At 51.0% G+C, this 275,420-nt stretch overlaps 15 protein-coding genes, 1 long non-coding RNA gene and 4 pseudogenes across 51 annotated transcripts in view; 13 read left to right on the forward strand and 7 right to left on the reverse strand.

Moving 5' to 3' along the window:
- Positions 1-9,904, forward strand: part of LAIR1 (leukocyte associated immunoglobulin like receptor 1) — a 12,633-nt gene extending 2,729 nt beyond the window's left edge. Inside the window, exons 3-9 of one of the 2 annotated variants that reach the window (XM_074385969.1) lie at positions 1,964-2,257; positions 6,454-6,492; positions 6,841-6,969; positions 7,063-7,105; positions 7,194-7,231; positions 7,450-7,502; positions 8,036-9,904. In XM_074385969.1, coding sequence (XP_074242070.1) covers positions 1,964-2,257; positions 6,454-6,492; positions 6,841-6,969; positions 7,063-7,105; positions 7,194-7,231; positions 7,450-7,502; positions 8,036-8,182 — 743 coding nt within the window. In that variant the 3' untranslated portion in view covers positions 8,183-9,904. The remainder of the gene's footprint in view (positions 1-1,963; positions 2,258-6,453; positions 6,493-6,840; positions 6,970-7,062; positions 7,106-7,193; positions 7,232-7,449; positions 7,503-8,035) is intronic. The other variant, XM_039467030.2, reaches the window with a different exon arrangement.
- Positions 9,905-28,827: 18,923 nt separating this feature from the next.
- LOC104650264 (leukocyte immunoglobulin-like receptor subfamily A member 4) lies at positions 28,828-54,613 on the forward strand. 15 transcript variants are annotated; one of them, XM_074385978.1, is made up of 14 exons: positions 36,481-47,378; positions 47,769-47,850; positions 48,012-48,047; positions 48,235-48,519; positions 48,667-48,966; positions 49,188-49,484; positions 49,736-50,038; positions 50,302-50,406; positions 51,330-51,452; positions 51,755-51,830; positions 51,909-51,946; positions 52,209-52,261; positions 53,147-53,302; positions 53,384-54,613. In XM_074385978.1, exons 2-14 carry the CDS (start codon positions 47,817-47,819, stop codon positions 53,528-53,530), a joined length of 1,953 nt encoding a protein of 650 aa, XP_074242079.1. In that variant the 5' UTR covers positions 36,481-47,378; positions 47,769-47,816; the 3' UTR covers positions 53,531-54,613. The 15 variants fall into 15 exon arrangements, 14 of the variants coding, with proteins under 14 accessions (XP_010330262.3, XP_074242079.1, XP_074242073.1 ...); XM_074385972.1 differs by having other exon boundaries at positions 36,481-44,226; positions 47,258-47,378; positions 53,147-54,613; XM_074385970.1 differs by having other exon boundaries at positions 36,481-42,779; positions 47,258-47,378; positions 53,147-54,613.
- Positions 54,614-63,884: 9,271 nt separating this feature from the next.
- LOC104650255 (programmed cell death protein 7 pseudogene) lies at positions 63,885-66,386 on the reverse strand (annotated as a pseudogene).
- LOC101038531 (leukocyte immunoglobulin-like receptor subfamily B member 5) lies at positions 66,375-86,078 on the forward strand (annotated as a pseudogene).
- On the reverse strand, positions 68,774-69,565 carry LOC101031155 (ATP-dependent zinc metalloprotease YME1L1-like; annotated as a pseudogene).
- LOC120362868 (U6 spliceosomal RNA) lies at positions 73,005-73,104 on the forward strand (annotated as a pseudogene).
- Positions 86,079-90,858: 4,780 nt separating the features above from the next.
- LOC101028817 (leukocyte immunoglobulin-like receptor subfamily B member 3) lies at positions 90,859-98,605 on the forward strand. 4 transcript variants are annotated; one of them, XM_074385985.1, is made up of 12 exons: positions 90,861-91,795; positions 91,958-91,993; positions 92,179-92,463; positions 92,612-92,914; positions 93,356-93,652; positions 93,896-94,198; positions 94,523-94,570; positions 95,452-95,568; positions 96,180-96,255; positions 96,338-96,375; positions 96,609-96,661; positions 96,754-96,907. In XM_074385985.1, the coding sequence occupies exons 1-12, from the start codon at positions 91,762-91,764 to the stop codon at positions 96,805-96,807; spliced, it is 1,644 nt and encodes a 547-aa protein (XP_074242086.1). In that variant the 5' UTR covers positions 90,861-91,761; the 3' UTR covers positions 96,808-96,907. The 4 variants fall into 4 exon arrangements, with proteins under 4 accessions (XP_074242085.1, XP_074242084.1, XP_074242086.1 ...); XM_010331959.3 differs by lacking the exon at positions 96,754-96,907 and adding an exon at positions 97,751-98,605 and having other exon boundaries at positions 90,864-91,795; XM_074385984.1 differs by having other exon boundaries at positions 90,859-91,795; positions 96,213-96,255; positions 96,609-97,669.
- A 3,716-nt stretch (positions 98,606-102,321) lies between these two features.
- RPS9 (ribosomal protein S9) lies at positions 102,322-107,100 on the reverse strand. Its single transcript, XM_010331961.2, has 5 exons — positions 107,008-107,100; positions 106,615-106,736; positions 106,300-106,422; positions 103,434-103,620; positions 102,322-102,574 (listed from the first exon to the last, which is right to left on the reverse strand). The coding sequence occupies exons 2-5, from the start codon at positions 106,709-106,711 to the stop codon at positions 102,397-102,399; spliced, it is 585 nt and encodes a 194-aa protein (XP_010330263.1). The 5' UTR covers positions 106,712-106,736; positions 107,008-107,100; the 3' UTR covers positions 102,322-102,396.
- A 2,466-nt stretch (positions 107,101-109,566) lies between these two features.
- Positions 109,567-114,770, forward strand: LOC141581239 (uncharacterized). Its single transcript, XR_012513750.1, has 2 exons — positions 109,567-110,875; positions 113,721-114,770. It is a non-coding gene; the product is annotated as an uncharacterized LOC141581239 (long non-coding RNA).
- TSEN34 (tRNA splicing endonuclease subunit 34) lies at positions 113,769-117,481 on the reverse strand. Of its 2 annotated transcripts, none has more exons than XM_003944082.4 (5): positions 117,287-117,481; positions 116,142-116,388; positions 115,783-116,026; positions 115,387-115,644; positions 113,769-114,264 (listed from the first exon to the last, which is right to left on the reverse strand). In XM_003944082.4, the coding sequence occupies exons 2-5, from the start codon at positions 116,382-116,384 to the stop codon at positions 114,077-114,079; spliced, it is 933 nt and encodes a 310-aa protein (XP_003944131.1). In that variant the 5' UTR covers positions 116,385-116,388; positions 117,287-117,481; the 3' UTR covers positions 113,769-114,076. The 2 variants fall into 2 exon arrangements, with proteins under 2 accessions (XP_003944131.1, XP_010330264.1); XM_010331962.3 differs by lacking the exon at positions 117,287-117,481 and adding an exon at positions 116,685-117,059.
- A 473-nt stretch (positions 117,482-117,954) lies between these two features.
- MBOAT7 (membrane bound acylglycerophosphatidylinositol O-acyltransferase MBOAT7) lies at positions 117,955-135,605 on the forward strand. The gene is made up of 8 exons (XM_039467026.2): positions 117,955-118,390; positions 119,230-119,308; positions 119,393-119,522; positions 120,508-120,634; positions 123,678-123,837; positions 125,694-126,054; positions 127,826-128,002; positions 134,599-135,605. The coding sequence occupies exons 2-8, from the start codon at positions 119,233-119,235 to the stop codon at positions 134,984-134,986; spliced, it is 1,419 nt and encodes a 472-aa protein (XP_039322960.1). The 5' UTR covers positions 117,955-118,390; positions 119,230-119,232; the 3' UTR covers positions 134,987-135,605.
- Positions 135,606-135,705: 100 nt separating this feature from the next.
- Positions 135,706-150,777, forward strand: TMC4 (transmembrane channel like 4). Its single transcript, XM_039467013.2, has 15 exons — positions 135,706-135,975; positions 136,588-136,801; positions 138,714-138,859; positions 139,486-139,718; positions 140,216-140,337; positions 143,799-143,946; positions 145,031-145,198; positions 146,380-146,543; positions 147,536-147,662; positions 147,947-148,044; positions 148,433-148,616; positions 149,662-149,792; positions 149,890-150,045; positions 150,332-150,410; positions 150,506-150,777. The coding sequence occupies exons 1-15, from the start codon at positions 135,870-135,872 to the stop codon at positions 150,572-150,574; spliced, it is 2,145 nt and encodes a 714-aa protein (XP_039322947.1). The 5' UTR covers positions 135,706-135,869; the 3' UTR covers positions 150,575-150,777.
- Positions 150,778-151,072: 295 nt separating this feature from the next.
- LENG1 (leukocyte receptor cluster member 1) lies at positions 151,073-156,686 on the forward strand. Of its 2 annotated transcripts, XM_074385987.1 has the most exons (5): positions 151,073-151,294; positions 152,616-152,795; positions 153,970-154,235; positions 155,275-155,384; positions 156,061-156,686. In XM_074385987.1, the coding sequence occupies exons 1-5, from the start codon at positions 151,163-151,165 to the stop codon at positions 156,156-156,158; spliced, it is 786 nt and encodes a 261-aa protein (XP_074242088.1). In that variant the 5' UTR covers positions 151,073-151,162; the 3' UTR covers positions 156,159-156,686. The 2 variants fall into 2 exon arrangements, with proteins under 2 accessions (XP_074242088.1, XP_003944129.1); XM_003944080.4 differs by lacking the exon at positions 156,061-156,686 and having other exon boundaries at positions 155,275-155,494.
- Positions 155,534-173,477, reverse strand: CNOT3 (CCR4-NOT transcription complex subunit 3). 11 transcript variants are annotated; one of them, XM_003944073.4, is made up of 18 exons: positions 173,215-173,477; positions 168,256-168,330; positions 168,074-168,141; positions 167,744-167,818; positions 167,511-167,600; positions 167,127-167,255; positions 166,931-167,026; positions 165,447-165,666; positions 165,223-165,356; positions 164,611-164,667; positions 162,751-163,138; positions 162,543-162,666; positions 161,568-161,766; positions 159,153-159,255; positions 158,851-159,049; positions 158,480-158,612; positions 157,658-157,783; positions 155,534-155,904 (listed from the first exon to the last, which is right to left on the reverse strand). In XM_003944073.4, the coding sequence occupies exons 2-18, from the start codon at positions 168,278-168,280 to the stop codon at positions 155,806-155,808; spliced, it is 2,265 nt and encodes a 754-aa protein (XP_003944122.1). In that variant the 5' UTR covers positions 168,281-168,330; positions 173,215-173,477; the 3' UTR covers positions 155,534-155,805. The 11 variants fall into 11 exon arrangements, 8 of the variants coding, with proteins under 8 accessions (XP_003944122.1, XP_039322946.1, XP_010330269.1 ...); XM_039467012.2 differs by having other exon boundaries at positions 165,447-165,669; XR_743931.3 differs by having other exon boundaries at positions 155,788-155,904; positions 158,397-158,612.
- Positions 173,478-179,325: 5,848 nt separating this feature from the next.
- PRPF31 (pre-mRNA processing factor 31) lies at positions 179,326-196,657 on the reverse strand. Of its 2 annotated transcripts, XM_039467025.2 has the most exons (15): positions 196,513-196,657; positions 193,666-193,741; positions 193,381-193,565; positions 193,209-193,269; positions 191,834-191,917; positions 190,925-191,022; positions 188,380-188,486; positions 187,739-187,908; positions 187,024-187,181; positions 184,669-184,758; positions 182,512-182,639; positions 182,339-182,411; positions 181,534-181,662; positions 181,349-181,447; positions 179,326-179,747 (listed from the first exon to the last, which is right to left on the reverse strand). In XM_039467025.2, exons 3-15 carry the CDS (start codon positions 193,555-193,557, stop codon positions 179,622-179,624), a joined length of 1,500 nt encoding a protein of 499 aa, XP_039322959.1. In that variant the 5' UTR covers positions 193,558-193,565; positions 193,666-193,741; positions 196,513-196,657; the 3' UTR covers positions 179,326-179,621. The 2 variants fall into 2 exon arrangements, with proteins under 2 accessions (XP_039322959.1, XP_003944123.1); XM_003944074.4 differs by lacking the exon at positions 193,666-193,741.
- A 341-nt stretch (positions 196,658-196,998) lies between these two features.
- Positions 196,999-205,383, forward strand: TFPT (TCF3 fusion partner). Its single transcript, XM_003944079.4, has 6 exons — positions 196,999-197,088; positions 197,994-198,252; positions 202,201-202,271; positions 204,132-204,201; positions 204,280-204,498; positions 205,229-205,383. The coding sequence occupies exons 1-6, from the start codon at positions 197,066-197,068 to the stop codon at positions 205,346-205,348; spliced, it is 762 nt and encodes a 253-aa protein (XP_003944128.1). The 5' UTR covers positions 196,999-197,065; the 3' UTR covers positions 205,349-205,383.
- A 52-nt stretch (positions 205,384-205,435) lies between these two features.
- NDUFA3 (NADH:ubiquinone oxidoreductase subunit A3) lies at positions 205,436-214,734 on the reverse strand. Of its 3 annotated transcripts, XM_074385991.1 has the most exons (6): positions 214,717-214,734; positions 214,531-214,629; positions 209,154-209,310; positions 208,857-208,931; positions 206,089-206,166; positions 205,436-205,586 (listed from the first exon to the last, which is right to left on the reverse strand). In XM_074385991.1, the coding sequence occupies exons 1-6, from the start codon at positions 214,717-214,719 to the stop codon at positions 205,495-205,497; spliced, it is 504 nt and encodes a 167-aa protein (XP_074242092.1). In that variant the 5' UTR covers positions 214,720-214,734; the 3' UTR covers positions 205,436-205,494. The 3 variants fall into 3 exon arrangements, with proteins under 3 accessions (XP_074242092.1, XP_074242093.1, XP_074242091.1); XM_074385992.1 differs by lacking the exon at positions 214,531-214,629; XM_074385990.1 differs by having other exon boundaries at positions 214,531-214,719.
- Positions 209,668-214,984, forward strand: OSCAR (osteoclast associated Ig-like receptor). 2 transcript variants are annotated; one of them, XM_074385989.1, is made up of 5 exons: positions 209,668-209,879; positions 210,860-210,892; positions 212,031-212,348; positions 213,244-213,525; positions 214,414-214,984. In XM_074385989.1, the coding sequence occupies exons 1-5, from the start codon at positions 209,843-209,845 to the stop codon at positions 214,548-214,550; spliced, it is 807 nt and encodes a 268-aa protein (XP_074242090.1). In that variant the 5' UTR covers positions 209,668-209,842; the 3' UTR covers positions 214,551-214,984. The 2 variants fall into 2 exon arrangements, with proteins under 2 accessions (XP_074242090.1, XP_074242089.1); XM_074385988.1 differs by having other exon boundaries at positions 212,058-212,348.
- A 12,031-nt stretch (positions 214,985-227,015) lies between these two features.
- TARM1 (T cell-interacting, activating receptor on myeloid cells 1) lies at positions 227,016-232,243 on the forward strand. Its single transcript, XM_039465769.2, is given in 6 exon segments — positions 227,016-227,049; positions 228,460-228,495; positions 229,130-229,371; positions 229,373-229,421; positions 230,308-230,601; positions 232,221-232,243. Coding segments are annotated over 6 exon segments (678 nt in total).
- A 4,396-nt stretch (positions 232,244-236,639) lies between these two features.
- VSTM1 (V-set and transmembrane domain containing 1) lies at positions 236,640-263,251 on the forward strand. Of its 2 annotated transcripts, XM_003944086.3 has the most exons (9): positions 236,640-236,862; positions 241,569-241,604; positions 241,738-242,022; positions 250,894-250,932; positions 261,378-261,470; positions 261,552-261,579; positions 261,770-261,807; positions 262,231-262,268; positions 263,006-263,251. In XM_003944086.3, exons 1-9 carry the CDS (start codon positions 236,829-236,831, stop codon positions 263,171-263,173), a joined length of 759 nt encoding a protein of 252 aa, XP_003944135.1. In that variant the 5' UTR covers positions 236,640-236,828; the 3' UTR covers positions 263,174-263,251. The 2 variants fall into 2 exon arrangements, with proteins under 2 accessions (XP_003944135.1, XP_074242094.1); XM_074385993.1 differs by lacking the exon at positions 250,894-250,932.
- The last annotated feature ends 12,169 nt before the right edge of the window (positions 263,252-275,420 follow it).

Consider the following 275,420-nt stretch of genomic DNA (forward strand, 5'->3'; position numbering starts at 1 on the left):
AGGTCAGGAGTTTGACACCAGCCTGGCCAACATGGGGAAATCTTGTCTCTATTAAAAATACAGAAATTAGCTGCATGTGGTGACGGGTGCCTGTAATCCAGCTACTCGGGAGGCTGAGGCAAGAGAATTGCTTGAACCTCAGAGGTGGAGGTTGCAGTGAGCTGAGATTGTGCCACTGCACTCCAGCCTGGACAACAGAGCAAGACTCTGTTTCAAAAAACAAAAAAGAAAAAAAGAAAATAAAAGAAAAACCAGAAGCGAAGCAAAAAACAAACAAAACAAAGAAAACTGCATGCATTTATCATGTCCAGTATGACGCTGTGGGCTATGCACAGTGTAGAACGGCCGCATGGCAGGCATTCCTCCCCCTGCTAATCGTTTTCTTGTGGTGAGAACGCTTAGAACCACCTCTATTAGCAATGTCCAATCATGCAATACATTGTTGTTAACTACAGTCACTATGTTGCACGTTACCTCTCTTGAGCTGATTTCTCCTCTCTAACTGAAACTTTGTGTCCTGGCTGATGTTCCCACTTGGATGCCCAGGTGTCCTCGGCTCAGGTAGTTTCTACTCCTCCCTCAGCTCTCAGCTCAATAGCGCTTCCCCCGACTTTGCCAAGGAGGTCAACTCCACCGCCCACCAGCCCCTAGATGCCCGCACTTAACCACAGGAAGCTGATTGCAGTTCACAGCGGCAGATTTGGACAATTCTTCCGTCAGTATCTGTCCTCCCTTCTAGACGTCCACCTCCCAAGGGCAGGCATCCTGTGTGTGTCTCTCACATTTGTGGAAACAGCAGCCCATGAAAAGCGTCTTTAAACAGATTGACAAGCAACTGAGATATGGTTAAAAGAACGAGAAATGGACAAATGGGTAGGTTTGGGGAGATGGCAGAAGGATACAAAATTTCAGCTACACAGGAGGAGTAAGGTGAGGATGGTGCAACGGGGTGACTGGATTAATCACAATGCACTGCATGCTTGAAAACCGCTAAGAGGGCACATTTTAAATGTTCTCACCACAAAAAAACCATGCAAACTAAGGTTATACTAATTAGCCTGATTCAGCCACTCCGCAATGTATACCTGTATCAAAACATGTTGCAAACCTTAAATAGATGCAGTTTTGATTTGTCAATCGTAAAGAATGATAAAGTATGGATGAGCGAACTGAAGCCTTGCCAGCTCCCTGCTCTGGTCAGGGATTTTGCTGATTTTGACACAACTTTTCCTGTTTCAGGGTTTCACACCCACCCTTCCCTCCTCTACCCCAAGCCCAGAGACAAATGTGGTTTTCCAAGAGCCTTAATAACAAGGAAATGCAAATTAGGCTGAGAAGAAAGCAGAAACTTCAGAGAAAAACGCAGAGGTGGTGGCTCCGCAGAGACTTGCATTAGCAGCGGGGACCTGCCACCGGCTGGGCTGCCTCAAGCAGATCAGGGCTGAGGGGTTCCTCCTCCCCGACACCAGACCCTCACAGGAGCCTGGCAACCCCCGTCCCACACTCAGTCCCAACCCCGGGACTGGCCAGTGCGCTCAGGCCCCAGCACCCATCGTCTCCAGAACCCTCAATTCCCTGTCCCCTGTCCTTCACGAGTGACCATGTCACCCCCATGCTGTGCCTCCCTCCCACCCTCTGTCCCTCTGGAAAGTGGCCCTGGGCTCTGCAGCAGACACGAAGGGCCCCAGGCTGCTCTGACTCTTCCTACGTGACCCTGAGCAGGGCTCAAGCTGTGAGCAAGTCTCAGGGTCCTTAGTGTCCACCGGGAAAATAACTCCGCAGCAATGAGAATTCACACGCAAGTGGAAGGCGCAGGAGGTGGGAAATGTTCTAAAGTCGGGCTGTGGTTGCAGCTGCACAATTGCATAAATTCGCTAAAAACCCTGAATTGTGATGCGAATGACATGTGTGACATGGTGACCTCCTACAGTGGACACTGAGTCCTTCTCTGCTTCCCTCCTAGGGGCCCTGCCGAGACCCTCCATCTCGGCTGAGCCAGGCACCGTGATCCCCCCGGGGAGCCCTGTGACTTTCGTGTGCCGGGGCCCGGCTGGAGTTCTCACATTCCGCCTGGAGACGGAGAATAGATCCAAGTTCAATGATACAAATAATGTGTCTCAACTTAGTTCATCTGAGTCACAGGCCACATTCCGCATTGACTCAGTGAGTGAAGACAGCGCTGGGGGTTATCACTGCATCTATCATACGGCCTCCGGATGGTCTCAGCAGAGTGAGCCGCTGGAGCTGGTGGTGAAAGGTGAGGATGCCACTTGGGCCCTGCCCTAGTCTCAGCTCTGCCCTCGAGCTTGTCCCCAGGTCCCTGGACCCTGTCCCAGCTGCTGTCCTCTCTCTGTGGCCACTCTTGCCCTCCTCCTGACCGCCCAGCCCTCCCCTCTTCCTCTCCCTCTGCCCACACCTCCCCTCTGCCCTCACACCCACTTAGGTCCTGGCACCCTGGTCCCCTCTGGACGCCACAGATGGCCTGGACACTCAGCCCAGCATCGGGTGGGCTCAGAGCTGCCTCTACTTGGCTGGGTGGGGAGTGGGTTCCCAGAGATTAGGGGGCAACCCCCCTACCCCACTCAGGGGCTGAGTGTCTTTTCACCCAGGATGGGTGGTCCTCTTGTTATTCCTCTCCCCTGAGCCAGAACCTGCCCCAGGGAACGTGCTCCTCCTGCTGTGGCTCGTCTCCCATTGGGCAGAACACAGGGTCCAGGGGTGGCTCCTGACCGGGGCTGGACAGTGCTGTGGGAAATCCTCTGGTATGTGACCACACGGACCCCTGTGTGTGCTCAGCCGCAGGGTTGTCCTGAAGTCAAAGTCCAATCCACTTTTACGTCCCCCCAGGGCCTCATAGGAGTCCCCTGAGGTCAAGCAGAGCTGGTGGTGGCGGGGAGCAGAGGGAGTGACCAGCGCCTGGCAGAATGGGCCAAGCAGCGGGGCTCTCCCAACCTCCTGTCCCCTGCCCCATTTTCTCTGGAGTCTTGGGACATTGGGATTGTGTGATGAACATGGCGCTTTTGGAGGGGGCTCAGAGGGGAGGAGGGCAGGTTGGATGGGATGGTTCTAAAATTTCTCCTGCCCTTGTTTACAGGAACCCCTGGGGGTGCCAACTTCCCCCTATACCCATCCCCCTCCCCTTACAGCGACTCCCCCTCCCCCCATCCCACTTCCCCGTGCACCGAGCTCAGCTCCTCAGCAGGTCAGTAGTACGTTCCTCATCAGGAGGGGATTCCAGCGGGATCTGTGCTGGGGATGCAGCTCTGGCTCCAGCCCTGGGCCCCGGACTTGGAATCGAGGACCAGGGAGGGCATGGGAAGGGACTGACGCTGCCCAGCTCTGGCAGGTCGCTGATGCTCAGGGAGACCACAGTAGCAGTAGTACCTCGACTGCAACCTCACTCCACGCCAGGCACCGTGGAACGCGCTGAATGCAAACCCCACTCTGCGGGGGAGGTACTAGGCTGATTCTCTAACTCCTCCTCCTCTCTAATATGCAACGCAGAAATTCAAGTTTCTTGCTCAAAGGCAGGAGGTATGAAGGGGCAGGGGCAGGGGCAGGGGCAGGGGCCGCCCACCCGGGCAGCCACACCCCAGACTCCCGGGCTTGCCCGAGCTCCACGCTGCCCCCTTGTGGGCGTGTCCTCACCATTCACCCCACTCTGCACCTGCGAGCGACTGAGAACTCACCTTCCAACCTGGGACACCCGGAGAGGGACCAGGAGGCTCCTGTTGGCTATGTGATTTCCAGGGGAGGCCTGAACAGTGGAGTAAGGTCCCTTAAGAAGAGGACGGTGTCAGAGGGAGGGGACATAGCCTGTACATGGTGACCAGGATGAAGCCATGAGGCTTCCCTTCCGTCTGGCTCTGCCCCAGATTCTGTGATGGGGGTAAAGCTGCCCCAGGTCCCTGGGTATCAACTTATCCATCTCCTGCTGTGGTCTGTGACCAGAACCTCCCAGGTGAGGACACGGGGTCAGAAGCCATCCACAGACACTTCCCTACCTGTGTTCCCATTGCTAGAGTCCTTGAGCTAGACCAGTGACAGTCTGTGAGACTCGGGCTCTGAGCTCAGGCAGGTGGGACCAGGGGCTAAAGCCACATGGGAGGTGGGAGGAGTGATGCTGTGCTCCATCCAGACCCCCTCAGAGGCTCCTGGACTGCCAGGGTGCAGTGGGACATGCTCCTGAGTCCAGCACACCTGGTTCAAGTCCAGTGTCTGGTTTTAATTAGCCTTCTGTCTGCAGGAATGTCTGTCTCCCTCTCCTTCCCTCTCTCCTCTGTCATCTTTCATGCAGTGACATATAAAGGTTACGAGGACAGACCCTCCTTGCAGCCAGATTGCTGGGTTCATGGTTCAAGTCCCAGTGGTTCTGCCACCCCACTAGCTCTATGCCTGACGGTGACTCACACGAACCTCCTGTGTCCCAAATTCCTTGTGTGAAAAATAGGCAATGAAAAAGCTGTCCTTGCAGAATCATTTAGGGGAGGCCAGGCGCGGTGGCTCACACCTGTAATCCCAGCACTCTGGGAGGCTGAGGCAGGTGGATCATTAGGTCAGGAGTTCAAGACCAGCCTGGCCAATATGGTGAAACCCCATCTCTACCAAAAATATTATTTTAAAAAAATTAGCCAGGCATGGTGGTGGGCACCTGTAATCCCAGCTACTGGGGAGCCTGAGGCAGAGAACTGCTTGAACCCAGGAGGCCAAAATCACGCCACTGCACTCCAGCTTGGGTGACAGAACATCTCAAAACACAAGAAAAAAAGAATTGTTTAGGGGACGCTTGAGTTCAGGTACGCACAGTGCTTCCATCAGTGCTGATTAGAAAACTCCCAAGGAGGATGAAGTATTTTGTACTCAAAGGGACTGTGCCAGGCATGGAAGCCTCCGGGTTTGATGCACCATGAATGAGAAGAAATGGCATCCTGCCTTGTGAACCTCAATGGGGAGAAATAGTTAAAATGAGTAATAGAAATGCACATATGCCTTTACATGCATACACAAATAAAAATATATGATTTGCAATGTATAATTTCAGATCTATAATTTAAATTATATTAAACATGTTTACATCATATATTACATGTAGAAGAAAAATAATTATATAATAAAAATATGTTAGTGTATCACTACATATGACTATACTGTATATTATGTGTTATATGAAATTTATATTTACAATATATAGTGTAATAAATTTCAAGTGTTATAATTAATAAATATAGGTATTCATGTAAATATAAATTATGTATATATTATGTATAATTATAATAGAAAAACATTTTATATTTAATTATAGGTTTATCAGCAATATAAATTACGCATTATATATTATATTGAATATATGTGACATATAAGTAATTATAAATCACATACATTTAACACTATATTCATTAAATAGCATGTACATGTCAATTACATAATTAAAAATATATATTTGTTATATATTATACATTTGCATAATACATGATACATATAACCATAAATATTATAAAAAGTGTAATCTTGCACATACATAGTACATATGTAATTTTTTAAAATGGTGGAAAATGTTATAAAGACCAAGCCCAGGCAGTCACGGCGTAGAATAAAGCATAGTGTGCTGGGTCTTGGACCCTGGAGGAGGCATGAGGGAAGGACACTCCAAGACAGAATGCTTGCTTTTCTTGAAAGATATTAAAGACCCTGCCTAGCACAGGGGAGGGGAGGGGCTGCTGTTCCTGGAAGAGGGACCCTGGGTTTGGGAGAGCCCTGCAGGACCCCATTTGGTCACCGTGAAGTGGGTAGTGGTGTGTACTGTGCAGAGGAGCATGGATGATGGAGATGACAGACAAGGCCTGAGCAGGGAGCCTGGCCGGGGCCGCACACACTCGCCCGCTAGCTGCAGGCCTTCAGGAAACAGGAGCACAGCGGGCCTTGGATTCTTCCCACAGGAAGGCGGGTTACATCCCCATCAGGGGTCTGCCGCTAGGGCAGATAAAATCAGACATGGGGATTCTTGCATTCTGTTGGGAACCCAGAAGGAGGTCGGGGAGGGAAGGGCTCTTTTCCTCTTCTTATGGGTGCCTGGTCTCTGCCTAGATCCGCAGAGGGCAGAGAGCAGCGATGTCTAACACAGCTTCACACCAAGGAAACGTGCTGCATCTGCACCGTCCAGTAGGGATGGCATTAGGCACGCGTGGTCACTGAGCCCTCGAGACGCAGACAGTGCAGCTAGCTTCTCACGGCATTTAAATATCAATAGCAACGTGTGGCTTTCATTCTGGACAGTAGATGTAGAAAGTTTCCATCATCACAGAAGACTCTGCTGGGCGGGGTGCTGGTCTAGAAGGAGCGGTCGGGGTCCTGGGGAATGAAGGGAGATTCCTGCAGTGGGCATGGGAGGACTCAGAACCTTTTCTGTCCAGCTCAGGGCTCTGCCTCCGCCTCCTTCTGATTCCTCCCTCCCAGGACCCACGCCAAGGCCTTCAGACAACAGTAACGATGAGCGTGAGTGATGGGGACTGTGGAGCATGAGCCTGGTGTGTCCCTCTTGGAGATGGAGAAAGAGGTCAGGCTTTGGGGTTTGTCAGATTCCCGCTCTGCCAATGGCTGGCTGTGTCCCTGTGCAGAGGACCCCAGCACTCAGGACCCCAGTGGTGGAAGAAGGGGATAATGATCCCTGTGCTGCAGGACTGTTATTCCCCTGAGAGATTTAATCCTTGTGCTGTGGGACAATTATTTATCTGAGAGATGTGATACATTAGTAAGTCTGTGACACACACACAACATGTGTGTGGTATACAGTAGGTGCTCAATAAGTACACACTGCTGAAAACTTGTTTCTGTCTTTCTTAGATGCCCCTGCTCCCCGAGGCCTGAAAGCTGAGCATCTATATATTCTCATTGCGGTCTTAGTGGTCTTCCTCTGCTGTTTCTTCCTCCTGGTCCTCTTCTTCCTCCATCGCCAGAATCAGATAAAGCAGGGTAGGTGTCAGGGGCAGGGTGGAGTGACTTGGGGAAGCTGTCAGGAGACGCAAGGAAGAAGGTCTCCTTAATTCAGACCCCGACTGTCCTCAGGGCCCCCAAGAAGCAAGGATGAGGAGCAGAAGCCACAGCAGAGGTGAGGCCCCCGGGAATGAGTCCTGGACGTCCATCCCGTCCTCTGCCGCCAGGCTGCCCCTAATGTTCATTTTTATTTTTCCTCTCAGGCCCAGCCTGGCTGTTGATGTTCTAGAGAGAAAAGCAGGTAAAGGGGGAGAAGGAGGGACAGGCCTGGGATGGAGAAGTGGGAACTTGGTGCCAATCCAGATGCAATGTTGGGGGGGAGAGGGGAAGAATCTTCAGGAACATTCTAGAAGGTCATATTATAGATCGATGCAAGATGACATCTGAAGCTGGGGGTCTCAGGCAGATTTGCCCTGTGACATCCTCCCCAGGAAACTGACCATGTGTCTTGTCCCCCAGACATGGCCACAGCTGATGCACTTCCTGAGAAGGACAGAGACACCGACACCTCGGTGAGCCTTCCTGCTAATTATCAAAGTACCCCAAATTTAGCAGCTTAAAAAAAATCTCAGTTCCTTGGGTCCGGAATTCAGGAGTTGCTCAGCTGCGCAGTTCCGGCTCACAGTCTGGGCTGAGGTTGCTGTCGAGAGGTCGCCCAGGGCTGTGGGCATCGGAAGGGTCCTGCGGGCTGGAGGCGCCACGTCTGAGACGCTCACCCCCACAGCCATGGCAGGAGGCCTCTGTTCCTCTCACAGAGACCTTCCCACCCTGCCAGCTTCCCCCAGAGGAGGGACCCGAGGGTGTGGGGAGGGCAGAAACACAATGTCTTTTGCCTCAGCTTGGAAGTCGGGAGTCTTCCCTTCTGCCTTGTTCCCTGTCACATAGACCAACCCTCAGACCCTGTGGGTGTGCTCTTCACATGGATGCAATTTCAGGAGCGGGTCCGCAGGGCCCACGGAGACGGCAACCACAGCCCTCCAGCCCCACAGCCACGCATCCTCCCCCTCCCCCAGCCCCTCCCTCACCCTGGCTCGCTCTCTCCCAGGCCCCGACTGCAGAGGGCCCCCAGGAGGTGACATACGCTCAGCTGGACCACAGGGCCCTCACATGCAGGACAGCCCAGGCTGTGTCTCCACAGTCCACAGAGCCCCTGGCCGAGGCCGGCACCTACGCAGCCATTGTCAAACGCTGACCCCAGGCCCGCCTGGCCTCTGCACCCGAAGACTCTAGGAAAAGCCTGAAGCAGCCCTTTGCAAGGCTTCCGCCTGGACTCATCCTCATCTGGAAAGGCCCCCAGGCAGATCTCCTGGAGACAAGAGCTGGAGCCTGGAGGTTTCTAACCAGCATGCGGAAGGCTCGTTAGCCAGCTGGTCCCTTCTACAATCGAGCAGCTCCTTGGACAGACTGTTTCTCAGTTGATTCTAGAGACCCAGCTTCAGTTACCTGGCTGTTTCTAGAAACCCAGCTTTACTCACCTGACTGTTTCCAGAGACCCAGCTAAAGTCACTTGCCTTTTCTAGAGGCCCTGCTACAGCCAGTCACCTGATTTCCTGAGTAGTGATGCAGCCCCCAAACTGGTCCCAGGTGTCTCCCGTGAACCTCCAGTGACCCCAGAGACTTTGCTGTAATTATCTTCCCTGCTGACCCCAAAGACCTTCCTTAGAAGTCAAGTGCTAACCTTGAGACGACGCTATACACATCCAGCTGACAGCTAAGCCCAGTTCTCTGCATCACACTTTCCTCTGTGCATCAATAAATTATTTTGAAGGCCTCACATCTGGCAGCCCCGTTCCTGGTCCTGGGTGCACAGGTCACTTGGACCAGCCTCTGCCTTCACAGTTGTTCAAAGCTGAGTCAAGGAGACAGAACCTACAAAGGAGGTGTCAGGAAAAAAGCATTTTCTTTTCTAAATTTAATTGATCAAGAATGTGCATATTCAAGGCGTAAAATGTGATAATTTGTTATAGCCATACATTGTGCAATGATAACCACAGTCTCTTTTCTTTTTTCTTTTTTTTTTGAAATGGAGTTTCACTCTTGTTGCCCAGGCTGGAGTGCAGTGACATGATCTTGGCTCACTGCAACCTTCGCCTCCCAGGTTCAAGCGATTCTCCTGCCTCAGCCTTCCAAGTAGCTGGGATTACAGGCATGCACCACCATGCCTGGCGATTTTTTTTTTTTTTTTTTTTTTTTTTTTTTTTTTTTTTTTTTTTGAGACGGAGTTTCGCTCTCATTACCCAGGCTGGAGTGCAATGGCGCGATCTCAGCTCACCGCGACCTCAGCCTACTGGGTTCAGGCAATTCTCCTGCCTCAGCCTCCCGAGTAGCTGGGATTGCAGGCATGTACCACCATGCCCAGCTAATTTTTTGTATTTTTAGTAGAGACGGGGTTTCACCATGTTGACCAGGATGGTCTCGATCTCTTGACCTCATGATCCACCCGCCTAGGCCTCTTAAAAGTGCTGGGATTACAGGCTTGAGCCACCACGCCCGGCCGATCTGATGGTTTTATAAGTGTTTGGTAATTCCTCCTGTGTTCATTATCCTTCCTGCTTGCTTAAGAAGAAGAAGTCTGCTTCCCCTTTGCCTTCTGGCATGGTTCTAAGTTTCCTGAGGCCTCCCCAGCCATGCTGAACTGTAAGGCAATTAAACCTCTTTCCCATATAAATTACCCAGTCTTGGGTAGTTCTTTGTAGCAGTGTGAAAACAGAGTAGTACAACATTGTGCTCCATAAATATTCACCATTATTATCTGTCAATGAAAAAAGAATACTAAAACGATCCCAGAAAACCAAACCAAACAAGCAAATGAAGGGAGCCAGAAAAGAAGCCTGCGTGCCCATTACAAAGAGAGTACATACAAATATTTTTTATGGAAAGAGTTTTAATTCAGCAAAAACTCAGCCAGCTCTTTCTATGGGGCAGTTGCTATTTTAGTTCTAGGCAAACATCGACATGTTAAATTCTACAAACACTCCACAGCGTGCCCTATATTATTTTCCTCATTAAAAAAAAAAAAACAAAAAAAAGAAACTATGGACCAAGACATGAAGTAACTTGTCCAAGGTCAGCCATGTCTCAGAGGCGGGGGCTTCAAACCCTCATGAGGCTCCCGACTCCACGTTAGGAACCCCTGGACAGGCTGCAGCTCACCGTGCTGGTTCAAAGAAGGTGGGTGCCTGGCTGGCCTCCCCAATTTTAATTGGCACAGAGATTTACTTTTCTTTTTGCGCCCATGTTTGATTTCCTCCTGGGATCTACTTCCCAACGCTGTACTCTGTATCTTTGCTTTCTTGTGTGAACATCCTGACTGCTTTTTCCTCTTATTCACATGGGACACATTCTCCCTGCTCTATCTCTGTCCCTGTCTCTCTCTCTCTCTGTCTTTCTCTTTCTGGGTGTCTCGTCTCTTTTTAGGCGTCTCTGTCTTTTTTCTCTGGTTGTTTTTCAACCATCACCAGAGTGTTTTCTCTCATAACATCTTGTTTGACTCTGACGCAGAGGGTGACAGGTGGGTAAATGAAGTCTTTAGCAAAAGGTGAACAGTCCGGACATAGCAGAGGATTTGTGAATTTTTTTACCCCTTGCAGAGCACAGGAGGGCTGAGCAGGTCCCAGTGTCTGCTCCAGTGTAAGGAAATCCAGGAAGTTCGGGCAGTGAGGTCACAGTGGAAAGCAGGACAGACACAGTTTAGGGGAAATGAAGCAAAAACACTGAACTGTTATTAGTGGAAAGAGGAAGAGCCAAGAGAGAAGACAGAACATCAGATGCAGGGACTCTTTCTTTCTCTTTCTTTCCTTTCCTTTTCTCTTTTCTTTTCTTTCCTTCCTCTCTCTCTCTCTCTCTCTCTCTCTCTCCTTTTTTTTTTTTTAGACAGAGTCCTGCTCTGCCACCCAGGCTGGAGTGAAGTGGCACAATTACTGCAGCCTCCGCCTACTGGGTTCAAGTGATTCTCCTGCCTCAGCCTGCTGAGTAGCTGGGATTACAGGCGCTTGCCACCACACCTGGCTATTTTTTTGTATTTTTAGTAGAGATGGGGTTTCACCATGTTGGTCAGGCTGATTTCAAACTCCTGACCTCAGCTGATCTGCCTGCCTCGGCCTCCCAAAGTGCTGGGATTACAGGTGTGAGCCACCACGCCCAGCCCCAACTTCATTCTTTTGATGAAGATACCCAATGTGTGCAATATAATTTATTGAAGAGACTCTTTCATTGTGCGTTTTTTACTCACAGGCTTCATTTATTCAGTTTCATTTTGTTTTTTCCTTTTCTGATTGGGTAATTTTAAATATTTTTCAAGTTTGCTGATTCTTTCTTCTGCTTAATCAAGTCTGCAGTTGAAGCTCTCCGTAGAATATTTTATTTCAGTCACTGTATTCTTCAGTTCTAGAATTTCTATTTGGTTCTGTTTCTCTTTTTGAAAACATTTTAAAATTTCAGCTGGGTATGGTGGCTTGTGCCTGTAATACCATCATTTTGGGAGTCTAAGGCAGAAAGATCACTTGAGCTCAGGAGTTACAGACTAGCCTGGCAACATGGAGAAACCTCATCTCTACCAAAACTACAGGAAAAAAAAATTAGGTGTGGTGGCCCACATCTGGGAGGTGGAGGCTGCATTGAGCCAAGATTGTGCCTCTGCACTTCAGCCTGGGTGACGGAGTGAGACCGCATCTCAAAAAAAATTAATTTTAATAACTTTTGGGGTACGAGTATTTTTTGTTACATAGATGTACCTTTTTATCTAATTTTTCATTCTATGCATAAAATGTCAGCCTTATTTCATGAGTTGTCCACCTATTTTCTCTTAAGCTCACTGAGCTCCTTAACGATGATTACTCTGAAATCTTCATCATTCAGTTTATAGATCCCCGTTTCTTTGAGGTTGGTCATCGGACCTTTGTTTTTTTCTATGGCGATGTTAGTTTTGCTTTCTTTCCCCCATGTTCCTTAAGCTTCTGTGTTACTATCTTTGCATTTGAGAAAGCAGTCCCCTCTTTCAGTCTTTATTGACTGGCTTCAAAAGAGAAACACCTGTACCAGACAGCCCAGTTAGAAATTTATTTGGTGGCTGGTAACTTAACCCCCCTCCCTTTTTTTTTTTTTTTTTTTTTTTTTGAGATGAAGTTTCACTCTTGTTGCCCAGGCCGGAGTGCAATGGCACAATCTTGGCTCACTGCAACCTCCATCTCCTGGGTTCAAGCGATTCTCCGGCCTCAGAATCTTGAGTAGCTGGGATTATAGGTATGCACCACCATGCCCAGCTAATTTTGTATTTTTAGTAGAGAAGGGGTTTCTCCATGTTGGTCAGGTTGGTCTTGAATGCCCGACCTCAGGTGATCCACTCACCTCAGCCTCCCAAAGTGCTGGGATTATAGGCGTGAGCCACCACGCCTATAAAAAGGTGTAACCCCCTTTTTATGGATACTCTGCCTCGCTCCTGTTTCTTTTTGTTGGGGGCGTCTTACAATTCGTGGGTTTTCTCTCAATCTGCAAAGTTAGTGCAGGTGCGTGTCTCCTGGTTGTTTTTCCTGAGCAAGCAGCCCTGAGTTGCTAAAAGTTCTGTGCCCTCTCTCAATCCTGCAGAGTCGAGCTGGCTGCTGATCTCCATGTGCTGTCTGTGGAAATGTGTGAGTGCTCTTTATGGAGGCATGTGCTCTGTGTCTGTGAAGGCTCATATGGGAGATCTTGCAGGTGGATCAAGCTGCTGGGGACCACATCAGCCAGTTGTAGGGGCTGCACATGAGGCATTCCAGTAGGTTTATGAGTGGGTCTCTTGGTGGGCTCCACAAATCATTAGTCAGATCTGCAGCTGCTTTTTTTGGCTATATGTGGTTTTTTGTTCTTTGAGACATCATCTCCTGCTGTCACCCAGGCTGGAGTTTAATGGTGCAATCTTGGCTCACTGCAACCTCCATCTCTCGGGTTCAAGCAATTCTCCTGCCTCAGTCTCCTGAGTAGTTGGGATTACAGGTGCCCTCCAGGACGCCTGGCTAATTTTTGTATTTTTAGTAGAGATGGGGTTTCATCATATTGGTCAGGCTGGTCTTAAACTCCTGACTTTGTGATCCGGCCGTCTCAGCCTCCCAAAGTGTTGGGATTACAGGCATGAGCCACTGCGCCCGGCTGCTGTGAGCTTTTTAATCTTTCCTTGCTCCTGGCTCCCCCTGCCAACTATGCAGCCATGCCAGTCCCTCCAGAGATCCAAGTGGGGCAAGGCTGAAGGGGGCCTCTTGGGCAAGTTCCCCTGAGCTGTGTGCTCACTCGGCTCTTACCTTCCTCTCAGGGGAAATTGCAGGCATTTGGGGCCCTCTTGGCTCTAAGTTGTACCACCTTAAAAGTCAGGTAGTAAAAATATATTAAAACTGTTCTTATAGTCCTTAAAATTGTATTTTTTTTTCCAATGCGGTGCTGGAGTCTCTCCACTGGACTCCCAGTTTCTCAAAGAAACTTTTTTTATGTTCATGGATGGTTATCAAAATAGATGTTTCTGTAGGGGTATGATGAACAGAATCATCTCTTTCACCACCTTAATTAATGTCACTACCCCTGCTTTGAATTTTAATTGTAAATTTGTTATAAAAATTAAATGTAGGCCAGGCGAGGTGGCTCATAGCTGTAATCCCAGTACCTTGGGAGGCCAAGACAGGCAGATGATGAGGTCATGGGTCCGAGACCTGACCATCATGGAAAAACCTCATATTTACTAAAAATACAAAAATTAGCCGGGTGTGGTGGCACATGCCTGTAATCCCAGCTACCTAGGAGGCTGAGGCAGGAGAATTGCTTGAACCCAGGAGGTGGAGGTTGCGGTGAGCCAAGATCACGACATTGCACTCCAGCCTGGGAAACAAGAGCAAAAACTCCAACTCCAAAAAAAAAAAAAAAAAAAAAAAAGATTAAATCTATTTTGAAAAACAGTCTAGATTTGAAGGCATGGTAAGCAGATGTTTAGGACGTGTCAGAGCTAAGACAAAGTGACTCTTATGCTTGTGTCCTGCATTCTGCACTCTGTGATTCTGTCCCCATGGCTGTATCACCAGATGGATCCACCCAGTATGGTATTCACTACCCACCTTCAGCCTATGGGTTTCAGCAGCCATTAACGTTTATTGCTTGCACACATAAAGTACAGATTATCCAAAGGTTATCCAAGCCTGTCCTCCCTTAGCTATTATTAAGCAGAAAACTCTACAGAGAAAACATTTCCTCAGTGTATTAGTCCACACAGAAGGATATTACTTAGTCTAAAGGAATATATTTGTTACTGACACATTGTACAACAGGGATGAAATCCGAAGATGTTATGATGAGTAAAAGAAGGGTAGTTACGGCCAGGTGCGTAACTACCGAGCCCGGGTGCAGGCTCACACCTGCCATCCCAGTTTACAGGCGTAAACTTGGGAGTTGCCAAGCTCCCCTTGGGAGGCCGAGGTGGGCAGATCACAAAGTCAGGAGATCAAGACCATCTTGGCCAAAATGGTGAAACCCCGTCTCTACTAAAAATACAAAAATCAGCTGGGCATGGTGGCATGCACCTGTAATCCCAGCTACTCGGGAGGCTGAGGCCGGAGAATCGCTTGAACCCTGGAGGCAGAGGTTGCAGTGAGCCGAGATGATGCCACCGCACTCCAGCCTGGCGACAGAGTGAGACTCTGTCTGGGGGGAAAAAAAAAGGGCAGTCACGAAAGGGCACGTACTGAATTATTCTACTTACACGAAGGACTATAAACGTCAAAGTCATGCAGGTGGAAAATGGAATACTGGTGCCCCTCCCCTCCCCACCTCTTTGTTCTCCTCCCTTCCCCTCCCCGCCCCGCCCCGCCCTAGGTCAGCCATGGGCTGGGACCTGTTGGTGACTTCCCCCCACTTTTACAGTCACTACATCCCCACTGGGAGTAAAACAGAAAAGTACCCTGAGATCCACTAGGGGGCAGGTGTATCTCATTTGACTTTTATTTATTTATTTATTTACTTATTATTTTTGAGATGGAGTCTGGCTCTGTCGCCCAGGCTGGAGTGCAGTGACTTGATCTCTACTCACTGCAACCCCCACCTCCCAGGTTCAAGTGATTCTCCTGCCTCAGCCTCCTGAGTAGCTGGGATTACAGGCACCTGCCACCACACCCAGCTAATTTTTTGTGTTTTTAGTAGAGACAGTTTCACCGTGTTAGCCAGGATGTCTGGATCTCCTGACCTCGTGATCTGCCCACCTTGGCTTCCCAAAGTGCTGGGGTTACAGGCGTGGGCCGCTGCGCCCGGCCCTCATTTGACTTTCTTTATGTGCATGTCTTTTAAAAAATATATTAAAATAAACAACTGGAGGCAGGCACGTCCCTGGCAGGATTGCAAAGACAAATACATATCAAAACATTTCATTGTACTTGAATATATACAATAATTATTTGCCAATCAAAAAAGAATATAGGATCGGGCGTGGTGGTTCATCCCTATAATCTCAGCACTTTGGGAGGCTGAGGTGGGTGGATTGTCTGAGGTCAGGAGTTTGAGACCAGCCTGGCCAGTATGATGAAATCCTGTCTCTATTAAAAACACAAAAATTAGCCTGGCATGGTAGCAGGTGCCTGTAATCCCAGCTAGTTGGGAGGCTGGGGCTGCAGAATCTCTTGAACCGAGGACGCAGAGGCTGCAGTGAGCTGAGATCGTGCCACTGCACTCCAGCCTGGGCAACAGAGCAAGACTCCATCCAAAAAAAAAAAAAAAAGAAGAATATAAAAATATAACAGAGGCCAGGCGCGGTGGCTCAAGCCTGTAATCCCAGCACTTTGGGAGGCCAAGGTGGGTGGATCACAAGGTCAAAGAGATGGAGACCATCCTGGTCAATATGGTGAAACCCCGTCTCTACTAAAAATATAAAAAAGTAGCTGGGCATGGTGGCACATGCCTGTAATCCCAGCTACTCAGGAGGCTGAGGCAGGAGAATTGCCTGAACCCAGGAGGCGGAGGTTGTGGTGAGCCGAGATCGCGCCATTGCACTCCAGCCTGGGTAACAACAGCAAAACTCCGTCTCAAAAAAAAAAAAAAAAAAAAAAAAAAAAAAATAGAAAAGAAGGCTTCAGGTCTGTTACAAATTTTTTTTTAAAAAAGTCATTTTGTATTCAGTAATATTTTAAAAGAATAAAAACTCAACAATAAGTCAGCCAACTCTTGCTACATACAGCCCAACTGCAATTTTAATTCTGTGCAAACATTAACACATACAGTCCTCCCACAAATCGCCCGCAGCGGGCCCCATTCATTTCCCCATTTTATTTTTTTTTCCCTTTTTCTTTTTCTTTTTTTAAACAAGCCAACCAACTAAAACAACAAATTGATTTTTAACCAGGCAGCTCCCAGAACATACTGGCTGAATCCCAATAACTTCCCACACTGTGGAACATCAAGGGCCTCATCTTTAAAGCTGTGACTTGAGGTTTGCAGGCCTTATCGCTCATCAGCTATCCTGCCAGATGCAACTGCTCTGGAAGCAAGCAGCCCAGAGACACAGGACCTTCTGGAAAGCAGGCTTAAGAGGCTGAAAAGTGTCTTGGGAGAGCAGCCCACTCTACTCCCAGCCAGCAACTAAGTGGGTGGTAGTGTTGATCTCACCGTCCCTCTTGGCTTGGGTTCTCCCAGAAACAGTCTCTGAGCCAAAGATTTGAGTGCAGGTGATTTATTAGGCACTTGCTCCCAGGCAAAAAAAAAAAAAAAAAAAAAAAAAAAGATCAGGGATGGGAGGATGAAAGGGAAGAAACCAAAACGTGCAGAAGCATCGCCCTCGCAGCTGACATGCCCACATGCCAACGTGTCAGCCAGCAGGATGTCTGCATGGTGCTGAGCACCCTCCAGGAACCATCCCTACCTGGAATACAGGTGTGATGTACAGAGCACATGCAGCCACCCTGCAGCATGAGATGAGTGTGAGTAGAGGACACACAGAATGAAGCTGGAAGATGAAAAAAAAAAAAATCCTGGCTTGCTGACTTCATGGGGTACATACTGAGCCTCAGTAGATCATTTTCTAAATTAAATGAGAGAAAAGCCCCCATTTTATTTCGAATCTTGTTTTGCTTATAAATCACCTGCAGATCTTGTCAAAATGCAGGTTCTGGGGCCGGGCGCGGTGGCTCAAGCCTGCAATCCCAGCACTTTGGGAGGCCGAGGCGGGTGGATCACGAGGTCGAGAGATCGAGACCATCCTGGTCAACATGGTGAAACCCCGTCTCTACTAAAAATACAAAACATTAACTGGGCATGGTGGCGTGTGCCTGTAATCCCAGCTACTCAGGAGGCTGAGGCAGGAGAATTGCCTGAACCCAGGAGGCGGAGGTTGCGGTGAGCCGAGATCGCGCCATTGCACTCCAGCCTGGGTAACAAGAGCGAAACTCCGTCTCAAAAAAAAAAAAAAAAAAAAAAAAAAGAAAGAAAACCGTGACGGGAAGGAAAGCTTGCGCTGTGCAGGTCACCGGCACTGAGCCGCCCTCCGTCTTGCCGGGCACGGGCCTCACACCGCGCCAGCCCGGTGCCCCGGGTTCCCACGACTGGGAGGACACGCCGCCCCGCCCCACGCGGATTTAAAACGTGTCATCGGGAAGACCGAACTCATCAACTCCGTTTTTCCCTTTTCTACTTTTCAATTCCTGTTTCTTTGGTCCTCCCACTCTCAACATTTTGGAGGCATCACGGATCCTTTCCTCCCTCCCCCCAGTTCAGTCCAAGGCCAAGTTCTGCAGAACCCAGAGGCAGCGGCGTGAGCTCGTCCTCAGTGCCTTGGCGGGACGGCTTCTCCTTCGCCATCCACCTCGGAGGAGCGGGTGAAGACAGCCCCGCCTCAGAGGCGCCCTCCCCACGTGGGCGCCGCCCCCGCCTCAGACACGCCCTCCCCACGTGGGCGCCGCCCCCCGCCTCAGACACGCCCTCCCCACGTGGGCGCCGCCCCCCCGCCTCAGACACGCCCTCCCCGCGTGCCGCTCCCGCCTCAGAGGCGCCCTCCCCGCGTGACGCTCCCACCTCAGAGGCGCCCTCGCCACGTGCCGCCACGCCTCAGACACACCCTTCCCACGTGGGCGCCGCTCCCGCCTCAGACACGCCCTCCCCGCGTGCCGCTCCCGCCTAACACGCCCTCCCCACGTGCCGCTCCCGCCTAACACGCCCTCCCCACGTGCCGCTCCAGCCTCAGAGGCGCCCTCCCCGCGTGCCGCTCCAGCCTCAGAGGCGCCCTCCCCACGTGACGCTCCCGCCTCAGACGCGCCCTCCCCGCGTGCCGCTCCCGCCTCAGACGCGCCCTCCCCGCGTGCCGCTCCCGCCTCAGAGGCGCCCTCCCCGCGTGACGCTCCCACCTCAGAGGCGCCCTCGCCACGTGCCGCCACGCCTCAGACACACCCTTCCCACGTGGGCGCCGCTCCCGCCTCAGACACGCCCTCCCCGCGTGCCGCTCCCGCCTAACACGCCCTCCCCACGTGCCGCTCCAGCCTCAGAGGCGCCCTCCCCGCGTGCCGCTCCAGCCTCAGAGGCGCCCTCCCCACGTGACGCTCCCGCCTCAGAGGCGCCCTCCCCGCGTGACGCTCCCGCCTCAGAGGCGCCCTCGCCACGTGCCGCCCCGCCTCAGACGCGCCCTTCCCACGTGGGCGCCCGCGCTCCCGCCTCAGACGCGCCCTCCCCGCGTGACGCTCCCGCCTAACACGCCCTCCCCACGTGCCGCTCGCGTCTCAGAGACGCCCTCCCCGCGTGCCGCTCCCGCCTCAGACGCGCCCTCCCCGCGTGACGTTCCCGCCTCAGACACGCCCTCCCCACGCGACGCTCCCCCTCAGACACGCCCTCCCCACGCGACGCTCCCGCCTCAGACACGCCCTCCCCACGCGACGCTCCCGCCTCAGACACGCCCTCCCCACGCGACGCTCCCGCCTCAGACACGCCCTCCCCACGCGACGCTCCCGCCTCAGACACGCCCTCCCCACGCGACGCTCCCGCCTCAGACACGCCCTCCCCACGCGACGTTCCCGCCTCAGACACGCCCTCCCCACGTGACGCTCCCCCTCAGACACGCCCTTCCCACGTGACGCTCCCCCTCAGACACGCCCTCCCCACGTGACGCTCCCCCTCAGACACGCCCTCCCCACGTGACGCTCCCCCTCAGACACGCCCTCCCCACGTGACGCTCCCCCTCAGACACGCCCTCCCCACGTGACGCTCCCCCTCAGACACGCCCTCCCCACGTGACGCTCCCCCTCAGACACGCCCTCCCCGCGCGCCGCTCCCGCCTCAGAGACGCCCGAGACATACCGGTCCTTCGTCGGAAATACGTGTCACCGCCACGCGAGCTCGTGTTTTTGGAGGAAATCAGCTGCAGCCGCAGACCTGCTGCTCAGGCGCAGAAGCGACCCGCTGGCCGCCGTTCGGGTAAGTCAGCTCCGTGTTTCTGGACGGCGTGGGAAAGGTTCGCGGGTGAGACGCGGGCAGCGCTGCGGCTCCGTCCGTCGGGCGTCCCGCGTCTTCTTGAAGGAAGTGTGGACGGTAGACGAAGTCCCTCGTCCACGGCCGGCCGGGTTTCCGGGAGAGGGGGGGCTCCTGGCCGTGTGTCCGCAACCCCGAGACAGGCGGCGGCGCCGGGGAAGGTCCCTCCTGGCTCGAAGAGAGCGAGCGCGCGGCCGACCCAACCAATGCTCAGGAAAGATGAAATTCCATTTTCTTTTCTTTTCTTTTTTTTTTTTTTTTTGAGACGGAGTTTCGCTCTTGTTACCCAGGCTGGAGTGCAATGGCGCAATCTCGGCTCACCGCAACCTCTGCCTCCTGGGTTCAGGCAATTCTCCTGCCTCAGCCTCCTGAGTAGCTGGGATTACAGGCACGCGCCACCATACCCAGCTAATTTTTTTTTGTTGTTTTTTTAGTAAAGACGGGGTTTCACCATGTTGACCAGGATGGTCTCGATCTCTCGACCTCGTGATCCACCTGCCTCGGCCTCCCAAAGTGCTGGGATTGCAGGCTTGAGCCACCGCGCCCGGCCTGAGCTTCCATTTTCGATTGCTAGTCAAGTTTAATTTCATCCAGAGATCTTCCTAACCCTCCATTATTGATCATTGTTTTTGTGAATAAAATTGGAATCTCAAAGACCCAGTCCTTCAAGATGAATCCTAAGTGGTTGACTGGGCCATTGATGGAAATTGCTTGGCTCTAATATAAAGTCTAATATTTATAAATATTTTAATAAATAGAATTTATTTGTCAATATACATTCTAATATTTATGTTAGAGCCAAGCAGCTGTTTTTGGGCTGGAAGTCACACGTGTGCTGTGAGTTCCCTGAAAACCCACATCTCTTACCAACTTTAGGGCTTCCAGGGCTCACCTGAACCAACCAGTCACGGCTCGGCTGTACTCAGCATTCAACATTAAGCAAGTTTAAATCCTTCATGACCTCGCCCCTTATTCCTGAGATGAGTCCTGGGGGTGGAGCCGTGCATGCCAGGGGTCTGCAGTGGGGTCCAGTGTGGAGGGAGGAGAGACATCACCTGGACCAGGTGGGGCAGCAGCAGATACAGATACAGACGTCCCTGAATCCCTGGGACCAAGTGGACCTTGAGGCATGTGACAGTTAATATTCATATTAGGTGTAAACTTCTTGATTGGATTGAAGGATGCCTAGAAGCTGGTGAAGCATTGTTTCTGGAGACTGATATTTGGGTCGGTGGCCTGGTAGGGAAGGCCCACCCTCAGTGTGGGTGGCACCATGAAATCGCTACCAACCCAGCTCTGACAAAGCAGATGGGAGGAGGGGATGAGCAGCTTGCTGAACCCTCTCGCCCTGGCTCTCTTCCTATGACCGACACTTGCTTCCTCCCCGCCTATCCCTGGCTCCAGGTTCTTTGGTCTGTGGACTCTAGGACTCGCACCAATGACCTCCGAGGGGCTTTTGGGTCTTTAGTCTTAGTCTAAGGGCGGTACCCAGGGCTTCCCTTGTTTGGTGGCTTTTGGACTCTGACTGAGCCACACTATCGGCTTATTTTTTCTGGCTTGTACACAGTATATCGTGAGACTTCACCTTGGAATTGCATGAGCCGGTTTTCCCTTATAAACTTCCTTTTATCTAATTAATTAACTTACTAGTTTATTTTGAGATGGAGTCTTGCTCTGTCACCCAGGCTGGAGTGCAGTGACACAGTCTCAGCTCACTGCAAGCTCCACCTCCTGGGTTCAAGCGATTCCCCTGCCTCAGCCTCCTGAGTAGCTGGGACTGCAGGCACCTCCCACCATGCCCGGCTAATTTTTGTATTTTTAATAAAGATCGGATTTCACCATGTTGGCCAGGATGGTTTCGATCTCCTGACCTCAGGTGATCCACCGGCCTGTGCCTCCCAAAGTGTTGGGATTACAGGTGTGAGCCACCATGCCCAGCCTATTAAAAAAATTTTTTTTTGAGATGGAATCTCTCTGTGTCGTTGAGGCTGGAGTGCAATGGCACAATCTCGGCTCACTGCAACCTCTCTCTCCTAGGTTCAAGTGATTCTCCTGCTACAGCCTCCCAAGTAACTGGGACTGCAGGTGCACACCACCACAGCCGGCTAATTTTTGTGTTTTTAGTAGAGAGGGGGATTCACTATGTTGCCCAGGGTGGTTTCGAACTCCTGTCCTCAGGTGATTCACCTGCCTTGGCCTCCAAAGTGCTGGCAATACGGGGGTGAGCTACCACGCCTGGCCCTTCCTAGAACTTTCTTATTTCAGAAGAAGTTGCACTGTGGTCTAGGGAGTGTTTACATGAGGCAGGACCTTCAGCAGGTTGAAGATGCCCCAAGTTCCACAATGCTGGGGCACTGGCCCAGTGATGAAATGTCCACTGTCATTTATGAATAGTGATGTGGCTGAGTATGGAATTTAGGGCAAGCACTAGCATTCCTGCATTTTGGAAGCCTTTGTGGGTCTCTGCCATTCCAATCAAAGTAGAGCACTGCTTCTCGTTTTCCTTTTGAGTGAGGAGAACAGATTTGGGAATTTCCTGTGAGCCACTCCTACCATAAGGATTCTTATATCACATGTCTTAATCTAGTCAAGGAAACTATACCAGATTAAAAGCCTTCCATGTCTCCATGCACACATATGTTTATTGCAGCACTGTTCACAATAGCAAAGACTTGGAACCAACCCAGATGCCCATCAATGATTGACTGGATAAAGAATATGTAACACACACCATAAAATACTATGCAGCCATAAAAAAGGATGAGTTCATGTCCTTTGTAGGGCCATGGATGAAGCTGGAAATGATCATTCTCAGCAAACTAAGACAAGAACAGAAAAGCAAACACCACATGTTCTCACTCCTGAGTAGGCATTGAACAATGAGAACACATGGACACAGAGAGGGAAACATCACACACCACAGCCTGTCAGGGGCGAGGGAGGGATAGCACTAGGAGAAATACTAATGCAGATGATGGGGAGGGCGGGATGGATGCAGCAAACCACCATGGCATGTGTGTAACTATGTAACAAACCTGCACGTTCTGCACATGTACCCCAGAACTTAAAGTATAATAAGAAATTTCAGAGGGAAGAAGTGCTTGGGAGAAACAAAACTAGACAGCAGGCCCAGGAGGGAGGTAGCACTTCCTCTGCAGTCTGTTGATAGTCTTATAAATAGCTCCCTAGCCTGGTTCCTCCCCAGGGTCGTTTGTCCTATGATGACACCATGGGTTGCTCCCATGAACTAAGGCAGAGAATGAAACAGACCCTAGTTACCCCCTCGCTTTTGCTTCACATGCAGTGAACAAATCCAAGCAGTTATACCCTTCAGCCCTCCTCGCCCACATGCCCTGGTCCATCCCACAGCGCAAGCTCCCTGGAGACTGGAGACAGCCTGTCCGTACCATCACATAAGCCTCCTCCTGGTCCCTACTCCAAGATCTCACTCCATGCTGACATCTTTTATTCTCACAGCCCCTGACCTTATCTGTGGCTGACTCTTCCTTGGTCAAAATCCTCCCCCCTCCATCTGAATCTTCCTCCAAATAAGACACAAGTATATCTGCCTGATGTTCATGATGTTGATGACCAGGACTAAGCTAACATCTCCAGTGCCAGAAAACATGGCTCCTCCTTACAGAGCAAATTCATTACAGGAAACCACTTCCCCCTTCCCCCACCACGCCTCAGAAAGACACTTGAGATAGTAACATGTGCCTTCTCACAGTCAGCTCCCTGAGAAAATTTAAACCTAGAAAATGCCTTTCCAAACTCCTATGGTAAAGAAAAGGAAGTCTTGCTGTCTCATCCATTCAACTGCATTAATGACTTAGGATTTAAGAATTCCAAGAGAAATCCACATTAACCACTTAGACTACTGACTGGCACATTACCTAGAGGTCAGCTGAATGCTGGAGTTGTATCACTGCTGATTATCCGTACAGCCCTTCTACCATCCATGCCTATATAGAGGTTTTCTTTCTTTTTTTAATTGTTTGGTATGGAGTTTTGCTCTTGTTGCCCAGGCTGGAGTGCAATGGTGCAATCTCGGCTCACTGCAACCTCCACCTCCCAGGTTCAAGCAATTCTCCTACCTCAGCCTCCCAAGTAGCTAGGATTACAAGTACACACCACCACATCCAGCTTATTTTTGTATTTTTAGTAAAGATGAGGTTTCACCATGTTGGCCATACTGGTCTTGAACTCCTGACCTCAGGTGATCTGCTCGCCTCAACCTCCCAAATTGCTGGGATTACAGGTACGAGCCACCATACCCAGGCAGTGGTTTCCTTAAAACAGAAATCTGCTCACACATTCATTTGCTTAAAATTTATCCACTGCCTTCAAGATGAAATCGAAGTATATTTGCAAGCTACACAAGAGCCCGAGTGACCAGCTCTCTGCATTCTCTGGATTACTGTCAGCTCTGAGAACAGCTCATACTCTTCCTGGTTGAGGGCTTCCACCCTTGCCTCTCTGGTAGCTCCAAATATTCAGGACTTGGGCTCCCGTTCTTCAGAAGTTCACCCTACTGTGATGACTCTGGCTGTTTCATGTTCACCTCCTGCTGAGTCTCATCCTCTCCTGATCTCTGCTTCTCCACGGATCAACAAAGCCATAGCTGAATTATATGTTACCTGAATAATTGCAATGTTTGTCTTTATTAGTCTGAGCTCCACAATTCCAGGGAAAATGTCTTTTCCACTTGTATTCCTCTAGATCCTCCAGAAAAAGAGAACTTGAGAGCTTATAGAATACACACACACACACGCACATGCAGAAATGCACACACACAGTTTTATAATGAATTGGCTCATAAGGTTATACAAACTGAGAATTCTTTTTTTTTTTTTTTTTTTTTTTTTTGAGATAGGGTCCCATTCTGTTGCCCAGGCTGGAGTGCAGTGGCCCAGTCTTGGCTCACTGCAACCTCTACCTCCCGGGTTCAGCAATCCTCCTGCCTCAGCATCCCAAGTAGATGGGATTACAGCGTGTGCCACCATACTGGCTAATTTTTTTATTTTTAGTGGAGATGGGGTTTCACCACGTTGGCCAGGCTGGTCTGGAACTCCTGACCTCAAGCGATCCACCCGCCTCAGCTTCGCAAAAGCTGGGATCATTTTTTGGATCTTTTTTTTTTTTTTCTCCTAAAAGAGCAGCCTGTAAAATCAAGCTGCAGACATAAGCTGCAGGGTTGCCCGGGTGAATGCCGGCAGCTGTACCAATAGGAAAAGGCTGCCTGGTGCTAGGCACATCCAACATGGTGCCTCTATCTTCCCTTTCCTTGCCAACCATGTGTGTAGTAGGGAGCATACTGCATGGCGCCAGCCAAGTAGAAAATCCATTTGCATAATAGATTAGGGTGGGGTGGCCAGCTCCTTCCGGTGATATGTAAATGTCACACCTGGGTCCAACCAATCTTTGGGCCGTATGTAAATCAGACACCCCCTCCTCAAGCCTGTCTGATGAAAATCAGGTTTTTTCCTGTGCTGTTGTGATAGTGAATAAGTCTCAGAAGTTCTGTGGTTTTATAAATGGGAGTTCCCCTGCACACGCTCTCTTGCCTGCCACCATGTACAATGTGACTTTGTTCCTCCTTGGCTTCCACCATGATTGTGAGGCCTCCCCAGCCATATGGAATGGGCAGTCCATTAAACCACTTTCCTTTATCAATTACCCAGTCTCAGGTATGTCTGTTAGCAGCATGAAAACAAACTGATACACTCCTCCTCCTGTTGCACACTCCCATGACCCCAGTGTTTGTGTTCTCAGGATAGGAGCTCATGACCCATGTGCATGGAAATTCCAGACCCTCAGCATGCATCCCTATGCCAGGAGAGCCCTGGGCTGGAATGGGAAGGAAGGAGTAGAAGAGAGGGTTAGACACAGGGCAGTCCCAGCCCAGAGAAGGATAAAAACAGTTATTCTCACTCTCACCCCTGCCTTACCTCACTTGGGGGTCACAGATGAGTGAAGAAGATTAACCATGTTGGAGGTTTACCTTTTAGGAAAGGAGATGGAGGCGAGGGACAGAGCAAAGGGAACCAGAGCCTTACATGTTCCTCTTGTCATGTCCTGAGCAGCATGTGGGTTCCGCAGCCCTTCACCCTCATGAATGCACTTCACATCTGCTGAGTAAGAGGGTCCTAGAGGAGTCACAATCTCCCCAAGTCCTGAGCTGAGTTTCTCAGTGTATACTGCGCATGAAATCTTTACAGAAGAGGTTGCTTCCAGAAGGGGTAGGGAAGAAGAGGAGATGAAAAGAGAAGGCTTTATTTTTCCAGCAGTGCTGGGGTCATCGGTAGCTCCTAGGTGGTCATTGTGGAAGGAAACACGTGAAGGTTAAGAGGCCCACCTGAAGTGGGAAGAGAGAATAGACTGCACCCCTTGCTCTTGTCCACAGTGCTGATTTTTTTTTTTTTAATTGCAGACATCTCTAAAACCAATGGAATCAGGCCCCAATTTGAAGACCAGAATAAAAGGAGTCTTATATTCTAAGGGACAGGGTGGTTGGGGAACTCGTGGACAGTGTAAGTTCAAGGTTGAGTTTGCTCAGCTGCTCTGAAGATGAACACCTTTATTGAACTCTAAATAAATCTGGGATGTTATTCTCCTATTTATCAAAAGCAGAATGCCGTGTGTGTGTGTTTTGAGACAGAGTCTTGCTCTGTTGCCCAGGCTGGAATGCAGTGGTGCAATCTCAGCTCACTGAGGCCTGCACCTCCAGGGTTCAAGCAATTCTCCTGCCTCAGCCTCCCAAGTGGCTGGGATTACAGGCACCCATCATCACGCCCAACTAATTTTTTTATTTTTAGTAGAGACAGGGTTTCACCATGTTGGCCAGGGTGGTCTGGAACTCCTGACCTCAGGTGACCTGCCTGCCTTGGCCTCACAAAGTGCTAGTATTACAGGCATGAGCCACCACGCCCGGCCCATTGTTGTTTTCAAAAGCTCATTCATTTCTGAACTTCTGTCCCAGTGACTTTCTAGGAAAGGCAATGCCAGATACATCTTTTCTTGGACTCCAGTCCACTCTGGACATATTTTGTTTCCACCGGTAACCGTGGCCATTGTGTTGAGGAAGGAACAGAAACAAGATAGAGATTTTTTGAGCAGATTTCTATGAGCACCAGGCTGTCACCCTGCAACCACAGGACTTGAAAGTGACTCTCCTCTGCATATGACACCCACTGTTCTACTTTCCTCAAAATCTCACTTTCCTCCCCAAGAAAATAGAGCTCCCCAGCTGAACCAACACATGGGTTTGGGGATGTGAAAAAGGGAAATGAAAGAGAGAGAATATTTATGATTTCTACCACACTGGGAACTCATGGAACCTGCTGTAGCCAACTCAAGAAAGAGGAGCCAGACTAAATTTGGAGAAAGAGATACACAACTCCCATTTTTAGAATCCAAGAGGCCTGTAGTTTGTATTATTATTATTAATTTGTTTTTATTTTTATTTTTGAGATGGAGTCTCGCTCTGTCACCCAGGCTGGAGTGCAGTGGTCTGATCTCCGCTCACTGCCACCTCTGCCTCCCGGGTTCAAGTGATTCTCCTGCCTCAGCCTCCTGAGTAGTTGGGATTGATTACAGGCACCTACCACCATGCCCAGCTAAGTTTTTTGTATTTTTAGTAGAGATGGGGTTTCTCCATGTTAATCAGGATGGTTTCAAACTCCTGACTTCAGGTGATCCGCCCACCTCGGCCTCCCAAAGTGCTAGGATTACAGGCATGAGCCACCACGCCCGGCCCAGCATTCTTCATCTTAAATATATTTTGGTAAAGTTTTTTTTTTTCCCAAAAAGGTAAAAAAAATTACTGTTCTACAAGGATAAAATGTATACAAGTTTTTATTTAACTTAATGCAGGAACTGGAAAGATGTTAATACTTAAAAAATAATGCAAAGAGCAGACATTGATATGTTTGGTAATGTTTAAAGGAGTTCAAAAATAAGGCTAATTTTTGCATTTTTAGTATAGAGACAGGGTTTCACCCTGTTCGCCAAGCTGGTCCCAAACTTCTGAACCTCAGGTGATCTACCTGCCTGGGCTTTCCAAAGTGCTGAGAGTACAGGCATGAGCCATCGTGCCTGGCCATAGAATTGATTTTTAAGTGCGTTAATTAAACCTACTACTTTTCACCACAACATCATCTGCCTACATAATTTTTAGTTGGCTATCTCTTCTCAAATATGCTGCATGCTGTCCCCATCTTCCCCCATGCACTTGATCTTACAAAGAACATTTCTCAGACGTGACTCAGAAATCAGCCCTGTCCAGAGGGGATTGTGGCAGCTGCTTCTGTCTAGGGAAATCAACTCTTCCAAACTTGGCATCTCCTCAAGGCTGTAGCTGGCAAGGCAGAGTCCAGTGTGACCTCCCAGTCACACGTGGGAAGATGTCCAGGTGTGACAATACCACAGACTGTTTTTCACACGCACACACACACAGGGGAGATGGAACCTTCTCTATGGGGAGGCTCTGAGAGGGAAGGAGGAGCTGTCAATCCCTCTCACCTGGAAGGGGGTGACTCAGGAAGGCAGCGGGTCTATTTGCTGGCACATCCTGGCCCTTGGTGAGATGAGGACAGGACAGTAGCTAAGGTGAGGGGAGACCCCATTTCTGTCTGTAATAGCTCCAGAGAGCCTGGGGCTCACTCCCAGAACAAGCCCTGGGGAAATGAGAGCCAGGCTCCTGGGGAGGGGCAATTCCTCTTTCTGCCCCTCATGGGCTCTCACCAGCAAGCAGAGATGTGGGAGTGCCCATGTACAAACATGGAAGATTGGGGGCACAGCTTCCCACCTTCACCTGGAGCCCTGGTTCCTCCCTACCTGTCAGGAACCTGGACTTCCTTTTCTGTCCCCCACAGAGGTGGAAACGTCCTTTTTGTTTGTTTGTTTTTTGCGATGAAATTTCACTCTTGTTGCTCAGGCTGGAGCACAATGAGGTGATCTTGGTTCACTGCAACCTGCGCCTCCCGGTTTGAAGCGATTGTCCTGCCTCAGCCTCCCAAGTACCTGGGATTACAGGTACCTGCCACTATGCCCAGCTAATTTTTGTAGTTTTACTAGAGATGGGGTTTCATCATGTTGGTCAGGCTGATCTCGAATTCCTGACCTTGTGATCTGCCGGCCTTGGCCTCCCAAAACGCTAGGATTACAGGCGTGAACCATCCTGCCTGGCCAAAAACATCCTTCTTAATGACCCCCTTGTGAATTCCCATTTCTGTCTGAAATACCTGCAGAGAGCCTGGTGCTTACCCTCAGAACAAGCCCTGGGAAATGAGAGCCAAGCTCCTGGGTGGTGGGGGGGGTGCAGTTCCTCTTTCTGTGGGGCTGCTGATGGGATGGCCTCGTGATGGGGAGGACCCAGCCCCCGAGTGCCCCACACCATGTGTCTGTCTGTCCTGTGGGCACCACGGTCACATCCACCTGCACAGCCGGGGCCAGAAGGAGGAGATGCCATGACTCCCATCCTCACAACCCTGCTCTGCTTTGGTGAGATCTTAAGAGGGGGAGGAGAGACCCTAGTCTAGGAGAGACCCCAGTCCATAGCCAGACCCTGGTCAATTAGGATACCCCAGGGGCTCAAGCAAAGAAGATCTGCTCTGGCTTTGGGGACAAATCTCTCACCGGGAACTCTCTTCCAGGGCTGAGTTTGGGCCCCAGGACCCACATGCAGGCAGATCAGTCTGTCCCCAGCTGTCCCAGGCTCCTCCTCCTATCTGGGGACAAGGGGCCACCCCTGGGCAGCTGGGGATAGAGAAAAGCTGACTGATGAGGATGTCTGGAGGGATCCGGGGCTGAGAGCTAGGATCTGAGGGGTGGGGACATCTTGGGGCCTAACCTGTGATTTCCTCCCAGAGAACTTACTCCAACCCATGTTGTGGGCCCAGCCAGGTCCTGTGATCACCTAGACCCTAGTCTAGGGAAGACCCCAATCCATAGCCAGACCCTGGTCAATTAGGACACCCCAGGGGCTCTAGGAAAGAAGACCTGCCCAGGCTTCAGGGGCAAATCTCTCACAGGGAACTCTCTTCCAGGGCTGAGTCTGGACCCCAGGACCCAGGTGCAGGCAGGTGAGCCTGTCCCCAGCTGTCCCAGGTCCCACCTCCTCACTGGGGACAAGGAGTCACTTGTAGGCAGGTGGGGCTGGAGAAGAGCAGCTCAGGGCTGACTACTGGGGATGTCTGGAGGGTTCTGGGGCTGAGAGCTGGGATCTGAGGGGTGGAGACATCTTGGGGCCTAACCTGTGATTTCCTCCCAGAGAACCTACTCCAACCCATCTTATGGGCTGAGCCAGGTCCTGTGAGCACCTGGAATAAGCCCGTGACCCTCTGGTGTCAGGGCACCCAGGAGGCCCAGGAGTACCGTCTGGATAAAGATGGAAGTTCAATGTCAAGGACTATATTAAAAACACTGGATTCTGAAAACAAGGTCAAATTCTCCATCCCAGCCATGCAGTGGAAACATGCAGGGCGATATCACTGTTACTATCAGAGCCCTGCAGGCTGGTCAGAGCCCAGCGACCCCCTGGAGCTGGTGGTGACAGGTGAGAGGATGGACACTCGGGGGTCCCAGCCTCAGGCTCTGCCCTTGAGAAAGGGGTCAGCTCTCGGGGGCGTCTCCCTCTCACAGCCCAGCCCTGAGGGAGAGGGTGGGAGATGTGAGCCCCATTTAACAACGCTGCTGTTTTTTCCTCCTAAAGGCTACAGCAGGCCCACCCTTTCAGCCCTGCCGAGCCCCGTGGTGACCTCAGGAGTGAACGTGACCCTCCGATGTGCCTCTCGGCTGGGACTGGACATGTTCACTCTGATTGAGGAAGGAGCCCACAGGCTCTCCTGGACCCTGGACTCACACCAACACAACCATGGAAGGTTCCAGGCCCTGTTCCCCATGGGCCCCCTGATCTTCGGCCACAGGGGTACATTCAGATGCTACGGCTATCAAAACAATACCCCCTACGTGTGGTCGGAACCCAGTGACCCCCTGCAGCTCCTGGTGTCAGGTGAGCACGCCACGGCCTTTCCTTATACAACGTCAGGGCACCGGGGGAGCTGTTAGCAGTCCTGCCCTCAGGCTAGTCCCACTCAAGAAGAAAAGATAAGGGAAAGACGGGCCCCTGGGGACACAGCTACAGAGTGAGGAAAAACGAGGACACTGGAAACCCTAGTGAGGAAGACTACGGAAGGAAGGGCTGTGGGAGGAACCAGCCCTCTGAGTCCTGGCTCCTCTTTCCCTCCAGGCGTGTCTAGGAAGCCCTCCCTCCTGACCCTGCAGAGCCCTGTCGTGGCCCCTGGAGAGAACCTGACCCTCCAATGTGGCTCTGATGTCGGGTACATCAGATATGCTCTGTACAAGGTGGGAGGCAATGGCCTCCCCCAGCGCCCTGGAGAGCAGTCCCGGGCTGGGCTCTCCCAGGCCAACTTCACCCTGAGCCCTGTGAGGGTCTCCCATGGGGGCCAGTACAGATGCTACGGTGCACACAACCTCTCCTCCGAGTGGTCGGCCCCCAGTGACCCCCTGGACATCCTGATCGCAGGTGAGGAGCCCAGTGGGTTCAGTCAGGGGCCCAGGCTCTGCACAGGCCCTGCCGGGGAGCCCAGGTGGTGATGGCCGGGATGAGGAGTGGGGGTCCCAAGGGAGGGAGAGACAGACAGAGACAGGGGATGAGTGGGGAGGGGGAGACTCAGAGAAAACAGAGACTGAGGGTCCCAGAGAGAGGCCTGGGAGGTCTCAGCTCAGAACAAGGTGGGGCAGCCCCTCACCCATCCTCTTCTCTCCAGGACAGATCCCTGACAGACCCTCCCTCTCAGTGCAGCTGGACCCCACGGTGGCCTCAGGAGAGAATGTAACCCTGCTGTGTCAGTCACGGAGCCCAATGTTCAGTTTCCTTCTGACCAAGGAAGGGACAGCCCATCCCCTGCTGCGTCTAAGATTCACTTACAGAGCTCAACAGTACCTGGCTGAATTCCCCATTCCTGTGACTTCAACCCACGCAGGGACCTACAAGTGCTATGGGTCACACAGCTCCAACTCCTACCTGCTGTCTCACCCCAGTGACCCCCTGGAGCTCGTTGTCTCAGGTGAGGCCCCTGACCCTGTCCTCTCTGACCTCAAAGGCTCAGCTCAGGCCCTGCCCCAGGAGAGCTCAGGACCCTAAGGAGTGAGGGGAGTGAAGGGAGAGGATCCGCAGGGGAGGGTCCAGCCCATGAGAGGGTGGAAATAGATGGGGACCTTCCACCCACTGGCTTCCAGCCCTGAAATCTCAGTAGGGTAAAGAGCAGGGAGGGCTGGGAGGACATGGGGTGAACCTCAGAGGAGATGAGATTAGACTGAGGGCATAGGACGGAAGCCCCACGCACTCCCCTCCTGATGTCTCCACCTCAGATTCGATGTCTGGGTGTCCCAGCCCCTCACCAGCAGGTCCTGACCCCATGGGAGATGAAAACACAGTTACTCTGACCCAGTGTAATATTCTACACTTGTCTCAATCTTATCTCCAATATTCGGGAAAGGGGTCTGTTCCCCAGAGGAGCGGAGGGGAGGGTGGACAGTAAGGGTGTGGTCCACATGGCTCCCTGAGGCTTCAAGGATGGGGCAGGTGTTCCCTCCATGGTGGTCAGAGGGGAGGGAGGTTTCCTGGGACCAGGCAGGAAGGAGGGAGCACTGATGATGGGTGGAGAACCAGGTCCTTCCCTACCTGAGCAGGATTTGGGGTCCAGGCCTGACTTGGACAAGGGGAAGATGCTGGGGCTGATGGAGGAAGAAGAGAGGTGGGCAAGTTGGATAGAGAACAGATGGACACTCCCTTAGAAGCTCTCATTTTTCATTTCCAAGAGCCCCTGGGGATGGAGCCCCTCACCCACACTTGTGGGGTTCCTAGGCCCTCTCATGACGGAGGGGAGGCTGCTCAGGCCTCGGTCGGATCTCACTGTGGTGAGGGTGGAGTCCACCCCAGATGTGCTCCTTTAGAGAGTACTGGGTACTGCTTGGGCCCCTGATGGCCTCTAGACTCAGGGCACCCCTGAGACTAAGGAGGGACTGTGCACCTGCCCCCTGGATAAGTTAGGGAATTATTCACAGCAGGTCTTGCATGTCATTCATTTCTGTTCTGTGTTTTCTGTGCACATTTGTCTGTTGCTATTCTTTTCCTGAAACTTTAAAAGCCATACTTATGTGTATCAGTTTAATTTAAAATATATGGATATATGATTTTAAAATAAGAATTCTCCAATTTTTATTGAGATACATTAAATGTTAGTTTAATAAACTAAGTAAAAAAAAGAGATACATTAAATGTATACATCCATTTAAACAGAAAGTCACTTCTTGTTAACATTAAATCTTTTAGCGCTTGTATTTTCATTTTAATTTATAATTTAACTTATTATATTTTATTTTTAGAGATGGGGTCTCACTCTGTTGCCCAGGCTGAACCACAGTAGCAGGATCATAGCTCACTGCAACCTAAAACTCCCGGGCTCAAGCAATCCTCCTGCCTCAGTTTCCCTAGTAGCTGGAACTGCGGGTGTGCACCACCACATCTGGCTAATTTTTTTAAAAAAATTTGTTCCTGTAATCCCAGCACTTTGGGAGGCTGAGGCAGGTGGATCACGAGGTCAAGAGATCGAGACCATCCTGGTCAACATGGTGAAACCCTGTCTCTACTAAAAAAAAAAATACAAAAAATTAGCTGGGCCTGGTGGCACGTGCCTGTAATCCCAGCTACTCAGGAGGCTGAGGCAGGAGAATTGCCTGAACCCAGGAGGCTGAGGTTGCGGTGAGCCGAGATCATGTCATTGCACTCCAGCCTGGGTAACAAGAGCGAAACTCTGTTTCATAAAACAACAACAAGAAGTAGGCCGGACGCAGTGGCTCAAGCCTGTAATCCCAGCACTTTGGGAGGCCAAGGCGGGTGGATCATGAGGTCAAGAGATCGAGACCATCCTGGACAACATGGTGAAACCCCATCTCTACTAAAAATACAAAAAATTAGCTGGGCATGGTGGTGTGTGCCTGTAATCCCAGCTACTGGGGAGGCTGAGGCAGGAGAATTGCCTGAACTCAGGAGGCGGAGGTTGCGGTGAGCCGAGATCGTGCCATTGCACTCCAGCCTGGGTAACAAGAGCGAAACTCTATCTCAAAAAAAAAAAAAAATATATATATATATATATATATATGTATATATTTTGTATATGTAAAAATATATATTTTTTGTATATATATATAAAATATATGTATATATATACAATATATATGTATATACAAAAAATGTATATATATGTGTATATATATATACATATTTTTTTTTTTTGACGGAGTTTCACTCTCGTTACCCAGGTTGGAGTGCAATGGTGCAATCTCGGCTCACCGCAACCTCCGCCTCCTGGGTTAAGGCAATTCTCCTGCCTCAGCCTCCCGAGTAGCTGGGATTACAGGCACGCGCCACCATGCCCAGCTAATTTTTTGTATTTTTAGTAGAGACGGGGTTTCACCATGTTGACCAGGATGGTCTTGATCTCTTGACCTTGCGATCCACCCACCTTGGCCTCCCAAAGTGCTGGGATTACAGGCGTGAGCCACCGCGCCCGGCCTTATGTATATATTTTTTTAAAAATTTTTTGGAGACAAGGTCTCTCTATATTGCTTTTTAAGATTTTTTAAATTGAAGTTATTAGTGAATTTTGGAAATGTTTTGAAGTTTTATTTAGACTAATTGTGTACCTTCATATGTACATTTGAGAATTGCTCAACCACTTTATTGGTTACAATATTTATTGGTAACAATAATACAATACTTTATTGGTAACAATATTTAAGTAGAGTTCTTGATTTCTTTGCATTTTATATGAAAAAGAGTTAAGAATCCATCACAAAGCTATTTTTTTGTCTGTATTAATTTATTTCACATGAACTTACTACAGATTCTGTCCCTTTTAGTTGCTTTTCAATTTATCTCTTCTGATTTACTCATGAAGTTTATATCAGCCATAAAAAATTAGAAATTTCACTTTTATATTTCCAAATTGTAAGCCTGTCTTTCTCATCTCAAATATGAATATATATGTAGTTAAATAAATATTTTTTAAAACAAATCTCTAAAGCCATATATCCAAATGCATGTATAATGATTATATTAGTCTGTTCTCACACTGATAGAAAGAACTACCTGAGACCGGGTAATTTATAAAGCAATGAGGGTTCACTGACTCACGATTCCGCAGGCCATACAGGAAACGTGGCTGGAGAGGCCTCGGGAAGCTTTCCATCGTGACAGAAGGCGGTGGGGAAGCAGACGCATCTTATATGGCTGGAATAGGAGGAAGAGAGAGAAGGGGGAGGTGCTACCCACTTTAAATAACAAGATCTCGTGAGGGATCACTATCACAAGAGCAGCAAGGGGGAAGTCCGCTCCCACGATCCAGTCACCTCCCATTGGGCCCCTCCTATGGGGATTACAAGTCAACATGAGATTTGGGAGGGACACAAATGCAAACCATGTTAATCACATATATTTTATATGAATATATGTGTTATGTACCTATACAGACATACACATATAGGTATTAAGCATAGGAATGCTTAATATTTCATTCATTCCTATGCTTAATATTTTTTCATTGGTTATGTCTTTTTGATATTTACTTGTTTTTATTTTACTTTAAGTTCGGGTCTGGTTTTTTTGTTTTTTGGTTTTTTTTCGATGGAGTTTCACTCTTGTTGCCCAGGCTGGAGTGCCATGGTATGATCTTGGTTCACCACAACCTCCACCTCCTGGATTCAAGTGATTCTCCTGACTCAGCCTCCCAAGTAGCTGGGATTACAGGCATGCACCATCATGCCGGCTAATTTTGTATTTTTAGTAGAGATGGGGTTTCTACATATGGTAAGGCTGGTCTCAAGCTCCTGACCTCAGGTAATTTGCCCGCCTCAGCTTCCCAAAGTACTAGGATTACAGGCGTGAGCCACCACACCCGGCCTCGGGTATGTTTTTAAATATTTGCTTTTCACCTTCCAATCTAGGTTCATACTTCAGAAAAGCAGAAATGATGTTTTTCTATCCCACTCATTATCATTTAGGAAAAAAAATACATTTTTGTATTTAACTATATCACACTGTAGGTGTTCTTAACTATATGAAGAATTTGTTGAGACATTAGATGGATGGGGAAACCGCAGGGGAGCTGGCTGAGGCAGCACGAAGCAGGGGCGGTCGTAGCCCTCAGCCCTCGTGCTCCTGACTTTCAATAGCGGCTGAGGACCAGCTCCTCATCCACAGAAACTGGGTCCTCCTCCACTGAAAAATGGAGATTTCTATCTCTGGGCGAATTTGCTGTGTTCTTGTTGCACACGATTGCACATCTAAGACAGCACTTAAGAACTCAATTCTTTCTAGTTGGGAGATGATTCTTCTCACTAATCTTGAGCTCTTGGGCTCAAGGAAACTTTGTTCCAAAATGACTCAGACACAAGATCTTAATTCCCAGAGCACAGAGAAGCTGAAGAACCCAATGAGGTACCAGGGAAGGCCTGCCAGAGCACAGATTGTGTTCACTAAGGACCCACATAAAGTCACAACACAAGAGACAGAGGAAGGTAAGAATGCAGAACCCCGGTGAAGGGCTCTTCAGCTTCTCACCAGCATCCTTGTTCTTCAATTCTTAGGAGCAGCTGAGACCCTCAACCCACCACAAAAAAAGTCAGATTCCAAGACTGGTGAGTGAGGAGATGCTTTCAGTTACGGGTCGGGTCCTGTCAAGGGGAGGTGGGTGCCCTGGGTGGACATCCTGGGGTCCTAGGTAATTTCAGTCTGCCCTGACCTCTTTGTCTACCATCCCCAGCCTCACACCTCCAGGATTACACAGTGGAGAATCTCATCCGCATGGGCGTGGCTGGCTTCATCCTGGTGGTCCTCGGGATTCTGCTATTTGAGGCTCAGCACAGGCTTAAAAGCCCCCAAGATGCAGCCAGGAGGTGAACAGCAGAGACAGTGCACCCTTCCGAGTGGTGGAGCCTCAGGAACAGATCTGATGGTCCCAGGAGGTTCTGAAAGTCTGGGGCAGCAATTGGGGATGTGTCTGCTGAGAATGTCAAGGGGAAGAAGCATGGATCAGGTGCAGGACGATGTCTGGGTGTCTGTAGAAGATGCTTCCTCCACTAAATTGTGGTGTTTTCCTCCTCACTGTCAACTCTCCTTGACTTCCCCTCCCCTCCTTTTTCTTCCCTATGATGTGAGGCTTTACCCATACGGTGGGTTTGGATCTACTCCACTTTCAGGTAATAACGTCTTTCATTATTTCTAACTACTGCATTTTCTGATGTGTATTACTGGGACTATCTTTTCAGCTCATGACATGACATTTGCTTTTTGATAATTAAATGCATGGGCAAAAATCAGATTCATGTTTGGAAAATTTAAGTCCAGATGATGCCCTACCACTTGTAACTTTTCCTCTGTAGTTTCTCCGGAAATATGGTCACTGGGAATGAAAACAGAGGTGTTTGATGGAAAAGCCTGCAGTTGTACCCTAAACTGGCTTTCTGAACAACAACAAAAAGTTTTCTAAAAAGCATTTATGGTTGGGCACAGTGTCTTATGCCTGTAATCCAAGCACTTTGGGAAGCTGAGACAGGTGGATCATGAGGTCAAGAGATCGAGGCCATCGTGGCCAACATGGTGAAACCCTGTCTCTACTAAAAATACAAAAATTAGCCGGGCATGCTGGCGGGTGCCTGTAATCCTAGCTATTCAGGAGGCTGGGGCAGGAGAATCACTGGAACCTGGGAGGCTGAGGTTGCAGTGATCCTAGATAGTGCCACTGCACTCCATTCAGCCTGGAATCCAGATTGGTGCTAGGTAGGAAGAGGGAGGGTCTTGGAAAGGCCACCAGGTAGATGGAGGGGAGAGCTTTAAGTGGAGGTGAGGACTCCAGGATAGATCCAGTTCCTCACTCCCTTTCTGTGCTAATTTCCAGGACCCCTGGGGGTCCCAGTCCCCCACCCACCGGTCCCACCCCCACACCTGGTAAGTCACTGAGGCCTCTAGGCTCAGACGGATGGATCCCACGTATGTCTCATGACTCTCAGGTACGAATCCTGTGAACATGCTGACCTCTGCCTTCTATGTGACTGACCAGTACTATGAAATGGGCATAAATATGAAAAGAAAACATACTGTCCCCACATTCCTTAAAATGAAACTGGGTCCTCGTCCTTGGGTTTTTGCTGGATTATACTAATAAAAAGCATCTCCTACAGCATATTCCATAGACTCACATCTCAGAGAAGATTCCTCCCACAGTCTCGGGGCCCTAAACACATTGCTCTACTCTTGGGGCTTGGAGACACTCTGCACTTGGGTCTTCACCCCACCTGGGTGCCCTAATTCCTTCTTCCTCCATGTTTCATACAGTGGTTTTTCCCAGTACTGCTGTCTACTTTGCTCTGCAAGAAATTCCTTGCTGGTTCCACTGCAATCTCTTCAGGGTTTCTATTTCATGACGTGGAAACGGAATGCTTCATATACCTTGAAAAGTAGAAGAATTATCCAGACAGTATAAAATACAAACATTCATCTAGCAAAATATTTCTTAGTACATCATAAATTCAAATATATATAATACACAATGAGGATTTTATATATTTTGAGCGATGTTGAAGTTTTTTCATCACATCTTTTTATAATTCACTGCAAACTAAGTTATTATATTGTCTGGGAATATAATGTATAAGATAGCCATTTAGAAAGAATTTTTTTCTTTTTTGTCCACTAAATACTTAATATTTTATGTGCAATGCCTGCCTTAAATATGGGCATTCCCTCCTTTGAGATATGTGTTCATAAATGTACACACATATACACACACACGTATTTACAGTATCATCTACAAATACTGTGTATACACACATAGTGTGCTTGTATGTAATATGTAAATAATACATACATAACACCTAGAGTAAGTGTGTGATATCCTATATATCCGAATATATGCAGATTCTTTTCTCTATACAAACTCTATAATATTCCTTTATACATCTACGTGCATATATAATATGTGTATATAGTATTTATGTACATATGTAAATATATACATATTAACATGTATACACATATCAGAATTTGTTTTTCTATATAAATCCCATAATGTATATAACTAGAACATTTTACCATATATATGTACTTTAGATTGAAAATTAACTTGTATACTTTACTCATTAATTTTTTCTCTTAACCTATCAGATTTCATAAGTATTTGTTTCAATCACCAAATAAATATAACTTTATGTTGTATATATTTTAGGAAGCTATGGTTAGATGAATGAAATTTCACATATATTTTGTCACCTTTAATATACTTCCTTTTTTTTATTTTAATAGAGATGAGTCTTACTATGTTTCCCTGGCTGGTCTCGAACTCCTGGGCTCAAGTGATCCTCATGCCTCAGCCTGCAAATACCTTTTGTGCCCAGCCCTTACTACCTACATTAAAACACAAAATTTTAGTTTGTTGTTTTTTTTTTTTTTTTTTTGAGACGGAGTTTCACTCTTGTTACCCAGGCTGGAGTGCAATGGCGCGATCTCGGCTCACCGCAACCTCCGCCTCCTGGGTTCAGGCAATTCTCCTGCCTCAGCCTCCTGAGTAGCTGGGATTACAGGCACGAGCCACCATGCCCAGCTAATTTTTTGTATTTTTAGTAGAGACGGGGTTTCACCATGTTGACCAGGATGGTCTCGATCTCTCGACCTCGTGATCCACCCGCCTCGGCCTCCCAAAGTGCTGGGATTACAGGCTTGAGCCACTGCGCCCGGCTAAAATTTTAGTTTTTATTTCTAAAATTTTTTGTATTATGTTTCATTTTGTTGGATATCAATATTTCCAATAGATATTTTAAGAGCGTACCTTTCTTCCCTTACTGATTGGAAATTATCATTTTACTTTAGATGGTACTATTGTGTTTCATTCATGGGTGTTATTGGGGGTATTGAGCTATTTAACTCATCCTTCAATAGATGAATTCCTCTTTTAAAGACAGGGTAAAAAAATGAATAATTTGGAATAATTTCACCTATTTAGTTAAGTATTCATTCAATTATATATTTCCGAGTGAGGATTCATTTATCCTTGTCTTTAAGGGAGACAGGTTCTAATTCCATTGTAGCTAAACTTGAGTACTCATATGTACATGCACACGTACTCATACGTGTGTGCCCGTGTGTGTGTGTGTGTGTGTGTGTGTGATTTTCAAATACTTGCCTGTTTCCCACTTTTCATCACTGTGGCATCTCACATTCTGTATTTTGGATTTTCTTCTAACTGGATTATATCATTTAAAAATCGCTTTCACTGAGCATAAAAACAGTAATATCTAGTAACTTGAAGAAAATGCCTTCTTCTTCCTCACACTCTATCAAAGTAGATGAAAACACTTCTATGTTAATTAAAGGATAAGACAGAACACCTGAAGAAAAAGCACATCTGATGATTGAGGGATCCATCCTCCAATCCCTCCTCAGCCCTCATGCAGGGGAAGCCTGACCTGATCAGCTTCACAGGTCCGTCTTATTCTGAGATGCTTCTGCTTAGGAATTGGTCCCCTGCTAACCCTTTTACCTTTCACATATTAACTTGGGTGAGCATCGAATTCCTCACTTTCAATACATTCCTTGAAGGTGGTACTTCAACATCTCCTGGGCTTTCTTTTTTCTATTGGGAGTCCCATCCCAATGAGAAGCAATTCTTTTGATATGTCGAGTTGAAAATCACAAAACACAAAAATGTGTTTTAAATTAGATAATTCAATCTAGTATATGTATTTGTTAATTTACTCCTATTTTTCAGTTTATCATGATAGGTCAAGATTTGCACTTCATTCTTAAATATATATACCGTAGTGTCTTAGTTTTTCTTCATCTCTTTCAAATGTTTAACTCTGTTTCTAGAGCTGTTGCCAGACCTCATTCTCCTTTCTTTCCTTCTGACATGTACAATAAATATGACGTTATTCCTCCTCACAATATTTTCCCAAGTACTGTGAATTTCCACTATTGGTCTCTCCATGGTACATTCTGGACAGTTCTCTCAAATTTTGTTTTCCAATTTACTAAATGTCTCTTCAGCTGTATCTTGACCTTGATGAAATAAATATTTTCATTGTATTTCTTCAATTGGAATTTTTACCTCTAGGATTTCTAACTCATTGGTCTGATGCCCATTCTTCAAAATTATAATCCATATTCTTGTCTCAAAGATTCAATTTCCTCTTGTATTTTTTTCAGATATGTAAACATGTTTCATTGAAAAGGGGTCTCATGCATTCCTTATGTTCTATTTCTCTGGATATGATCATCCTTATCAATGAGTGTGTATATTGATCATCAGCACTTTTTATCATTAGGATAACTCTTGGTTGTCTATCTTTGTTGGACACTCACTTGCTACACCCATTAGTGACCTTAGTGACCATAAAAGGCTGTTCTAGTAATTCCGGCCTAAAAATAGGGAGTTGTTCCCGCTGCTCATGACATGTGGCACTCAGCTTCCAAGCGTAGTGTCTGCTCAAGTTGCTCCCAGAAGAAATAAATCCACGTGAAACTCACATTCACACGTGGTACAGATGCCCACACATAACAACACTGCAGTGAATTTGTTTCACATACACATGGGGAGTTGGCTCAGTGGTGATTATGGGCCAAGATCAGTAAGCAGAGATGTCCCATCACAGGCTGCAGCGTTGCTGAGAGCCCCAACCCCTCCCTGCCTGTGAGGTCCCTGGGCTCCTTACCTGTTCTGCACAGTAATGGAAACTTCTACCCTAATAACCCTTAATGGCACCAGATTCAAATGCTGTGTTTGTGTGTGTGTGTGTGTGTTTCTTTTTTTTTTTTTTTTTTTTGAGACAGAGTTTCGCCCTTGTTACCCAGGCTGGAGTGCAATGGCGCAATCTCGGCTCACTGCAACCTCCGCCTCCTGGGTTCAGGCAATTCTCAGCCTCCGGACAAATGCTGTGTTTTTAAATGCTTCTTCTGAAGAGCTTTCATTTCCTATTTTCTTCACATGACCATGACAACTGGGGTTTTGATGAAATATGGTAAGAAACATCTCTCAAGGGTAGGAACAAAGAGGTACTCCTGAGTGGAAACATCAGTCACAGGCCTTGAGCATGGACACCAGCATCCCTTTATGTCCCCACCCTGTATGTCTCCACCTGCTCTGGAAATCACCATGGCTGAGCCCCGTGCAGCTCCCAGGCACCAATGACCCAGCTCCCCTGTGATGAATGGAGTTCATGATGGGCTTCAAATGAGGAAACTGAGGCTCAGAAATGGGAGGTTATGGCCAAGGTCACACGGGCAGGAGGTGATATGTGAATATTTAAATGAAGATGAGATTTCCCTTCAAATCAGAGTGCTAAACCCATGTATTGTCCCAAAACCTGAACACAGGAGCAAAACATGAGAATAGGAGTGTTTGAAAGAAAATGGGGGCACCAAGAAAGCAGAATCAGGTCAATGTTGTTTCCAGGGAGATGGTGGATGCTGTGGTGACAACTAAGGAGAAGTTTGTGAAGAGAACTTTTTGCATAAAGAAAACCCACACTTCAGTTCTGGGAAAAGGGTCACGATCTTTCCCTTATTTCCCTATATTTCCTCTTTGGCTCATTGCGACAACGAAGCACAGATGGAACTGCACAGACAGATGAGAGATGGGTCTCTGCTGATCTGAGTCTGCCCTGCAGCCTGAATTCGCATCTTCCCTGAAGCCTCCCCAGGGCTGCTGAGAGGACTGGCCGTGGTAGGGACCCTACAAGGATATGTTTATGGATGAGCTGAAGGAGGAGGGAGACCCCATGGGAGGATGCTGAGAGGGAAGGAGGAGTCCTCCATTGCCTTCACCTGGAAGGGACTGACTCAGGAAGGCACCGCCACGTCCATTTGCAGCTACCTACTGGCCCTCAATGAGATGAGGACAGGTCCGGCAGACAGTGAAAGGACATCAGGGGAGATCCCATGTTTGTCTGAAATATCAGCAGAAAACCTGGTGCCTGTCTCAGCCCAAGCCCTGGGAAAACAAGAGCCAGGCTTGTGGTAGAGCGGAGGACAGTTCACTACCCATGGAGATTCTGATGGGAAACTTCTGTAAGCAGGAGAACACGGCTTCCGGGTGCCCACGCCCTGTGTGTTCTGTGGACACCATGGTCTCTTCCATCTGCACAGCCAGGGCCAGTAGGAGGAGACGCCATGACTCTCATACCCATGGCCATGGCCTGCTTCACTGAGATCTGACGAGGGTAATGGGAGATTCTAGCATGAGAGGGACCCTTCCCTGCAGGTAGGCCCTGGTCCAGTAGGAGACTCCAGGGGCTAGGGAGGATTCCATTCTCATCCTCTTGGGAAAATGTTTTCACTTCTCCCCATTCAATTTGATGTTGCCTGTGGGTTTTCATGTAGGGCTCTTATTTTGAGGTATGGTTCTTTCATGCCAAGTTTGTTGAGGGATGTTGGACTTTATTAAATACTTTATCTGCATATAAAGTTTTGACTTTATGACTCATGACGTAAACCTATACTTTATGATCATATGCTTTTTGTTCTAAGTACAGGTTTACGTCATGAGTCACCTTTATTGACTTGCATATATTGAACCATCCTTTCATTCTGGAATAAAGACAACTTGATCATGATGAATTATGTTTTTGATACACTGTTAGATTCTGTTTGCTAGTATTTTCTTGAGGATTTTTGCATCTGTGTTCATCAGGTTTCTTGGCCTGTAGTTTTATTCTTCTGTTGTGTCCTTGTCTGATTTTGCTATCAGGGTGATACTGGTTTCCTAGAATGAGCTAGGAATAAATCCCAGTTCCTTGATTATTTTGGAATAGCTTCAGTATGATTGGTACCAGCTCTTCTTTGTACACGTGGTAAAGTTTGACTATGAATCCATCTGTTCCTGGGCTTTTTTGCTGAAAGACATTTTAGTACTGATTCATTTTCATTGCTTGCTATTGATCTGTTTAGGGTTTCTATTTTTTGCCGGTGCAATCTTGGAAAGTTGTATGTGTCTAGGAAGTCATCCATTTTCTCTGGGTTTTCTAGTTGATGTGCATAAAGGTGTCCACAGTCATCTCTGATCTTTTGTATTTCTGTGGTGTTTGTTGTAATGTTGTCTTTATCATTTCTGATTGTGCTCATTTAAATCTCCTTCTTTTTTTTTGTTAGTGTAGTCAGCCGTCTGTCAATTATGTATATACTTTCAAAAGCCCAACTTTTTATTTCATTAATTCTTTGCAATATTTTTGTCTCAATCTCATTCTTTTTCTGTCCTTTCGGAGTTTCCTTTTTTTTTTTTCAGGGTCTATTGCCAGAGAGTGAATGTGATCCTTTGGTGGTGCCACAATATTCAGATTTTTCACACATCAGAATCCTCACACTGATTCCTTCTCATCTGGACAGGCTGCCACTCATTCTCTTTGGATTTATTTTCACTGGGATGGGGTTTCTCTGCACATTTCCCCCAGCCCCGCAGGGCGTGTGACTGTAGAGCACGTTGGGAAGGGTCTCTAGGCTTTTCTCCATAGTCTTGGGCGCTGCTGCAGCAGGGTTTGTGTTGGGCTGTGCAGTTCAAATGCAGGCCGGGAGCTGGTGCTTAAGGGGAAGAGCCAGCCTCTGCACAAGCAGGTGGGTATGGACCTGCCGCTTCCTGTGAGGTGCTGTCTGTTGTTTCAGGTGAAGGGCTGGACTGTGGAGTGTCTGGAGCCCTGAGCTTCCTGTTCCACTGGGTGAGGAAACACAGCTGGGCAGAGCGGGAACCCCTGGTTTGCCCAAAAATATCCCAATGATGAGTATAGGCACCAGCTCTGATTGGTGTGGCTGGGGCAACTCCTGGTGAAATGCCCTGAGGTCTCTGTGGCGTGAGAGGCGGGGCGATGAAGGACCTACATCCATTTCCATTCCTTAGAAGGGAGGAATATTATCTGTTTCTCTATCACATGCCTGCTCCAGGACTCTTGAGTCTCAGTTCAGACACACACTGTTGTCTCTGCCCAGGCCACTGTGTGGCTGAGAGCCGTGGGAAACACCTGCCTGCCACTCTCTGCGGGAATTATCCCAAGGTAGAACCTCCTGACTCAGCGCAGTGCAGACCCCTCAGCGGCTGCCTGTGTCTGACGTGGTCACGCTGCTGCTGCATGTAGCTGGGATGTGGGGCTTCTGCCTTTCTGGCTGGACAAGCGGATGTCAGTTGTGGTGTTGCTGGCTGGGGGGACCCGACCTCAGGCCCTGGGGTGAGTGGTCAGGTGCCAGCAGAGTGGGAAAGGGCTGGCAGTTCCCCGGATCACAGGCCTCTAGGTGGCCAGCTGGACAGCGTGTGTGAGTCCTAAAGGGGCTGGACTAGGATTCGGTTGTTCCAGGGTTCAGGTGCCGGCTGTGATGAGGAGGGCTGGGCCGGTCCCCAGGTCACCGGCAGAGCTCTCCGGCGGGGCAGGCAGAACACTCAGGTGGTAGAGCCTGGGGGCAGATCACAGGCCTGTGGGGACCGGGCTCTCAGAAGGGGGCTGCGGCTGAAATGTCCAGGTGGGGGCCGGGCGGCTGTGCTGTGGGCCTGTGACTGGGGAGGGCAGGGCCCCTTGGCTGGGGCACTGGAGACGGGCAGGTATGGGCGCAGGGCCCGCTCACACTCCCCTCCTGAAGTAGTGGCACTTGATCTTGCTCTGGGGACATGCAAAAGTGCCAGGTCTCCCCATAATCTCCCTGGGCCTGGGGCAGCAGGGGCCGAGGCAGAGGTGGAAGTGACTGCATAGGGCTTGTCAGGGGCCTCTGAGCATTAGGCTTTCAGAGGGCACCCAGCCAGGGCCACAGTGTTCTGGTGGGGACAGGATGGGTGCACTGTGTCCCTGAAGCTGGCAATCCCCATTTAGCAGGAAGCAACAGAGATGGGGAGCTGTGGGGTGCTCAGCTAGGCTGCTCTGTACCCCAATTGTCATATTCTCAGGTTTGTGGAAGTGCCTGGCCTCCTCCCTCCGTGGAAAGGCAGGGGCAGCTGCAGCCAGGTTGCTTAGGTATGAAAAGCCTATGGGATTCCACGTGGCTCCAGTGGGGCCTCAGCACACTCTAGGGGCAACCTGTGTGCCCAGAGGGCAGGTACTGTCATGTGAGCAGGATTGTAAGAGTCCACAGCAGAGGGCTGGATGCCAGGGGCTCCCACTCACCCCTTCCCCATGTTAGGGGGCCTCTCTCTCACCCCTTCTCCTTTTCAGGGAGCCTCTTACTCACCCCTTCCTTGTGTTAGGAGCCTCTCCTGGCTCTGAGCTTGTCTCTTCTCTGCCTTCTGTGTCCCTGGGGTTCCCTGGTGCACCCCAGCATCCTCTCTTAGAACATCCGCTGAACATGTTGGTATTTACTCACCATTTAGGTTCCTCTCTGAGAACAGCACACACCACCTGCTTCCATTCAGCCAGCGTGAGCCTGAACCCATAGGCATTTTTTCAGCACTTCATACTCTTTGGAAATCAGGTCCTCATGAGATTGTCATTATTTGAGAATAAATTTTGTTTGTTTCATTGGTCTCTAAATTACTGTTATTTATTCTAGATACCCTTCACTCTACCATAGTTAACATGTTCATTTCACTGATGAATTTGCACACATTGAATTCATGTTCTTTCTTCATTTCTGTAAAAATATCAACTATTTTCTTTGCAAGTATTTACTAACATACTCCTTTCCTTCATTCTGAAATTGTGAACAGAGAGATACCTGTTTACTCTTCTCATTCTATTTCTGAGCACACTAATTTTCTTTTCTTTCCTTTTTTTTATCTCTAGAGTTTCTGCGATGGCTTCTGAAAAAGAGAATACATATTCTACACCAATGCGATATTTATCATTTTAGCTGTGTCTTGTTCTGGATGAAATTATTTCTAAATGTGTTGATATAATTTACTGTTTTTCACATCACTATAGTTTCCTAATTCATTTCTATAATTGCCTGTATTTTCTCTAATGAACTCTTCGATTTTTATTCCTCTGGGGTGCTTTTTCTCTCACACACCTGATCTTCCTTAGGGTTTCTCAGGGCTGTCTCAGGAATGAAAACTGATGAGGGTTATGCTGTAGCAGCTCCTGCCACGCAGTGTCCAGGCTCCCAAGCTTAGAATCAGCTCCATGTTGTGTCTGGCATAGCAGGGCCCTTGTGAACCTCACACTCATGGGTGAGAGATGCCTGGTCAAACAATGATAAAGTGTGTCTGTGTTATGCACACCCGGAAAGGTGGCTCAGAACTGAGTGTGGCCTGGGTCACTGAGCTGAGCTATTTCAGGGCCTGTCCACAAACACAGAAGAGAGGGAACCACGGTCTCTCCATGGTGGAACCGTTTCCTAAACTTCTTTCTTTGTTCTGAGAGAGAGAAAGACAAAGTGCCCTGACTGCTCTGTGGGCTGGGCAGATGTACGTTTTCACCTGCAGGCCTGAATCCAAGCTGAGGTCTTGATCATTCCCAGCTGCTGCTAAAGCACCTTAGGTTATTTCTAGAAAACACTGAAGATTTAACCCTTTTGCTAATGGTGTAGAAACAAGCCCTGCCCTGTACAAAATTCCTGAAACTCTCAGGTTAAACTTCATAACCCCAGTCCCTTCACTGCAGACACCCAATAGGCAAGCCAGTTGCAAGGATGAGATGACTCATTTTTAAAAAGGGGAAGTTGGGATGGGAACTATTTGGTTGAAAGAAAACCCAAAATCCAGTGCCAGGAAAGAAGTCAACTTTTCTTCCCCTGTTTCACTGCATTTCTCTTCTGCACTCACATGCACAGGCAGCTCAGCCGGGACCGCACAGACAGATGTGAGATGTGTCTCTGCTGACCTGAGTCTGCCTGCAGCATGGACCTGCATCTTCACTGAAGCATTTCCAGAGCTGAAGAGACAACTGCCAAAGTAAGAACCCCACAATGCTGTGCTGATGGATAGGCTGAAGGAGGGAGGGAGGCCTCATGGGAGGCTGTGAGAAGGAAGAGGAATCCTTAGCTCACCCTCCTCTGGAAGGGTAGATACAGGAAGGCACAGTTCTGTTGGCTGCTACCTCCCAGCTCTCAGTGAGATGAGGACAAACCAGACAGACAGTGGCTGGGGTCAGGAAAGACCCCATTACAGTCTGAAATGTCTACAGATGGGTTGGGCCCACCCCCACCTCAGCCCTAAAGGAATGAGAGCCAGGCTCCTGGGGAGGGCAGTTCTGCTTCCTGTGTGGCTGCAGATGACACAACCCCATGACAAGAACGACCTAGCCACCAAGTGTCCACACCCTGTGTCTCTCTGTCCTGCCAGCACCGAGGGCTCATCTATCCGCAGAGCAAGGCAGTGGGAGGAGACGCCATGACCCCCTTCCTCATGGTCCTGATCTGTCTAGGTGAGATTTGAAGAGGGAGGGGAGATTCTAACCTAGGAGGGACCTCACCCCACAGCCAAACTCTGGTCCATGAGGAGACCCCAGGGCTCACAAAGACCCCAGGGAGGGGAGGACCTGCTCAGGCTTCAGGGGCAAATCTCTCACAGGAAACTCTCTTCCAGGGCTGAGTCTGGGCCCCAGAACCCACATGCAGGCAGGTGAGTCTGTCCCCAGCTGGTCCACGTCCTCCTCCTCACTGGGGACAAGGGCCTCCCCCGTGCAGCTGGGGAGGGGAATAGCAGTTCTGGGCTGACTGATGGGGGTCTGGAGGGCCCTGGGCTGAGAGCTGGAATCTGTTGGGTTGGGTGGAAATGACTTAGAATCTGACCTCTGATTTCCTGCCAGGGACCGTCCCCAAGCCCACCCTCTGGGCTGAGCCAGGCTCTGTGATCACCCAGGGGAGTCCTGTGACCCTCAGGTGTCAGGGGACCCTGGAAGCCCAGGAATGTCAACTATATAAAGAAAAAATATCAGCATCTTGGCTTACATGGATCCTACAGGAGCGTAGGAAGAAGGGCCAGTTCCCCATCCAGTCCATCACCTGGGAACACGCAGGGCGGTATCAATGTCGGTATTATAGCCACATTGGCTGGTCAGAGTTCAGTGACCTCCTGGAGCTGGTGGTGACAGGTGAGAGGACACTCAGGGGTCCCAGCCCCAGGCTCTGCCCTCAGGAAGGGGCTCTGCACTCAGGCGCATCTCCCTCTCACAGCCCAGCCCTGGGGATCATGTGGGAGGTGAGAGCCCCACTTAACACGGTGCCTCCTTCTCTTCTAGGAGCCTACAGCAAACCCACCCTCTCAGCCCTGCCCAGCCCTGTGGTGACCCCAGGAGGAAGCATGACCCTCCAGTGTGGCTCACAGCTGGCATTTGGTGGGTTTGCTCTGTGTAAGGAAGAAGATGAACACCCACAACGCCTGAACTCCCAGCCCCATGCACATGGGTCATCCTGGGCCGTCTTCTCCGTGGGCCCCGTGAGCCCCAGTCACAGGTGGACGTACAGGTGCTATGGTTATAACTCTCACTCTCCCTATGTGTGGTCTTCACCCAGTGATCTCCTGGAGCTCCTGGTCCCAGGTTAGAAATTCACAGCATTGCCTGGAGATCCCTGAGTCTCCGGGCAGGTGGGGAGGAGCCACGTCTCAGGGCAGCTCCAGGTGGGACAATGTTGGGGTGAGAGGGCTCAGGGCTCCTGGGCCAGAGACACAGGAAGATCTGCAGTGGTGAGGCCGAGGGAGAGGGAGGATTTGAGGGGAGCCTGAGGGTCAGCTGCTGGAGACCATGACCACCTTTCCCAGGTGTCTCTAAGAAGCCATCACTCTCAGTGCAGCCGGGTCCTGTCGTGGCCCCTGGGGAGAGCCTGACCCTCCAGTGTCGCTCTGATGTTGGCTACGACAGGTTCACTCTGTACAAGGAGGGGGAACGTGACCTCCTCCAGCACCCTGGCCGGCAGCTCCAGGCTGGGCTCTCCCAGGCCAACTTCACCCTGAGCCCTGTGAGGGTCTCCCACGGGGGCCAGTACAGATGCTACGGTGCACACAACCTCTCCTCCGAGTGGTCGGCCCCCAGTGACCCCCTGGACATCCTGATCGCAGGTGAGGAGCCCAGCGGGTTCAGTCAGGGGCCCAGGCTCTGCACAGGCCCTGCCGGGGAGCCCAGGTGGTAATGGCTGGGATGAGGGGTGGGGGGTCCCAAGGGAGGGAGAGACAGACAGAGTCAGGGGATGGGTGGGGAGGGGAAGACTCAGAGAAAACAGAGACAGAGACTGAGGGTCCCAGAGAGAGGCCTGGGAGGTCTCAGCTCAGAACAAGGTGGGGCAGCCCCTCACCCATCCTCTTCTCTCCAGGACAGATCCCTGCCAGACCCTCCCTCTCAGTGCAGCCGGGCCCCACGGTGGCCTCAGGAGAGAACATGACCCTGCTGTGTCAGTCACGGAGTCCAATGGACACTTTCCTTCTGACCAAGGAGGGGGCAGCCGATCACCCCCGGCGTCTGAGATCAAAGTACCAAGCTCATAAGTACCAGGCTGAATTCCCCATGAGTCCTGTGACCTCAGCCCATGCGGGGACTTACAGGTGCTACGGCTCACACAGCTCCTTCCCCTACTTGCTGTCTCACCCCAGTGAGCCCCTGGAGCTCGTGGTCTCAGGTGAGGCCCCTGACCCTGTCCTCTCTGAGCTCAAAGGCTCAGCTCAGGCCCTGCCCCAGGAGAGCTCTGGGCTGGGATGGAGGGAGGGGGGGCTCTGAAGGAGGCTCAGCCAGAGGGGCCTCAGCCCTCAGAGGGAAGGAGGACAATGGGGCCCTCCCAGGGACACCCACCCTCAGTGGCTTTGCCAGCATCATGAAGAGGAGAGGCGGGTGGGGGATGGGACTGGAGGGCCACAGGGCCAATGTGGAGAAATTTGGTTTGAGGTGGAGGCTTCAAGCAAGACCCAGCTCCTCCGCCTCCTCTCACTCTTTACCCAGGACCCTCTAGGGAGCCCAGTCCTCCACCCACCGGTTCCACCCCCACATCTGGTGAGTGACTAAGGCCTCTTGGCTGGGAGGGAGTGCAGCGTCCCCCAGGGCAGTCCCGAGTCTCCCAGAGGATCCTGTTCCCCTCAAGGACTCAGCACGGCTTCCCTCCAGCGAGCTGGGCAGAGACAGACGGGGGCACAGGCTCCCAGGGCTCTGAGGCTGGGCTGGTGAGGGGAGGGGGTCGAGGCAGTGGGAGATGTTGGGGTCCAGCCTGGGGAAGGAGGAGCCGGACTGACATGGGGAGCAGGACAGCCCCAGGCCTCAGCTCTCCATCCTGACCCAGCAGTCCCTGAGGACCAGCTTGTAACTCCCATGGAGTCAGATTCCCACAGTAGTTAGTCAGAGTCTCTGAGCGGGAGGTGGGTGGGGTCCAGGGGAGGCAGGGCTGAGTTCAGGCCCCTCCCCTGCCTAGGCCTCAGTTTCTTCAGTATAAAGGAGAGAGGCCTTCGGGGTGGGAAAGTTCCTTTCAGCTCTGACTCCCAGCTGTGACCTCCTGGGAGAGGAGGCCACCTGGGGAAGCCTCCCAGACTCGATTCCTCAGGGGCCTGTCCTGTCCCACCTGCAGCAGTGACAGTGACGCTGACCTGGGGCAGGGGAGGGGAGCAGGGCTGTGGTTCAGGAGGTCAGGCTCTTTCCTTGCAGCTCCGGGGCTCAGCTCAGGTGCAGGGAACAAGGGCCGCAGGTCAGACTCCCGGGTTCCCTTCCTTGCTCTGCAGCTGCCTAGCTGGGGGGCCTGAGGCAGGCAACTCCCCTCTCTGAGCCTGCTTTTTGTCTGTAAAGTGGGTGGGGTGGACATGTCAATTCCGTGCTGCTCGACTGTTGTGGAGGTTGGAGGAGATGAATAAGAGGGCCAGCAGTCACCTGCACACAGTAGGCTCTCAATTCAATGACATCACCCCATTCCTGATGTCATCATGCTCAAGGTCTGGGAAGGAACCTAGGGGTTGTGACCGGGGTCTCAGTGGCCTTCGTCCTGCTGCTCTTCCTTCTCCTCCTCCTCTTCCTCGTCCTCCGACATCAGCGTCAGGCGAAACACTGGACATCTGGTGAGTACAGAAGGGGAAGATCCTGTGGGTCAACCAAGGGTGGGCTCAGGGCACCAGCCAGAGGGAATCCAAAGCACTGGGAAAATGCAGCTTTGAAAAACTTCTAGCATTTCTCACCAGGCGAATCGAGAAAGCACTTAATGTCAGTCCCCACGTACAAATGTAAAGTGTCCTTCGGGCTCTATCTTATGAGACATTTGGAGCATGGAAGCAGGAGTGTTTCCAGGTTTCCTCCCTTACCTTCGAGCTGCGTGTGCAGGGCAGGTGTTCCCAGGGCTGAGACTCTGTCCTTCTTCACACAGCCCAGAGAGAGGCTGATTTCCAACATCCTGCAGGGGTTGCGGAGCCAGAACCCACAGGCAGAGGCCTGCAGAGGAGGTAATTCTGCCCGAAGACCCCAGACTCCCCCCACCCCAGCCCACACACTGCTCCTAAAGCTCCCGTGTCCTCTCCTAGGTCCAGCCCAGCTGCTGACACCCAGGAAGAAACCCTCTGTGAGTGAGAGGAAGAGGAGGTGACCCCAGCCAGGAGGGAGATGGGGGCCCACAGTTTCCATAGCAATGGGAAAAGGGCACAGGCTGGAAGGGGTCTGAGGCTCAGGGTGACAGGATCTCACTCCACACTGTGGGACCTCAGGACATCACAGCCCCTCCCTGGATCTCATCTGCCCCATCTGGGAGCTGGGCAGGGGCTGGCGGGGCTGAGAGGTCCCAGGGAACCTTCCCAAGAGATGAACCCCTTGCTCTGCCCCAGCAGATGCTGCCGTGAAGGACACACAGCCTGAGGACGAGGTGGAGCTGGACACTCAGGTGAGACCCCGCCCCTGTCCCGGGCACCAAAGGCCTCCTGGTGCCGGATCTAACCCAGCAGGACTTCTCTGTCCTCCTTCCCTGGCGCTCAGCACCGTCCATGGTGGACTCTCTGTGTCCAGCATGCTGCCTCCTGCCTGCTGTGACCTCTCTCTCTCTCCTGGTGTCCTGGGACCTCGTGGGCCTCCTCCCGGGTCCCCTTCCTGCTCCTCGTCCTCTGTTTGGCCGTCTGGTTGTTCGAGGGCTCCCCAGGCCTCAGGAGGATGAGGAATGAACCACCCCGGTGCCCTGGGCTCCCCTTCATTCATTCACCCAGCGAGTGTTCCCAGGAGCTCACTGTGGATGGGGCTCCCCGTGGGAGCTGCAGACACAGCAGGGAGCAAAGCCGCCCCCGCCCTCCTGAGCTCACCTCGTGGTGGGAGACAAAATGCAAATGAACGCACAGTGTCCAGGAGTGCGACGTGCTGTGAGGACAATAAACCAGGGAAAGGGCAGAGAGTGCGGGTGAGTGGGGCCAGTCTGAATGGTGAGGGGAGGGCTGTCTGGTCAGCTGTCATCTGAGAAGCCCGGACGGAGAGGGCCACACCATCCTCTAATGGACGAGCCCCTGCAGGCAGAGGAAACAGCAGTGCCAAGGCCCCGAGGCAGCAGTGAGCTCTTGTGGGAAGGCGGGTGTGAGGCTGCAGCCAAATGGGCAAGGTCAGAGTGAGGAGGAGAGGCCAGAACCGCAGGGAGGGAGCAGCCGGACCCTCCACAGCCTTAGCGCGTCCCTGAGATTCCATCAGGAAACGGATGTAAACGGATCACTCTGGGAACACTGGGAGAACTGACTCCAGAGGATCAGGGGGACTCAAGGATACCCTCCAATCTGTCTCTCTTGAGCAGAGCCCATATGATGAAGACCCCCAGGCAGAGACCTATGTTGAGGTGAAACATTCCAGACCTAAGAGAGAAGTGGCCTCCCCTGCTTCCCCACTGTCCAGGAAATTCTTGGACACAAAGCACAAACTTGCAGAAGAGGACAGGCAGATGGACAGTCAGGTAGATACTTTCCTCTCCAGGCCCCCAGGCCTCACCCACCTTCCACTACGTTCCTTCCCTCTCACTCTCCCCCCACTGCAGGCTGCTGCATCTGAAGCCCCCCAGGATGTGACCTACGCCCAGCTGAACACCTTGACCCTCAGACGGGAGGCAACTGAGCCCCCTTCATTCCAGGAAGGGGCCCCTCCAGTTGAGCCCAGTGTCTATGCCACTCTGGCCATCCACTAGCCCAGGGGGGACCCAGACCCCACACTCAACAGAAGACTCAGGGACTCCAGAAGGCACGTAAGCTGCCCCCAGTGGATACCAATGAACCCCAGCCAGCCAGGACCCCTAACACAGACCACCAGGACATTCTGAAGACATTGGGACTCACTTGATTTCTGCAGTCTAAATAACTAATATCCCTACCTTTTTTTAGTTAAAGCAACAGACTTCTCAATAATTAATGAGTTAATTGAGAAAACTAAAACAGAAGTCAGAATCTGCTTGAAACTGAATCACAATATAAATATTACACACCATGCAATGAAATTGGAAGATGAAAAACCACAACTGAATAAAGTAGAAAAGAAAAAAAAAAACCTAGGAAATGAATGATCTTGGCTTTCATATGCGGAATTTAGAAGAAGAAGAAATTATTCGAAATGAAGGTGTAAGGAAGGGAATAATAATATGAGGAGTTTCTCATTAGGAAAAAACAAAACTTGAAAATTCAACAAAGCCAGTGAAGCTCATTCTTGAAAACATTAATTACACTCATGAATTCTAGCTACAATGAGCAAGAAAAAGAAAGAGCAGGCACACATTTCCATATGGGAGTGAGTGAGCAGACAGCCCTACAGATCCTACACACATTTTTAAAAACTTAACAACAGAACAGGCTGCAGGCCAGGCACAATTGTTCATGCCTATAATCCCAGCACTTTGGGAGGCCGAGGTGGGTGGATCATGAAGTCAAGAGTTCAAGGCCACCCTCACCAAGATGGTGAAACTCTGTTTCTACTGAAAATACAAAAATTAACCAGGCGCAGTGACGGGCACCTGTAATCCCAGCTACTCAGGAGGCTGAGGCAGTAGAATTGCTTGAACCTGGGAGGCAAAAGTTGCAGGGAGCCAAGAGCCAAGATTGCGCCATTGCACTGTAGCCTGGGTGACAGAGTGAGACTCCGTCTCAAAAAAAACCAACAACACAGGCTGCAAGCCTGTGCCAATATGCCAATATACTAGAAAATGCAGATTACACAGATAAAATATTCAAAACTGTAGATTACTTAATGAATGTAAGAGTAAACAGAATCCGAATCATTATAGATGTGTGTATGTTTTTCACATATATATGAAAAACACACATATATATACACACACACGTTAATAAAAATGTTCTCATGGTATAAGCTCCAGTTCTCAGACTCCAGAAGGCACAGGAGCTCTCTCCAGCAAGGCCTGCGTGATTCAGACCCTCAGCAGTGACCTATGCTGAGGTGAAACACTCCAGACCTAGGAGAGAAATGGTGGAAGCTCATTGATTTCTTTTTTTCTTTTTCTTTTTCTTTTCTTTCTTTCTTTTTTTTTTTTTTTTGGTGATTTCTTATAAATATTATTTCGGGAAGCTTCATTGGTGATTTCTTAAAAATATTGACATACGAATGAAACACACAAACACACTCAGAGCATCACAAATGTTTCTTGAGAATAGAAAAAGAGGCAATGCGCCCGGGTGCAGTGGCTCACACCTGTAATCCCAACATTTTGGGAGGCACAGGCGGCAGATTACTGGAGGCCAGGAGTTCAAGACCAGCCTGGACAACATGGCAACCCATCTCTACTAAAAATATAAAAATTAAACGGACTTGGTGGTGCACGCTACAATCCCAGCTACTTGGAAGGCAGAGGCAGGAGAATCACTTGAAAGCAAGAGATGGAGGTTGCAGTGAGCTGAGATTGTGCCCTTGCACTCCAGCCTGGGCAACACAGACAGACTCTGTCTCATAAAATTAAAAAAAAAAAGAAGTCATCACATATAAAATGGAATTTTCCATCATATAAAAGGCATGTTTTGAAATGTACAGTTTGTTTCAAAATAATAATTTTTATTTTAATGTTTTACTTTATTTGGCAATAAAAAATTATACATATTTAGGGTGTACAACATATTTTAATACATGAATATCCTGTGAAATCCCTAGGTCAAGCTAATTAACTTATCTGTAACATCACATAGTTATCTTTTTAAGAGAACATTTAAAATCTACTTTCTTACCAGTTTTCACATATACAATCCATTCTTTGTAACTGTAGTCACTGTATTGTACAAAAGATCTGCTAAACGTACTCCTCCTATGTAACTGAAATGTGGTCTCCTTCAATACAGCTCTCTGATTCCACCCAGCCCAGCTCCCAGGAACCACCTTCCACTCTACTTCCATGAGTTGGCCTGGTGCATTCCACACATAAATGAGATCATGCAGTAGGTGACTTCCTGTGCCTTCTTTATTCCACCTAGCGTGATGTTCCCTAGGCTCATCCATGTTGTCACAAATGAAACTATTTCCTTCCTCTAGAAGGCTGAATAGTTTTTTGCTGTGTATATACTGGGCACTTCATTTTCTGTATCCATTCACCTGCTGATGGACACTTGGGTGGGTTCCATGTCTTGGTTATTGTGACTGATGCTGTAGTGAGCATGGGAGTGTGGGCATCTCTTCAACATTCTGATTTCATTTCCTCAAGGTACACATCCAGCAGTGACATCGTTGAAACATATGGCAGTTCTAATCATTAACTTCCGAAAAACATCTGTGGTATTTTTGTAGTCATTGTACTCACTTACATTACCACTAGCAGAGTGCAATTATTCTATTTTTTCCACATTCTCATCAACGCTTGTTACTCTACTCTTTCTTTTTTTTCTTTTTTCTTTTTTTGAGCTGGGGTCTCACTCCATCACCCAGGCTGGAGTGCAGTGGTATGATCTCATCTCACTGCAACCTCCGCCTCCTGGGTTCAAGCAGTTCTCCTGTCTCAGCCTCCTGAGTAGCTGGGACTACAGGTGCCTGCCACCACATCCAGCTAATTTTTTTGTAATTTTAGTAGAGACAGGGTTTCACCTTGTTGGTCAGGCTAGTCTCGAACTCCTGACCTCAGGAGATCGACCCGCCTCAGCCTCCCAAAGTGCTGGGATTACAGGCATGAACCACATGCCCAGACTACTCTTTTTCATAGTAACCATCCTAACAGATGTCAGGTTATAGCTTATTGAAGTTTATATGTATGTATGTATACACATATATGTATACATCCAAATGTATGCATACATATGCATCCAACTGAATATATACATACATATACATATGTATATATGTGCACATACATATGTACATATATATGCATGTGTGTATATATGCATACATATGTATACACATGTGTAAAAAGTAAAATTTTGCAGTGAAATATCACTTCACAGCTGTTAGATTGGCTATTTTCAAAATGATGAAAGGTAAGTGCTGGTGAGGATGGGGAGAAAAGAAAATCCTTGCACACCATTGGTGGACATGTAAGTTAATAAGCCATTTTGGAAAACAGTATCAAAGCTCCTCAAAAAACTAAAAATGTGACCACCATATAATCCAGAAGTCTCACTTTGTATATACCCGAAGAAATGAAATCGGCACACACATGTCCACACTCCTAGGTTCATGCAGCACTATTTACGATTACCAAGTTATAAAAATGATTGTATTTTTCAAAAAGGATTCATTTCTCCTCTCCCTGCAGAGAATTAAAATTAGCTGAACTCGGCCGGGCGCGGTGGCTCAAGCTTGTAATCCCAGCACTTTGGGAGGCCGAGGCGGGTGGATCACGAGGTCGAGAGATCGAGACCATCCTGGTCAACATGGTGAAACCCCGTCTCTACTAAAAATACAAAAAATTAGCTGGGCATGGTGGCGTGTGCCTGTAATCGCAGCTACTCAGGAGGCTGAGGCAGGAGACTTGCCTGAACCCAGGAGGCGGAGGTTGCGGTGAGCCGAGATCGCGCCATTGTACTCCAGCCTGGGTAACAAGAGCGAAACTCCGTCCCAAAAAAAAAAAAAAAAAAAAAAAAAAATTAGCTGAACTCTGAGTACTCACCCTAGGAAGGTGCATGTGCATGTGTGTGTGTGTAAGTGGTTTTCCCATTCTGAGTACTCATCCATGTATGTAACTATGAGGATGCATGTGCACATGTGTGTGTTTCAGTATGTGGTTTTCCCATTTTTCCTCCCTCAAGGATGCCACATTATACATTTTAGATTCTTCGCTCTTCCAACTAAATTACATCATTTAGAATTGCTTTCACTAAGTGTGACAAGAGTAAAATATTTTTTAAACTGTGACTCTGGAAATACCTTCCTTTCCCTTTCACTCTCTATCAAGTTTATGAAAAAAAAATTAATTTTTTTTTTGAGGCGGAGTTTCGCTCTTGTTACCCAGGCTGGAGTGCAATGGCGCGATCTCGGCTCACTGCAACCTCCACCTCCCGGGTTCAGGCAATTCTCCTGCCTCAGCCTCCTGAGTAGCTGGGATCACAGGCACGCACCACCATGCCCGGCTAATTTTTTGTATTTTTAGTAGAGATGGGGTTTCACCTTGTTGACCAGGATGGTCTCGATCTCTTGACCTCGTGATCCACCCGCCTCGGCCTCCCAAAGTGCTGGGATTACAGGCTTGAGCCACCACACCTGGCCAAAAATTTAATTTTTATTTATATTTTAAGTTCTGGGGTACATGTGCAGGATCTGCAGGTTTCTTATACAGGTACACATGTGCCATGGTGGTTTGCTGCACGTATCAGTCCATCACCTAGGTATTAAGCCCAGCATGCATTAGCTATTTATCCTAATGCTTTCCCCTTCCTGCCCTGCACTCCTCCAACAGGCCTCAATGTGTGTAGTTCCCCTCCCTGTGTCCACAGGATCTCATTGTTCAGCTCCCACCTATAAGTGAGAACATGCAGTGTCTGGTTTTCTGTTCCTGTGTTGGTTTGCTGAGGATAATGGCTCCCAGCTCCATCCATGGCCTGGCCAAAGATATGATCTCGTTTCTTTTTATGGCTGCATAGTATTCCATGTTGTATATGTACCACATTTTCTTTATCCAGTCTATCGTTGATGAACATTTGGGCTGACTCCATGTCTTTGCTATTATGAATAGTGCTGCAATAAACATGTGCATGTATCTTTGTAATAAAATGATTTATATTCTTTTGGGTATACACCCAGGTATTGCTTTGTCAAATGGTATTTCTGGTTCTAGATATTTTAGGCATCACCACAGAATCTTCCACAATGGTTGAACTAATTTACATGCCCACCAACAGTGTAAAAGCGTTGCTATTTCTCTGCAACCTCATCAGCCTGTTTTTCCTGACTTTTTAATAATCACCATTCTGACTGGTATGAGTTGGTATCCCATTATGGTTTTGATTTGCATTTCTCTAATGACCAGTGATGTTGAGCCTTTTTTCATGTTTCTTGGCCGCATGAATGTCTTATTTTGAGATGTATCTGTTCAGGTCCCTTGCCCACTTATTAATGAGGTTGTTTTATTCTTGTAAATTTGTTAAGTTCCTTGTAGATTCTGGATGTTAGACCTTTGTCAGATGGACACATTGCAAAAATTTTCTCCCATACTGTAGGTTGCCTGTTTGCTCTGATGATGGTTTCTTTTGCTCTTCAGTTTGATCCCACTCATCAATTTTAGTTTTTGTTGCAATTGCTTTTGGTGATGTGGTCATGAAATCTTTGCCTGTGTCTATGTTCTGAATTATATTAAATAAAGCATAATGAAATATATGTAGAAGGGAAAGTACATGTAATGGTGAAGGTGTCCACTGAAACCTGACACAGTGGGTTTAATGTGAGACAAGCTGCCAACAGGTCATTTACCTTTGTCTTTGAGAATTTGGGTTAATGTAGAATTCTTCACTCACCATGAATTTCGGAAGGCATTTCTTTAGTATCTCCTGGTGTTGAATTTGCTGTTGGAAGGTCCACTCCCAATAAGCATGCAAATCCATTGAAAATAATTTGCATTTTTATGAAGAAACAATTTTAGGATTTTTTGTTTGTTTACAGGCCAGATCTCTTTGTATTTTTTAATGACTTGAAAATTATATAATACAAAAATAACGTTTTAAAACCCACAACTCAGGCTGGACACAGTGGCTGAGGCCTATAATCTCAGCACTTTGGCAAGCCGAGGCAGGCAGATCACCTGAAGTCAGGAGTTTGAGACCAGCCTGGTCAACATGGTGAAACCCTGTCTCTACTAAAAATACAAAAATTAGCTGCGCATGGTGTCAAACACCTATAATCCCAGATACTTGCGAGGCAGAGACAGAACTGCTTAAACCCAGGAGGCAGAGGTTGCAGTGAGCAAAGATCACACCACTGCACTCTAGCCTGGGAGACACAGCAAGACTGTCAAAAATAAAAGATGCAAAACCCACAATTCAGCCTAGAATTAGTTAATTAAATTTACATTTGATATTTTTACTTAGGATTGGTTTGGCATTCATGCCCTTTTTTGGTTCCATATTAATTTTAGGATTGTTTTTTCTAATTCTATGAAAAATGATGTTGGCATTTAGATGGGAATTGCGTTGAATCTGATGATTGCTTTGGGCAGTATGATCATTTTCATAATATTGATTCTTGCAATCCATGAGCATTGGCTATGTTTCCATTTGTGTCATCTACAGTTTCTTTCTGCAGTGTTTTGTTGTTCTTCTTGTAAAGATCTTTCACCTCCTTGCTTAGGTATATTCTTGGGTATTTTAAATTTTTTGCAACTGTTGTACAAGGGATTGAGTTTTGCAGCAACTTAAATGGAGCTGCAGGTCACTATTCATGACACCACACTCAGCTAATTTTTTTACAGATGACGTTTTGCCTATTTCCCAGGCTGGTCTTGAACTGGCCTCAAGTGACCCGCCTGCTTTGATCTCTCGAAGTGCTGGGAAGTACAGGCATGAGCCACAGTGCCCCGCCACTCATAACACTTTTGATCATTAGGATGATTCCTCCTTCTTGTCATTCTTGGACACTTACCCCCAACAGGCCTCATCTGTCAGAGAGGGTTTCTACCAGGGCTGTGCTGGGAGTTACAGCTTGAAAAGGGGAGATGGTTTCACCTGCCAGTGTCACGTGAGTCTGCTCAGGGCTTTGCTCAGCAAGGGAGGGTCCAATGTAAGCCTCAGACTCACATGTGGGACATACACTGATGTCTGGTAATGCTGCAGTGAATCTGTTTCACACACACATGGAGGAGGTGGCTCGGGGCTGACCATGGAACTAAGTCAAAAGCAGAGGTATTCCAGTGCCATCCACCAACCCAGGGGAGGAGGAGCCACAGCTTCTGTCCTTCATTTGAAATCCTGGCACTTCCCTGTCTGCGGGGTCCCTGGGCCTGGGGCTCTCTTCTGTCTCACACAGAAGTCAAAACTTCCCCCCTCAGTCACCCCTGGACATTGCAAGTCACCAGCAGCCACTCAGCTCTGGCCTCTGCTGCTTCTTAAGGTTTCCGGCCTGTGTCAGGAAGTTTCATTTCTCATTTCTTCATAGGATCATGGCTACATATTTCAGAAACTTTGTAAGTAGGTTTTCTCAGTGTTTGGAGCAGATGTGGGCTGCTGGGCACATAAGTGGTTCACCATGACTGTGCAGTCCAACACCAGGATCCACTCATGTTTCAACCCCTCAGGTCTTAACCTGGTCTGGAAAAGTACAACTGATGCCCTCCCATGACCCAGGCACAACTGGCCCCCAAAACCACTCAGGAGGAGGTTCATGACAATAGGCCGTGAGGAAACTGAAGCTCAGAGATGGGACTTACTGCCCAAGGTCATGCAGGCAGAGATAAAGGTCAGCAATTCAGAAAATAAAATTGATTCCCTATCCCACCACAAAATCAAAGCTCAAGACTAAGTACTTGTTCCCAAACCCTTCGATTCAGACTGAGATGCAGGAGAATGCCCAAGGAAACAGGGTTGGAGGCGGACATCGATGAGGCAGGAATGATTCAGAAGTTACTCTTAAGGGAGGTGGAGGGGAACGCTATTAAAAAATGGGGGGAAAAGGGAAGTATAAAAAGGAAAGTGAAAGAAACAAAACCCATACTCCAAAGATAAAAAGAAGAGTGAGCAGTTCTTTGTTTCTCCTTTTTTCTCATTGCCACCTGCAGCCCAACTTGAATTTCACAGCCAGATGTGAGCTACGTCTCTGCTGATACAAGTCTGCCCCACAGCATGGACCTGCAACTTCTGGGAAACATCTCCAGGGCTGGAGAGATGACTGCCTTGGTAAGGATCCCACAATGCTGTTTTGATGGACAGCCTAAAGGAGAGAAGAACCCGTGGGGAGGTTCTGAGAAGAACAAGCACCTAGTAACCCTCACTTAGAGAGGACAGACTCAGAAAGGTGCTGGGTCTGTTGGTTCCTATGTCCTGACCCTTGATGAGATGAGGACAGATGAGGCAAACAGCAGAAAAAAATCAGGGAGACACCATTTCTGTCTGAAATGTATGAAGAGAGCTGGTGGCTGCCCCAGCCCCATCTATAAGGAAATGAAAGCCAGGCTCCCACAGAGGGCAGTTCCCCTTCCTGTGGGGCTGCTGATGGGACAACCTCAAGATGAAGAATCCAGGCTCCCAGTAGGTTTACTCCATCCAGGCACTGTAGCCTCATCCATCTGCACAGCCAGGGGCTGTAGGAGGCGACGCTATGACTCCCACCCTCAAAACCCTCATCTGTCTTGGTAAAATTCAAAGAGGAAGAGGGGAGACTATAGCCTGGGAGGAATTCCACCTCACAACTTGGTCCGGATCAATTAGGAGACCCCGGAGTTTCACAGAGATCCCAAGGTGGGGAGGATCTGCCCAGGGTTCAGAAGGCAAATCTCTCACAGGAAACTCCATGACCCCCTCCCTATGCTGCACCTGTGCCTCAGTGGGATTTGGAGAAGATGCCTCAGATTATAGGGTATTGTGTCTTTCACCAACAAAACCATACAAAAAAACACCTGGACATTTCACATCAGTGGATAAAGCATATCTTGTGCCAAATCAGGACCTACCTGCAGTGAATTTTAGAGCTCACACTATAGTTACTCACCTTTGGGGAAAAGCATTCCAGGTTTGTGTCTATCTCTGTGATTAATGTCTCCCTTCCTGGGTACAGATAATGGATTAAAGTAACACTAGCTGAACAGAACTATATTCACTTGATGATTATACTGAAAAACAGCCATAAAATTGTTCCCTCAAACTCCAATTCCCCTTTTGACTTTTGAAAGTTCTCAAGATACACAAATGGCCAAGAAACATGAAAAACATGTATGTATGTGTGTGTGTGTGTGTATAAAACGTGTGTGTATATATGTGTGTATACATATATGTATATATGTGTGTATATACACACACAAACACACACACATTCACATACACATACACATACACATACACATCATGGAATACTTCAGCCATAAAGAACAAAATAATGGCATTTGCAGCAACCTAGAGGCAGTTGGCGACCATTATTCTAAGTTAAATAACTCAGGAATGGAAAACCAAACATTGTATGTTCTCCTAAGTGGAAGCTAAGCTATGAGGATGCGAAGGCATAAGAATCATGTAGTGAACTCTGGGGACTCAGGGGAAAGGATGGGACGGGATGAGGGGTAAAAGACTACACACTGGGTACACTGTACAGTGTTTGGGTGATGAATGCACTAAAATCTCAAAAATCACCACTAAAGAACTTATGGATGCAACTAAACACCACCTGTTCCCCAAAAACTACTGAAACTTTAAAACAATAAATAAATTAACCACATTAACAACAGCAAAATTAACCACATTAACAACAACGGCAAAAATCCACTTCCACTTAGCATAATGTTTTCACCGTCTATGCATGTTATATCACGCAATTGGTCTTTGTTCCTTTATATGATTGAATGATATTCCATTCTATGGATATATCACATTTTATTTATACATTCACCAGTTGATGGACATCTGGATTGTTTTCACTCTTTATTATAAATAATGACACAAAAGAACATATGTTTGGAGTTTTTACTTTTAAAAAGTTATAATCTTTTATTTTCTGAGACAGCGTCTCAGTCTGTCACCCAGGCTAGAGTGCAGTAGTGCAATCTCAGCTTACTGCAACCTGTTTCCTGGATTCAAGCAATTCTCATGCCTCAGCCTCCCAGGTAGCTCGGATTACAGGTGTGCACCACCACACCTCACTATTTTATTATTATTATTATTATTATTTTGTATTTTAGTAGAGACAAAGTTTCACCACATTGGCCAGGTTGGTCTCGAATTCCTGGCTTCAAGCCTTCTACCTGCCTCAGCCTCCCAGAGTGCTTGGATGATAGACATGAGCCACCACCCTGTGCCAAAAGGTTATAATCATTTAAATTCTGGTTGCAACCATATGTTTACAATTCTCCACACTTAGATTTAAAAAACATTGTATTTATAATCAATCTAGAACATAATTAATGCATCTCAATTAAGTTTCCACTGATGTACAGAAGGTTAAAGGCACAATTTTTATTCACATCTAGCAGAGTAACCAACCATAAAATCATTAGTTACTTTCAGGTTAATAACTGACATTCCTAAAATGAGCTGTTTTCAATCATAATTCTTTTGTTTTAAAAAATAAAAAATTTTATTTAGTTTTTGGAAATATAAATAGCAAAATAATTGGCAAAAACCAAACCAAAACAAATGATGTTGTATGAGGGATCATCTCTAAGTACAACAGCATTTATAAGTAAATACAAAAAATAAGTTTTATTATTGTTATTTGCTTTTCTGTTAGAAGCTTGAGTTCCTAAGATAATTTCACAGCTACACTAGCTCCTACCATGTGACTGAGTGAGGTTAAGGTCTCACTCCCATTAGGGAAATTTCCTTAGGGATTCTGAAAAAAAACAACTAAGCCCTTAGAAACTTTAAAAAATGGGTGCTTTTATTAGAATCTTTCTAACATGGAAAAAACAGCCATTGTACATTAAAACACAATCCAATTTGGGTACTCTTCAGATTTTCTAAATTCTCCACCTGATTAAGACTAGGCCACCATCTTTTCTGGCAACCCAACCTACAGCCACTGCCATCTTCCTAACTAGCAGCCCCCCAAACTGCACTAAAACTGGGATTAACAAAACCGAAGGTAACATGTTTTTGACCTTTCTTCCTAGGAGTCAAAGGGCTCTTCAGATAGAAAAGGTCAGGAAGTTCTGCATCAAGCTTGCCTTCACACTCACTATTAGTGGAAGGGCTGTGAAATCTACCCACCGCACACCTGTACTGAGTGTTTCAGTGTACTTACCCATCACCACACAAGAAGTCAGAGTAAATTAACAAGTCACTCTGGACCAAGCCCCTCAAAACGGAGGCAAATTTGGTGAGCCGAGGTGCTTCACTGCCTGTGGTAATAACCTCAGTTCACCTGAGTCCTTTCCTGAAGAACCACATTAATCTCCTGATTCAAGAGGCACCTCTGGCCAACACAGAGCAAGAAGGAAAGCCTAACGTCAGGGTAGGGGAATGCACATGGAATTTAGAAGTTGTGATTTAGCCTACAGCAAAAGATGGCAGCATTGCTAATATTTAGAGCTGGAAAGAGCATTGCCTGGACCACACTACTGGAGCATCTTTACTAACACAGCTTAACAGCAGTTGCCCAGATGTCGTTGCTGGGTAGCGGTGGAAGGACCCATCCTTGGTGAACGAAGTTGCCTTTGGGATGATCGGATGGCACCAGGCACTGATCCCAATCATGCCTGATCTGGATGAGTGCTGGCAGGGAGTGCTCGGCTTGGAGGTAAAACTGCCAGAAAGGCTCCAAGAGGTGAGCACGTGGGAACTCGTCTGGATCCCCAAACTCTGACTCCATTTCACGTTTCTGAAGTAAAATGTTCTCTTTTTCTTTTGTTTCTTTTTGAATTCTCTTTTCCTCTCTTCCTCTTGTTCTCCTTCCAGCATAACTCTGAGGGCTCTCTTCAGCTTCCTATAGTTCAGAGCGCTTTTTCATGAGTTTTCTCAGTCGCTGAAGACGATGCTCCAAAGTCTCGTCTGCTGAGACTGGCGGACAGACCCCTTTCCTCACTGCAGCCTCTTTCTTCAGTTTCCTCAACTTCTCCAAAGCCCGAAGAATGTCCACCATTCTTTTGCTATCGCTTGTTTTTTCCTCACTTCAGACAGTAGGCCATCAGCAGCTGCTCGGACTTCCTGCTCTCGCTTCTTCTCCTCCACCTCCCGCACACACTTGACCCTCCAGCCGTCAATCTCCTGCTAGCGTTCCACTGCCTGCGTGGGGCCTCTGCCTCCCGCTCGGCCTCGCGTTCCCGAGTCCTCTCCAGCCCCCAAAAGGCAGCCTGGGTAAACGGCTGTAGCCGCTCGGCCAGTTCCGTACGCCTTCGGCTTCGGCCTCGCGCAGGGTCTGGATGAGGCTGTGAAGCCGCCACACCAGGCACAGAGACCCGCGCAGTCGCGCGCGCACTTCGCCAAGGCTGGGCCCAGCGTGCGTGCCCTTGGTCACCGGACAGGCCGCCCGTCGCGGCGTCCAGAAGACCGCCTCCAGGCACCCAGTCGCTGGAGGGCCGCATCCCCGAGCAAGTAGGCGGGCGGCGGCGCATCAGACCAGCGCGGGCTTCAAGGCGGCCCCGAGCCGGGAGTAGGCGACCACAGCCGCTGGCCGGCGTCGATCCCCGGGAAGGGCCGGCACTGGGACGGCAGCGGAGGCTGTGGCACCGGGTAGAAGGTGCCAGCGCCGCCGCCGAGGAGACTTCCTCGGAGGCTCGGGGCTGCAGAGCCAGCGGAGGCTGAAGGAAAGGGGCGGAGGCTCCCGGAAAAGGGCCGGGCTGCTGGGGGAGACACAGCGGGAAAGCCGGGGAGAGCAACGGCGGTGGCTGACAGCCGAAAGAGTGAGAAGCGGCGGCTGCGGTCTTGGGTGGGTCTGGCCGAAGAAGAGCGGCAACGCCATGTTCACGGCGGAGATGCTGTGGAAAGTGACAGGAATCTGAGCGGTTCCTCAGGAGACTCTTCCGGCGGAAGTGACGTCTTACGGCGCACGCCGCCAGTAGACTCGCCCTTCGGGAGGGCTCGGTCCGTAGGTGGGCTGTGCTTCAACCTTCCATTGTTGTGTTGGTAAATACTGTTTTTTTGTTGTTGTTGTTGTTGTTGTTTTGAGACAGAGTTTCACTCTGTCGCCAGGCACCAGGCTGGAGTGCAGCACAATCTTGGCTCACTGCAACCTCCACCTCCCAGGTTCAAGCAATTCTCATGCCTCAGCCTCCCGAGTTGCTGGGACTACAGGCCCACGCCACCATGCCCAGCTAATTTTTATTATTTTTAGTAGAGACGGGGTTTCACCATGTTGGCCAGGATGGTCTCGATCTCTTGACCTTGTGATCCGCCCGCCTCAGCCTCCCAAAGTGCTGGGGTTACAGGCTTGAGCTTCCGCGCCTGGCCCGGTAAATACTGTTCTTACTGAGCATGCTAGGTGCAGAGCTACTCGCTGCTCATACAGTGAGACTGAGAGTTACAGATCTTTTCTTGGAACTTCTTGTCTAGTATAACACAGTAATCAAGTAATCATGGTGAGTATCTTCGAGAGGTTGGAGAAGGTTATCCTAAGGAAATGCGGCTTCAGCTGAGGTAGTTCTACATGGCTCGCGAGGCCTCACAGTCATGGCGGAATGCAGAGTGTATAGCTTGCAGTGAACTACGAGAGAGCAATCCTGGTAATTCTTTTTTTAAAAAAATTTTAAATATATATTTTATTGCGTTTTAGGTTTTGGGGGTACATGTGAAGAACATGAAGGATTGTTGCATAGGTACATACATGGCAATGTGGTTTGCTGCCTTCTTCCCCATCACCTATATCTGGCATTTCTCCCCGTGTTATCCCTCCCCAACTCCCCACCCCCGCCCTCCACTGTCACCCCCTTAGTTTCGCGCCCACCCGCCACAGACCTCAGTATGTGATGCTCCCCTCCCTGTGTCCATGTGTTCTTGTTGTTCAACACCCGCCTGTGAGTGAGAACATGTGGTGTTTGATTTTCTGTTCTTGTGTCAGTTTGCAGAGAATAATGGTTTCCAGGTTCATCCACGTCCCTACAAAGAACATGAACTCATCGTTTTTTGTGGCTGCATAGTATTCCATGGTGAATATGTGCCACAGTTTCCCTGTCCAGTCTATCATCAATGGGCATTTGGGTTGGTTCCAAGTCTTTGCTATTGTAAACAGTGCTGCAATGAACATTCCTGTGTATGTGTCCTTATAATAGAATGATTTATAATCCTCTGGATATATACCCAGTAATGGGATTGCTCGGTCAGATGGAATTTCTATTTCTAGGTCCTTGAGGAATTGCCACACTGTCTTCAACAATGGTTGAACTAATTTACACTCCCACCAACAGTGTAAAAGTGTTCCTATTTCTCCACATCTTCTCCAGCATCTGTTGTCTCCAGATTTTTTAGCGATCGCCATTCTAACTGGTGTGAGATGGTATCTCAATATAGTTTTGATTTGCATTTCTCTAATGACCAGTGGTGATGAGCATTTTTTCATGTTTGTTAGCCTCATGTATGTCTTCTTTTGTAAAGTGTCTGTTCATATCCTTTGCCCACTTTTGAATGGACTTGTTTGGTTTTTTTTCTTGTAAATCTGTTTTAGTTCTTTGTAGATTCTGGATATTAGCCCTTTGTCAGATGGGTAGATTGCAAAAATTTTATCTCATTCTGTTGGTTGCCGATTCACTCTAATGATTGTTTCTTTTGCTGTGCAGAAGCTCTGGAGTTTAATTAGATCCCGTTTGTCTATTTTGGCTTTTGTTGCCAATGCTTTTGGTGTTTTAGTCATGAAGTCCTTGCCTATGCCTGTGTCCTTAATGGTTTTGCCTAGATTTTCTTCTAGGGTTTTTATGGTGTTAGGTCTTACGTTTAAGTCTTTAATCCATCTGGAGTTAATTTTAGTTTAAGATGTCAGGATGGGGTCCACTTTCTGCTTTCTGCACATGGCTAGCCAGTTTTCCCAACACCATTTATTAAACAGGGAATCCTTTCCCCATTGCTTGTTTTTGTGAGGTTTGTCAAAGATCAGATGGTTGTAGATGTGTGACGTTGCCTCTGAGGCCTGTGTTCTGTTCCATTGGTTTATATCTCTGTTTTGGTAATTCTTTATTTTTAAAAATATATATTTGCCATGTGATGGTAATTTGCAATAGGTGTCATAATGAGAATAACCAAAATTGGGTAAATGTGACAAAAGATTGACAAATTGTTTCACACCCTTAAATTATACTACATCAAGAATGAGGAGAAAGCATTGCAAAATACTAATGCCATGCTACTTATGTTCTTGCAATAAAACCAGCAAAGCATCCATATCAAGAGAGTTCTCATCTCACTTCCAACATTTGCTCTTCACGAACAATTTGAATGTCTGGCATCTAAAGTCTCATAGGTCTATGAAACTTCTGGTAGATTTTTATGCTCCTTTGCATGACCTTTCAAGATAAAAGTTTTACTTGTTCATATAAAAGGGTTCTTATTTCTTGTTCAATGGGAGATTGAGTTTCTGGACTTAGTTTCTCTGTATCACTGTAGGTCATAACTCCAAGCTTTTCACTAACTCCAAATTTGGTAACTATCCACCTTGCTATTTTTTTTTTTTTTTTTTTTTTTTTTGAGACGGAGTTTCGCTCTTGTTACCCAGGCTGGAGTGCAATGGCGCGATCTCAGCTCACCGCAACCTCCGCCTCCTGGGTTCAGGCAATTCTCCTGCCTCAGCCTCCTGAGTAGCTGGGATTACAGGCACGAGCCACCATGCCCAGCTAATTTTTTGTATTTTTAGTAGAGACGGGGTTTCACCATGTTGACCAGGATGGTCTCGATCTCTCAACCTCGTGATCCACCCGCCTCGGCCTCCCAAAGTGCTGGGATTACAGGCTTGAGCCACCGCGCCTGCCTCCACCTTGCTATTTTAGCAGCATTATCAAAAACACTGGAAGTACCAGTTGTAATATGGTAGGTTCCAAATATAAGCTCCTCTGCCACTCTCACCCCCATACTAGTATCCATTAGTGTGAGCAGCTGGACTCCAGTTCCATTTCATCTGTAACACTGGGTAACAGGAAGACATGTCCAAGTGTTGGTCCTTGTGGCATGGTTGTAGCTTTGTTGATAGGCATTTCATCCTTTGTGTAATATGCAATAATGGCAGATTCATGATATACTGTGATGGATTTGTTTTTGTTATGAATTTTTATCCTGCTTTTCTCAGGCCCCATAAGAATTTTAATCTTTGGAAAACTCCAATTCCCTCATGGTAAATATTTATTTTCCATCAACAGCTGTAAAAGAGCGTATATTTAATTCTTACCAAATGTCCTGAATAGACAAAGCCATAGAAACAAAAAGTAGAGGCCAGGCACAGTGGCTCACGCCTGTAATCCCAGCACTTTGGGAGGCCGAGGTGGATGGACCACGAGATCGAGACCATCCTGGTCAACATGGTGAAACCCCGTCTCTACTAAAACAACAAAAATTAGCTGGGCATGGTAGTGAACATCTGTAGTCCCAGCTTCTCGGGAGGCTGAGTCAGGAGAATTGCTTGAACCCAGGAGGCAGAGGTTGCAGTGAGCCAGGATTGCACCATTGCACTCCAGCCTGGGTAACAAGAGCGAAACTCTGTCTCAAAAAAAAAAGAAAGAAAAAAAGACAGAAAGCTGATTAGTGATTTCTTAAGGCTGAGAGAACAGGAGAAGAATTAGGACTGACTAAATAGGGGGTTCTTTCTGAGGTGATGGAAATGCTGTGGAATGGGGTAGGGATGGTGACTGCACAGCATAGTGAATACGCTAAAAACCATTTTTCTGTACACTAAAAAATGGTGCATTTCATATGGTGTGAGTTATATCACATAACCAAGTAAATAAATAAATAATTTATATTCAGGTTTCTGCCCAGGGTTTGGGAAGCTGGAAAGAGTTTCACTGCAACCCTAACCATGAGTAAAACTCAGATCAACTCTATAATGCAGATTTCATCTGAGACTATCAGAAATCTGAGCTCTGGGAGCAATTGAGTAACCTAAATGCCAAGGAGGAGTAGGATGCCATGACAAGCTCCACAGAAGCAGAATGCATGAGGGCAGGAGGCTGCATTACAAGCTGGGAAGGAAGAATCAGATGAAATTGTAATGAATTCCTGGGGAGTTAATGTTTGCTGGCCACCAAGAAAAAAGTATCTCTGGGAACCTAAAACAGAAGGGCACTAAACACTCACCCACAGGCTTTTTTCCAGGGATCTCAACTGGGCATTCACAAGATAGATTGTGAGTAAGGCGGAGACCCAATATTTGCGGTCAGACATGATTACCTTCCACTGTGCATGGTCTGAAATCTCACCCCCTGCCCAGATACTTCTCCCATGTGTAGAAAAAGACTCATCACTGGGAGAAGTTCAGCAAAACTTGTCAATCGCACACCATAGGAAACAACCCATTGTGGATGTAGGAGGGTAGATTTAAGAGTCCCTCTATCCCTAGGAGTACTGCAGAAAATTTCTGAAACCACAAACATAGATATACAAAGGAGAGGGATGGGAAATTCCATCCCAAATCAACCAGAACTACCAGGTACAATCCAGCTGCCAAGGACAAGGAGGACAGAGACGCTGAAAGAGCCCCACCCTTCAGGCCCCCACACACAGAAACTCCCCAAAACAGGCTAGGTGAGGACAGGAGAAATTTCTACTCCCCACCATGAGCCTATCCCTGAGAAGCAGGCAAGAGCAGTCTACAACTGGGGGAGGCCGTAAGGCACCAAGTGGAATACAGGATTGATGCAGTGGAATCCAGCCAGCTGTGGGGTCAGCAGTCCCAGTGCAAGCAGGAGGGACCCATGAGTGGGATAGCCATAGGGCAAGAAAGGAGGACATGCCTGGATGCAACACCAGCGACTCCCTCTCATGAGGGACTGTGTAGCCACCACTGTAGCTGGAAGTCTCACCTGTGACTAGCAGACAGGTCTGGATGTGATACCACCCTTTGAGGAGACCAGCAATCCACCTGTTGGCAACTCGATGACATGAAACACATTCCATTCAGGAGGGGGCAGCAAATCTTCATTAGTGAGAAGAATACTTGCACTGAAATTGGGTCTGACTGAGCTCATTGTAGGAGTCTGTGAGGACTCAGAATGTCTGACTTGTTTAAACGAAATATCCCATGACTTACTCTCAGAATGAAAATCCAGATGCCCACGAAATCAGTGAAGGGAATGAGAACATGGTCACATAATATTCTGGGGATTACTTGAGATAGAGTTATGTACCATGCAGTGGTTTGGTATTGCTGGGACTCAAAGAACATTGAAATGACCTCTTAAAATTGGATGTATTGAACAGTTTGTAAGTGAGACTCTGCAATTTGGGTGTTCTGTTATGGTGTAATAGATATAAACAAGGATATAGAAAGCTGTAGCTGATATAAAGACAATAGATGATGCTACGTGTTTTGATAGGTAAAATGCATGGACTCAAGAGTAAAGTGAGAGGTTAATGAACAGCATCTATCACTAATGTTACAGATGACACACTTGGGAGATGTGCATGTGACTGAACTTTTAGGTGACCCTGGGTTAGAAGATCTGCCCGGTAAGAAACCGCTATGAGGGAACAACACAAAAGTACTCTTTACCGAAAATGATGCTTTTGTGGTGTTTCCTTACAGTATATCAGAAGGTAGGGAGAAAGAGATTATACTGTCCTGGGTAATTTTCTTGAATGATGATGAGGAGGATTTGGTGAAGAGAGGGTAGTTGGGTAGCATAGATAATTTGCTGTGGAACTGATGAAGTCTCCATAACTGGAGGTAACCATGCCTGGGCTTGGGGTTTGTATTGTATCCCCAAAAAGGTATGCTGAGATCCTAACCTCTTGTAGCTGTGAATATGAACTTATTTGGAAATAGGATCTTTGCAGGTATAATTTGTTGAGACGTGGTCATGCTGGCTTAGGGCATGATCTAAATCCAGTATTGCTCACATCCTTAGAAGATATGAAAAAGACACACAGGGAAGAATAGAATGCCATGAGAAGATGGAGGCAGAGATGAGAATGAGAAGTCTGTAAGCCAAGCAATGCTAAGAATTACCAGCAAGGACCAAAATCTAAGAAAAAGACATGTAAGGTTTTTCTTCCCGCTGGAAGAAAGAAATTATGCCAACATTTTGATTTTTTATTTCTGGCCTGCAGAACTCTGAGAGAATACGTTTATCTGGCTGTTAGCCAACACTTTGCAATAATTTGTTAAGACAACCTCCAAGAAACGAACACAGTGGGCAACTGCAACAAGAAAGCCTGAGAGAGGCACAATAATTAGGTGCACAGATTCCTCACAGTTGAAATTTATGTTTATTTCACTGGGCTGATAGATTAGACAAGCAGAGTTTTTCATGCAAACTCTGGCAGAATGTAAGCAGAATCTAGAAAGGGTGATAGACAACAAAGCTGGTAAATATCAAGGATAACCTCAGGATTAATTACAACAGAGAACACTGTACTTTTCCTCTTTCATACCCATATGGTCTGTTTGCTCATTTTTAGGTAAATGTGTCCAGCATGTTGTTGCTTTGGCAGCACATATACCAAAATCAGAATGATATAGAGATTAGCATGGCAGCTGCACAAGTATGTTAGTAAATTCCCTGAAGCATTTTGTGTATATTTTTTAATATGTCCAGCAAAGACCTGGAAGAGGTTATAGTGTGAACATGAGATTCATGGAACTATGAGCAGGAAAAAGTGCAGCCCACAATAGACAGGGCAGACCCTGGTGATGCCCCATCAATGTTGTCTGGGTCATCTCTTCTTTTTCTTTCTTTTTTTTTTTTTTTTTCAAGACGGAGTTTTGCTCTTGTTGCCCAGGCTGGAGTACACTGGCACAATCTCAGCTTACTGCAGCCTCCTCCCAGGTTCAAGCAATTCTTCTGCCTCAGCCTCCCGAGTAGCTAGGATTACAGGCACCGGCCACCATGCCCAGCTAACTTTTTGTATTTTAGTAGAGATGGGATTTCACCCTATTGGTTAGGATGGTCTCAAACTCCTGACCTCAGGTGATCTGCCCACCTTGGCCTCCCAAAATGCAGCTATTAAAGGCATGAGCCACTGCGCCTGGCCGTGTCATGTCTTTTTAGTTCATGTCATCCTAAGTCTCCACTGTCAAGTCTCCTCTCCTAGAGATTCTAGATGCTATGAATGATAAGATAAATGAAAAAACAGAGGACATTCTTTAGAAGAAGACATCAAAATCAAGTACTCAAAAACCTAAGATTCATAGCGTTCACCATTCAGTCAATAATTACTAACCATTTAAACATTAAAGAAACTTTACGATGTTTACATTTTTCTTTTTTTCTTTTTTTTAACTTTCCACTGACTGGGTCATTTCAAAAGATCTGTCTTCAGGTTTAGAGATTCATTCTTCTTGATCTCGTTTGTTGTTGACGTTGTACATTACGTTTTTTATTTCTCCAACTGAATTCTTCAGCTCCAAAATTTCTGTCGAGTTTTTTTATTAATCTATATCTTTGTTTAATTTCTCATTCAAATTATGAATTGTCTTCCTGATTTTGTTAAATTTCCTGTCATTATGATCCTCAGGATAATTTTGAGTTTCTTTTGAGGAAAAATATTAATTTCCTTTTTCTTTGGGGTTCTGGATATAACACTGTAATTGTGATGACTGAACTACTCTAATCCTAAGTAGAAAGACTAAATGACAAACTAATCAAAAAATAGAGCTACAACAACTTTTCAAGACACAGTCAGTACAATAAGATATAACTGGAAATAACATCTTAAAAAGCAAGAAAATGGGGCTGGGCGCAGTAGCTCAGGCCTGTAATCCCAGCACTTTGCAGGGCCGAGGCGGGTGGATCACAAGGTCAAGAGATCAAGACCATCTTGGTCAACATGGTGAAACCCCGTCTCTACTAAAAATACAAAAAATTAGCTGGGCATGGTGGCGCGTGCCTATAATCCCAGCTACTTGGGAGGTTGAGGCAGGAGAATTGCCTGAACCCAGGAGGCGGAGGTTGCGGTGAGCCGAGATCGCGCCATTGCACTCCAGCCTGGGTAAAAAGAGTGAAACTCCGTCTCAAAAATAAATAAATAAATAAAGCAAGAAAATGAACTGAAGGCATAGAGTTTTTGCTTTCTTTTTGCTTGTTGTTTATGCAAACACTGTTAAGTCATTATAAGGTCAAAATAATAGGTTATAAAGTAGTATTTGCAAGCCTCATGTTAACCACAAACCAAAAAAAAAAAAAAAATTACAATAGAGACACAAAATATGCACAGCAACGGACTAAATCATATCACCAGAGAAAACCACTTTCACTAAAGGAAGACAAGAAGAAAAGAAGGAAGGAGAAACACACACACAGGACAGCCAGAAAACAAACAACAAAGTGGCAGGCGTATTCACTGAATTCTTCAGCTCTAGAATTTCTGTTGGGTTCTTTTTTATTATGTCTATACCTTTGTTGAATTTCTCATTCGGATTATGAATTATTTTCCTGATTTTGCTGAATTGTCTGTCATTATGCTCCTCAAGATCATTTTGAATGTTTTTAAAGAAAAATGGTGAATGTCCTTTTTTGGGGGGCTCAGTTACTCAAGAATCATTGTGATCCGTGGGTGGTGTCATGGTTGCTTGCTTTTTGGTGCTTCTTGTGTCGCTGCCTTCATGTCTGCCGATCTTGTGGAATAATCACCTTTTCTAAACTCTTAAGAGGCTCCCATAAGATAACACTTTGACGCGGAGATGCGTCTTAGTGTGCTGGTTAGGAAGAGTAGGGTGGTTCTGGCTCCAAGTTCATGAATTGGTATAGACCTCGTGCAGCTTCTTAAGCCGTTGCTGATATTAGCAATCACTGGATGTCTAGGTGGACTAAGCTGAAGAAATTTGTGGTAGAAGTGTTACAGACTGTTGGTGTCCTTGATGCCAAAAGCATTTGGAGTCCTACTATTTTTGTTTTCCCACAAAGGAAAGTCTCAGTTGAGAACATCCCAGGCCGGGCGCGGTGGCTCAAGCCTGTAATCCCAGCACTTTGGGAGGCCGAGGCGGGTGGATCACGAGGTCGAGAGATCGAGACCATCCTGGTCAACATGGTGAAACCCCGTCTCTACTAAAAATACAAAAAATTAGCTGGGCATGGTGGCGCGTGCCTGTAATCCCAGCTACTCAGGAGGCTGAGGCAGGAGAATTGCCTGAACCCAGGAGACGGAGGTTGCGGTGAGCCGAGATCGTGCCATTGCACTCCAGCCTGGGTAACAAGAGCGGAACTCCGTCTCAAAAAAAAAAAAAAAAAAAAAGAGAACATCCCTCTTGGTGTTGGGTCTGACGTGTCCCACAAACAGCTGCAGGGGTAAAGGATTCCAGGGTGTCAGTGATCAGAGCAGCTGTGATGCAGGGTCTGGGGCTCAGTGTCTCATGAACCTATTGTGCTACCTAGGTTTTGGGGTTCACATTCACTTTCCAAGGCATGGTTACATACAGATTTTCCACAAAGCTTTCAGGCACTCCTTAGCAGCTTAGAACCAGTGGGCCTGGTTTGGCTATGACTCTAACTCTAACAGACAAGAGCACTGCTGCAGCTCTGAAGGAGAGGTGCCCTGGGAAACAAGAGCAAAACTCCATCTCAAAAATAAAAAGAAATAAATTGAAGATAACACATAGAAAGAATTCAGAATTCTGCCAGATATATTTAACAAGAACATTGAAATGATTTTTTAAAAAATCAAGCAGAAATTCTGGAGCAACGAAAAGCAACTGGCATACCTGAAGAATGCATCAGCAACTTTTAACAGAATTGATTAAGCAGAAGAATTTGTGAGCTTGAAAATAGGCCACTTGAAAATACAAAGTCAAAGGCAACAGGGAAAAAAACTAAAAAAAAAAAAAAAGCAATGAATCATGCCTACAGGATCTAGAAAATAGCTTTAAAAAGGAAAATCTAAGAATTACTGGCCTTAAAGCCGGGCGTGGTGGCTCACGCTTGTAATCCAAGCAGTTTGAAGGCCAAGGTGGGTGGATTACCTGAGGTCGGGAGTTCAAGACCAGCCTGACCAACACGGTGAAACCCTGTCTTTAAAAAAAAAAAAAAAAATAGCCGGGCGCGGTGGCTCAAGCCTGTAATCCCAGCACTTTGGGAGGCCGAGGCGGGTGGATCACGAGGTCGAGAGATCGAGACCATCCTGGTCAACATGGTGAAACCCCGTCTCTACTAAAGATACAAAAAATTAGCTGGGCATGGTGGCTCGTGCCTGTAATCCCAGCCACTCAGGAGGCTGAGGCAGGAGAATTGCCTGAACCCAGGAGGCGGAGGTTGCGGTGAGCCGAGATCGCGCCATTGCACTCCAGCCTGGGTAACAAGAGTGAAACTCCGTCTCAAAAAAAAAAAAAAAAAAAAAAATTAAATTTAAAAAAAGAACTACTGGCCTTAAAGAGGAGGAAGAGAAAGAGATAGGAGTAGGAAGTTTATTCAAAGGGATAGTAACAGAGAACTTCTCAAACCTATAGAAAGATGTCAATATACAATTACAGGAAACTTACAGAACTGCAAGCAGATTCAACCCAAAGAAGACTATTTCAAGACATTTAATAATCAAACACCCAAAAGTCAAGGAATATGGAAAGCATTTTTTTTTTTTTTTCCCGAGACGGAGTTTCGCTCTTTACCCAGGCTGGAGTGCAATGGCACGATCTCGGCTCACCGCAACCTCCGCCTCCTGGGTTCAGGCAATTCTCCTGCCTCAGCCTCCTGAGTAGCTGGGATTACAGGCATGTGCCACCATGCCCAGCTACTTTTTTGAATTTTTAGTAGAGACGGGGAAAGCATCTTAAAAACGGCAAGAGAAAAGAAGCAAGTAACATAAATGAAACTCCAATACATCTGGCAACAAACTTCTCAGTGGAAACCTTACAGGACAGGAGAGAGTGGCATGACATATTTAAAATGCTGAAGACCAAAAACTTTTCCTATAGAATAGAATATCTGGCAAAAATATCCTTCATACAGGGACGAGAAGTAAAAACATTTCTAGACAAACAAAATCTAAAGAACTTCATAAAAACCAGACCTCTCATACAAAAAATGCTAAAAGTACTTAAGTCAGAAAGAGACAGACATTAGTGAGCAGTAATAAATCATCTGAAGCTACAAAATAAATACACAGAAAAACACAGAATACTATAACACTGTAGCCATAGTGCAGATTACTCTTAAGTAGAAACACTAAACTATGAACCAATCAAAAATAATAACTGCAACAACTTTTCAAGACATAGAGAGTACAAGAAAATATAAATAGAAACAACAAATAATAAGCAAGGAAACAAAGTTAAAGCACAGAGTCCGTTAGGTTTTTTGATTTTTTTTTTTTTTTTTTTTTTTTGAGATGGAGTTTCACTCTTGTTACCCAGGCTGGAGTGCAATGGCACGATCTCAGCTCACTGCAACCTCCGCCTCCTGGGTTCAGGCAATTCTCCTGCCTCAGCCTCCTGAGTAGCTGGGATTACAGGCACGTGCCACCATGCCCAGCTAATTTTTTTGGATTTTTTAGTAGAAACGGGGTTTTACCATCTTGACCAGGATGGTCTCGATCTCTTGACTTCGTGATCCACCCACCTCGGCCTCCCAAAGTGCTGGGATTACAGGCTTGAGCCACCACGCCCGGCTTGATTCTTTATGGAAGCAGTGTTTAACTGTTATCAGCTTAATGCATTATAAGATTATATATATTTGCAAGTCTCATGGTACACCCAATCCAAAAAACAGAGAGAATCACAAAAAATAAAAAGCAGGAAACTAATATATCACAAGAGGAAATCACCTTCATTATTTAAAAAAAAAAAAAAAGGAAAGAAAGAAAAGAATGCAAAACAACAAGAAAACAAATCACACAATGGCAGGAGTAAGTCCTTACCAATAATAACATTGACTATAAATGAACTAAACTCTGCAGTCAGAAGACACAAAGTGAATGGACTGAATGACTGAATGGATTAAAAATAATAATAACAAGGCTCGATCTGTTGCCTACAAGAAACAAATATCACCTATAAAAACACAAATAGACTGAAAGTAGATGGAAAAAAAGGTATTTCGTGCCAATAAAAACTAAAATAGAGCAGAAGCCACTATACCTTACATGGCAAAGTAGATTTCAAGATTTAAAAAATAAGAGACCAAAAGGTCACTATAGAAAAACAAAGGTTTAGCCGGGCGCGGTGGCTCAAGCCTGTAATCCCAGCACTTTGGGAGGCTGAGGCGGGTGCATCACGAGGTCAACGGATCGAGACCACCCTGGTCAACATGGTGAAACCCCGTCTCTACTAAAAATACAAAAACTTAGCTGGGCATGGTGGCGTGTGCCTGTAATCCCGGCTACTCAGGAGGCTGAGGCAGGAGAATTGCCTGAACCCAGGAGGCGGAGGTTGCGGTGAGCCGAGATCGCGCCATTGCACTCCAGCCTGGGTAACAAGAGCCAAACTCCGTCTCAAAAAAAAAAAAAAAAGAAAAAAGAAAAACAAAGGTTTTGGCTGGGCACAGTGGCTCACGCCTGCAATCCTAGCACTTTGGGAGGCCGAGGTGGGTGGATCACCTGAGGTCAGGAGTTCAAGACTAGCCTGGCCATCATGGTGAAACCCATCTTTTAAAAACAAAAAAACAAAACAAAACAAAAAAACAAAGGTTTCAATTCAACGAGAGGATATTACAATTGTACATATATATGTACCCAAACCTGGAGCATCCGGACGTATAAATATTATTAGAACTAAAGAAAAACACAGGTGCCAACACAGTAATAGCAAGAGATACCATCAACACCCCACTTTTAGCATTGGACAGATGTTCCAGAGAGAAAATCAACAATGTAACATTAGTCTTGGTCTTCACTACAGACCAAATGGACCTAATCGATATTTAGAAAACATTTTCTCCAACAGCTGCAGAATACATATTCTTTTCTATAGCACATGGATTATTCTCAAGGATAGACTGTATGGTAGGTCACAAAACACATTCAGTAAAATTGAAATAATATCCAGCATCTTCACCGACCACAATGGAATACAACTTGAAATTAGTAACAAGAGGACAGCTGGAAACTGTACAAATACATGCAAATTTAACAATATATTCCAGAATAACAAGTGGGCCAACAAAAAAAATTAAGGAAAACGTTAAAAAGTTTCTTGAAACAATTGACATTGGACACATGACATACCAAAACCTACGGTTACGGCAAACACACTACTAAGAGGGCAAAAGTTCATAGCTATAAGCTACTACCGCAAAAAGGAAAAACTTCAAATAACCTAATAATGCACCCTAAAGAGCTTGAAAAATGCAACAAACCAACCCAAAATTATTAGGAAAAAATAGTAGACAAAAATAATGTTTACCACCAAGCATCTCCTCAGGCTAACGCTGTGCCAAACATGGGATTACAGAGATGAAGGAGCAGTTTCCATCCCAAAAAGCTCTCAGTCCATGCTCTCAGGGCAATCCCAATAACCTCATCGCAGTCATCCATCCAGACCATGGAAGTACCTTTACTCCTTAAATAGAAAGGAGTGCCAGGAAAAAGTGACCTGACTAAACCGATTTGCATTTTCCAAAAGTAAGTAAGTAAATAAATAAATAAATAACTGTTTAACCTGCACAGCCAAATATCAAATACAAAAAAGAGAAGACAACAAGATCGGAGTAGAAGTCTATGAAATTTAAAAAAAAAAAAAAAAAAAGAAGTCTATGAAATTGTTAGGAAAAATATGCAAAAGATAATAAAAGGCTAGTTTTTGGAAAAGTTAAAATTCACAAACCTTTAGCCAGAGTAAGAAAAAAAAACAGACAAGATACGTTTAAATGAATCAAAGATGACACAGGAGACATCACAACTGATACTGCAGAAATTCAAAGGATCATCAGTGGCTACTATGAGCAACTATATGCCAGTAAAGTAGGAAACCTAGAAGAAATGGACAAATTCCTAGACACATATGACCTGCCAAGATTCAATCATCGACAAATACAAAGTCTGAATAGACCAATGACAAGTAACAAGATTGAAGCCATAATAAAAAGTCTGCCAGTAAGCCCAGGACCTGATGGCTTCACTGCTGAATTCTACCAAACATTTAAAGAACCAATAACAATCCTACTGAAACTATTCAGAAAAAAAGAAGGTGAGAATACTTCCAAAGTCATTCTACAAGGCCAGTATTACCCCGATGCCAAAACCAGACCGAGACAAACCAAGAAAATAAAACAACAAGCCAATGACTGATGAATATGGATGCAAATACCCTCAACAAAATACAAGCAAACTGAATTCAACAATACATTTTAAAAGATCATTCATTGTGACCAAGTGGGATTTATCCCTGGGGTGCAAGGATAATTTAACATACACAGATCAATCAATGTGATCATCTTATCAACAGAATGACAGACAAAAACCATATGATCATTTCAACTGATGCCAAAAAAGCATTTGATAAAAATCAACATGCCTTCATGAAAAACAACTGAGTGTGGCTGGCATGGTGACTCATGCCTGTAATCCCAGAACATTGGGAGGCCAAGGTGGGCGGATCACTAAAGGTAGTGGGTTCGAAACCAGCCTGGCCAACATGGTGAAATCCCATCTCTACTAAAAATACAAAAATTAGCTTGATGTGCCCGCTTGAACCCAGGAGGCAGAGGTTGCAGTGAGCCAAAATCATACAACTGCACTCTAGCCTGGGTGACAGAGCGAGATTCTGTCTCAAAAATTGAGTATAGAAGGAACATATCTCAACATCATAAAAGCCAAATATAGCAGACCCATAACTAGTATCATACTGAATGAAGAAAAACTGAAACTTTAGATCTTCCTCTAAGATCTTGAACATGACAAACCCTTCACCACTCTTATCCCGCATAGTTCTGAAAGTTCTAGCTAGAGCAGTGAGACACAAGAAAGAAAGGGCATCACATTGATAAGGAAGAAGTCAAATTATCATTGTTTGCAGACAATATGTTTGTTTGTTTGTTTGTTTGTTTGTTTTGTGACGGAGTCTTGCTTTGTTACCCAAGCTGGAGTGCAGTGATGCAATCTCAGCTCACTGCAACCTCTGCCTTCTGGGTTCAAGCAATTCTCCTGCCTCAGCCTCCCAAGTAGCTGGGATTACAGGCACGTGCCACCACGCCCAGCTAATTTTTGAATTTTTGGTACAGGTGGGGTTTCACCATGTTGGCCAGGATGGTCTCGAACTGCTGACCTTGTGATCTGCCCACCCCAGCCTCCAAAGTGCTGGGATTACAGGTGTCAGCCACCACACCCTGCCAATATGATCTTATGTTTAATGGCATTAATTTAAATACAATTTTCCCTTCGTAATATTGTCTGAGTCATCTAAATGATGACTAAGTTGTTTAAAAATAATAATAAACAGATACCTATTTTCTTTAATATACCCATTGCTGTTCATTCTTGGTGGGCGGCTTTCCTCCCACACACCTCATCTTGCAAAAAGAGTTTCTCCCAAGGCTGTTCCTGGCTGGCATCAGACCTCATGATGGGGGATTGTTGCAGCTGTTCCTGTCCCATTCTCCTAAAAGTTGCATCAGCTCAGGTTTGTACCCAGGAGGGACAGGACTAATCCCAGCCTCACACTCGTGTGGGCAGATGCTTCTGTCTGACCACAGCGGACTGAATCTGTTAAACAACAGGAGAGGGGCCCAGTGCTGATCATGGACTTCACTCAGTGTGCTGAGATATCCCAGTTCCTGTCCACAAACGCGAGCAAGGGTGAGCCACAGCTTTTCCTCTTCATCCGAAGCCCCTACCCTCTCCCTGACTGTGAGGACCTGGGGTTTCTCTTCTGTCCCACACAGAAGTGGAAATCTCTTCCCTAATGACCCGACGGTGGTCCTAGGCACATGCGGCCCTTCAGCTTTCAATTCTGTTCTTTGATGTACAACCTTCTCAGACTAAAAAGCTTTTCATTTCTTTTCTGCACAAAACTTTCATAATCTACATAATTCAGATATATAGATAGATAGATAGATAGATAGATAGATAGATAGATAGATAGATGGATAGATAGATATGTTTTGAGATAGGTCTTACCGGCTCGCCCAGGCTAGAGTGCAGTACTATGATCATGCCTCACTGCAGCCTGGACCACCCAGGCTCAAGCAATCCTCCCACCTCAGTCTCTCAAATAGTTGGGATTGCAGTCATGCACAACCACACCTGATTATTTCTTTTTTATTATATGCAGAAATGAGGTCTCACTCTGTTCCCCAGTCTGGTCTTGAACTTCTGAGCTCAAGGAATGCTCCATCCTCAGGTGCTCAGATTACAGGGGTGGGCCACCATGCCTGCAACTTTAAACATATAAGGAGCATTTCTTGGCATTTGGAGTTGATGTGGGCTCTTGAGTGGGTGCATCAATCATCCTTTTCAACTGCAGAGCTCGATGCCAGGATCCTCTCACGCCCAACGACTCCTGTCTAAATATAGTCTGGAAACTCACCATGGCTGAGCCCCTTCCATGTCTCAGACACCACTAACCCCCACATCCACTCTGAGAAGTGGAGGTCATGACCACAGTCTCCAAAAGATAAAGGCTGAAGGAAGCCACGGATTACGTGGAAGAGAATTGGGAATTAAATTCAGCTCCCCATTCCAGCCCATGAATAAGATGACAGACCTCAATAATTGTTCTGAAAACCTTGAACATGGTTTGAGGTGCAGAGGGACGGCCAAGGACACGGGCACTGAGGAGGCAGGAACGACTCAGAGGTTCATTCCCAGAGGAGGGGTTTTGCTGCTCTGCCCTGGTGCACACAACCTTGGTGAGCTGCGTGTAGGTCAGGCAGACAGTGGCTAGGCCTCAGCGAGACCCCATTTCTGTCTGAAATGTCTTCAGAGAGCCGGGAGCTCACCCCAGCCCCATCCCTGGGGAAATGAGAGCCCTGGGGAGGGCAGTTCCCTGTCCTGTGGGGCTGCAGATGGGACAGTCTTGTGACAGGGAGAACACAGCCTCCAGTCCACACTCTGCGTGCTCCTGTGTCCTGCCAGGCACTGTGGTCTCATCTGCCGTGACCCTCACCCTCTCTGTCGTGATTTGCCTCAGTGAGGTTTGAAGAGGGGAAGGAAGACCCTAGTCTTGGAGGGAACTCACTCTAAAGCCAGGTCTATCAGAGGCTCCTAGAGAGGAGAGGAACTGCTGGGGCTTTGGGGGAAATCTCTCACAGGGAACTCTCTTGCAGGGCTGAGCCTGGGCCCCAGGACCGGCATGCAGTCAGGTGAGTCTGTCTGCAGCTGTCCCAGGTCCCTGCTTCTCAGGACAAGGGCCCAACCCCAGGCAGCTGGGGGTGGAGACACCGGTTCTGGGCTGACTGATGGGGATGTCTGGAGGGTCCTGGGGCTGAGAGCTGGGATCTGAGGGGTGAGGACATCTTGGCATCAGTCTCTGATTCCATTCCAGGCACCATCCCCAAACCAGTCTCCGTGATTGCCCGGTTCAGCCCCATGGCCCTCTGGTGTCAGGGGCCCCTGGAGACTGTGAAGTACCATCTGGATAAGGACGGAATCCCATGGCACAGACAGAACCCACTGGGGCCCGGAGCCAAGGCCAAGTTCCACAATCCATCCATGGGATTTCATGCTGCAGGGCAATACTGCTGCCACTGTGAGACTCCTGCAGGCTGGTCAGAGCCCAGTGACCCCGTGGAGCTGGTGGCGACAGGTGAGGGGACACTCAGGGGCCCCAGCCCCAGGCTCTGCCCTCAGGAAGGAGGTCGGCTCTCAGAGGTGTCGCTCCTCTCACAGCCCAGTCTTGGGTATACAGCGGGAGGTGTGACCCCATTAAACATGTTGCCTCCTTCTTTCCTAGGATTGTATGCAGAACCCACCGTCTCAGCCCTGCCCAGCCCTGTGGTGGCCTCAGGAGGGAACACGACCCTCCAGTGTGACACAAGGAACGGATTTCATTTCTCATGTTTGTTCTTGTTGAGGGAGGAGAACAGAAGCTCCCCAAAGGGACGTCCCAGGCCCTGTTCCCTGTGGGCCCTGTGACCCCCGGCCACAGGTGGAGGTTCAGATGCCATTACCGTTTCTGGAAAAAACCTCATGTGTGGTCAAACCCCAGTGATCTCCTGGAGATTCTGGTCCCAGGTGAAAAAGCCACCACGCTTCTTTATACAATTGAGAGGAGCCAGATAGGCTGTGGGAGTCTGGTTGATGACTGATCATGGCCAGGACCCCAGAAGGATGTATTGAGGGCTGGGCCAATGGCGTGAGGAGGACCCCATGCAGAGGCTCTGATAGGGAAAGAGGAGCCTCAGTCACCCTCACCTGGATGAAGGCACTGGGTGTATTTGCTGCAATTTCCTGTCCCTTAATGAGATAAGGACAGACCAGACAGAGTGGCCAGGAGTCAGGGATACATCCGTCTGGAACCTCTCCGGGACAGCCTGGGTGAGAATGAGCCCCTGGGATCCGAGACACAGGGTGTGAGAGACACTGAGACCTGCAGGGCCAGGACGGGAGAAGGAAGGGGCGTGGGAAGAGCAGCCGGCCGAGTCCCCGCTCCGCTTTCCCTCCAGGCGTGTCTAGGAAGCCCTCCCTCCTGACCCTGCAGGGCCCTGTCGTGGCCCGTGGAGGCAGCCTGACCCTGCAGTGCCGCTCCGATGTCGACTACGACAGATTTGCTCTGTACAAGGACCAGGGAGTTCACCTCCTCCAGGGCTCTGGTCAGAAGTTCCAGGCTGGGCTCTCCCGGGCCAACTTCACCCTGAGCCCTGTGAAGGTCTTCCACGGGGGCCAGTACAGATGCTACGGTGCACACAACGTCTCCGAGTGGTCGGCCCCCAGTGACCCCCCGGATATCCTGATCACAGGTAAGGGGCCCAGCGGGTTCAGTCAGGGACCCAGGCTCTGCACAGGCCCTGCCGGGGAGCCCAGGTGGTGATGGCCAGGATGAGGGGTGGGGGTCCCCAGGGAGAAGGAGACTCAGAGGAAACAGAGACAGAGACTGAGGGTCCCAGAGAGAGGCCTGGGGAGGTCTCAGCTCAGAACAAGGTGGGGCAGCCCCTCACCCATCCTTCTCTCCAGGACAGATCCCTGCCAGACCCTCCCTCTCAGTGCAGCTGGGCTCCACAGTGGCCTCAGGAGAGAAGGTGACCCTGCTGTGGCATTGTGGACACTTTCTTTTTGACCAAGGAGGGGGCAGCCCATCCCACCCTGTGTCTAAAGTCAAAGTACCAATCTTACAGGAACCAGGCTGAACTCCCCATGAGTCCTGTGACTTCAGCCCAGAGTGGAACCTACCGATGCTACAGCAGAACCAGCTCCTACCCCTACCTGCTGTCAGACCCTAGTTACCCCCTGAAGCTTGTGGTCTCAGGTGAGAACCCTGACCCTGTCCTCTCTGAGCTCAAAGGCTCAGCTCAGGGCCTGTCCCCAGGAGAGCTCTGGGCTGGGATGGAGGGAGGGGGGTGTTAGGAGGCTCAGCCAGAGTGGTCTCACCCCTCAGAGGGGAGGAGGACAGTGGGCCTCCTCCCAGGCGGGCCCACCCTTGGCCCCATCTCCTGGGACACAAAGGGTGAAAGGTGAGCAGAGGAGAGTTTCCAGAGAAGCGACAGGCAGGTGGGGCGAGGGCCTTCAGTGGACCTGGGGACTCTGGGCTACCAAAGCTCCTCACTCCCTTTCTGTGCTTACTCCCAGGAGCCTCTGGGAGCCCCAGCCCCCACCCACCGGTCCCACCCCCACACCTGGTGAGTGACTAAGGCCTCTTGGCTGGGAGGGAGCACAGCCTCCCCCAGGGCAGTGCCGAGTCTCCCAGAGGATCCTGTTCCCCTCGGACTCAGTGCAGGCTTCCTCCAGAGAGCTGGGCAGAGACGGGGAGGGGGTGCGCACAGGCTCCCAGGGGCTCTGAGGCTGGGCCGGTGAGGGGCCGGGGGTTGAAGCAGTGGGAGATGTTGGGGCCCAGTCTGGGGGAGGAGGAGCTGGGGTGACGTGGGGAGCAGGATGGCCCCAGCCCTCAGCTCCCCATCATGACCCAGCAGAAACGAAGAGAAGGTGCTGCTATTTGGAGAAATAAGGAAGTCAGAGGTGGGAAGTTTGGGAGAAACAAACCACCCTTCCTAGGCACTGGGAGGTTCTGCGTCTCTCTCTGACTCAGTTGACTGCCTTAAACACACCTCCCTCAGCCTCCTTTCCACATGGGGTCACTGCTCCATGGGGTCACGACGCTGTTGGTTCCTCTTGTCAACCAAGTCACAGAATGGAAGAGCCTTCATTTCCTCAGCATCCTCCTCTTCACACTCGATGAACAATCCACACCGTTCTGCCTCAGAGCCCTCTTATCAGTGTCTCCTGTCCGAAGCTCAGGCCAGGCTCAGCTGGTTTCCTCAGCTCAGCACTTCTTGGTTTGTGGCAGCACAACTCCAAACTCCGCTGCCGTCTCTGGGCTGGTTTTCCATTAGTACTGCAGAAACGCCTGTTCTGTGCAATGAGACGCAGTGACACACCAGACGCCCCTCCAGCCCAGCCCCTGGAGGATCTGAACGGAGATCAGGAACTGCAGAGTTGCCCAGGAACATGGTTTCACACATGCTTCTGCAGGAAATCCATAACCACGATCACCAAGTGGTCATTTCCAGCATCTCAGGGTGTAGGGGATGCTGGCTAGTCCCTGCAGTGACACATCCTTTGGCAACTCTTGTGACCCTATGAAGAACCTATGGAGGTCCTGTGAAGGAAGATCCTATAAAGGTGCTATGGAGGCCCTATGGAGATCCTATGAAGGTCCTTTAGAGAACCTATGGAGGGCCTATGGGGTTCCTATAGCAGTCCTATGGAGTGTCTATTGAGATTCTATGCAGGTTCTGTGAAGGCCCTATGGAAAACCTATGGAGGTCCTGTGAAGGTCCAATTGACACCCCGTGGAGGTCCTATTGAGACCCTGTGGAGGTCCTACTGAGACCCTGTGGAGGTCCTGTGAAGTTCTGATTGAGATTCTGCGAAGGTCCTGTGGAAGTCTTATGGAGACCCTGTGAAGGTCCCGTGGAGATCCTATAGAGGTCTTGCAGATCCTGTGGAGATTCTGACACTTTTCCATGTATGAGGTTGGAAATAGACTTGCAGTTTCAAGATAGGGATCCTAAGGTCAGCACTGTGTTTTCTGAGCAACCTCAAAGTACATTGTTTCATGATCTTGAAGAAGCCCAAATCTTATATATCTGCTAGAGACATATAAGCATCTTCTTCACACATGATGAACAAAGTTCACACATTCGCTCCTCAGTAAGGCACAGAGACATGGACAGAAAGAAAACTAGTCAGGGACTGGCTAAAAAGCCGCTGACCTGAGGATTCGCTGATGGCGTGACCAACGCAGTGAGCTTCAGCCAGCTCTCTCAGCAGCCCCAGTGCACACAGGAGGGGTCCATGAGTGTCGTGGCCGTACAGCAAGAAAAAAAAGGGACGTGCAGCCGGCCATGGTAACTCACACCTGTAATCCCAGTGCTTTGGGAGGCCAAGGTGGGCAGATCACCAGAGGTCAGGAGTTTGAGACCAGCCTGGCCAACATGGCGAAACCCCACTTCTACTAAAAATACAAAAATCAGACAGGTGAGGGGCAGGCACCTGTAATCCCAGCTACTTGGGAGGCTGAGGCAGGAGAATCAGGAGATGGAGGTTGTAGTGAGCCAAGACTGTGCCACTGCACTCCTGCCTGGGAGACACAGCAAGACTCCGTGTCAAAAAAAAAAAAAGAGAAGCATGGACCCAACACCAATGACTCCTCACCAAGGACCATGTAGCCTCGACTGTGGCTGAGAGTCTCCCCAGTGAACAGCAGAGCTTCTGGATGGGATGCCTTCCTTTGAGGGGACCGGCGAGCCATCTGGTGGCCATTTGACAACATGGTGCATATCCCACCAGGAGGGGGCAGCAAATCCTCCTGACCATGATGGATGCTGGTGCTGAGATGGGTTTCGCTGGGCTCACTGCGGCTTTCCGCCAGGAATCAGAGGGTCCCACCTGTTTAAATGGAGCATCTCGCGACCTAATCACAGCTTGAGGGTCCCACACACCCATGAAATCAGTGGGGCAGTGAGAACAGGGCCACGTGATGTCCTGGGGATGACCTGAGATGGAGTGCCTGCAATGCAGTTGTTGGTGCTGCTGGGGCTGAGGGAGCCTCGGAATGGCCTCTCACAGGAGATGCAAGAACCAGGCTGTGGATGAGACACTGCAGTCTGGGTGCTCTCTGATGGTGTCATAGACGTAAAACAGATACAGACAGCTGGAGATGAGATGCATATTCATATGAATGAACACTAAATGAGGCTATAGCTTTTCCTTTTAATATTTGTGTTCGTATTTATTTTCCTATAATGGGCTCTGCAAATGAAAATGCTACATCTGGCTGGGCGCGGTGGCTCACGTCTGTAATCCCAGCACTTCGGGAGGCCGAGGCGGGTGGATCACGAGGTCAAGAGATCAAGACCATCCTGGTCAACATGGTGAAACCCCGTCTCTACTAAAAATACAAAAAATTAGCTGGGCATGGTGGCATGTGCCTGTAATCCCAGCTACTCAGGAGGCTGAGGCAGGAGAATTGCCTGAACCCAGGAGGCGGAGGTTGCGGTGAGCCGAGATCGTGCCATTGCACTCCAGCCTGGGTAACAAGAGCGAAACTCCGTCTCAAAAAAAAAAAGAAAAAACAAAATGCTACATATTTCACAGGTAGAACACATGGGCTGGGAAAGAAAAGGAGAGCATAATAAACAGCCCCCATCACCTCCTTCCAGGTCACCCACCTGGGAGACATGCATGTCCTGGGCCTGCACTTTTAGGTGATTTGGGGTTAGACGGTCTGCCTGGTGGGAAATTGCTACCAGAAGAGAACAAGGGTTACCCAGTGCCAAAAGTCTCACTTTGTCCTTTTTTTTTTCCCCACACACTGCAACATCTGCCTCCTGGATTCAAATGATTCTCCTGCCTCAGCCGCCAGAGTAATCCCTCTGGGATTACCAGCGTGTGCCACAATGCCTGGCATGTTCTACAAAACCTGCTTTTTTTTTTTTTTTTAATCAAAGTCTGATAAATATTTCTTCAAATCCTCCATGGTGATCAATTGACACTTTGTAAATTTGAAGGACAGGTGATTGGTCGAGTGAAAGTGTATAACTTTCTCCTTTCAGCAGACTATGATTTAAAAGTATGAAACATCAACTGTTCTTTTGAAACAACAGTTGTAGTGGTGTTAGTATTGGCTTGCTCTTTGTATTAGTATCGGTTTGCTGCTGGTGCCACAACAGATTACTACACATTGAGTAGCTGAAGCACCATGAATTCATTATCTCATTGTTCTGAAAGTGAGAATTCTGAACCGGCCTTTTAGGATAAAATCGAGGCCTTCACATAGCTACATTCCTTTCTGGAGGCTCCAGAGGAGAATCCATTTCCTTGCTCTTTTAGATTCTTAGTAGAAATGTATGTACTTGTGTATACACATATGACCTATGCGGATTAGTGTTTTGTATGTACTGCTCATTGCATTTACTCACAGCAGCATCTCACCTTCTCCATTTGGGCTTAATTATTCTACTCACTGATTACATCATCATTTAGTATTGCTTTCAGAGAGACTCCAGGTGCAAAAATACCTGCAGCCTTGCAGCTCTAGTGATGCCGGATTCTCTCTCTCTTTCTGTCTCTCTCCCTCCCTCTCTGTCTCTCCCTCTCTTCCTTTCTGTCTCAGTCTCTCTCTCCTCTCCCCCTCCCTCTGTCTCTCCTTCTCTCTCTGTCTGTCTGTCTCTCTCTCTCTCTCTGTTCTTATCATGATACCTGATAAAGGGAAAGTGAACATACCCTCCTTATTCCTATAAGGCGACCACCTGACCTGAGGGTTTAACGTGTGAGACGTGAGTCCCGACAGATCACAAATGCCCCGAGTCTCCTCGTGTACTTTACCGTGACTGAGATACTAAATATAGTCACAAACTGACATTTTCTTTTCAGTTCTATAAAAATTTCAACCATTAGCTCTTCGTGTATGTCATGAACTAACAACCTTCTTCCTTCTTTCATTCTGAAATGGGTACAGACATGTTATTTCTTCTGATTCTGCTTCCTGTATATATTAATACTTTCTGTTGTTCAGTGTCTGTCCTTTCCATGATACAGTCTGGAAAACTTAATGAATATCTCATGCCAATGAACACATTTACTATTGCAGTGGTCTTGTCCTGGATTAAATTACGTTTTGGATTTTGTTATGTCTGCATAGTAGAGATATACAGTGAGTAAATTACTTACTTTGTTTTGAGACAGTTGTGGGCTTCTTGTGGGGCTGCAGTGCAGTGGTGCAATAGCACACTGCAGCCTCTGCCTCCAGGATTCAAGAGATTCTCCTGCCTCAGCCTCCTCATATATGTATATATTTGATTCTCTCTTTATTCCCTGTATTTCTCCTTTTGAGACAGGGTCTTGCTCTGTCGCCCGGTCTGGAATGCCGAGGGGTGATCATAGCTCCCTGCAGCCTCCACCTCCCAGGCGCAGGTGATCCTCTCACATCTTCCTGAGTTGCAGGGACCACAGGCACGAGCCTCCATGCTCAGCTAACTTTTTTCTTTTCTGTACAGACGGGCTCACTGTGTAGTCAGGGTAATCGGAAGCTCCTGGCCTCAAGCCATCCTCCCCTCTCAGCCTCCTGAAGTGCTGGGATTCCAGGCGGGAGCCACCATGGTAGGGCCTCACGGCCACACGCAGCTCAGCCTGGACTGCACAGCCCGGTGTCAGGTGTGTCTCTGCGGACCTGAGCCTGCCTGCAGCATGGACCTGCAGCCCTGAAGCATCTCCAGGGCTGGAGAGAATGGCCCTGGTGAGGACCCCGCACTGCTGTGCTGATGGACAGGCTGAAGGAGGAAAGGAGACTCCATGGGGAGGCTGTGAGAGGGAGGAGAAGCCCATGGTCACCGTCACCTGAAAGGGGCTGAATCAGGAAGCCACCAGGGCTATTTGCCGCTGTGTCCCGGCCCTCAGTGAAATAAAGATAAATGGTTCGGGGGCAGGGAGATCCCACTTCTCTTTGTAGTGTCTGCAGAGAGCCTGGGGCCGTCCTGACCACAGTCCAAAATGAGAGCCAGGCTCCTGGGGAGGGCAGTTCCCCTTCCTGTGTGCTGTGGATGAGACAATCCCATGACAAGAAGCACTCGGACTCCGAGCGGCCACACCCTGGTTATCTCTGTCCGGCCAGCACTGAGGGCTCATCCATCTGCAGAGTCCGGGCCCACTGGGAAGCGACGCCATGACCCCCGCCCTCACAGCCCTGCTCTGCCTTGGTGAGATTTCAAGACGGGGAGGGGGAGATCCGAGTCTTAGAGGGACCCCACCCCACACACAGGCCCTGGTTCATCAGGAGACCTCAAAAGCTCGGGAGCCACTAGGGAGGGGAGGATCTGCTTGGGCTTCAGAGGCAAATCTCACAGGGAACTCTCTTCCAGGGCTGAGTCTGAGCCCCAGAACCCACGTACAGGCAGGTAAGTCTGTTCCCAGCTGTCCCAGGTTCCTCTTCCTCTCTAGGGACAAGACCCAGCCCTGGGCAGCTGGGGGTGGAGACAGCAGTTCTGGGTGGCTGATGGGGATGATGGAGGGTCCTGGAGCTGAGAGCTGGGATCTGAGGGCTGAGGGAGGTCTTGGGATCCAGCCTCTGATTTCCTTCCAGGGCCCCTCCGCAAACCCATCCTCTGGGCTGAGCCAGGCTCTGTGATCATCTGGGGGAGCCCCGTGACCATCTGGTGTCAGGGGAACCTGAAGGCCGAGGAGTATCATCTGGAAAAAGAAGGAACCCAAGTACCCTGGGACATGCAGAAGTCACTGGAACCCAGGAACAGGGCCAGATTCTCCATCTCATCCATGTCAGAGCACCATGCAGGGAAATACCGCTGTCAATATCTCGGCCCTGAAGTCTGGTCAGAGCGCAGTGAGCCCCTGGAGCTGGTGGTGACAGGTGAGGGGACACTCGGGGTCCCAGCCCCAGGCTCTGCCCTCAGGAAGGGGGTTGGCTCTCAGGGACGTCTCTCTCTCTCCCAGCCCAGCCCTGGGGGTGATGTGGGAGGTGTGAGCCCCATTTCACATGGTGCTTCCTTCTCTCCTAGGAGTCCACAGCAAACCCACCCTCTCAGCCCTGCCCAGCCTTGTGGTGACCTCAGGAGGGACCGTGACCCTCCAATGTGGCTCACAGAAGGGATATTACCGTTTTATTCTGATTAAGGAAGGAGAACACCAGCTCTACTGGAATCTGAACTCACAGCAGCTCCCCAGTGGGTGGTTCGAGGCCCTGTTCCCTGTGGGTCCCGTGACCCCCAGCCACAGGTGGATGTTCAGATGCTATTACTATTATAGAAACAACCCCCACGTGTGGTCATACCCCAGTGACCCCCTGGAGATTCTGCCCTCAGGTGAGGAAGCCATGGCTTTTCTAACACACTTTTAGGGCAGCAGACAGGTGGTTGGGAGTGGCTGGTGACTGAAGATGGAGAGGACCCAGAGAGATGTGTTGGTGGACGGGCTGAAGGCGTGAGGGAGGCCCCGTGGGGAGCCTCTGACATGGGAGGAGGAGCCCTCGGTCACACACACCTGGAAGGGACGACTCAGGAAGGCTCCAGTGTGTTTGCTGTGAGGTCCTGGCTCTCAGGGAGAGGAGGGAAATCAGGCACAGTGGCCAAGGCTCAGGGAGACCCCACTCCTCTGAAATGGCTCCAGGACAACCCCGGGTGAAGAGGAGCCCCTGGGATCCGAGACAGAGTGTGAGAGACACTGAGACCTGCAGTGCCAGGACGGGAGAAGGAAGGGGCGTGGGAGGAACAGCCGGCCGAGTCCCCGCTCCGCTTTCCCTCCAGGCGTGTCTAGGAAGCCCTCCCTCCTGACCCTGCAGGGCCCTGTCGCGGCCCGTGGAGGCAGCCTGACCCTGCAGTGCCGCTCCGATGTCGACTACGACAGATTTGCTCTGTACAAGGACCAGGGAGTTCACCTCCTCCAGGGCTCTGGCCGGCAGCTCCAGGCTGGGCTCTCCCAGGCCAACTTCACCCTGAGCCCTGTGAGCCTCTCCCACGGGGGCCAGTACAGATGCTCCGGTGCACACAACCTCTCCTTCGAGTGGTCGGCCCCCAGTGACCCCCTGGACATCCTGATCGCAGGTAAGGGGCCCAGCGGGTTCAGTCAGGGACCCAGGCTCTGCACAGGCCCTGCCGGGGAGCCCAGGTGGTGATGGCCAGGATGAGAGGTGGGGGTCCCAAGGGAGAGACAGACAGACAGAGATGGGATAGGCAGGGAGGGGGAGACTTAGGAAAAACAGAGACTGAGGGTCCCAGAGAGAGGCCTGGGGAGGTCTCAGCTCAGAACAAGGCGGGGCAGCCCCTCACCCATCCTCTTCTCTCCAGGACAGATCCCTGACACACCCTCCCTCTCAGTGCAGCCGGGCCCCACGGTGGCCTCAGGAGAGAACGTGACCCTGCTGTGTCAGTCACAAGGGTGGATGGACACTTTCCTTCTGACCAAGGAGGGAGCAGCTGATGCCCCCGTGCTTCTAAGACCAAAGTACCAATCTGATAAGGACCAGGCTGAATTCCCCATGAGTCCTGTGACCTCAGCCCATGCGGGGACTTACAGGTGCTACGGCTCCTACAGCTCCATCCCCTACCTGCTGTCTCACCCCAGTGAGCCCCTGGAGCTCGTGGTCTCAGGTGAGGCCCCTGACCCTGTCCTCTCTGAGCTCAAAGGCTCAGCTCAGGCCCTGCTGAAGAGGGAGGATGGAGGGAGAGCGGTTGGGATGGAGGGAAGGAGGTTATGAGGGAGGCTTAGCCAGAGGGGCCTCACTCCTCAGCAGGAAGAGGCCAGCAGGGGTTCTCGTAGGCACGGCCACCCGCTCTCCTTGCTGGCATGCAGAAGGTACCAGGCGGGCAGAGACATGTTTCCAGGGAATGCACTGGGCAGACGAAGGGGAGCTGGAGTGAAGTGTGCGCCCCACAGACAGCCCCGGCCCTCACCCCCTCCTGTGCTCTTTCCAGGATCCTCTGCAGGCTCCGGCCCACCACCCGCAGGGCCAGCCACACCCGGTGAGTCACGGAGGTCTCTTGGGGAGCACGGCCTCCCCCAGGGCAGTCCTGAGTCTCCCAAAAGATCCCATTGTTCTCCCCTCAAGGATGGGCTTGTGTCCCAGGGGCTCTGAGGCTGGGCTGGTGAGGGCGGCGGGGGGTGGTCAAGGCAAAGGCAGATGTTGGGGCCCAGCATGGGGGAGCAGCTGGGCTGATGTGGGGGACAAGGCAGCCCCAGCCCTCACCTCCTTGTCCTGACCGTGGTCCCAGGAGGCCCTGAGGACCAGCCCCTCACTCCTCAGGGTCAGGCCCCCAGAGTAGTGAGTGAGGGTCTCTGAGCGGGAGGTGGGTCTCTGTCCAGGGGAGGCAGGGCTGGGTTCTGTCCTAGGTTCAGGCTCCTCTGGAGACGGTGACCTGGACAGGCCCCTCCCCTGTTTGGGCCTCAGTTTCTCCAAGTGTAAAGGAGAGAGGCCTGCATGGGTGGGAAAGTTCCTTTCAGTTCTGACTCCCAGCTGTGACCTCCTGGGCGAGAAGGCCTCTCAGGGGCCTGTGCTGTCCCACCTGCAGCAGTGACGGTGACCTGGGGCAGGGGAAGGGAGCAGGGCCATGGTTCAGGACATCAGACTTTTGCCCTGCAGCTCTAGGGCTCGGCTCAGTGCAGGGAACAAGGGTTGCAGGTCAGACTCCCGGTTCCCTTCCCAGCTTTGCCACAGCCTGGCTGGGGACCTGGGGCAGGCGATTGCCCTCTGAGCCTCAGTTTGTGTATCTGTGAAATGGGTTGTGGGGGCAGCAATCCCATGTTGCTGTCGGAGCTCACGAAGGAATGACTCGGCATACGCCTGCGCACAGTAGGTGCTCACATCAATGATGTCATCCTCATTCCTGATGTCATCACACTCAAGGTCTGGGAAGATACCTGGAGGTATTGATTGGGGTCTCAATGGGCTTCGTCCTGCTGTTCCTCCTTGTCTTCTTCCTCTTCCTCCGACGTCGGCGTCAGGAGAAACACAGGAGCTTGGGTGAGGAGGGAAGGGGGGCACCCATGGGCTGGCCAAGGGTGGGCTCAGGGCACCAGCCAGAGGGAATCAGAACACACAGGGAAGTCAGCTTAGAAAACGGTTCCAGAGGTGCCTAATGTCGGCACACATTTACTTTTTTTTGCTTTTTTGAGATAGAGTCTTGCTCTATGGCCCAGGCTGGAGTGCAGTGACACAGTCTCAGCTCACTGCAACCTCCGCCATCTGGGTTCAATTGATTCTCCTGCCTCAGCCTACCAAGTAACTGGAGTACCTGGGACTACAGATGCCCACCACTACGCCTGGCTAATTTTTGTATTTTTACTAGAGACGGGGTTTCGCCATGTTGGCCAGACTGGTCTTGAACAACTGACCTTGTGATCCGCCTGCCTCAGCCTCCCAAGCTGCTAGGATTACAGGCGTGAGCCACTGTGCCCAGCTAGTCAGCACACATTTACAAACCTCCGTATTCATGGAGTTGTTTTCTATCTCATGAAATATCCGGGACATCCCTGCAGGAATATTTTAAACGTTCCTGCTTTCCCTCAAGTTGCATGTGTAGGATGGGTGGTTCTAATGTTCCCAGGGCTGAGACTCTGTCCATCTTCACCCAGACCAGAGGCAGGCTGATTTCCACTGTCCTACAGGGGCTGTGGAGCCAGAGCCCAAGGACAGGAGCCTGCAGAGGAGGTAATTCTGCCCGAAGACCCCAGACTCCCACCCACCCCCCACCCATACCCTGTCCGCCTCACACTCCTGTGTTCTCTCCCAGGTCCAGCCCAGCTGCTGATGTCCAGGAAGAAAACCTCTGTGAGAGGAAGAGGGGGGACAAATGAGGGGGCTGGGAGACAGGAGTCCCAAAATTTCATTAGCAGCAGGGAGGGGCTAGGAAGGGTATGGGGCTCAGTGAAGATGGTCCCCCTCCACACTGTGGGACCTCCCTGGATCTTAGTGGCCCTGTCTCAGAGCTGGGCAGGGGATGGCGGGGCTGAGAGGTCCCAGGGAACCTTCCCAGGAGATGAACCCCTTGCTCTGCCCAGCAGATGCTGCCGTGAAGGACACACAGCCTGAGGACGAGGTGGAGCTGGACACTCAGGTGAGACCCCGCCCCTGTCCCGGGCACCAAAGGCCTCCTGGTGCCGGATCTAACCCAGCAGGACTTCTCTGTCCTTCTTCCCCGGCTCTCAGCACCGTCCAGGGCGGACCCTCCGTGTCCAGCATGCTGCCTCCCGCCTGCTGTGACCTCACTCTCTCCTGGTGTCCTGGGACCTCGTGGGCCTCCTCCCGGGTCCCCTTCCTGCTCCTCGTCCTCTGTTTGGCCGTCTGGTTGTTCGAGGGCTCCCCAGGCCTCAGGAGGATGAGGAATGAACCACCCCGGTGCCCTGGGCTCCCCTTCATTCATTCACCCAGCGAGTGTTCCCAGGAGCTCACTGTGGATGGGGCTCCCCGTGGGAGCTGCAGACACAACAGGGAGCAAAGCCGCCCCCGCCCTCCTGAGCTCACCTCGTGGTGGGAGACAAAATGCAAATAAACGCACAGTGTCCAGGAGTGCGACGTGCTGTGAGGACAATAAACCAGGGGAAGGGCAGAGAGTGCAGGGCAGTGGGGCCAGTCTGAATGGTGAGGGGAGGGCTGTCTGGTCAGCTGTCATCTGAGAAGCCCGGACGGAGAGGGCCACACCATCCTCTAATGGACGAGCCCCTGCAGGCAGAGGAAACAGCAGTGCCAAGGCCCCGAGGCAGCAGTGAGCTCTTGTGGGAAGGCGGGTGTGAGGCTGCAGCCAAATGGGCAAGGTCAGAGTGAGGAGGAGAGGCCAGAACCGCAGGGAGGGAGCAGCCGGACCCTCCACAGCCTTAGCGCGTCCCTGAGATTCCATCAGGAAAGGGATGTAAACGGATCACTCTGGAAACAGTTGGAGAACTGACTCCAGGGGGTCAGGGGGACTCAAGGACACCCCCCACCACTGTCTCTCCAGCGCAGCCCACATGATGAAGACCCCCATGCAGTGACCTATGCCGTACACTCCAGACTCGGGCAGCAGTGGCCTCCCCTCATTCACCACTGTCCGGGGAATTCCTGGATACAAAGGACAGGCAGGCAGAAGAGGAAGGCAGATGGACAGTCAGCCAAGTCCTTTCCTCTCTCTCACCCCCACCACGTCCCCTCTCATTCTCCCCGACTGTAGGCTGCTGCACCTGAAGGCCCCCAGGATGTGACCTACGCCGAGCTGCACAGCTTGACCCTCAGACGGGAGGCAACTGAGCCTCCTCCCTCCCGGGAAGGGGCCCCTCCAGCTGAGCCCAGCATCTACGCCACTCTGGCCGTCCACTAGTCCAGGGGGGACCCAGACCCCACACTCAACAGGACACTCAGGGACTCCAGAAGACATGGGAGTAGACCCCAGTGGACCCCAGCCAGCCTGGACCCCTAACACAGACCACCAGGAGGCACTGGGAACTTGTGGTACTAAATGACTAATATCCTTGCATTTTGGAAATAAAGCAACAGACTTCTCAATAATCAGTGAGTCAATAAGAAAAAAAAACAGACGTAAAGGCCAGGTGTGGTACTTGGGAGGCTGAGTCGGGAGAATGCCTTGAACACAAGAGGTTAAGACTGCAGAAGCTGTGGTGAGCCATGGCTGTGCCGCTGCACTCCAGCCTGTGTGATAGAGACCTTGCCTCTTAAAAAAAAAAAAAAAAGCGTGAATGTTTTTCATTGAATGATAATGTCAATATTCCACATCAAACTTACAAAATGGGAAAATTAAGAGGCATAACCAGGTGCAGTGGCTCACGCCTGTAATCCCAACACTTTGGGAGGCCAAGTGGGGACGATGGCTTGAGCTCAGGAGTTCCAGCCAGCCTGAGCAGCATCGTGAGACCCCATCTCTACAGAAGATAAAGCTCGTCAGGCATGGTGGCACACACCTGTAGCCCCAGCTACTTGGGAGGCTGAGGTGGGAGGATCACTTGGGCACAGGAGGTCGAGGCTGCAGTGAGCCAGGATCACACCACAGCACTCCAGCCTGGGCAACAGTGAGACCCTGTCTCAAAAAACTAAAAACCCAGTGAAATTATCTGTTGATTAGTGTTTGCATAATACATTTTTCAACCTTCGGTTTTTTTAATGTGATAAAATATAAATAACAGGCCAGGTGTGGTATCCCACACCTGTAATCCCAGCACTTTAGGAGGCCAAGGCAGGCGGATCATCAGGTCAGGAGTTCAAGACCAGCCTGCCCAAGATGGTGAAACCCTGTCTCTACTGAAAATATAAAAATTAGCCAGGTGTGGTGGCAGACGTCTATAATCCCAGCTACTAGGGAGGGAGGCAGAGAATTGCTCGAACCCGGGAGACAGAGGTTGCAGTGAGCCGAGATCACACCACTGCACTCCAGAATCACAGTATTTGTCTTTTTGTGTCTGGTTTATCTCATTTAGCATAATGTTTTCAATGCTTATTCACATTATTCATTATTTTTAACCCACTTGCTTTCTTGTATTTAATTTCCTTCCTATAGATTGTGTACAAAAAATGCTTCTTTGTTGTTAATTTTTAAAAATCCAATCTTGTAATCTCTTTTAATTGCTGTATTTAGATCACTTACGTTAATGTCACTTAATGACAGGCATATGTTCTGAGAAATCCATCATTAAAAAGTGTTGGCCAGGGCCGGGCACGGTGGCTCAAGCCTGTAATCCCAGCACTTTGGGAGGCCGAGGCGGGTGGATCACAAGGTCAAGAGATCGAGACCATCCTGGTCAACATGGTGAAACCCCGTCTCTACTAAAAATACAAAACATTAGCTGGGCATGGTGGCGCATGCCTGTAATCCCAGCTACTCAGGAGGCTGAGGCAGGAGAATTGCCTGAACCCAGGCGGTGGAGGTTGTGGTGAGCCGAGATCGTGCCATTGCACTCCAGCCTAGGTAACGAGCGAAACTCCGTCTCAAAAAAAAAAAAAAAAAGTGTTGGCCAGGCTTGGTGGCTCATGCCAGTAATAGCGGCACTTTGAGAGGCGGAGACGGGCAGATCACCAGAGGCCAAGAGTTCAAGACCAGCCTGGCCAACATGGTGAAACACTGTCTCTACTAAAAATACAAAAATTAGCTGGGCATCATGCACATGCCTGTAATTCTGGCTACTCAGGAAGCTGAGGCAGGATTGAACCTGGGAGGTGGAGGTTGTATTGAGCCGAGATCATGCCACTGCACTCCAGTCTAGGCAACAAGAGTGAAAACTCCATCTAAAAACAAAAACAAGCTCACCATTGTGTGAACATCATAGTGCGAGCGTACTTACACAAACATATGGGATATAACCTGCTCCGTGCGTGGGCTCCATCATCTCGCATGATACGTGTGGCTGACTGCAAGATCGTTACGCGGCACGTGGCTGTATTCACGCTTGCCTTTTTGTTTGCTTCTCTCTGTTGTTTGCTGATTCCCCTTTCCTGCCTACTCTTGGCTTTTTAGAAATGTTTTTAGTTTTGTTAAAAACATGATTCCTGGACTTTTCTATTTAATACTTTTGGACCATGGTGGAGCACCAGGTAACTGAACCACAAAAAGAAAATTACAGATCAAGGGGGACAACTGTATTAGAGATTTTAAAAATACATTTAAAATTTTTTTGTAGAGGTGTGGTCTCACTACGTTGCCCAAGCTGCCCTCGAACTCCTGGGCTCAGGAGCCTCCCATCTCAGCCTCCCAAAGTGTTGGCATTGCAGGCATGAGCCACTGTGCCCAGCTTAAGAGTTTTTAATTGACAAATAACAATTGTACATATTTATGGGGTACAGAATATTTTATCTACTTGTGTGTGGCTTTTGTTGTTTGAGACAGTTTCATTCTTGTTGCCCAGACTGGAGTGCAGTGGTGTGATCTCAGCTCACTGCAACCTCCGCCTCCCAGGTTCAAGTGATTCTCCTTCCTCAGCCTCCCAAGTAGCTGGGATTACAGGCATGTGCCACCACGCCCAGCTAAATTTTTTTTGTATTTTTAGTAGAGACAGGGTTTCACCACGTAGGCCAGACTGGTCTCAAACTCCTGACCTCAGGCAATCCACCTGCCTCAGCCTCCCCAAGTGCTGGGAATAAAGGTGTGAGCCACCATGCCCAGGCTATCTACCAGAGTTTTAATTATAACTCTTTGTACACATGTAAGTGGCTAACTCTATGCAATTTTACCTCTAAAATGAACTGCTGGAATCTTAGGAACACAGAAGTTCCTCTATCCCCTCCCCTTTAAGTTGCAGTTATGATATGTATTACATCTACATTACACAGTGAAACCCCACCAGACAAAACTAAGATTCTCACTTCCTCAGAGACCAAACCCATCCTGGTTGCAGGTGAGAAGCCCCTGCCCAGCCCCCATCCTGTTATCTGCTCAGGACCCTGGGTTCAGGGTCATCCCTGGTGATGAGGGTCGAGGGAGGGAATGAGATGGGGCAGTGGTCTAAGGAGCTCACAAGGAAAGGGAGACCCAGCAGGCCAGGCACTGTGGCTCACACCTGTAATCCCCCCACTCACTGCCTCGGTAGGAAGAGCCCCAAAGATGAAGACCCCAGGGAGCGCATCCTTTCCTTCCCAAGCCTGTAGGCTTCTCCACAGCAGAACCGCACCCCTCCCCTCCCCTCCACTCCCCTTCCCCCTCCTCTCCCTCCAGGCTGCTGCATCTGGAACTCCACAAGATGTGTGATTTGCACCCACATGAGCCGTCAGCTCTCAGACCAGAGGCAACTGCACTGTCTTCCTCTCAGGGAGCCCAGTGAGTCCGCTGCTCTGGCCATCCACTAAGCCAGGACAAGACCCAGACCCCACAGTCCAGAGACCAGTGACCCCAGAAGGTGCAGCAGCTGGCCCCATGAATGTCCAACAAGACGACCATCACTTCCCAAGCGGCAACCCGGAGAGAAGGGCTGACCACGTAGCTCAAGCAAGCTGCAACGGACTTAGGCTTCTCCACGGGGTTTACAGAACTCAGCTGCGTTGCAGAGCTGTCCCTGTATAGAAGCTGCCCTGACCTTCAAAGACCGAAGGCCTCTAGACAAGGACCCCATCGACTAGGGCCTGAGAGGGTTGCACAATTTCTAGTTTCTCACTTCCTCAGAGATGAAACCCATCAACAAGGCAGAGAAAACAGAAGCCTAACCTCCTGACCCTGAGTCCACAGAAACAGCAAACGTGGGTAGGAGGAAGAGCTCCCTCAACACCCCTCCTACACTAACCCACTTCCCCTACGAGGGAAGACGAAGCTGGGAACTTGCCCAGCATCACCCACATCACGAGCTCTGATACGAGCCCGCGGTTCTGTGAAGTGCTGCCCAGCGAAACATCCAACACAGTCGACCTTCTCCAGCAACCAGGCCAGCCTCAGAGGTCAGCTCCCATCCCACTTCTCTCCCAGGGTCAGGGTGAAAGGGCCAACAGCCAGGGCAGGCCCCACCTCCACTTGCTGCCTCCGCTGCCTGGAAATGAATGAATGACTCCCTTCTACCCTATATGCAAACGCTGGCTTACTTGGAATTTCCTTCTGGTCCTCTTTTTCCCAAAATACCGTCAGTCTCTCCCATGACAGCAGTGCCTGGGGAAGATGCAGACAGCAGTACTGAGGCCAGGGCCCACGATCTGGTAGGCATTCCTGGGCATCTCAACACCCAGAAGTGAGTGAGCTGCCCGCTGAGCTTCCCAGGGAAGGCGGCAAGGTCAGAGCAGGGTTAAGAGTCAAGGAGGAGACACGAACACACCAACTACATAAAGCGCTAATCCTGTTTATTCAGCAGGAAAACTCGGCAATCCACGAGCCCAAGAGGGGGACAGGTGGGCTTAATCCTCCTCCTCATCATCCCCAGCTCCAGCCCCGCCCTGACCCTTCTTGGCATTCTTCCTCTTCACGCGGCCTGGGCGGCCGCCCCCGTAGGGAGAGCGGAGGGAGAAGTCAATGTGCTTCTGGGAATCCAGGCGGACAATGAAGGACGGGATGTTCACCACCTGCTTGCGGACCCTGGAAGAGGGGACAGGAGTTAAGTGGACTGGGGAGAAACGGAGCAAGCCCAGCAGAGGTGCCTCTCCTCTTCACTCCAGGGCTGCAGACACCCCGGCACTGCCGAAAGGGCGCTCCTGATCCTGTGGGCCTCGTGAGTCCAGGGTCTTAGGGCATCACCTTCACCCCCCAAAATGCTTTAGATGAGTTTCGCAACCTCATTTAGTAGAAATTCGAAAGTATCCCACATAAAACCACAAAGCAAATGAGGTGGCCATTGAAAGCCCAAAGTGTGAAACACTCAACCCCACACCTGGCACTGAGCTTTACCACGCACAGCGGCAATGCCCACTGTGACACAGCAACCCGAGGCTGCGTCCACAATGAAAGCTCTGCCCACGGCTCACAGGGTGAGTGAAGGGCTGAGGTGGACACTGTACATGTAAACATCTTGGCCTCTTCCTGCACAGCTCCTCCCTCTCAATGGTGCCATGTTACAGAAAGGGCACCCTGAGTACCCAGAATGCAATCACGGATTAGGGTCTGAACTGACTTAACAAGCGAGCCCAGGAGACAGCTGAACCCACCACCAAGCGAGGAGGCTGGTTCTCTCCCTCCACTGGGAAGGCCTAGAGCTGTTACCTGTCCAGCGGCCCACATGCCTGGCAGAAGCCTTCACAAGGTGTACGGCTTGAGCCGCAGTGACCCTTGCGCTGGGCTTTTGGGACGTGAGCTGTGTGCAAGGGTGAATCTGTACCCTCAGGGTGAGCTCACACCCATCACCTCCGAGGGCTGCAGGAGACAGGGACAGCAGGCTTAGTGAGGGCAACCATCAGAGGGCAGCGTGGAGGAAGATCCGGACGCCCACAAGAGGTGGTACCTGATATGGCGCTGGCGGATCAGCACGCGGGCGTGGTGGATGGACTTGGCCAAGCCCAGCTTGAAGACCTGGGTCTGCAGGCGTCTCTCTAAGAAATCCTCGATCTTCAGGCCCAGGATGTAATCCAGCTTCATCTTGCCCTCATCCAGCACCCCAATGCGGACCAGCCGCCGCAGCAGGGCATTGCCTGGGAAGGGTGGAAGGAAGCACTGATTCAGCTTCTGGGGTTCAAATCCTGGCTCCTCCTCTTAGGCTCCATTCGCGATGGTGAGGCACGGTAGTATTAGCAAGCAAGGGGTAAGTCTGATAAGACTCAACGCACCAGTCCCTGTGACCCAGGTCATCGTCAAAACCATGCTTGTAATCCCAGCACTCTGGGAGATGGGCGGATCACTTGAGGTCAGGAGTGGGCAACATGGTGAAACCCCATGTCTACTAAAAATACAAATAATTAGCCAGGCTGTTGGCGCATGCCTGTAATCCCAGCTATTCAGGAGGCTGAGGCAGGAAAATCGCCAGGCAGAGGTTGCTGTGACCTGAGATGGAGCCACTGCACTCCAGCCTGGGTGACAAGAGTGAAACCCTGTCTCTCTCTCTCTCTCTCTCTCTCTCTCACACACACACACACACAACCAGGCTATGGCTATCATCCATAGTAATCTGGCAGGAGACAGGAGGGCAAATACACCTGAGAATGTGACATCCTTTGCTCCACATTCTCAGCAAGAGTAAATGAGATTTCCTTACAAGGACTCAGTCTGCAAAAGACCAAGCGCAGCTGCAATTAAGCTCCCACTACCCTAACAAAGCAGAGTGGTTAGTTAAGAGTTCATATGCTGGGAATACAGGCGCCCACCACCACATCCAGCTAATTTGTAATTTTGGTAGAGATGGGGTTTCACCCATGTTGGCCAGGCTGGTCTTGAACTCTTAACCTCAGGTGATTCTCCCACCCGGCCTCCGTTGGTTATTAACCGCCAGCCAAATGTTAACAGCTGTTCAATCTTTCTACCAGATGAGACTCAGAATCTTGCTAGTCATACATCTTAGTGGGAAACGCTGGACTTGAATCAAGGCACGACTACACCTAAGAGCAAACGTCAAAGCTCCTCCTTCCTGTCCCTGGCTAGGCTAGATGGCTTCACTTACTAGAAAGTGTACCTACCTGAAAAGCTGTCTACCCCTTGGGATCTTTCACTTCTGCCTTGGAAAACCACAAATAACCCTCAGACAACTGCACCGCTTTCTCACATGACTAAGTTTCGTCGCTATTAGGCTCTGTATTAACAAAGTCCTCCCTAAAACCAGAACCAGCTGTATAGCCGTGTCGCCACAGGACTCTGGGATAAACTCCCGTCCAATTATCAGTAACCTTGGGGGTGGCAACTCCAGCATTTTCATAAAATTGTCAAAGGGGGCTACAATCTAAAAAAAGGAATGAAAGGGTCTGGTGCAATGACTTACACCTGTAATCCCAGCACTTTGCAAGGCTGAGGCCAAAAAATCACTTGAGACCAGGAGTTGGAAACCATCCTATCCTGGGCAACATTGCAAGATTCTGTCCCTATTTAAAAAAAAAAAAAAAAAGAAAAAGAAAAGAAAAGAAAGCTTTAATATCTGCAGGCCTGGGGCACTGTGATAATCTGTGACTAAGCATGCTCCAGGGCTTTCTTGATGTCCAATATGGACGACAACTCTAACAGTCAGCGCTCAGGTGTAGATTCTGCTTTTCACCATAAATCATGACTACCCAAGCTCAGGCAAATGCAGTGTCTCAGGATATACTAATGTAAATCTTGGTCGTGCCAATCTGCTGCAGAAAGCACTCCAGCAACACCACATCTCAGAGCAGAAACTCAAGATCTTAAAACAAATGGTTAAGATGACAAATGTTCATGTTAATGTCTATTTCACCACAGTTAGTAAAGTAAGCCAAAGTCTGTATGATCTGCATACCCTCCCAAAGTCATCACCTGAAATGCTGTTCCCTGAGACATTTAACAGATTCTCTCCCGTTCAGGCCTTTGCTAAATGCTGCCTAAATGTCTTTGACCAGCTTAATAAAGCAAGCACCAGCCTGGCCAACATGGGAAACCCGGTCTCTACTAAAAATACAAAATTAGCCCCGCGTGGTGGTGCATGACTGTGATCCCAGCTACTTGAGAGGCTGAGGCAGCAGTATTGCTTGAACCCGGGAGGCGCAGGTTGCAGTGAGCTGAGATCCTGCCTTTGCACTCCAACCTGGGTGACAGAGTGCGATTCTGTCTCAAAAATACGTAAGTTTTAATTTAAAAAAAAGCAAGCAAATGTGAACTCTTATCACCATCACTCATTCCAGAAATTCGACTTCACAGTCTACTCGCACCACTAGCAAAGAGGCCACATGATCAGAATTGTTTTTGAGACATCATATAAAGATATAGTCAGGTGCCCAAGTGTGCCAGGCCTCTCTTTAGCTCTGGTCGTTACTAAACCGAAGGTCCAAGAACTGAGTAACAAAAGCCCCACAGCTAAGAAACAAGGCAAAGACTGATCCAGCTCCAATTTTCCTACTCAAGTCCGATTAAAACACCAAGTTAAGCCAGGCGCAGTGGCTCACGCCTGTAATCCTAGCACTTTGGGAGGCTGAGGTGGGTGGATCACCTGAGGTCAGGAGTTCAAGACCAGCCTGGCCATCATGGTGAAACCCCATCTTTAAATAAATGAATAAATAAATACAAAAAAAAAAACAAAAACCCCACTAAGTTAAAAAGGCTGTCTCTGTTTGTCCAATGACACAACTCCCATCATTGGAACAGAGCTAGAAGGGACAGTGAACCTCACAAGCCCTGAGGTCCATCCCTCTGCTGTGGGCTCCCATACGCACCTTCGAAAAGACGCCGTGGATCCTTCTCGTCAAGTGTCAGCAGCTCTCGGGCGGCCTTGCGGATCTTGGCCAGGGTAAATTTGACCCTCCAGACCTCACGTTTGTTCCGGAGCCCATACTCGCCTGCATGTGGTAGGGAGAAGGGGGTGGACAAGTTTACTCTCAAAGATTAGTACAAAAACTAGGCTGGCAATTTTGGATACACAAAACCTTTCTAAACCACGAACAGTGCCAAATTTAGAGGGTGGACTAGATCGAACACGTGGGCACCCTCATCCACGTGCTAACCGCCTCTCGGAAGGCTTGGTCACTCACCGATCAGCTTCAGCTCTTGGTCCAGACGAGATTTCTCGAAGGGTCTCCGCGGGGTCACATAAGTTTTGCGACAAACCCAGCTCCGGGCCACCGGCATGCTGGCTCCGCTTACCCGTCTGCGCCTGCGCGGAAGGAAAGTTGAAAAATGAGAGCTCTAGGTGGCGCCGGCGCAGTCCCACAACTGCGCCAAAACCTCGCGGCGCCCAGATTGGCTCTCGCGAGAATCACTTCAAACGCTTTCATAATCAGCATCCGGCCCAACAACCGTGCTGCCTTCCCATTCAGCCACCCTACTCTGATCCCTAACGTCTTTAGCTTGTTCGTGGAAGCTCGGAAGGCCCGCGCGAACATCCGACCCGAACCCTAGCCAAAAAGCACATCACGACACCTCACCTAACTACGCGACCCGGTCACTGAGAAAGAGACGCGCACGCGACACAGCGGCGCTCTTATAGTAATGCCGGCGCCTCGTGACCGTATCACGCACGACGCACGTCTGAGCCAATCAGAGGAGGCGTTGGCTGGCGGAGAAGCAGTCGAGATGTGAGTCTGGGCTAGAGCGGCGTGCTAAACCCGGACGACTAGCTTTCTTCCGGCTGAGGCGTGGAAACTTGAGAAGTCGGGAGACCCTTCCTTCTCCACCCCTGGACTGTGGTTTTCTCTCTTTCTTTCTGAGACAGGGTATCGCTCTGTCGCCCCAGCCGCAGTGCAGTTGTAGGATCTCTGCTCACTGCAGCCCAGACCAACCTGTCGGGCTCGAGCGATCCTCTCGCCTTCTCCGGAGTAGATGGGATTAAAGGTACACGCCACCACGCGCGGGTAACTTTTTTTCCCCCCCATACAGTCGGCGTTTTGCTACGTTGCCCGGGCTGGTCTCGAACTCCTGGCCTCGAGAGGTCCTTCCGCTGTGGCCCCCCGAAGTGCTGAGATCACAGCCGTGTGCCACCGCGCCCAGCCGAGATTATTTCTATCACTAACAATCATGTGGCATTCTGGAACACTGTGTGACACATACTAAGAATTTTAAATGTATTTACTCAATCCTCAGTATATACTTACGTTACGGAGCACTCTCAGAGAAGGTGCCCCCCCCACCACCAAACGGTACTATGATCAAATTTTCGCTTAAGAAATATTAATAGTATTATCAGTAGTTTATTTTTATTTATTTTTGAGATGGAGTTTCGCTCTTGTCACCCAGGCTGGAGTACAGCGGCGCGAAATCTCGGCTCACCGCAACCTCCGCCTCCCTGGTTCAATCGATTTTCATGCCTCAGCCTCAGGAGTAACTAGGACTATGGGCGCCCACCACCATGCCAGGCTAATTTTTGTATTTTTAGTAGAAACGGGGTTTCGAGCTGCTGGTCTCAAACTCCAGACCTCAAGTGATCCACCCGCCTCAGCCTCCCAAAGTGCGGGGATTACAGGCGTGAGCGATCACGCCCCGCCTGGAGTTCTCTTTTTATATATAGTCTGGCTATGGTCTTTGTATACCCATCTCTCCACACTGGATGCGATGGTCTTTCTCCACTGTGTTCTTCAGTTCTGTACGCTGCTGCCTCGGCAGGCAGTCAGTATCTCCTCAGGAAGCGGTCCCACCGGCCCTTCTCTTCCACGGCATCCACACCATCCGGATGCCTGGACTCAAATGTCACATCACCACTTGCTAGCTGCAGCGCCTTCGACAAGTTTCCCAATCACTCTGTGCCTCAGCGTCCTCCGCTGTGAAACGGAGAATGACGGTGGTGCCTCCCTCCATAAGCTTGTTTGTGAGGACTGAGAGTCTATATCTAAAGTGCTTAGGGGAGTGTCTGGCACAAAGAAAGCGCCCTGTGTTAGCTGTCATCGCCATTATTATCATCTGCATTGTACTTCCGTATCTTACCACCTTGTTCTGTTTTATGCTTTTTTTTTTTTTTTTTTTTTTTTTTTTTTTGAGACAGGGTTTTACCATGTTGTCCAGGCTCGTCTCGGAATTCCTAGGTTCAAGTGATCCGCTTGCCTCAGCCTCCCTAAATGCTGGGATTACAGGTGTGAGATTACACTTGGATTACACTGCGCCCGGCCAAATTTTATGCATTTTTGTATATATATATTTTTTTTTTTGAGACGGAGTTTCGCTCTTGTTACCCAGGCTGGAGTGCAATGGTGCGATCTCGGTTCACCGCAACCTCCGCCTCCTGGGTTCAGGCAATTCTCCTGCCTCAGCCTCCTGAGTAGCTGGGATTACAGACACAAGCCACCATGCCTAGCTACTTTTTGTATTTTTAGTAGAGACGGGGTTTCACTATGTTGACCAGGATGGTCTCGATCTCTTGACCTCGTGATCCACCCGCCTCAGCCTCCTAAAGTGCTGGGATTACAGGCACGAGCCACCGCACCCAGCACATTTTTGTATCTTGAACACGCTTACATTTTTCATCAGGAAGGGGAAAACACGGAAGGAAGAAAACTCTTCCATAATTTTCATTGCCTTCAGGATGAAGTCCAAACGCCACAAATTCCAGGTGCCTAATAATTAGAGATGGCTTTATAATGGTGGTTAAGCCTGTAGGTTCTCAAGTCAAAAAAAGCGTTTGAACTTCAGCTGTCACTGACCAGCTCATGATCTTAGGCAAATTAGCCTCTTCAAGAGTGCTAAATGGGAGCAACTAACAGGACTTTCCTCATAGGGTTTGATGATTTAGAGTTAAAAAAAAAAAAAGGCTGGGCGCAGTGGCTCAAGCCTGTAATCCCAGCACTTTGGGAGGCCGAGGCGGGTGGATCACGGGGTCAAGAGATCGAGACCATCCCGGTCAACATGGTGAAACCCCGTCTCTACTAAAAATACAAAAAATTAGCTGGGCATGGTGGCACGTGCCTATAATCCCAGCTACTCAGGAGGCTGAGGCAGAACTTCCTGAACCCGGGAGGCGGAGGTTGTGGTGAGCCGAGATCGCGCCATTGCACTCCAGCCTGGGTAACAAGAGCAAAACTCCATCTTAAAAAAAAAAAAAGAAAAGAAAACCAGGCCAGAGCCCTGCATACTGAAGGTGCTTCATCCAGCTGACTCCTGTCCAATGAAGGAGCTGGGAGCACCAATCTCCAGCTCAGCTGAAAATCTCCATATAGGCCGGGCGAGGTGGCTCACGCCTGTAATCTCAGCACTTTGTAGGAGGCCGAGGCAGGCAGATCAAATGAGGTCAGGAGTTCCAGAACAGCGTGGCCAACACAGTAAGACCCCGTCTCTACTAAAAATACAAAAATTAGCCAGGCATGGAGGCAGGTGCCGGTAATCCCAGCTACTCAGGAGGCTGAGACAGGAGACTCCATTGAACCCACAAGGCAGAAGTTGCGGTGAGCCAAGATCATGCCACTGCACTCCAGCCTGGGTGACAAGAGCAAGACTGCCTCAACAATGACAAAAAAGAAAATCTGCATGCAACTTTTGACTTCCCCAAAACTTAACGACCAGGCCAGGAATGGTGGCTCACACCTGAAATCCCAGCACTTTGGGAAACTGAGGTGGGCAGATCAGTTGAACCTAGGGATTACAGACCAGCCTGGGCAACATGGTGAAACTGCGTCTCTACAGAAAACAGAAAAATTAGCTGGATGTGGTGGCATGCACCCATAGTTCCAGCTACTTGGGAGGCTGAAGTGGGAGGACTGCTTGAGCCAAGGAGGTTGAGGCTGCAGTGAACCAAGATTATGCCACTGCACCCCAGCCCGGGTGGCAGAGCGAGACACTGTCTCAGAGGGAAAAAAACTGCTCATAGTGGCTGGAAGCCCTGCCAATAACATAGTCAACACGTATTTTGTACATTGTATGTACTATATACTGTATTTTTATGATGAATTAAGCTAGAGAAAAGAAAATATTAAGAAAACTTTGAGAAAATACATGAATCCATTTACTATTAAGTGGAAGTGGACCATCATAAAGGTCTTCATCCTTGTCTTCATGCTGAGTAGGCAGAGGAGGAGGAGGGGTTGGTCTTGCTGTCTCAGGGTGGCAGAGGTGGAGGAGGTAAAAGGCAAAGCAGGAGAGGTAGGCATGCTGTGTGACCTTTACTTCTTTAAATCTGCAGTTTAAGGGGAGCTGAGCAGTTCAGACTCATGTTGCTCAAGGGTCAGCGGATGAGACTGGGCCTCACCCTGATCCTCTTCAGAAGCATGGTCCAATCACATGGCACTGGCCCCTCTTCCACAAACCCCTCATGCTTCCTTGCTTTCACTCAGCCTGGAGTCCTCTGGCCCTTCCGCTCTGAAAGGCACACAGGTAATGTAAAAGGAACCCTTGGTTTCCATCATGGGTTGCCAGGGACCAAGCTGGGCATGCTTGGGGAGCTGAATTCCTTTCTTTACTTTTGTACAAGTGTAATAAAATCTAATTATGCCCCATCTGTAGGACGCAAAAGCATGTAACTGTTTGCAAAAATGAGGCAAGCCTGGGCATATCAAAAAAGCAAGCTGCTGAGTGTGTATAGTATGCTACAATTTGCATTAATAAAAATCATAAATGTATGTATATTAAAAATATGCTTAGAAAGTAGTGTATTAGGAGAAATTATAATTTCCAAGTTAGGCCGGGCACGGTGGCTCAAGCCTGTAATCCCAGCACTTTGGGAGGCCGAGACGGGTGGATCACGAGGTCAAGAGATCGAGACCATCCTGGTCAACATGGTGAAACCCCGTCTCTACTAAAAAAAATACGAAAAATTAGCTGGGCATGGTGGCGTGTGCCTGTAGTCCCAGCTACTCAGGAGGCTGAGGCAGGAGAATTGCCTGAACCCAGGAGGCGGAGGTTGCAGTGAGCCGAGATCGCGCCATTGCACTCCAGCCTGGGTGACAAGAGCGAAACTCCGTCTCAAAAAAAAAGAAAGGTTGCTTATACGCATTACTGGAGATAGTAAAAAAATAAAAACAGAAGGAAGAGGATGCTTGAAGTATGAAAATGCTGAAGTCTTAGTTTAAAAAAAAAAGAAGAGGAGGATGCAGATAGTCAGTTCATGAGGAACCTGCAAACTGAGGCCTTTGGCTTTCACTCTGAGATGGAAAACTGTGAGTTTTAGACAAGAGCTGTGAAACGGTCTGACTTATCCTTTAATATGATGATTCTGGCTGCTCCGTTGCAAACAGACAACAGAGGGGCAAGCACAGAAGGCAGGGGATGAGTTAGGAAGCTAGCAAGAGCCTATGAGCAATGTTTGGTTTTTCTGAGATGCTGCCAGTGAAGGTGGAGGGCAGGGGCCAAACTGTGAACATGGCACCTACAGAATTTGTTGACTGATGACGTGGGGACATCAGTCACAGAAGTTTTCTTTTTTTAAAAATAGAGACGGATTCTCACTATGTTCAGCCCAGGCTGGTGTGGAACTCCTGAGCTCAACTTATCTTCCCACCCTGGCTTTCCAAAGTGCTAGGATTACAGGCCTGAGCCACCACACCCGGCCACAAAAGATCTGAATGAGAAACTTTTCAGAGGAGAGACTCGTGACAGAGGTACTGAGACATCCGATTACTTGTAGAGAGGAGAAAGGGTAGAGCATAGACTTACAAGCTACTTATCAAACAGGCACAAAGAGTAGAGTCTTGGCCAGACAGAGGTTAGTGTCTTTCTTTTTTAAATGGAATTTCGCTCTTGTTGTCCAGGCTGGAGTGCAGTGGTGTAACTTCGGCCTCCTGGGTTCAAGTGATTTTCCTACTTCAGGCTCCTGAGTAGCTTGGATGGATTACAGGCGTCCACCACCACACCTGGCTAATTTTTTTTTTGTATTTTTAGTACAGATGGGGTTTCACCATATTGGCCAGGCTAGTCTCGAACTCCTGACCTTAGGTGATCCACCCACCTCAGACTCCCAAAGTGCTGGGATTACAGGTGGCAGCCACCGCACCCAGCCCCGTGTCGTATTTTAAATTAAACCTTTGGGAAATTGAGATTCTATGAAGTCTGTTTACTGGTAATGACAAAAAAGTGGGGAGATGGGAGTCTCTCAAAACCTATTCTGATTCCAGAGGCTGCTCAATTCACAGAAAAAGAGAGAGAGAGAGACAGACAGACAGACAGACAGACAGATGTAGGGGAAAGAAATTAAAGAACTAAAGACTTTCAGCCCCAGAATTTTACCATGTGACTGTATTACACTGACAAAATGAATGTAACAAAATAAAACTGCATGTTGATAAGATAAAGGTATAATTATTAGATTAGTGGTAGTGTTTCAGTACCAAGTTCTAAGCAAAAACATGGGTAAATGATTTCATAAGTGCATATTTTATACATGTTTTCACTTTTGTAAAAGTTGCAGAATATAACACATACAAAAAAGAGTCTAAAATATAAATGTACAGTAGTAAAAAAATTCTCGGGCTGGGCGCAGTGGCTCACGCCTGTAATCCCAGCACTTTGGGAGGCCGAGATGGGTGGATCACCTGAGGTCAGGAGTTCGAGACCAGCCTGGCAAATATGGTGACACCCTATCTCTAAAAAAAAAAAAAAAAAAAAATTATCAACCACTACCCAGGCCATGAAAAAGCAGAACACCTTCCAGAGTTCTTCCTGACATCCTCCCCATGCTCTGAACCCCTAAAATTACAATATTCTCATTTTCTTTTTTTTATGATATGTATGTACATGTATATATACACATACGTATGTATATATATTCACACACACACACACACACACACACACACACACATTTTTTTTGAGACAAGGTCTCCTGCTCTGTCTCCTAGGCTGGAGTAAAGTGGTACGATCACAGCTCATGGCAGCCTCAACTTCCCAGGCTTAAGGGATCCCTGGCTAATTTTTCAAAATTATTTTTTTGTAGAGATGGGGTATTACAGCGTAACCAGAGCTGGTCTCAAGTGACCCTCCTGCCTTGGCCTCCCAAAGTGCTGTGGGATTACAGGTGTGAGCCATCATGCCCGGCCTATATTTTTACTTATGCATGCATCTGAGAAGTTTCATAGAAATCTTTTCAAAAGGAAGTTTAGTGCAGTAGAAAGAGTGCAGATTTAGGAGTCAGCAAAAGCCACGTTTAAAGGCCAGGCCTGCTGTTGACTAGCTGTGCGACCCTGGCAAGTCATCCCCCCCTTCCGGCCTTTTTCTGAATCTGCAGATAAGACCACCAGCGGGCTCCAGGACTGTTGTAAGAATTCAACTCGTGGACGTTTAGGTAACAAGTTTATTGAGACCTCCTGAGACTTAAACCCTGTGGAAAACAGAGATGAATCGAACCCAGTTCCCATTCTCAGGAAGCTCACAGTGTGAAAACAGGTAACTGCAAAACAGCACAGCCAGTAAGTGCTTTGAGACAAGGAAGAACACAGAAAGGACGTAGTGTATGAAAACCTGGAATCAAACACTAACTGCACAGAAAGGTGGGAGGATGTTCTAGACTCCCAGAAAAAGCTTGGGAACATCTAGAAAGGCTCTTGCCGCAGGCACAGCCACATCCGCCTAGGTCTCTGGAGTTCACTGCAGGCTGGCCCATTGCAGGGAGGTGTAGACCACCTTACCATCAGGCTGCGGAGAACAGAGGAGCAGGGTCTTTCTGACGCTGGTTCCAAGGCGCCCAGCAGCAACCAGGTCCTGGAGTGGGATGGGGTCCTCAGGGGCCCAGCACTGAGCGATGTAGTGGGCGTGGAAGCGGAGGGGGTCACCTGGTGGGGACAGAGGCACTGAAGCAGTGGCCAACGGCAGGGGTAGAAGCCATGGGAATGATCCCTGGTAGGAGATGTGAGATCATTGCAGCAGTCCCTATGGATGCTCTCTAAAACAGGTAACGCTTGGACCAAGTACTGCACTTCTAGAAAAATTTTTTTTTTTTTTGAGATGGGAGTCTTGCTTTGTCACCCAGGCTGGAGTGCAGTGGCTCACTGCAACCTCGACCTCCTGGGTTCAAGCAATTTTCCTGCCTCAGCCTCCCAAGTAGGCGGGATTATAGGCATGTGCCACCACGCCTGGCTAACTTTTGTATTTTTAGTAGAGAGAAGGTTTCACCATGTTGGTCATGCTGGTTTCGAACTCCTGACCTCAGGTGATGACCTCAGGTGATCCATCCACCTTGGCCTCCCAAAGTTCTGGGATTACACGTGTGAGCCACTGCACCTGGCAATTTCTTTTTTTCTAACAGGATTGCTCTTACATCTTTTTTTTTTTTTTTTTTTTAAGACAGAGTCTCCCTCTGTCACCCATGCTGGAATGCAGTTGTGTGATCTCGGCTCACTGCAACCTCCGCCTCCGGGGTTCAAGCGATTCTCCTGCCTCAGCCTCCCAAGTAGCTGGGACTACAGGTGCCCGTCACCACACCCAGCTAGTTTTAGTATTTTTAGTAGAGATGGGGTTTCACCACGTTGGCCAGGATGGCCTCAAACTCCTGACCTCAGACAATCCACCTGCCTCAGCTTCCCAAAGTGCTGGGATTACAGGTGTGAGCCATCGCACCCAGCCTCATGTATGCTTCTGAGTTAATCTTCTGGATCACACTAAGCATTTAGTAAGAGTCGCTAAACTGCTTGCCCAGTGAGTTCAGGAGCTCCCAAATATTTCCTGTTCATCTGTGAATGTAAGAGGCTAACAAAGTGAGACTAAAAAGAAAGATACAGCTGGGCCTGTAATCCCAGCACTTTGGGAGGCTGAGGTGCGAGGACTGCTTGAGCCCAGGAATTGGGACGATCCTGAGCAACAATAGAGACCCCATCTCTATTAAGAAAAGAAAACCGCAGAATATATTGGGATTGTGAAGACTAGCACAGCAACCAGAGGCCCCAACCCAAACTCACCCGGATAGACCAGGAAGTCACCTCCGAACTTCCCAGCCGCACTGAGGAAGAAGCCCCGCTCCCATAGGTCTCTGTAGATGCTGTAGCGCAGCTCATGCGCAGGGCGGCCAGCGTGGGGCCAGTCTTTGGACTGGACACGCCAGTCCAGGGGCCTGGCCTTGACAGGTCGAGGCCTGGCAGTGGCCAGCTGGACAAGGAGAGCCGATCTGGGCAAGGGGGCTACTCCATTTGAGGGTCCTGCTTGGGAAGAGGAGGGACCTGGTGGAAGTACAGAGAAGAGTTTGGTAAATGCAAGGGGCAAAGTCTTCCCACCCTCAGGTTGGATTCCCAGCTAAAATTCCCAAAAGATCTCCCCTTTCCTTCCCATGGTCCCTGGACTCCACCTCCCACGCTCACCGGCTTCCTCCTGCTCTCCCGAAGCCTGGAGATCACTGGTGTCGTTCACTTTGGCAGCCTCGCTCCCGCCGGCCTCCTGGCTCGCGCTGGCCCCTGAAGCCTGTTCCAGCTTCTGCTTCTTGGCAGCCTGGCCCTCCGTAATCTTCTCTAGGAGCTCCTGCCGACGGGTCTCCCGGGCCTCAGCTGCCAAGGCGCTCTGCTCCTGGAAGCTCTGCTCTTGCTGGCGCTTGAAGGATGTCAGGGCCTGAGAAGCACACTTCGCTGGAACCTCCAAGCTTATGGTCCCTTCGGAAGCCAGTAATCCGGACTCTCAGGCCCCGCTCCCACCAGATCCAAGAGTTCGAGCCCCGCCCCCTTACCAGGCTGTGGTGCCGAGGGTCTGGGCGCGGAGCGCTGACCAGAGTCACGGCGCCGATCTCTGCCAGGAGCCGCGCCTCTTCCGGCATCAACAGCAGCGGGAGGCCCAAGCGTGAGTTCTGGCGGGGCCCGCGAGGCAGGGCGCCTACCGTGCGGCCCCCCACGCCCAGGCGCTCCCGGAGGGCCTGAACCGCCTCGGCCCCCCACACCAGGGAGCGGCCGTTCGCCACCTCCACCACCAGCATCCTCCTGCGGGAGCCGGGAGGCAAAGCGGTCACCGAAAGAGCTGCACGCTGCGGACCGCCCGGAAAGCACCCAGCGCCTGGGGAAGCCCCGCCCCCAGGCCCCAGAGGGCGGAGCCTCACTCGGCCGCTGCTCACCACCTGCTTGGCCCAAATGCCGGGCCCCGCCCCCAGGCGATCCCACCAGTCTCCGCGGCCGCAGGAGCCTGGCCCGTAGCCTTCGCCCCTCGCCGCGTCCCCGGAGCCCCGCTCAGCCCTTGTGACCCTGCGGTCGGCAGCCGCTCTGTGCCCACACTGCCGTACCTGCCATTGCGCCTTCAAGTCTCAAAAAGAAACCTCCACAAGCGCGGCGAATCGCCCCCTTATAAAGGTCCATTTTGGCGCCACCCTCTTGCAAAGTGGGCGTTCCCCTTCGGGTGTTCCCGTCGGGGATCAAAAGCTCTCGAAGCTAAAGCACCACCGGGGCCACACCCTCTTTGGGACGCTCCGGCCTTAGGTCCTCCCCTGTCCGAACCACTGTGATTCGGCTTTCGGGCCTAGGGCCTACTGGCTCTCAGGCTCCCACAAGACGAAACCCTGCCCCCTCCCTAGTGCGGGAGGTTCGGCGTTCGGGCGTCCTCGACTCCACCGAATCCGCCGCCCCGCCCCCTTCTCGAACGTGAGAACACCATTTGGCGTTCGGGTATTCTCGGCGCGGCCGACAACGTAGCCCCGCCCCCGCCCGAAAGCACAAGTTTCGGCGTTCTGGCGTCATCCGCTCCCCGCAGTCCCGCAGGCTGTGGCCCCGCCCGCTTCAAGCGCCAGCGCACCCCAGTTGGGGAGTTCCGGCCCCACGACCGAACCCCACAGCCGAAAGCCCCGCCCCCTGGGCACCCGCCTTCCACTCTCCGTTCGGGCGGGCTCACCCCACTTGGGAGCGCTCAGTCCGCTTCCTTGCTTCTCTTCCGAATGTCCCACGGTCCACCGATAGAATCACCGAGTCACCTCGTATACACCCACTCGAAGTCAAGGCGGAGCCACCCACTACGCACCGCGCGCCACGCTCTGCTTCCTCCACCCTCCCCTCCCCGTGTCAACCCCCCCGCGTCAACTTCGTCATTCCGCCGCCTCGGCGCCGCGGGAAGTCAGGACCTTCCCCTCCCAGGCCTGGAGCCCCGCCTTCTTCCCGCGGTGGCCCCCTTGGCCCCCCCACATCGAGCGCACCTCCCCCAGCCGCTACTCGACTTGGGAACTTGATCATCACCCCGACCCCGCCCCCTAGGCGCACGCCGTTCGCCGGGGTTCCGCCCCTTTGAGGGCAAGTCGCTTTCGTCCCTCCCCTTTGTAAATATGCTTCCGTATCTGGCGAACCCGTTGACTCCGCCTATCATCCTAGCGTCACTGAAACCCAGCTATCTACGAAGTAAACCGAAACTTGTGGCCCCACCCACTTCCGGCCGAGTGTGGTTCCGCCCACATCAGAACGGCGACCCTGACTCGACTGTCTCCGAAGAAAGCCGAAACATGTGGCCCCGCCCACCCCGACCCCAGCACTCGGTTCTCGACTATCTCCGAAGTGAGCGGAAGTTTGTGGCCCCACCTCCAGTGAACTCAAACTCCCGACTGTGCCCGAAGGAACCCGAACGGAGACCCTCATGTCTCCTGCTACGCTCCAGACCCCGCCTCCTTTCCGGATCCTGTCTGTTCCTCTTCGGGCCCACAGCTTTTGGCTCCTCCTCGTTCCGAGCCCGAAGCCCCGCCCCTTCACGTACTCGGAGCTCGGAGCCCATTGCAGACCCGGGCTCGAGTGCCGCTGCCGGCTCGCGCTCCTGGAGCCCGCTCCCGGGCTCCTTCCCCGCCGCCCGGGGCCCTGACCGTGGCCTCATCCCCGGTCGGATCCGCGGGGCTCGGCGGGCGCCCCGAAGGAGCAGGCGGCGCGGGGGCGCACTGGGCGGGGGAGGCGTGGCCGGAGCCGCGGCGGCTCGCGGACTGGGACTGCTCGGCCGCCTCCTCCCCGGCGGGCGGCTCAGGTGGGCCGGGGTGGCGGCACCCAGTGGCAAGGCGGGGGTCCCACGGTGGCGGGGTAGCTGCGGACTGGCGGGTGCGGGGCGGCCCCGGGTGCGCGCTGGAGCTCGGGGCTGGCGCAACCGCCTGTAGCTTTGTCGGGAGTGGGATCCGACCCACGCTGGGGTGCGCGGGACATGCTGGGCCTGGGCCTGGGGAAAGGAGGGGGCTCCGGTCCCCGGATTCTCAATAGGAGAGGGGTCTGGAGCTCCAAAGGGGTTGGAGGCTGGAGCCCCGGGCTCCTCTGGGTGCTCTCGAAGGAGAACGGCTGGGGGGTACGAATATCTGGTTTCACAAGGGCTGGGGGCCGGGGGATGGGGGATGCAAAGAGAGGGGTCTGGGCTCCTGGATCCTCGCTGGAAGAAGGGGCTCGGAGGTCTAGACTCCTGGGCTCTCGAAGAGGAAGGGTCCGGGAGGGGTGCTGCTTCTGGGTTTTTTAAGGAGGGGCGTCTTCAAATCTGGGTCTCCAGCATGGGTGCAGGGAGTAGCTTTGATTCTGCGTTTGAAAAGGTGGGGCCTGGGTGCTGGGAGAGCCCCACGCTTGACTGCGTTCTCAAAGGAGAGGAGGGCTGGAGCCCTGTGCGCCCTCAAAGGAGAGGGGTTGGGGGTGGATTACTGTCTCCTCCACGGAGGAAGGAGCTGGAGTCCGGGCTCCTAGGTTCTCAAAGGAGAGGCGTTGAGGCCTGGACTCCGGAATCCTAAAAAACTGGGGTCCAGAGGGCTGGGTTCCTGGATCCTCGAAGAGGGAGGAGGCAGGAGGCCTGGATGCCTGGGTTCTCACAGTGAATCTCTGCCCCTCCCCCAGACCATGTCTCCTGAAGAATGGACGTATCTAGTGGTTCTTCTTATCTCCATCCCCATCGGCTTCCTCTTTAAGAAAGCTGGTGAGTCCGGTTCCCTCCCCAGTGGAAAATAAGGGGGGGACCCTCTGGAAGGTTCCAGGCTTATGCTGTCCCTTCCTCCTGCAGGTCCTGGGCTGAAGAGATGGGGGGCAGCCGCTGTGGGCCTGGGGCTCACCCTCTTCACCTGTGGCCCCCACACTTTGCATTCTCTGATCACCATCCTCGGGACCTGGGCCCTCATTCAGGCCCAGCCCTGGTGAGAATCGGAGGGAGGGAGTAGGGGAGAGGAGGGGGAGTGTAGGAGGGAGGAGGGGAGAGGGTGAAGCAACCTGTTTCCTCTTTGTGTCGTTCTCAGTTTCTGCCTCATCTCTGGCTGTCTTGTTGATCAGTTTGTTTCTTTGTGTCATCTGTTTCTTTTTCTTTTCTTTCCTTTTTTTTTTTTTTTTTTTTTTTTCTTTTTTGAGATGGAGATTCACTCTTGTTGCCCAGGCTGGGGTACAGTGGTACAATCTCAGCTCACCGCAACCTCCACCTCCCCCGGGTTTAAGCCTCAGCTTCCTGAGTAGCTGGGATTACAGGCATGCACCACCACGCCTGGCTAATTATATATTTTTAGTAGAGACTGAAATAAATAAAAAGAAAAAGAAAATGGTTGTAAATTACAAGTAAAAAGTTTAAACAATAAAAATTTTTTAAAAAGAGACTTTTTTCTCCATGTTGGCCAGGCTGGTCTCAAACCCCTGACCTCAGGTGATCCGCCTGCCTTCACCTCCCAAAGTGCTGGGATTACAGGCGTGAGCCACTGCACCTGGCCTTCATCTGTTTCTCTTTCTCCCCTGCCTTCTGTGTTTGTCCCAGTCTGCTACCTCTATGTCATGGGGAGAGAAGGACGGTGTGTCTGCTGGCCCCGCCACCATTCATATTCATATCCACCCCCCTCTTCTTGAGCTCTGGACCTTGGAAATAAAGAAAAAGTGAAGGATTGCAGGGTCTTCACCCGAAGCTCCTCTGAACCTCATTCTTCTCTGTCGCTGTGTGTTTCTGTGTGGCTGAGCCTCTTCTCCCGTTTCAGTCATACTCATTCCATCCCTACATCTACCCTCCAGTCCTCTCTCTGCCCTTCTGTGTTTCTGTCTCTGAACGAATGGGGAGAGCTGGGGGAGGATTGGTGGCTGGACTCGGGGAGAGGGAGGCCAAGGCTGAGACCAACACAACACAACGAGTCTCCTGCCTTTGCCCAGCTCCTGCCATGCCCTGGCTCTGGCCTGGACTTTCTCCTATCTCCTGTTCTTCCGAGCCCTCAGCCTGCTGGGCCTGCCTACTCCCACGCCCTTCACCAATGCGGTCCAGCTGCTGCTGACGCTGAAGGTCAGACTCGGGGTTCACTACTCCCCTCCAGCTGCTCTTCGGGATTTTACCTCCCACACACCCTGGGGGTGGGACATCACCCCACCTGCTGCCCTGGGGTAGGGTTCCCCATTCACATGCCCCTGGGCCGGTCTTCACCTCTCAGCCCCTCCTGGGGTGAAGAAATAGCCCATGGAGGGTAACAGTCAGTGCCATTGAGTGCTTGCGGTGTGCCAGAGGCCCAGCTGGGTGGTTTACCAACATGCTCTCCTGGAATCTCTGCAGCCAGCCGTGTTGCAAAGGAGAAAAACCAGCCCTGGGGAGAAGGTACATGGTGAAGGGTGCAAAACTAGGACGGACACCCAGGTCTGACTCCTAATCACCTGGGAAAAACGGGTGAATACAGACTCCCAGGGCCCACCGAGACCCACAGAGTCATGGTTTCCTCCTGGCGGCTTATCAGTGAACACAGCGGTCATGCTAGGTAGGCAGTGGCCTCCCCAGCATTCAGTGTTCCCCGCAAGAGCTTAGCAGTGGCAGGAGTGGGCTGGGCGAGAGGGGTTAGAGGAGGAGCATTTCAGGCCGTAGGAACCACGCGTGGAGGGGAGCAGGCTGGGTTCCACAGGCTGCACCAGCCACATCAGCTTTCTAGGAAGAGCAGAAGGGAACCGGCAGCAGGGCTGAGACCGCGCTAGGCCTGGCCAGCAACTGTGAGGACTTTGCACTTTCCCTTGGAGGACTGAGTGCTGTTGGGAGAGGGGATTTTTGGTTTGCTGCCAGAAGATGCGATGTGACCAGTTTTAGATGTTTAAAAATACTCATTCTGGGCCGGGTGCAGTGGCTCACACCTGTAATCCCAGCACTTTGGGAAGCTGAGTCGGGTGGATCACCTGAGGTCAAGAGTTTGAGACCGGCCGGGCGCGGTGGCTCAAGCCTGTAATCCCAGCACTTTGGGAGGCCGAGGCGGGTGGATCACGAGGTCAAGAGATCGAGACTATCGTGGTCAACATGGTGAAACCCCGTCTCTACTAAAAATATAAAAAAATTAGCTGGGCATGGTGGCGCGTGCCTGTAATCCCAGCTACTCAGGAGGCTGAGGCAGGAGAATTGCCTGAACCCAGGAGGCGGAGGTTGCAGTGAGCCAAGATCGCGCCATTGCACTCCAGCCTGGGTAACAAAAGCGAAACTCCGTCTCAAAAAAAAAAAAAAAAAAGAGTTTGAGACCAGCCTGACCAACATGGTGAAACCTCGTCTCTACTAAAAGTATAAAAATGAGCCAGGTATGGTGGCGCACACGTGTAATCCCAGCTACTGGGAAGGCTGAGGCAGGAGAATTGCTTGAACCCAGGAGGCAGAGGTTGCAGTGAGCCAAGATTGTCCCACTGCACTCCAGCCTGGGCTTCCCCAGGTGAGATGCCATCTCAAAAAACAAAAAAAAAGAAAGAAAGAAAAACACTATTCTGGGTGCTGGAGGAGAACTGAAGTGGATCAGGGCAAGATGGGATGGAGTCGGATAAAGGAGGGTCCCTCTATCTGAGTCCAGGTGACAAACTGTGGGGGGCTTGGTGCAGGCTGTCGGCTGTGGGTAGGTCAGTCAGAGTTGCAGCAGGAAACCCCGCGTTTAGCATGGTCGGAGGAGTGGCCACGGTGCGGGCAGGATGTAGAGGAGCAAGAAGGGACAGTGCCTGAACCCCAGACCTGCAGCAGGAGCCCTTCCCAACCGTAGGCCCAGGGAAGTCGGGCAGGTTGGGGTACCTGGATGGAAAAAGGGTTGTGTAGGCTGGTGCAGCGCCTCATAATCTAATCCCAGTGCTTTGGGAGGTGGTGGTGAGAGGATTGCTGGAGGCCAGGAGTTTTTGACCAGCCTGGGCAATATAGCGAGACCCTGTCTCTACAAAAAAGATATTATTATTATATTTTTTTCTGAGATGGAGTCTTGCTCTGTCACCCAGGCTGGAGTGCAGTGGTGCAACCCCTACCTCTTCCAGCAGTTCTCCTGCCTCAGCCTCCCAAGTAGTTGAAATTACAGGTGCCTACCACCATGCCCGGCTAATTTTTATATTTTTAGTAGAGATGAGGTTTCACCCTGTTGCCCAGGCTGGTCTCAAACCCCTGACATCAAGTGATCCATCTGCCTTGGCCTCCCAAAGTGCTGGGATTACAAGCATGAGCCGCCACACCTGGCCCTAAAATTATTTTTTTTTTACGAGTGCGTAGAGCCACCCACCTTGAAGTGATCTGTCAAGGGTGATGGCCAGCCCAAGGCCATCTCACTGGAGAGTGGAAGCCCCACCTTCTACTGCCTTCTCCCTCTCTCCTGTCATCACACATCTCCAGCCAGGGCTTTCTGTTGACGACCCAGCCAGAAGCTGGAAGACAGAGCCCTGTTGATGTAGGGTCGACCTTGGGACTGGCAGGAAAGGGTGGAGAATACAGGGTATTCAGCTCATTAGTGCAGACGGAAAGAGGCAAGACTCAAAACTTAAGGGATTTCAAGGCGGGCAGATCACTTGAAGCCAGGAGTTTGAGACCAGCCTGGCCAGCTGAGGCATGAGAATTGCTTGAACCCCTGGCAGGCAGAGGTGGCAGTGAGCCAAGACCGTACTCCAGCCTGGGCGACAGAGTCAAACTTGTCTCAAAAAGAAAGAGGTTAAGGGATAGGATTTGGGGAGCGAGGGAGGTTTTTGGTGGCCTATTGTTTGAGGGGAGAGACTAGAAGAGGATCTGCCTGGTGGGTGAGTAACATCGTCTTCTGTTTCCAGGGCGTTTGAGGTGCCTAGAGACATCCAAGTATCAATGCCAATAAGCTATGACCTGGATAGGTCTGGGGCTGGGTGGGTAGTATCTATCTAAAGCTCTGTGATTGCGTGAGAGCAGGTAAGGATGGGACAGGGAAAGGGAATGAGTGCCTGGGACTGAGCTCTGGGGAACACTCCTCGCTAGAGGCCTTACACACAACCTAGGAGTGCCCAGCACCCCGTGGCTGCAGAGGGCAGCGAGGGAGATGGGTGTAGGGAAGGGCCCAGAGTCTGACCTGGTGCCTTGCCCACCCCCTCCCACCCAGCTGGTGAGCCTGGCCAGTGAAGTCCAGGACCTGCATCTGGCCCAGAGGAAGGAAATGGCCACGGGCTTCAGCAAGGGGCCCACCCTGGGGCTGCTGCCCGACGTGCCCTCCTTGATGGAGACGCTCAGCTACAGCTACTGCTACGTGGGAATCATGACCGGTGAGTCGGCCTGCTGTAACGGCTCTGCCGCTCCGACGCTCTGTCTCCCGTGTCTCCCTCCACCCTGGGTGCCTGTTCTGTGTTCCCACCCTGCCTGGGGCCACCTCCATCTTAGCGTCCACTGCGGTGAGAGTGGACATGTATCTGGATCCGTCTCACACCTCCGCTGGACCAGAAGAGCTTTGGGGCGGAGGCTGGCTGTGCTCAGCCTAAGTGATCCCTTGCTGTTCTCCTTACAGCTTATTGGCAGCAAAGAGAAGAGATAAAGGAGGCAAAGGTCTATGTAAACCTGATGTTTTTGTCGCCCAGACAACAAATATTCACAGCTTAGGGTCTACTTGCAGTTTAAGGGAATATTTTTCTGCTGGGCATGGGGGCTCATGCTCATAATCCTAGCACTTTGGGAGGCTGAGGCGAGAGGACTGCCTGAGGCCAAGAGTTCAAAGTCAATCTGGCCAAAAAAGCAAGATCCCATCCCTTTTAAATAAATAAATAAATAAATATAAAATTAAAAGGGCTGGGTGTAGTGGCTCATGCCTGTAATCCCAGCACTTTGGGAGGCTGAGGCAGGTGGATCACCTCAGGTTAGGAGTTTGAGACCAGGCTGGCCAACATGGAGAAACCCTGTCTCTGCTGAAAATACAAAACTTAGCCAGGAGTGGTGGCACATGCCTGTAATCCCAGCTACTCGGGAGGCTGAGGCAGGAGAATCTCTTGAACCTGGGTGGCGGAGGCTTCGGTGAGCTGAGGTGACACCATTGCACTCCAGCCTGGGCAGCAAGAGCAAAACTCCATCTCAAAAAAACAAAACAAACAACGAACAAAAGCACAACTCTTGGCTGCTTTGATTCTGTAAAAAAAAAAAAAAAAATACAATTCCCTGACTTAATTTAGTATATCCACGGAGTTGGACAAACATGACCACTGTGTAGTTATTTTCACAACAATGTCACACCCTGCAAAGAAACCCCATATCCATCATCCCCCAAACCTCCATCCATCTCTGGAAAGCACTAATTGACTTTCTGTCTGTAAAGATTTGCCTATTCTGGACATTGTGCTCATAAATGGAGTCCTACCACCTGTGGTCTTATTTATTTTCATTTCATTTCTTTTTTTTTTTTTTTTTTTTTTAACTTCCCACACTGTATTGACCTAAATGTGTTCTTTTGTGAACATACGAAAATTTTGACTCTGGTCCCTTCTGTGAATCACGCTCCTTCCTCCCGAGGCCAGACCCCCATCACGTTACAGCTGAAGTGCCACAGCTACCTTCTAGTTTCCTTCCTGCCTTCCTCCCTCCCTCCCTCCCTCCCTCCATCCCTCTCTTCTTCCTTCTTGTCCTCCTTCCAGCCTTCCTTTTGTCACTGGCTGGAACTCCGTAGCACAGTCACTGCTCACGGTAGCCTGGGCTCAAGCAATCCTCCCGCCCCAGCCTCCCCAGTAGCTGGGATTACAGGTGCCTCCACCACACCTGTCCAATTTTCATGTTTTGTAGTGACAGGGTTTTGCCATTTTGCCCAGGCTGGTCTCGAACTCTTGGGTTCAAGCAGTCCTCCCGCCTAGGTCTCCCGAAGTGCCGGGATTCCAGGCGTGAGCCACCGCGCCCGGCCCCCTCTAGCTAATTTCCTGTCACTGTCCCTCTGAGTCCTGTTGTCCCCCCATCTCTCGTTCCTTGTCCCCATCTCTGTGGGTCTCTGTCCCTACCCCTGGGCTTTCCCCGGTGCCCAGTCTCTGCCTCTCTTTTCCTCTTCCCACCTGCCCTCCAGGCTCCTGCTCCTCCTCCTCCTCCTCCTGCAGACTCGAGCTCTGCCCACTTGCCCATCTGACCGCTGCCCTCCCTCCCTGACCCACAGGCCCGTTCTTCCGCTACCGCACCTACCTGGACTGGCTGGAGCAGCCCTTCCCGGGGGCCGTGCCCAGCCTGCGGCCCCTGCTGCGCCGCGCCTGGCCGGCCCCGCTCTTCGGCCTGCTGTTCCTGCTCTCCTCCCACCTCTTCCCGCTGGAGGCCGTGCGCGAGGACGCCTTCTACGCCCGCCCGCTGCCCGCCCGCCTGTTCTACATGATCCCCGTCTTCTTCGCCTTCCGCATGCGCTTCTACGTGGCCTGGATTGCCGCCGAGTGCGGCTGCATTGCCGCCGGCTTCGGGGCCTACCCCGTGGCCGCCAAAGCCCGGGCCGGGGGCGGCCCCACCCTCCAATGCCCACCCCCCAGCAGGTCAGGCGGCGGGAGGGAGGCTTCCCAAGACCCAGCAGCCCCCACCTCCAAGGGCTGGCTCTGCCCCTAGCAGGGAGGAGAGCGGGGAGTAAGGGGACAGGGTTACCACCTTTTGTTAGCTGTCGATAGGGAAAAAAACCCTGGTACTGACAGATGCCCCTTGTTGCTAGCGCTTGTCACCCCGCAGTATGGTGAACTGCCCCGTCCCCCCCGTTGCTAGGAAAAGGTGGTAACTTAGCATCCCTCTGCCACCCCTCTGTTGCCACGGAAGTGTCACCCCCAGAACCAGATTGTTCCTGCTTGCTGGGGATGCCATCGTTTGGTAGTGGTGGGTCACCCTCTATTGCTAGGGAAATGGTTACCTAGCAACCGAACGCCACTCTTTGCTAGGGAAACAAGATCCCTAGCAACAGTAGTTCACCTCCTTCTTGCCAGAAGTTTTGCTGTGTTGCTGCAGATACGGCGCCCCCTGCACTGCCCCTCTGTTTCTGGGAGCTAGCCCTCCTCCCTCCCATGGGATGTGGTCACCTAGCTGTGCTCTGTTTGAAAGGAAATAACAGTTTCAAATTCCCAACTGCTGTTACCCAGCAGAGCTGACGCCATTCCTAGCAACTCCAGTTACACTGTTGCTAAGGAAGTCAGGCCTCCCCCTGGTGACTATGGGTTGACCCTTGTCTTCAGAGAGGCTGCATCCCCCAGCACTGGCATCGCTAGGCAAGTTGCACGGCCATAGCTGTGGGCTCTCTTGTGGCTGAGGAAGGATTGCCCCTGTGTTGCTAGGGAAATGGCACCCCGGGCAACCAGGAGCAGACTGCCCTGGTGTTCCCGGCAGCTGCAGTGAGCCTTCCTCCAGGGGCTTGGACTGTGGCGGGGGCAGCAGCCTGTTGGTGTAAATGATGAACTATTCCCTGCTAGGGTTGTGCCATTCCTAGTCGAAAACTGCCATCGGTTGTGAGGGTAGTAACACCCCCACATGAGTTTATGACCACCGCCCCCATCACCATGCCCTGACCCCCAGCTGCTCTGGAGGATGTCGCCCCCAGAACAGCCAAGCAGGAATTGAAGGCTTTGCTAAACCCTCTTGGCCCGCACTCCTCAAGGTGGCTCCCCTCCTGTCATCAGAGGCCACCAGGTCTTCATGTGGGCCAGCGTTTCCCACTGCTGGGGCTGTTGGCACGAGTGACGAGAGAGCCACTGTATTGCTAGCGGTGACACTTCAACATCACTGGGACCAGGAAAAAAGCCCTTTTCTAAAAGCCTTTCTAAACATCCTAGGCCTTGTTGCTAAGGAATGCCTTTTCCTTAGCAACAGAGATCATTGAGACCCCACTGGCGACTGGAACATCTCCCTAGCAACTGTGAAGCACCCTGTTATTAGGGAAGATACTTCCCTAGTAACAGCAGTGTCCCAACAGTTTAGAAGGGACCGTCCTTGGAGGCTTCTCTGAATATACTGAGCTTGGTTGCTAAAGGACTCATAGCTTAGCACTCAGCTCTTCAAGGCTTTTCATGGCTGTGGCAGGCCCTGTTAGTTACCAAAACAAGAAGAACCCCATTGTCGGTGAACTGTACCACCTGGCCCGCCCGTTCTCCCCGCGACAGGCACCCCCTGGGCCACCCTCCCTTGTCGCCCTAGCAAATCTGACAGCCAGAGGGCCGTTACCTGGCCAGGATCCCTTCCTTAGCATCCGGGGCTGGGACACTGGCAGGCGTCGGGAGGGGGCCTGGCTGAGCTGCATGTCTGTCCCCCACCCTCATCCTCCACCCCCAGTCCGGAGAAGGCGGCTTCCCTGGAGTATGACTATGAGACCATCCGTAACATCGACTGCTACGGCACGGACTTCTGCGTGCGGGTGCGCGATGGCATGCGGTACTGGAACATGACGGTGCAGTGGTGGCTGGCGCAGTACATCTACAAGAGCGCGCCTGCCCGCTCCTATGTGCTGCGGTGAGTGAGCCCGCGCAGCCTCGGGGACGGTACAGAACTGCATCTCCCAGCAGGCCCCAGGGCAGCCTACAGCTTCCCTGGCTGGGCCCCTGCCCCGGAGGCTCACGGGAGTTGTAGTTTGCTTAGTCTGGTTTTGCCCTGCCTCTAATTAGTGGCAGCACCCTGGGGTAAATAGTTCCCCGTCCTGGGGCCTCAGTTTCTACTTCTGTAAAGTCAGCCTTACTCCACAGAAGCAACGTACTGAGGCTTGTGGACTCAATAACTAGCCCTCCTGGAATTTCAGCCGTCCAGGTTATGGAGAAACCTTGAGGAGTTAGTTGACCTCTTGGTTGCCTCGAGTATTAAACGGAGTTCATGCTTTTTATTACTGGTTTCATAGGTAGATAAAAGGATTAAATGCGATAGAATGTGAAATGTATTTAATGTGAGGCCTGACAGGTAAGTGCCTATCTATTAGTTTTTATTGTGTTTCATTCTTCCGATATTTCTTGAGTGGAGACTCTGCTAGACGTTGTTTTTGGTGCAGCCTCAGAAGTAGAAACTCATGGCGGCGCTTTGGCTCACGCCTGGAATCCCAGCACTTTGGGAGGCCGAGGCAGGCAGATCACAAGGTCAAGAGATGGAGACCATCTTGGCCAACATGGTGAAACCCTGTCTCTACCAAAAATACAAAACTTAGCTGGGCATGGTGGCGTGTGCGTGTAGTCTAAGCTACTCGGGAGGCTGAGGCAGGAAAATGGCTTGAATCCGGGAGGCAGAGGTTGCAGTGAACCGAGATTGTGCCACTGCACTCCAGCCTGGCGACAGCGAGACTCTCTCTCAAAAAAAAAAAAAAAAAAAAAAAAGGCCGGGCGCAGTGGCTCAAGCTTGTAATCCCAGCACTTTGGGAGGCCGAGGCGGGTGGATCACGAGGTCGAGAGATCGAGACCATCCTGGTCAACAAGGTGAAACCCCGTCTCTACTAAAAATACAAAACATTAGCTGGGCATGGTGGCACGTGCCTGTAATCCCAGCTACTCAGGAGGCTGAGGCAGGAGAATTGCCTGAACCCAGGAGACGGAGGTTGCGGTGAGCCGAGATCGGGCCATTGCACTCCAGCCTGGGTAACAAGAGCAAAACTCCGTCTCAAAAAAAAAAAAAAAGTAGGTGGTTCACGCCTGTAATCCCAGCAGTTTGGTTGGCCCAGGCAGGTCAGTCACTTGGTCAGGGCAATATGGTGAAACCCATTCGCTACAAAAAATACAAAAAGTTAGCTCGGTGTAGTGACAGGTGCCTGTTGTCCCAGCTATACAGGAGGCTGAAGCAAGAGAATCACGTGAACCCGGGAGGTGGAGCTTGCAGTGAGCTGAGGTCACCTGGGCGACTGAGTGAGACTTCATCCCCAAAAAATAAAATAAAGGTGGAAGGGGAAGACCCGGCAGGAGGAAGTTTTGGGAGTAGGTAGCATGAGGAAACGACTTGAGTTGAGTCTCATTTACTTTGAGATGACTGTTAGATTTCCAGCCGGGGTTACTGGGTAGGTAATTATGTGATTCTGATGCTCATAGGAAAAGTCACTCTTTTTTTTTTTTTTTTGAGACGGAGGCTTGCTCTGTCACTAAGCTGGAGTGCAGTGGCATGGTCTCGGCGCACTGCAACTTCCACCTCCCGGGTTCAAGCGAGTCTCCTGCTTCAGCCTCCCAAGTAGCTGGAATTAAAGGCACACGCTACCATGCCTAGCTAATTTTTTTGTATTTTAGTAGAGTTGGGGTTTCACCAGCTTGGCCAGGATGGTCTTGATCTCCTGACCTCATGATCTGCCCACCTCGGCCTCCCAAAGTTGGGATTACAGGCTTGAACCACTGTGCCTGGCTACGAAAAGTCACTCTTAAAAGTGGACACTTGAGTGGTATCAGGTGTAAATGATGCTTTTTAAAATTTATTTGTATTTATTATTTTTGGACACTTTGTCACCCAGGGTGGAGTGCAGTGGCGTGAATGTCAGCTCACTGCAGCCTCCATATCCTGGGTTCAAGTGATTCTCCTGCCAAGTAGCTAGGATTACAGGTGTGCAACACCACGCCCAGCTAGTTTTTTTTTTATCTTTTAGTAGATGTGGGGTTTCACCGTGTTGGCCAGGCTAGTCTCACACTCTGGGCCTCAAGTGATCCACCTACCTCAGCCTCTCAAAGTGCTGGAATTACAGGCATGAGCCACCAAGCCTGGCCAAAGTTTTTTAATTAACTTTTTGTTTGTTTGTTTGTTTGTTTGTTTGTTTGTTTTTAAAAGATATATAAATGGGGTCTCGCTCTGTTGACTAGGCTGGTCTCAAAGTCCTGGCCCCAAGCAGTCCTCCCATCTCAGCCTCCCAAAGCGCCAGGACTGCAAGCGTGAGCCACTGTGCCCGGCCAGGTATAAATGATACTTAAAAGCTCTGGGGCTGAGGCCACATCAAAGCCCAGAGCACCTCAATGTTTAGACAAGTGCTTCTCAACTGGCGGGAATTCTGCTGCTGCTGCTGCACCCCCAGGAGACACGTGGCAATCCCTGAAGACATTTTGTTGTAACTGGGAGGGGCTAGGGGCATGGAGTGGGTGGAGCCCAGGATGCTCCTAAATACCTTACATGCACAGGACTCATCCTTGTTTATCTTACACTCTGGGGGATGGGGCAGTGGGCGTTTTTTGGTTTTCTTTTTATTGTTTTTTTCTTGCTCTGTCACCCAGGCTGGAGTGCAGTGGTGCGATCTCAGCTTACTGCAACCTCCGCCTCCTGCGTTCAAGCAATTCTCCCACCTCAGCCTCCTGAGTAGCTGGGATTACAGGCGCCTACCACCATGCCCAGCTAACTTTTTGTTTTTGGTAGAGTCGGGGCTTTACCATGTTGGCCGGGCTGGTCTTGAACTCCTGACCTCAAGTGATCCGCCCGCCTTGGCCTCCTAAAGTGCTAGGATTACAGGCGTGAGCCACCACACCCGGCCAACGGGCCAACAGTTTCTTATCACTGGGTTATTTCTGTGCTTCAAACACCCAGATGTGTCTGAGGGACAAGTCAGTGTCTGTGGCAGTAAACACCTCCCTCAGGCCGTAGCGGGTGGCAAAGCTCACTGATAGAGACACAGATGGAGAGTGAGATGGACAGCGATTTCTCTGTGGCTGATAAAGATGGGGTCAGAACCTGCATCTGTAGGTCTTCAAGGGCTAGGGGATTCAATTTATGGGTATAGAAGGAGAGGGGAACACATGTCTGGTCCCAAAAGAGGAGGGGACCACAGCTGGAGATTCCCAAGTCTTCAGGAGGCAGGAATTAGATTCTTGAATCCCTGAGGGAAGAAGAGGCTCGGACTCAGAACTGGGCCCCTGAAAAGAAGAGTGGAGAGAGACTCCTGGGCCCTGAGGGAGGAAGGGGGACAGGCTTCCGAAATCCTGAGTTCCTGAAGGTTCTATAGAAGAATGGGAGGCTGAGGAGTCCTGGTTTCTCTTCTTTTTTAATTTTTTTTTTTTTTTTTTTTTTTTTTTGAGACGGAGTTTCGCTCTTGTTGCCCAGGCTGGAGTGCAATGGCGCGATCTCGGCTCACCACAACCTCCGCCTCCTGGGTTCAGGCAATTCTCCTGCCTCAGCCTCCTGAGTAGCTGGGATTACAGGCACGCGCCACCATGCCCAGCTAATTTTTTGTATTTTTAGTAGAGACGGGGTTTCACCATGTTGACCAGGATGGTCTCGATCTCTCGACCTTGTGATCCACCCGCCTCGGCCTCCCAAAGTGCTGGGATTACAGGCTTGAGCCACCGCGCCCGGCCCACTCTTTTTTAATTTTTAATTTTTTAATTTTTTTTTTTTTTGAAACAGTGTGGCACTGTCACCCAGGCTGGAGCGCAGTGGTGTGATCTTGTCTTACTACAATCTCCGCCTTCTGGGTTCAAGGGATTCTCCTGCGTCAGCCTTTCAGCCTCCCAAGTAGCTGGGATCACAGGTGCACACCAACACGCCCAGCTACTTTTTTGTATTTTCAGTAGAGATAGAGTTTCACTGTGTTGGCCAGACTGGTCTCAAACTCCTGACCTCGTGATCCACCTGCCTTGGCCTTCCAAAGTGCTGGGATTACAGGCATGAGCCATGGTGCCCGGCCTTGTTTTTCTTTTCTTAAATACAGGTGAAGTCTCACTGTGTTGCCCAGGCTGGTCTTGAGCTCCTGGCCTCAAGCAACCCTCCCACCTCAGCCTCTCAAAGTGCTGAGATTACATACAGGGTGCAAGGCACTATAACCTGGTTCTGAAGAACCAGAAAGCCAATGGTCCTCCCATCCCAAGATACCAGGAGTTGGCCAGGTGCAGTGGCTGACATCTGTAATTCCAGTACTTTGGGAGGCCAAGGTGAGAGGATCACTTAAGCTCAGGAGTTCAAGACCAGCCTGGAAAACAGCAAGATGACATCTCTGCAAAGAAAAAAAGATTTATTTAAAAAAAAAAAAAAAAAGACGGCCGGGCGCGGTGGCTCAAGCCTGTAATCCCAGCACTTTGGGAGGCCGAGGCGGGTGGATCACAAGGTCAAGAGATCGAGACCATCCTGGTGAACATGGTGAAACCCCGTGTCTACTAAAAATACAAAAAATTAGCTGGGCATGGTGGTGCGTGCCTGTAATCCCAGCTACTCGGGAGGCTGAGGCAGGAGAATTGCTTGAACCCAGGAGGCGGAGGTTGTGGTGAGCCGAGATCGCGCCATTGCACTCCAGCCTGGGTAACAAAAGTGAAACTCCGTCTCAAAAAAAAAAAAAAAAAAAAAAGTGAGGAAAGATGGGTCTGGGCCTTGGAAGAAGAGGAACATATCTACTGGGCGCAGAATAAGGAAGGCCCACAGACCAGGGTCTTCATGGGCCAGGCAGCAGTCTCAAATGTTAGCAGGCATCGAAGTCACCTGGAATACTTGTTACCGGGAATTCTTCTGGGTCCCAGCCCCAGGGTTTCTAGTGCAGGAGGGGTGGGGACAAGGATTTGTGTGTCTCACAAGTTCTCAGCCAATGCTGATGCCAGACCTTAAGAATCACTGGGGCCCAGTTCAGTGGCTCATGCCTATAATCCCAGCACTTTGGGAGACCGAGGTGGGCGGATCATCTGAGGTCAAGAGTTTGAGATCAGCCGGGCGCGGTGGCTCAAGCCTGTAATCCCAGCACTTTGGGAGGCCAAGGCGGGTGGATCACGAGGTCAAGAGATCGAGACCATCCTGGTCAACAAGGTGAAACCCCGTCTCTACTAAAAATACAAAACATTAGCTGGGCATGGTGGCGCGTGCCTGTAATTCCAGCTACTCAGGAGGCTGAGGCAGGAGAATTTCCTGAACCCAGGAGGCGGAGGTTGCAGTGAGCCGAGATCGCACCATTGCACTCCAGCCTGGGTAACAGGAGCGAAACTCTGTCCCAAAAAAAGAAAAAAGAGTTTGAGACCAGCCTGGCCAACATGTTGAAACCCCCACCTCTACTAAAAATATAAAAATTAGCCAGGAGTGGTAGTACATGCTTGTAATCCCAGCTACTCGGGAGGCTGAAGCAGGACAATCCCTTGAACCTGGGAGGCAGGTTGCAGTGAGCCGAGATTGCGCCACTGCGTTCCAGCCTGAGCCACAGGGCAAGACTCAGAAAAAAAAAAGAACCCATGGGCCCAACAATTAGACTTCTTGGTCCTGGGAGAGGAAGGGCAGTGGAACATAAAATGGTCAATCTTTAAAGGAGGAGATGGCCTGGGATACGACTGTGGGATGTGTGTGGAAGGATCCCTGAAGGAGACAGCAGCCTATAGCCTCCTCCGCCCTCTGGAGCTAGGGAAAAGGGGGCATGGGTTTGAGCAGGGAGGGCCTGGAGCCTGGACTTCTGGGTCTGAGGGAGCAGGGCTGGGGCCTGGACTTCTGGGTCTGAGGGAGGAGGGGCCGGGGTCTGGACTCCTGGGTCTGAGGGAGGAGGGGCCGGGGCCTGGACTCCTGGGTCTGAGGGAGGAGGACCCGGGGTCTGGACTCCTGGGTCTGAGGGAGGAGGGGCCGGGGTCTGGACTCCTGGGTCTGAGGGAGGAGGACCCGGGGTCTGGACTCCTGGGTCTGAGGGAGGAGGACCCGGGGTCTGGACTCCTGGGTCTGAGGGAGGAGGGGCTGGGGCCTGGACTCCTGGGTCTGAGGGAGGAGGGGCTGGGGGTCTGGGCTCCTGGGTCTGAGGGAGGAGGACCCGGGGTCTGGACTCCTGGGTCTGAGGGAGGAGGACCCGGGGTCTGGACTCCTGGGTCTGAGGGAGGAGGGGCCGGGGTCTGGACTCCTGGGTCTGAGGGAGGAGGACCCGGGGTCTGGACTCCTGGGTCTGAGGGAGGAGGACCCGGGGTCTGGACTCCTGGGTCTGAGGGAGGAGGGGCTGGGGCCTGGACTCCTGGGTCTGAGGGAGGAGGGGCTGGGGGTCTGGGCTCCTGGGTCTGAGGGAGGAGGACCCGGGGTCTGGACTCCTGGGTCTGAGGGAGGAGGGGCCGGGGTCTGGACTCCTGGGTCTGAGGGAGGAGGGGCTGGGGGTTCTGGACTCTTGTGACCAGGGGGCAGAGGGCACTGGGCACTGGACTGGCAGGTCCTGACTCCCAGCCCCTCCTCAGGAGCGCATGGACCATGCTGCTGAGCGCCTACTGGCACGGCCTCCACCCGGGCTACTACCTGAGCTTCCTGACCATCCCGCTGTGCCTGGCTGCAGAGGGCCGGCTGGAGTCGGCCCTTCGGGGGCAGCTGAGCCCAGCGGGGCAGAAGGCCTGGGACTGGGTGCACTGGTTCCTGAAGATGCGCGCCTACGACTACATGTGCATGGGCTTCGTGCTGCTCTCCATGACAGACACGCTTCGGTACTGGGCCTCCATCTACTTCTGCATCCACTTCCTGGCCCTGGCTGCCCTGGGGCTGGGGCTGGCGTTGGGTGGGGGCAGCCCTGGCCGGCGGAAGGCAGCCTCCCAGCCCGCCAGCCTCGCCCCGGAGAAGCTCCGGGAGGAGTAAGCTGCCAAGACGCTCCCTCTGCCAGCGGGGCCTGGGGACTCTGTGAACCAGGCTGCTGTCTCCTCCCCAGAAGGAGTCCTTACCTTGGCAAGGGTCCCGGAGAGAATTTCCTCTTCCCCAGCGAATACCCTGCCTGCCACTGAAGCAGACTTGCCCTCTGCCCAGGGGCCTCTAGTGGCCACTCCCCTTCTACGAAATCCAAGACTCGTCCTGACGAGAGTCTCCCTTGCCCCTGCTCCAGCTTCGGGGTCTCCAGAGAGCACTGCACTTCCCAAGAACAGAAGGGGCCTATGGGCGGCAGGTTTGGGCAAATTCCCTTTCTGTGTCCACAGTGTGGGGTTGGAGCCTGGGGGAGGTCCTGGGAGTGGGCAGCCTCTTCCTTGTGTCCTTCGCTCCGCCTTTAGCTCATCATGCCCATATCGCAAACTTGGAAGCATAAGCTTCCCATTTCACAAAGGGGAAACTGAGGCACGGATGCGCAGGCCAGGGGACTGCCACCCCACGGCTTACGTCTGAGCCACCTTGGGGCCCCAACGCTCCTGGCTCCCTCTTCTCATCCCTTGGCCTGTGACAGGTCACAGTGTGTAAATCTTTCCCAATAAAGTGTTGCACAAACGCATCGTGTCTGTGCAAGTATCTGTGGGTGACAAACGCCGCGAGTCCCAGGTGAGGTACAGCTGCCAGCCTGGCCCAGGAGCCAAACTGTCAGGCCCGGGCACCACAGGACTTCAGGTCCCAGGAGGCCTTTCGAATCCCCAGTCCTGTGAAACTACAGGAAGTGTACCTAACTCCCTCCGGGCCACCTGCCGGCCAGGTACACACCTGCCCCGACCCCGCCCTTACCTGGGGCAGTGTCTGCCACTAGAGAGCCCAGCCTGAGGCCATGGAAGAAAACCCGACCCTGGATTCAGCAGCCTGGGGCTCCTCTAGCGGATGGCTGGCCCCCCGGGAGGCCAGGGGAGGTGCAGCTCCACCAGCCTTCAGGCTAGGTGGGACTCCTGAGCCTGAGGGCTGAAGAGGTTTCACTTCCTGGTTTTACAGGGGAGAAGGGAAGTGGAGGCTGGAACTCCAGGGTCTGAGGAGGAGGAGCCTGGAGAACCAGGCTAGTCTGGGAGGAGGGGAAGATGAGGGGCTGGGGGTTTGGGTGTCTTGGGTATAGGAGGGGCTGGGTCCCCAGACTCCTGAACTAGAGGGAAAAGGAAGTTGAAGGCTGGACTCCTCTGTCCTGGAGTAGGAGGGGTCCACACTTGAGTCCTGGGGATGGGATCGAGGGCTGTGGACCCCTGGGTCCAGGTGAAGTAGAGGCTGGCACTTGGACTCCTGGGTCTGAGGGAGGAGGAGCTGGGACTGGACTCCTGGGTCTGAGGGAGGAGGGGCTGGGGGCCTGGACTCCTGGGTCTGAGGGAGGAGGGGCTGGGGTCTGGACTCCTGGGTCCGAGGGAGGAGGGGCTGGGCCTGGACTCCTGGGTCTGAGGGAGGAGGGGCTGGGGGCCTGGACTCCTGGGTCTGAGGGAGGAGGGGCTGGGGGCCTGGTTTTCTGGTCTGAGGGAGGAGTTTGGGCCCAGATTCTGGAGTCTTCCCAGCCAGCTTCTCCTCCCCAGGCCGGTCTCTGTCTTCTGTGCTGAATGAACTGCCCAGTGCTGCGACCCTTCGGTACCGAGGCCCTGGGGTGGTGCCTTGGGGGACGCCAGAGGAGGAGGAGGAGGATGGAGGAAGTGGCAGGCAGGCCTTTGCAGAAGCCACCCAGACAGAGCTGCAGGACCCTCACCCTTCCCGGGAACTGCCCTGGCCCATGCAGGCCAGACGGGCACACAGGTGAGGCCCCACGGCCCGCTGGGACCCGCACAGCCCAGGCCGTGCCCTTCTCCCATGCCTCGGACCCTGTCTCTCCCTCTGCCCTCTGCCGCTCCTGGTTTCTGGGGCCTCTGTCTGCCCCGCCAGAGCTGCCTCTCTTGGTTTCTCTTTTTCCCCTTATCTTTGCGTCTGCTTCAGACTCTGAGTGAGTGCTGCCTTTCGGTGACTCTGGGATCCTCTCTCTGGGATTCGCTGTCACCCATATCTCTCCTCCAATCCTGTCTCTGCTTCTCAGTTTCTCTCTGTGCATGTCTGAAATCTGTTAATATTTATTGGTCTCTGCTTTATGCCTTCATCTTTGGCACTTCTTCAGCGCCTCTCTCTTTCCCACTGTATAATTTGCAGCACCTGGTGAACCATGAAATGCAGGTGCCCTCATTCAGAAATGATGACGGGCCTGGCGCAGTGGCTCCTGCCTGCAATCCCAGCCCTTTGGGAGGCCAAGGCAAGTGGGTCCCCTGAGCTCAGGAGCTCGAGACCATCCTGGCTAACATGGTGAAACTCCGTCTCTACTAAAAATACAAATAAATTAGCCGGGTGTGGTGGCATACACCTGTAGTCCCAGCTACTCAGGAGGCTGAGGAAGGAGAATTGCTTGAACCTGGGAGGGGGAGGTCATAGTAAGCAGAGATTGCACCACTGCACTCCAGCCTGGGCAACAAAATTAGACTCTCTAAAAATCAGATAAAAATTACAATAAAAAAACGAAAAAGGCTGGGCGCAGTGGCTCACACCTGTACCAGCACTTTGGGAGGCCAAGGCAGGTAGATCACAAGGTCAGGAGTTCAAAACCAGCCTGGCCAACATGGTGAAACCTCATTTCTACTAACAATACAAAAATTAGCTGGTGGGATGGTGGTCACCTGTAATCCCAGCTACTTGGGAGGCTGAGGCAGAGAATTGCTTGAACCTGGGAGGCGGAGGTTGCAGTGAGCCGAGATCAAGCTATTTCACTTTAGCCTGGATGCCAAGGGCGAAACGCCATCTCAAATAATGATAATAACGTAGGAGGATGTGTGTATTGCTTATGCCAATACTATACCGTTTTACATAAGGAATTTGGGCATCTACAGATTTCAGTATTCTTGGGGAGTTCTTGAACCAACCCCCATGGGTACTGAGGGACAACTGTATTCATAAAGTGAGAGCCCAGATAAACTTCAGCTAGGGCAGGGAACACAGCATGACAGCACCCTGTGTGCCCCTCCTCTGACGCCCCCTTTCTCCTCATAAGGACAAGGTAAACCTTTCTCCCTAACCTTTTTTTTTTTGAGATGGAGGTTCGCTCTTGTTACCCAGGCTGGAATGCAATGGCGCGATCTCGGCTCACCGCAACCTCCGCCTCCTGGGTTCAAGCAATTCTCCTGCCTCAGCCTCCTGACTAGCTGGGATTACAGACATGCACCACCATGCCCAGCTAATTTTTTGTATTTTTAGTAGAGACGGGGTTTCACCATGTTGACCAGGATGGTCTCGATCTCTTGACCTCGTGATCCACCACCCTCGGCCTCCCAAAGTGCTGGGATTACAGGCTTGAGCCACCGCGCCCGGCCTTTTTTTTTTTTTTTTTTTTTTTTTTTTTTTTTTTTTTTGGTATTGTTAGTAGAGATGAGATTTCACCACGTTGTTCAGGCTGGTCTCGAACTCCTGACTTCAGGTGATCCACCCGCCGTGGCCTCCCAAACTGCTGGGATTACAGGCATAAATCACCGTGCCCAGCTGGTTGGTTTGTTTCTTTTTTATTGCTACAGAGTATTCTATCCTATGTATAGGCCACACTTTACTTCTCTGATCTATTGAGTTGTTTCTACATTCGGGTGGTTCCCAGTCTGGGGCTGCGAAACCCCTCATTTTCTGCCTGTTTCCCTCCCAGGCAAAGCCACGCCAGGGACCAGTTGGTCCGTGGCGCTGGTTCTAGGATGGACCAATGGGCGCGGCTGCTTCGGAGGTCCAAGGAGAAAACAAAGGAAGGCTTGCAGCGCCTGCAGCCCTGGGCATGGACACTGAAGAGGATCGGGGGTGCGGCGGTGGTGGTGGTGGTGGTGGTGGGGTGGTGTCCTGGGGCAGGGCCTGGACTCCAGAATGCGAGGGAAGAGGGGCCTGGGCTATGGACTTTTGGGTCTGAGGGTGAAGGGACTGGGGTCCTGGACTCCTGGGTCTGAGGGAGGAGGGGCTTCGGCCTGGATTTTGGGGTCCGAGGGCGGAGGGGCTGGGGTCTGGATTCTGGGTCTGAGGGAGGAGGGGTTGGGGGCCTGAACTCGGGTCTGAGAAAGGCGCCGCTGGGCCGAGCACGGTGACTCACGCCTGTAATCCCAGCACCTTGGGAGGTCCAGGCAGGTGGATCACCTGAGGTCGATAAAACCCAGACTCTACTAAAAATATAAAGATGAGCCGGGTGTGGTGGCCTGCGCCTGTAATCCCAGCTACTCAGGAAGCTGAGGCGGGAGAATCGCTTGAACCAGGACGCAGAGTTTGCAGTGAGCTGAGATCCCGCCACTGCACTCCAGCCTGGGCGACGGAGAGACTGCGTCTCAAAAAAAAAAAGAAAGAAAAAAAGGCGCAGCTGGCCCCCAGTCCCGGGGTGGGAGGGGCTGGTCCTGCTCCCAGGAAGGAACCCGAGCCTCTCTCTCTGCTGCCCCCTGCAGGTCAGTTTGGCGCCGGCACCGAGTCCTACTTCTCCCTGCTGCGCTTCCTGCTGCTCCTCAACGTGCTGGCCTCGGTGCTTACGGCCTGCATGACGCTGCTGCCCACCTGGTTGGAAGGCGCTCCCCCAGGCCCTCCCGGCCTCAACACCTCCTCGCCCTGCGGCTTCTACAACCCCCACTCCCAGGGCCTGGTCACCTTCGACACCCAGCTCTTCAACTTGCTCTCGGGAGAAGTAGGTGCCTGGGTCCCTGGGAGATTCCCCCACCCACCTGTGAGCCCTGGGCTTTTTTTTTTTTTTTTTTTTTTTTTTTTTTTTTTTTTTTTTTGAGACGGAGTCCTTCGGAGTTTCCCTCTTGTTACCCAGGCTGGAGTGCAATGGCGCGATCTCGGCTCACTGCAATCTCCTCCTGGGTTCAAGCGATTCTCCTGCCTCAGTCTCTGAAGTAGCTGGGGTTACAGCCATGCCCATCACGCCCAACTAATTTTGTATTTTTAGTAGAGATAGGGGTTCACCATGTTGGTCACGCTGGTCTCGAACTCCAGATCTCAGGTGATCCGCCCACCTCGACCTCCCAAAGTGCTGAGATGACGGGCCTGAGCCACTGCCCCCGGCTGAGCCCTGTGCTTTCAGTGACACGTACCTCAAACCCTGACCCCAGACCCTGATTATGCATCGCCAGGAGCCCTTCCTCCTCCCACAGTGGCCCCTGACCCACTTTCCCCCTACAGGGTTACTTGGAATGGTCTCCTCTGTTCTATGGCTTCTACCCGCCCCGCCCACACCTGGCGGTCACCTACCTGTGCTGGGCCTTTGCTGTTGGCCTCATCTTCCTCCTGTTCATCCTGCATCGGTCAGTGGCACCTGCACCCCTGAGCCCCTGACAGAATGAGGTGGGGAGGGAGCAAGTGGTGGTGGCAAAAACCCCTTTCCCAAGAATCCTCAGTCTTGCTGTGTAACCCTTTCTTATGTTTCAGCTAAAATCAAGATTTGGGGATTTTCATTTTTCTTTTTTTCTACCTTTTGTTTTTTTTTTTTTGAGGACAGTCTCACTCTGTTGCCCAAGCTGGAGTGCAATGGCGCTATCTTGCTATCTTGGCTCACTGCAGCCTCTGCGTTCTGGGTTCAAGTGATTGTACTGCCTCAGCTTACCAAGTAGCTGGGTTTACAGGCACCCACCACCATGCCCCGCTGCCTTTTTTTTTTGTGTGTGTATATATATATATATATATGTTTTGTTTTTTTTTTTTGAGACGGAGTTTCGCTCTTGTTACCCAGGCTGGAGTGCAATGGCGTGATCTCGGCTCACCGCAACCTCCGCCTCCTGGGTTCAGGCAATTCTGCCTCAGCCTCCTGAGTAGCTGGGATTACAGGCATGCGCCACCATGCCCAGCTAATTTTTTGTATTTTTAATAGAGACGGCGTTTCACCATGTTGACCAGGATGGTCTCGATCTCTTGACCTTGTGATCCACCCGCCTCGGCCTCCCAAAGTGCTGGGATTACCGGCTTGAGCCACTGTACCCGGCTTTATTTATATATTTTTAGCTGCATGTCATCAGCAGATTTTTTGTATTTTTAGTAAAGACAGGTTTTGCTTTGTTGGTCAGGCTGGTCTCAAACTGCTGACCTCAGGTAATCTACTTGCCTCAGCCTCCAAAAGTGCTGGGATTACGGGCATGAGCCACTGCACCTGGCCCATTTCACTCTTTAAAATATATGTATAGTGTAGTGTAGTGTCTCCGTAGGCCAGGCACTGTATTAGGACATGGAGAACCATTTGGGGGCCCCCTATATTTGCATAGCTTACCGTCTAGTAGAGGAGATAGGCTGTGGGAGAGACTGTTAAATAAACCAGCACATCCATGATTTGAGTTCCGGAGCAATGCTATACAGAAAACAAATGGGATGTGATGACAGAGCAAGAATCAGCACACTTTTTCTGTGAAGGGCCAGGAAGTAAATTTTTGTCTTTGAAGGTCATACAGTCTGGGACTCAGCTCTGCCACTGTCATGCTCAAACTGCCACATACAATACGTACATGAGTAGGCGTGGCTGCGTGCCAACAAAACCTTATTGACAAAAACAGTGGTTGGCGCAGATGTGGCCCATGGACTGTTGATTGCCAATCCCTGTGATACAGAATAATGGGTAAAGACCCTCATTGGATGGAGTGGTAAAAGGCCCCTCTATCTGGAGTAGGGGTCCTGAAGATGAAGACTAGAAAGATAGGCCGGGTGTGGTGGCTCACACCTGTAATCCCAGCACTTTAGGAGGCCAAGATGGTAGGATCACCTGAGGTCGGGAGTTTGAGACTAGCCTAACCAACATGGAGAAACCTGGTCTTTTTTTTTTTTTGAGACGGAGTTTCGCTCTTGTTACGCAGCCTGGAATGGAATGGCGCAATCTCGGCTCACCGCAACCTCCGCCTCCTGGGTTCAAGCAATTCTCCTGCCTCAGCCTCCTGAGTAGCTGGGATTACAGGCACGCACCACCATGCCCAGCTAATTTTTTGTATTTTTAGTAGAGACAGCATTTCACCATGTTGACCAGGATGGTCTCCATCTCTTGACCGTGTGATCCACCCGCCTTGGCCTCCCAAAGTGCTGGGATTACAGGCTTGAGCCACAGCGCCCGGTCCTAGTCTCTTAAAAAAAAAAAGAAAAAAAAAAAACGAGAAAAATGAGGAGTCGGGCAGATGAACAGCCAAGACACCAGCATTCCAGGCAGAGGGAGCTGCAAATGCAAAGGCCTTGTGGTAGGAAAGAGGTTTGAGGTGTTCCAAGAAATAAGAGGTCCATATGAGAAGATGGGACAGGGACAGGTGTGGTGGCTCCTGCCTGTAATCCCAGCACTTTGGGAGGCCAAGGCAGGTGGATCAGTTGAGGTCAGGAGTTTGAGACCAGCCTGGCCAACATGGTGAAACCCCGTCTCTACTAAAAATACAAAAGTTAGCTGAACGTGGTGGTGTATGCCTGTAATCCCAGCCACTCGGGAGGCTGAGGCAGGACGATCAGTTGAACCTGGGAGGGGGAGGTTGCAGTGAGCCGAGATCTGCGCCACTGCATTCCAGCTTGGGCCACAGTGAGACCAAAAAAAAAAAAAAAAAAAAAAAAAGGGACAGGATTTAAGCTTTGAGAAGTAGGGAGGGGTCAGATCAGGCAGGCCCTGGCAGGTTATGCTAGGAAGAAGCCTAGAATGTAAGAGCAGGGAAAAGCCCTGGAATCGTGTTAAACAGAGAATACGGTCTGAGTTGCATCAAAAGAAGGTCCTGCTGGCTGAAGAAGAGAGAATGGATTATAAGAGGGCACAGGTGTAAGCAAGGAGAGCAGGTGGGGGCCCTCTGTGGTGGTTCACGTGAGATGAGGGGGCAGGGCCAGGGCGGTGAAGGTGCACGCGGTCTCTTTGTCCAGCTCTGTTTCTGACCCTGCTGTGGTTCTCCCATCTCCTTCCTGGGTCTCTGCCCCCTTTTCCTGAGACTTCTCGGGGTCTGTCTGTTTTTGTTTTTGTTTTTTTTTTGAGCAGGAGTCTTTGTCAGCCAAGCTGGAGTGTAGTGTTGTGATCTCAGTTCACTGTAACCTCCACCTCCTGGGTTCAAGTGATTGTCCTGACTCAGCCTCCCAAGTAGCTGGGATTAGAGGTGCCTGCCACCACACCTGGCTCATTTTTTTTTAAGTAGAGACAGGGTTTCACCATGTTGGCCAGGCTGGTCTTGAACTCCTGACCTCAGGTGATCCTCCCAACTTGGCCTCCCGAAGTGCTGGGATTACAGGTGTGAGCCACCACGCCTGGCCTGCCCCCCTCTCTTGATTCTCTCTACCTGCCGTTTTCTCTGGGTCTCTATTTTCTTCTCGGGTCTTCCCACCCCAGCCCCCTTCTCTGGATGCCTGTACTTCCTCTGGGTCTCTGACCTGGGTCTTTCATAGATTTTGTTTCTCCTTTCTCACTGCCTTTGTCTCCCTTTCTTCGAATCTCCCTCTGGGACCTCCGTCCCTCCTCCGGATCTGTCTTCCTCAGGGCCTCTGCCCCTCTCACTCTGGGTTTTGGGCTCCTTCGATCCGGGGCTCTGTCCCTATCTCCTAGGTTACTGCCTCTCTCTTTGGGGTGCCTGCACCCCAGGTCTGTCTCTGAATCTCCCTCAGACTTTGCCTTCAGTGACTGTATGTGTATCTGCCTCTGACTCTCCATCAGGTGGCAGCTCGCCTAGTGCCCAAGGCTTTAGGTTTCTTCATCTCCGTTTTTCCCCTGTGAGATGTCCCTCCGCAATAACCCGGCTGCCCTTTCACATCCCATCTCCCGGGTCTCCCCTCTCAGCTCGGTGTCCGGACTGAAGCAGACACTGCTGGCAGAGTCCGGGGCTCTGACCAGCTACAGCCACCTGGTGTTCTCGGCCTGGGATTTCGGCCTCTGCGGGGACGTACACGTGCGGCTGCGGCAGCGAATCATCTTGTACGAATTACAGGTGTGCTTGGGGGGGCGGGTGTGTAACTGGGTAGGGATCAGAAAGGGCTGGGCTCAGATAATGCACGGGGCCCAACCCGGGCCTCGGGAAAGACGCTAAGCAGCTCTTTCTCCAAGAAAGGCAGGTCCTGGGGAGTGAGAGGGTTGAGAGCAGGCCGCGATAGGGCTCCCCGAGGTCCAAGGATGGAGGAAAAGGATGCGTGAGGGATGGGCTTGGTGGCTTATGCTTGTAACCCCAGTACTTAGGGAGACCGAGGCAGGTGAATCATTTGAGTCCAGGAGTTCGAGACTAGCCTGGGCAACATAGGGAGACTCCCACTCTACCTCCCTCGCCAAAATTTTTTTTTTTTTTTTTTTTTTTTTTGAGACGGAGTTTCGCTCTTGTTACCCAGGCTGGAGTGCAATGGCGCGATCTCGGCTCACCGCAACCTCCGCCTCCTGGGTTCAGGCAATTCTCCTGCCTCAGCCTCCTGAGTAGCTGGGATTACAGGCACGCGCCACCATGCCCAGCTACTTTTTTGTATTTTTAGTAGAGACGGGGTTTCACCATGTTGACCAGGATGGTCTCGATCTCTCGACCTCGTGATCCACCCGCCTCGGCCTCCCAAAGTGCTGGGATTACAGGCTTGAGCCACCGCGCCCGGCAAAAAAAAATTTTTTTAAGTAAGCACAAGAAGCGGGCGGGGCCTAAGGTAACTTGGTTCAAAGTTAAGTGATGGGAGCGGCCAGCGGCACGTCTTGATACAGCTGAACTGGATCTTCAGGCCAGGCATAAACGCTGGGCGTCCTGAGGGCGGAGCCTCTGGTGGGCGGGGCTGATAGGGGGCGGGTCTTGGCGTGGTGGGCGGAGCCTTGGGATTGGCCGCGGAGGGATAGGGGCTTGGATTGCGGGATCTGGACGCGGAGGGGCGGGGCGGGGCTATAAAGGGCCGCAGGTGGAACCCGGACTGCAGAGGTTGTTAGCAGGTGGGGAGACGGCTGCAGCAGTTCACGTGGAGGAGGGTCTCTGGAGGGCCAGGCCTGTGGAACCAAGAGGCACGCGCCTTGGGAAGTGGAGTCCAAGCGGGCACCTCTCCTGCCTTCAGGTGGAGCTGGAGGAGACGATGGTGCGTCGCCAGGCTGCGGTGCGGACGCTGGGCCAGCAAGCCAGGGTTTGGTCGGTGCGGGTGCTGCTCAACCTGCTGGTGGTCGCGCTCCTGGGGGCAGCGTTCTATGGCGTCTACTGGGCCACAGGGTCCACCGTGGAGCTGCAGGTGCAGAGGGCCTTTGAAAAGGAAGTCGGGGGGTCCTGGAAGCTGCAATTCCAACGGTGGAGGGAGGGGACCGAAGTCTGGGAAGCCAGAGATCTTAAGTAAGGGGAGCCGGGCGCGGTGGCTCACGCCTGTAATCCCAGCACTTTGGGAGGCCGAGGCGGGTGGATCACGAGGTCAAGAGATTGAGACCATCCTGGTCAACATGGTGAAACCCCCGTCTCTACTAAAAAGACAAAAAATTAGCTGGGCATGGTGGCGCATGCCTGTAATCCCAGCTACTCAGGAGGCTGAGGCAGGAGAATTGCCTGAACCCAGGAGGTGGAGGTTGCAGTGAGCCGAGACCACGCCATTGCACTCCAGGCTGGGTAACAAGAGCAAAACTCCGTCTCAGAAAAAAAAAAAATAATAATAATAAATAAAATAAAGAAGTAAGGGGGCCCGGCGCGGTGGCTCACACCTGCCATTCCAGCACTGTAGGAGGCCGAGGCGGGTGGATCCTGAGGTCAGGAGTTCGAGACCAGTCTGGCCAACATAGTGAAACCTCATCTGTACTAAAAATACAACAAATTAGTCGGGCGTGGTGGTGTGCACCTGTCATCTCATCTACTCAGGAGGCTGAGGCAGGAGAATCGCTTGAACCTGGGAAGCGGAGGTTGCAGTGAGCCGAGATCACGCCATTGCACTCCAGCCTGAGTGACAGGTCGAGACTGTCTCCAAAAAAAAAAAAAAAAAAAAAAAAAGGAAGTATGGGGTGGTGTATGTTTGGACCCTGGACTTTGGGGTTTTATTTTTTATTTTGAGACGGAGTTTCGCTCTTGTTACCCAGGCTGGAGTGCAATGGCACAATCTCGGTTCACTGCAACCTCCACCTCCTGGGTTCAGGCAATTCTCCTGCCTCAGCCTCCTGAGTAGCTGGGATTACAGGCACGTGCCACCATGCCCAGCTAATGTTTTGTGTTTTTAGTAGAGACGGGGTTTCACCATGTTGACCAGGATGGTCTCGATCTCTTGACCTCGTGATCCACCCGCCTCGGCCTCCCAAAGTGCTGGGATTACAGGCTTGACCCACCGAGCCCGGCGACTTTGGGGTTTTAAAGGAGGAAGAGGCTGGTGGGGGAGGACCTTAAGATTGTCTCCTCTAGGACGCCAAGCCTCTTCTCATGGTCCACTCCCCCTCCCAGGAGACGCCCCTTGTTCAGGAGACGCCACTGCTGAAGCTTGGGGTGAATTACCTTCCGTCCATCTTCATCGCCGGGGTCAACTTTGTGCTGCCGCCCGTGTTCAAGCTGATTGCTCCACTGGAGGGCTACACCCGGAGTCGCCAGATCGTTTTAATCGTGCTCAGGTTCCAGCCTCATGGGGAGGGCTGGGAATGATGAGGGGTGGGGGCAGTCAGAGGGACGTTGGCCCTGACGGGTAAGACACGGAAATCCTGCGGATACTGGATCCAGGGATTCAAATCCTGACACTCTGCTGGGCTTGGTGGCTCACACCTGTAATCCCAGTACTCTGGGAGGCCGAGACAGGTGGATCATTTGAGGTCAGGAGTTCGAGACCAGCCTGGCCAACAAGATGAGAGCCCGTCTCTACTAAAAACACAAAAATTTGCCGGGCGCGGTGGCTCAAGCCTGTAATCCCAGCACTTTGGGAGGCCAAGGCGGGTGGATCACGAGGTCGAGAGATCGAGACCATTCTGGTCAACATGGTGAAACCCCGTCTCTACTAAAAATACAAAAATTAGCCGGGCGCGGTGGCTCAAGCCTGTAATCCCAGCACTTTGGGAGGCCGAGGTGGGTGGATCACGAGGTCGAGAGATCGAGACCATTCTGGTCAACATGGTGAAACCCCGTCTCTACTAAAAATACAAAAAACTAGCTGGGCATGGTGGCGCGTGCCTGTAATCCCAGCTACTTAGGAGGCTGAGGCAGGAGAATTGCCTGAGCCCAGGAGGCGGAGGTTGCGGTGAGCCGAGATCGCGCCATTGCACTCCAGCCTGGGCAACAAGAGCGAAACTCCGTCTCAAAAAAAAAAAAATACAAAAATTAGTCCAGCGGTGGCCCAGGCCAGTAGTTCCAGCTACTTGGGAGGCCAAGGCAGGAGAAGTGCTTGAGCCTGGGAGGTAGAGAGCAGAGATCACGCCACTGCACTACAGTCTGGGCGACAGAGTGAGACCCTGTTTCAAAAAAAGAAAAGAAGAAAAAATCTTGATTCTGTAACTGGGCCTCAGTTTCTTCATTTGTGAGCTGGGTTGAATCTGAGCGCATTCCACTGAGAAGGGAACCACCACGTGGTGGGTAGCGGGTCAGGGCCCATTCTCCTCTGCCTTCCTCTTGCCAGGACCCTGTTTCTTCGCCTGGCCTCCCTGGTGGTCCTGCTCTTCTCTCTCTGGAATCAGATCACTTGTGGGGGCGACGCCGAGGCTGAGGACTGCAAAACCTGTGGCTACAATTACAAGGAACTTCCGGTGAGAACGGCGTGGGGTCTTCTTGGGACGCTAGGGTCCCCAAAGGAAAGAAGGAGCTGCGTGAGACCAGACTTTTGGTTTGGGCGGAGGGGGGAGCTTGGGGTGCTGGAGGAGCTTGGGGTGCTGGAACACTCTCCCAAGGGTATGGATGTTTGAAAAACCGAGGGACTCCCAGAGAAAGTATTGATAGGGTCTCATAGGCTTGGGATGTGGAGACTCGGACGCGTGGGGCCTCCAGGTGCCCGGGTCCTGAGGTCTTTCTGACCTATTTATTTTTTCTTCAGTGCTGGGAGACTCTCGTGGGCCAGGAAATGTACAAGCTCCTGCTCTTTGATCTGCTGACTGGCTTGGCAGTCGCACTGCTCATTCAGTTTCCTCGAAAGTGAGAGCCCCGCCCCTCTCTGGCCCCACCCCTACAGGACCAGGCCCTGCCCCCTCGTGATGACCTTTTCACCGCGCACCTTTTTGCTATTCCGGCCTCTGCTCGCTCCCTTTGCTTGCCCTGGCTCCGCAGATCGCCCCGCTTCCCATTCTGGTTTTAGTTAGTTCCTTCCCTCTGGCCCCGCCCCCACCGCCGCACACGTGGGTCCTGCCTAGTCCTCAGGACCCGCCCTCTGAACACACCCCCTCCGCCTCCACGTGGAGTCTTGAAAGTCCCGCCCCCCCTCAGATACGCTTGCTTCCTATTGGTGGGTGGGGCGGTAAAGGCGGGGGAACTCCGGGCCACCACGCCCCTGACAGGCTCGGCCCCTCCCCGCCCCGTCCTTCAGGCTCCTCTGCGGCCTCTGTCCTGGGGCGCTTGGTCGTCTGGCGGGGACCCAGGAGTTCCAGGTGCCCGACGAGGTGCTGGGGCTTGTCTACGCCCAGACTGTGGTCTGGGTGGGGAGTTTTTTCTGCCCTTTATTGCCCCTGCTTAACACGGTCAAGTTCCTGCTGCTTTTCTACCTGAAGAAGGTAAGGGATGGGGGGACCCCTGGGTCTGAGGCAGGAGGTATGGGGGCCTGGACTCCTGGGTCCTGGGCAAGGAAGATTTTGGGGGCCTGGACTACTAGGTCCTAACAGAGAAGGGGGTTGTAGGACAGACTCCTGGGTGTGAGAGAAGGAAGGGTCTCAGGCATTCTGACTTACATGTCTGAGGATCTGGGAACTCAGACTCTGGGGTCCTAGATGAGGAAAGGGCTCAGATTCCTGGTTTGGGAAAAAGGAGAGGCAGGTAGTCCGGGTGAGGATACTAACGCCTGCGATCCCTGCACTTAGGGAGGCTGAGGCGGGTGCATCACCTGAGGTCAGGAGTTCGAGACCAGTCTGGCCAAAATGGTGAAACCCTGTCCCCTGCTAAAGCTACAGAAAACAAAACAACAACGACAACAACAACAACAAAAAAAAGTGTGGTAGCCTGTGTCTGTAATCCCAGCTACTCCAGAGGCTGAGGCAGGGAACTGCTTGAAACAGGAAGGTGGAGGTTGTGGTGAACCGAGATCGTACCACTGCACTCCAGCCTGGGCGACAGAGTGAGACTCTGTCTCAAAAACACAAAAACAAACAAACAAAAAAAAATTAGACAGGTGAGGTGGTGCATGTTTGTAATCCCAGCTACTCAGGAGGCTGAGGCAGGAGAATAGTTTGAATCTGGGAGGGGGGAAAAAAAAAAAAAGCCGGCCCTGGTGGCTCACTCCTGTAATCCCAGCACTTTGGGAGGCGGATGGATCACCCAAGGTCAGGAGTTTGAGACCAGCCTGACCAACATGAAGAAACCCCGTCCCTACTAAAAATACAAAATTAGCTGGGCGTGGTGGTGCATGCCTGTAATCCCAGCCACTTGGGAGGCTGAGGCAGGAGAATCGCTTGAACCCGGGAGATGGAGATTGCAGTGAGCCGAGATCACGCCATTACACTCCAGTCTGGGCAACAAGAGCAAAACTGTCTCTCAAAAAGGAAAAAAAAAAAAGGAGGCACAGACTCTTGTTTCAGATCCCCTTCCTCTGCCTTCCCCTGCCAGCTCACCCTCTTCTTCAGCTGCTCTCCGGCTGCCCGCACTTTCCGGGCCTCCACAGCGAATTTCTTTTTCCCATTGGTCCTTCTCCTGGGTCTGGCCATCTCCAGCGTTCCCCTGCTTTACAGCATCTTCCTGTAAGTGCGAGAGGCTCCTGCCTCTCTCCCTCCCTCCTCCCTGCATTCAGCGTTCAGACTCCTGGCTCTACATGAGCCCAGCCTATCTTGACTTCAGGATCCCACCTTCTAAGCTATGTGGTCCATTCCGGGGGCAGTCGTCCATCTGGGCCCAGATCCCTGAGTCTATTTCCAGCCTCCCTGAGACCGCCCAGAACTTCCTCTTCTTCCTGGGGACTCAAGCCTTTGCTGTACCTCTTCTGCTGATTTCCAGGTGAGTTGGCCCAGACTTCTGGGTCTGGGTTTCAATGCATGTGATCTGGGGGCCACCACCTGCGTCGGAGAGAGGAGAGGCTCGGGGGTGGGAGGAGGCCTAGGGGCCTGGACTGCTGGGTCCAGAGGAGGAGGAGAAGGGTGGGACTTTGGGCTCCTGGATCTGAAGGCCGAGGGGCTGGGAGACTGAAGTCCTTGTAGTTGATATCCTGGCTTTGAAGGAGCCAGGCGTTTTGTATATAATGGAAGAGCGTGTCAGGAGTGGCTTCTGTTCCTGTCTCCTCCAGCATTCTGATGGCGTACACTGTGGCTCTGGCTAACTCCTACGGTCGTCTCATCTCTCAGCTCAAACGTCAAAGAGAGACGGTGAGCCAGGCGGGTCCCTAAAAGGGACCCCGTGGGGGATACTGAAAGGGATTGGGGGAAGAGGGCTGTCTCACCTCCACCTCTCTTTGCCTCAGGAGGCGCAGAATAAGGTCTTCCTGGCACGGCGCGCTGTGGCGCTGAGTACCACCAACCCGGCTTTTTGACCCCTGCAGCACATGTCCCACCTTCAGACCCCAGGCCAATTGTAAGCCTAGGTCACATCTGTAAAACTAGGAGAACTGGAGACGCCACGCTCTTCCAGCTCTGGGATCTGGAGATTTCCTGGGACCCTCGCCGCCACGTCCCAGACACTCGGGTGATCCTTCTATCAATAAATATAGCCGAGGTGCCTGAGCGCGCTTTGAAATCTGCGTCCTGAAGTTGGGGGCAGGGCTACAGCAGGGTAGGAGCCAATCAAATGCATGGGAATGTGTGGCCGTGCGAAGTGCAAGGAGACTTGATGGTTGTGTCGGCCAATCGGCGGCCGAATCTGGTATTAGGGGCGGGCCAATTCACGATTGGCTCAGATTTGTGATAAGCGGTTGCTAGGGGATACCACGCACCAAAAGCCTGGCGTTCGCCGAGATAAAGGGCGTCTCAGCCAATCATCTGTCGTTTACAGGTCAGGGGGCTGTACCAATGAGTTCAGAACCAATCTGTGGTCGAAGTAGGGACAAGAGGGAGGGGACATTCTCTCGCCAATCGGAAGTGTAAAGAGGCGGGCGTGCCAGTCCGTGGACTGCTACGACGCCATGAATATCTTGCCCAAGAAGAGCTGGCACGTCCGGAACAAGGACAATGTTGCCCGCGTGCGGCGTGACGAGGCCCAGGCCCGGGAGGAAGAGAAGGAGCGTGAGCGGAGGGTGCTGCTGGCTCAGCAAGAGGTAAGCCCGGGGGCCGGCCGGGCGGAACTCCGGGGCCCAGCGCGCAGGCGCCATGATAGGGGGCCGGAAGTGGAGGCGTTGCGCAGGCGCCGTCTGCTCCGTATGTAATTATTGACTAGGTGCCGATCTCTTTTCTGAAGACGTTGCTCGGCAAACTCTGCCCACCTCCACGAAATCTCCCTTGCTCCCTCGTCTTAGTTTTCCCCCACTGATGTGTTTCACATGGCTAGAGCAGTGTCTAGCACAAAAGAGAAGCATAAATGTTTACTAGATTCATGATTCTTTGGACAGTTAAAGGAAATTCTGATCCCTTTTTAGTTTGCTTGCACAGTCTATTTATTGTGCAGTTACTGTATGCTAACTACATGCAGAACGCCTGACTTCCAGAATCCCCCATAAGTTGTTTTTTTTTTTTTTTTTTTTTTTTTTGAGACGGAGTTTCGCTCTCGTTACCCAGGCTGGAGTGCAATGGGGCGATCTCGGCTCACCGCAACCTCCGCCTCCTGGGTTCAGGCAATTCTCCTGCCTCAGTCTCCTGAGTAGCTGGGATTACAGGCACGCGCCACCATGCCCAGCTAATTTTTTGTATTTTTAGCAGAGATGGGGTTTCACCATGTTGACCAGGATGGTCTCGATCTGTTGACCTCGTGATCCACCTGCCTCAGCCTCCTAAAGTGCTGGGATTGCAGGCGTGAGCCGCCGCGCCCGGCGCACCATTCTTTCTTAAAGAGACATTGTCATCTCCGTGGCACGAAGTGAGATGGTTTCAAGGGAGGGGAAGGCTCCACCCCCTCGGGCTAGCCCTTTCCCTGCACCACCCGCTAGACACACACACAGACAGGGGCTTTACGTATAGCTCCTTAAATCTGTTTGGTGTACACCTAACTTTCAGTTCCTTAGCCAATCTGATCCTCCACAGTGGGAGGGAGGTAGGAGCGCGTTTTCCTGAAGGCGAGACGGGGTTTCATCAGTGGACTTGGGGTAATGACTTGGAGCCATGCCTGGAATCTAGATCATCTGACCTAATGCAGTTTACCTTTGTGGCTGTTTTAATTGTTTCATCTGAGGTTAGGAACCCTTTTGTTTTAGGCCAGGGACCTCCTCCCAGTCATCCTTGATAAGGCAGTTTATAAAACCCAGGTGTTGCATTATCTGCCTACCCTCAGCCTGAGCTAGGACAGGTGCCTCTTGTAGGCACTGAGTGCTCCCTTTCTTATAACCCCAGCATCCTGGACTGCTGTTTCCTGTGGTGGGCACCAGACTTAAACGTTCTTGAATTACCTCTAGGTTTTTAATATCTTGCCTGTAACTTTCTCCCCAGGCCCGTACAGAATTCCTACGAAAGAAAGCCAGACATCAGAACTCAGTGCCTCAGCTGGAGGCAGCGGAGGTGGGAGCCCCAAGTTCTGGCCCGGTGGACCTGTTTCGAGAGCTGCTGGAGGACGGGAAAGGCCTTATTAGAGGCAATAAAGAGCATGAGGAAGAAAAGCGACAGGAGAAAGTAAGCTGGCATTATCCACTTCATCAGAGGAGACATGAATGGAACTGGAGGGAGGGGCACTTGAGCCACTGGTTGTGACTAAGGCTAAACAAGAGTAAACACTCAGAGTGTAGAACCATACCAAAGCATGACACTCAGAAGTGGTGGCTGTTGCCATTTGGGTGCCCCCAGGGCTTGGAGGTAGATGCTCGAGATTCCCAGGTGCTAGGCAAACTCCTCAGGTCTCCAAACTGGAGGGGTCTCAAACCTGATGGGCTTTTTAAAATCTAAATCCGGGCCGGGCGCGGTGGCTCAAGCCTGTAATCCCAGCACTTTGGGAGGCCGAGGTGGGTGGATCACACGGTCAAGAGATCGAGACCATCCTGGTCAACATGGTGAAACCCCGTCTCTACTAAAAACACAAAAAATTAGCTGGGCATGGTGGCGCGTGCCTGTAGTCCCAGCTACTCAGGAGGCTGAGGCAGGAGAATTACCTGAACCCAGGAGGTGGAGGTTGCGGTGAGCCGAGATCGCGCCATTGCACTCCAGCCTGGGTAACAAGAGCAAAAACTCCATCTCAAAAAAAAAATCTAAAATTAGCTGGGCGGTGGCTCATGCCCATAATCCCAGCATTTTGGGAAGTTGAGGTGGGCAGATCACCCGAGGTCAGGAGTTCAAGACCAGCCTGGTCAACATGGTATCTCTACTAAAAATACAAAAAAAATTAGCTGAGCATGGTGGCGTGTGCCTTTAGTCCCAGAGGCTGAGGCAGGAGAATTGCTTGAACCCAGGAGGTATAAGTCGCAGTGAGCTGAGATCATACCACAGCACTCTAGCCTGGGTGACAAGAGCAAGACTCCATCTCAGAAAAAAATGAAAAAAAAAGGTGAGTCAATCACTTCTTACCTTTTGGCTAAGATCGAGTGTAAAAGGTAGATTAGCTCCTGTAAAAGGTAGATTAGCTCCTGCCTCTGAACATTCACGCTGCTCCACTCCATCCCCTCCTTCCTCTGCTTTCTGTGACTGTCCCTGCCATTGTCCCCCCAGGGCAGGAGTTTGGCCTCTGCTGGTCTCTTCCCTCCCCAGCACCTGGCACAGCTGCTTCATGATAGGCCTTAGATACCTGTGTCAGGGAGATAAACCTGACACCCTGAAAGATTATAACCCATCTCTTTTTATTTCCTGACCCCCTCAGGAGAGACAAGAGAAAGCTCTGGGCATCCTGACATATCTGGGCCAAAGTGCAGCGGAGTCCCAGACTCAACCCCCTTGGTACCAGCTCCCACCAGAGCGAGGGGGCCACCCACCTGGCCCAGCCCCAGATGAGAAGATCAAGAGCCGCCTGGACCCTTTGCGGGAGATGCAGAAGCATCTGGGGAAGAAGAGACGGCACAGCAGTGATGAAGGCAGTCACAGGAGAAAGGAAAAGAAGGAGGGGTCTGAGAAACGGCGACCCAAGGGGTAAGGAGGACCCTGCCCTGGCAGGCCAGGACCCAGATCTTCAGGGCTTGGCAGCAGCCTAGCACAAACAGCAGGAGCTCTGGTTGGAACAGCGGTTCTCAGCACGTGGTCCAGGGAGCCCTAGGGGTCCTGACTCCCTTTCCGGGGCGTGCTGTGGTGTCAAGCCTATTTTCCTAATACTGTTTGCCTTTTATACTCGTTCTCAGGCAGATACTTATGTCCAAGTTTTCTTAGTTTTCACTTCTGATTTGCGTTATATTAACAGAACCCATTTAAACAAAAGTTCTTGGGGTCCTCAGTTTTTTTTTTTTGAGACGGAGTTTCGCTCTTGTTACCCAGGCTGGAGTGCAATGGCGCGATCTCAGCTCACTGCAACCTCCGCCTCCTGGGTTCAGGCAATTCTCCTGCCTCAGCCTCCTGAGTAGCTGGGATTACAGGCACGTGCCAGCATGCCCAGCTAATTATTTTTTTTGTATTTTTGGTAGAGACGGGGTTTCACCATGTTGACCAGGATGGTCTCGATCTCTTGACCTTGTGATCCACCCGCCTCGGCCTCCCAAAGTGCTGGGATTACAGGCTTGAGCCACCGCGCCCGGCCAGGGTCCTCAGTTTTTAAGAGTATAAAGGGGGTCCTGAGCCCAAAGAGTTTGAGAACCGCTGGGCTGGACTGTAAAAGCAGGCTTATATCCCCAGGATACTGTACCGCTGCTCTAGGGAGGGTACGCTGCCTGTCATCTTTTTTTCTCCGGAAAGGGAAGCTGAGGCCCAGAGAGCACCAGGGGCTGCTGAGTGTGCTTTCTTGATCTGGAGGAGCATCACATTTTAAAGACTGGGGAGGACTAAAGCCCACAGGAAGGAAGGCCAGAGATGTGCCCATGGCGTCCCAGCACCAGGTGGCTTCTTCAGCAGGCCCTAAGAGCCAAGGCTGGGGTGTGCTGGATGCAGGCCAGGGTTCCTGGTGACAGCTCCCTCTGGGAGAGTTTGGGGGAACAGCGTCCTAGGGGCGACCAGCTTTCTGACCTCAGTCCTCTCCCTACAGGCCTCTGTCCCTGGACCAGCTTCGAGCTGAACGTCTTCAGAGGGAAGCAGCCGAGAGGGCTCGAGCGGAGGCCCTGCTGGCCCGGGTCCAAGGCCGGGCACCACAGGAGGGTAAGCAGGAAGAGGAAGAGACAGACGACCGGCGGCGGCGGTACAATTCCCAGTTCAACCCGCAGCTGGCCCGGCGTCCCCGCCAGCAGGACCCTCACCTTGCTCACTGACTCCTGAGGGGGTACAGGAGAGACCGCTGCTGCCAGCCGTCATATAAAACTATTTATTCATAAATATTTTCCAAAATGAAAATAGGTTTACCAAAAAATGTCCCTCACTGGGGAGGGGAGGAGGGGGCAGCCCTCGCCCCCGGGCCCCCAGGGTGGGGCTGAGAAGAAACCTCCCGGCCCCCTCCCTGCCTCCTGGGAGAGGGGGATGCCCCGTGGCCTGGGGCCTCCCTCCAGTCTTCCAGGGCAGGGCCCTCACCTGGGCAGGGGGATCAGCATGCGGGGGAGGGGGTGGGTAGAGGGAGGGGCCGGTGTCACTGGAGGTCCCGGTCCTCCAGGTAGCGGTACTCAAAGGTGAAGCCTTCCTTCTTCCGCTGGCCCCACTTCTCGTAGTCAAAGTAGATGTAGGTGCCCTGGCCGGGGGAGAAGGCGGTCAGTGAGTGGACGAAGAGGTGGTCTGGGATCTGGGCCGGACCAACAGACAAAGGGGACAGTTCTTAGGCCTGTGGATGTGCCAGGCACTGGGCCAGCTGCCCTGCACACACGTGCCCTCATTCCACCCTCACAAGGTTCTTCTTGGGTTCTAAACATCATGCCTACTTCGTCAAGGAGGAAACGGCAGAGAGGTTCCACCGAGGCCAGAGTGGGGTCCCAGCTCCAGGCGTGAGTACAAGGCCTTTGTATTCTCGAGGGCTGTGGCTTTTGAGCACCTCTCTCGTGCAAGTACAGGATGCACGGCCTAGCATTTAATCTTCACAAAGACCTCGAGGCAGCGGGTACTGTCACCCTTGTTCTAAAGAATGGAACAGGCTCAGAGTCTAAGCACTCTGCAGGGATATTTTATTGGCAGTGGCAGAGGTGTGGGAATTTCTGAATGACTGGATGCCCTGAAATGTACTAACTTGGAGGATGGTTCTGGGCCAAACCAGGAGAGGGTGGAAGGTCGGTAGTTAATGATGTCTGAGGGCACGATGGGAGAGGAGCTAGCTTCTGAATGAATGTACGTCTGAAATGCTTTCAAGAACAGCAGCCTGGGAGAACTAGGAGAGGGGACTGAGTTCTCTGAGGACAAGGACCTTGCAATATTCATCCCCGTGAAGGGGCTTGGCATCAGGGAAGTCCTTGGTGGGGAAAAAAATCGCTGTAGAACACACCAACTGTAAGTAATTTGAAAAAAAAAAATTCATGACACTTACTCTGTAGCAGTCAGCATCCAATACTTACTTACATGTTATTAACTCATTTAATCTTCATAACAACTGCATTAGGCCTCTTCCCCCCAGTTTTTACAGATAAGGAAATTAAGATACAGGGGTTCAAGTGACTTGCCCAAAGTCACTCAGCTAGAGCTGGGCTCAAACCCAGGCAGGCTGGCTTCAGAGTATTTGCAAGAAGCATGAATTGCCAATTCTTAGAACTTGAAAAGACCATTTAAAAAAATAGCTTCCCAGCCAGGCGCAGTGGCTCAAGCCTGTAATCCCAGCACTTTGGGAGGCCGAGGCGGGTGGATCACGAGGTCGAGAGATCGAGACCATCCTGGTCAACACGGTGAAACCCCGTCTCTACTAAAAATACAAAAAAAAAAAAAAAAAGCTGGGCCTGGTGGCACATGCCTGTAATCCCAGCTACTCAGGAGGCTGAGGCAGGAGAATTGCCTGAACCCAGGAGGCGGAGGTTGCGGTGAGCCGAGATCGCGCCATTGCACTCCAGCCTGGGTAACAAGAGCAAAACTCCGTCTCAAAAAAAAAAAAAAAAAAAAAATAGCTTCCCTACTGACTATGTGCTGGGTGCTGGGACCTGGTGGTGGAAGGGGCCATCAAGGTCCCTGGGCAGCAGAACCCACAGCCTGTGCAGGGAGACTCGCCGGGAAAATCCCACACCCAAGTGAGTGCCCAGCACTGCACAGGAGAGGCGCTGGACCAGGTGGCTCTGGGAAGGTCCGTTGGGGCTGAGGCCTACAGGAGGCGTAGGGGCCGGCCCACTGGGGGAGGAAAGGCAGTTCTCCAGGCAGAGCAAACAGCCAGAGTGAAGCAGAGCTTGGTCAGGCTGAGGGACTGCACCACCTGAAAGGTGGAGGCAAGGGAGCAGAGGCTGGCAGGGACTGCCTGGAGCCTGGGGATTCTACCCCAACCCTAGCAGTAGGAAGAGAGGGGGCGGGGCCCTCACCTGCTCAAACTCATCAGTGATGGTCTTGGGCTCCTCGTGTCTCTGGAACCACATCATGTACTTGGTGTGGAATCGCCACGACTGCTTCTTGAGGGCCTTGGCTGCCAGGTACTGTGCCTTAGTGCCCTGGGGAAGTAAAGGTGGAGAAGGGGATCAGGAGCCCCACAAAGTTAGTGGGGAGCCAGGGGGACAGGGCAGGACATGAGGGCTGAACCCCGGCCCCCGCCACAGACCACAGTTGAGCTGGACAATCTGGGGCACAGAACATACCAATGCTGGTCAGGAGAAGGAAAATGAGACAGGAGGTGAAAATTAATTTCAGAGAAGCTTTGAGAAGGAAGAAAAACTATTGTGTGATGAGAGCTGAGAGAGAAGGCAATTTAGAACATTTCCGAAGTGGGGATGAGGGGTGGAGGTCACTCACTGGGGTTGGGAGTAGGTTGGACAGTTCCCCAGTGGGCTCCAGGGAGGCCTGAGAATGTGCTGCTGAGCAGAGTGGGGTTAGCCTAGACGGAGGCTGCTGGACCAGGGCTGGGGAGGGGCCCCAGTAAGCCAGGGAGCCACCGGAAGTGGGTCTGGGGCATGCTGCGGCTGACTGGCCTCGCTCAACCCAGGCAGTTCTAACACCTCTGGGCTGGAAGCAGGAACAGGGACAGGCTGATTTAGGTAGGAGGCTGGGGGGCCCAGGACTGGGAATAGGGAGGGGGTGCGGTCCCAGTGGCCGCAGTGGGGCACCCACCTCACCCCTCCAGCCCGAGGGGGGACGGCGGCGGTGGCGGCGAAGCCGGGGGGCCCGAGGCTGCCCCGGGGGCCCTGCTGTACCTCCAGATAGTAGAAGATGAAGAAGAGTGTCTCGGTTGACAGGCGCTGGTAGAACTCCACAGTGTCCGAGTGTGGGGGTGGCATCTGGTGGTGGTAGGGGGGCGTCGGACAGGGGTTCCGGGGGAGGTACTGCCTGTGGGAGCATCAGGAAGGTCAGTGCGAGCTGCCTACCAGTCCTGCCCTCATCAAGAGGGCTCAGAAATGCATTCCCGGGCGGGGGCTGGTACAGAAAGACCCAGGGCAGTGCTGACCTTCAGTGGGGAGCCCAGTCAGGGGCCTGGCCCCCTTGATCCACAGCCTCACAGATCCATCCCCTGCCTCCTCACTAAGACTCGAGTCCCAGCCCAACGCCCTTTCCTGCGGCCCCTCACCGGATACGCTCAGAATCAGAGGGATGAGGCATGTGGTGCCAGGCGGCCTCTTCCATGGCCTGCTGGTAGAGCTGCTCCTTGGTGAGGGGCACAGGGCCCAGTGGACAGACACCCAGTGACAGCGGTATGTTGACCTCTGACAGCTGCAAGGGTGGCTGGGCTGAGGCCGGAGGTGCTGATGTGCTACTGAGGATGATGTCTGTGGGGAAAGCGGGGGAGGGGGCCCCCTCAGTGGTGAGGATGGGTCAGGGCCAGTCCCCCCTCTTTGGCCCACTGCTTCCCCACCATCCTGGGACCCTCACCTCGCTCGGTCAGGTGCAGCGTTGGCACAGGATCCTCAATGCCAGAGCTGATGGCTGCCCGTTCCGCCATGGACTTCAAGGAGCTCAAAGTTTGCTCTGGGGCCTGGGGAGGAAACCAGAGGCCTGGCCTGAGCACCTGGGCTGCAGGAGCAAGCTTAGCCTGACGTAGGCCCCACATGCTCTTAACCTGCTCTGCTGGGAGGCTACAGAGGGCCAGTGACCCACTCCTCATGATCTAACCATAAAAGGTAAAAGCATCAAACAAGGGAACCCACTGACGCACTCATCAGCAGATGAGTATCTAGTAAGTGGGACTCTACGCCATGGAATACAGTGCAGATTTTTTCAAAACACAAGTTCGTGACATACTACAGAGGAAAATGCCAACCTGCAGAACATGTACGGTGCGCTACCATTTCTGTCCAAGGATGAGCCAACAGTACATGCTCCTTCACTAGGGACGCCTACACGCTGGGAGAGCCCCCGCCTGTCTCAAAGGAGGCAGGAGGACTACATGCTCAGCTGTCTGCCTCTGACTGGCATGGGGTGACTGGGGTGGGGGCAGGCCCAGCCCTGTTAGGATTCGGTCTTCTTCCTGGTAACAGGTAGGCTGGGCCTCCAGCCCTACCGCCACAGCCTCCTTTCCTATTACAAAGGCTACAGCAGGCTTCTGTTCTCCAAAGTCAGACCTGGTTCCTCCATCTACTCAGGTCATAGACAGCTGTCCCTAACCCCAGCCCTGTGCTATCCTCTCCACAACGCTTTAGTCACCAAGGCTTATCCGTCCTGCTTCTAACCTGTCATGCCACCATGCCCCACACAGCCCGGGCCTGTCCTCTTCCGCCCAGACCACCCTCCCTCTATCCTGTCCTCAGCCCCAGGGACCTTTCCAATGAAGTCATGTTTTTCCTTCTTGACTTCAAACCTTGCCATATAGTTCCTGACCACCCACCGCAGTGATTCATTTTCGCTGCTGGTGGTGTCAAAAGGTATGAACCCCTTTTGAAAATCTCAAAGCTTACTGTTTCCCTTTTTCTACCAAAGTGCACACAGTATAAGTTTCCTGTCCACAGTACTTCTAAAATTTGGGCTGGGCGCAGTGCCTCATGCCAGTACTTTGGGATGCCGAGGTGCGTGGATCACCTGAAGTCAGGAGTTCAAGCCCTGCCTGCCTAACATGGCAAAACCCCATCTCTTCTAAAAATACAAAAATCAGCCAGGTGGGGTGCTGGGCACCTGTAATCCCAGCTACTTGGGAGGCTGAGGCAGGAGAATCACTTGAACCCAGGAGGTGGAGACTGCAGTGAACTGAGATCGAACCACTGCACTCCAGCCTGGGTAACAGAGCAAGACTGGCTCAAAAAAAAAAAAAAAAAAAAAAAAAAAGGAATGCTTCTATTGGGCCAAAAACTGTTCCAAGAGCTTTACCATGATAAATTACTCTTCCAAATAATCCTGTATGGTAGATATCATCGTGATTACTGCCATTTCCCAGATGAAGGCAAGCACAGAAAAGACAATGCCAAGACTTGCACCTGGCCCGCCTGGGGTGCACTGCCTCCCGGTGGAAGCTACGCTACAGTATCCTGGCTCACAAGCCAAGCCCCAGCTCCTGACCCTCCACGATCAGGAACCTCCACTCCTGTCCTCCTGCACTCAGCCCCACAGCCGGCGGCACTGCCTCCTGCAGCGTGGATACCTGCTCCTCTCTGCTGCATCCTGTCCAGCCGCCGCAGCACGCACGCACGCACTCCTCCTGAAGCCCTTCCTGCAGCTGTTAGACCCCTGGCTGCTGCAGGTTTCAGCTGAAACCACCCCCTCACAGAGCCTTCCTGGCCGCTCCCAGGTCAGGTCACATGTCCTTCAGGGGACCCACAGCAACCTCCCCTGCAGCCACCCCAGCAGGGAAGCTTCCTAAAGGGAGGAAGCAGGCTGCATTCACCCAACACCAAGTTTGGCCCCGGGTGGACTTCAGCAAGTGCTACCTTGACTGAAACAGTTTCTTGGCTAGGAAAAGGAGGGTACTGAGCTAGGTAAGGGGTCATGTGAAGTAGAAAGACTGGTATGCTTTGTAAAGACAAACGGGGACACAAGCTGAGGGCCTGGGGGAGATGAAGATGAAACCCAGAGAGAGCAAGCAACAAGTACAACCAAGAGAAAGGAAGAGACCCAGAGAAACGGCTTCAGAGGGAGCAAGAGGGGAGTGAGAGCGCTCCCAGAGACCGTGGTCGGGGGAACGTGGTACAGAAAGACCTGGAGAAAGAGCAAGAGTGGAAGGGGACAGAAAGCCGGAGAGCGAAATCCAGAAAGGCGGGGAGGGTGTGCAGCTAGAGACCTGGAGGAAAGGGACAGAAATGTCTGGAGTGCAGACAGCAGTCAGGATACAGAGGCTCAGGGGGTATCTGAGGAGCCCACCTTGATTTCCGGGGTGGTGCTGAACTGCGGAGGCCCATTGAGTAGGGCACCAGCTGCCTTGGCATCACTGAAGCTAGGCGTTGGGGAGCTGGGAGGATTCACAGGCAGTGGCACCAGGAGGCTGGGTCCCCCCGAGTTGTTCCCTGAGCCTGGGGCCACGCCCCCAGCCCCTGTCGGGGCTGCCGCACTGGGTTCCTTCCTGGAGAGAGAGCATGGAGGAGAGGGGCTCAGAGGAGGCTCCTGAGGGTGGGAGGGGCAGAGCGGCCTGGCTGGAGAGAGGGGAGCCTGCACCAATCAGAAGGGATCTGAGGGGGCTGGGGGCAGACAGATGGGAGAAAGAAGTGGCTCTCTGGGCAAACGAAGGCAGAGCCCAATTTTTGGAACAGTTTCTCATCAGTAGAGCAGAGCTTTGGGGATGGGGGGGAGGATTCTTGGGTGCTCCACCAGGCTACACAGGCTGACTTGGGCAGGCCAGCTGGGGCTTGGGCAAGGGGGCCAGGAAGGCCTTTCCTTTGTGCACATTGTGAATTAAGCGCTTTCTTGGGTCATTCTTCGGGAAACAGGGAGATCCAGTGGAACCGTCTGAGCTAAGATTTGGAGGAGTAGCTACAGAGGAATGAGGACTGCGGGACAATTCAATGTGAAAAGTGGAACAGTGACCTCCTGTGGCAGTCAAGTAGCCTCGGGTGGGTAACAGAAATGGGGAAGAAAGGGTGTGGGGCTCTTGAGACAACTTCCACTTAGATGAGAACATATTTTAGAACGTTATGAAGGGCAAAGCAGAGAGGCTGATAGTTTCCTTTCTGGAAAGAAGTGGGGGCACAACACCTGATGGAGGTGGAGGACAGCACTCACGGGACGTTCCCAGGATCAAGGGTGGGGGGCCCAGAACCCATCGAGGTGGGGGCGAGGCACCAGTGCCTCTCTTTGCCAAAAGGCTGCCACCCCAACCCTGCCGACGGCCAAGACACTCACGAGGTGCTGGGAGGTGGGTTGTGAGGGCCGGAAGCAGGGCCCAGGGCCTGGCTGTTGGCATTGTTGCCCCCACTGCTGCTCAAAGCCACCTCTGCTGGGCTGTCTGCTACAACTGAGCTGTAACCTGGGAACAAAGAGCGAATGGAAAGGGCTGCCGGCTGCTGCCCAGCCCCGCCCGCGCCCCCCACCCCGATGATTCCCCACTCACTGGTGGCGCCATTCTGCTTGCCAGCCCCTCCACCGGCACTGCTGTTACTATTGCTGCTGCTCCCTCCGCCTCCGCCGCCACCTCCACCGCCTCCACTGGGCTGGACGCTGGGGGGCCGGGGCTGGGTGGTGCTGGGCCCACTGGGAGCTGGTGGGGCCACAGCCTGGGCATAAGGGGCAGGGGTGCCCGAGTTGTGGCTGGGAGCTGGACTGGCCTTGGGGCCCAGGGCACTTGGGGGTGCTGCTGGGGCAGGGGCCCCATTGTTGCCAGGGGTGGCGCTCAAGGCAGAGGCAGTGGGCGGGGGGCCAGAGGAGTAGGTGGGTGGCACAGCTGGGGACTGAGGGTGCTGGTTGCTGTGGACAGGCTTGGAGCCGTTTTTGGCTGGAGACTGCGGGTGGGAGAGAGCAGAGGGTCAGGACGCAGGGGGCCCTATGGTCCCCCTCACCACCCCCACCTCCGGTCCACTTTTGGCCTAGCAGCCTCCTTTCTGGCCTCGCTGCCCCCAACAGCGTCCGCCCTCCTGGGAACTTGGGTGACTTTACTCACCCTCATGGCTTGCATCACCTTCATGCTTAAAACGCTCACACTAATTTCCAGCCTGCCCAGCTTCCCAAGTCCTGCCTGGACACCGCCCCACGAACGCCCCCACAGGGATCTGACACACAACTTAGGTTGTCAGCCAGAGAAGATCCATCTGTCGGAAGCCAGGGGACTAGTGAGGAACACCTAAGTGTCCTCAATATGTGATTAGCTGGAGCAGCCTAATGTCTAAGAGTAGAAGGAAAAACAGCTGGAAATTGGATAGTAATTCTGAATGTCACTGGAAGGGTCACAGAAACTACTCACAGGGCCGTAAATTACCAGCGCTCCCGAAAGTGGTGGGAGGGTAAACGTGCTCCTGGCATCTCCACCACAGGCATGCTGCCAACAGCAACTTAGGCTGCTGAACCTAACCGCCTCCTGGCTTCTTTCCACCCACCCGACGGGCACCTTGCGCTTACCAGGCACCCAGCAGGACTGACTACCCACGTCTCTCCTACGATCACTGCTTGGCGGTGGGGGCCTGGGAAGGTGGCAGAGCCCAGCCTGGCACCTGGAGTCCCTACCTCAGCGTCTCTCTTCATCACCACCTGGCCCTGCTGCCCACCTTCCCCACTACCTGCAGGTCCCCTTAGTCTCCACACCAGCCTCCTCAGGGTGTCCCCTTGGAACCATCCATCCCATCAGCCCACAGAGGGGCCTCAGGCCCCGGCTGCTCCTGCCTAACATTCTTCTCTTCTGTAGCAGCGTTTTCTGAAGTGTGCTGCTGTCCTGGGAGATGTTAGGGGAGGTGGAGAAGTGCTGCACACCACTGTCTTCTCTCAGAAACACGCAGTATGTGTTACTCGCACCACCGAGGCCCCATCACTTCCCAAGCTTGTTTGGCAGTGGAGGCCGCTCAGGTCCACAAAACCTGAGCCCCTCAGCCTGACAATTCCAGTCCCTGTGGTCGTAGTTGGGCCCCTGGCCCCACAGACCTGACTGGCCTCATCTCTCCACACTTCCAAGCTTTCTGTCACAACCTGCCTGTGTTACTGCTACTGCCTCTCCCTGCCGGGCAAATTCACCTGACTCTGAAACCCAGGGCCCTCTGCAGCACCATCTCCAGCATCTGCCTGGCCGGGCTGGAGGTGGCCTGTGCCACTCCACGGCACCAGTCACCTGTCTACTTGCCTGCCCACCTGCCCTCAGGGCAGCACTGCTTTCTGACCCATCTGTGTCCACCAGCCGAGCCCAGGGCCAGCACTCGGGCCTCAATATGCCTTTGGGAACCAACAAATAAGTGAATGGCACGCCCGTCAATTCCAGGCTCACACCCACCTGGCTGACTTCACTATCTGTGGAACGTCCCCTCTTCTTGTCATCTTCAGAGTTTTCCTGAGGTAGGGAAGGTGGAATAGAAAACCTGTATGACCTCTGGGGGTCTGACAGAGAAACACTCATCTCTCAGTGTCCCGGGGACCTGGCCCAGTTGATTGCCATTGCAGCCCCAGAGCTGGTCAAATGGCTGTCCCTGATCTGCGTGGAGAAACCACCTAAATTCAGGCTCTCCAATGTTGTTCTCCGGGAGCCAGCACTGAGCCACCCGCCTCCCAAGGATCTGGGAACCTGCTCTCCACAGGGAATCCCACCCCTGGATCCCTGCCCAAGGTGGCCAAGCTACCCAGCCTCCTCAGGCAGCCCCAGCACTGGCCCCTGCCGCCTCCCACATCCAGGACTTCAACTGGCCCAGGATGGACCCTATTACTCTTTCTGTCCTTGAGGGACCCAGATATAGGACCTTAGCGTGTGCTCCAAGAGCCTAGACCCTGGCTACCTCGATCTGTGTTTCCTCAACTACTCTCCCCTGGCCACTTCGGAGAAACCCGGATTTGTCTCCTCAAGTCCTGCCCTACTGGAAACAAGAGGTACTAGTGCCCTGTGGGGCCTCACCGTGGTACAGTTGGCTGGGCTGGGCGGGATGGGAGAGCTGGAGGTGGTCGAGGTGGGTGTGCTGCTGGACTGGTTGAAGATCTCATCCTCCATGTGGCTGTGGCTAGGGGGGGAGGTGGCGACCAGCGCCTGTGCTGTGGGGGCAGAAGGAGGGCCTGCTTAGTTGGCTCACAGCCTGCTCTGGGCCCTCACTTCCTGTGCCACCATCAGCCCCAGAGCCTCACGAATGTCCTCGAGGTCCAGGTCATCGTAGAGAAACTCGTTCTCCTCGAAGTCGGGGTCCTGGGATGAGTCGACGTAGTACTCAACGTCGTCCTTGATCTTGCGGATGGCGTCGACGAGGATGGAATCGTTGTCCAGCATGCGCAGGATGGTCTCCAGCATGCGCACGTGGTAGCGGTGCTTCTCGATGTGCCGCTTCAAGCCCTCGATCCGGTCCTGCTTCTGCTGGCGAGCCCAGGGCCAGGCTCAGGGGCTGCAGAGCACCTGCTCGGCCCCTCCTGCCCCCACAGAACCTGTCCTCAGTCCCTGACCCCTGTGGAGACCCAAAGCCTCCATTCCAGCCCCTTCTGGGGTGGGCCAGTATGAGGTCCACCCACCCTCTGACCCCTGTGGGAGGTTATCTCAGCCTTCTGACATCTTGGGATCCCACTGCTCCTTCCTCTCCCCAGACATTTCTGGCTCCGAGTCCTTGTAAACCTCTAAACGACCCAGAGGTCCCTGTGCCATCCCATGACTTGGCCTCCACCTGCACCTCACCTGACGGCCCAGATTTCTCAACTGCACACACCCACCGGCTGTGACTACCTCTGGCATGCCCCCCACCCTCGGCTTGCTCCAGCATAATAATGATAACCGCCATTCGTGCGGAGCTTGTTTAGAATGATGATGATTCTGTCATCACAAGGCCTCCCAACCCTATCCATGTATCCCCAAGGGAGCCCAGATTCCTAAGCCTCGCTCCCGCCCTCCCCTCAAAGACTCTACGATTTAACAACTTAGCCTCGGTTCCAAATACCTGCTCTGTTGAAGGACCCAACAACTCCCCTCCAAGCCCATGGTTCCCAAACCCCTCAGAGTCTGACACCGAACCCTGTCATCATCCACTTCCTGACCCTCTCCCACCCTAGCTTCCCCAAGGACCTGGCTCTCCACTCCTTGTCTTTCTGGTTTCAACAAGTCTCTACAGTTTGTATCCCTCTGAACTCACACCCCACAATCCTGGATTCTAGAACCTGGGACCTCAGCATCCAGCTTTGTCCCAGACTCCTCTCTTCCTTCAGGCCTGGTTCTCGGCTTTCTCCATATTCTGCCTTGTCTCTAACTGTGCTCTCCCCGGGACCAAGGCCCTCTGGGTGCCATGAAGCCTCCTCCCATGGGTGTCCTTCAGGTCTCACACTTACTCTGGGGCCCAAGCTCAACCTGCATTCACCTTCCCCCAAACCGCTCCTCTTCACCAAGGCCCTGCTGTCTACCTAGACACCCAGGGGACCTTGAAATGCGGTCTGGCCTCCTCCCTGCCCCAACCAGGCAGCTGCTAAGCCCTCCCAATCGAGTCTCTCAAATCCCTAATCCCAGCTGCTGGCCCCTGTCCACCTTAGGAATCCAGGATTCAACTCCCAGGAGACTAAATGACTGGCACTTCCTGCTGGCCTGCCCATCCCCGTCCCCATCCCCTTCCCGAAGGTGCCGGGTCTCCCTCACTCACATCCTTGTCGCCCTTCTTCTTGCGTGTCTGTACTGACAGTGACTCCACTTCACTCTCAAACTGGTCCACCTGCATGTTGAGCGTGTCAATGGTATTCTAGGGGAGGAAGAAGAGGAAGGCCATCAGCCAGGGTTCCCATGTATGCCCAGGGCTTAGGATCCTCAGAGTTCACCTCCTCTTCTCTACCCCAACTCACCGTGAGCCACTGGCCAACCTCTTCCTTCTCCTTCTGGGCAGGGTCTACCTTCTGGGCCAGGCCCAGGCCCTCCTTGCTGTAAGCTTTGGTTTTGGTCTCTCGTTCCACAACTTTGAACCGTTCCATTTGCTGTAGAGAGTGCAGTTGGCAGGGGGGCTCTCGAAGGTGGGAAAGGAGCTGACTAAGGGCCAGCAGACACTCAGCCCTGAGCCTCATGACCCTACTTTCTGAGCTCTGAGTCTGCTGCCTCTTCCCTTCCCTTAGGTGCAGAAACCTTGCTTCTCTTGGAACCTCTGGAGTCTGGCCACTCTGCCTCCACCCCTTGGGATCTCAAGAATCAGGTGACCTCCCCCCCGCTCTGGGACTCAGGATCTGGGCTCCTACCGTCTCAATGAGCTTGCGGTTGTCTATAAGCTGCCTCTTGTCCTTGATCTCGTTGGATGCTACCCATGTCTTGATCTGGTCCCTCAGCCGCTGCAGATGGGAAAAGAAACAAAGTCAGACCCCAGTACCTGGGAATTGGGGCCCACAGCTCCTTCTCCCTGGGACCCAGCAGTCCACTCTCCCAGTTCCCTCTACCCTCAGGACACAGGTGTCCAGGCCCCCAGCCCCCTCACTTGTAGCTTCTTAATCTCCTTCTTTAGGTCAGCCTCATACTTTTCTTTCTGGTTCGCGTTGGCTGCATTATGGAGCTGAGGGACGGAGAGAATTCAGAAGTCAGCGTGGGAGGGGACGCCCCAGTACCCACTCCAGTGATTCTTCCTTTTGCTAGGGACTCAAAGACCCCCACACCTCTATCCCCAATCCATCTTAGAACTGATTCTCTTAGGTCCTCAGCACCTGAGTATGTAGCCCCTCTCTCCCTGGTCAACATCTAGAGATCCTGAGCCTTTTTCCTGTGCCCTCCTCTCTGAAGACCCAGATTATTAGGGCCTTGGCCCCTGTACCTTCTGCCAAATATCTTCAAACTGCTCCACGCCCTCGGACACCTTCTTGAGGCAGCGATCAATCTCACCTGGCCAGGGAGGAAGAAGGCTGTGAGAATCCTGCCCAGGCAGCAGGATTTAGAGAGCAGTCCTCAGAAGCGGGAACACGTGGCTACAGGTGCAGTGGGAAGTCAGTCTAGTACCTTGGAGTTTGCGCTTGTCCGCCATCTTCCCTGTCCTACAGACGCACTGTCTTCATACTCTCTTGGAGACGGACGCTGCTAGGAGAGATTGGAGAGGAATTAACATGTATTCCCTGGCTGGTTCAAACCCAGAGCCATGGACCTTAGTCAGCACAGTGAGGTGGGTGGGAATGGTAAAGAGAAGAAACATCCGCTATCTGACAGAGAACAGCCCCAGTTCTCCTGATGCTCACATGACTGCCCAGCATAGTGTCTGGCCAACAAGAGACCCTAGAAGTTTGTTGAAACAAGAAAAGATACACACTTTTTTGTGTGCCTCTGACCCAGGAAGTGGAAAATTCCTAGAGCATGGGGCGCCTTCTCCCCAGATTACACTCAAAAGGATTTTTCAGAGCAGGACAAAGTCATGCTGCACACAGGACACATGGGATGAAGGCATTAGCCCTGGAGATCACATGTCCTACTCGGAGGGGCTGGGTACAGAGGTGGCTAGGAGAGGTCGCCCCTCAGACAAGTCAGGAGACAAATGAAACTGGCAGCTCACAGGGAACGGAGTGTGTGTGTCTGTAAGCTGTAGGTAAGGGAAGGAAGATTGGGGGTGGGGGAAAACAGCGAAGACCAAAGGTGCCTAAAACTGTGAAGATCTGAACCCACTCATATAGATAGCGCTGAATGCCAAGGAGAAGTGACTTAAACCACCAAGAAATTTATTACAGAACAGAATCCTTAGGCCAAAAGAAAATAACACTCCTAACCCAAAGAAGCTGATACCAAGAAGGGTTAGAGATTTGGGGGCAGAAGGCAGTACCCAAGAGAGACCTGAAAGAAGATAGAAATCTGACTAAGATAAGAGGGTGAAAAAGTACCGCAGCTCTGAGGGAGCCGATCTGCACACACAAAGTAATCCCATATCAAGTGGATTGGTTAATTTAGACTCAGGAAAACGGACACTATCACGGCAGGAGCCCAAAACTTAAAGAGAGAAGCATCTTTATTCTAAAGGAAGTTACATAGAACCCAGAGGAGACTGAGGTCAAAAGGGAGTTACAAGGAGCTTCTAGTCTAGGGGAGGGCACACCTTAGGGCCTGACAGCAAGAACCCAAGAGCCCTGGGGAGAGAGGCTTATGCTAAGAAGACACCTGAGCCGCCAGCGGAGGTTCCCCTCTTCCCCCCAAGGAGGGGGCCTGTCATGAAAGGCCTAGCTCCCTGAGATCCAGGGGCTGCGCCCATTCTACTTGTGCAGGGCAAGGGTACCCTGGAGTAGTCACTTAATGTAAAGGCAGAAGCAGCCCAATCCTGAGGAATAAGAGCCTCAATACAGAGAAGAGTCACACCAAGAGGGTCCTCACCCACCGGAAGGGAGCATCTGGCCAACACTGCTGTGCAGCACAACTCTGCAATGCTGGAAACACTGTCCATGTGCACTATCTGTAGGCCACTAAGCATCTGAAATGTAGCAAGTGTAATGGAGAAACCGAATCTTTCATCTTTAACTAGTTACTAATCACCACCTGTGCCTAGCAGCAACCCTCTGGACAAGTGTGCTTTAGAACAAGCAGCCCATAAAGGACAGGACTGGGACCTTCACCAGCCCTGCTGAGGTTTCTCCCAACCCCGCAGGGACCGGTTCTGGTGCTGGAAGGTAGGAGTGCTAACTTACACTTGAGAAAACTTCAATCTCCCTCAGTGAAAGGCCCGACTTAAAGAAAACAGCAGCACCACCCACCTAGAGTTAGCCAACATGCCATACAAGGGGAATCTAAGGCAACACTACCAACGAAAAGACCCAGGAGAAAGTGCCCAGAGGGGTCTCAGACTGAGGAGGTCAAGTCCCTTTGATCTAGGGAGCTTATATGAGGCCAGGGCCTGGACACCAACCCTGAGGTGTGCAGGGATCCTCACCAAAGTCCAACACCCCGACACAGAAAAGCCTCTTACTGCATGGGGGGAACAAGAAAGTGGAACCAGAGCTTACACCCCCTCTTTCCATCCCAGGAACTCAACAGAGGGGCATGGGCAGGCGCTTCCTGCCCTCGAGAAAGAAGAGGTCTCATGGGCTACACCCCCAAACAAGGCTATTAACATCTTAGGGAGGTGACACCCTCCCTGCATCTTCTCATGGAAAAGACTGGTCCCCTAGTGGAGAGAAATAATACCCCCCAGAGAGGAGACCGTGGCAGCAAGAGAAGTCGTGACGGTGCCAGCAGCCAGGTGGAGGGGAACAAGAGCCCTAGCCCAGAAGTGATGCTTCAGACAGAACAATGTGACATCAAAGCAACAGCTGAGACCCAGTGGGGAGGCAGCTCCTCCACAAAGAAGGGGCAAGTGTCCAAGGCCCAGGGTACTTGTCCCCTAGAGAGGCTGGAGCCTTAGCCACAGTGGAGACAACACCTTCCCCACTAAGAAAATCCCTGTAGTGTGAGGGTGTCTGTACCTCTGGTTCCCCCTAAAAAGGACCAGAGAGAAGCTGGAGCTTCAGTCTTGAAGCAGAGATGCCACCAGAGAAGAAAGAGCCCCATTTGCTGTAGTCGGGGGGCATCCACCAAGATCCTCCAAGGAAGCTAACAATTGCGGGTTCACTCTTGGGCGCAGAAGAGCTTGTGCTCTGGCGGCAAGGGCTCTCCAGTAGCACTGAGGAGTCTGTGAACCTTGGCCCAGGAGGAGACTTACTCAAAAGGAACACTCATCCCCACAGGGAAGGGACCCAGGCTAAGGGGTCAGGTGAGGAGGACACCAGACCCACAGGAGCCAACACGCTAAAACGGGGGCCAAAACCAGTAAAGAAGACCCTCAAACTTCACCTCAGGGAAGATGATACCACCACACAAACACTTGAGGAGGGAGGGAGGGGCAGGAGGCTCCGTCCTGAGGAGCTAACCGGACGGTCCTTAATCTTGGGGACACCATGTGCCCACAATGTGGTCTTTGTCATGAGGCGCCTTTGATCTGGAAGAGCTTTCGCCTCTGCAGCAAGGAGCTCCAGGAAGTGATGAAGGGTGATCCTTAACCCAGGTGGCTACTGATGTGGCCACAGAGGCTCTGAGACTCTGGAAGGAGGATATGTGAGGTTCTGGGGCAGAGGCTCTCATCTCCACTGAGAAGCCCATGCATAGAATGGGGAGCTGAAAACCCCCACCTTGAAAGGCCACACCAGAGGAGTCTCTGTTCCCAGGGACGGGGACTACAGTGGAGTCTCCAACTTGAGGCTCAGGCATCTGACATCACACGGCCAGGAACTTCTTCCTTACGCCACACAGTAAGAAATCAAGAGGAGGGGTTAGAAGCATTAGCCAGGGGCACCTGCATCCAAGAGGAGTCCTCAGCCTTATGGTGGGGACACACACAGAGGCGTGGGCATCTCAAATCCAAGAGAGCAGCTGTACCAATACCAAGGATAGCAAGAACCTTCTCCCTGGGGCAGGCAACACCAAGAAAGGGTTCTTACCCTGAAGAGAAGGCACAGCCCCAGAGGGAAGCACCCCCCACCTCCCAGTACAAGAACCAGAACCCGGGTCTAGGAAGCTTCTTACTCCCATGGGGTACCAGCATGGGGGTGGGGAGGCGCAACCCTTGTTCTCCAACTGCTGACATCCAGTGTGAGGGTGGACGGGAAGACAGCAAACCCCCAGTGGGGAAGCTGATGCCAACAGCAAGGGCAGTGGGCCTCCTGGCCCCTGGAGTGATGACACGCCAAAGGAGGAGACTAGCGTGAAGGGGGAAAAAGCCTCGTACCCAGGCAGGGGCAAAGGGAGTGAGGGAAGACACCAAAAGCCCTCAGCAAAAGTCCAAGAGAGCTCACCCCGGGGTGAGAGGGTGACCACGCTACACTGAGAAGCAGGGGCTGCCTCGAAAGAAGCGCTAGCGCTGCCCGCAGTGGGAGCCCACTTAACGTGGAAAGTGTGGGGGCTTCGTGTCCTTCACCAGGCGCCCGAGCGCTGGGGGAGCCCAGCAGCCCCCAGCACCAGGACCACAGTGGCCCTGACCTCACGGGGAGAGGCCCACACCCAGAAAGCCAGAGAGTCAGGATGCAAAGCCTGAGGCAGACACCACAGTCCAGTGTGAGAGCTGAGGCCAGCCGTGGGCCACGCTGAGGACGGTCCTGGAACCCAGTGCGAGGAGAGCCAGACTCCCCAGAAAGGCAAGCGCCCGGTGCTGCGGGACGGGGAGGCTTGAGCCACCCAGGGCACTTCTCGCTGAGGGAGGGAACTGCTGAGACTACACAGGTGGAAACTTCGGCTGAGGCTCCAACTAACGAGGAGTTTCTCCTCCACTCCTCTAGGAAGACGCCCCCATCCGATACGGAGGGGCGGCTGGAACCTGAGACCCAGGGGAAGCTGCGCTCCGGGGAGCAGTGAAGAGGGGTGCAGAGGGCCGCCTCGGCCCCGGGAAGGGGGACCCCCCCGCCACCCAGGGGGGTCCTCGTCCCGGGGGGCTAGCACCCCCCACGCTACCGTCGAGGGAGAAGAGAAGCCCCGGCGCGGAGACTGCCCCAACGCGAAGGACCGAGGCCGAGGGGGGCAGGCACCTGAGCCCGAGAGGGCGGGCACCTGGGACCAGGGGCGCCTCCATCCTTCCAGCCAGGAGCCAATACCGACGCGGAGAGGGGCGGGCACCTCGCGCCCGGGAGGCTTCGCACCCTCACACCCCCACCGGGGGGCCCGACGCGATGCCACGCGGGGAGGCGGCGGCGGGCGGGGCCCGGGGTCCGGGTCGCGGAAAGACCCCCGGGCGGCGGTGAAGGGCTTGAAGGAGGCGGAAGAGCGGGAGGGCGAGAGGGAGGGAGCCGCCCCCCGCGGGGAACCCCGCGCTGCAGAGGCGGCGGCAGGGGGCGGGCGAGGAGAGACCATGTCGCGACAGACGGCGGTGTCGCCAGGGCGGGAGGCGGCAAGGAGGGTGGCCGGTGGTGCCGGGAGGGAGGAGGGGAAGGGGTCCGGCCCAGTCGAGCCTGACGCTCTCACCACAGGAGCTGGCGCCGCCGCTGAGGAGCGTATCGCGACAGGCGGGGGAGGCGAGCGCCCGCCGCCTTTTTCTCGCGCCCCGGGCCCGGGCGCTATCGCGATAGCGGCGCGAAGCGGAAGTGGGATTGGGGGAGTGGGCCCGGGGTTGTTCTGACGACGGGGGTCGGGGCTCAAGGGACGCCGCGGCGTCTGCCGATGGCTCCGCGGAAGCTGACCGGGCCCGGTCCAAGATGGCGGCGGCGGAGGAAGCCTCCCCTCCTCTCTTCTAGTCTCTGGCGCCGACCCGCCCCCGAGCCCCGAATATAGGCCTGTCATTGCTCCCGCTGAACGTCGCTCCTGACCTTTGGGGGCGTTCTATTGGTTCCTGGTAGGGATGCGCCCTGCCCCCTTTCGCGGATTGGGTAATCACTCCAAGGCGCGGCGTTCGATTGGCCTCCCGCGCAGCCTGCTAGGATTGGCTCAGTTTTTCCTCCCGGCTCCTCCTCCTCCTCCCGCCTCGGGGCACAACACGCCAGCGCGAGGACCCGAGCGTCAATCAAGAAACCTGTGTCGTGCTAATTGGATGTATCCGCCCCCCTCTCTTAAAACAATTGGTCCGGGGGAGGAGCTAGGACAGTCCAGGGGCGGGAAGTCGTCCGTCAAGTTTAGAGCTCTTTTTAATTGGTTGCGGGGCCATATTCTGCCTTGAAGTCATTGGTTGGTCCTGGAGGTGGGTGGGGAAAGCGGAGGAAGGCATGGAGTGTGGGCGTTAGGGGCCGTGTACCTACTGGGAGACAGACAGGTGCCTTCAAAGCGGGGGCCGAGCCGAAGTTATCTGCCAATCAAAACAGCCACTGGGCCAAGGGGGAGGAGCTGGGCAAGAAAGTCCACCCCTTTATCTTCGTTGGCCCTAAGGGTTGTCATTCATGCCAGTTTGGCCAATAGCGTGGCGAGTGGGCGGTAGCTGCTCATAGAGCGTGTGAACTAGAGTGTAGTCGGCAGACGTGGGACTTGGGTGCATCCCTTGCGTCCCGGCCAGGAGGGCTGGCTGCTCCCCGGCTCTCAGCTGCCCCGTCTTTCTCCAAGTGCCTCTGTGTTGCCACATCTCTGAAATTCATTATTTGTTGAGTGAAAGAAGGAAGGGACCAGACACAGTGCTTCTAAGCCACTGGCTCTGTGCATAGCAGAGTTGGTTGGGAAGCGCGAGGTACGGAGTTTTTGTCCTGCCTCTGCCTGGTTACGTGACCACATGGGGACAGTCATTCTCCTCTGCACCTCAGTTTCCTTAGTGTGTTAAGGACGCTGCAGAAGGTACAGCGGAGATAGGTGGCTTCCTAATGCCTGCTCGTTTCAGGTCTCAGCTCCGTTGTCTTCCTGGGGAGAAAACAACTCTGACCTCCCGGGCTGAGCGCTCATGTGCGTCTTGCTGGTTAGGATTTATTTTTGCACGTCTACCGTCATTTTCGTAATTATTCGGTTTCATTGTCTGGATTTTGCATCTCCAGCACTTCGCACGCAGGAAGTAATCAGTAACCACTTGCCAAAGGAATAGATGGATGAAGGTGAGGAATCACTTGTGATTGAAAACCTAGAAACTGAGGCTTGCACGAACTGGGAGGCATTTGCTCAGGGTCACACAATCGAGATGGGAAGCCAGATCCGCCCCTTCCTCTCTAGGTGGTGGGAAGTAAGAGAAATCCAGGGCAGAAGTGAACGTGAACTAGTATGGAGCGGTTCAGCACCACCCGCATCAGAATGGCTTGAGGCAAGAGAGGGAGGCATGCTTGCAAAAATGCATTTTCTTAGGCTCACACACAGACAACGGGAATGAAGCCTGGGGATCTGTATTTTCACAAACTTCCCGGTAATCCCCGTGTTCATTGCCGTTTGGTAGTTACTGTTATAGAGCTTTGCTATTCAAAGTGTGGTTCCTGGACAAAGTAGTGCTTCTCAAGAGTTCCCTGGGATCAGGGAATTTGTTAAAATGAAAATTCTGCTTTTCTAACAAGTGCCCCGGAGATGCACACGGTCCACAGTGCACACTTTGCACATCGAGGATCCAGAGTGATGACTTTCAAACTTGGCTGCACATCGGAATCACCTGAGGAACTTAAAAAAAAAAAAAAAAAAAAAAAAAAAAATCCAGGCTGGGCTTGGTGGCTCATGCCTGTAATCCTAGCACTGTGGAAGGCCAAGGCAGGCGGCTCACTTGAGGCCAGGAGTTTGAGACCAACCTGGCCAACATGGTGAAACCCTGTCTCTACTAAAAATACAAAAATTCCCCGGGCATGGTGGAGCACCCTTGTAATCACGCCACTGTACTCCAGCGTGGGTGACAGAACAAGACTCCTTCTCAAGAAACAAGAAAAGAGTTAATTTTTTTATTTTTTATTTTTTATTTTTTTAAAGACAGGGTTTCACCATGTTGGCCAAGCTGGTCTTGAACTCCTAACCTCAGGTGATCCACCCGCTTCAGCCTCCCAAAGTGCTATTACAGGCGTGAAACACCACGCCTGGCCAAAAGTTGATGTTTTAACATCAGTCTCCACGGGTGGAAGCCAGACACATCGGTAATTGTTTTTCTTTTCTTTTCTTCTTCTTTTTTTTTTTTTTTTTTTGAGACAGAGTCTCTCTCTGTTGCCCAGGTTGGAGGCTGGAGTGGAGTGGTACAATCTCTCTGCCTCCTGTGTTCAAGTGATTCTCCTGCCTCAGCCTCCCGAATAGCTGGGACTACATATGTGGTGCGTCATCACACCCCACTAAGTAATTTTTCAAACTCCTGATGATTCCAACATACAGCTAACCAAGAGCCACTTAATTAATTTTTTTAGACAGCGTCTCGCTCTGTGGGCCAGGCTGGAGTGCAATGGCACAATCTCAGTTCACTGCCACCTCTGCCTTCTGGTTCAAGCGATTCTCCTGTCTCAGCCTCCTGAGCAGCTAAGATTACAGGTGTGTGCTACTGCGCCTGGCCTAAGGGCCACTTACACTTTTCTAGAGCAAAGCTTCTCAAATGTGGCCTTGGATCAGCCACATACCCATCACCTGGGAACTTGTTTGAAATGCACATTTTTGAGCCCCACCCTAGACTGAATCAGAAACTCTGGGCCCAGCAACTATGTTTTAACAAGCCCTCTGTAGAATTCTGAAGCATATTAAATTTTGAGAACCTCTGTTCTGAGCATATGAGGGCTGCAGGGCCACGTGACTCAGATTCCTTTCCTGAGATTCACACCCTCGGTGCCACAGCCCCACTGGTAGATGCCAGATATTTTGGCCAAGGGAGATGGGGGATTCTGAACAGTGTTGTGGACCACCAGTCCTTCCCTGGCAGACCAATATGCAGAGATCAGCAAAGGCTGTCATTTTCAAACGGGGTTGACTCAGAGGATCAGGGATAAAATTGAGGCAACAGACTTGTTATGCATCCTGGGGTAGTTCAGCCACTCAGAGGAGCCTCCCAGGTATGATGACTTTTTGACTTGAGGGAGGAGAGAAATTCAGAGATTGCCACTGAAGTCCAGAGACAGAGCTCTGGGTTGAAGGAAGGACAGGGATCCAGAGGTGCACAGAGTGGTGACGAGGAGGCCCGGGAACAGAAAGAGCAAAATCTCAAACAGGACCTAGAAATCAGATGGAGACCCAGATAGCATGAGGTGGAGGGAGGGAGAGAGAGGTAAGGTGGAGAGAGGGAGAAAAGGTGGAGAGAGAGAGGGAGGGAAGGTGGGGAGAGGGAGAGAGAGGGAAGGTGGAGAGAGGGAGAGAGAGGGAAGGTGGAGAGAGGGAGAGAGAGGGAAGGTGGAGAGAGGGAGAGGGAAGGTGGAGAGAGGGAGAGGAAAGGTGGAGAGAGGGAGAGGAAAGGTGGAGAGAGGGAGAGAGGGGGAAGGTGGAGAGAGGGAGAGAGAGGGAAGGTGGAGAGAGGGAGAGGGAAGGTGGAGAGAGGGAGAGGGAAGGTGGAGAGAGGGAGAGGAAAGGTGGAGAGAGGGAGAGAGGGGGAAGGTGGAGAGAGGGAGAGAGAGGGAAGGTGGAGAGAGGGAGGGAGAGGGAAGGTGGAGAGAGGGAGAGGGAAGGTGGAGAGAGGGAGAGGGAAGGTGGAGAGAGGGAGAGGAAAGGTGGAGAGAGGGAGAGAGGGGGAAGGTGGAGAGAGGGAGAGAGAGGGAAGGTGGAGAGAGGGAGGGAGAGGGAAGGTGGAGAGAGGGAGAGAGAGGGAAGGTGGAGAGAGGGAGAGAGAGGGAAGGTGGAGAGAGGGAGGGAGAGGGAAGGTGGTGAGAGGAAGAGGGAAGGTGGAGAGAGGGAGGGAGAGGGAAGGTGGTGAGAGGGAGAGGGAAGGTGGAGAGAGGGAGGGACAGGGAAGGTGGAGAGAGGGAGGGAGAGGGAAGGTGGTGAGAGGGAGAGGGAAGGTGGAGAGAGGGAGGGAGAGGGAAGGTGGAGAGAGGGAGGGAGAGGGAAGGTGGAGAAAGGGAGGGTGGAAAGAGGGAGAGAGGGAGGGAGAAATTGTGGAAAGGTGGAAAGAGAGGGAAGGTGGAGACCTGGAGGCATCATCTTGCCACCAGGGCTGCTGCCTGTCCTGGTAATATCCCTTAGGTAACTAACAGAAGCCCCAACCTCGACCTTGTAGGTCAGGTCACTAGGGCCGCCTTAGTACCACTGTGAAGCCCCGCTCCTGAGCAGAGTATATGGAACCCCTTGAGCTGCTCTTCCTTAACCTTTCCAGGGAGACCACAGTTTCATGCCACCCACTAGGACAGCCCCTGCTGTCTCCTTGCCTGGAAAGCCTTTCCCCCAACTGTCTGCAGGCCACAGTCCCCTAAGCCCAGGTGTCCCTGGCCGAGCCCCGGTTTCCAAGACTCCATGACCGGAGGGCAGTGTGCTCCTTCTGCTGAGCTGGCAGCAACTGTCACAGCAACCAGGTCCTGCCAGGGCAGGGAGCCTGCCTGCTTTCCCTTTGCCAGGGCTGCACACAGCCGCTTCACACTGGTTATAAATGAGGCTGGGCAGGTGCGGTGGCTCACACCAGTAACCCTAGCACTTTGGGAGGCCAAGGCACGCAGATCGTTTGAGGTCAGAAGTTCAAGACCAGCCTGGCCAATATGGTAAAAGTCCACCTCTACTAAAAATACCAAAATTAGCCAGGCATGCTGGCACACACCTCTAGTCCAGCTACGGCGGAGGCTGAGGCAGCAGAATGGCTCGAACCTGGGAGGTGGAGGTTGCAGTGAACTGAGATCTCGCCACTGCACTCTAACCTGGGCAAGAATGAGACTCTGTCTCAAAAAACAAACAACCAAAAAACCCCACAAAATTTGGTGGTGGGTGCCTGATCCCAGCTACCCAAGAGGCTGAGGCAAGAGACTCACTTGGACCTGAGAGGTGGAGGTCACAGTGAACTGACGTCATGCACTCCAGCCTGGGCGACAGAGTGAGACTCCATCTCAAAAAAATGAATAAATAAAATACAGTAAGAGGCTAGACGCAGTGACTGAAGCCTGTCATCTCAACACTTAGGGAGGCTGAGGTGGAAGGATCACTTGAGCACAGGACATCAAGCCCAGCCTGTGTAAGAGTATGACCCTATCTATAAAAAAATTTCAAAATTAACCAGGAATTGTGGCATGTGTCTGTAATCCCAGCTACTTGAAAGGCTGAGGTGGGAGGATCGCTTGAAACCAGGAGTTTGAGGCTGTAGTGAGCTATGATTACATCACTCTACTCCAACCTCGGTGACAGAGACCTCATCTCTAAAAAAAAAAACCAGTAACAGGACCCAGTTATTGGGCGCTGATGGCGAGCCCTGTGCTAAGTGCTTTCTGCGCATTCTTTCCGGTCCTGGGCACCTGGATGTAGGTGTGGAGGCTTGGAAAGGTGAGGCAACTGGCCCAAGGGGCCGGAGCAATCCTGGCCGGCCTGCACTGAGATCTTCAGTTGTCAGCAGCCACATCATTTGGTATCAAAGCGACTGAGGTTCTACAGGGGGTTCGAGAGGGTTTTCTTCCTCCTGGGATCCCATGGCGAGAAAGGAACGGGGAAGGGAGGGGGCCCCGAAGGCCGGGCTCTTTTCCCAAAACTCCGCAGCTCTGACTATTCTAGTTGGCCCGAGCTGTTTGAAAAATGATCACTCCCCAAGGACAGATCTTGATAATGTGCTTTTTAATTTTACTCTCTTCAAAAAAGTATCTCCTTTCTCAGTTAAAATAAAAAAGGCAAGGCATGATGAAGACCTTCTCTAACCCATCCAGGGCGGTGAGCTCAGTCCTGGAGGAGAGGTCGGGCCAGGCTTCTCCCAGGGCTCCTCCCTGGGCAGTCCAGCACCGGGGTGGGCGGCGGGGAAGGCTCTCCCTGCCACAACCCCAACCCCCATCCCAGCCCTTCAGAAGGCCTGGACTTCTACGTCCCTTCAGTGGGAAGCCACCTTGGGCACATGCCATCATTCAGGTGGACATGAGGCCACTCTTCTCGCCCTTGACCTTGAGGAACTCCGCCATGCTGGAGAAATACTTCTGATTGGCTTCAGCCACCTTCTTCTCGGCGGCCTGTGGGTTCACGATCTCCAGGCCCTGGGCAGGTGAGGGAGAGAGGATGATGGGTTGGGTGAGGAGAAGGCCCCAAATGACAGGTCAGAGCCCCCCAGGCCCTTCCCCACGGTACTCAGGCCTTGGGTGGGCATGAGACAGTTTGGCAGGTCCTGGAGTCGCCCTGCCTTGTAAGATTCTGCCTCAGTGGGTCTAGGGGGAGAGGGTCGGGAGGAACCAGGGCACCTAGGTTTTTCACAAGTTCCCCAGGGGGGAATGCCCGAGGACAGCCAATCCTACCCAGTTTCTGGATGAGGAAACTGAGTTTCTGGGGGATGTGGCTGGCCAGCGGTCCCAGCACAAATCGCACCAACACCAGTGACAATCACAGTGTCCAGCGATGGGAGCTGGCACCTGGCTGGAACTTCCTAAATATTTTCAAGGCCTGGGCAACAGAGTGAGACTCTGTCTCTAAAGAAAATAGTAACGGGCTGGGTGCAGTGGCTTGAGCCTGTAATCCAAGCATGTTGGGAGGCCAAGGTGGGTGGATCACAAGGTCAAGAGATCAAGATCATCCTGGCCAACATGGTGAGACCGTGTCTTTAATAAAAATACAAAAATTAGCTGGGTGTGGTGGCAGGCACCTGTAATGCCAGCTACTTAGGAGGCTGAGGCAGGAGAATCGCTTTGAACTCGGGAGGTGGAGGTTGCAGTGAGCCAAGATTGCACCACTGTACTACAGGCTGGCAAGAGTCAGACTCCATCTCAAAAAAAGAAAAAAAAAAAAGAAAGAAAATAAGCACGGGACCCGTCATCAGGCTCCAGCAGCGGGTGCGGTGCCAAGTGCTTTCTGCCCTCCTTTTTCGGTCCTGGGCACCTCACGACGCGGGAGTGGAGGCTGGGAGAGCGGAGGCCCTCCCTGGCTGCTCTAGGACGAAAGCCTCCCGGTCCCACCTCCCACATCCCACGTCCTTCCCTCCCTGGAGTTTCCGCCTTCTACTACACTGGACATCTTACTGATCCGTCTGTGCCCGGCCACCCACAGGCTCCACGAAGGCAAGACTTGTCTCTCTCGTTCACCGCTTCACCCCCAGAGCCGAGAGCGCCGACAGAACTCAGCACAGACACCCGCTGACTGAGCAGATGAGTTCACTGCTGTCCCACACCCGTGGTGCAGGCTCGCCCTGCTCCGTGGATGGCAAACCGCGGTGCCGATGACGCGGTGACTGCCGTGCCGCTCACTGCTGACCGGGCTGGGGGCCAGACCCACACGTGACACCCAAGCCCAGCTAGCTGGGAACTGTTTCGAGTGGGGTCCCGAGGTTACCTTAACCACTCTGGCCATTTCAAACAGGTCCTAGAGGCTGAGCAATGTAACCTGCTCACGGCCCCACAGAGAAAAACAGGGTCCCCTGGACACAGCCCCTGGCCCCTGCTCATGAGGACTGTTCTGCACCTCTCGTCTCTGCTAACCTCAAGCACTTGCTGTGTGCCAGGGGCTGCCGATGCCTTTGGCATGTCTCGTCACCACACCCCCCATGACAGCCCTGTAAGGGGACTCATTGTGGCCTGCCTCACAGGGGCAGAGGGCAAGGGGCCTTGCCGGCATCTCGGGGCTGGAAACAGAGCTGGCCCAGGGCAAGTACCTGGAGTGGGGTGAAGGCCACGCTGGAGGCTGTGCCCGAGGAGCGGTCGCGGATGGTGGACTTCCCGCCATACACCACGCTCTGCTTCTGCAGGGTCCGCTGTGGGAAGGACAGGGAGGCTGTTATCTGGGCTCACCCTAGCCTGCGTCCCTCGGTCCCCGGCCCCACTCAGGTCTGGCACATACCTGCAGCGTCTTGGAGATCCTGGCCTTGGTGGCCTCGTTGACCTGAGTCTGCCGCACGCGCCCACTGCCCGACTTGCCCAGGTGGCCCAGGCTGAATCCCAGGTCTTCCTGGTAGGCGTCCTCCTCGATCTAGGGGGAAAGGGAGGCCCCTGCAGTCAGCGACCAGGCCCCGCCCTCCAGCTACTCAGGTACCTCCTCCACCAGCCAGAAGCCCCGTGGTCACCAGCTGGCTGGCCCCACGGGCACCTGCTCGGGTACCCACTCGGCCCAGCTGAGGCCTGGGGGCCCCTACAAGCCGAGGACGCTGGGGAGCCTGAAAGGGGCTGGGTCCTGGTGCTGCTCTGTAAGCTCAGAGTTGAGAGGCCTTCCTTATGCATGTGGGTTGGTGGGTGTCAGGAACCAGAACAGGTTCCACAGGATGAGGTGGCCTCTGAGCTGGGTCTTCCAGGACCAACGAGAGGACACTGGGATAACAGAGGAGACGGGGCTCACAGAGGGAGGGGCCGTGCAGAGGGCAGGAGGAGCCGGCCGAGGAGCCTGGGGTGATGGGAAGCAGCAGGGGCCCTAAGCTCGGGAGATGCAGGCTCTGGGGGTGACAAGGGTCACTCTGGGGCTCTTTGGGGCTGAACGGATAGAAAGCAGAGTAGAGGCCGGGGACAAGGGAGGAGGCTGGGATCGTGCCCGAGACATGAGCCAGGGCCACAGGACAGAGAGGAGGGAAGGCGGCAGGAGGCAGAGGGCGGTGGCGGCTGGCTGCCTGTGGCCATGGGGTCTCCTCATGGCTTCAGCGCTAGGGACGTCTGACCTCTCCGAAGCTCATGCGGTTGGCCTGTTTCCGGATCTCGGTCAGCCCCAGCCGCTCCTTCATCTTGCGGTACCTGGGGACGGGTGAGCAGGCGGTGCCAGGGAGTCAGCTGGGAGGATGCCGGCCCCTCCCCTCCACGACCCCCACGCCCACTGGACCCCAGGGGCCCTCACCTGCGGCCACCTCGCTTCTTCCGCTGCCCATCCAGGGGCGCGGGCAACGGTTTCACCTGCTTCACAGGCGGCGGCTCCTGCCACTTGTCGAATTTGCGCTCAATCTCGTCCTTGAGTTCGTAGCCCACCTAGGGAGGGTAGAGCAAGGGGCGGGTCCTGCTGCTGCTCACGTGGGCTGCCCACCCGGGCCTCCTGTGTCCGCTGTCCGCCTGCCCACCCGGGCCTCCTGTGTCCGCTGTCCGCCTGCCCACCCCAGCGCTCCATCCTTGCTCCGGGGCCCTGGAGGATCTCATCTGCTCTCTGGGTTTTCAGGTCCGTCTACAACCTGAACCCCTCCTCTGGGTTCTGTACCCTGTAGACAACTGTCTCCTTGACACTGGGATCGTTAGCAGCCCTTCAAATGTACCAGGGCCAAGCAGAATTCCTGCTCCTCCTCCCCAGCCTTCCACCCTCCACCTTCCTTCTCCTCGTGTTAGCAAACGGCACCTCCGAGATCCGGGCAGCCGACTCCACTGTTCCTCTGCGCACCGCGGATCCCAGGAGTTCTTCTTTCAGAACGACCCCTCACTGGCCCCCCAGACCCTCCACTGCAGCCAGAGTTCTCCTCGGGGTGCACGAGGCTCCACCACCAGGGCCTCCCTCTCTCCTCCAAGGCTCCTGGCACTCCAGCCTCAGGGCCTCTGCACCGACGACTCCCCGTACTGGAAGACTCTCCCCAGAGAACCCACGTGCCTTGCTCCCTGACTTCATTCAGGTCTGGGTTCAACCCTCACCTCCCCAGAGCTCTAAGGCCTCCCTGACATTCCAGTTAAACCAGCCCCTCATGTCTCCCCACCCCAATCACCTGCCTTTTTCTTCTTGATGTTTACCTAGCCCTGCTAGGCGCAGGACAGGTGCCCTGGGGACTGTCTCCCAACCCGGTCCCAGTGAGAGTATCCACGCCATGGGACAGGGCTCTGTCTGCGCTACTCACAGCTGCATTCCCCACACCCAGACTGGGGTGAGACAGGGAGAGGGAAGGGAGGAGTGGGAGATGGAACAGCTGATTGCCAAGCCAGGCGGAGTGCTTGGCACGCAACAGTTCACAAGACAGAAAACATGTCTCCTCTCCCAAGTACATCTACCAAGGAAGACAGAAGGGAACTGAGTAATTACTTGAATGGTATCCCCTGCTGAAGGGGGACAGATCCTGGTGCGGAAGGCAAACTATGCCCCCACCAACACACACATGCCCCAGGAGGTCCGTTTTCTAACTCCCAGAACCTGTGAATGTCACCTCAGGGCAAAAGGGACGTGAAGACGTTAAGGAGTTTAAGGAGTGTGAGCTGGGAAGACTATCCCGGACCATGTGAGCAGGCTCAGTACGGCCACAAGGGCCCTTAAAATAGATGGGGGAAAGACAGAGGCACAGATCTGAAAACAGAGCGGGGTGAGAGAGGTCTGAGGACGCCGTGCAGCTGGCTCGCAGACAAAGGAAGGGCCACAAGCTAAGGAATGCTGGCGACCCCCAGCAGCTTGAAAAGGCAAGGAAACGATTCTCCCTTGAATCCCTCAGAAGGAACCCTCTGGGCTGATACCCTGACTTCAGCCCACTGAAACCCATTTTGGACTTCTGACCTACAGATGATAAACCTGTGGGGTTTTTTTTAGATGGAGTCTCGCTCTGTCACCCAGGCTGGAGTGCAATAGTGCAATCTCAGCTCACTGCAACCTCTGCCTCCTGGGTTCAAGCGATTCTCCTGCCTCAGCTTCCCGAGTAACTGGGATTATAGGGGCGTACCCCATGCCCGACTAATTTTTGTATCTATAATAGAGACAAGGTTTCACCATGTTGGCCAGGCTGGTCTCGAACTCCTGACCTTGTGATCTGCCCGCCTTGGCCTCCCAAAGTGCTGGGATTACAGGCATCAGCCAACTTGCCCAGCCAAACCTGTGCTGTTTTAAGCCAGTAGGTTTGTGCTACCTTCCTCTAGCAGCCCTAGGGAATGAACGCACTGGGGAAGGGGGCGCCTGACCCCGGGGAGGGTCAGAAGCACCGCCTCTGCCCTGGTAGGACAGTACTTGCTGGGGTGGGCTCCCTGCTGAGCGCTCTCCCCGCAGACACACCCCAGGCCCAGAGGAAAGGCTGCCCGGCCGCCCCCACCTTCCCCTCCTCACCTTCCCCTCCGTGCTCTCATGGAAACTGTCTACACGGGCTGCCAGCGTGCACTTGGCGGCCACCAGTCGGGCCGCTTTCCGCCGGAGATCCTGGAAAATGGGGATGGAATCTGTGTGAGACAGACAGACAGACAGACATAACTGCACAGCAACCGCGGGTGCTTCTCATCTGGCTCCACTGCGGGCTCTAGAGGTGTACGCTCTTAGCTCCCTCTTCACAGGAAGGGGGGATGAGGGCAGGGTGCAGAGCCACGTCTGGGCTGGTAAGTGGCAGAGTCAGGTAAGGACACCAGCTGGGAGAGCACCCAGCCTGGATACCAGCTCCATGCTAAGTGTGTCCCTTGGGCCATCTCATCAAATATTCAAACATCAGGCTGCTGTGATCACTGCACCCCCTTTTCAGATGTGGACACCAAGGCTCCCAGTCACATGGCTAGGGACACAGCCAGGAGGTGATGGAGCCAGGGTTCCGATCCAGACTGCAAACGGACCCCAGCTCTCAGCCACAGTGACGCAATGGCCGGCCCTGGCCTCCCTTACAGGCCTGTGATGTCTACGGCTTGTGCCTGGACCCATCTGGGATGGGCAGATGAGGCGGCAGAGGCCCTGTGTGACAAGACACCTGGCTCCCTGCGGCAGGTTTAACCCACAGCCTAGGGCTGTGAGGCAGTGGTGATGGCTTTGTGAGGCGGCTGGAGCCCCGAGCCTCAGGCCCACCAGTCCTGGGTTCTAAAGCCCACTCTCTCTCCTCCCAGGATGGGGTGACCCACCAGCATCCCTGGGTGTGTTCCAGTAGCAGTGCCTGACCTAAAGGGTCACAGAAAAGACCAAAAAAACAACCCCACGCAGGGCAGGAGGGGGGCCTTGGCCATCGGCGCTGTTGTTCTCTGTGTCCCCGGGGGAGGCCGGGCAGGGTACAGGGCCACTCACCTGAGGCCACTCGCTACAGCCGGACAGAGCAGGATCTGGACCCAGGCCTGTCTGTTCCAGAGCCTGTCTTGCCTGGTTTTTTTTTTTGAGATGGAGTCTTACTCTATCTCTCAGGCTGGAATGCAGTGTGTGATCTCGGCTCACTGCAACCTCCACCTCCTGGGTTCAAGCGATTCTCCTGCCTCAGCCTCCCAAGCAACTGGGATTACAAGTATGTGCCACCACACCTGACTAATTTTGTTATATTTTTAGTAGAGACGAGGTTTCACCATGTTGGCTAGGCTGGTCTCAAACTCCTGATCTTCAGTAATCCACCTGACTCTGCCTCCCAAAGTGCTGGGATTACAGGTGTGGGCCACAGTGCCGGCATTTTTTTTTTTTTTTTTTTTTTGAGATGCAGTCTAGCTCCGTCACCCAGGCTGGAGTGCAGTGGCACAATGTCGGCTCACTGCAGCCTCCACCTCCCAGGTTCAAGTGATTCTCCTGCCTCAGTCTTCCAAATAGCTGGGATTACAGGCTCCTGCCACCATGCCTGGCTAATTTTTTTTTTTTTTTTGAGAGAGACTCACTCTGTCACCTAGACTAGAGTCCAGTGGTGCGATCTCAGCTCGCTGCAAACTCTGCCTCCCAGGTTCAAGCGATTCTCCTGCCTCAACCTACCTCCGAAGTAGCTGGGATTACAGGCACCCCACTACCAGGCCTGGCTATTTTTTTGTATTAGGAGAGATGGGGTTTCACCATGTTGGCCAGGCTGGTCTTGAACTGCTGACCTCAGGTGATCCACCAGCCTCGGCCTCCCAAAGCGCTGGGATGACAGGCGTGAGCCTCCGCGCCTGGCCTCCTGTTTGTGTTCTAGGTCTGTGTATGTGCTGCCAGGCATCAAAGCTGGGAGGCTGATGTGTCCTGACGGCAGAGAGGACCCGGGAAGCCCCAAGGGCGCTGATCTCTCCTGCCCCTCCCGTGTGTCTCCCAGTGGCTGATGTTAAACTGTTAAAATCTAAGTCCCCAGCACAGCAGCCCTCAGGGGGTTCTGTGAGTCTTTCCAGTGAACGGTTAAACGTGAGGGAGCAGTTGCATGTAACCCGACACTGCTCGTCGGGACCTAGGCCTGACTTGTAAGGGCTTCATCTGCATTGAGCCCTCATCCTAACTCATGAAGCAGGTGCTGTGCTTCCGTCTGATGGCGGGGAGACTGAGGCACAGGGCACTCACGCCTCTTGCCCACGGTCACTGATTGGTGGGTGGCGCTGCCAGAGCCTGAGCACCGGAGCTGATGGACTGCACAGCTCTGGCTCTCACGCCCCGTGCCACCCTGTCCCCAGCCCCTGAGTGCAACTGTCAGATGGTGGGGTGGCTGCTAGGCTGTCTGGGCACAGTATAAAGTTCCAGAGGAGCCGGGGGCAGGCAATGACACTGTGGGCTCACCGGGGGCAGGGACTGCACGATGTCACTGTGGTAGATGTAGCCAGTGTGGGGCAGCACCGAGGTGGACGAGAAGCCGGATAGCGTCTTGCGCTGAGCCCCGAGCAGCATGATGTTGCAGGCGGGCATCTTGGAGAGGTTGGTCAGGCCGCCGGCCACACCTGCAGGGGACAGAGGAGGGGGCAGTCAGAAGAAAGCAGAGAGGTGGGGGTGCATGAATCTGCCGGGGACTCACCGTGTGCCGGGCGCCTTTACATGAGGCTCTGGTTGGACCCCTCGGTGGCTGTCAGGAGGGCGACCTGGCTCATTCCACGAGGGGCAGATGCAAAGGAGGCTGGGAGAGGGAGGGCAGCTGGTCTGGGGGTGCAGGGAGGAGGCACCAGACAGGACGCCAACCACCCCGTTTGTGCTGCGCCACACTGCCCCATTCCGGGGATGTCTGTGAACCATTTTCACCAAACCAGAAGCTCCCGGACAACAGGGCCTGGGTGTGGTCAGCTCTGGGTTTCTGGCAGAGGGCCGGGAGGAGGAGCTGTAGGTGAGTGTTTTTCCCATGGACAGGGCTTTGCTAGGTGCCAGGCTGGCTGACCTCTGTGATGTCCAGGGAGACCAGGTGCCAAAGCCCCCACTCTACAGAAAAGAGATGCGGCTTCCCAAGGCCACGGCGTCAGCAGACGCCTCTCCAACCCCACCATGGGACCCAGCCCGGGGGCCTCACCCATGATCTTGGCAGCCGTGGACGCCCCGATGATGATGGACAGGTTGGGCGCTATGAAGGACATTCGGGACTCCACATACTCGTAGATGCGGTGCTTGGAGGCGTTCAGCTCCAGCGCCATGTCGCAGGCCTCCTCCAGCCGCTCCAGCTCCTCCTCCGACAGCTGCTGCCTGCAGGGGCAGGCGGGCCCGGCCTCCTGGGTCTCCTGCCTGCCTGGTGCCCATCCCCCACCCTCTCAGAGTGTGTGTGTGTGTGTGTGTGTGTGTGTGTGTGTGCACGCATCAGCCTAATCCCCAGTCCCACGTCTCAGTTGTGTGTGTGAGCGTGCACATCTGTGTGTAGCTTCAACCTAATCCCCAGTCCCACCTTCTCTCAGTTGTGTGTGCATGTGTGAGCGTGCACATCTGCGTGTGTAGCTTCAGACTAATCCCCCATCCCACCCTCCCTCAGCTCTGTGTGTGTGTGCGTGTGTGTGTGTGCACATCTGCGTGTGTACCTTCAGCCTAATCCCCAGTCGCACCTTCCCTCTCAGTTGTGTGTGTGTGCGCGCGCGCGTGTGTGTGCACATCTGCGTGTGTAGCTTCGGCCTAATCCCCAGTCCCCTTAGCCCGGGCCCGGCGCCTCCCTGGCAGCGGACATACCCCTGGGTGGTGGAGGCGGTGACACTGACGACCATGATGGTGGCATTGGTGAGGATCTGCTGCAGGTTCTCATTGTTCTTGCACTTGTCCAGGCTGTTGCCCAGCTCCTGGGGGTGAGCAGAGAGACAGGGAGGCTTGGGCTCAGGAGGGCTGGAGGACGACCTCTTGCCCAGCACCTGCTCAGGTCTTGTCTTGGGGACACTGGGGAAGTCAGGGTCTCTACACTGTGAGTCTCTACACCAGGGGCCTCTCCCGCCTCTGCCGCCTGAAGCATCCACAGTCTGTTCTGCTTTGGCTGACCTGGAAATGGAGCCTGGGCAGAGCGGCGTCTGCGAGACCGAGGTCTCACAAGCCCCTGGCCTGTGACAAGTGGGAGCACTGATCCGGTGGCCTCGCTTCCCTGCAGGGGCTTCCCCCACCACCATCCGGTGGGTAACCCCCAACATGGGCACCAAGGAAGGAGAGCTGTGCAAACGCCAGGCACAATTAGTGCCTGAAGAATATCTTAGTTTATAGTGTTATTATTCAGCTTTCCTTTATAGAATCCTGCATATGTAATCATGTATTAGTTTACAGTCAGAACAATCAGTGCCTGAAGTATAACTTACTGCTTACATCTATCTAGCTTATATAATCATACTTAGTACTTATATCTAGCATACTTAGTTCCATATAATCTTCCTATGTAGTCATATAAATATTGCAGTCTATATAACCATATATATATATATATATATATTCTATATAATCTCATAGGTATTATAGTCGGAGCTGTACCGATACATTCAGTGCTGATTCATATGATCCTTCTATATAACCACATAGTAGTTTGTAGTACGAGGACTGCCTAGAGCAGTCACAGAACAGAAGCAGTACATGGGAAAACCACAAGACCAGAACAAGAGCCAAAGACTCAGGCAGTGGCGTCCCTGCCTGAAAGGGCATTCGCTGTATGGCAGGCTTGGAGCAAGAGCCTCTCCACCCGATAAAGGAGTTGTAGAACCTCGCACCCAGTTCCTGTGGAAAGCAGGCCTCAGGCCTGAGATCCCACAAGTAACCGAGGGAGAAGAACCTCTCTGGTGTGACCAGGTCACAGCGGCTGTACACCCTGTCAGCCTTTTCTGGCTTCTGTGCTGGCTCATATCATCCTCCCATAAAATATCTCAGAGAAGAGCACAAGTCTTCAGCTCCCACTGCACTGACTTACAGTATCCTTCTATCAGAAACCCTCTGAAGTCTGCAGCCCCCAGATAAGAAGTGTTGCACCTGACACCTGTTGCACACACCCCACCTCCTTGCCTCGGTGACCTAATGGGGGTGGACCCCTTTTCTGTACAAGACCCACTACTTCTGCACATGGCATGGCCCCCTACTGCTCACGGCGCACCTCTCTGACTAGTTGACCTTATGGGGTGGCCCCCTTGCTTGCTACTCATGTAATTATGTATGCCTTATCATTAAGCCTATAGTGACCTCACTCACGACCCTTCCCCCTGCCTTGTACCTAATACAGACGCTTCTGGACGTTCGGGGCCCTGCCTGTCTCCGCTCATAAGTGGCGTGGCCCCCTGAGCCCAGCTGTCTTTTCAGTCTTCCTATGTCCTGTCTCTTTACTTCTTCTTTTTTTTTTTTTTTTTTTTGAGACGGAGTTTCGTTCTTGTTACCCAGGATGGAGTACAATGGCGCGATCTCGGCTCACCGCAACCTCCGCCTCCTGGGTTCAGGCAATTCTCCTGCCTCAGCCTCCTGAGTAGCTGGGATTACAGGCACGAGCCACCATGCCCGGCTAATTTTTTGTATTTTTAGTAAAGACGGGGTTTCACCATGTTGACCAGGATGGTCTCGATCTCTCGACCTCGTGATCCACCCGCCTCGGCCTCCCAAAGTGCTGGGATTACAGGCTTGAGCCATCGTGCCCGGCCTGTCTCTTTACTTCTTAGATCCTCCGCATAGCTATAGGGGACACCCCACGACTCCTTAGGGCTGTGGCTTTACACCATCCTAATCCTTCCCTGGACACACGTGGTGACCCCCTCCTCTCCCTGCCTCACATGCACCTGGCCCTCTTTCCCGAAACCCTTCCTTGGCTCTCTCGTAAGACCCAGAGGCCCAGCGTGATCCGACCTCTTCCACTTCCCTCCTTGCCCGCCTCACTCCCTCCCGGCTTATTCCCTCTCCGGCTGTCTGCACTTAAACGTCTCTCTCCCTCAAATCTCCGTGTGCCTGTCCCGTATCAACCTTCGGATCTCAACTCCAATGCCGCTGGCTCCGACCACAGTGGGAGCAGCACAGGTCAGGCCAGCAGGGAAGCCCTCTTGGGAGACCGGGGCAGGAGGGGAGCCCTGAGGAAGTCCTGTCCAGCTTCTGTCCCTCCCACGCTGGGCAGAGCAGGCTGCTGAGCCACCGTCCACTCCTTCCATCATCTCCAGACCCTGAGGCCTCTGGGAGCAGGTCCAAGAGTGAGCCCCGCCTGCCCCTTCGCACCGGCAGAAGTCAGGCAAGAAGCCACAATTCTTCCCAAGCACCCCACCTTCTTGGCGCTCACCTTGACCGTGCGGATGTAATCCAGTGCATTGGGGACCAAAGACTCCAGTTCAGGGAATCTCTTCGAGTACTTATCCCGGATGAACTTATGGATGATGTCTAGGGTGGACAGGACAGGCGGTCCCGGGTAAGACAGGAGGTAGACTCTGCTGGTTGCCCTAACACCCATTTCCCCTTCTTCCTTTAGGTATGACCATGGGAATTTGTTCTGCTCTATAAGATGTGAGCTGTGGTGACACGTTCTTTTATTTTATTTTATTTTTTTTTTTGAGACGGAGTTTCGCTCTTGTTACCCAGGCTGGAGTGCAATGGCACGAACTCGGCTCACCGCAACCTCCGCCTCCTGGGTTCAGGCAATTCTCCTGCCTCAGCCTCCCGAGTAGCTGGGATTACAGGCACGTGCCACCATGCCCAGCTAATTTTTTGTATTTTTAGTAGAGACGGGGTTTCACCATGTTGACCAGGATGGTCTCGATCTCTCGACCTTGTGATCCACCCGCCTCGGCCTCCCAAAGTGCTGGGATTACAAGCTTGAGCCACCGCGCCCGGCCTACGTTCTTTTATTTTTTCCTTTTTTTTTTTTTTTTGAGACGGAGTTTCGCTCTTGTTACCCAGGCTGGAGTGCAATGGCGCGATCTCGGCTCACCGCAACCTCCGCCTCCTGGGCTCAGGCAATTCTCCTGCCTCAGCCTCCTGAGTAGCTGGGATTACAGGCTTGAGCCACCGCGCCCGGCTCAGACTCATACATAAGAGGAAAACAAATTTCCTTCTTTAAACCACTGTTACAGCAGCGGAACCTGGATTTGAGCATGGGCTCAGAGGCAGGACCCTGGGAAAGGCCAGTGGGGAAGGGAGAGGAGGCACGAGGGGCGTCACACGGGGCTGTGTCCGCCTCCCCTCCAGCACTCACTCAGCTCGTTTTCGATCTCCACGGTCAGGTTGTTGGCATCCACAATGACACGGTATTCAGGGGCTGCCTCCACTGGTCCCATCACTGTGAGGACACAGAATGGAGTGTGAGTATCTAAATCCCTACCCTCTCCCGGGTCCTGAGGCTGTGGGAGATGGAGGATGAGGCTGTGAGGGGGTCAGGAAAGAGGGGGCTGAAGAGTAAACCAGGGTACAGGCTGATGTCTGCAGAGTCCCTGATCTTGTGTTCCTGCCTCCCATCTCTCTCCCTCCAGACCAGTCTAGACTTGACCCCCCTACCCTGGAACTGAACCTCCTAGGGCTTCCCACAGCACTAAGGCTCATGACCAAGCTCCCCAGACTGACAGTCATGGTGTCCCCAACACCGGAAGTTCTGCAGGGACCAGTGCTGTGCCTGCATGGTCTACACCCGCACCTGGGTACCCAGAACAGCACCTGGAATACAGGGAGCTGTCCAGTTCCTATCTGCTGACTCAGCGACTCTGCGGACTGGCTTCTGCCCTTCCCACCCCTCCCTCTCATCATACCCCACTGTATTTATTCCACTCCAGCCATAAAGGACTGATCGCAGTGCCCTGGACACCCACTCCGCCTGGCTTTTTTTTTCCCTCTAAGTTTCGCTCTTGTTGCCCAGGCTACAGAGCATCATCTCGGCTCACTGCAACTTCTGCCTCCAGGTTCAAGCAATTCTCCTGCCTCGGCCTTCTGAGTAGTTGGGATTACAGGCACGTGCCGCCATGCCCAGCTCATTTTTTGTATTTTTTTTTTTACTAGAGATGGGGTTTCACCATGTTGACCAGGATGGTCTCGATCTCTCGACCTCGTGATCCACCCGCCTCGGCCTCCCAAAGTGCTGGGATTACAGGCTTGAGCCACTGCGCCCGGCCCTATCACAAATTTATTTTTATATATGGTGACTTTGTCTTTACCAAGTGATAGCAGTTTTCCATTCATGGTAGCAATTTGCTTCCTTCTTAGATAAAATTTAAGAAAAAAGTCCTAGGCCCAAAGACTATGTTAAGCAATTAAAGGACAAGTGGCTTCTAGATGTGGCCGAAACCCTATAACTGGTCACGTGAATCAGGGACGTCTGGGAAACCTCAAGCTAAGTCCTATCATGATTAGCAAACTCAGTACACAGTAAGGACTTAAGAAGCATGAGCTTTACGATGCAATATATGTTCAGTGGAAAAGGGAATGGGTTGGGGAGGAACAACAACAAAAAAAAAAAAAAGAGAGAGAAGGCTCTGGAAAAGGCTGAGAGGGAGATACACCCAGCTGCAAGCAGCAAAGGAGCTGAGGGGCCTGGCAGAAGAGTCAGGAGACGGGGAGGGGCACGAAGGGGGAGGAAGTACCTTCTGAAGCTTTGGCTTGCTTGCTGATATACTCTTCGATCTTCATCATAATCTCAGCAAACTGCAGGAAAGGAGGAGAGTCAGAATCCAGGACTCTTCAAAAAGAAGCCTGTATCACCCCTTTCTGGGAGGCTGTTTGGAGCCCCCTGCTATCCATGCCTCGTTCTCTCACCATCTTACTGTCCCATAGCTTGGCGATGGTCTTGACCGAATCCCCGGAAAGATCCAGCTGCGTCTCCTCCTGCACATCCTCGATCGCCGGCTCCTCCTCCTCCTCTCCATAGCTTCCTCCTTCCTCCTCTTCTGCTGCCTCTTCGAGATCGGCTAAGAGCTCATCTGCCAGAGACATCCCGAGGCCTGTGGAGAGGGAGAGTGGGCTCCCTAAACACCTGCCCTGACAGAGTCCCTCCTTATCACTGAGAAAATCCTCCCCCAGAAGGCCCTGGTCCTTCTTTACCAATCCCACCAGCAGGCAGGCTCCACGTCAACAGCTGCTTTAGTTGGTGTTTTGTTCACCGTCCAGTCTCCAGCTCCTGCGTGTGCAAGACACAGCATATCCCTGCGACCACCACCCTGCTAAGACTTCCTGTAATCAAGTGGCTTAGATTCCAAATGCATTCTGAAACTTTTTCTTTTCTTTTCTTGCTTTTAGCCTTGAAAACACTTTTAAATTGTTTCCCTCCTTTCCTGCTAGATACTCTCTTGCACTAGCTTATCTATGTGCTTACTTGCAAGTTCCAGGGGCTAATTTTCATTTATTTATTTATTTATTTATTTATTTATTTATTTATTTTTTGAGACGGAGTTTCGCTCTTGTTACCCAGGCTGGAGTGCAATGGCGCGATCTCAGCTCACCGCAACCTCCGCCTCCTGGGTCCAGGCAATTCTCCTGCCTCAGCCTCCTTAGTAGCTGGGATTACAGGCATGTGCCACGATACCCAGCTAATTTTTTGTATTTTTAGTAGAGAGGGGGTTTCACCATGTTGACCAGGATGGTCTCGATCTCTTGACCTCGTGATCCGCCCGCCTCGGCCTCCCAAAGTGCTGGGATTACAGGCTTAAGCCACCGCACTCGGCTCTTCATTTATTTTTTAAAGATGGAGTCTTGCTGTGTCACCCAGGCTGGAGTGCGGGGGCACAATCTCGGCTCACTGCAGCCTCCACCTCCAGGTTCAAGAGATTCTTCTGCCTCAGCCTTCCGAGTAGCTGGGACTACAGGCACCTGCCACCATGCCTGGCTAATTTTTTGGTTTTTTGTTTGTTTGTTTTGAGACAGAGTTTCCCTCTTGTTGCCCAGGCTGGAGTGCACTGACACAATCTTGGCTCACGGCAACCTCCGCCTCCCAGGTTCAAGTGATTCTCCTTCCTCAGCCTCCTGAGTAGCTGAGATTATAGGCATGAGCCACCACTCCCGGCTAAGTTTTTGTATTTTTAGTAGAGACGGGGTTTCTCCATGTTGGTCAGGCTGGTCTCGAACCCCTGACCTCAAGTGATCCGCCAGCCTCGGCCCCCTGAAGTGCTGGGATTACAGGCGTGAGCCACCGTGCCCGGCCACGGTGGGGCTAATCTTGCAACAAACTAGGTATGGAAACCCAGCTGCAAAACTCCAGAGATTAGCCCAGGGCAGTTAATCTACAACCTGGCTATTGTTGACATGACACCAGCCCATGCTTCAGGTGGCCCATGCCTCAAGACAGCCTTCAGAGCAAGACACACATACCTCATCCCAGCATCACTCCTGTATGCCTCCCATTCAAAGTTCCCGTCTTTTAGCCCCTCTCCCCAGCCTAAAGTTTGAAATGTTCTTTCAAAGACATTAGCTTGGCCATTTCCCATCTGCTAGCATTTGATCAATAAAGCTGCTTGACTTTCACCACCCCTCTCTTATCCTAGTCTGGCCTGTGACTAGCAGAAACTTGAGTTGGTTACATCATTAATTTCTTCCCCCCCTCCAGGTGTTTGTACAGAGAGTCCCCTGCAACCAAAGTGGCTCTTCCCTTCATTTTTTTTTTTTTTGTTTCCTTGTTTTTTCTTCCGAGATGGAGTCTCGCTCTGTCAGCTCATTGCAACCTCTTCCTCCCAGGTTCAAGCAATTCTCCTCTCTCAGCCTCCCAAGTAGCTGGGATTACAGGCACACGGTGCCATGCCCAGCTAATTTTTTTTGTATTTTAGTAGAGACGGGGTTTCACCCTGTTGCCCAGCTGGTCTCAAACTCCTGAACTCAGGCAATCCACCCACCTCGGCCTCCCAAAGTGCTGCGATTGCAGGTGTGAGCCACCACACCCGGCCTTTTTTATTTGTTTATTTATTTTGAGATATTGTCTTGCTCTTCACCCAGACTAATATGCAGTGGCATCATCATAGCCCACTGCAGCCACAACCTCCTGGGCCCAAGCGATTCTCTCCCATAGCCTCCTGATAGCTGAGATGACAGGCACGCACCACCATGCCCAGCTAAGTTTTAATTTTTCTGTAGAGATGGGGTCTCACTGTGTTGCCCAGGCTGGTCTCAAACTCCTGGGCTCAAATGATCCTTTCGCCTGGGCTCCTAAAGGGCTGAAATTACAGGAGTGAGCCACCGCATCCGGCTCTCCTCACTCCTTAGCAGCCCAGCAACACCTCAGCCTTCAGCTCTCACGTGCCACCTCCCTGGCCCAGGCGCCCCAATCTATAAACTAGAGAAGGTTGCTTTGTCATACGCGTCCCACACGCTCCGTGTGTCTACAGTAACGCACTTCACACATGTGTGATTAATGAAATAATTACTTGATAAAGCCTGCCTGCCAGGCATCAACCAAAGCTCTAACAGGGCAGAGAACAATGTTTGCTCCTGCCACATCCCCAGAGCCACACCACGGTAGGCGCATATTAAGACTTCTGGGACTTAGCTGTAAGAGGCCGGGCCCGGTAGCTCACGCCTGTAATCCCAGCACTTTGGGAGGCCGAGGTGGGAAGATCACCTGGGGTCAGGAGTTCGACACCAGCCTGACCAGCATGGGGAAACCCCATCTCTACTAAAAATACAAAAATTAGCTGGGCGTGGTGCCGTGCGCCTGTAATCCCAGCTGCTCCGGAGGCTGAGGCAGGGAATTGCTTAAACCTGGAAAGCGGAGGTTGCAGTGAGTCGAGATCGCGCCACCACGCTCCAGCCCGGGCAACAGAGCGAGACTCTGTCTCAGGATAAAAACAAACAAGCAAACAAAAAAAAAAAAAACAAGCTGTAAAGGCCCGCCTTTCTCCTCACGCCTTCTCCCAGACCCAGGAGTCTGGCCTCCCGCCCTTCCCTCGTCTCCATCACACTCACCTCTCTTCCCTGCGCACCACGGTTTCTAAGAAATTAGCTTCCCCAGAGCGCTCGTCGCTCACCGATGACGTTTCACACTCGCGCCGTTATCGAGGGAAGGCTGATCTCTGATTGGTCCCCGTTCGCGACGTTCCTGGCCGCATTTGGAACAACAACTTTATTAGCACTTGGCGCTAGGCGGAGAGAGGCGGTAAGCAGCAAGGAGAGGGGCTGATCAGACTCACGGCCCGCTGTGGACCGATCCTGCTAAGCGGTGAATCGCTGTGGCTGGACGACGGGGCATCGAGACAAGAAGAAAGACTGTGGCAACTCTGAGGACTGGTTGCGGCGTTAGACGAGAAAGCAAGGCCTTTAAGTAGGGATTCGGGAGGGACGTGGGGGTGGGCGGAAGCGAAGCCGGAAACAAGAAACTACAACTCCCACAAGGCCTAGAGCCACGTCCCGCCGTCCTCGGCCGCGGGGCCTGATGGGACAAGTAGTTTTGCAAACGGCTTAACCTCGGGATTTACGAGGTTGGAAGTTGTGAGGCCAGGGGCTCCCGGAGCTCGCGGAGATGGAATTGGAGCAGAGAGAAGGGTAAGTGGCTGAGTCCTTGTGAAAAACTGCGAATCCCAGAAGACACTGCCCCTGCATTTGCGCGCAACCATATGACCTTTTACCCTGAGGGCTGATGGGGTTTGTAGTTCTTGCAGCTGCTTTACCTTAGAACCCTTTTATGGACTGAGATCTGCACTGGTGCATCCTGAGAGAGAAGGCTAGGGGTTTGTACTGCTGGATCTAAGACGAGGAGGTTGGAAGCCTGGACTCCTGCGTCTGGGTGAGGGTTGGGACTTGGACTCCCTTGGTCCTTGGAGAGAAAAAGTCTGGAGGTCTGGACTCTGGGATCCTGGGAGAGGGGATCAGGGCTTGAACCCTGTGGGTGCTGGGAAGGAGGGGCTGGGGACCTGGACTCCTGGGTCTTCTGAGGGAGGAGGGGCTGAGGGCTGGATTCTAGGGTCTGAAGGAGGAGGGACTAGGGGTCTGGACTCCTCGGTCTTCTGAGGGAGGAGGGGCTGAGGGCTGGGGGTCTGGACTCCCGGGTCTGAGGGAGAAGGGGAGAGGCTGGGGGTCTGGACTCCTGGGTCTGAGAGTTGGAGGAGTTGGGGGCCTGGACTCCTGAGTCTTGGGGCGGAGGGGCCAGGGACCTGGACTCCTGGGTTTGAGGGAGAAAGGGCTGGATGCCTGGACTCCTGGGTCTGAGGGAGGAGGGGCTGGGTGCCTGGACTCCTGGGTCTGAGGGAGGAGGGGCTGGATGCCTGGACTCCTGGGTCTGAGGGAGGAGGGGCTGGGTGCCTGGACTCCTGGGTCTGAGGGAGGAGGGGCTGGGAGCCTGGATTCTGGGATCTCAGGAAGGAAGGTGTGGGGTTTGGGCTGCTGGTTCAATGGGAAGAGGGGCTGAGGGTCCAGGATCCAGGGCTTCTGAGCCTTTCCTTGCCTCGTAGGACCATGGCAGCCGTGGGCTTTGAGGAGTTTTCAGCGCCGCCAGGCTCAGAGTTGGCGCTGCCTCCCTTGTTTGGTGGCCACATCCTGGAGAGTGAGCTGGAGACGGAAGTGGAGTTTGTGTCAGGTGGTCTGGGTGGCTCAGGGCTCCGGGAGCGAGATGAAGAGGAAGAGGCAGCCCGGGGTCGGCGGCGGCGCCAGCGGGAATTAAATCGCAGAAAGTACCAGGCACTAGGTCGGCGCTGCCGGGAGATCGAGCAGGTAGGTGAGTGCGGATCCCCGTTTTGGGGTCCCCTGGCCTAAATGACTGCCCCACGCCATGTCTGCCTCTCTGCATGCCCAGCCTTCCTTGGCTCGCTGAATGAATCTTTCACTTATTTATTCACACATTTAGCATCCGTATGTGTCTGGTCCTGTGTCAGGCCCCTCCATCTCCTGTGGAGGTTCCCTGACAACCCAGATGGGTGCTCTGATGTCTCCCAGGGGTCTCTCAATAGGTAGTAGAGCCAGGTGAAAGTCCAGGCTCTTCACATCTCCCATGCCCCTGCCAGGATTCACTCCTCTCGACCCATTCATTCTGATCCTCCATCCCCATGGCTGCCACTGCGAACTCCGATTTGTGTAGGGTGAAGGACTGCATCAGCCTCCCTGCTGAGAATGAGGGATGGCCCAGGCATCGTGGCTCATGCCTGTAATCCCAGCACTTTGGGAGGCCAAGGCGTGAGAATCACCTAAGGTCAGGAGTTCCAGACCAGCCTGGCCAACATGGTGAAACCCCATCATCTGTACTAAAAATACAAAAAGTTAACCAGGTGTGGTGGTGTGCACCTGTAGTCCCAGCTACTCCTGAGACTGAGGCATAATAATTGGTTGAACCCAGGAGGTGGAGGTTGCAGTGAGCCGAGATCATGCCACAGCACTCCAGCCTGGGCGACAGAGTAAGACACCGTCTTTAAAAAAAAAAAAAAAAAAAAAAAAAAAATCAATGAGGATGGAACATCATCAGGCAGGCTCAGATCCTGGCAGGCCAGGATCACCAGGGCACAAAGTTTGGAGACTTCTTTTTTTTTTCCTCGAGAGTGAGGAGGAGCCACTGAAGGGTTTTAAACGGAGGGACAGCATCAGGTCTGGATGCTTGAAACTCTCTGAAGACAGCTGTCTTAGTCTGCTAGGACTCCCATAATGCCTCACAAACAGGGTCCCTCAAGAACAGAAATTCCTGGCCAGGTGCGATGGCTCATGCCTATATTCCCAGCACTTTGGAAGTCTGAGGTGGATGGATCACCTGAGGTCAGGTGTTCGAGACCAGCCCAACCAATATGGGGAAACCCATCTCTACTAAAAATACAAAATTAGCCGGGCGTGATGGTGGGTGCCTGTAATCCCAGCTACTCAGGAGCCTGAGGCAGGAGAATCGCTGGAACCTGGTGGTGGAGGTTTTGGTGAGCCAAGATCAAGCTACTGCATTCCAGCCTGGGCGACAAGAGTGAAACTCCATCTCGAAAAAAGAAAAAGGAGTTCTGGAGGCTGGAAGTCCAAGGCAAGGTGTTGGCGGGCTTGTGAGAATCTGTTCCAGGCCTCTCCCCTGGCTTCTGGAGGCTGCTGGCATTCGTTGGCACAGAGAAACATCAGCCTGATCTCCAGCGTCATCTTCATATTGCTGCTCCCTCTGCGTGTCCCACTTTCCTGTTTATAAGGACTCCAGTCATACTGGATTAGGGCCCACTCGCTGGCTTCATTTTAACTTGATTACTTTTGTGACAACTCTGTCTCTGAACAAGGTTAGATTCTGAGGTACTGGGGGTTATGGCCTTAACACCCTTTTAGGGGGACGTAATTCAACTTTTTTTTTTTTTTTTTTTTTTTGAGATGGAGTCTCGTCTGGGGAGGCCCAGGCTGGAGTTCAGTGGTGCCATCTCAGCTCACTGTAACCTCCACCTCCTGGGTTCAAGTGATTTTCCTGCCTCAGCCTCCCAAGTAGCTGGGACTACAGGTGTGTGCCACCACAGCCGGCTAATTTTTGTATCTTTTTTTTTTTTTTTTTTTGAGACGGAGTTTCGCTCTTGTTACCCAGGCTGGAGTGCAATGGCGCGATCTCGGCTCACCGCAACCTCTGCCTCCTGGGTTCAGGCAATTCTCCTGCCTCAGCCTCCTGAGTAGCTGGGATTACAGGCACGCGCCACCATGCCCAGCTCATTTTTTGTCTTTTCAGTAGAGACGGGGTTTCACCATGTTGACCAGGATGGTCTCGATCTCTTGACCTCGTGTTCCCCCCGCCTCGGCCTCCCAAAGTGCTGGGATTACAGGCTTGAGCCACCGCGCCCGGCTAATTCTTGTATCTTTCGTAGAGACGGGGTTTCACCATGTTGGCCAGGCTGGTCTCAAACTCCTGACCTCGGGTGATCCACCCGCCTCAGCCTCCCAAGGTGCTGGGATGACAGGCGTGAGCCACTGCGCCTGGCCTTCAGCTTTTTCTCCTCCTCTTTGTTGAGGCAGGGTCTCACTTGGTCACCAAAGCTGGAGTGCAGTGGTGCAATCTCAGCTCACTGCAGCCTCAGCCTCCCAGGTTCAAGCAATCCTCCTGCCTCAGCCCCCAAAATAGCTGGGCCTACGGGCACACCACAGCCAGCTAACGTTTGTACTTTTTGTAGAGGCGGGGTTTCACCGTGTGGCCCGGGCTGGTCTTGAATTCCTCACCTCAAGTGATCCCCTCGCCTTGGTCTCCCCAAATATTAGGATTACAGGCGTGAGCCACTGCGCCTGGCCTCCACTCTTAATGATGGCATTGGGGAGTTCTGTGAGCGAGACTGGGGCATATTTCAAACTCTGCTTAACAGATGGACCCAGGCCCAAAGGGACTCAACTGGAGCCTCTGCTCTTAATCCAGCCCCCAGGAATAGATCCTATTACTCCTATTTACAAGTATAGAAAATTAAGGCTCAGAGACGTTAAGTAACACACCCAAGCACAGAGCTCAGCAGTGGCAGACCTGAGATTTTTTTGTGAGATGGGGTCTTGCTCTGTTGCCCAGGCTGGAGTGCAGTGGTGTGACTGTGGCTCACTGCAGCGTCCACCTCCTGGGCTCTAGCAATCTTCTTGTCTTAGCCTCCAGCCTCCCAAGAAGCCGGGACTACAGCCACCATGCCCAGGTACTTTTTTTCTTTTTTTGTAGTCATGGGGTCTCACTCTGTTGCCCAGGCTGGTGTCAAATTCCTGGCCTCAAGTGATCCTCCTGCCTTGGCCTCTCAAAGTGCTGGGATTATAGGCATGAGCCACCATGCCAAGCTAGAGCCAAGATTTGAACTCAGGTCTTTTTTTTTTTTTTTTTTTTGAGATGGAGTTTTGTTCTTGTTGCCCAGGCTGGAGTGCAATGGCGTGATCTCGGCTCACTGCAACCTCCACCTCCTGAGTTCAAGTGACTCTCTTGCCTCAGCATCCCGAGTAGCTGGGATTACAGGCATGCACCACCATGCCCAGCTAATTTTGTATTTTTAGTAGATACGAGGTTTCACCATGTTGGTCAAGCTGGTCTGGAACTCCTGACCTCAGGTGATCCACCCGCCTAGGCCTCCCAAAGTGCTGGGATTACAGGCGTGAGTCACCATACCCAGCTTTTTTTTTTTTTTTTAAACAGGGTGTCACTCTGTTGTCCAGGCTGGATTGCAGTGACATGATCTCAGCTCACTGCAGCCTCTACCTCCTGGGTTCAAGTGATTCTCCTGCAGGCACGTGCTACCATGCCTGGCTAATTTTTTGTATTTTTAGTGGAGACGGGGTCTCACCATGTTGGCCAGGCTGCTTTTGACCTCCTGACCTCAGGTGATCCGCCTGCCTTGGCCTCCCAAAGTGCTGGGATTACAGGCGTGAGCCACCGTGCCGGGCCCGGTATGTTTCGACTTAATGGGAGGTTTGGGCTCCCTGAGCAGGTAACAGTTGACCTAAGACTTGAGGGGTTGAGGAGTGAGCTGCATGAATGGCTGGGTGGAGGGTCCACTTAGAGGAACAGTATGTGGAAGGCCCCACAGGAGGACACTCAGGACCCGGCGTGGTGAGAGGGGAGTGGGAGGGATGGGAAGGTGGAAGTGCCTCAGGCCACAGGAGGGTCTTTGTCCAGTCTCCCCCAAGCTTAGCACGAGCTCCATTACACATCTGTTGAACGAATGAATGGGAGGAGTGGGATCCAGCTCATGTGAGTTTCCCACCCCGTAGGTGAACGAGCGGGTCCTGAACAGGCTCCATCAAGTGCAGAGGATCACTCGGAGGCTGCAGCAGGAGCGGAGGTAACCCCTTCTGTGCACACCCCCCCCCCCCGGGCCTGTGAGCTTCGGCTCCCAGATATTCCCACCCTCTCGTGTCTCCCCATTCCACTCCCACGAGCGCCCAACCCTCACAAGCCACAAGGAAGAGAGCCTGGAGATGAGGGCCTGGGGCTGGAAGAGTGGAATTCGATCTTGGAGGGAGGAGTGCTGAGCACTGGGGCTGAGGGAGGGCTGGGTAGAGTCGGCTGCTCCCTGTTACCTCTACCCCTAGAATACACCCACGTCTTCTCACTCCTCTGCTGCTACCAACCTGGGCCTGGGGACACAGCCTCTCACTTAGATTACTGCTCTCTGCCTCCCTGTCTCTCCCTTAGCCCAAGTCTCCTCTTTAAACAGCCAGGGCAAGCCCCACCTTTTCCTCTTTGTACCTGTAGCCAAGATTTTTTTTTTTTTGACACAGAGTTTCACTTTGTGGCCAGGCTGGAGTGCTGTGGCACGATCTCAGCTCACTGCAACCTTCGCACCTCCTGGGTTCAAGTGATTCTTCTGCCTCAGCCTCCCAAATAGCTGGGATTACAGGTGTGCACCACCACGCCTGGCTAGTTTTTGTATTTTTAATAGACAGGGTTTCACCATGTTGGCCAGGCTGGTCTCGAACTCCTGACCTAGGTGATCCACCCACCTCGTCCTTCCAAAGTGCTGGGACTACAGGCGTGAGCCACCACGCCCTGCCTTAGCCAAGGTTTTTCAGATCAGGAGAGTTTATGAAAGGGATCGGTGGCCTTTTGGGTGCTGAGTTAAGAAAGCCTGTGTGCATGCAAAACCTCCCTGAATAATTTTGCACAGCTACATGAGAATCAGGCTTTCCGCACTGTTGACCTGGAGCCCAGGCCCCTGGTTCTGCAAGCGTGGCCCGTGGACGGGCAGCATCAGGGCCACCTGGGAACTTGGTGCAAATGCAAGTTCTCCGGCCCTGCCAGTCCTTCTGAAATGTCAGACAGACCAAGCCTCTCCTCCACCCCTCCGAGGTGGCCCTTGGCCGACTCGGAGTGAAGGTGAACGTCGTGCAGCAGCGGAGCAGGCCCTGGCTCAGAGCGCCCCTCACACTTGCCTGCCTGCCGCGCTAGAAGCCAGGCGCTCACCCGGCCCTGCCAGCCCTGCATCTGCTTGGTGAGGCCTCTGCCACCAGCCTTTGAAGTTCCAGTCCCGGTATCATCCACCTCCTCCCCGCTTTTTGGCCGTTGTGTTTTGTTGGCTTCTTCACTGTCTGTCTACGCGGTGACCCCGAGTTCCATCAGCAACAGGGCCTTTGTTTTGCCCCCTGACGTACCCTCAGCACAGCCCCTAGAACAGCACCGACAGCAGAGCGGGCACTCAGAGCATGTGTAAAGAACAAGATCCGCCTGAAAAGCATCCTGGCCGGGCGTGGGGGCTCAAGCCTGTCATCCCAGCTACTCAGGAGAATCGCTTGATCCTGGGAGGCAGAGGTTGCAGTGAGCTGAGATCGTGCCACTGCACTCCAGGTTGGGCAACAGAGCAAGGCTCCATCTCAAAAAAAAATTCTAACTCACATATGAACGTTTCCTAAGTGCCGATATCACATGAAGTACTTTACAGAAACCCTCTGGTATCGCTGTGTCGGTATCACCACTGCAGCCCCCAGCGCAGCTGAGGCTGTCACCCCGTCTGCAGAGCAGGAGACTCAGCCTCAGGATGGTTGCCTTGTCTTGCTCCAGGCCTCCAATGCCAGAGCTCAGGACCTCCTGGGTCCAGGACGGCTTTGGCTTCGAGCGCCGTGGGAGCTGAGCTCTATCCTGTGGCCCTTCTTCCCCAACTGCTAGGAGATTAACTCATTCCAGTCGGTGGCTTCTCCCTGAGCAGGTTCCTCATGAGAGTGCTGGACTCCTATGGGGATGACTACCGGGCCAGCCAGTTCACCATCGTGCTGGAGGTGAGTGCTGGGCCTCCAGGACGGGCAGGAACTGGGAGCCCAGGACACACCATCACCGCTCCCGCTCCTCCCTGCCAGGATGAGGGCAGCCAGGGCACAGATGCCCCCACCCCAGGCAATGCTGAGAATGAGCCTCCAGAGAAAGAGGCACTGTCCCCGCCGAGAAGGACTCCTGCACCCCCAGAACCTGGCAGCCCGGTCCCCGTCGAGGGGCCCAGTGGGAGGAAGAGGAGGCGAGTGCCACGGGATGGACGACGAGCAGGAACTGCGCTGACTCCAGAGCTGGCACCAGTGCAGGTGAGGAAGGGGGACACTCAAGGGGAGGGCCTGGGGCTGGGCAGAGTCAAGTTCAGGGCTCCTGGGGCCTGGGGAAGTTGGAGAAAGGGGGTGAAGCAGGAAGTGTTGAAAGCCTAGGATCAGGCAGGGAGGTAGCTGGAAAAAGCAGGGCAAAGGCTTGGGTAGAAAAGTAGGCAAAGTTGGAAAAGGAAGGAGAAGACCTGGAGAAGGCTGGGAGGAGAGGAGAGGGAAGAATCAACGAGAGGGCAGAAGAGAAGGCCCGGTGAGGGGAGGAAAGTCAGAAGAGCATCCGGACCCAGGAACACCGGGATTGCCTCTGAGGTGTAAGGAGGAAGCTGACCGGCCTGGCAAGACGAGAACGGTGAGGATGGCCAGGTGCAGTGGCTCAGGCCTGTAATCCCAGCACTCTGGGAGGCCCTGGTGGGAGGTTAACTTGAGGCCAGGAATTTGAAACCTCCCTGAGGTCTCAAAAAAAAAAAAAAAAAAAAAAAGCTAGGCTTGGTTGGCCTGTGCCTGTAGTCCCAGCTACTTGGGAGGCTGAGGTGGGAGGATCACTTGAGCCTGGGAGGCAGAGCCTGCAGTCAACTATCATGGCACCACTGCACTCCAGCCTGGGCAACAGAGTGCGGGCCTGTCTCTTTAAAAATCAAAACAAAACGAAAACAAAAACAGTGAAGCTGATGGGATCTTCTCGATTCCCAGCTGACTAACACTTCGTTATCTCCTGCAGATTAAGGTCGAGGAGGACTTTGGCTTGGAAGCGGACGAGGCCCTGGATTCCAGTTGGGTTTCTCGGGGTCCAGACAAACTGCTGCCCTACCCGACCCTAGCCAGCCCACCCTCTGACTGACCCATGCCCAGTAAACTGACCCCGCACTCACCCTGGCCGCCGTCTCCTGTTCCCACCTGTGATCACACACATGCTCACATTCTGGGGTTGGTTTTCACATTTTTATTGGGAGCCGAGAGAGGGCCCGCCTTGGTCAGTGGAGGTGCTCACAGGGTCTTCAGCCACTCCAGGCTGGGCCCCTGGGGGTCCTGGGGGTGGCTGGGTATGTCGGGCATGTTCCCATCATCACGGACAGGCACTGTGGGACAGGAGGGGGGGCCACTGAGACCAGCACGTCTCTAGGGCCTGGAGAGAAGAGCTGTCTGTCGATTTATATTCAGAGAGGGAAAGGGAGACGCCAGGGGGTGAGAGGAGGGTAAGGATCAGAGAATCAGTGATGCAGAAGAGGCAGGGAGATACAGAGACCGAGAGACATGGAAAACTGGAGAGACAGAGAGAGAGACAGAGACCCCAAAGAGATGGGGAAACAGGACAGAAACCTGTAAAGATGGAGACCGAGAAAACACCACAGACAGCAACCCAGAGAGGGACAGAAATCTGGAAGGTAATAGAAACTGGATGCACAAACACAGAATAGTGTACGAATTATATCTCAATTCTTAGAAAGTTCAGCAGGGGGAGTACAGGCAGCACTGCTGAATGTCTGACCTCTGCTTAGGAAAGACCTGCCCATAACGGCCCCGGCCCCAGCACAGGGCAGCTGGGCCCATCCCAGAGATCCCTGCAGGGCCCCCACTTACCTGGGTAGTTGTAGGGCGTGGCCTTGTTGATCATGACCGAGTACTTGAAGTAGGGGCTGATTGGGGGCAGAATTACAGCTGTGGAGAGACACAAGTGTGAGGCCCAGGGGAAGGCAGCTCTCTGAGGAGAGGCGAAGAGACGCTGAGCATTGGCAAGGGGAAGATAAAAGTGCAAAGTGGGAGGGCCAGCACCCCCAGGAAGATCCTTGGTACCCTGGGATCCCTATTCTAGTTAGGAGGGTTTAAAACTCTTTTTTGGGGAGTTAAGTGGAGGTAGGGGTGGGAGCCCAACACAGGTACATGGGGCCTAGAAGACGGAGCAGTGGGGTTGGTCATGGAATGAGTGCATTAGCGTTCATCATGGAGCATCCTGGGGGTGGTGTCACGGGACTGTTCCTTAGAAATCAAGATTGTTACAAATGGCCGGACGTGGTGGCTCACGCCTGTAATCCCAGCGCTTTGAGAGCCCAAGGTGGGCAGATCGCCTGAGGTCAGGAGTTCGAGACCAGCCTGACCAATATGGTGAATGAAACCCCATCTCTACTAAAAAACATAAAAATTAGCTGCATGTGGTGGTGGCGCATGTAATCCCAGCTACTCAGGAGGCTGAGGCAGGAGACCCTCGAGCCTGGGAGGTTGAGGGTGCAGTAAGTCCGGATCGTGCCACTGCACTCCAGCCTGGGTGACAGATTCCATCTCAAAAAAAAAAAAAAAAAAAAAAAAAAGACTGTTACAAACTGGAGGAGAAAGGGCTCCACAAACAACGGTCACTGAGGAGTCATAGTCCATCTTAGTGGGAGCCAAGAGTCCTGGGGGATGGGGCACAGTACATAAAAGGAATGTTCCAGGCCCACAACGTCTGACAGATGGTGAGAGCCAGGTATGTAATTTTGTATCTTCCAGGTAACCACAGTAAAAATAAAAGATACAGATGAAACAAATTTTAAGAAACATACTTAATTTGGTACATCCAAAACATCACTTCAGTGTAATCAACAAAAGATTATTGGTAGTTTACACATTTTTTTTTTTTTTTGAGATGGAGACTCCCTCTATTGTCCAGGCTGGAGTGCAGTGGCAAAATCGCTCACTGCAACCTCAGCCTCCTGGGTTCAAGCCATTCTCCTGCCTCAGCCTCCCAAGTAGCTGGGACTGCAGGCATGCGCCACCACACCTGGCTAGTTTTTTAATATTTTTAGTAGAGACAGGGTTTCACCATATTGGCCAAGCTGGTCTCAAAACTCCTGACCTTGTGGTCTGCCTGCCTCGGCCTCCCAAAGTGCTGGGATTACAGGCATGAGCCACTGTGCCTGGCCCACACTTTGTTGTACTAAGTTTTTGAAATCCAGTGGGTTTTATACCACCTCAATTCATACCAGCCCCACTTCAAGTGGTCAGTGGGCCAGGTGTGGCTGGTGGCTGCCAGCTGCCATATTGAACAAATGTTCAGAACCTTACTTAGTGCCTGGCTGGTGGACCAGCAGTACTGACAAGACCTGGAAAGCTCTTCAAAAATGCTTGAATCCCAGGCCTCACCCCAGACCTACAGAAACAGAACCTACAGTCTGGCTTGGCCCAGTGGCTCATGCCTTAATCTCAGCACTTTGGGAAAGTGGATCACTTGAGGTCAGGAGTTCCAGACCAGCCTGGCCAACATGGTGAAATCCTTAGCCAGACATGGTGAGTGCCTGTAATCTCAACTACTCAAAAGGTAAAGGCTGAGATAGGAGAATCACTTGAACCCCAAAGGCAGAGGTTGCAGTGAGCTGGGATCATGCCACTGCACTCCAGCCTGGAAAACAGAGGGAGGCTGCATAGAAAAATAAATAAATAAATAAATTAGATGGGCGTCTGTAATCCCAGCTATTCAGGAGGCTGAGGCAGAAAAATCCCTTAAGCCCAGGAGGCAGAGGTTGCAGTGAGCCAGATGGCGTCACTGAACTTCAGCCTGAGTGACAGTAAAACTATGTCTCCAAAAAAAAAAAGAAAAGAAAAAAAACAAACTACATTGGCCAGGCGCGGTGGCTCAAGCCTGTAATCCCAGCACTTTGGGAGGCCGAGGCAGGCGGATCACGAGGTCAAGAGATCGAGACCATCCTGGTCAACATGGTGAAACCCCGTCTCTACTAAAAATACAAAAAATTAGCTGGGCATGGTGGCGCGTGCCTGTAATCCCAGCTACTCAGGAGGCTGAGGCAGGAGAATTGCCTGAACCCAGGAGGCAGAGGTTGCGGTGAACCGAGATCGTGCCATTGCACTCCAGCCTGGGTAACAAGGACGAAACTCCATCTCAAAAAAAAACAAAAACTACATTTTACCAATCCCCTGCCCCCACCCCTATAAGGAACTCCAGTGCTGATTAAAGTGTGAATAGCACAGTTCCACAACAGAGGTTTTCAATCTGGAAGGCGTATTAGGATAACAGGGGGATTTTCACAAGAGGCAGCAGATTCCCCAGCCCAACCTCCAACCAAGCCAATTCAATTCAGAATGGGAGAGGGGAGCTGAAAGGGAGGAGGAGGATCTGGACTTTATTTTTGGTGTTGAGGTGTTGATGCATTAAGTAGGGTTGAGAACGTCTGATTTAGGGAAGTTAAGAGCGCGTTGGGTAGATGGAGAGGAATGCGGGGGCGATGGTGGAGAGTTATAAAGGGTATGGGGATAGACAAGGGGACTCGAGGACGGCAATAGGGCTTTAGGTGTACAAGATGGAGCGATGTGGAGGGACGGGGTGGATGATGCAAGTTTGCGCTTGGAGACTTACGCACCGAGGGTCCCGATGCAGAAGGACACGACCAGTACTGGCTCCTTGTCCCAAGCATTCTTGAGGAAGGCGCGGAGTCCTGGAAAAGTGGCGAGGAGTCACCCCTGCAAGGGGCTGCCCCCGTGACCTCTAACCCTCTCGTGCCACCCCTGCCCTGGAGGAGCCCCCTAGTGGCTTCTGCCTCACCCTCCAGCACAGACCCCATCGCCTCCACCACTTCCCCGCTGCACCTTAGTCCCAGGACTGCTTGGAGATTCCCGGAACTACCCGAGCCCCGCGCGCCACCGGCACTTGCACTTACTCGCGGCCATCTTGGTCTCGGCGGCGGCGACAACAACGGAGAGCACTCTGGGAGTTGTGGTCTCAGCGCGAGACGCCGCTAGTGGTTGCGCGTGCGCCCTGGAGCAGAAGTGGAGGCGAAAGCCAGGACGCGGAGCACTCTGGGAGTTGTGGTCCCTCTGCGCGAGGGGCCGCTGTCAGAGTCTCGCGTGCGCAAAGCGGTGGTAAAGGAAGTGGTGCCGGGAGCAAGCGCAATCCTGACTTTGCGCACCTGCGTGGGATCTCCTTATTTTAGGTTCTTAGTTTTAAAACAGACATACAGATATCTTTCTATCCGTCTGTCTATATTTAAAGACATGGTCTCACTCTATCACCCAGGCTGGAGCGAGGTGGCATTATTATTATTTTTTTAGACAGGTTCTTGCCATGTTGCCCAGGCTGCTCATGAACTGGGGTGAAGCGATCCTCCCATCCCCGCCTCCCAATGAGTATTTGTTTCTAGAGTTAACTTAATGAACACCACAGGTTATGACTGACCCCCCTGCTAACTTTTTCCGTGGTGCTATGGGGCTATGACACAGTCACCCATAGGCCCCCACCTCGCTTCTCTCTTCTCTACACTGGGCTCTAGGTCTGGCTTTCCGATGTTGCCTCATTTCCTGTGAGGAAAGAGCCAAGCTCTGTCGGCAGCTGCAGGGATATCTGCCCACCATGGCCCCGGTGCTGATCCTCCAGCTGCTGACCCTCTGTGAGCTGCCCCTTCCTCCTCCCTGGGTTCCTGGCTGGGGTAGGGGGCAGAGAGAGAGGCGATGGAGACCCACACACCCTGGAGGGGGACCAGGAGCACTAGCTGGGGGTTTGGGATTCTAGATCCAAATAAAGAACAGGACTGGGTCCCAGACCCCTGGGTCCTAAAGCAAGAGAAGGCAGATTCCCAAAAGAGGAAGGAGATGGGGACAGGTCTCTCTGGATCCTGAGGCAGGAGGGCAGGGGACGGGGAGGACTCCTAGAATCTCACATGGGACGGGGATGGAAGCCAGGACTCCTACTTCCCTGGTGAAAGGGGGCTGGGAACAGAGCTCGTAGCTCCTGAGAGAAGAGGGAAAGAGAGACTCAGACTCCTGAACCAGGAGAGGAGAAACTGCGATCATTGTCTCCTGAAAAGAGGGAGTTCAAGGGCCTGAACTCTTGGGTGCCCAGGCCAGAGGGGTCTGGGTTCAGACGTCTTCAGTAGCTGGGTAATGGAAGTCTGCATTTCTGCCTGAGTCAGGACGAGGGAGGGATAAGATTCTTGTTTCCCAGAGGAGAGAGGAACTGGGGACTCAGATTCCTGGGATACCAAGGAGACGGGGCTGGCCACAAAAGGCTTTGAAAGGAACCCTTTGCTGGCTGAGGTGGCTCACTGAGCCTGTAATCCCAGCACCTTGGGAGGCTGAAGCGGGTGGATCACCTGAGGCCAGGAGTTCAAGACCAGCCTGACCAATATGGCGAAACCCCGTCTCTACTAAAAATACAAAAATCAGCTGGGCATGGTGGCAGGCACCTGTAGTCCCAGCTACTTGGGGGGCTGAGGCAGGAAAATCACTTGAACCGGGGAGGCAGAGGTTGCAGTGAGCCGAGATCGTGCCATTGCACTCCAGCCTGGGAAACAGAATGAGACTCCTTCTCAGATAAAAAAAAAAAAAAAAAAAAAAAAAAGGAAGGAACTACCCCCTAAACCTTTTACAGGGCCCCTGTGTCACACAGACAGCACTCCGTCTGGTGAGTAGCCACCCCATCCACTCTCCTTTATGTCACTGACCCTGCTTTTCCAACTACTCAGATTTTATTTTGGTGCCCAATCCCATCCTGACGTCCTTGTTCTCCTCCCTCCCTCCATTCCTTCCCTCTTTCCTCATTCCCTTTAGTGGCCATTATTTAAAATCGGAGTTCTGGCTGGGTGTGGTGGTTCACATCTGTAAGCTCAGCACTTTGGGAGGCCAAGGTGGGAGGATCGCTTGAGCCCAGGAGTTCGAGACTAGTCTGGGCAACATAGTGAATGCTTGTCTTTACTACTACCAATAATAATTTAAAAAACAGCCTGGTGTAGCAGTGTGCGCCTGTGGTCCCAGGAACTCAGGAGGCTGAGGCTGCAGTGAGCTGAGAACACGCCACTGCACTCTTGCCTGAGCAACAGCAAGACCCTGTCTCAAAAAATAATAATAAATTAAAAAAAAAAATAGTCTGGGCACAGTGGCACCAGGTTGTAATCTTAGCACTTTGAGAGGCCAAGGTGGGAGGATTGCTTGAGGCCAGTAGTTCAAGAGCAACCTGGTCAATATAGGTAGACACCCCCCATCTCATTACTTTAAATAATAATAATAAAATTACAGACTTCTGGGACCTGACACTTTGAAACTATGTTTACAAACTGTGGAGTGAAGCTGTGAAGTTTCTGTCCTGCCCCAGTGATGTGCACCTGGTTTTTTTTTTTGTTTTTTGTTTTTTGTTTTTTTGTGAGACAGTCTTGCTCTATCGCCAGGTGCCAGGCTGGAGTGCAGTGGTACGATCTCAGCTCACTGCAACCTCCGCCTCCCAGGTTGAAGCGATTCTCCTGCTTCAGCCTCCAGAGTAGCAGGGACTACAGATGCATGCTACCACGCCCAGCTAATTTTTGTGTTTTTTTTTTTTTTTTTTTTTACTAGAGACGGGGTTTCACCACGTTGGCCAGGATGGTCTCCATCTCTTGACCTCGTGATCCACCTGCTCTTAACAGGCCTTAACTGTAGTCCAGCCTCTCCCTGATTTCACCAACAGGGAACTGAGGCTGAGAAAGGGGCAATAACTGTCCAGGGTGATTTTCCTCTTTCCCCAACTTCTCTTTCATCTTCTGGGGCTCCCAGGAGGTCCGAGGACCCAGGCAGCCCCATTCATTCCGTCCCCCCAGCTTCATACCCCAAGCCATGGCTGGGAGCTTGGCCAGCTACGGTTGTGACCCCCGGGGTCAACGTGACCTTGAGGTGCCGGGCACCCCAACCCGCCTGGAGATTTGCACTTTTCAAGTCTGGAGAGACCGATCCCCTTCTCCTCCGGGAAGTGTCCTCAGAGCTGGCGGAGTTCTTCCTGGAGGAAGTGACTCCAGCCCAAGGGGGAAGTTACCACTGCTGCTATGGGAAGCCAGACTGGGGACCCAGTGTCTGGTCCCAGCCCAGCGATGCCCTGGAGCTGCTGGTGACAGGTGAGGTCTTGGGGTCTCAGAGGAGAAGGGGGTGGAACAAGGGAGGCAGGGGAAGGACAGAGAGATACAGGGAAAGAGACACAGAGTGAAGAGAGCAAACTGATAGTTTCCCAGACAAGGAGAGAAAGAAATATAGTGGGGGGGGGGCCCGGGGAGTCGGGGGAGAGAGAGAACGAGAGAGAGGGAGGGAAGGCTGGGAAGAGAGAAAGGGGAGAGAGAGACGGGGGTGAGGAGAGAGGGGAAAGAGAGAGAGGCAGAGATAGAGAGAAGCAGAGAGAAAGGGAGGTACACTGCAGAGAGAAAGGGAAAGAGACAGAAAGCTACTCGGGAGGCTGAGGCAGCAGAGTCACTTGAACCCGGGAGGCGGAGGCTGCGATGAGCTGAGACTTCGCCATTGCACTCCAGCCTGGGCAATAAGAGTGAGACTCCGTCTCAAAAGAGAGAGAGAGCGAGAGAGCGAGAGAGAAAGAGAGCGAGCCGGGCACGGTGGCTCACACCTGTAATCCTAGCACTTGGGAGGCCGAGGCGGGTGGATCACAAGGTCAGAAGTTCGAGACCACCCTGGCTAACACGGTGAAACCCCGTCTCTACTAAAAATACGAAAAAAATTAGCTGGGCGTCGTGGTTCGAGCCTGTAATCCCAGCTACTCGGGAGGTTGAGGCAGGAGAATGACTTGAACCCCGGAGGCAGAGGTTGCAGTGAGCCGAGATCGCGCCCCTGCACCGCACCTGGGCGACAGAGCGAGACTCCGGCTCAAAAGAAAAACAAAAGAGAAAGACAGAGACAGGGACAGGGGCAGAGGCAGAGACAGAGAGACAGACAGAAACAGAGAGAGCGAGAGAGGCAGAGAGAGGAGAGAGCGCGAGCGCCCACGCGGCCCGCTCCCGCCCGCAGAGGAGCTGCCGCGCCCGTCGCTGGTGGCGCTGCCCGGGTCGGCGGTGGCTCCCGGCGGCCGCGTGACCCTGCGCTGCGCGGGCGGCCTGCGGAACGTGAGCTTCGTGCTGTACCGCGGGGACGTGGCGGCCCCGCTGCAGTACCGCGACTCCGCGCAGCCCTGGGCCGACTTCCCGCTGCCGGGCGCCCGCGCCCCCGGCACCTACAGCTGCTACTACCACACGCCCTCCGCGCCCTACGTGCTGTCCCCGCGCAGCCCGGTGCTGACCGTCCGCGCCCAAGGTGAGGGCCCTGCGGCCTCCCTCGGACCCAGAAGCACGGGCCCCAGCCCTCCTCCCTCGGACCCGGGAGTCCAGACCCAGTCCTCCTCCCTCGGACCCGGGAGTCCAGACCCCACTCCCTCCTCCCTCGGACCCAGGAGTCCAGGCCCCAGCCCCTCCTCCCTCAGACCCGGGAGCCCAGGCCCCAGTCCTCCTCCCTCAGACCCAGGAGTCCAGACCCCAGTCCTCCTCCCTCAGACCCGGGAGTCCAGACCCCACTCCCTCCTCCCTCAGACCCGGGAGCCCAGGCCCCAGTCCTCCTCCCTCGGACCCAGGAGTCCAGACCCCAGTCCTCCTCCCTCAGACCCAGGAGTCCAGACCCCAGCCCTCCTCCCTCAGACCCAGGAGTCCAGACCCCAGCCCCTCCTCCCTCAGACCCAGGAGTCCAGACCCCACTCCCTCCTCCCTCGGACCCAGGAGTCCAGACCCCAGCCCTCCTCCCTCGGACCCAGGAGTCCAGACCCAGTCCTCCTCCCTCGGACCCAGGAGTCCAGACCCCACTCCCTCCTCCGTCAGACCCGGGAGCCCAGGCCCCACTCGCTCCTCCCTCGGACCCGGGAGCCCAGGCCCCACTCGCTCCTCCCTCGGACCCAGGAGCCCAGGCCCCAGCCCCTCCTCCCTCGGACCCAGGAGTCCAGACCCCGCTCCCTCCTCCCTCAGACCCGGGAGTCCAGGCCCCCAGCGTCTCCCCCCTCAGACCCACGAGTTGAAGCCTCCATCAGCTCCCCCTCAACTTTCAGACTGGGGAGTGAGGTCCCTAAGTCCACCCCAGGGGCAGGAACCCTGGAGTTCAGGGCCCAGCCTTCTGGGCCCAAGCGCTGACAGCCCCTCTCCCCCGCTCCGCCCGCAGACTCCAGCTCCTCCGACTACACGAGGGAGAACCTGGCCCGGCTGGGGCTGGCCGGTCTGGTCCTCATCTCCCTGGGCGCGCTGGTCGCTTTTGACTGTCGCAGCCAGAACCACGCACCTGCTGGCGTCCGCCCCTGAGCCCAGGGGCACTGCAACCCCAGAAGACTTCCAACCTGAGTGGCAGAGAAGCCGGGACCCTGGGCTGGACTGTCCTTTCCTGTGGGAGATGGGTCAGCGTCGGGGGAGAAACTGTAGGGAAAGGAGCAGAGGCCTCCGGAAAAGCGGGAGGCTCTGCACAGCTTACCATTCTTGAAGGCAGCTGTTCTCGCACCCTGAGGCCGAGGGCCAGGAGTCTTAAGTTTTCAGCCTCCTTTGTTTCAACTTATCCAGAAACTGCCCTTTCCCACCCACCCCCCACCACCCCCGCCTGTGAAGTCCTTGAAAGGGGAACTATAGATGTTAATTCCGCAGACTGTTTGCTCCAGGCTTTGGGCACGGCGCCCGCACTCAATAAAAGCAAGCTGCTTCTGCTTTTCCGGGCGGGGCAGTCCCTTAGCCGCTGTTAAACTGCATACCTGTCTCTGAGTGCCCATTTCATCCGTCTGGGGACAGACCCGCACTTTCCCGCAGCGGCGGGGCCCTGCGGAACCATCCTTCAACACACCCCACCCCCACCCCCCACCCCCGCCCCCGCATTGCCCTGGGCTGTGGCTTCTTTCCCGGCCTCTCCCAAGGAGCAGCTGAGTGAAAGACACGATCAGTGGTTAAGGCTTCCGAGCCAGGAGACGGGGGTTCGAATCCCAGCGCTGCCATCTACTCAGTGGAGCATTCGGAAAGTGCCCTTCCCCAACTCTCTCTCGCCTTGACGGTAACATGGACGCACTAATAAAACCTACTTCATAGAATTGTTGTAGGATTCAGTGGGTAATACACATCAAACACTTAAAACAGTAGCTGGCTTGCAGTAAATTCTCAGTAAATGTTAGCTATCCTGTAACACCGATTTCTACCAGACTCAGCGCCCAGAGGAAGGTCTCACCTTTTTTTAATCAAGCATAATCAAGCACAATTTTTTTTTTTTTTTTTTTTGAGAGAAAGTCTCACTCTGTCACCCAGGCTGGAGTGCAGTGGTTCAATCTTGGCTCACTGCAACCTCTGCCTGCTGGGTTCAAGTGATTCTCATGCCTCAGCCTCCTGAGTAGCTGGGATTACAGGTGCGTGCCACCATGCCCAGCTAATTTTTGTATTTTTAGTAGAGGTGGAGTTTTGCCATGTTGACCAGGGTGGTCTTGAACTCCTGACCTCAAGTAATCCACCCGCCTTGGCCTCCCACAGTTCTGGGATTACAGCCATGAGCCACCGCACCCCTCCCTCCCTTTCTCTTCTTTTCTTTCCTTTTTGTGAGATGAGCCGTACTCTCTTGCCCAGACTAGACTTCAGTGGCATGATGAAGGCTCACTGCCACATCAATCTCCCAGCTTAAGTGATCTCCCCACCTCAGCCTTCCAAGTAGCAAGAACCACAGGTGCAGGCCACCATACCTGGCTGATTTGTTTTTACCTTTTTTTTTGTAGAAACAAGGTCTCTCTATGTTGCCCAGGCTGATTTCCAACTCCTGAGGTCAGGTGATCCTCCGGCCTCGGCCTCCTGAAGTGTGGGGATCATAGCTGTGAGCCACCCACGCAGGCTCCTTCCTCCTTTCTCGACTTGCGCCCTAATTTTGGTGGAGCACACAAGTTCTTCTACTTTTGTTGTTTTTCAACTTCTCCCTGCCCTTTTCCCACTTTATGGAGAAGAGAGTGACTTCCAGAGCTTGGACAGCCCAGCTGCACCATGCTGGGCAAACTGGAGCAGTGTGCAGACCCTCTGAGTTTCCATCTGCGAAAGGGAAATCCAAAAATATCTACCTGTCCGTCCTCGAGAGAAATAAATGAGGCAACATGTCCCCAACACACGAAGAAACATTAGGAAACCTTAGATCAGAGGTTTTAACTCCTCTGACCCCAACCCCTCCTCTTTTTTTTTTTTTTTTTGAGACGGAGTTTCGCTCTTGTTACCCAGGCTGGAGTGCAATGGCTCGATCTCGGCTCACCGCAACCTCCGCCTCCTGGGCTCAGGCAATTCTCCTGCCTCAGCCTCCTGAGTAGCTGGGATTACAGGCACGTGCCACCATGCCCAGCTAATTTTTTGTATCTTTAGTAGAGACGGGGTTTCACCATGTTGACCAGGATGGTCTCGATCTTTCGACCTCGTGATCCACCCGCCTCAGCCTCCCAAAGTGCTGGGATTACAGGCTTGAGCCACCGCGCCCGGCTTTTTTTTTTTTTTTTTTTTTTTTTTTGATATGGAGTTTCGCTCTTGCTGCCCAGGGTGGAGTGCAATAGCGTGATCTCAGCTCACTGCAATCTCTGCCTCACGGGTTCAAGGATTCTCCATCTCAGCCTCCCAAGTAGCCGGGATTACAGGCATTTGCCACCATGCCTGGCTAATTTTTTGTATTTTTATTAGAAACAGGGTTTTGTTATGTTGGCCAGGCAGATCTCCAACTCCTAACCTCAAGTGATCCGCCTGCCTCGGCCTCCCAAAGTGCCGGGATTACCGGCATGAGCCACCGCACTCAATCCTGTTTTTATTTTCGAGATAGAGTCTTGCTGTGTCACCCAGGCTGGAGTACAGTGGTGCAATCTCGGCTCATTGCAACCTGCGCCTCCTGGATTTAAGCAATTCTCCTGCCCCAGCTTCCCAAGTATTTGGAACTATAGGTGCGTGCCACCACACTCAGCTAATGTTTTGTATCTTTAGTAGAGATGGGTTTTCACCGTGTTTGTCAGGCTGGTCTTGAACTCCAGACCTCAGGTGATCCCCCTGCCTCGGCCTCCCAAAGTGTTGGGATTACAGGTGTGAGCCACTGCACCTGGCTAGTTGAGAGGAGAATTAAACAGATATGGTCCTGGTCCTCATGGAGAGTAGAGTCTACCAGAAGTTTTCTGGAAAAGTCTTAGATTAAACATTCTTTTTTATGCCTAACCTCCCTCAGCATGCATTCAGTATTAAATAATTTGTGCAGGAGGTGGGTTTTATGAACAACAAATGAAAAAGAATAAAGAAAGAAGGAATAAAAAATGTGTAATACCAGGCACAGTGGCTCATGCCTGTAATCTCAGCACTTTGGGATGCCAAGGTGGGTGGATCACAAGGTCAGGAGTTTGAGACCAGCCTGGCCGATATAGTGAAATCCCATCTCTACAAAGAATGAAAAAATTAGCCTGGTGTGTTGGTGCATGCCTGTAATCCCAGCTACTTGGGAGACTGGGGCAGAAGAGCTTCAACCTGGGAGGTGGATGTTGTAGTGAGCCGAGATCGAACCACTGGGCTCCGGCCTGGGCAACAAGAGCAAAACTCCATCTCAAAAAAAAAAAAGTTTAACGATTTTTCTTCTCACTTGGGGAAAATATGGAAGTAAGATGTTTAGTCTGAACAGGATCCCTCTGAAGATGGTGTGTCCACTGCTTAAATAGCTGTGCAAAGTTAGTGCCACCACAAGGGGGCAGCCCTGCGCTGGCACTCTGGAAATCTGGTACTTAACCATCCACGCAATCAGAGGCTTGAACCACAGCTGGGCTGAGTCTTGGCCGGTCTCTTCTGATCCTCCCAGCACATAAGAGGATTGGGGCGGCGGGGTTTGGAGGAGCTGCTTGGAGGCCATCTCCCTTTTACCTCCTGCGATATTGTGATATAGTAAGAAATACATGTTTGGTCTTCAGCTCTGGTTCCAAAGACCCCCTTCTCACCCCATCGCTCTGGAAATTCCAAAAATCCCTGGTGAGAAGCGTTATCTTTTGTTATTCCCAGCACTTTGGGAGGCTGAGGCAGGTGGATAACTTGAGGTCAGGAGTTTGAGACCAGCCTGGCCGACGTGGTGAAAATCCATCTCTACTAAAATTATAAAAACTAGCCAGGCGGAATTACGAGCCTGTAATTCCAGGTACTTGGCAGGGCTGGGGCAGGAGAATCACTTGAACCCAGGAGGCAGAGATTGCAGTGAGTTGAGATCACACCACTGCATTCCAGCCTGGGTGAGACCCTGTCTAAAAAAAAAAGCAAAAAACAAAACAGAATGTGGTTTGATAAGGTCATAAACTAAGAATATTCAAAAGACTCAATGTGTTTTATATCTTGTGTAGTATGGAGATCTATGGATATTTATTACAGCGACCAGTGTTCCATTCTCTGGTTCCATAAATCTGTCCTTTGAAGTATAATTTGCATAAAATAACCTGTAGGAGTCCAAAGACATTAGAAATTATTGCCAGTATTGCAATCACTATTTTGAAGGAGAAACCATGGTGCCATTTGGCGGTCTTACTTAATATTTCGTTGCCCTAGTAACAGTCTTATGATTGACGCCTGAATTTCTAAGCAGAATAAACACTTGTAAAAACAATTATGTTAAATCAGAAGCCATGCATTGATGTGTGTGTCTTAGTCTGTATTCTGTTGCTTAGAACAGAACACTTGAAACTGGATAACTTAAGAAAGAAAAGCAATTTGTTTCTTGTCGTTATGGAGGCTGGGAAGTCCAAGATGGAGGGGTCGCTGTCTGCTGAGGGCTTTCTTGCTGTTGAGGACTCTCTGGAGGGTCCCGAGGTGGCACAGGATATCACAGGGCAAAGGCGCTGAGTGTACTACTCAGGTCCCTCTTCCTTTTTTTTTTTTTTTGAGATGGAGTTTTGCTCTTGTTACCCAGGCTGGAGTGCAATGGAGTGATCTCGACTCACTGCAACCTCTGCCTCCTGGGTTCAGGCAATTCTCCTGCCTCAGCCTCCTGAGTAGCTGGGATTACAGGCATGCGCCACCATGCCCAGCTAATTTTTTGTATTTTTAGTAGAGACGGGGTTTCACCATGTTGACCAGGATGGTCTCGATCTCTTGACCTCGTGATCCACCCGCCTCAGCCTCCCAAAGTGCTGGGATTATAGGCTTGAGCCATCGGGCCCGGCCCAGCCCTCTCCCTCTTCTGATAAAGCCACCAGTCTCGCTCCCAGGGTAAGCCATTAATTCATTAACTCATTAACTCATTAATTCATGAATAGATTAGTTCATTTGTAAGGAAAGCATCCCCATGACTCAATCACCTCTTAAAGGCCTCACCTCTCAATACTGCCACATTGGGGATTCAGTTTCAACATGAGTTTATTTATCTATTTTAAAATATATTTTATTTATTTATTTATTTATTTATTTATTTATTTATTTTGAGACGGAGTTTCGCTCTTGTTACCCAGGCTGGAGTGTAATGGCTCGATCTCGGCTCACCGCAACCTCCGCCTCCTGGGTTCAGGCAATTCTCCTGCCTCAGCCTCCTGAGTAGCTGGGATTATAGGCACGCACCACCATGCCCAGCTAATTTTTTTTGTATTTTTAGTAGAGACGGGGTTTCACCATGTTGACCAGGTTGGTCTCGATCTCTCGACCTCGTGATCCACCCACCTCGGCCTCCCAAAGTGCTGGGATTACAGGCTTGAGCCACCGCGCCCGGCCTATTTATTTATTTTTAATACAGAGTCTCACTCTTGTTGCCCAGGCTGGAGTGCAATGTGGAGATCTCGGTTCACCAAAACCTCCGCCTCCTGGGTTCAAGCAATTCTCCTGCCTCAGCCTCCCAAGTAGCTAGGATTACAGGCATGTACTATCATGCCTGGCCATTTTTTTTTTTTTGTATTTTTAGTAGAGACACGGTTTCTCCTTATTGGTCAGGTTGGTTTCAAACTCTTGACCTCAGGTGATCCGCCCTCCTCAGCCTCCCAAGGTGCTGGGATTACAGGCGTGAGCCACTGGGCTCAGCTTATTTATCTATTTTTTGAGACAGGGTATCACTCTGTTGCCCAGGCTGTTTCAACATGAGTTTTGAAGGGGACAAATATTCAAACCACAGCAGCAGGTTACATTGTCTTTCTCCCACATTTACGATGGGGGAAAAAAATTAAAAGTCCAACATTCTGCTAGACTTCTTACTTTAACAAGGGTCTGACAGTCTTTTTTTTTTTTTTTTTTTTTTTTTTTTTTTTTGAGACGGAGTTTCGCTCTTGTTACCCGGGCTGGAGTGCAATGGCGCGATCTCGGCTCACCGCAACCTCCGCCTCCCGGGTTCAAGCAATTCTCCTGTCTCCGCCTCCTGAGTAGCTGGGATTACAGGCACGCGCCACCATGCCCAGCTAACTTTTTGTATTTTTAGTAGAGACGGGGTTTCACCATGTTGACCAGGATGGTCTCGATCTCTTGACCTCGTGATCCACCCGCCTCGGCCTCCCAAAGTGCTGGGATTACAGGCTTGAGCCACCGCGCCCGGCAGTCTTGTTTCATTTCCATTACAGCATCTATTAATAGTTCCGAGAGAAGAGCTGTCGTTTACTTTGACTATTATGAAGTATGGGGGAAAGACATTAAAAAGACACAATTACACAGTTGATTATTTCGTGGCAGCTAAGTGCTGTTAAAGAACATTCAGGGAAGTCTTTGCTAAAGAAAGGATTCTGAAGCTGGTTTCTGAGGGAAGGGCCAAAGTTAGCCAAGAAAAAAAGGTGGAAAAACTCCGGGTACAGGAAACAGCATGTTGCAGGGCCTGAGATGGGAAGGAGTCTGTGTGTTCCAAGCCAGTGGTTCTCAGACTTAACTCCCAGGAACATTTAACACATGGAATGAGACATCCAGGTCTCATCCTATACCCATTATAAAAATTAAAATCTCTGGGGGTGGGACTCAGGCATTCAGTAAATATACATCTATGTATTTCCACTGACCATAACACACGGCAGACTAAAGATGGTCCCCAATTCTTTGTCACTGTCCCTATGGAGACGTAGAGTTTATTCCGCCCCCAACCCCCCCACCTTGAATCTGGCCTTTCCTTAAGACTGTAAAAAAAAAAAAAAAAAAAAAAAAGGCAAAGAAAAAAACAAAAACAAAAAACAAAAAAAAAATAAAGACTGTAAAAGATGAGACAGTGTGTCAGTTTCAGGCTTCATCTTTTCATCTTTAAAGGGACAAACGACTTTTGTCTTCTCTCTTTTATTTTTTGAGACAGAGTCTCGTTCTGTCACCCAGGCTGGAGTGCACTGGTGTGATCTCGGCTCACTGCAACCTCCGCCTCCCAGGTTCAAGCAATTCTCCTGCCTCAGCTTCCTGAGTAGCTGGGATTACAGGCACACATGAACATGCTTGGCTAATTTATTTTTTATTTTTAGTAGAGACAGGGTTTCACCATGTTGGCCAGGCTGATCCCGAACTCCTGACCTCAAGTGACCCACATGCCTTGGCCTCCCTAAGTGCTGGGATTACAGGCGTGAGCCACCGAACCTGGCTGCCTTCTCTCTTTTAGAAAGCTTTCTAGTGACATCTCCTCCTGAAACCCAGATGCTATCCTCTGAGAAGTCTGAATCAAACAGAGAGGCCACGTGCAGGTCCATCGATCAAGTACTCACCAAGCACTCAACCGACATCCAGCATCAACAGTCAGCCATGTGCATACACCATCTCGGAGATTCCAGCTCAGTTGAACCCCCTTGATGACGAGGTACAAGAAGATGTCACGTTGAGCTGAAGAACTGCTCAGCTGAGCCCAGTCATCTCACCAGATCAGGAATGATAAAAACAAAAACAAGATTGTTACTCTAAGTTGCTCAGTTTTGGGGTGGTTTGTTACACAGTAACAGATAACCTAAACCAAAGAGAAAACGAAATAATGATGACTTAAAAACAATACCAGTTGATTTCTTCCCTATGTAGAATAAATCTGAAGTGAGCAGTCCAGGGCTGGTACAATGACTCCAAAAGGCATTATAGACCTAAGTTACTTCTGGCTCACCCTCCACCATCTTGGACTTCATCTTCATGGTACAAAAAGGTGCTAGAGTGTCAGTCATTACATCTGCATTTTAGGCAATTAAGTGAAGGAAGGAAAGTGTACTTCATGAGAGATTTTTTTTTTTTTTTTTTTTTGATACTGAGTTTCGCTCGTTACCCAGGCTGGAGTGCAATGGCGTGATCTCGGCTCACCGCAACCTCCGCCTCCTGGGTTCAGGCAATTCTCCTGCCTCAGCCTCCTGAGTAGCTGGGATTACAGGCGTGTGCCACCATGCCCAGCTAATTTTTTTGTGTGTGTGTTTTTAGTAGAGACGGGGTTTCACCATGTTGACCAGGACAGTCTCGATCTCTTGACCTTGTGATCCACCCGCCTCGGCCTCCCAAAGTGCTGGGATTACAGGCTTGAGCCACTGCGTCCGGCCGAGAGATTCTTTTGGAAGCTGTCTACAATATTTATGCTTACATATCATTGTCGGGCCTGGTGCGGTGGCTCACACCTATAATCCCAGCACTTTGGGAGACCGAGACGGGCGGATCATGAGGTCAGAAGATCGAGACCATCTTGGTCAACATGGTGAAACGCTGTCTCTACTAAAAATACAAAAAGCTGGATGTGGTGGCGCATGCCTGTAGTCCCAGCTACTCAGGAGGCTGAGGCATGAGAATTGCTTGAATCAGGGAGTTGGAGGTTACGGTGAGCCGAGATAGTGCCACTGCACTCCAGCCTGGGTGACAGAGCCAGACTCCATCCCCCGCCGCCAAAAAAAATCATTGTGCTAGATGACGACTTACAGCTACATCTACTTGTAAGTGACATTGAAGAATGTAGTTTTTTACTTGGGTGGCAATGGACCCAGCTAAAAATCAGCATTCTCAACAGCAAAAGGATGGCTTTGAGATAATCATGTAGATTATCTGTAGATAACTACAGATAAGTCCTCTCCTCTAAGTGTATTTTAAATTTTCTGCTGGAGTATTTTAAAGTAAATCTTAAGATATGATATGATTTCATCTACAAGACTTTTTATTTTGGTAACATATTCTTAAGGTTAGGTGTGATAAACACCTAACAAAGTGAATGATTATTTATTTAATTATTTTTATTATTTTTTTGAGATGGAGTTTCACTCTTGTTGCCCAGGCTAGAGTGCAATGGTGTGATCTCAGCTTACTGCAACCTCCACCTCCTGGGTTCAAGTGAGTCTCCTGCCTCAGTTTCCCAAGTAGCTGGAATTACAGGTGCTCACCACCACACCCAGCTAATTTTTGTATTTCTAGTAGAGACTGGGTTTCTCCTTGTTGGCCAGGCTGGTCTCAAACTCCTGACTTCAGGTGATCCACCCATTTTGGCCTCCCAAGGTGCTGGGTTTACAGGTGTGAACCACCGTGCCTTGGCCTAATTATTTATTAAAATCATTTAAAACTCAGTCCCCAGTTATCTAAAAACATGTTACTAAGCTATTCTTTTTTTTTTCTTTTTTTTTTTGAGACAGTCTTGCTCTGTCACCCAGGCTGGAGTGCAATGATGTGATTTCTGCTCACTACAACCTCTGCCTTCCAAGTTCAAGTGCGTCTCTCACCTTAGCCTCATGAGCAGCTGGGATTACAGGTGAGTACCACCACGCCTGGCTCACTTTCGTATTTTTTGTAAAGATGGGGTTAGGCCACGTTATCTAGACTGATCTTGAACTCCTGGACTCAAGCCATCCACTCACCTCACCTCCTAAAATTTTAGGATTACAGGTGTGAGCCACCTCATCCAGCCCTAAGCTATTCTTTATTTTTTTGAATCAGGGTCTCAATTTAAAAAAAATCCTATTTAGTCCTTTCTTCATTTCTTTTTTCTTTTCCTTTCCCTTTCTTTTTTTTTTTTTTTTTTTTTTGAGACGGAGTCTCGCTCAGTCCTTCCTTCATTTCCAACTGGAATGGAACTTTACCAGGACTTTTCTGTTGACTGATAAAATTCCAGAGCCTAGTTTTAAAATATACATCTTCACTGTTAGCAAAAGAGTTGTTAAATAGAGATACAGGAGATGTCCTCTTTTTCCTGATACTGCATAAGGAGGAAGATTTTTTCTGAGTCACAACCCTAATTTAAGGAATCTGATTTGATAAAGTGTTGAATTGAGATTCCCAAGAATATCAATCTTGTTTTCTGGTACAATATGGAGAATTACATGAATATTCATAACTGTTACTAAATTGTTCTCTTCTCTGTTGAAATAAATTCATACATAGAACTGTTATTTGAACAAAAGGGTCTTGTTAAGAGTCCCAAGCCTTTAAAAATCATTGCCACATCTTGTGAAAATAACTTTCAAAGAAGCACCTGAAATTGTAATTGCTTTACTCCGTCATAATTGGTTGTCTTGTTGACTTTTCTGTGTTCCAAAACAGTAAGAAGAGGCTATAAAGACAAAAAATCCAAAAACAAATACAAGCTTTGGGGCATTTTGCTTTTCTTCCAAATGCATGATGACGAAAACATAGTTAAAACCTAAGACTTGCTTGATCTCTTTTTTCTCTTTTTGCTTTTGAGATGGAGTTTTGCTCTTGATGCCCAGGCTGGAGTGCAATGGCGCAATCTTGGCTCACCACAACCTCCGCCTCCCAGGTTCAAGAGATTCTCCTGCTTCAGCCTCCGGAGTAGCTGGGATTACAGGTATGCACCACCACGCCCAGCTAATTTTGTATTTTTAGTAGAGACGGTGCGGGGGGTGGTCGATAATGGTCAGGCTGGTCTCGAACTCCCGACCTCAGGTGATCCATCTGCCTCCACCTCTCAAAGTGCTGGGATTACAGGCATGAGCCACCGCGCCCAGCCTTTGATTTCTTATTTAAAAAAAAAAAATTAGAAATTTTGTCTTATTTAACTTTTTTTTTTTTTTTTTGACAGAGTCTCACTCTGTGGCCCAGGCTGGAGTGCAATGGCAAAATCTTGGCTCCCTGCAACCTCTGCCTCCTGGGTTCAAGCGATTCTCCTGCCTCAGCCTCTCGAGTAGCTGGGATTACAGGCACACGCTACTACACAGGCTAATTTTTGTATTTTTAGTGCAGATGGGGGTTTCACCATGTTGGCCGGGCTGGTCTTGAACTATTGACCTCAGGTGATTCACCTGTCTCAGCCTTCCAAAGTCCTGGGATTACAGGCGTGAGCCACTGCACCTGGCTAAATTAACATATCTATCAAATACAGTCTGTAGACTTTAATAAGATCCTGCTTTATTTTTTAAAAACCTGATAGAAATGACATTTTTGAGACAATCAGGGAAATTTCAATACTGACCGGGTATTAGCTGGTATCAAAGAAGTACTGTTAACTTTTCTGACGTGACAGTTATGGTGTTTACATTATTTTTAAAATGTTTCTTATTTGATAAAGATAGATATGTACTGAAATATTCTTTTTTTTTTTTTTTTTTTTTTTTTTTGAGACGGAGTTTCGCTCTTGTTACCCAGGCTGGAGTGCAATGGCGCGATCTCGGCTCACCGCAACCTCCGCCTCCTGGGTTCAGGCAATTCTCCTGCCTCAGCCTCCTGAGTAGCTGGGATTACAGGCAAGTGCCACCATGCCCAGCTAATTTTTTCTATTTTTAGTAGAGACGGGGTTTCACCATGTTGACCGGGATGGTCTCGATCTCTCGACCTCGTGATCCACCTCTCTCAGCCTCCCAAAGTGCTGGGATTACAGGCTTGAGCCACCGCGCCCGGCTGTACTGAAATATTCTGAGCTTAATAAATGAGCTCATAACTGGCTGGGCACGGTGGCTCATGTCTGTAATCCCAGCTCTTTTGGAGGCTGAGGAGGGTGGATCACTTGAAGTCAGGAGTTCAAGACCAGCCTGGCCTACATGGTGAAAGCCCATCTCTACTAAAAAATACAAAAATGAACTGGGTGTGGTGGAGGGTGCCTGTAATCCCAGCTACTCAGGAGGCTGAGGCAGGAGAATCACTTGAACGTGGGGGACGGAGGTTGCAGGGAAATGAGGTTATGCCACTTCACTCCAGCCTGGGTCAAAAAGTAAAACTCCGTCTCAAAAAAAAAAAAAAAAAAAAAGGTGATGAAGGTCGGGTGCAGTGGCTCATGCCGGTAATCCCAGAACTTTGGGAGGCTGAGGAGGGCAGGTCACCTGAGGTCAGGAGTTCAAGACCAGCCTGACCAACATAGAGAAACCCCACCTCTATTAAAAATACAAAATTAGCTGGGCATGGTGGCTCGTGTCTGTAATCCCAGCTACTTGGGAGGCTGAGGTAGGAGAATTGCTTGAACCAGGACCTGGGAGGCAGAGCTTGCAGTGGGTCGAGATTGTGCCACTGCACTCCAGCCTGGGCTACAGAGCAAGACTCCATTTCAAAAACAAAACAAAAATCAAAAACCAAAAACCAAACCAAACCAAACCAAACCAAACAGAGTGAAGTGCTTTCATTTCTTCAATACAAACCCTTCGGGGCCAAGTCTGAAGCATTTTGGGGTTACCTGTTTGATGCCTGAAATCTGCCTGAAACAGGAGGATTTCCTGTGAGTCAAGTTCTTCAACACTGGTGTGTAAGGAGCGTGTTGCAATCAGCAACATCAACACCTTTCCTGAGTGTAGATATGGGAGGGGGAACTGAAAGGCTAGGACAAGGCTGTTACTGCCCACACGCTGGGGTGGGAGTGAGGCGGTGATGACTCCAGCTCTTCTCCCTTCTGTGGACTGCAGAACCCATGAGGGACCCTGGGAGGGCTGAGGAGCTGTCATGATCTCTCAGCTGCTTTCCCTTCTCTGTTTCAGTAAGTCTCAGGGCTATCCACTGGGACTGCAGAATATCATGGAACTGGTGGGATAGTTGGGCTGGGGAAGGAAATAACAACATCAACTTTGGCTTACATAGTGCACGGAAGGAGTGAGAAGTCCTGCTGAATGCACTGCAGACATTCCCTGGAAACTAGCGCTCTGCAAACTTCAACTCCTCTAGTTTCAACTTGGTGATTTTTGCTGAATGACTCCACCACCTGGACTTCATTGGCTTACCCTTTTTTTCAGGATCAACTCTGACTTTTTGTGTGAAAGTAAAAGTATTCAGAACAGAAACCTTATCTTAATATCATAAATATAAATTTAGTGTCAAATAAATAACTATAAAGTAAATTGAGGCTGGGCATGGTGGCTCACGCCTGTAATTCCAGCACTTTGGGAGGCTGAGGTGGGTGGATCACCAGAGGTCAGGAGTTCAAGATCAGCCTGGCCAACACCATGAAACCCGTCTCTTCTACAAATACAAAAAAATTAGCCAGGCATGGTGGTGGTTACCTGTAATCCCAGCTATTTGGGAGGCCGAGGCAGGAGAATCACTTGAACCTGGGAGGCAGAGGTTGCAGTGAGCCAAGATCACGCCATTGCATTATAGACTGGGTGACAATAGCGAAACTCTGTCTCAAAAATAAATAAATAAATAAAATGAAAGGGAAACAACGTTAGGAGATTCTAACTATGTACTATTGCTAGGTCAGGTTCTGAACCTGGAAACTGCTGTTTCTTTTCTTTTATTTATTCATTTATTTTTTTGAGGCAGGGTCTCATTCGTTGCCCAAGCTGGAGTGCAGTGGTGCAATCTCAGTTCACCACAGCCTCGACCTCCTGGGCTCAAGCTATCCTCCTGCCTTAGCCCCCCAAGTAGCTGGGACTACAGGCACAAGCCACCATGCCTGGCTAATTTATATTTTTTTGTAGAGCCTCCCGAGTAGCTGGAATCATAGGCATGCACCACCACACCTGGCTAATTTTTGTATTTTTAGAATAGAAGGGGTTTTGCCATGTTGGCCAGGCTGGTCTCAAACTCCTGACCTCAAGTGATTTGCCTGCCTTGGCCTCCCAAAGTGCTGGGATTATAGGTGCGAGCACGCAGCCTTGAGTGCCATTTTGAAATGGAAGGTGAGAACAGAAGGGTCTGTGGACAATGTGGAACCAGGAAAGGCCTGGAGTAGGGGGAGGTGAGAGCCACACAGGACAGCCAAGGAGAATCTCCGGGAAATGAGGAAGGAGCTGGAAGTTGACCAGAAGCCACAGTCCAGTGTGGGGAGAAGGAGACCTCCAAGGGTCTGTTCTCAGCAGGAGCCTCTGGGATGGTCCCCGGAGGTCAGGGCAGGCTGGCGACGCAGCCCCAGGCGGGGGCTTCTGTCTCACGGAGGATTCTCTTACAGGACTGTTCGTGGGCCAGGGAGACACAGGAGGAGATGGTGTTTCTTCAACGACACCCTCCTTGACCGGTCATCCCAAATCCCCTCCTGTTCCGCCCCCTTCTTAAAATGGGCTTCCTGGGCTGGGCGTGGTGGCTCATGCCTGTAATCCTGGCACTTTGGGAGGCCAAGGTGGGTGGGTGGATCACCTGAGGTCAGGAGTTCAAGACCAGCCTGGCCATCATGGTGAAACCCCATCTTATAAATAAATAAATAAATGAATGAATGAATGAATGAATGAATGAATGAATGAATGGGCTTCCTGGCCAGGGGCGGTGGCTCACACCTGTAATCCCAGAACTTTGGGAGGCTGAGGCGGGTGGATCACCTGAGGTCAGAAGTTCCAGATAGCATGGCCAACAGGGTAAAACGCTGTCTCTACTAAAAATACAAAAATTAGCTGGGCGTGGTGGTGCCCACCTGTAAACCCAGCTACTCAGGAGGCTGAGGCAGGAGAATCACTTGAACCCATGAGACGGAGGTTGCAGTGAGCCAAGATCGCACCACTGCAGTCCAGCCTGGGCGACAGAGGGAGACTCCGTCTCAAAAATAAATAAATAAATAAAAATTTAAAAGGGCTTCCCGAGAGCAGGGGAGGGCGTCAGGTCCAGCCCTGGGCTCTGCTTCCTTCCAGGGTCACTGCCCAAGCCCTCCCTTGGTGCCTGGCCCAGCTCAGTGGTCCCTGCCAACAGCAACGTGATGATGCGACGCTGGACTCCTGCCAGGCTTGTAAGCTTTGCTCTCAGGAAGGCAGGAACTGTTCTGGAGTCCCTGATGTCCCTTGATTCTACAGAGGGCCCGCCCGAATTTCACCTCCATAACTTAAAAGTTGGAAATGCTGGTGAGTACACCTGTGAATACTACAGAAAAGCATCCCCCCCACGTACACTCACAGCACAGTGATGTCCTTCTACTGTTGGTGACAGGTTGCAGACAGGATGCCTTCCAACGACCTATGGGGGACGGGATGAGGGAGGAAGCGGAGGAAGAGAGGGAGAAACGGAGCCCACCTCCAGAGTAGCTGGGGGCGGAGGGAGAGGGAGAGAGACAGGAACAAAATTGCATACCTTGGTTTTATAGTCTGTTGCCCAGGCTGGAGCGCAGTGGCACAATCTCGGCTCACTGCAACTTCTGCCTCCTGGGTTCAAGTGATTCTCCTGCCTCAGCCTCCTGAGCAGCTGGGGTTACAGGTGTGCACCACAACACCCGGCTAATTTTTGTAGTATTATTATTTTTTGAGATGGAGTCTTGCTCTGTTGCTAGGCTGGAGTGCAATGTTGCGGTCTCGGCTCACGGCAGCCTCCGCCTCCCAGGTTCAAGCGATTCTCCTTCCTCAGCCTCCCAAGCAGCTGGGACTACAGGCACACGCCACCACGCCCAACTAACTTTTTTATTTTTAGTAGAGACGGGGTTTCATTATGTTGGCCTCGATCTCCTGACCTCTTGATCCGCCCGCCTTGGCCTCCCAAGTGCTGGGATTACAGGCATGAGCCACCGCACCCAGCCTAATTTTTGTTATTTTAAGCAGAGATGGGAGTTTCACCATGTTGGCCAGGCTGGTCTTGAACTCCTGACCTCAGGTGATTCACCTACCTTGGCCTCCCTAAGTGCTGGGATTACAGGTGTAAGCCACTGTGCTCAGCCTTATACAGGTCTTGTAGGAGGGAGCCGGAGTAGAAAGTGAAGGAAGGTCGGAGAAATGAGGAATCTCTCATTTTCCATACTCCATGAGAGCCTCCTGCCAAGAGAATGGAGGTAACTGGAGGATTCTAGACTTCTCCCCAGGACCTCAGAGCCTGACTTCTCCTACAGGACATTTATCTAAACCTTTACTGCACACCTACCAAAGAGGTATGGTGACCGCAGGTGGAAGGGTGACTCTGCAGTGCCGAAAGCCAGACCAACTGTTGGCGCCTATGATGTTCGCTCTGCTGAAGGCAGGGTCATCTTTGCCCATCCAGCTGTGGAGTCCAGCGGGGGAGATGAACTTCACCCTCGAGGGCGTGACAGCCGGCAACGTGGGGAACTGCAGCTGCGTGTACTACCAGGCAAAGCCTCCTTTCTGGGCCTCGGAACCCAGTGATCAGCCTGAGATATTGGTGACAGGTAAGGGTTTGTGTGATTTTGAAGAACTGTGTTGTTGTCTTTTTTTAAATCAGAGATTGTTTTTTCTTTTTGTGAACCTCATTTCTTCATTACTTGCAATATCACTGCTCTTAAAAAAAAAAATCTTCCTGGCCGGGCGCCGTGGCTCACACCTGCAATCCAAGCACTTTGGAGGCCAAGGCAGACGGATCACCTGAGGTCAGGAGTTCAAGACCAGCCTGACCAACATGGTGAAACCCCATCTAAAAAAAAAAAAAAAAAAAAAAATCTTCCTTTTCGGCCAGGCTCAGTGGCTCATGCCTGTAATCTCAGCCCTTTGGGAGGCCGAGGCGGGTGGATCATGAGGTCAGAAGTTCGAGACCAGCCTGACCAATATGGTGAAAACATTGTCTCTACTAAAAATACAAGATTAGCTAGGTATGGTGGTGCGCACCTGTAGTCTCAGCTACTAGGGAGGCTGAGGCAGGAGAATCACTTGATCCTGGGAAGCGGAGTTTGCAGTGGGCAGAGATCACACCACTGCACTCCAGCCTGGACGACGGAGTGAGACTCTCTTAAAAAAACACTTCCTTTTCACAATTTCCACTCCTTTGCCTTTTTTCTTCTCTTTTTTTTTGAGACAGAGTCTCACTCTGTCACCCAGGCTGGAGTAAAGTGGCACAATCTCAGCTCACTGCAAACTCTGCCTCCCGGATTCAGGTGATTCTCCTGCCTTAGCCTCCCAAGTAGCTGGGATTACAGGCATGCGCCACCATGCCTGGCTAATTTTTGTATTTTTAGCAGAAATGGGGTTTCACCATGTTGGTCAGCCTGGTCTCGAACTCCTGACCTCATGATCAACCTGCCTTGGCCTCTCAAAGTGCTGGGATTACAGGCGTGAGCCACTGCATCCTGCCCTCCTTTGCCTTTCTGTTGTACTGATCCTTGGATAATTTCTAGGCTGTTCTTCAAAATTATGAATCCACCAGCACCAGATTCCTTCTACCAGTCTTTGCATCTCTTCGCGTTTTGGTTATTTGCTTTGTTTTTTGTGAGATGGAGTCTCTCTCTGTCACCCAGGCTGGAGTGCAGTGGCGCAATCTCGGCTCACTGCAACCTCTGCTTCCTGAGTTTGAGGGATTCTCCTGCCGCAGCCACCTGAGTAGCTGGGACTACAGGCGTCCACCACGCCTGGCTAATTTTTGTATTTTTAGTAGAGACGGGGTCCTCACCATGTTGACCAGGCTGGTCTCGAACTCCTGGCCTCAAGTGATCTGCCCACCTTGGCCTCCCAAAGTGCTGGGATTGTATGTGTGAACCCCCATGCCTGGCGTGTTTCGGTTTTTCTTGGTGTTAGTGATTTCACTCTCAATAATTCTTTCTCAGTCAGGCACGGTAGCTCAGGCCTGTAATCCCAGCAGTTTGGGAGGCTGAGGCTGGAGGATCGCTTGAGCCCAGGAGTTTGAGACTAGCCTGGGCAACACAGTGAGACCCAGTTTCAAATTTAAAAAACATTTCTCTCGTCCTCAGAACATGGCGTTTGCACAGCCTCCTGCTTCTGTGCCATGGATGTGATGTCTGCTCATGTCTTTCAGCATGAACTGCTGTAATTCTTCTGACAGTATCTTGTGTCCTGCCAGAGTTCTGCCTCACTGGCTGCTAGCACTCTGCTTCCTCAGCTCTATAAATTATTTTTCATGCTGATGTAACTGTCGTAACGGGTTCCTCTTGGCGGCTGCCCAGATGAAGCCCATTCATCAAGACAAAGAAATTGCAAGAAAGAGTTTAATACACACTGAACCAGGTATGTGGGAGACCAGAGTTTCATTATTACTTGAACCAGCCTCCCTGAAAATCTAGAGGCTAGGGTTTTGTTTGTTTTTCTTTGAGATGGAGTCTCACTGTGTGGCCCAAGCTAGAGTGCAGTGGCATGATCCGGGCTCACTGCAGCCTCTGCCCCGCTCCCCCCAGGCCTGGGTCAAGCGATTCTCCTGTCTCAGCCTCCTGCCTCCTGAGTAGCTGGGATTACAGGCACCCTCCACCATTCCCAGTTAAATTTTTTTTTTTTTTTTTTTTTTTTTTTTTTTTTTTTGAGACGGAGTTTCACTCTTGTTACCCAGGCTGGAGTGCAATGGCGCGATCTCGGCTCACCGCAACCTCCGCCTCCTGGGTTCAGGCAATTCTCCTGCCTCAGTCTCCTGAGTAGCTGGGATTACAGGCACGCACCACCATGCCCAGCTAATTTTTTTGTATTTTTAGTAGAGACGGGGTTTCACCATGTTGACCAGGATGGTCTCGATCTCTTGACCTCGTGATCCACCCGCCTCGGCCTCCCAAAGTGCTGGGATTACAGGCTTGAGCCACTGCGCCCGGCACTTTTTTTTTTTTTTTTTTTTTTTTTTTTTTGTATTTTTAGTAGAGATGGGTTTTCATCATGTTGCCCAGGCTGGTCTCGAACTCCCAGCCTCAAGCAATCCTCCCACCTCGGCCTCTCACAGTGCTGCCGTTACAGGCGCGGGCCACTGTGCCCAGCCTCACCTCAAAGTGCTCTGCCTGCCCAGCAGTGTGTGCTGTGAGGATGCTGACCCAGCCACGGAATTCGGGTCCCTGTGGAGCTCTTTCCCTCCCATGTGCTGCTCCTGAGACTATTCCTTAATATAAAGATGGGGAAGGAAAAAAGGGAGTGTGGGAAGGTGGAAATGGGACAAAGAGCAAATACACGAAGGAAGAGAGCTAAGGTGGAGTGAACATCAAGGAAGGAAGATAAAGGAACTCCCAAGCCAGGCACGGTGGCTCACGCCTATAATCCCAGCACTTTGAGAGGCCAAGGTGAGCAGGCAGATCACGAGGTCAGGAGTTCAAGACCAGCCTGGCCAATATGGTGAAACCCTGTCTCTACTAAAAATACACACACACACACACACAAAACTCGCTGGGCGTGGTGGCATGTACCTATAGTTCCAGCTACTCGGGAAGCTGAGGCAGGGGACTCACTTGAACCCGGGAGGCAGAGGTTGCAGTGAACTGAGATCATGCCACTGTACTCCACCCTGGGTGACAGAGCAAGACTGTGTCTCAGACCAAAAAAAAAGAGGAACTCCCACTACAACTCATTAAGATTCCATATTTTGGCTAGGTGCGGTGGCTCATGCTTGTAATCCCAGCACTTTGAACCGGGGACGCAGAGGTTGGTGGGTCACCTGAGGCCAGGAGTTTGAGACTAGCCTGGCCAACATGTTGAAAACTCATCTCTACTAAAAGTACAAAAATTAGCCAGGCATGGTGGCAGGCATTTGTAATCCCAGCTACTCAGGAGGCTGAGGCAGGAGAATTGCTTGAACCCAGGTGGTAAAGGTTGCAGTGAGCCAGGATCGTGCCACTGCACTCTGGCCTGGGCAGCAGAGGGAGACTCTATTTCAACAACAACAACAGCAACAGATTCCATCTTTTGTTTTCAGGGATTAAAACTTTAAAGTTCAGGCCGGGCGTGGTGGCTCAAGCCTGTAATCCCAGCACTTTGGGAGGCCGAGGCGGGTGGATCACGAGGTCAAGAGATCGAGACCATCCTGGTCAACATGGTGAAACCCCGTCTGTACTGAAAATACAAAACAGTAGCTGGGCACGGTGGCACATGCCTGTAATCCCAGCTTCTCAGGAGGCTGAGGGAGGAGAATTACCTGAACCCAGGAGGCGGAGGTTGCGGTGAGCCGAGATCGCGCCATTGCACTCCAGCCTGGGTAACAAGAGCGAAACTCTGTCTCAAACTTTAAAGTTCAATTAAAATTTTAAAGTACAGCAGACTGCTGTCTAGAAAACAGGAAGTGGCAGATGAAAGTGGGATTTGGCGGGGCCGTCTGAGAAGGAGGGATACCCTCTGAGGGTCAGTGCATGCCGATCAGTAGTGGGATCGTGCCTGTGAATAGCCACTGCCCTCCAGCCTGGGCAACACAGCGAGACATCGTCTCTTAAAAAAAAAAATACAATCTATCTTTTCTCTACTGATATTGCATGCCCCTTATCATAAACCAAAGTCCATGTATGAGGGGACCTGTTTCTGTGATTCTTGTTCTATTCTGTTCTTTGATCAGTGTGGCTTCATTTTGCATTTTCCTGAGAGCATATGTTGTTGAGCGTCTTTGCTCACATGCTAATGGCTATATATATATATATATATATATATATATATATAATATTAAATCTAATATATGTTTATATTTCTGAGAAATTACTGATTCGATACTTTGTCCATTTATCATTGGGTTATCCCCATGTCACCCAGGCTGGAGTGCAGTGGTACCATCTCGGCTCACTGCAACCTCCACCTCCCGGATTCAAGAGATTTTCCTGTCTCAGCCTCCCAAGCAGCTGGCATTACAGGCACTCGCTACTCATATCCAGCTAATTTGTTTATTTTTTTTTGAGGCAAAGTCTCGCTCTGTTGCTCAGGCTGGAGTACAGTGATCTTGGCTCACTGCAACCTCTGCCTTCCAGGTTCAAGTGATTCTCCTGGCTCAGCCTCCTGAGTAGCTGGGATTCTAGGCATGTGCCATCATGCCTGGTTAATTTTTGTATTTTTAGTAGAGGCGGGGTTTCACCATGTTGGTCAGGCTGGTCTTGAATTTCTGACTTCATGATCTGCCCACCTTGGCCTCCTAAAGTTTTGGGATTACAGGTGTGAGCCACTGTGCCCAGCGTAATTTTTAGTAGAGATCGGGTTTTGCCATGTTGGCCAGGCTGGTCTCAAACTCCTGACTTGAAGTGATCCATCTGCCTCGGCCTTCCAGAGTGCTGGGATTACAGTCACTGTGCCTGGCCGGATTCTTTTCTTTCTTTTTTTTTGAGATGTAATCTCGCTCCTGGTATTGAAAATATACCATACACCGGTCGCAGTGGCTCACACCTCTAATCCCAGCACTTTGAGAGGCTGAGGCAGGTAGATCACCTGAGGTCAGGAGTTTGAGACCAGCCTGGCCAACATGGCAAAACCTCGTTTCTACTAAAAAGAACAAAAAATTTAGTTAGGCATGGTGGCGGGCCTGTCACCCCAGCTACTTGGGAGACTAACACAGGAGAATCACTTGAACCCGGGAGGCAGAGGTAGCAGTGAGCCAAGATCACACCAGTGAACTCCAGCCTGGGCAACAGAGAGAGATTCTGTCTCAAAAAAAAAAAAAAACCAAAAAACCAAAAAACAAAAAACAAGGAAGCAAGAAAGAAAAGAATAGGTATTAGAGTTATAAGAGATTACCATTGGCCAGGTGCAGTGGCTCAGGCCTGTAATCCCAGCACTTTGGGAGGTTGCGGTGGGCAGATCACTTGAGGCCAGGAGTTCAAGACCAGCCTGGCTCACATGGTGAAATCCTGTTTCTATTAAAAATACAAAAAATTAGCTAGGTGTGGTAGTGCATGCTTGTAATCCCAGCTACTTAGAAGTCTGAGGCAGCAGAATCCTTGAACCTGGGAGGCAGAGGTTTCAGTGAGCTGAGATTGCGCCACTGCACTCCAGCCTGGGTGACGGAGTGAGACTCTGTCTCCAAAAAAAAAAAAAAAAAAATTACCTTTGTGGGGAGCTGCCTAGTGGGTACACAGAAAGCTATGGGCATTAATGTTTTTTGTTTTTGTTTTTCTTTTTTTTCTTTTTGAGACAGAGTTTCGCTCTTGTTACCCAGGCTGGAGTGCAATGGCGCGATCTCGGCTCACCGCAACCTCCGCCTCTTGGGTTCAGGCAATTCTCCTGCCTCATCCTCCTGAGTAGCTGGAATTACAGGCGTGCGCCACCATGCCCAGGTAATTTTTTGTATTTTTAGTAGAGACGGGGTTTCACCATGTTGACCAGGATGGTCTCGATCTCTTGACCTCGTGATCCACCCACCTCAGCCTCCCAAAGTGCTGGGATTACAGGTGTGAGCCACCGCGCCCGGCCCATTAATGTTTTAAAATAAAAACTACATTTACAGAAAAGTCTTGGCAGAACCTGAGATAAGGCAGGGCTCAGCTCAGGCGGGTGGGGCTACACACAGAGGACTCATGGGGAAGATGTTGTCATCGACGGTTTCTTGTCTCCTAAGTCGGTTGTGAGAAGGAAACTGGGGCGGATAAGCAGAGAACCAGAGCGTCAGGGCGAAGCCTCTCCACCTACACACCCTGGGGACGAAGCAGTAGCGAGAGCGCCACGGCCACCCCAGTCCCGCTCCACCTCTGAAGGGTAAAGCCAAACGCTGGGTATTGGTTCTGGCAGAAGGGTCACTATGACCACAGAATTCCTCTCCCTGCTTTGCCTCGGTGAGTCTCCAAGACTGGGACACGTGGGCTTGGATGGGGGCGTCGGGGGGAAGTCCAGGTGGAAGGGCGGTGTGTGGAAGGAATGACTTCCATGCCTGCACACCTGCGGTGGGTGGGGCTGGGCTGCGAGCACCACCTGCGTGAGTTCTGTGACGAGGAGGCCACGCTGCGGAGACACGGAGGCAGCCTCTGCTTGCTCTGGTGGCATCTCCCAGTCTGTCTCTGCTGAATACCGCAGTACTGCCCTGCACCCTCCCTTGGCATAGAGGAGGGCTGGGCCTAAGGATCTGCGGGGTGCAAGGCTATGGGAAAAAGTCAATTTCCTTTCTCTTTCTCTCTTTTTTTTTTTTTTTTTTTTTTTTTGAGACAGGATCTCACTCTGTCATCCAGACTGTAGTGCAATGGTGTGATCTTGGCTCACTGCAACCTCCGCCTCCCAGGCTCAAGGTGGTGTGTGGAAGTCATGACTCCATGCCTGCACACCTGCGGTGGGTGGGGCTGGGCTGCGGGCTGCGAGCACCGTCTCATCTTCCCAAATAACTGGGATTACAGGTGCCTTCCACCACGCTCAGCTAATTTTTTTTTTTTTTTTTTTTTTTTTTTGAGATGGAGTTTTGCTCTTGTTGCCCAGGCTGGAGTGCAATGGTGCAACCTCAGCTCACTGCAACCTCCGCCTCCTGGGTTCAGGCAATTCTCCTGTCTCAGCCTCCTGAGTAGCTGCGATTACAGGCATTCGCCGCCATGCCCAGCTAATTTTGTATTTTTTATTAGAGACAGGGTTTCTTCACATTGGCCAGGCTGGTCTTGAACTCCTGACCTCAGGTGATCTGCCTGTCTCGGCATCCCAAAGTGTTGGGATTACAGGTGTGAGCCACTGTGCCCGGTCTAATTTTTGTATTTTAAGTAGAGACAGGGTTTCACCACATTGGTCAGGCTGGTCTCGAACCCCTGACCTCAGGTGATCCACCTGCCTCTGCCTCCTAATGTGGTGGGATTACAGGCACGAGCCACCACACCCGGCCCCCAGAAGACAATTTTCTGACCAGCTCTATTCTTAGGCTGATTTTAACCATCCTCAGATTGAACCTGATGTATTCAGACAGAGCTCAGAGTGTCAGAAGGAAGATCTGGGTTATAATCTTGGCTTCACGACGTAGGCGCTCTAGGCTTGACCCAGCAGAGCTCCACCTCCCTGAGGCCTCAGTTCCTCCCGGATGCATGAGGGTGTGTGGTAGACATCAACATACTTCACTGCCTCAGTTCCTTCCCCCTTTTCAGGGTGCAGCCCTTCCCTGTGGGGTAATGTTCCTCTCCTACACATATTTGCACCTTAGATTAGCTTTTTTTTTTTTTTTTTTTTTTTTTTTTTTTTTTTTTTTTTTTGGGGACAGGGTTTCACTCTGTCACCCAGGCTGGAGTGCAGTGGTGCCAACATAGCTCACTGCAGCCTCAACCTCCTGGGCTCAAGCAATCCTCCCTCCAGCCTTCTGGGCAGCTAGAACTACAGGTGCATACCACCATGCTGGGCTAATTAAAATAATTTCTTTTTTAGAGATGGGGTCTTGCTGTATCGCCCAGGCTAGTCTCCAACTCCTGGGCTCAAACGATTCTCCTGTCTCGGCCTCGCAAAACCCAGTGATCGCAGCCTGGTCTCTGCCTCTGTCTTTGCATGGCTGTCTTCCTTCTTCGTGTCTCTGTCTCCTTCTTCTCTTCTTGTAAGTTTTTATTGGATTAGATGCCCAGCCTACTCCAGTATGACTTCATCTTAGTTTAACTAATCATATCTCCAAAGACCAGATAATGCCATTTCCAAATAAGGTCATATTCACAGGTCCTCAGAGCTACAACTTGAACTTGTCATTTCAAGAAAGGCAAATCAGCTGGGCGCAGTGGCTCACGTCTGTAATCTCAGGACTTTCGGAGGTCGAGGAGGGCAGACCTTATGAGGTCAGGATTTTGAGATCAGCCTGGCCAACAAGGTGAAACCCCATCTCTACTAAAATTACAAAAATCAACTCAGTTTGGTGGCACACCCCTGTAATCCCAGCTATGCAGGAGGCTGAGGCTAGGATAATCACTTGAACCCAGGGGGCGGAGGTTGCAGTGAGCTGAGATTGGGTCACTGCACTCCAGCCTGGGTGACAAGGGATACTCCATTTCTTTTTTTTTCTTTCTTTTTTTTTTTTTTTTTGAGACAGAGTTTCGCTCTTGTTACCCAGGCTGGAATGCAATGATCTCGGCTCACCGCAACCTCCGCCTCCTGGGTTCAGGCAATTCTCCTGCCTCAGCCTCCTGAGTAGCTGGGATTACAGGCACGCGCCACCACGCCCAGCTAATTTTTTGTATTTTTAGTAGAGACGGGGTTTCACCATATTGACCAGGTTGGTCTCGATCTCTCGACCTTGTGATCCACCCGCCTCAGCCTCCCAAAGTGCTGGGATTACAGGCTTGAGCCACCGCGCCTGGCGGGATACTCCATTTCAAAAGAAGAAGAAGAAAGAAGAAGACAGAAGAAGAAAGAAGAAAGAGAAGAAGGAGAAGGAGGAGGAGGAAGAAGGTGGGAATTGGACTGGGTGCAGGTAGCTCACACCTGCAATCCCATCATATTGGGACGCCAAGGTGGGAGAATTACTTGAGCTCAGGTGTCCGAGACCAGCCTGAGCAACATAGTGAGTCCTCATCTCTACCAAAAAATTTAAAAATTAGCTGGGTGTGGTGGCACATGCCTGTAGTCCCAGTTATTTGGGAGGCTGAGGTGGGAGGATGACTTGAGCCCAGAAGGTTGAGGCTGCAGTGCGCTGTGATTGCACCCCTGCACTCCAGCCTGGGCCACAGAGTGAGACCCTGTCTCAAGAATAAAAAAGAATACAGGAATCACTGTTTGAACAGATGATGGGTGGACAGCAGAGATGAGATGACATGAGTCTAAAGCGGGATTTAGGGAGGGTCTCAAAAGCAAGCCTGAGTCCTGGGATTCTGTGCTCACCCAGAGGCTGCTTCCTACCTGCCCATCCCAGCCAGTCTCGCTGCCAGCGCAGCCTGGATCCATCATGAGGCCTCAGCCTCCTTCCTTTGGGTGAGGCTTGGTGGTGGTGCGGGGGGGTGGGGGGCACGGTCTGTATCCACACCTGTGTCAACAAGGAACCCACATCCTGAGACACTTGTGGCTCTGGAGAAATTCTACCTAACTTCGCCCTGAAACAAACCCCATGACTGACGTCCCATTTTCCACACAAGTTTATGACGCTCCCTTCCCAGTGGGGAGTATAGAGAACGGAGAACAGAACAAGGAGGGGATAATGCAGGTGGAAACCAAAGATGAAGTGAGGGGAGCAGTTGGTACCAGAAGACCCAGGGAAGCGGGAGCAGATTTCTCTATTGGAATCAAGGGAGAAAACCTGCCCCTCTCACTCCTCGGTAAAATAACCTTTGCATTATTTTTATTTATTTATTTATTTACAAGATGGGGTTTCATCCTGATGGCCAGGCTGGTCTTGAACTCCTGACCTCAGGTGATCCACCCACCTCGGCCTCCCAAAGTGCTAGGATTACAGGCGTGAGCCACCGAGCCTGGCCCCCTTTGCATTATTTAAGTGACAAGGGTAAAAACTACGATCAGGCCCGGCACAGTGGCTAACATTCATCATCCCGGCCCTTTGGGAGGCTGAGACGGGCGGATCACTTGAGCTCAAGAGTTTGAGACCGGCTTGGGCAACATGGCGAAATCCAGTCTCTACTAAAAATGCAAAAATTAGCCAGGTGTGGTGGCGGGCACCTGTAAACCCATCTCCTTGGTACACTGAGGCAGGAGAATTGCTTGAACCTGGGAGGCAGAGGTTGCAGTGAGCTGAGATCCTGCCATTGCACTCCAGCCTTGGAGAGAGAGCAAGACTACATCTTTTTTTAAAAAAAAGAGAGAGAGAGAAAGCCGGGCACAGTGGCTCATGCCTGTAACCCAGCACTTTGGGAGGCCAAGGGATCAGGAGATCAGGAGTTGCAGACCAGCCTGGCCAAAATGGTGAAACCTTGTCTCTATTAAAAACACCAAAATTAGCTGGGCATGGTGGTGGGTGCTTGTAGTCCCAGTTACTCAGGAATCTGAGGCAGGAGAATTGTTTGAACCCAGGAGGTGGAGGTTGCAGTGAGCCGAGATGGCGCCACTGCACTCCAGCCAGGGTGACAGAGTAAGACTGCATCTCAAAAAAAAAAAGCAGTTGCTGGAATTTTCTACATACCATAGCTTCGGAATGACAAACAATGGAACAAAAATTAAAGGTAAGTCTGGGGAGACATCTGCCAAAAAATGTATATATTTATTTATATAAATAAAAACAATACATATATTTTTGGCAGATGTCTCCCCATATATATATTACATATATTCATATCTAAATATGAAAAAATACATAATATATATTTTTAAATATTTTAAAATATATATAATATAGAGATATATAATATAGAAATATATAATATGTAAAACATAAGTCTACATTTATTATATATATACATAATATATAAATATATAATATATAATTTACATATATGTATATGTATATATCTGCATATATATGTATTTAGATTTATAAAATACATGTATTATTATAAATGTATCAGACCTTTAACGAGCTGGTCATGCTTTCTCTGCTGGATTTGTACTCGAAGACAAGCAAGTCATTTTTCCCTCGTTGACATTTCTCTTCCAGGGCTGTGTCTGAGCTATGAAGACGACAAAGAGAACGGTGAGTTTTCTCCCACTTAAACTTCATTCCTGCATCCCACATTTCATGACCTTTTCCTTTAATCCTCTGAATTCCAAGAAGGGTTTTGTGGTTATCAACATTCACACTCGAATTAACTCTGAATTCTTTCCAGAGAGACTGTCCAAGCCCTCCCTCCACGCCTGGCCCAGCTTGGTGGCTGAAGTCAAGAGCAATGTGACCCTAAAGTGTCGGGCTCATTCCCAGAATGTGACATTCACGCTGCGCAAGGTGAACGACTCTGCGTACCAGCGCGAACAGAGCTCGGCAGGAGACGAAGCTGAATTTCCGTTCACAGACTTGAAGCCTGAGGATGCTGGGAGGTACTTTTGTGCCTACAAGACCACAGTCTCCCATGAGTGGTCGGAAAGCAGTCAGCACGTGCAGCTGGTGGTCACAGGTGAGAAGGGCAGCCTCAGATGCGCTCTTGATGCACACGTCTTTGGTTTTGCTTTTTTTTTTTTTTTTTTTTTTGAGATGGAGTCTCGCTCTGTCGCCCAGGCTGGAGTGCAGTCAGCTCACTGCAACGTCTGCCTCCTGCATTCAAGCTATTCTCCTACCTCAGCCTCCTGAGTAGCCCGGATTACAGGTGCCCATCACACTCAGCTGATTTTTGTATTTTCAATAGAGATGCGGTTTCACCATATTGGTGAGGCTGATCTCAAACTCGTGACCTTGGGTGATCCACTTGCCACAGCCTCCCAAAGGGCTGGATTTACAAGTATGAGCCACCTCGCCAAACCATTTTTTTTTGTTTGTTTGTTTTGAGAGGTTGTCTTGCTCTGTCTCCCAAGGCTGGAGTGCAGTGACACAATCTCGGCTTACTGCAACCTCCACCTCCTGGGTTCAAGCACCTCTCCTACCTCAGCCTCCCCGGTAGCTGGGCCTATAGGGGTGTGCCACCACACCAGGCTAACTTTTGTATTTTAGTAGGGTTTCTCCATGTTAGCCAGGCTGATTTTGAACTCCTGACCTCACCTGATGTGCCTGCCTCAGCCTCCCAAATTGCTGGAATTACAGGAGTGAGCCACTGAGCCTGGCTGCTTTTGCTCTGTCACCCAGGCTGGGGTGCAATGTCATGAACACAACTCACTACAGCCTCAACCTCCCAGGCTCAAGCAGTCCTCCTGTGTCAGCCTCCCAAGTAGCTGCCAGGCAAGTGCCACCATGCCTGGCTAATTTTTAAATTATTTGTTGAGACAGGATCTATGTTGTCCAGGCTGGTCTTGAATTCCTGAGCTCAGGTGATCCTCCTGCCTTGGCCTCCCAAAGTGCTGGGGTTATAGAATTGAGTCACCAAGGTCTGCCTGATTCGAGTATTTTTTTTTTCTTTCTGTTGGGGGATGTGACCAGGGAAGAAGGAACCCAGGAGACAAAAAGATACGACATCTTAAATGTGGAAATGGGAACAGAATGTGGGGCAAGATTCCCATCAGGGATTCTGAGAGGGTCCCAATGATGTGGATGCTGCAGAGTGGTGTAGAATACGGTCAGTTAGAAGGAAATGGGGGTACAGGGCTGGGTGCAGTGGCTCATGCCTGTAATTCCAGCACTTTGGGAGGCCAAGGTGGGTGGATCGTGAGGTCAGGAGATGGAGAGCATCCTGGCCAACATGGTGAAACTCCATCTCTACTAAAAATACAAAAAATTAGCTGGTTGTAGTGGCAGATGCCTGTAGTCCCAGCTATTCAGGAGGTTGAGGCAGAAGAATCGCTTGAACCCGGGAGGCGGAGGTTGCAGTGAGCTGAGATTGCACCACTGCACTCCAGCCTGGGCGGAGTGAGACTCTGTCTCAAAAAAAAAAAAAAAAAAGAAAAAGAAAAAAAGAAAATTGGGTTACAGTCAGACTGACAGACCAAAAGATGATGGCTATAGAAAAGATAATCTGTTACAGTTCCCAGAGGAGGGGGCAGGCTATACTTGGGAGGGCATGGGGGGAAGTACCAGGGTCAGTCGGGAGGCAGAGGGAGGAGGAAGACTGTGGGCCAAAGCTTGTATTGTATTTTGTTAGGGGGAACAGGATTGAAGTTGGCCAGGCAAGATGGCTCATACCTGTAATCTTAACTAATCCTATGAATGGATGGATGGATGGATGGGTGGGAGGGTGATAGGTTAAATATGAAAGGGTGAATGAATGGACGGATGGAAGGGTGGGTGGAAAGTTGGATGGGTGGGTGGATCCATCCACTTTGGCCTCCACCCATCCGCTTTGGGAGGCTGAGGAGGGCGGATCACCTGAGGTCAGGAGTTCAAGATCAGCCTGGGCAAGATGGTGAAACCCCATCTCTACAAAAATACAATAATTACCTGGGTGTGGGGGTGCGCACCTGCGCTTTCAGCTACCTGGGAGGCTGAGGCATGAGAATTGCTTAGACCTGGGAGGTAGAGGCTGCAGTGAGCCGAGATTGCACCACTGCACTCCAGCGTGGCTGACAGAATGAGAGCCTGTCTCAAAAAAAAAAAAAAAAAAAAAAAAAAGAAAGAAAGAAAGAAAAAAGAAAAAGAAAAAGAATTGGCTCTGGGGTATAGAGGCTGTCCCTGGTTGTCTAGCTCTTGGACCTGGAGTGATTAGCAGAGGGCAGCACTGACCTTGATTGTGAGAACCCCATAATGAAGGAGGTTGTGGGTGTGGGCTCTGGATTCATTGGCTTGCATTTGAAGGGCATACTTGAGGACAAGTGGTTTACTGGCTCTGGAAATTAACTAACCCTGGGAGAGGCGGTCCCACCAAGGTCAGCAAGACCCCAAGATATCAAAGCATCAGATACAGAAAAGACAAGATATGGTTAATAGAGAGAGATGGATGTGACAGTCCCCAAGTGCAGCAGAAAATGGAAATCCCTGGCCCTTCACTTTACCTCCATTGCCTTGTCCTCTTCAGGACCACTCCCAGAACCTTTGCTCTCAGTCACTATAGACCCTGGAATGACTCCAGGTCTCAGAACACTTCCATGTCTCACTCCATACAATGGAACCGAATGTATTGTAATTGCTCTGCTGAAAATGGGGATCCCAGAACCACTACAAGTCAAGAAAGTAAGAGAAAAACGGACTGATTTCATGCTCTGGAATGTGACAAGTCATGACAGTGGAAATACAGCTGTGTGTATTACCCATCACACTTGGCCTCCTTGCCCAGCAACAGGCTGGAGATCAGGGTGATAGGTGAGGATAGAGTGATAACGCTGACATGTGACACGTATCCAGCATTTTCTATGTTTCCGTCTCCACGACAGGTAACTTGCCGCCATTAACTCATTCAATCTTCACTTCCTTTGAGGGTGGTTGTGTTACTAACTTCTTTTTGCTTATAGAGGTTAGGTCACCTCCCTGGTGTCACAAAGACAATTAGCTTCACAGCTGCTGTTCAGACCTAGTTGAAAATTTACATTTCTTTATGCCAGAGAAGAAAAGCCAGAAGCAGTGTCCAGTGCTCTATGAGGGATGTATGAATGGCAAATAATGGAATGTGGGGCTAAGAGATCCCATTGTGTGGGAAAGTGTGGCAGGCATGGTGCAAATAACTGAAAAAAAAAAAAAAAAAAAAAAAGATGAGGACCATAGTGAGACGATGCGCATGGAAGGATTGTAACGTAAGTGACTTGAGATCTCAAGGAAGAGGGATAAAGAATAATTTTGCATCACTTTCATCTACCCATTTATCTACCCACCCATCCCTCTGTCAATCTACCCACCCATCCTTCTATCAGTCTACCTACCCATCTACCCTCCCACCCACTCATTCACCCATCTGTCCACTCAGTTATCCATCTATCCAACAACTCATCCATCCATCTGTCCATCCATCCTTCCATCCATCCATCCACCCACCCATCCACCCTTCGGTCCACCACCCACCTCTTCATCCATTCATATACCCACCCACCCAACCAACTTTCCACCTATCCTTTTTTTTTTTTTTTGAGACAGAGTCTCACTCTGTCACCAGGCGCCTGGCTGGAGTGCAGTGGCACGACCTAGACTCACTGCAGCCTCCGCCTTCCGGGTTCAAGCAATTCTCCTGCCTCAGCCTCCCGAGTAGCTGGGACTACAGGCACGCACCACCACGCCCAGCTAATTTTTTTGTATTTTTAGTAGAGACGGGGTTTCACCATGTTGGCCAGGATGGTCTCGATCTCCTGACCTCGTGATCCACCCATCTCGGCCTCCCAAAGTGCTGGGATTACAGGCGTGAGCCACCGCACCCGGCCTCCGCCTACTGTTCTATCCACTAATTCACCCCTTCATCCATCCATTCCCCCTCCCACCCAACCACCCATCCATTCATCTACCCATTAATCCATCCGACCACCCGCCCTTCCATTCATTCGTCCACCCACCCCTTCATCTATTTATCTACCCACCCACCCATTTACCCAACCACTCATTTGTCCATCTTTCCACCCACTCATCCATGCATCCAACCCTTTCACCCATTCACTCACCCCCTATCCACCTATCCATCCATCCATCCATCCATCCATCTATTTATAGCCACTCAACAATACCTCCCAATTGACTACAGTTCCTTCCAGTAGGTCAACCTGGCCATATCATGGGGGATCCCTGAAGAGACCTTAAAGTCATCAGTGCAGAAGTGACCATGGGTCCACACCAATGCCTTAGCCTGGGCTTGGGGCATAATGAGGAACTGGTTACTTAATGTTTCACCTCTGATTTACCATCTTTCTGAGGCTCTTGATCAATGATGCTCCAACACAAGGTGCTAATCAATTTCATATTGATTTCATATTGTATTCCCAATAACTTTTTCTTGGAGTCTTAAAAATTTTCATACCCACACTTTAGCCCTAAAAGCCTGGTTCTCTGACAGATCATCTACTGTCTCCTGATTTCTCCACCTCTATCTCAGCTGTACCATTACATCACAAGACAGGCTGTAGTATCAATTTTCAGTGGTGTATTTTCCAGGTCAGCCTTCCATGCAATCTGTTTGCTGCTTTGCAAATAAGTCACTTTATTATACTACTTTTTACTTATTACAAAATGGGCATATAAACGCTTCTGTTACAGAAAAAAAAGTTAATGTAAAATACCTGGCACAAAAATAGCAGCCCATTTACCCTACAAATTTAGATACTTTGGTATATCCTGAGCATACTGTATTAACTGAGACAGTCCAGGTCTCTGGCTGACAAAAGTTCACATTCTTTGGAAGAAAGAAAGAAATAAGAACAAGATATGAGAGTAACTTAAAAACACATTATAGATGGAGAATAAGTGTGAGAGGCGTTGTATTAGTGATTCATGGCTGAATAACAAATTACCACTAAGTTAGCAGCCTGAGACACCTATTTATTATTGCAGTTGTTGTGGGTCAGGAGAGTCCAGGCACAGCTTACCTGTTGTCTGCTTTGGGTCTCATAAGGATGCAATCGAGCCAGGTGCGGTGGCTCATGTCTGTAATCCCAGCACTTTAGGAGGCTGAGACAGGAGGTTGAGACCAGCCTGGCCAACATGGTAAATCATGAGGTCAGGAGTTTGAGACCAGCCTGGCCAACATGGTGAAACCCTGTCTACCGAAAAGAAAAAAATTAGCTTGGTGTGGTGGCATGCACCTGTAATCCCAGCTACTCAGGAGGCTGAGGCAGGAGAATTGCTTAAATCTGGGAGGTGGAGGTTGCAGTGAGCCAAGATCATACCACTGCACTCCAGTCTGGGTGACAGAGCAAGACGCCATCTTGGAAAAATTGCAGTCAAGATGTCAGCCAGCGCTAGGTACTCATCTGGAGGCTTGGCTGAGGAAGGGTCCATTTCTCCACTCCTGTGGTTGTGAGCAATATCTGGTTCTTTGCAGCTGTAGGATTCATGGTAGACTGCTTCTGTAGCACTTGTAAGAAGAGAAACTGAGAAAGAGAGAAGAGAGAAGAGAGGAGAGAGGAGAGAGGGAAGAGGGGAGAGGGGGGAGAGAGAGAGAGAGAGAGAGAAAGAGAGAGAGAGAGAGAGTGAGAGAGAGAGAGCGAGCGCAAATGTCCTAGCAAACAGTTTTATGTCATGTAACAAGAACATTGGCTGGGTGCAGTGGCTCATGCCTGTAATCCCAGCACTTTGGGAGGCCGAGGTGAGTGGGTCATGAAGTCAGGAGTTCGAAACCAGTCTGGTCAAGATGGGGAAACCCCATCTCTATGAAAAATACAAAAATAAGCTGGGCGCAGTGATGGGCGCTTGTAATCCCAGCTACCCAGGAGGCTGAGGCAGGAAAATCGCTTGAACCTGGGAGGCAGAGATTGTGGTGAGCTGAGATCGTGCCACTGCACTCCAGCCTGGGTGACAGAGAAAGACTCTGCAAGACTCCGTCTCAAAAAAAAAAACAAAAAAAAAAAACCCACAACATTCCATTACCTTTGCCATCGCTATTGGCGAGAAGACAGTCACGGGGCTCCACACTCAAGGAGAGGGGATTAGACAAAGGTCTGAACACCAAGAAGCAGGGCTTCTGAGTCTCCTGAGTGCCCCCTTAGGTTCTACCTGCCACAGGCATGAAGGATGAGAAAGACCCAAGCACACTGATATCCGGAGAAAAGCCCTCCAGGGAGAGAGAGCAGGAAAAGCAAAGTTCCAGAAGTGTGAGTATTCCTGGAATGACTGAGACACAGAAAGGAGGACAAAGAAAAGAACAGAATAAAAGGTGTGGACAGAGCACTTTAGGAGGCCGAGGTGGGCGGATCACAAGGTCAAGAGATCGAAATCATCCTGGCCAACATAGTGAAACCCCGTCTCTACTAAAAATACAAAAAATAGCTGGGGGTGGCGGTGCATGCCTGTAATCCCCCCTACTCAGGAGGCTGAGGCAGGAGAATCACTTGAACCCAGGAGGTGGAGGTTGCAGTGAGCTGAGATGGTGCCACTGCACTCCAGCCTGAGTGACAGCGTGAGACTCTATCTCAAAACAACAACAAAAAAATGGTGTGGATAGAAGATGGGGCCTAGAGCATCTAGGGTGTTTGAACTGGTCCTAGAATCTGCTTTGAAAGAACAGGGTTCCACTGATGAAGTTGAGCTGGAGAATAGCATGCTTTTTATATGCTTGAAGAGTCACTAGCTGCTGGTTTGTTTGTTTGTTTGTTTGTTTCTAGACAGGGTCTCAATCTGTTGCCCAGGCTGGAGTGCAGTGGTGAAATCCTAGCTCACTGCAGCCTTGACCTCCCAGACCCAGGTGATCCTCCCACCTCAGCCTCCCAAGTAGCTGAGACTACAGGTGCATGCCACCATGCCCAGGCTCTGGATGCTTTTGGAAACTAAGAGATTAGATGGAGTAAGAGTTGCTACATTTCAGGCAGCAGGACTTTTTAAATTTCAAAATATTGAATTGGTAAATGAAGACTGCATATATTCAAGGTGTACAATGTGGTGATTTGATCCACCTTTAAATTGTATAATGATTATCACAAATTAATTAGCACATCCATTGCCACCATGTTGTGCACGGGAACTTGTTCATGTTAGAACTAGAAGTTTATACACTTTAATCAACATCTCTAGGCTGGGCGCAGTGGCTCAAGCCTATAATCCCAGAACTTTGGGAGGCCGAGGCGGGTGGATCACGAGGTCAAGAGATCGAAACCATCCTGGTCAACATGGTGAAACCCCGTCTCTACTAAAAATACAAAAAAATTAGCTGGGCATGGTGGCGCGTGCCTATAATCCCAGCTACTCAGGAGGCTGAGGCAGGAGAATTGCCTGAACCCAGGAGGCAGAGGTTGCGGTGAGCTGAGATCGCGCCATTGCACTCCAGCCTGGGTAACGAGCGAAACTCTGTCTCAAAAAAAAAAAAAAAAAAAAAAAAATCAACATCTCCCCATATATCACACTAAACAAAATAAGACAGACTCAGAAAGACAAATTCTGCATGATCTCACGCATGTGTAGTCTCAAAAAGCCAATCTCATAGAAGCAGAGAGTATACTGGTGGTTGCCGGGGGCTGGTGAGTAGGTGATATTTTAACTGAGACTAAATGGTGTCACTGGTGAGATACAAATACAGGCCAGATGCAGTGGCTCATGCCTGTAATCCCAGCACTTTGGGAAGCCAAGGCAGGTTGATCATTTGAGGCCAAGAGTTTGAGACTAGCCTGGCCAACATGGTGAAACTCTGTCTCTACTAAAAATACAAAAATTAGCAGGGTAGGCTGGCTGTGGTGGCTCACGCCTGTAATCCCAGCACTTTGGGAGGCTGAGGTGGGTGGATCACCTGAGGTCAGGAGTTCAAGACTAGCCTGGCCAACATGGTGAAACCCGTCTCGACTAAAAATCCAAAAATTAGCTCGGTATGGTGGCAGGTGCCTGTAATCCCAGCCACTCCAGAGGCTAAGTCAGGATAATTGCTTAAACCCAGGAGGCGGAGGTTGCAGTGAGCTGAGATCGGGACAATGCACTCCAGCCTGGGAGACAACAGCGTGACTTTGTCTCAAAGAAAAAAAAAATTAGCAGGGTCTGGTGGCGCTTACCTGTAATCCCAGCTACTTGGGAGGCTGAATAGGAGAATTGTTTGAACCCTGGAGTTGGAGGTTGCAGTGAGCCAAGATCGCGCCACTGTACTCCAGCCTGGGTGACAGTGTGAGACTCTGTCCTGAAAAAAAAAAAGAAAGAAAGAAAGAAAGATATTTGAAAAAATAAGAATTTGGGTGAATGGTGGTATTCTTTGTCAAGACAGAGAAGACTGGCAAGCAATCAAACTGGAGGGGGGGGCATTAGCAGGGTCATGCATAGATATTTTTGTTATTAAAAATACTATCGACTGGGCATGGTGGCTCACGCCTATAATCCCAGCACTTTGGGAGGCCAAGGCGGGTGGATCACCTGAGGTCAGGAGTTCGAGACCAGCCTGGCCAACATGGTGAAATCCTATCTCTACTTAAAAAATACAAAATTAGCCAGGCTTGGTGGCACATACCTGTAATCCCAGCTGGTCGGGAGGCTGAGGCAAGAGAAACCTGGGAGGCGGAGCTGCAGTGAGCTGAGATCCAACCATGGCACTTGAGCTTGGGCAACAAGAGCAAAACTCCATCTCAAAACAACAACAACAACAACAACAACAACAAAACTATCAAACTCCAGGAGTATTAGGAAGAGTAATCTGAGGTTCTGTCCCCAGTCTGAGGACCCAGGGAGAATCTAAGGAATGGAGAAGCCATTTTCCTTTTCTGCTTCCCAAACAGGACAGGAAGTCAGTAAGCAGGACGTAAGGACTCCTGCCCACAATGGTGCCATATGATTAGCCTACTTCCTTGTCTTCCCTTTTATTTTCCAGATAAACACAATGAACTTGAAGCTCCCTCAATGAAAACAGGTAAGATCATCAGAAAGGAGATGTTTTTCCCAATTAGATCTGCTTCATAGTACAGGGGATCACCTTTCCTTAAAGTGCACAGGAGGACTTTATTTTTATTTTATTTTATTTTTTGAGACACAGTCTCGCTCTGTCACCCAGGCTGGAGTGAAGTGGCACAACCTCAGCTCACTACAACCTCCACCTCCTGTGTTCTGGGTTCAAGCAATTCTCCTGCCTCAGCCTCCCAAGTAGCTGGGATTACAGGCACCCACCACCATACCCAGCTCTTTTTTTTTTTTTTTTTTGAGATGGAGTTTCATTCTTGTTGCCCAGGCTGGAGTGCAATGGTGCGATCTCGGCTCACCACAACTTCCGCCTCCTGGGTTCAAGTGATTTTCCTGCCTCAGCCTCCCAAGTAGCCGGGATTACAGGCATGCACCACCATGCCTGGCTAATTTTGTATCTTTAATAGAGATGGGGTTTCTCCATGTTGCTCAGGGTGGTCTCGAATCCCAACCTCTAGTGATTCGGGAATCCTCCTGAAGGCTGGAATTACAGGCGTGAGCCACTGCACTTGGACTTTTTTTTCTTTTATTCTTTTTTTTTTTTTTTTTTTTTTAGTAGAGATGGGGTTTCGCCATGTTGGCCAGGCTGGTATCAAACTCCTGACCTCAACCAATTCCCCCACCTCAGCCTCTAAAAGTGTTGGGATTACGGGTGTAAGCCACCGCACCCGGCCTACAAGAAGAACTTTAATGCCCACTTTCTCAATGTTATTGGGAAAACTGCTGTGTTTTGGGGGGTCGGGCGAGGTAACTTCTAAAGTGCTTCCAGGTTCTGAAGAAGCTGGTGTGTAAAACAGCACAGAGTGCATCATCTGCCATTTTACAGGATGAAAAGCTAGGGTGGGGCTTGGGGAATAATGGGGATGAATTTTTGTGTGACTTGTTTAGGGAGTAGGACCAGGACCTACAAAGTGTAGGTGCTTAGGGAGTTTGTGTAATCAAGAGTTTGTTATAATTCTAAAATTCTCAAAAATAGGTGAATATTAAATTCATTTTCCTGATGTTGCTTATTCATTAACAATTGACTAGCCAGGCATGGTGGCTCATGCCTGTAATCCCAGCACTTTGGGAGGTTGAGGCAGGCGGATCTTGAGATCAAGAGTTCGAGACCAGCCTGGCCAACATAGTGAAACCCTGTCTTTACTAAAAATACAAAAAAATAGCTGAACGTGGTGGCAGGCACCTGCAATCCCAACTACTCAAGAGGGTGAGGCAGGAGAATCACTTGAACCCGGGAGCTGGAGGTTGCAATGAGCTGAGAGTACACCACTGCACTCCAGCCCAGCTGACAACATGAGACTCTGTCTCAAAACAAAACAATTGGCCGGGCGCGTTGGCTCACGCCTATAATCCCAGCACTTTGGGAGGCAGAGGCGGGTGGATCACAAGGTCAAGAGATCAAGACTATCCAGGTCAACATGGTGAAACCCCATTTCTACTAAAAATACAAAAAAAAAAAAAAAATCAGCTGGGCATGGTGGCGCGTGCCTGTAATCCCAGCTACTTGGGAGGCTGAGGCAGGAGAATTGCTTGAACCCAGCAGGCAGAGGTTGCAGTGAGCCGACATCACGCCATTGCACTACAGCCTGGGTAACAAGAGCGAAACTCTGTCTCAAAAACAAACAAACAAACAAACCCAACAACAACAAAACAATTGACTAAGATTCTGTTCTCAGAGGTTCTCATAAAAATTAGAGCTTTTGGGCTGGGCACAGTGGCTCATGCATGTAATCCCAGCACTTTTCGAGGCCAAGGCAGGCGGATCACTTGAGGTCAGGAGTTGGAGAACAGCCTGGTCAACATGGTGAAACTCCATCTCTACTAAAAATTCAAAATTTAGCCATGCCTGTAATCCCAGCTACTCAGGAGGCTGAGGCAGGAGAATTGCTTGAATCTGGGAGGTGGAGGTTGCAGTGAGCTGAGAAGGTGCCATTGCACTCCAGCCTGGGCAACAGAGTGAGATTGTCTCTTAAAAAAATAAAAATAAAAATAAAAAATTTAAGTTCAAGATTTTGGCAGTATTCGGCTGAAACAGGAGCTCATCCAGACTTTAAGGGCCAAATGCAGAATATAAATTGCCATCTAGATGCTTAATCATCCTTCCTTTCAGCAAGTCATAATCTTCCTGCAACCTACTCTAAAGAGCCAAAGTTGCTGAAGGTTCCTGTTAGCAGTCTGTGCTGGTATAATTGGGTTTTAAAAAGGTATCCTCCAAAGTGTTCTTGCAAGATAACTATTTGAAACGTTTTTATTTCATGATAGTAGGTTTGGAAAGTGACTACTACCCTAGCACTATGAACACAATTCATGCCAGGAACATTTTCTAAGAAAGACATGAAGTCTAACAGTAGAGAGGAACATAGAAGTATCAAAAATAAGGAGGGAGATATAGTGAGGTTTAAGAGGGAGGAGAAAGTGAAGCTTTTCTATTTTGAGCTCTTGTATCTTTTGTTTGCTTTCTTTTTTAATGGATATATAATTCACGTTCCAAAAATTCACCCTTGAAAGGTGTACAATTCACTAGCAGTTGGTTATTCACGAGGTAGTATAACCATCACCACTACATAATTCCAGAACATCCTCATCACCCTAAAATGAAATCCTGTACCCATTAAGAAGCAGTCACTCCCCATTTCCCACTCTCCTACCAGACCCTGCCAACCATTAATATGCTTCTTTGTGTCTATGGTTTCATCTATTCTGGACATGTTGTGTAAGTGGATTCATTCACTATATGATTCTTTCTGACTAGCACCTTTTGCTTTAGCATGATGTTTTCTTTTTTTAAAATTATGCTTTAAGTTCTGGGGTACATGTGCAGATTGTGCAAGATTGTCACATAGGTATACACATGCCACATGGTTTGCTGCCTCTATCCCCTTGTCACATACATTAGGTATTTCTCCTAATGTTATCCCTCTCCAATCCCCCAACCCTCTGCTATCCCTCCCCTAATCCCCCACCACCCAACAGGTCCCAGTGTGTAATGTTCCCCTCCCTGTGTGCATGTTTTCTCATTGTTCAATATCCACTTACAAGTGGCAACATAGCATAAGGTTTTCAAAGTTTATCTGTACTGTAGCATGTATCAATGTTTCATTTCTTGTCATGGTGAAAAGCATCTCATTGTTTGGATAGACCACATTCCAAATTTGCTTATTCATTCCTTTTTTTTTTCTTTTTCTTTTTTGAGATGAAGTCTTGCTCTGTGGCTCAGGCTGCAGTGCAGTGGCACAATGTCAGCTCACTGCAACATCTACCTCCCAGATTCAAGCTATTCTCCTGCCTCAGCCTCCTGAGTAGCAGAAAGTACAGGCGTGCGCCACCAAGCCTGGCTAATTTTTATATTTTTAGTAGAGATGGGGTTTCACCGTGTTGGCCAGGGTGGTTTTGAACTCCTGACCTCAGGTGATCCACCCGCCTCAGCCTCCCAAAGTGCTGGGATTACAGGCGTGAGCCACCGTGCCCGGCGCCTTTCTTCTTTTGATGGACATTTGTGTTGTCTATACCTCTTGGCTACAGTGAGTAATGGTGCTTGAACACTGGTAGGAGTATCTGTTTGCCTCCCCGCTTTAAATTATCTTGGGTATGTACCTAGAAGTGGAATTACTAGGACATATGGTGACTATTATGTTCAACTTTTTGAGGAACTGCCAAATCATTTTCCATTGTGGCTGTATTATGTTATATTAATTCCTTCCAGTAATATATGTGGGTTCCAATAGCTCCACATCCTTGTCAACACTTCCTTTTCTTTTTTTTAAATTATAGCCATCCCAGTGGGTATTACATAATTTCTTTAAATGTAGTTTTTGAGTTCAAATTTGTATCGTCACAATTCTAAACAGAATAAAGTATCTCGGCTGGGCACAGTGCCTCATGTCTGTAATCCCAGGACTGCGGGAAGATGAGGCAGGAGGATCACTTGAGCCCAGGGGTTCAAGACCAGCCTGGGCAACCTGGTAAGATCCCATCTCTACAAAAAATACAAAAATTAGCCAGGCATGCTGGTGTGGGCCTATAGTCCCAGCTGCTTGGGAGGCTGAGGCAGGAAGATCATTTGAGCCCAGGAGTTTGAGGCTTTCAGTGAGCTGTGATTGCACCACTGCACTCTAGCCTGGGTGACAGGGTGAGACCTTGTTTCAATAATAAAATAAAAATAACATATCTTTAAGCACAGGTATAATGTCCCCATCCTGTATTTATATGCCTCAGACACACCAGAAAAGGCCCCTATATTCAACTGCTTTGTAAAGAATGAAGGTGAATTTAAGCCAGGTGCAGCGGCTCATGCCTGTAATCCCAGCACTTTGGGAGGCCAAGATGGGCAGATCACCTGAGGTCAGAAGTTCAAGACCAGCCTGGCTAACATGGTGAAACCTCGTCTCTACTAAAAATACAAAAAGTTACCTGGACCTGGTGGCGTGCGCCTGTGATCCCAGCTCCTTGGGAGGCTGAGGCAGGAGAATCACTTGAACCTGGGAGGCGGAGGTTGCGGTGAGCCGAGATTACACCATTGTACTCTAGCCTGGGCAACAGAGCAAGACTCTGTATCCAAAAAAAAAAAAAAAAAAAAAGAGAGAGAGAGAGAATGAAGATGAATTTTATGACACGAGACCCAGCTTTCTCTCTGGTCCTGTGGCTTCATTTACGCCCCGGTCAGGCTGTATCCCATTGCTCAGTCTGATTCCAGCAATGTAGCAATTTATAATTTATTCTGGCAATTTGTAAATAGTGATATGAAATTTGGCCAGGATATGTGGACATCTTGGGGTTTGAACCCAGTTCAGCTGGTTATGGGGTCATATGAAGAAGAGAATTTTACAATAATGTACTTCTCATTTTTAGCGAAGTGCTGCTTGAAAGATACTGTAGGTTGGAAAAGGAGAGAGCTGAAGCGACAAGGCAAGGAAGGCTTCTGTTTCTCTGCTTCCGTGTGGGGAACCCAAGGGTCCAGGAGCAGCTGTGCCTGCCCTGGCTTCCTAAGTCCTTGGAGGTGCACTGATAGAATTGTTGCTTTTTGCTGGGCGCAGTGGCTCACGCCTGTGATCCCAGCACTTTGGGAGACCAAGGTGGGCAGATCACTTGAGCTCAAGAGTTTGAGACCAGCCTGGCCAACACGGTGAGACCTTGTCTCTACGAAAAACATAAAAAAATTAGCGGGGCCTGCTGGCAGGTGCGTGTAATCCCAGCTCCTTGGGAGGCTGAGGCAGGAGAATCGCTTGAACCCGGGAGGTGGAGGTTGTAGTGAGCTGAGATTGCACCACTGCACTCCAGCCTGGGTGACAGAGTGAGACTCTGTCTCAAAAAAATAAATAAATAAAAAAGAATTGTCGCCCTTGAGGGATTTTCAGATCCAGCTCCACCAGAAGCAGGGTCTTAGCGTTAGTGTGAAAGTGACATTTTAGGGGAACGAGGAAGGCCTGGGAGGAAAAGAGATTAAACACGGGTGGGATATTCATGTCCCTCAGATGGTATATTTGGCTCAATCCTGCAGAAAAGCAGTGGAGACAGAGAAGGTCAAAGACAGGAGGCTGGGGAGCTGGGGTCTTCCTATTCCCCCGCAAACAGCAGGCAACGGCAGTTTGGCCGGGAATATACATTCCAAGGCATTTTGAGTCCTCCCTGGCTCAAAGAAGAGACACAAATGTTCACTTTGGAACGGGAGAGAAGCTTTGATGTAGAATGCATAAAAATGGTAATGGGATCTGGGGAACATGGGTTGAGGAACACTGACAGAATCTGTTACAGAGAGAGATGGGTGTGGGTGGAATATTGGGTGAAAAATCATCATTATACCTACAATCCCATTATCCTACACAGTGAGTCAGTTTCTAGACTGAGTGCTTGAAAGCCGGGATTTTTCATCATTACCTAACTCCTCAAGTTAGGTATTATTAGCTCTCTGCCTCCTCCTTATATTTAACCAAAGACTAACGTATTCCAGAAAGGGAAGGGAACATTTACAAAGTCGGGAGGTGGGAGACTCAGTACTAGAACCCAAGTGTGCGTTGTTACAAACTCTCCACTCCTTTTGCTGCTCGCTGATGGTCAGCTCAGAAAGAGCCCTATTTCAGGGAGGGAGATAGATAATTAGATATGATAGACAGATGATAGATAAGTAGGTAGAGAGATAGCTAGATATGATAGATTAGATAAATGGACAGATGAGAGGCAAGGAGGTGGGTAAGTAGATACAATGGATTAGATAGATAGATGATAGGTAGATATATAGACAGATTAGATGAATAGGTAATAGGCAAGTAGGTAGATAGACAACTAGATATGATAGACAGATTAGACAGATAGATGATCGTGAGCCGGGCGCGGTGGCTCAAGCCTGTAATCCCAGCACTTTGGGAGGCCGAGGTGGGTGGATCACAAGGTCGAGAGATCGAGACCATCCTGGTCAACATGGTGAAACCCCGTCTCTACTAAAAATACAAAAAATTAGCTGGGCGTGGTGGCGCGTGCCTGTAATCCCAGCTACTCAGGAGGCTGAGGCAGGAGAATTGCCTGAACCCAGGAGGCGGAGGTTGCGGTGAGCCGAGATCACGCCATTGTACTCCAGCCTGGGTAAGGAGAGCGAAACTCCGTCTCAAAAAAAAAAAAAAAAAAAAAAAAAAAAAGATAGATGATCGTTAAGGAGGTAGATAGATACAGATGCTAGATTAGATAGATGATAGATAGCTAGATATAGATAAGATAGATGATCATTTAGATAATTAGATACAATTGATAGATACATTAGATAGATGATAGGTAATTAGATAGATAGAGATAGATAGGTAGATAGATACATAGATACCTAGATAGGTGATAAAAGTTGTAAGATAGAAAAAATAGATAGATAGAAGACAGATAACTAGATAGGATAGATTAGATGATAGGTAAGTAGGTGAATATTCAGATACATACAGGTGATAGATGATAGATAACAGATATTGATAGTTACATTAAACAAATGATAGATTTGTTAGATGATAAGTAGTTGGTAAATAAGCAATAATTAGAATAAATTAGATAGATGACAGGTAATTAGGTGGATAGACAGACAGATAGATGCCTATATAGGTGATAGATTAGCAAGAAGGGAAAATTAGATAGAAAGATAGATAATTAGATGCGACAAGATAGATTGGGTAGATGATAGGTAAGCAGGCAGGTAAAGATAGCTAGGTAGACAGATAATAGATACCTAGACAGATGAGTGAGACAGATCAATTAGGTAGGTAATTCTCCCTGCACAGGTATGTAGAAATGCCGACACGAGCACAGTGAGAGAATCAAGTAGGGGAAGGGTCTGGATGGGAAACTCTGCTGGTGCAGAGGACGAGGCATGTGAAGCATCTCCGACACAGCTCTGCAATGTGGCCACAGATTATCGCACACCCAGGAAGCATTCTCAGCCTCGAACCACACTAACAAAGACAGCGAGGGTCTTGGTGAGGCCCCGCTCTGGGGCTTCACTTCTAAAGTTGCTCACCTTTGTGTGTTCGATCATGTTTCTGCTACTTACGCCTTAAAGTCTCATGACGTGTGTTTCCTGAATCTCAAGTGCCAAGAAACAAACAAACAAAACAAAACAGGGGAATTGGACTCTGTTCCATGGACTCTGTCACCCAGCCTTAGTAACAGGCTGCTCGCTCTCCCTCAACACTGTGAGCTTTGGACGGAACCCTTGTCATCATCGCGGGAGTTACATGGGAGCGCATGCCTTTCACCAGTGGGATGGGAATAATGGTGCTACCTTGCAGGATTGTTGCAAGAATTTAACATGCTAAGATGTAGACTTACATGGCAATATTGCTCAAGGACTCATTTGTTCATTTTTTGACAAAGTCTTGCTCTGTTGCCCAGGCTGGAGTGCAGTGGCTCAATCTCGGCTCATGGCAACTTCTGCCTCCCGGGTTCAAGTGATTCTCCTGCCCCAGCCTCCTGAGTAGCTAGGATTATAGGTGCACGCTACCATGCCTGGCTAATTTTTTATTTTTAGTAGAGACGAGGTTTCACCATATTGGTCAGGCTGGTCTCAAACTCCTGACCTCAGGTGATCCACCTACTGAGAGGGATGATTTTTAGTTTTGGTCATTGTTTTTTTTTTTTTTTTTTGAGACAGAGTCAAGCTCTGTTGCCCAGGCTGGAGTCCAGTGGTGCAATCTCAGCTCACTGCAACCTCCGCCTCCTGGGTTCAAGCCATTCTCCTGCCTCAGCCTCCCAAATATCTGAGATTACAGGTGCCCGCCACCACACTCAGCTAATTTTTGTATTTTTAGTTGAGATGGGGTTTCACTATGTTGTTGGTCAAGCTGGTCTCAAACTCCCAACCTCATGATCTGCCTGCCTCGGCCTCCCAAAGTGCTGGGATTACAAGTGTGAGCCACCATGCCTGGCCTAGATTTGGTCATTCTTATTTATTTAGAACTGGAGTCTCGCTCAGTCGAGTGCAAGATGCAGTGGCATGACCTCGGCTCATTGCAACCTCTTCCTCCTGGGTTCAAGGGATTCTCCTGCTTTGGCCTCCTGAGTAGCTGGGATTACAGACGCGAGCCAGCACGCCCAGCTGATTTTTTGTATTTCTAGTACAGACAGGTTTTCACCATGTTGGCCAGGCTGGTCTTGAACTCCAGACCTCAAGTGATCCATCCACCTTGGCCTCCCAAAGTGCTGGGATTATTACAGGCCTGAGCCATCACGCCCGGCCATTAGTCTTTCTTTTCTACCCTGGTTTAACCCCGTTCTTGTTAGGAATCCTCCCTGAGTTCTCCCAGCCGATCCCTTGTTGTTCCGGTGTCCGAGGGAATCGTGTTCTTCAGAGAACCTCACCCTTCCCCACGCCTTCTGTGCCCATGTCACTGCTGTTCATTACCTGGCGTCAACAAGCTCACTGAAGTGTGTCTGAAGTTGGCTGGGCATGGTGGTCTGTACTCTCAGCTACCCTGGAGGCTGAGTGAGGAGGACAGCTTAAGCCCAGTAATTTGGGTATGGCTGCGTCACTGCACCCCAGCCTGGACAACAGAGTGAGACTCTGTCTCTTAAAAGAAGGAAAGGAAAAGAAAATGAAAGAAAGGTATTTGAAGAGCTGAGATCATGTCTGTTAGCTAGGGTTTTCCAGAAAAACAGAACCAATAGAACATATACATGTATATATACATAGAGATTTGTTTCAATGGATTGGTTCACATGATTGTGGAAGGCTGGCAAGTCTGAAATCTGCAGGATAGGCAGGCAGGACATCCGGGGGAGACTTGACCTTGCGGCTTAGTCTGGAGGCAGAATTCCTCCCTCCTTGGGGGACCTCAGTCTTTTCTCTTAAAGCCTTCAACTGACTGGATGAGGCCCACTCATATGACAATGGGTCATCTGCTTTACTCAAAGTGTATTGGTCGAAATGTTCAATTACAGACAGGTGCGGTGGCTCACCTGCTATCCCAGAACTTCGGGAGGACAAGGCGGGCGGCTCACTTGAAGTCACAAGTTTGAGACCAGCCTGCCCAACATAGTGAAACCCCATCTCCACTAAAAATACAAAAATTACCGGGGCATGGTGTTGCACGCTTGTAATTCCAGCTACTTGGGAGGCTCAGTCAGGAGAATTGTTTGAACTTGGGAGGTGGAGGTTGCAGTGAGCCGAGATTGCACCATTGCACACGCTAACCTGGGTGACAGAGCAAGACTCCGTGTCAAAAAAAAAATTACGTGTATATATGTTATACACACACACACACACACACACGCGCGCGTGCATATATATATATATGAAGCACCTGGCACAGAGCTGGCTCACAATAAATGATCAATGTCATGGCTATGCACCAAACATTCCCTTGGAATTTTCTATGCATCAAACACCGTTCTTTTTTTTTTCCCCTGGAGTCTCACTCTGTTGCCCGGGCTGGAGTGCAATGGCATGGTCACAGCTCACTGCAACCTCTGCCTCCCGGGTTCGAGTAATTCTCCTGCCTCGGCCTCCCGAGTAGCTGGGACTGCAGGCACATGCCACCACACCTGGCTGATTTTTGTATTTTTAGTAGAGATGGGGTTTCATTGTGCTGGCCAGGCTGGTCTCGAACTCCTGACCTTGTGATCCACCCACCTTGGCCTCCCACAGTGCTGGGATTACAGGTGTGAGCCACTGTGCCCGGCCTGTTCTAGCCTTCTCTATAGGTACTGACCCACCATCCAGTAAAGTAGCTACTGCTGCTATCCTCACTTTACAGATGGGGAAACAGAAGCTTGGAGAAGGTTAAGAAAATTCCCCAAAGCAATAGGAAGTTCCAGCTCCGAGATGGGAGATCCAGGCTTGGAAGCCAGGCTGTCTGGCTCTCGTGTTTCTGCTCACGCTCTCAGCACATTTCAGGAGCCAGGCTGATTCCCTGACCTGCTCTTCCCCTCTAGACACCAGAACTATCTTTGTCAGCATCTTCAGCTGCATCTCCATCCTTCTTCTCTTCGTCTTAGTCATCGTCATCTACAGATGCAGCCAGAATGGTGAGCTCAGAGAACGCAAACGGAGAGAGGGAGGGGGAAGCATTTTCTCAGTAGGTAAATTCCTCCTGCATTTTTTTGTAGGTTCACCACCTGAAGAATCCACCAAGAGGTACACGCTTGGCATAGCTTATGCTCCACCCAATTCCCACGTCATTCTCCAGGGAACCCAATGGCACATCCAGGATGGGCGCCCTAAGCCCCTACTCCTGCCCATTCTGTGACCACCTCTCCCCTCCAGAGCCCTCACCCTCTCCCTCCAATCTTCACATCCCATCCTTTCACATGTTTCTCTCTCTTAGATCCAGTCATTCCAAACTTCCAGGGCGAGAGGCTGCTGGTAAGGAATAGGGGAAGTGAAGGGGATAACCAGACAGAAAGACTAAGTGCTGGCCAGGTGCGGTGGCTCACGTTTGTAACTCCAGCACTCTGGGAGGCTGAGGTGGGTGGATCCCATGAGGTTGGGAGTTCAAGACCAGCCTGGCCAACATGGAGAAACCCCATCTCTTCTGAAAATACAAAATTAGCTGGGCATGGTGGTGCATGCTTGTAATCCCAGCTACTTTGGAGGCTGAGGCAGGAGAATCACTTGAACACAGGCGGCAGAGGCCGCGGTGAGCAGAGATCGCGCCACTGCACTACAGCCTGGGCAATATGAGTGAAACTCTGCCTCAAAAAAAAAAAAAAAAAAGAAAAGAAAGAAAGAAAGACTAAGTTCTGCCATTTGCAGCTGAGAACTGATCTTTTTCTCTCTCTCACTCAGATACAGATTTATTCAAGATGGAAAGGGTATATCTCTCGGTGAGTCCTCCAGCTTGGGAGTCCTTCACCATGACAGGGGTTTGAGACCAGCCTGACCAACGTGGTGAAACCCTGTCTCTCCCTTACCACGCCGGGCTGGTAATGTCTGTTGCTGGTTAAGCCCACACAGAAATGTCCACTGTTTGTCAACTGTGTGATCTTAGACGAGTCACAAAACTCCCATAATGGGAACCAAAATCTCCATTTAAAAGGCTTATGCCGATCCATTGATGTCACAAACATAAAGGGTTTAAAAACAGAAAAGAGGCTGGGCACGCGGTGGCTCATGCCTATAATCTCAGCAGTTTGGGAGTCCGAGGCAGGCGAATCACCAGCGGTCAAGTGTTCGAGAGCAGCCTGGCCAACATGGAGAAACCTTGTCTCTACTAAAAATATAATAATTAGCCGGGAGAGGTGACGGGCGCCTGTAGTCCCAGCTAGTCAGAAGGTTGAGGCAATAGAATCGCCTGAACCCAGAAGGCGGAGGTTGCAGTGAGCCGAGATCATGCCATTACTCTCCAGCCTGGGTGACAGAGCTAGACTCCATCTCAAAAATACATAAAGTAAATAAATAATAAAAACAGAAAAGAAAAAGAAATGCATCTGGTATGACTGAGGACCTGGATTTTAAATTTAACTGTAATTAATTTAAATGTCAATAGCGATGGGTGGCTAGTGGCTGCCATATGACCACTCAGTGCTAAATGCCTGTCTGTATTCATCTATTTTCCCCAAAGGCTGCAGACCCCCAAGGAGTGACCTATGCTGAGCTAAGCAGCAATGCCCTGTCTGAGGCAGCTGCTGACACTACCCTGGAGCCCCCAGGATCTCATGAATATGTGGAACTGAAAGTGCAGCAAGAAGACAGCACAGGCCACCAAAGGAGGGAGGACTGTGCCAGCTGAGGTATCGAAAACGTGGAGGTGTGGATGACTCTGTGCCCTTGCTTCTTGTCCTTACCAATAAAATTAAGGTTCTCATCTGAAAAAGAAATCTGGCTTATTTATGGATTATTCATGCTCCAGAACCCCACCATACTCTTTCTACTCCACATTTCCTCCTAGAACAATTCAAGGGAATAATAATTATTGATCGGCTATCCAGCAAAGAATGTAAGAATTACTGAACATCTCCAGGAAACACAACAAGTGAAAGAGAAAATGGCCAGGAGGCGGACCAGCCTGGCCAACATGGTGAAATCCCATCTCTACTAAAAATACAAAATTAGCTGGGTGTGGTGGTGGGTGCCTGCAATCCCAGCTACTCGGGAGAGTGAGGCAGGAAAATCGCTTGAACCCAGTAGGCAGAGGTTGCAGTGAGCCAAGATGGCGCCATTGCACTCCAGCCTGGGCAACAGAGTGAGACTCTGTCTCAAAAAAAGAAAAAAAAAAAAAAGGAAAAAAAAGCCCAAACCTGCAAATTCCTACACCAGAGAGCAGAAAACAAAAGGACCAGAGAGTAACATTTCAGGCTTTGTGGATGGTAGGATCTCTGCTGAGGTTACCCCACTCTGCTGTTGTACCATGAAAGCAGCCATTGCTGATATGTAAACAAGTAGGTGTGGTGGTATTTGAATAAAACTTTATTTAGGCTGGGCGCGATGGCTCAAGCCTGTAATCCCAGCACTTTGGGAGGCCAAGGCGGGTGGATCACGAGGTCGAGAGATTGAGACCATCCTGGTCAACATGGTGAAACCCCGTCTCTACTAAAAATACAAAAAAAATTATCTGGGCATAGTGGCGCGTGCCTGTAATCCCAGCTACTCAGGAGGCTGAGGCAGGAGAATTGCCTGAACCCAGGAGGCGGAGGTTGCGGTGAGCCGAGATCGCGCCATTGCACTCCAGCCTGGGTAACAACAGCAGAACTCCGTCTCAAAAAAAAAAAAAAAAAAAAAACTTTATTTACAACCTCATGTTCTCATTCATATGTGGGAGCTAAAACAGTGGATCTCATCAAGGTAAAGAGAAAGTGAGTTATCAAAGCCTGGAAGGGTTAGGTTAGTTAATGGGCACAAATACAGAAAGAAAGAATAAGTTCAAGCATTCAACAGCACAGAAGGGTGACTGTAGTTTACAACAATGTATTGTATATTTCAAAATAGCTAGAAGAGAAGATTTGAAACCTTCCCAACACAAATGATAAACGATCCAGGTGCAGTGGTTTACTCCTGTAATCCCAACACTTTGGGAGGCTGAGGCAGGTGGATCACCTGAGGTGGGGAGTTTGAGACCAGCCTGACCAACATGGAGAAACCTCACCTGTACTAAAAATACAAAATTAGCTGGGTGTGGTGGTGCATGTCTGTAATCCCAGCTACTCAGGAGGGTGAGGCACAAGAATTGCTTGAATCTGGGAGGCAGAAGTTGCCATGAGACAAGGTAGTGCCACTGCACTCCAGCCTGGGAAACGAGAGTGAAACTCCATCTCAAAACAACAACAAACCCTGATTCCCGAATGCTCAGGGAGACTGATTTGAGTAATAACAAAACTGCTGCCTCCCATACACTCAGCTCTGGATGAATTATTTTTCTCCACTGCAATTCTCCTGTCTTGATAAATCAGTTCCGTCTAGGCAGCGGGCAAGGTGAACCCATTGGGTGGTTACGTAACTGGGGACTCGTCTGGGATTGGTCTTGTGGCTACCTGCTCATGGTTCGGTACCCCCGCTCCAGCGATGGGTGCGGCAGCCAGCCCAAGTGATCACCTAGTTCTCTGGGTTTAGGGGCTGACTCTGGCACCGTCAGTGCCCCACTGGTGGGGCACTGCCAACCCAATGTGCATGGATTGAATTGCAATTCCCCTGTCTTGATAAATTGGTTCTGCCTAGACAGCGGGCAAGGAGAACCCACTGAGCAGCTCACCTCTCAAAGCTACCTTCTAATGAAGCATTGAGGGAAGGTATTCTCTTCCCGGGTCCACAAGGGGGCGTGGTTTCAAAGGCAAGGGTCCACAAGAGGGCGTGGTTTCAAAGGCAAGTGTCCACAAGGGGGCGTGGTTTCAAAGACAAGGGTCCACAAGAGGGCGTGGTTTCAAAGGCAAGGGTCCACAAGGGGGCGTGGTTTCAAAGGCAAGAACTTCCCAGCGCCATACCTCCACCTGCTTCTCCATCCCGGGAGCTTAGGGTCCTTTGTCAAACTTTCGCCAGCAGGAAGACAGACTGTCCAGCTGAGCTTTTCTAAACAAAGAAAAGCCCAAGGGAGGACTCTGGAACAAACAACAAATCAAAGGTCAGAATCAAAGATCAGTCACTCCAGAGGAAGTTTAAAACAACTCAGGACAAAAAACTTGAAAAGGGTGGGAATAACTCCCAGATTAAAAGTCCCCTTCTCTCTCATCTGGGCGGACTCCCTCTCTGGATCCCCTTCCACGACCTCGTGGGAGCTGCCTTTCCTTCTCCTTTTTTTTTTTCTCTCTCTCTCTGCCTAAATAAATCACTTTCTGCAAAACTCTTTGGGGTCCAATATTTACTTCAAATAAGCTCACTGTGCCGGGCAGGGTCCTCTCCCCGATTCTTGGGTGAGTGAGGGATCAAGGCCCTGGAAGAACACATCCTATCGGGGAGCAACCTGAGCCCATCACCTGCAATTTGGTCACAGCATCATTGTCTGGGGTAAATACCTGAGGTTCCTCGTCTCATGCCAGGGGATTTGGGGACGCAGACATACAAGAAGTGAATTTAAGAGTGGAGATTTAATAAGCAAAAGAAAGAGAAAACAGAATAGCTTCCCTAAAATGTGTAAAGCCAAGCTGCGCCCCAGCCACCTTGGGTACATGTTCTCGGGACCTCCCGAGGGCTGTCACAGGCCATGGTCATTATCATTGGCTCAGAATAACTCTCTTCAAATAATTTACAGAGTTTGACCCTTTTTGCCGATAACAGTTAAGTCCTGAAATGCGCTTGTTTTCTTTCCGTTAGCATTTGTATTACGTATCTTTTCTCTATGCATTTTTTTTTTTTTTTTTTTTTGAGATGGAGTCTCACTCTGTTGCATAGGCTGGAGTACAGTGGCACAATCTCAGCCGACAGCAACCTCTGCCTTCTGGGTTCGAGCGATTCTTCTGTCTCAGTCTCCCAAAGAGCTGGGATTACAGGCACACACCACCATGCCCAGCTTATTTTTCTATTTTTAATAGAGACGGGGTTTTACCATGTTGGCCAGGCTGATCTCAAGCTCCTGACCTCAAGCTATCTACCTGCCTCAGCCTTCCAAAGTGCTGGGATTACAGATGTGAGCTACCACACCCGGCCTATTCATTTACTTTCAACCTTTCCATGCCTTTATGTCTCTTGGAAACATAACAATTTTTTTAGTTTAACCAAATGTTTTTTTCTAACCTGACCCTTTAGTTCATTTGCATATATTCGTGAGAGAGAGAGAGAGAGAGAGAGAGAGAGAGAGAGAGAGAGAGAGAGGCTCCCGAGTGGGACTCCTGATCTTGTGGTGAAATGCACGGGAGTTTTATAGAGGAGCCTGAGGAGGCAGTGTCTGATTTACATAGGGCCTGAGTGGCACCAGCTGTGACATTTGCATAGCCTGTAAAGAAGCAGGCCATCCCACCCTAATCTTTTATGCAGGTGGGGTCTCTAGCTGGCCAGGGCCATGTTTCCTGCTTTTTTACTGCACATGTGGGGACAAAGAAAATGGAAGAGCGAACGTCCACGTAGAATATACCCTGCTCCCAGGCATCCCTTTTCTACTGGCCCAGCTGCCGGCATTTCCCTATGCAAGCTTTTAGCTTGCTTATCTATGCTTGCATCTTGATTTTTCAGACTGCTTTCTGTTAGAGAAGAAATGATTTCGGGGCTGCTCTTTATGAATAGGAAACCTTACTGAGGACTCTCTTGCCCTCACTGACTGCCTAAATAATTTTGTTTTAGCTCCTGTATTACTAATACCTTTAGCTGTTGGGGTTAGGTTCCAGCATCTGAGTTTTGTCGGGACACAAATACTGAGTTTACGAAGCCCATGAAGCTGTCTCCTGCTTGTCTCCTGTCCTAACCAGAGGCTCCCAGGAATGCTGCAACTGAAGGAACAGCCTTGATATGGCTTGTGTCTGTGTCCCTACCCAAATCCCATCTTCAATTGTAGCTCCCATGGCTTGTGTCTGTGTCCCCACCCAAATCCCATCTCCAATTGTAGCTCCCATGATTCCCCTGTGTGGTGGGATGGACCCAGTGGGAGGTAATTCAATCATGGGGGCAGATTCTCCAGTACCGTTCTCATGAGGGTTAACAGTAGAATTGGAAATGGGTTTATAAGGCTGGGAAAAATCCACACCGAGACAATGGATGACTCAGCAAGGCTGGTTTTACTTCCTGCAGGAAGGGTACAACTCCCCCGCAGGGTTGCCACGAGAGCACGCCTGAACAAAGGAGACAGGGATATTCGCAACTTTCATAACCTGACGCAGTTGCCCTACTGCTGTGTCCAGTTTCCATTGGACACAGGACCTCACATTCTATGCTTGACCCAATTGGCTAAATACTTGGAATTTTTTTTAAAGAAGTAAAGGAGGGGAGAACAAAGGAAATGAGGAAGTCACTTGAGGAATGCTTAGAGAAGCGATAACATTTCCAAATAAGGAAGGGGAGTAAGCTGTGACCTAAGACTTGCCTGGGCTTGTCCAGGCATGTCAGGACAAATATCTACGTTAAAGTGTAAGAACTAAGAACACGGGATGCACTTACTTTTTTTATGATGACTAACAACTACTTTAAGATTATTAGCAAAAGCTTTAAAATAAATGAACCTTTGAAGAAACTATTATTTATTTGTAATGAACTAAGAGGAAAGCTTTGAAGAGGAACCTTTGATTTATTCTTATTTCCTACAACAAGCCACATGAGATCTGATGTCTTCATAAGGGGTTTCGCCTTTTGCTTGGCTCTCTCATTTCTCTCTTATCTGCCACCTTGTAAGATGTGTGTTTCACCTTCCACCATGATTATGAGGTCTGCCCAGCCACCTGGAACTGTGAGTCCATTATACATCTTTTTTTTTTTTTTTTTTTAAAGAAATTATCCAGTCTTGGCTGGGTGCGGTGGCTCAAGCCTGTAGTCCCAGCACTTTGGGAGGCCGAGGTGGGTGGATCACGAGGTCAAGAGATCGAGACCATCCTGGCCAACATGGCGAAACCCCGTCTCTACTAAAAATACAAAACATTAGCTGGGCATGGTGGCACGTGCCTGTAATCCCAGCTACTCAGGAGGCTGAGGCAGGAGAATTGCCTGAACCCAGGAGGCGGAGGTTGCCGTGAGCCAAGATCGCGCCATCGCACTCCAGCCTGGGTAACAAGAGCGAAACTCCGTCTCAAAAAAAAAGAAATTATCCAGTCTCACTAGAGAGATGGGAGTTCTTCAAACTTTCTATCTTAGACTACATGATAAGGAATTACAATCTCTTGCTCTATGACCATGATCTGCTATTAGCATAAACATATACCTAAATCAGCTACGTCTTAAATCAGCTACCTTGACTCGCTCTGGCATGTCTGAACAGGACTGGGCAAGCTCCAAACCCTGGTGCCTGCCCTTCCTTATTTGGAAACCCTCCTGACCTCGTGACTAGCTTCCTCTTCTTCCTTGTCTTCATTCCCCCTCATCTCTTCAGGACATTTCCAAGTTTTTACCCAATCAGGTCAAGCATAGAATGTGAGGTCCTGTTCTGGCCAGTGGAAGCTGGGCACAGGAGCAGGGTGACTGTGTCAGGTTATGAAGGTTATAAATGTCCCTGTCTTTTTTGTTCGGGTGTGCTCTCGAGGCAAGACTGCCAGCGAGCATATGGAGCCAGAGGAGACCACCCTCTCAGTGGGGATCAGCAGCAAGGCTGCTGTGAACTTCGGCTGAAATCCAGGGAAGTGAAACCATAATAGGAAGATGTGTGTGTCTCGGGGTAGAACAGAGACGGGCCTAGAGAGAGAACCGGCTTTCGCTGACCTTGTGGCAAGATAGTTTTTAGCTCAAGTGTGTTAACTCAAGTATGAGAATAATATCCACAGGCTGTTCTAAATAATTGCACCCTCCCCCTGCTATGTGCTTTGTGAACAAACAAAATGAAGTACACTGAGACAGGTCGGGGCCAGAGAGACTGACATCCTCACCTCTTGGACCCCCTGGCCCAGCTTTCTCTATGTCCATGTCTGTGTCTGTCTTTATCCCCCACTGTTCCCTCTTAGGTGTTTGAACCCTTGTGCAGCGAGGAACGCAGCACAGGCCAGAGGCGAGCTGCACCCTATCTGCAGAAAGTAAACCAGCCTTCCGAGCGATCCATTGTCTCGGTGTGGATGCTTCCCGGGATTCTAAACCCGTTTCCGACACTCAGCTGTGTTTTTTTTTTTCTTGAGACGGAGTTTCGCTCATGTTGCCCAGGCTGGAGCGCAATGGCGCGGTCTCGGCTCACCGCAACCTCCGCCTCCTGGGTTCAGGCAATTCTCCTGCCTCAGCCTACTGTCCGCTGTGTTTTTACCAGCAGTGTGGAAATGGACTAATGCAAACCTCTTTGCTGCCCTCCCCTCACTACAGAGCCCCAGGTTGAGGTGTGGGAGCCACATGGGGAGTAGCAAGGTGGGGGTGGAGTGTCTCTCTGTTTTCTTGCCACAGAGAGTCATTCTTTTTAAAGCTCGGGAGTTCTTGGTGGCCATCTGTCTCGCCATGTGGAGGAAGCCAGTCTTTATGCAGAAACACAAAGATGACTCAGGGAGCATCCGGGAAGCGGGAGTGAGTAACGGTGCTTTCAGCTTTTGTTTTCTGGGGTTTAATTGCTTCCAAAGCTCAGCATTCCTTTGCTCCCTGCAGCTTTCTTGCTCAATCATTCTTGAACCAAAAAAACCCAAAAAGTCCTCCTTTGATTCTAAGCTATTCTGAGAATGGACTTGGTTTTGACTGAAGAGTCCTGGCAAACATTATAAAAATTGATGACCGTAATGGATGTCCTTTGTGGACATCTATGCTGGTAGTTTCACTTTTTTTTTTTTTTTTTTTTTTTTTTTTTTTTTTTTTTGAGACGGAGTTTCGCTCTTGTTGCCCAGGCTGGAGTGCAATGGCGCGATCTTGGCTCACCGCAACCTCCGCCTCCTGGGTTCAGGCAATTCTCCTGCCTCAGCCTCCTGAGTAGCTGGGATTACAGGCATGCGCCACCACGCCCAGCTAGTTTTTTCTATTTTTATTAGAGACGGGGTTTCACCATGTTGACCAGGATGGTCTCGATCTCTCGACCTCGTGATCCACCCGCCTCGGCCTCCCAAAGTGCTGGGATTACAGGCTTGAGCCACCGCGCCCGGCTTTTTTTTTTTTTTAAAGACCTCAGAGATGTACATCTAAGTGACACTAAATCATATTAATCAATAGCTGCGCTTTTTGCAAACTGTGGCTATGACAGTCTTGAATAAGAACGGTTTCCTGCTTAAGCTGCAGTCACTTTTCTGACTATGGGTCATCGTTCCTTCTGTGGCAGATTTTTACAGTTCCTTTAATGCATTTAGGATGAGTGTCTCCAAGTAACCTGCAGCTCTCCCGACAACTCCTCACTGTCTCTCCTGCTAGCAACTGTAGCCCTTTTCTGCTGTTTCTAGAACCTTCTGTTTCCATATCCATTACTTCCACCACCAGATCCATAACCACCACCAGAGGGAATGCCTGAGCTTCTTCCACCAACACGGCCCCGATCAACTTGAGCTTTTAAGCAGCATGACATTTAAGCCCTTTACAAGTTTAACTTGATCTTGTTAAGGCAAACAATCCATTCAGTCACCTTCTTTTTGCGCTGACAATTTTAATAATGTCTGATCATTTACTTTCTAAAATCACAAATGCACTAGCAAGTTTTGCTCAGTTTCATTTTCTGAACTTTTCTCTTCCACGTAGAAGAGACCTAGAATTGCGGAAAGAGGAGAGTTAGCCAGGCGCGGTGGCTCACGCCTGTAATCCCAGCACTTTGGGAGGCAGAGGCAGGTGGATCATGAGGTCAAGAGATCAAGACCATCCTGGCCAACATGGTGAAACCCTGTCACTAGCAACAATACAAAAATTAGCTGGGCGTGGTGGCACGTGCCTGTAGTTCCAGCTACTTGGGAGGCTGAGGCAGGAGAATCACTTGAACCCGGGAGGGGAAGGTTGCAGTGAGCGGAGATCATGCCATTGCACTCCAGCCTGGCAACAGAGTGAGGTTCATCTCAAAAAAAAAAAAAAAAAAAAGAGGAGAATTGTCTGCTTTCACTGTTGGATACAAAGCCAGGTTGTGTGACCTTGGGAACGTGTTAAAATCTGCAGAACTGTATGCCTTTCCTCATGGTGGAGACACAGATCTCGAATAAGGTTGCTGTAGATAGTATGACCAACTGCTTCCGTTTTACCAGGACTGGTGTGTGCAGGGGCGTGTGTGTTTGTCTTAGGATGTGGGACTTTCGGTTTTGAAAATAGAAATGAGGGATTTCCTCATTTCAGAGCTAAACCAGAGAAAATCCTGGGCAAACCGGAACAATTTGGTTGCCCTAGCACATGTGGTATACAGATGTAGGTGTGATTATTCCATAGATTCAGTAAACAATTTCTTTCTTTTCCCCCATTGCCCTATCATACCCACCTCCTAGGTCCAATTCTTGCCCTAAGGCAAGTCTCATACTTTTCCTTTTTTTTTTTTTTTTTTTAAGATAGTCTTGCTCTGTTGCCCAGGCTAGAGTGCTGCAGTGCAGACATAGCTCACTGCAACCTCCGCCTCCTGCTTTCAAGCGATTCTCCACCTCAGTCTCCTGAGCATCTGGAATTATAGGCGTGAGCCACCATGCCCAGCTAAGTTTTGTAATTTTACTAGAGCTGGAGATTTACCATGTTGGCCAGGCTGGTCTTGAACTCCTGACCTCAAATGATCCACCCACCTTGGCCTCCCAAAGTGCTGGGGTTACAGGCGTGAGCCACCGCGCCTGGCCTTCTCATACTTTTTATAGTCATCTTAAGTCATAAAGACTTTCAGCTGCTTCTTGGAAAAAGTCACATACGGGAAAAAAACCTAGTGTCAGCTCAGTAATTAAAATGCTTTTGGCAGGTTGCCTGCAATGTAAAGGGAGCGTGGTCAGCTTTTTCTTGATCTCCCCACGTGGAGCTCCTCCTGCTTCCCCCACTCTCTCACACCCATAAGGCTGCAGATGTCTCACCTGCAGTTCCTCTGATGCCTGTAAATGCAACGCCACTACTTGGTCACATGACTGAATCCTTGGGGATCTGTCAGTACATTTCCAGCTTCTCTCTGCAGACTTCACCTCCTACCGCCAGGTGGTGCTCCTGCAAAGGATAAAAGACAGCTCCTGGTTCATTGGCGTATTCTCTCCTACCCCAGGTCTGTCTCACCCCCCTCGCCCCCCCCCCCGACTAGTCCATTCTCACACTGCTATAAATACCCAAGACCGTGTGTGATGGCTCTCACACCTGTAATCCCTGCATTTGGGAAGCTGAGGTAGACAGATCACTTGAGGTTAGGAGTTTGAGACCGGCCTGGTCAACATGGTGAAACTCCCTCACTATTAAAAATAGAAAATTAGGCCGGGCGCGGTGGCTCAAGCCTGTAATCCCAGCACTTTGGGAGGCCGAGGCGGGTGGATCACGAGGTCAAGAGATCGAGACCATCCCGATCAACATAGTGAAACCCCGTCTCTACTAAAAATACAAAAAAATTAGCTGGGCATGGTGGCGCGTGCCTGTAATCCCAGCTACTCAGGAGGCTGAGGCAGGAGAATTGCCTGAACCCAGGAGGCGGAGGTTGCGGTGAGCCGAGATCGTGCCATTGCACTCCAGCCTGGGTAACAAGAGCGAAACTCCGTCTCAAAAAAAAAAAAAAATACAAAATTAGCCTGGCATGGTTAGCCCTACATGGTGGTACACACCTGTAATCCCAGCTACTCAGGAGGCTGAGGCAGGAGAATCGCTTGAACCCGGGAGGCAGAGGTTGCAGTGAGGCGAGATCGTGCCACTGCACTCCAGCCTGGGTGACAGAGTGAGACTCAGTCTCAAAAAAAACCAACCAAACAAAAACCTGAGACTGGGTAATTTATGAAGGAAAGAGGGTCAGAGTAGTTATATGCGGTGAGGGCCAGGACCACAGAGGAATAGGGTCCAATATGGTTTGGCTTTGTGTCCCCACCCAAATCTCATCTCACCCAAATGTATTCACAGTTCCGCATGGGTGGGGAGCCCTCAGGAAACTTACAATCATGGCAGAAGAGGAAGGAGAAGCAAGTGTCTTCTTTACAAGGTACCAGGAGAGAGAGAAGAGGAAGCAACAGAGGACCTCACCAAACACTGATAAAACCATCGGGTCTCCTTGGGTAATTTCTATTCTTCTTTTAACTGTGTGAATGTACTATTACACGAACACAGTAACTGTCTGATACGATTTGGCTCTGTGCTCCAACCAAAATCTCATCTTGAATTGTAATCCCCTTGTGTCAAGGACCAGGAGGAGGTGATTAGATCATGGGGGTGGTTCCCCTATGCTGTTCTCATGATACAAGATCTGATGGTTTTATAAGCATCTGGCATTTCCCCTGTGAGTGCTCATTCTCTCTCCTGCCGCCCTGTGAAGAGGTGCCTTCTGCCATGATTCTAAGTTTCCTGAGGCCTCCCAAGCCATGAAGAACTGTGAGTCCATTAAAACTTTCTTCTTTATAAGTTGCCCGGTCCAGGGTATTTCTTCACAGCTGTGTGAGAACAGACTAGTACACTAATAAAATACATTGCATGTAATGACTGATAGGTGATGCGTGTAGCTGGCACACCATTCATTCCACAAAAGGTCACTTTATTTCAGTCCTTTTGCAGGGCTTGACTCCTTGCCTTAGGACAAGATGTGGAAACAGCTGCCTCTTTTCTGTATCCCTTTGATTGCTTGCACGACAGTTAAAGAACTTTCGTTTTTTGCAAGTGGAACGGAAAGTAGGAGCCTACAACTGTGGATTTGGGAATGGAGCTGTTTTGTAAATGAGAACCAGTTTCTCCCCACTGTAAGAAATTGTCAGAGAGCTTACCTCAGACTCAAAACTACATCCAAACGCTCATGCTTGGAATCCCAGCACTCTGGGAGGCCAAGTCAGGTGGGTCACCTGAGGTCAGGAGTTTGAGACCAGCCTAGTCAACATGGTGAAACCCCACCTCTACTAAAAATAGAAAAAACTAGCCAAGTGTGGTGGTGGGCACCTGTAACCCCAGCTACTTGGGAGGCTGAGGCAGGTGAATTGCTTGAAACTAGGGGGCAGGGGTTGTGGTGAGCTGAAATTGTACCACTGTACTGCAGTCTGGACAACAGAGCAAGACTCTGTCTCAAAAAAATAAAAATTAAAAATAAAAAACAACAACAAAAATAAATTTCTTTTAAAAAGCTTCAGCTGAACTCCCTCTCCTGTCCCACACACCAGGACACAAAGAATGACATTTTTATTTATTTTCTCTGAAACAGGGTCATTCTCTGTCACTCAAGCTGGAATGCAGTGGCACAATCATAGCAAACTTTACTTCCTGGGCTCAAGTGATCCTCCCACCTCAGCCTCCCAAGGAGCTGGGGTTATAGGTGTTCACCACCATGCCTGGCTGATTTTTTTATTTTTTGTAGTTATGGGGTCTTGCCATGTCGCCCAGGCTGGTCTTGACCTCCTGGGCTCAAGCGATCCTCCCACCTCAGCCTCCCAAAGTGCTGGGATTACAGGCATGTGCCACCATGTATGTCTGTTTTCCTTTTCCTTTTCTTTTCTTTTTCTTTTTTTTTTTTTGGTTGTTGTTGTTTTTGAGATGGAGTTTGGCTCTTGTTGCCCAGGCTGGAGTTCAATGGTGTGATCTTGGCTCACCGCAACCTCCGCCTCTTGGGTTCAAGTGATTCTGCTGCCTCAGCCTCCCAAGTCTCTGGGATTACAGGTGTTGCCACCACGCCCAACCAATTTTGCATTTTTAGTAGAGATGGGCTTTCTCCGTGTTGGTCAGGCTGGTCTCAAACTCCTGACCTCAGGTGATCTGCCCGCCTTGGCCTCCCAAAGTGCTGGGAGTATAGGCATGAGCCACTGTGCCCCGGCAAAGGATGACATTTTTAAAAGATGCACCCCAATGTGAGTGCTCAGCACTGTATAATCATTTATAGCTTCTCCCCCAAAAAACGAAAACAAACAAAAAAACCC

Source organism: Saimiri boliviensis, chromosome 14 (genome assembly GCF_048565385.1).
Source record: "Saimiri boliviensis isolate mSaiBol1 chromosome 14, mSaiBol1.pri, whole genome shotgun sequence".
In the NCBI taxonomy this organism is placed as follows: Eukaryota; Metazoa; Chordata; class Mammalia; order Primates; family Cebidae; genus Saimiri; species Saimiri boliviensis.

What these genes read in the sequence shown, in the direction of transcription:
- TSEN34 (XM_003944082.4), bottom strand. Translation starts at nt 116,384, where the DNA reads ATGCTGGTGGTGGAGGTGGCGAACGGCCGCTCCCTGGTGTGGGGGGCC. An exon ending in GGGAGAGCAGGAGGAAGCCG is followed by an intron (nt 115,645 to 115,782) that starts GTGAGCGTGGGA and finishes TACTTCCACCAG; the next exon opens with GTCCCTCCTCTTCCCAAGCA. An exon ending in TGACTTCCTGGTCTATCCGG is followed by an intron (nt 114,265 to 115,386) that starts GTGAGTTTGGGT and finishes TGTCCCCACCAG; the next exon opens with GTGACCCCCTCCGCTTCCAC.
- NDUFA3 (XM_074385990.1), bottom strand. Translation starts at nt 214,719, where the DNA reads ATGGTAAGCTGTGCAGAGCCTCCCGCTTTTCCGGAGGCCTCTGCTCCT. An exon ending in TCAGGGGCGGACGCCAGCAG is followed by an intron (nt 209,311 to 214,530) that starts GTGCGTGGTTCT and finishes CCCCTCGCGCAG; the next exon opens with AGGGACCACAACTCCCAGAG. An exon ending in CACGCCCTACAACTACCCAG is followed by an intron (nt 205,587 to 206,088) that starts GTAAGTGGGGGC and finishes CCTGTCCCACAG; the next exon opens with TGCCTGTCCGTGATGATGGG.
- LOC104650264 (XM_074385972.1), top strand. Translation starts at nt 47,817, where the DNA reads ATGACCCCCTTCCTCATGGTCCTGATCTGTCTAG. An exon ending in CGGTTCCACCCCCACATCTG is followed by an intron (nt 50,407 to 51,329) that starts GTGAGTGACTAA and finishes ATCATGCTCAAG; the next exon opens with GTCTGGGAAGGAACCTAGGG. An exon ending in CACCCAGGAAGAAACCCTCT is followed by an intron (nt 51,947 to 52,208) that starts GTGAGTGAGAGG and finishes CTGCCCCAGCAG; the next exon opens with ATGCTGCCGTGAAGGACACA.
- CNOT3 (XM_010331965.3), bottom strand. Translation starts at nt 168,280, where the DNA reads ATGGCGGACAAGCGCAAACTCCAAG. An exon ending in TTGAAGATATTTGGCAGAAG is followed by an intron (nt 167,819 to 168,073) that starts GTACAGGGGCCA and finishes TCCGTCCCTCAG; the next exon opens with CTCCATAATGCAGCCAACGC. An exon ending in AGAAGAAGGGCGACAAGGAT is followed by an intron (nt 165,670 to 166,930) that starts GTGAGTGAGGGA and finishes TGGGCTCGCCAG; the next exon opens with CAGAAGCAGGACCGGATCGA.
- PRPF31 (XM_003944074.4), bottom strand. Translation starts at nt 193,557, where the DNA reads ATGTCTCTGGCAGATGAGCTCTTAGCCGATCTCGAAGAGGCAGCAGAA. An exon ending in AGCTATGGGACAGTAAGATG is followed by an intron (nt 193,270 to 193,380) that starts GTGAGAGAACGA and finishes CCTTTCCTGCAG; the next exon opens with TTTGCTGAGATTATGATGAA. An exon ending in TCGTGCAGTCCCTGCCCCCG is followed by an intron (nt 184,759 to 187,023) that starts GTGAGCCCACAG and finishes CCCATTTTCCAG; the next exon opens with GATCTCCGGCGGAAAGCGGC.
- RPS9 (XM_010331961.2), bottom strand. Translation starts at nt 106,711, where the DNA reads ATGCCGGTGGCCCGGAGCTGGGTTTGTCGCAAAACTTATGTGACCCCG. An exon ending in CCAAGAGCTGAAGCTGATCG is followed by an intron (nt 106,423 to 106,614) that starts GTGAGTGACCAA and finishes TACCACATGCAG; the next exon opens with GCGAGTATGGGCTCCGGAAC. An exon ending in ATCCGCCAGCGCCATATCAG is followed by an intron (nt 102,575 to 103,433) that starts GTACCACCTCTT and finishes CCCCTCTTCCAG; the next exon opens with GGTCCGCAAGCAGGTGGTGA.
- TFPT (XM_003944079.4), top strand. Translation starts at nt 197,066, where the DNA reads ATGGAATTGGAGCAGAGAGAAGG. An exon ending in GCTGCCGGGAGATCGAGCAG is followed by an intron (nt 198,253 to 202,200) that starts GTAGGTGAGTGC and finishes CCCACCCCGTAG; the next exon opens with GTGAACGAGCGGGTCCTGAA. An exon ending in AGGCTGCAGCAGGAGCGGAG is followed by an intron (nt 202,272 to 204,131) that starts GTAACCCCTTCT and finishes CTCCCTGAGCAG; the next exon opens with GTTCCTCATGAGAGTGCTGG.
- LOC101028817 (XM_074385983.1), top strand. Translation starts at nt 91,762, where the DNA reads ATGACCCCCGCCCTCACAGCCCTGCTCTGCCTTG. An exon ending in CAGAACCCACGTACAGGCAG is followed by an intron (nt 91,994 to 92,178) that starts GTAAGTCTGTTC and finishes ATTTCCTTCCAG; the next exon opens with GGCCCCTCCGCAAACCCATC. An exon ending in CCTGGAGCTCGTGGTCTCAG is followed by an intron (nt 94,199 to 94,522) that starts GTGAGGCCCCTG and finishes TGCTCTTTCCAG; the next exon opens with GATCCTCTGCAGGCTCCGGC.
- LENG1 (XM_003944080.4), top strand. Translation starts at nt 151,163, where the DNA reads ATGAATATCTTGCCCAAGAAGAGCTGGCACGTCCGGAACAAGGACAAT. An exon ending in TGCTGCTGGCTCAGCAAGAG is followed by an intron (nt 151,295 to 152,615) that starts GTAAGCCCGGGG and finishes CTTTCTCCCCAG; the next exon opens with GCCCGTACAGAATTCCTACG. An exon ending in AAGAAAAGCGACAGGAGAAA is followed by an intron (nt 152,796 to 153,969) that starts GTAAGCTGGCAT and finishes TGACCCCCTCAG; the next exon opens with GAGAGACAAGAGAAAGCTCT.
- TMC4 (XM_039467013.2), top strand. Translation starts at nt 135,870, where the DNA reads ATGGAAGAAAACCCGACCCTGGATTCAGCAGCCTGGGGCTCCTCTAGC. An exon ending in ACAATTACAAGGAACTTCCG is followed by an intron (nt 147,663 to 147,946) that starts GTGAGAACGGCG and finishes TTTTTTCTTCAG; the next exon opens with TGCTGGGAGACTCTCGTGGG. An exon ending in TCAAACGTCAAAGAGAGACG is followed by an intron (nt 150,411 to 150,505) that starts GTGAGCCAGGCG and finishes TCTTTGCCTCAG; the next exon opens with GAGGCGCAGAATAAGGTCTT.
- OSCAR (XM_074385989.1), top strand. Translation starts at nt 209,843, where the DNA reads ATGGCCCCGGTGCTGATCCTCCAGCTGCTGACCCTCT. An exon ending in CCTCCAGCTGCTGACCCTCT is followed by an intron (nt 209,880 to 210,859) that starts GTGAGCTGCCCC and finishes AACCTTTTACAG; the next exon opens with GGCCCCTGTGTCACACAGAC. An exon ending in CCTGGAGCTGCTGGTGACAG is followed by an intron (nt 212,349 to 213,243) that starts GTGAGGTCTTGG and finishes TCCCGCCCGCAG; the next exon opens with AGGAGCTGCCGCGCCCGTCG.
- MBOAT7 (XM_039467026.2), top strand. Translation starts at nt 119,233, where the DNA reads ATGTCTCCTGAAGAATGGACGTATCTAGTGGTTCTTCTTATCTCCATC. An exon ending in CTTCCTCTTTAAGAAAGCTG is followed by an intron (nt 119,309 to 119,392) that starts GTGAGTCCGGTT and finishes TTCCTCCTGCAG; the next exon opens with GTCCTGGGCTGAAGAGATGG. An exon ending in GCCCGCTCCTATGTGCTGCG is followed by an intron (nt 128,003 to 134,598) that starts GTGAGTGAGCCC and finishes GCCCCTCCTCAG; the next exon opens with GAGCGCATGGACCATGCTGC.
- VSTM1 (XM_003944086.3), top strand. Translation starts at nt 236,829, where the DNA reads ATGACCACAGAATTCCTCTCCCTGCTTTGCCTCG. An exon ending in CCTGAAGAATCCACCAAGAG is followed by an intron (nt 261,580 to 261,769) that starts GTACACGCTTGG and finishes TCTCTCTCTTAG; the next exon opens with ATCCAGTCATTCCAAACTTC. An exon ending in TCCAGGGCGAGAGGCTGCTG is followed by an intron (nt 261,808 to 262,230) that starts GTAAGGAATAGG and finishes TCTCTCACTCAG; the next exon opens with ATACAGATTTATTCAAGATG.